This window comes from Mustela nivalis, assembly GCF_964662115.1.
Source record: "Mustela nivalis genome assembly, chromosome: 3".
Lineage (NCBI taxonomy): Eukaryota > Metazoa > Chordata > Mammalia > Carnivora > Mustelidae > Mustela > Mustela nivalis.
The window spans coordinates 116,194,554-116,473,175 of NC_139022.1; the positions used below are offsets into that span (position 1 = coordinate 116,194,554).

Consider the following 278,622-nt stretch of genomic DNA (forward strand, 5'->3'; position numbering starts at 1 on the left):
TGGGCCCCTCCGAGGGTGTGGCTCTTGCACCCTCCTGGGCGCTGGGAGCCAGGCAACGCCCCCCAGCTGGTGGCCCTGGGTTGGGGTGTGGTGTCGGGCGACTGAGCCCCAGATACTCAGTGCAGCCTTGCCCCTGGCTACTCTGACCCCTTGCCATTTTTCTTCTTCCTTGTGTCTGTCCCTTTGTCCCTTTATCTGTCCATCTGTCTATTTCCTTCACAGGTGCAGACCCCTGACAAGTCAGTGAGCCCCTCTGCCTGTTCCTTTTTTCCTTCCTTTTGGCATTCTGGGCGGTGGCCCCTCCCCACCCCAGCCGCCCTCCTTTCCTGTCACTTAGCTACCCTACCCCCCCCCACCACCAAGCAGGGCCCTGGCCTTGCGCTCCCCCACTCTCCCAGCACCATAAGCCACATGCACCAATCCCGGGAGGGGCTGCCCCCATGGCCCACCCCCTGCGTGAGGTTCTGAGCCACACCCTCCCCACAGACAGCCGCTCCGGCCGCTGGTCCCAGATGCCAGCAAGCAGCGGCTGATGGAGGACACAGAGGACTGGCGGCCTCGGCCCGGGACAGGCCAGTCCCGTTCCTTCCGCATCCTTGCCCACCTCACGGGCACCGAGTTCAGTAAGTGGCAGCCCAGGGCAGGGCGGACTCTCCTGCTGGCCCCCAGCCTGGGCCCGGGCTCCGCTGGAGCTTGCTCTGGTGCCCCGTGACCTTCTGCTGGGGCTCAGGGCTGGGGTGGCCCTCTAACTTCTCTTGGCCAATGCCTGCCTCTGCCCTCTCAGTGCAAGACCCGGATGAGGAGCACCTGAAGAAATCAAGGTAAAAGGATGCGCAGTAGCCCCTCTCTCACGTCCTGCCTCGCCCATTCCAGCCACCACCCTGTGTCTGCTCCTGAGGGTCCCCAGCCAGGGCTCTCTGTTTTCCTTCCTTCTTTCCTGCCTTCCTCCCTTCCATCCTCCCTCCCTGCCTCCCTTCCATCTCTCCTTCCTCCTACTTCCTCCTCCTTTTCTCTCTGCCCCCCCAGGGAAAAGTATGTCCTGGAGCTGCAGAGCCCACGCTACACCCGCCTCCGGGACTGGCACCACCAGCGCTCTGCCCACGTGCTCAACGTGCAGTCGTAGCTCGGCCCTCACCGGCCGACTGCCCTCTCTGCCTCTCTCTCTCTCTCTGTTCCTTCTACCCAGGGCACCCCCTTCTTGGTCGCTGCAGCTTCCGCCTACCTCACTCCCTCCTTTCCTGCCCCTGGACTGAGCCTCCTGCTGGCCTAGTGGAGGGCCTGGCTCTGTCTGACACCGCCTTACCTCTTTGCCCTGTGGTATTATTCTCTGCCAGGTCTGTGCTGGCTGGAGCATGGAAATAAACATTCTCAGCCCTGCTTCCTCTGCCTCTGCCTTCTATCTTCGTGGGCTTGGTTTGTGTTCTGGGTGTGGGGGTGTTAGATGGTTCGGACCCAGTGTGGGCCGTGCCAGTCTGGGTCTCAGTGGGGGGCGGTACCTGGCAGAGGAGGCCCTGCCGTCAGAGCTCTATCTGGGGGCTGAGGAAGCCCCAAGAACCATCTCAGCAGGGAGAGCGCCATGCTCCACCTCCCAGCCCTGTACGACAGACCTGCCAGCTGGAACCTGGCTAGGAGGAGCTGCCCTGCCCTTACCTACCCCTGTGGGACCCGGAATCTAGCCCAGCAGCTCCCATGATCCCAGGCGTCTCTCCCGTGGGGCCAGCAGGACCAAGGTTGGGGGGGTGGGGCCACCCCAGGAGCCTCAACCATACAAGGCCTTGAATGGCAGATCTTGCAGCCAGGTGTCCAGGACAGAAGCCCCAGCCCCAGCCTCAGCTACACCCCAGGAACCCTGGCTTGGTGAGAGAGAGTGGGCTTGGGCCTGGAGAAGGGTGGGTAGCCTCCAGGGGAATGCGGATGGGGGTGGGGGCCCTCCAGGCTGCCCCAGGCTCAAGCCCCTGACCTTTGGGGTCCCTGGGTACCTCCCTGGAGCCACTTTCCTTAGCCCCGGCAGGCCCTACCACCCCCAGTCCCACTAGCCGCCCACCCTGGGCTGTGGACCCTGCCTTTGCCGAGCGCTACGCCCCGGACAAGACAAGCACAGTGCTGACCCGGCACAGCCAGCCAGCCACACCCACGCCTCTGCAGAACCGCACATCCATCGTGCAGGCAGCCGCTGGAGGGGGCCCAGGAGCCGGTAGTGGCAACAATGGCAAGACTCCTGTGTGCCACCAATGCCACAAGGTCATCCGGTGGGTGGCCCTGTTCCTTTTCCTACTCTGGCCTTTCCCGTCCTAAAGCCTGGCCCTGGTATGTTTCCGACCTCTGCGTCCCCGCCTGGCTCCCCACTCATCTCAGCCATCACTGTGGGAGGATAAGGATGCAGTTCCCAGTTGCGGCAGGGGCAGGGACCCGGCCTAGGTCCTCAGGTTCTGCATCCTGCATCCCTTCCCCCAACCCATCCCACCCCATGTCAGCCTCTGTCAGCATTTGCCCTGCTGAAATGGAGGATGTACCCACAGCACACTCAGGCTTCACCCCTAGAAAGACCACTCTCCGGGCAGGGAAGGGCCTGTCCCTCTCAGCCCTTCTGCTCTCCCTCCTGCTCACTTGATCCCTGCCAAAACCTCTGCTCTCAGAGCAGACAGACCCGAGGCCCCTCCCTCCCTGCCCTGTTCCCTGGGGCCTAGAGTTGGCATGCTAGCTCCCTAGAACCTTGCTAGTGCTCAGCCCTTGTCCTGCACTGCTCTTCACTCCTGTCAGCTCTCAGCTCTGCGAAGAGCCCCCTTCTTCAGACATTGATGTGGGCCTACAGGCCCCTCCCCAGGCCAGATGGACCAGGCAAGTGGGCCAGAGTGGGCACCAAGGTCAGCTCAGGTACCCACTGGTCTTCAGAGCCGCTGGGCACTCTGGGCCTCCTGCCCCCAGGGCACCAGTTCCTCTGGTTTATCTCACTGGGCCCCGGGTCAGCAGCCCCCACACAGTGTAACCTCCTCTTCATCCCAACACCATCGAGCACCGTGTCTTGTCATCAGAGCAGGGTGGCTTCATCACTGTGTCATCACTTGGGTCACCTCCCAAACCTGTTTCTCCTTTATCTGGAAGATGGGGAGAATGAATTTCCCTTCCAGGCTTCAGAGTAGGTATTCACTAACCCTCTGCAGACTAGGCATACATCCCCTCTCACTGGCCTCACCTCCCTCTCAGGGGCCGCTACCTGGTTGCGTTGGGCCACGCATACCACCCCGAGGAATTTGTGTGCAGCCAGTGTGGGAAGGTCCTGGAAGAGGGCGGTTTCTTTGAGGAGAAGGGGGCCATCTTCTGCCCACCCTGCTATGATGTGCGCTATGCGCCCAGCTGTGCCAAGTGCAAGAAGAAGATCACAGGCGTGAGTGGGGCTGGTGGGTGGGTGGAGGGGAGGGCGCTTGGGCCTGGGGGCTCACCTCTCGGGACTCCTTTGAGTCCTTAGCATCTTAATAAACAGGATGCTCTCCTAGCCTCACTTTGTGTTAGCCAAGATCTTCCCCGATGACCGAAGTCCTACTCTGAGGGGCTCAAGCGAGCGAGAATGGCACGGGTTTCCCCAGCTCTTTGAAAGTAGAGTGTTCCCGTGAAAACTTCCACAAGCTGAAATGGCATAGTGAAGAAGCAAGTACTGTTAATTTATGTGGAAAAAAATTTGAGCATTCCCAGGCCTAAAAAATAACCTCGTGTAGGCTTTCCTGATACCTTCGGACACATCTTGCTAACAGATGCACAAAGTAAATCAAGATAAAGCACAGATGCTTGCAGACACAGCTCAGAGCCGTGGGTACCTGGTGCCAGGATGTGGCCTGGTGCCCGGATGCGGAGTATGGCTCCCGGGGCAGGAGCCGGGCAGGGTCCCTTGCTCAGGTGAGGGCTGTGTGCTGCCTCTGGGATGGCTCACTACGAACCAAGAGCTGAACACTCTCACTTTATGCCTTTCTTTGTGAAAGTAAAATTCTTTTTTGGGTGTTTTTTTAGTTAGCAGGTCTGTCATAAAAGTGAAGTATAACATTGACTTCTGAAAAGCAGGTTCTGTATATGGGCTCAAACACTCAGAAAGCCCAAGGGGCACTAGCTTCAGGCCCAGCTGAAGGTAGAACCTGGGATCATCAGGACTTTTCCCAACTTGCCTCTGTCATCTGTGTTGGCTTCGTTCCCTGCATACTTGTCCTTAGAAGGTGGCAAAGGTGGCGCCACAGTGGCTCCAGCGTGACCCCAGTTTCACGCTGCAGGGAGGATAGGCGTGCCCCTGCCAGCTGATGCATCAGGGGTCCTGGTGCTGATGCTAGTGGGACTAACTTGTGTCACAGGCACATCTCTGGCCCGAGCCTCAGGACTTGGATTAGCCGGGCGTGGGTGCTACCCAGTGGAGCAGAGGTCGGGTGGTCCCACCCGCACCACAGACAGACTGAGGGAGGATTGTTTCCCCGAAGTAAAACAAGATGGCCTCACCTGCAGAGGGAGGTCTGCGCGGATCCCAGTAACTAGTCAGTGGGGTTGTGTTCAGCGACAATAATAAAACCTCGCCACAGAGATTTCAGCAGAAGGGTTTATTTACTTCACTCACAAGAATTCCAGGGCTGAAACTGCAGCTCAGGATGCCTTTAGACTTTTCCTGCCTTTGGCTCCGAAATCAGTAGCATGTAGACCCTTGTCCCCAAGCCTCTCATATCACAGTTCCCCAAGAACTGCTCAAGCCCCAGGCCTTGTGTTCTTGTTGCAGGTGGGCAGGAGAGGGCAAGGCCAAATGGCATGATTTTAACAAGGTTTTTGCTTTTGATTCTGGAAGAAAAACCAGGAACTTGCGTCTTTATCTCAGTGTTTGGAATTGTTATCCTGTGAGCACCTGGGCTGCAGGGGAGGTTGGCAAACCCAGTACTTAAGCCTTCATCTTCCATAAGAAGAAGGCAAAAAGGAAGGGGGTCGTGACAGGCTTTGAGGAAGCTGACCCACAGTTCTGCCACCTCCAGTGCACGAGGAGACAGAAATTCTGAAAGATAATTTACTGTGCCTGGAGGGTGTAGGACTATGGAGTGCCAAAGCCAGAAACCCAGACACAAATCTGTGATTCAAAAATCCCATTCTTCCCACTGAGTCTAAACACACAACAGAGCCTGGCCATGTTTTCTGCAGGGCAGTCCCGCTCCCAACAGGAGCCAGGCTTGGAGCCTGGCTCGGTGTGTCACGGGCACAGTATGATGGGCCATCTACCTTCACTTGTTCATTCTCTTTATTTAATGTGGACAGTGTGCCAGATAGTGTGTTCCATGCTCGAGAATGCCTCATGAAGTAACAGGTTTGGGCCCTGCCCCCAGGAGTTCCTACTAGGTGGGTAGGACTCAGAGGGTGTCAGGGGTCAAGGGCACTGCCAGAGGAAAAGGGGGCAGAACCAGGCAGGGTGAAAAGCTAATGGGGTTCCTGTCGCACCTGTATGGAAACTGAAGCCCAGAGAGCGGCAGAAGCTGCCTCAGGCTGCAGAGCACGAGGGCTAAGCTGGAAGAGCCCCAGGCGCTCTTAACTCTCAGCTTGTGCTCTTCCTCACATTTCCTGCTTCTCCTTATTTCTGGATACCGAGGCAGGGCTGCCAAATGTGGCCAAAGAGCTCTGTGGTGATGTTCACATTAGCAAGGATTACCTTGACCACAAGCAGTAGAAGACTCCAAATAGTGGCAGCTTCTTTTCCACCTAAGAAAGTCCAGGGGTGGGCAGTCTGGGACTAATGGGCAGATCTAGGCCTCTGTGTCTTGTTTCTTGGCCATTCTCTGCACCTACTTAACACTGGTAGTCTGAGATGACTCTCGAGCCTTGGCCAAAATTGCCACATTTCAGAAAGCCAGCAGGAAGCGGGAAGGGGAAGAAGGGATGGGGGGCCGTGGCAGCCATCTTGAGAAGATGCTGCTGCCCAACCCCCATTTTAGCATCCTGTCAGCCAGACCTTGGTCACATGACCATGCTGAGCTGCAAGGGAGTTTGGGAGATACCGTCTGTTTGGGGCAGCCTTGTGGCCAGCAACAAAAACAGAGATTCCATCAGTAGACCAAAAGGGGGGAATGGATATGACCACAGTCTTTGTCATAGTGACAGTTTGTGTTGTGGGGCACTTACAGTGTGTGGGGCTTCCACTTCACGGTCCTACCGTAGGAAGTAACTGTGGTGATTCCCATCTTCTAGATGAGGGAGTTTTGCCCCAGATCACGGTCCTTTTCGCACCAGGCTGGGCCATGCCCCACTGGACTGTTCTAAGAGAATGGGCTGGATCCCAGGACCTTTCTTGAGCTGGGCATCTACAGATCAAGGCCCCATTCTTCAGTGACTGCTTTGTCTGCATTACCCTGTACTCTTGTCCTGCTGTACCCCTGTCCTGAGTGGACAGGGTTATCATCCAGGACACAGAGGAGAAGCCAAGACGAATAGGGCCTGGCTGGCTCCCACATCCTGGGTGGCAAACCCTCTTCTGTCCCCAGGAACTCCTACCCAGGCTCAAGTTCCACAGAGGCCCAGGGGCCCTTAGCTTCTCTCTTATAGGGACTCAGGGTCTGACAAACTCTAGGAAGCCCCTACCTCACCCTGGCGGGGGGGAACGGGGAAGGCTTACCTCCCCAACCTGACGGGCTCTGTTCCTATATGTGCCCAGAGCTCAGAACTGTGGCTGCCCGGGGAGATCAGTCTGGAGCACAGAGAGAGAAACAGAGGGCAATCAGATTGTTTCCGGGGAGTTGGTGGGAAGCGGCACACCATGAAGGACACCTTAGAGGAGACCTACCCAGGTTTGGGGGCCGCTGGAAATCCTGTGCTCTTAAGAGCCCCCTCTCACCACTTGTCCCTCTCTAGTGCTCCAGCCATGTGGCCCATTTCATTTTGCCCATGTGATGTTTCTGTTACCACAGGGCCCTTACATAGCCTGTGCTTTCTACCAGGATTACTATTTTAGCACCCTCTTTACCTTGTTCCTTCTCATCGGGGACTCCTTTCATTTCCTCAGGAATACCTTCCCTGATACCCACCCTTTCCACCAGACCAAAGGCCCCACAGTTTGCTTACTACTCCCCAGTCCTTTGTCCCATCTTTTTCCTAGGTGTGAATTCTGTGGGCTGGGACCACTGCTGGTCTGCTTTATATCGTGCTTTAGATTCAGGAGGTGACCAGTAAATGTTTGAAGGACTGGATAGAAGTGGCATCTGAGCTGAACTTTAAAAATGAGTAGGAACTGGCTTGGAGAAGGATCAGGAGAGAACACCCCAAGCAGAAGGAATAGCTTGTGTCACAAGGTAACACCTAGGAAGGGTGTGAGATGAGACGGAAGAGGTGAGCGGGGGCCGTGTTAGGAGTTTGGCACTGGGGCTGATGAGGTCAGCTCTGCCACAGCAAGCTTCCTCTGGGCAAGGGGAGACTGAGCTAGAGAGGGGAACAGGCTGCTGGGGCCTGGCTCAGGGCAGTGGAGAGGGGAAAGGCAGACAGATTGAGGAAACTAGGGCATTAAAATAAATACCGATAATTGGCTTCCAGGTCCTTCAGAATACCAGCAGAAAGCTGCCTTCCTGCCACACACTGGTCCCAGCTCTGGACTACCCCCGCTCTTGCCCAAGCCCACCATCCTCCCAGCTTGCAGCCGAGTTCCTTCCCCCACAGCCTTTGTCTGCTTCTTGAAAAGAGGCAGCACCAGGCAGTGGAAAAGCCTGCTTTGGAGATAGCTGGACCTGGCCATGAAACGCATTCCTGTGATCTAGTGACTCTGTGACCTGGTGTGGGTCACTCTCCCTGGGCCTCACCAACATGGTGGCAGTCACTTCCTGGCCAGGGTGGTTGCGAGGTATATGTGAGCTGTGACAGAGAGGCGGAGGGCATCGACAGGCCATCGGAGAGCCAGGTGTTGCCCATGTGTCTTGCTTGGTCTACACCTGCATTTTAAATTAACGGGCAGTATCTTAAAATCAGATTTCATTTTAACACCCTGATTTCAACCTAAGCCTTCCGGGCATTTCTGCACGAACTGCTCAGCAATATCCCTACAGGCAGAAACAGGTGCTCCCCAGGAACATCTTGCCCTGTGGGGTACACTTCCAGGCCCCAGCAGACATGGGGTCTGAGAGCCCCAGCTTCAAACATGGGGCCATCCTTACAACCTGCAAGGCTGGGATTAGGTTCCCTATTCACAAGGGAAGGAACCAAGTGTCAAGAGAAAGTAATGCTATGGGCCAAGTTGCCCAGCTAAGAAGCAAGGTCTGGTTGGACCCCCAAGATTGACAGCCTGGGCCCAGAGAGATCACAGATCCTCCCCAAGCCTCGGCTTCCTCCCCAGGCCATTAAGCAGGTTTGAGCACCAACAGGGATGGGCACTGTTGCTGCGTATCAGCTTCTAGAAGTATCACACCTCATTCCCTCCTGGACCTTACGTTTGATCAGGAAGAAGGGAGGAGAGGAAATGCTAAGCAATAAGTACATCATGGGGTCCTGTGTTAGTAAAACCTGCCGAGGGATGTAGAGAACAGAATTAAAGATCTTGGGAACGTAGGTTTGGACGAGCCTATGGGAAGTACTAACTGGTGTTGTCAGAACAGGCCTCTGGAGAAGGGGACACGAGCAGAAACTGGAAGGCAGTAAGGGGTGAGACCTGGGACATACGTGGGGTAGACAGGTGGAGGGGACAGCCCGTGTGAAGCCCCAAGACTGGAGTACTAGAGGAGGGCCAGAGGCAATGTGGGGAGAGCAGAGGATGCAGCGTAGGCCGGGATTCCAGCAGAGGGCAATGTGGCCTCGCTCAGCTTGACCTCAGCCTGCAGGGGTGGCAGGAGGAGCTCAGAGGGGCGTTTCCGGCCCCCACCGGGGCCAGGATGCCCGAGGCTCACATTCCACATCAGGAAGGCAATGAGAAGTGGTAGGGATCTGGATGCACCTTGACCGAGGACCTAACGGGTTCTTGGCAGCTTTGATGGGGTGTATGAAAGAAAGGGGCATCTCAGCTGAGCAGATGAAGGAGGGAGTTACTGCCAGCTGAGCTGGGGACAGCTGTGGGGAGAGGTGGGTTTGGGGTGCAGAGGCAAGGCACAGTGGCCGACCTTGGGGAGACCGCAGGGCTGGAGGTAGAGTGGGGAGGGTGGGTGTGCAGATGTGATGGGTGTGCAGATGTGACGTTTACCATGGGAAGGAAGAGGGCCCATGGCCAGCCTTCCTGTGTCCCCAGCTCTGGAGAGGAGGGGCCAAGCTGCCTGGTGACTGTAGCGTCCTCCTAGGAGATCATGCACGCCCTGAAGATGACCTGGCACGTGCAGTGCTTCACCTGTGCAGCCTGCAAGACGCCCATTCGGAACAGGGCCTTCTACATGGAGGAAGGTGCCCCTTACTGCGAGCGAGGTAGGGGGCCCCAGCGGAGTGGGGGGTGGCCATGGGTAAGGGGTTGGTGGGGGCAGTTGAAAACCCAGGGCCCCCTTCCTCTCTGCCTTCATCCTCAGACTATGAGAAGATGTTTGGCACGAAGTGCCGGGGCTGTGACTTCAAGATCGACGCAGGGGACCGTTTCCTGGAGGCGCTGGGCTTCAGCTGGCATGATACTTGCTTCGTGTGTGCGGTGAGTGCCCCCTGCCTTGGACTCAGGTCTGACCCCCACCCCCCACCCAACCCAGCCCCGTGTTGTTCACCAGCCTCCCTTCCACTCCCTGCCTCTGGAATTCATGAGAGGCTGGGAAGGGGACCCTCCTGCCTCCCCCAGCCCCATGTGGCTTGACCCTGGCTGTCTTCAGATATGCCAGATCAACCTGGAAGGGAAGACTTTCTACTCCAAGAAGGACAAGCCCCTCTGCAAGAGCCACGCCTTCTCCCACGTGTGAGCCACTCCTACCCAGGGCCGCCTCTTCCAGCCCAGCCAGAGGGAGCTCCTTCCGGAGGCTCGCCCCAGATTTCTGGATAGGGCTGGCAGAGCTCACCCCCTCCACCCAACTCCTGGCCTGAGCCTGGGGTTCCCTGGGCCCTGCCCTCTCCCCTCATCATTTCCCCGCACTCCCTCCATTTCCCCCCACTCCCTCCACCACCATCACACACTGGTGCTGGCCACACCAGCCCCTGTGCACACCCAGTGCCACAATAAACCTATATCCAGCCGTGTCCGGCGTGTGCTCCTGCCTATGCACTAGGAAGGGTGGGATTGGAGGCCTGCAGAAGGGTGGAGATTAAGATGGTTTTCCCAGGGCTGGCCATCCTGGTCATCCTTGTTATGAGGACAGCTCATGGTCAGCAGGAGAAGGTCAAGGGGGAATGTGGAGGTGCCAGATTGGGACTGGCTTGAGGGACAGAGAAAAGGAGTTGGAGGTACGTCTGCAGAGATGGGAGGTGGAAAACAACCAGAGCGAAGGCCCAGAGGTGTCGGCCAAATGCCACAGCAGAGGGTGGGATTGGAGAGCCCAGCCCCCCAGGGCCTGGGAGGCCACAGGTGCCTGGCCAAGGAGCTAGGACTGCATCGCAAGGGGGGTCAGAGCACAGAAGAGTATGAAATAGTGAAGCAACCAGTGAAAGAGCTCCAAGATCTGTGAGCAAGGTGGACAGAGGGAGGGGGGACTAGGAGGAGGGGCCGTGGAAAGAGAGGAGCAGAAAGTGACTTGGCAGAGATGGGACCCAGGGACTCCCAGGGAGCCTAGAGTGGGGGCCTGAGGGATGAGGGGTGAGGAGAGGCAGGAAGGCAACTCTGCTATGCGTCTGGAGTACACCAGGCATTACACTAGCTCAGCCATCCTTCCAGCTGCCCTGGGAGGGCTCTACTCTCATTGTGGAGCTGAAAAGAGCTCCGATTTGAGGACTTCTCCATTGAGGAGACCTGATTGAGGGTTTCATGGCTCCTGAACCATGAGCAGACTGGACAAGAGGCCTGAAGCTGGGCACCCTTCAGCGAGTGCCCCTTGGAAACTCCCTTCTGCCTGCTATCTTGAAACTTGGAGGTTCTGGCAGTGGCCCCATCTTTCTCTGGGGCTTCTTGCTTCCCACTGATGCCCTCCCCCACCCTAGAAGAACTGTCATCTCTCCCTCCCATCTCAAGCCTGGACTGGAGAGAGACTGAGGAGAGGCCCAGACTAGAGCCAGGACAACGTGGCATGAGGACATTTGAGCGTGTCTGAAGTTGCTGGCATTCTCAGCAGGTCCCTGGGCCCATCCTTCTCAGAAGAAGAGATGGCCTCTGTTGCGTTCTCTTGAGGACCCCTGGAGATGGGGCTTCCTGTGTTATTTTCATCACACCTCGCCAGAGCCTAGAACAGTGCTGGCACACAGTGGAGGCCCAGTGAATGCTGAATGACTGCATGGGGTGCCTGTGGGACATTTATGTGATCAGAGAGCAGATGAAGATTCCAGTCCTTATTCACCTCATATTCAACTCAGGAATGAGTTGGGGACAGGGCCAGGGAGGTCACAGATGCTTGTAACTGATGTCCAGAGCTGAGGAGCAGGGCCCAGGCACATCACACAGCAGGAGTCAAGCAGGTAAGATGTGGTTTCCTTTCAACTGAGACATCCTTAGCATATTAAACACAGTATCTTTCACTTCCACAAAGAAATGTACTCTCTCCCACTTCTCTTGAACCGTGAAGCCCTCTCAGTCCATCCTTGGTTTCCATGGATACAGGTGAGCAAGAGCCCAGGGGATGATGGGGAGTGCTGCCAGGAGCAGTCTGGGGGAAGTCTTCTCTGGGCAGCCACCCTCGGCCCCAAGCAAGGGCCACCATGTAGGAATGCCCAGTGGTGCCAAACCCGACAGTTTACCAACAGCATCCAGAGATTCAGACTTTTATGTGAAATCTGGTTTTTGGATGTTGGCAATTAAATTCAATTATTTTTTACCTGTTAAAAAATAATAATAAACGTGGAACAAATCCAGTGTGAGGACAGCCAGGGAAGAAAGGAGAGGCCAGGAAGCAGCAACATCCCAGCAGTGGGCAGAGGAAGCAGACAGATGATAGCCTCTGGAATGCTCGGAGCAGGGAGGCAGGGGCAGGGCAGGAGTGTTTCCAGAAGTTGCCAACAGTGTCATACAGGCAGATAAGGCCAAGGAGTCCCCATAGCATTGCGTTTCACAACAGAGCGACAACACTTGCCAGATCAGTTAGCAGAGCTGGGGCAGCAGCCCTGGTGAGAGGAACAAGGAGGAGGGCTGGTGAGATGTGGAATGAGGAGATGAGAGACTGTAGACAGCTCTTAAGAGGCTTGTCTGTGGTGGGCCAGGAGGAAGCTGGACCACCAGCAGCCAGGGTCAGCTGGGTGGCCCAGACGGGTGGAGGGAGGAAGCTGGGAGGCTTCTGCCCAGGGAAGGTGGTTAAAGAAGGGGAAGTTGGGGGAGGGGATGGACTGGGAAGGGAGGGTGAAGAGCAGAGAGCTGCCCCCCCCCTGCCCCCCCTGGATCCCCGATCCCCAACCGCCATCTCAGGAAAGAGGAGCTAGCCTAGATGGAAATAAACATAGCGTGGGGGTACCCGCTCTGAATGCCCCAACCCTCTGCTAGGAACCACAGAGCAATACCTCATATATAATTTAATCATACAATATCACTTAAGAGAGAGCCTCAGAGAGTGACCTGTCTAGAGCCACCCAGCCAGAATGGCCTGGGTCTGCTGCTCCAAGGATCAAAGCCTGCAATGCACCCCCCCACACCTCCCAGCTGCCCCCCCACCCCCCGCCCCACAAAGAGCTGCAGGGATCACTGTGTTCCAAAGGTGGGGTGTGAGGCTGTGTGGGTGGAGGCTATGGGGACTGGGAAATGTCCCTGTGCCAGGCAGGGAGGCCATTAGCGCCCTTGGAGAGTACAGTTTCCTACCGAGGGGGCAGAGCCCACGACGGGGGGGGGCACGAGTGGGCAACTGGAGAGGCAGCGGGCAGGGGAGGGGCTTTTGCCCTCTCTGAGCGGTTTGAGCTCATTTGAAGTCAGCGGGGAGAGATGCAGTGCAGGGCGAGGGACTGTTTCACCAGAGTACAGAGTATAGAGAACTGATGATTCTGGGGCTGCCTCCTCAGTGCCAGGTCCCACGTAGCCTTGGAACATTCACAGTCCTGTGGACCCCTCCAAGCAGCTCTGCTAGGGAAAGGAAGCTGAGGCAGTGGGCTGAAGCGCTGAGCCCCACAGCACTCAGGGATCAGCCGCTAGGCTGGGATTCCAGCAACCTCGTGAGCGAGGAAGGGCTCCTCCCTAACAGGGTCTGGAAGGGGTGGGGGCCAGGGCTCCAGAAGCCACAGTGGAGCAAGAAGCTTGCTGGGAGTCTGGGAAGAACTGGGGCGGGGGCAGTGCAGTGGGGCGGGGCGGGGGCTGCAGCGGGCTGGTCTAGCCCTGGGAGATTGTATGGTGAGGTCACCACAAAGTGGCCACAGAGGTCCTCCCTCTCAGGGCTGGGGCAGGGCGGGGCACTAAAAGGCCAGTTCAGCTTTCACCCATGTCCCTGCCAAGGACAAAAGTAAGTACTACTTGGGGATTAGGTAGATTAGGAAGGACCCTTTTAGCTGCCATTCAAACTAGTTTTAGCAAAAATAGGGATAATTTGTCTCATTTAACTGGAAAGGTCAATGACAGCAGGAATCTCTCTCAGCTTGCTTTCTTGCTCACTATTTCTCAGCCCTGTTTTCTTTGTGCTGGCTATATTCGCAGGTGGGTGTTGCCACTATTGGCAAAGATGGCCCTCAACCAGCCCCAGGCCCACATCTTGCCTGCCCAGTAGCTCCAGTGGAACCTTTCTTGATGGTTCCAGCAATAGTCTCAGAGCCGACGCCCACGGGACTGACTTGGGAGACATGTCGATCCCAGAAGCAGTCTCTGCCTTGGGCCACCGACCCAGGACTATGTGCTCCCCTCGGAAGCCTGCCATGGAAAAGCAGCCAGAAGACAGGGACAGGGACACCTAACTGTGGACATCCCCAGCACTGGGCACACTTCCTCCCCTCCAAGCCCGGGAGACTCCCCCTGAGTCCCATCCCTAGCCTCCACAGCTGTAGCCTAAAAAACTACTTCAGACCAAACTCTAGGTTAGGCCACAACCCCTGGAAATGAGAGTGCTAAGAGGGGAAGCAGGGAGAGCCTGAGGCGTCAAGTGACAGAGGACAGGCTTGGGTTCCCATCCAGACTTTGTCACTCACCAGCTGCATGCCGCAGGGCAAGTCACTGCCCCTCTCTGAGCCTCAGTCTTCCCAGCTGTGAAACAATAATGGCTGCCAATGTCAACAGCACCTACTATGTGCAGCTGGCACTTGCTCCTTTTTTTAAATCCTCAGACAGACCCTATAAGATAGGCACCATCATGACCATCTCTGTTTTATATAAAGTTGAAGAGGAGGGAGACAAGAAAGGTCCAGCAACAAGTGTAAGGTCACCCAGTTGGCAAAGTCTGTGCCCTGTGCTGTGACAGCAATGGACTTACCAGGAGCAGAGCTGACGTGGTCGGGTGGCTGGCCCCATACCAGGGGCCGATGCCTGGGAAATGCGGTGAGCACTGGAGCAATGATGGGCACTCTTAAAGGAGTGCCTGGTTGGAACTTGTCAGAGACTGGACAAGGGCAGAGAAGGCTCTGCTGAGGTCAACATGTCAGCCTTAAAACCTTCCCTGAGAGCTGTGGAGAAGCACAGAATGGGAAGACAGGCATGGGATGTGGGGGACAGCCAGGCTTTGAGGAGGAGGGGAGGGAATTCTCATCTTTTAAGCTTCCATCCAGTCACATTTTGTCCCTAGAAGTCATCAAAGAGAAAACTCAGAGAGGGGAAGCCTTTTAGCCAAGTCACACAGTAAGTGATGAGCTTCTAGGTCTGAATCCTCCCTTTTTCTTGACTTTTGTACTCCAGAAGCCACTGGACCAGCCTCCCAGTGTGGAGGGGGACTTGTGCTCTAGCAATGGGAGAGACCCAATAAGTTAGTGATGTGAAGGGTGACCAGTGCTGGGAGTGGGAGACATGAAAGCCTGGTGGGAGGACCTCCAAGGAGGCACTGAAGCCCACCCACCAAAGCTGAGCACATGGGTTTGTTTCGGGGGTAGCATGTGGCTGAAGAAAGGCAGATTCACAGAGGAGAGGGCAATCAGTGGCCACCTTCCTCCCACTGACAAAGGAAACTGAAGACTATTATGGGGCCACTAAATCTGGCAACTTAAGGATCCCTAGTACCCTTGGCTGGAGCAGTGCCAGGGGCAACAGGAGCAGGAGGAGATGGATTGCAGATCTACAAATTATAGGATGGAGATGATGTGGAGGGGGAAAGGGTAAGAAGAACAGAAGGAGTAGGCTCCAGGACCTGTAAGCAGGGAACCCTCTTTTCTCCCCCTGAAATAGAGAAAACGGGGCATGGGACATATGAGGACTCTGTACTATCTTTGTAATTTCTCTGTAAATTTAAAACTGTTCTAAAATTAAAAGTTTATTTAAAAATATAGATGGCAAAGAGGTGAGAGTGGGGTGGCTGGAGAGAGTTTGTAGGTGGCTGAGGGGAAACAGGAATTTGAGGAAGGGAGAGCATGCTCATTGGACTTCTCTTTTTTGGATGTGAAATTGAGTGAGCAGGAGGCTAGGGAGGAGGAGGTGGTGGGGAGTTCTGAGCTGGGACACGTCAAGGGAGGCAGGAGGGGAATGAGGCCTGAGATCCCTCTACCTACCCCTACCAGTCACCCCTTTGCCCTCCTGTGGTTTCCTCCTGCCCCAGAATCCCACTGACTCTGCCCAGGACTTGCTTCAAGTGGGGGCTGTGGAGAAACTGTCAGGGCCAGGGGTCCATAGGCATAGTGGGTGCAGAGCTCCCCAGGCAGGTGTCTGTGAAATACAGGGTATGTGAAGAGGTTATTCCTACTCTAGGCACTGGGACTCACTTCTGATCAACAACCTACACTGATCTCTTTCTCCTCTTGGTGTAATTGATTACCCAGCTCTGAACTCAGAGGCCCAGCTGGGGATCACCTCCTCCTCTTCCATCTCCCAGACTGGACCAAGTAAGCTTGCTTGATTCTGTCACCTTCCCCCAGAAGATGGGGGTGGGAGGCTTTGTAGGAGATGGAAAGGCTTCACAGAGCTAGGGAGGATTTCAGGGTCCCACCTCAGCAAGTGGTGGAGATGTTCCAGGAGGCAGTGGTGCTCACTCCCTGATAGGGAACTTCTATACTCGGAGCTTTGGGAAATAAAGGTGCTGGAGGCTGGTCCTGTGGTGTCATTGGAGGAATCCTGCCTGGGAGTCTGGGGTTAGATGCTGCTTCTGGAACTGTACTTGGGATTCCTCTGAGAGGCCTGAGGCTTGGGAAAGAAGGCAAAGGAATTCCTAGGCTGGCCCCTTCTGAGACTGCCCTGGGGGCAGCTAGTAAGGGAGGGGTGCCCAGAAGAGGGGTGGGGCAGGGATGGAGAAGAAGTTGGGAATGCTGGAGTACTGATCTAGGTTGGGGCTGGGCATGATCAAGGAGGCAGGGATGGAGGGGTGTGGTTGGAAACTGGAAACCCCAGGGGAATCAGGTAGGCTGGACTGAGGAGGGTGCTGCTAGAGAAGGCGTATGGTGCGCCCTGTACATGGGGTTGAGAGTAGGCTAGGAAAGAAATGGGTTGGATGTGGCCTGGAGACACAGATGGCAGTGGATAGTGATGGGGATGGTCTAGGAGTGGACCTTTCAGAAGTGGTGGGTATGGGCTGCAGATGGGCCATAGTGGCTGGTCCAGTTGGGTTGGGGTTGGGGGTTTGGACACAAATTGATTTAACCTGGTTTGGGTGGATGAGGCTGGGATGGGGAGAAACTTAAGCAAGGAGTGGGGCTGGGCCCAATTGGAATGAAGTGGATTTGGGACTGGGATCAGCAGCTGGAAAGGAAGAGGGGTGACGCTGGGCCCGGGTAGTGGCTGCAGACAGGAATCATGGTGAGGTGGGGTCGCCGCGGGGTATGGGGCTGGGGAAGAGGGTGAGCGCCCACGTCGGGAACACGGTAGGCGAGGGTTTGGGACGTGGGTGAGACGCGCCTGGGGAGCGGAAAGGCAGATCCGCTGCGAGGCGCGGCGCGCAGGGGCGGTGGGTGAGGGGCGTGGGGGCGCCCCGGGGCAGGCCGGGAAGGGGGGGCGGCCCTCCCCCTGGGCCGGGCAAGGGCGGCGCTAGGACCGAGCGCGCGGAGGGAGCGAGCCGGGCGGAGCCTGCGCCCCCCGCCCCCCGCCGGCCGGCTCCCCTCCCCCGGCCGCTGGCTCGCTCCGCTCGCATCGCTGCAGAGGCTTCGAGGCGGCGGCGGCGGCGACTCCTTCTTTCCTTCCCTCCTCCACTGGACGTCCGTCCGTCTGTGCGTCTGTCCGTTCGGCCTCGGTCCGGCCAGCAGCATGGCCGGCGTCAGCTTCAGCGGCCACCGCCTGGAGCTGCTGGCGGCGTACGAGGAGGTGATTCGGGAGGAGAGCGCGGCCGACTGGTGAGCCCCCCGCCCCCGCCCCCCGGCCCCTTTGTCCCCGCGCCGCCGCCGCCGCGCCTTTGTTTCCACCCGGCTCCGCCGCCCTGCAGCCAAGAAGGGAGGGGGAGACCCCGAAATGGTGCAGCGGCCCGGGAGGGCCAGGGAGGGGCTGCCTTTGTGCGCGCCGGGGGAGGGGCCGGGCCGGGCCAGGCGGGGCACTGCCGGGCCCCGAGCGCCCACAGGCGGTCCCAGTTGCGCGGTGGGAGCGGTGGCCGGACGCCGGCCGGAGAGATGCAGGTTCCAGATGTGTGGCCCGGGGCCGCATGACCCTGCGGAAGCCCATCCCCCGCCCTCTGCCCTCCCGCCCTGGGCCCGGGGGACAGGTGTGCACGGGGCGGCCAAGGGCACCTTCGCCACCTTCGAGCGGGCGAGGACCGGGAGGGGACGAGGCGGGGACCAAGCCAGCGGAGCCAGCGCAGCCTGCCTGGCCCAGCCCGGCCCGGCCACAGCACAAAGGAAAGCTAGGGCGGGGGAGGAGCCGAGCGGGCTGGGGGCCGGGGCGCCCCGCCCACTGGGGGGCCTCTCCGAGTTGGGGTGTGATGGAAAGACGTTCATTTCCACATAGCAACCACCAAGCGACTCCTGTTCTCCTCAGGGGTCGCGGAGGAGGCAGAGATGAGTCCTCCTCTCCCCGACCCCGAAGGGGATTGCGGGGACTAGACAGCAGGGCTGAGAGATACCACAGGGACTGAACTGCCTGGCTAGGTGGCCAACTGGGGTCCCTGAAGGAGAGCTCTCAGGCACACAAGTGTGGAGGGAGCCCCGAAAGAGGCATGAGAGAGTGAGTAGATCCATTGAGCCCCTAAGCCTCGTGGCCCAGTGGCCAGAGGCTCTCAGCAACCTGGTGGGGGAAAAGCTGAGCTACCCTCTCCCCCTTCCCCAGAGCTGTGGGAGCCATTGGACCACCTGCTCTTGGGCTGGAGTTCCGAAGGTGGGTGGAAGCAAAGGGGTCCCACACTGCCCCATTCAGTAATCCTCTTCTCCCAAAATACTCTGTCCTGGGACAGGTGCCCGTTCTCTTCTCGAGGACTGATCTTCTCTTGGGAGGCGGGAAACTGAGGCACAGAGTGAGGATAGGTCTGAGGGACCTCACTGGGGCTGGCTTCACCCTTATCCCAGGAGGGCAGTTAGGTAGGGACACTGACCTGGGGGCTGGAGGCGGGGCAAGATGGCCAGGCGTCCATGCCAAGGTACTGCAGCACTGGCGGACAGCCAGGCCTGGAGGGATGGACGCGGGAGACAAGCTCTCATGTCCTGCGGGTCAGTCACAGGAGAGGCCAGCACAGGCTAAGCCGGCAGGCGGCCCACCCATTGTCCCAGCCCTGCCCCAAGGGGGCTGAGATCATGGGAGGAGTTCAGGGCAAGTGGCCAGCTTGGCCTGGTGGAGGAGCTAGGCTTGGGGTAGGGGCCTTGCCTGCAGAGAGGCACAGCTTGCCTTAACACCCCTCTCTCGCCCTCTGGTCTGGTGGTTACTGTCTACCATCACCCCATTTCCCTCTAACCTCTGGCAGCCCAGTGCAGGGACACACAGCCACTGCTGGGCCATCTCCTACTTAGCTGGAGCCTGGGCTCCTACCTCCTAGCAGCATCCATGTGGCCAAAGCAAGTTATTCATCACTGGCATGCGTCACCCCCCCATCTGGGTTGTGTGTGGGACACACACACACACACACACCCTTGCACATGCACACATTTGGTCAATCCCGAGGGCCTGGATAGCATTTTGTAAAAAGGGTGTGAGTGTCCCATCCTGCAGAGTGGGGCATGAGTACTCCCAGTGCCCAGTACAGAGCCAGGGGTACAGTGGAGTCTTAAGATGCAGGGGCAGACCCTACACTCAGAGACCAGAGGAGAGCATCTTGGGTACAGTTGCTATCTTGGTCAGGGGCATGGGCACTGCCCTCCTGTACCTTGCCTCCTAGGGGGAGCTCACTTCTAGGTGGCAGAGGCTTTGAAATGGACTGTTGCTCCAACTACTCACTGTGTTGACCACACACAAGGGTCTCCTCCTCTCTGGACCTCTTGAAAAGAGAAAGCAGGGATAGGACTCTGCCCTATCTGGGACCCCCAGGGCACTTCCAACTCCAACATGCTGAGAGTAGAATTGTCCTGAGGGGTTCACCTGCCTTTGGTCCCCCCACCTCAGCTGAATGCAGGATCTCCCTGAATGCAGTGGCTACATTCCAGCCCCACCTCACCCTCGCTCAGTGTCCCTGGCCTGCGCAGTTTCTTCTGCGAGTTGGTGTCAGTATCGTGGATATTTACGGGGGCTGTCTTATGCTGGCCCCGGGACCCAGTGAGTGAGAGGTGTCAACTGTCTGAATCAGCTATCTCTGCTTCACACAGCTTACGGTTAGAGGCATTGTCTATCTCGAGGGGTTGAAGCTAAAGAGACATGTAGATTCCTGGGCCCCCCATCCTGATACCTTGTGGTTTCACCAGTTCCTACTCATTCAGGCCTGGGCTGCCTCTGATCTGTTTGGAAGCTCAGATCTAATGAGATCTGCGATGGGCTCAGAGGCTTCTTGCCATCCATGCTGGGGTATGGTGGGTGTTCTAAGGAGGGGCAGCTTAGGGCAGGACTTCCTTGGGAGCTGGTACTGGGTGCCTGAAGGATTTCAGCAGGGGGTGGGGGGGGCGCCCTGAGGTAGAGAAGTAGGTCTGGCCCTTCTCTGGAGGGAACCACATAGCCAGAGGCTCTCTGGTGGGAAACTTGTCCACTTGTGTTTGTGATTAGGGAACCATGCAGCAATCCCAAGTGTTTAGTATGGATCTGGAGGTCTGGTTGGAAAGGCGGGCAGGGGCAGAGGTCAGGATTTGAAGGTCTGCTAAAGGCTTTGAACTTAGGTATTGTTTCTGCCAAGCAAGGACTGTAACAGTTAGCAGAAAAAGTTGGCCAGAGGTGGGTAGGCAAGGGTTGAGCGTGCAAGGGGTCCTTGGCAGGGCTGGTGTTCCTGGCCCTCAGAGAGGCTGACGAGTTGTCCCACGGGGGTGTGCTACCTAGAGCACTGTCTGGCAACCAGGGTCTTTGAGTTCTGCCTCTGTTTCTGGTCTGTGGCATGGAGAGGGGCAGACCCCTGCTTCTCTGAGGGCCCTTTGTTCCCAGTGGTTGTTAGGATAGCCAGACAGGTGGTGGGACAGCTGTGCTGGGAGGCAGCTGCCAGGGTTGGGGCCCAGGCAACAGTTGGACCAGGAGCTTCCCAGCCCCACAGCCCACCTGTGTCCCTTTCCAGAGGGAGGGCTCCCGGAGAAGGGGGGTGGGGTGGGGGCTGGGGATCATTTGGCCCTGACAATGACTTGTGCTGACCTCATATGAAACTGAGCCAGGCCCTCCTTTCCTTTCCTCCTCCCTCTCTCCTCCCTCCTCCTCCTTCTCCTCCTTCTCCACCCCCGTCCCCTCCTCCCTCTTTCATTTTTCTCTTCATCCCTTCACTTCATTCCTTTCCCTTCTCTTTCTTCGTCCCCCTCTCCCAGGTTCTCCCTCCCATTCTCTTCTCCATCACCCTGTCTCTCCTTCTAACCCCCACCCTCCTCTGCCTGTTCTGGAAGTAGAAAAGGAAAGCATGTGGAAGGGGCTTGATACCTCCTGAGCCTCTGGGACAAGGCCCCTCACCCTTGCTCCACTGGGTTCCCAGGAGGAGACGTCTCTGCCTTCCCTTCCATGAAGTGGGTGCTTTGCCAGTGCCGCTGGGGGGTGGCGGGGAGCCAGGGCAGAAAAAGCTAGGGAGGAAGAGGAAGGAGGAAGGCTCCTAGGGTCAGCTTTCTGGTGAAACTAAGGTAGAAGGAAAGGCCAGCATTCCCAGGAGGCCAAGGCCTCCTGAGCTCTGGCAGAGGCCTGGGACTGGGAGGCCAGGAGAACATTCCCACCCGGGGGTCTGAGGCTGGGCAAGAGTGAAGAGAGTGACTGCGGTGACCTCATCCCCATTTCTGAGAGGCAGAGGTTGAGGCCAAGGGCATGTCCCCAGGGTCCTTTGTGTTCAGGAGAATGTGGCTAGGGTGGGCCCGTCATTTGCCAATTGCCAAGTTGTCATGGTTACCAAGGGATGCCCAGCAAAGAGAGCACCAGGTTCTCCTCCCCCTTCCTTGCCTTGGGGGGAGGGGTCGTGGGTACTGAGAACACGCCAGGTAGGTTCCCCGCGCTGGCCAATGGGGGCTGAGGATCCTGGTAGCCAGGGAACGGTAACCAAGGAACCGTCGCCTTGGAGTCTCCATCTCACACCCGCTCACTGGGTTGTAGGCTGCCAGGGCCCGAGCTCTGAGAATGGGACACATGGGCTCCCTCAAAGCCAGCAACCAGGCAGTGATTTCTGCCCCCTTGCCTATTCTCCACCTGACTCTTGCCTCCCTCTACAAAGACCCAGGCTGCCCCCCCATGGGGCTTCAGCCAGAACTGGGGCCTAGCCCTGCTATCATGATGACATGGCAGCGCTAGACCAGAACCCCTACTCCTGTCCTGCCTCCTCTGGGTCCCTCCTCCTCTCCGGAGCCATCCCCGCCCAAATTGGCGGCCTGGGCCCTGTCAGTACTCTGAGCCATCCCTCCCTCTCCCCAGGGCCCTGTACACATATGAGGATGGCTCAGATGACCTCAAGCTCGCAGCATCAGGAGGTAAGAATTCCAGCCATTCCTCTGCCTTCCTCTCCGCCCCCTCCTCCGGTTGTTTTCTTTCCCACCCTCCTGGCTCTGGGCCATCTCCCTGCCTGCAGCCAGCAGACCCACACTTGTCTGCCTGTGTCCTTCCTCCAGCCACCCCAAAGATCCCCAGGGTAGGGAGGGAGGGAGCCATGCTTGTTCTTTGATTATGAGAAGACTGAGCTTCAGAAAGGAGAGTGACTTGTCCAAAGTTACATAGCTAGGAGGGAAGGGGCCTGGCAAGGATGGCCCAGATCACATCCGCTTTCTCCAGAGCCCAAGAGTTTTATTTTACCTTACTGGGCATAGCACTGTGTGAGAGGTGATGATGTGCGAAAAGTGAGACATGGGGTGTGTGAAGAACAAACACTTCCTTGGTCCTAAATCGGGCCCTGGGGGATTCAGACAAAGCTTGCTGCTGCCTGTTGTCCTTGTCTCACAGCAGCACAGAGCTGTGGGACCTCCACATCTCTGGGTGTGCTTGCAGAGCCCATGAGAGGAGTCTTTCCTTCAGGTTCTAGGCCCTTTGCAGGGCAAGGGTTCAGGAGATGGGGAGTCTGGCTTGATACCCTCCTTATTCCCCCAGATGGGGGTCTGCAGGAGCTTTCCGGCCACTTTGAGAACCAGAAGGTGATGTACGGCTTCTGCAGCGTCAAGGATTCCCAGGCTGCTCTGCCCAAATACGTGCTCATCAACTGGGTATGCAGCTGTGGGCTGGGGAGGGGAGGGAAGGCCCCAGGACACTTGCCCCTCTCCCTACTTCACCTACTGACGCCACCAGAGAGAGCCCCACTAGTCCCTGGGGAAGACAACCCAGGCTCTCAGGCTGGTGCCCCCTCTTGTTTTTTTCCCAACTCCCTCTTTGTTGGGTACTTTGCAGGTTGGTGAAGATGTGCCTGATGCCCGAAAATGCGCTTGTGCCAGCCATGTGGCTAAGGTGGCTGAGTTCTTCCAGGTGCGAGTGGGGCTAGGACTTGTGGAGGCGGGGCCAGACCCCCAGGGCAGCGTCTTTCTGCTGGTGGGGGGTCACGGGATAGAGCCATGCTACCTGAATACACCTTCCTGCTGCAGGGTGTCGATGTGATTGTGAATGCCAGCAGTGTGGAAGACATAGATGCGGGTGCCATCGGGCAACGGCTCTCCAACGGGCTGGCGCGGCTCTCTAGCCCTGTGCTGCACCGGCTGCGGCTGCGTGAGGATGAGAACGCCGAGCCGGTGGTCAGTGTGTGCCTGGGGCAGGCCAGCCCTACCAGGGCTTCCCCTGCCTCCTCTGTGCCTGTTCATCTTCACCCTTTTGTGAAGGGGAGCTCCCAGAGCACTCAGCCCGTTTTCCTCACTCATGCCAAGCTGTTTGACTCTGCAGGGCACTACCTATCAGAAAACTGATGCAGCTGTGGAAATGAAGCGGATTAACCGTGAGCAGTTCTGGGAGCAGGCCAAGGTGTGGACCCTGGCCCCAGCTTTCAGGCTGAGCTGCCCCTCCTGATCCCACCCCAAGGCACAGATCTGGCCTCTGTCCCCAAGTCCCTTGCTCATGTGTCCCACCTTGTGCGCTACCCCAGCTGAAAGAGGGAGTCGTTTTGGCTTAGCCCATAAGGCGTAGTTCCCAGAACCTTCCGGTCCTAGGTCAGGGTGGGTTGGAGGGGTGGGGGCGGGCCCCAGCTCAGGGCCTGCACTGCCTTGGTATGGGGGGTTGCAGAAGGAGGAAGAGCTGAGGAAGGAGGAGGAGCGGAAGAAGGCCCTGGATGAGAGACTCAGGTTTGAGCAAGAGCGGATGGAGCAGGAACGGCAGGAGCAGGAGGAGCGGGAACGGCGCTACCGAGAGCGGGAACAGCAGATCGAGGAGCACAGGTTGGCCCTGCCCCACCTTACGCCACCTGTGCCAGGCCTCGTGCGGACCCACCCTAAGGTGTGCATGCCGGCTTATCATTCCAGGAGGAAACAGCAGACTTTAGAAGCCGAGGAGGCCAAGCGGCGGTTGAAGGAGCAGTCAATCTTTGTAAGTTTCTGGCCAGGGCTCCCCATCTTCTGGTGAAAAGTGAGAACGGTCCCTGTGTGCTTGGGCCTTGGCAGGAGGTCTCGGAGGCATGGTTATCAGTGGCTTGGGGACAGTTCTGGGTGTTCAGAGTACTTCTGCATGGGCACAGAGTGTCCTAGAGTATCAGGCCAGTCACCTGACCATGGAGGTCTCTAGTCCCTGGCTATGGAAAGAGACCTCCTTGAAGAAGCTTATTCTGTAGACTGATAGAGAAAATCTACCCTGACCCAGACCCTCACTGACCAGCCCCACCCCCCTTGGAGCCTAAGAGGCTTGGGATGAAGTAGACACACTTACTGCACTTGGGGGGCTGGAGGCCCGAGTCCCACTGCAGTTGTGCTGCAGAGCCACATGACTGAGTTCGGGCCAGCCTTGGGAGCATCTGTGCACACGTGGGTGTCGTTCGAAGGGTGCTGTCTGGCCTCCACACCTTGGCATGGCCAACAAAGTCACACTGGAGTTGAGTCTTCATGCTTTGAATGGAATTTTGTATTCCAGAGCTGAGGTCATTCAGGTGGGAGCATGGTAGAGTTCCGACTGGGAGGCGGCCAGTTATCTGGCTGGGGCTGTGCTGGCCAGTTGTGCCATGAGGAACCAGACAGGAGGCTGGGAGGGCGGAGGCCAGACAGCCCTGCAGCCCCTGGCTGGAAGTGGCTGTCACAGTTCCCTACAGTCACACCAGCCCTGGTGGTGGGGACGGTGAGTGGATAGTGAGCTCCAACTTTAAGTGTTCATTAGGGGGGCAAGACTTTTCATAAAAGTAACTGATAAAGCAAGTTTATTTTAAATCGTGCCAAAATGTCCGTAAAATGTGCCTTCTTGACCATTTTTAAGTGTACGGTTCAGTGGCGTTAAGGTTCCCAACAAATTCACTTTGTACAACCGTCATCACTGTTTATTTCCAGATTTTTTTTTCAATCTTCGCATATTGAAACTCTGTCCACATTAAACACTCCATCCTCATTCTCCCCTCCCCCAGGCCCCTGGCAGCTGCCTTTCTGCTTTCTGTGAATTTGATTACTCTTAAGTACCTCATTTGAATGGAATCGTGATCTTTTTTCCTTTTGTGACCACGTTATCACTTAGTACAGTGTTTTTAAGGTTCATCCACATGACAGAATGTCCTCCTTTTTTTTTTTTTTTTTTTAAAGATTTTATTTATTCATTTGAGAGAAAGAGAGTGCACACAAGCAGGGGAAGCAGCAGACAGAGGGAGAAGCAGGCTCTCCACTGAGCAGGGATCCTGATGTGGGACTCAATCCCAGGACCCCAGGATCATGACCCGAACTGAAGGCAGAGCTTAACCAACTGAGCCACCCAGGCACCTCAGAATGTTTTCCTTTTTAAGGCTAATAATATTCCATTGTATGTATGCCCACATTTTGTTTATCCATTCAAAGCGAGTCCACTTTGAAAAAGCTTATTTTGACAGAAATTTTCACACACACACACACACAAAGCCTGATAAACTAGTGTGGTGACTCCCTGAAGTGATCACTCTTCAGCAGTTGTCAGAGTTTCAGGCAAAGTCTTAAAGTCTCGTGCCATTATTAGTCTCATCCAGCCCTTCAAGTGTGGCTCATATGACAGTGACAATGGATGTTCTAGCAGGTCAGTGTGGTACCCTACAACTTCAGGCCCTCTTAAGAAGGTCCCATGTGAGAACTTTGGAATTTAGAACCATAAAATGCTTTCCTGTTGCTTAAGCTGTTGTTCTGCTTTCTTTTCTATGTGAAGAATTGCCTGCCTTGTCTGAGTTCCCATTTTGCCTGGGCTACCAGGGAGCTCTCATGTATCTGAAAATGCTAGGGCACAGCAGAGCTTTTGACTCTCTGATTAGTGTACTGATCTCACTTTCCACCCTGTAGCCCTAATTTGTTTCAATGTTTTGCTCTTTGTTGGTAGTTCAGGTTTTGTGGTGAGCTTGCCTCCAGTCCTTTTTCTGAATGAGGCAGAGGAATCCAGTGAGGTCCCCCAGGCAGGGCTGGAATACCAGCAGAGGCTGGTGGGATATAATTTATGGGAAGGCAAGGGGCCTGACTGGAGCCCAGTGGGCTGAGGAGCAAGGGAAATTTGATTGGAAGGAGAGAGCTAGGTAGGAGGAGGACTTGAGATCTCGTTCTGGAAGACTCAAAGCTGTAGTTGGAGGGACAACTCTTGAGACAGGTACCTGGAAGGGTCACTGTCTTAAATTATCCTGAGAGAAAAGCTTAAGTTTTAGGTTACGGGTGCAAAACAAAGAAGCCCTGCGACTCCCCCCCACCTTACCTGCAGCTTCTTCCCCCCCTTGGCCTCAGCCCCTCGTGCCCCATTTGCCACACTCGCGGCAGGAGCTGCACTGATCCAGAAGCTTGGCTGTCGTGAATTCAGTTGAGCAAGCACATTCCACTGACATGTGCCACCACATGCCTCTGGCCACTGAGACACAGATCTGACTGCTCGGTCCTTGTCACACATGGAGGATGGGACAAGGATCCCAGAAAAAGGAAGTTAAGATACAGTGTACTCTGCAGTGTGTGCCTGGACCACCTCGTGGAGACCCAAATAGGTTAGGGACCTCTTCCCCAGGAGGCAGTGTTCACACTGAGGCTGGAAGCGGGAAGAGCTGGACCTGGCATGGGAGATGGGAATTTGGGGCAGGAGAGCTTGAGCTCCTGTGCGAAGGCATGGAGGGGGGAAATGGCGTGCCTGTTCCAGGAACTGTGACCACATCATGCTACAGGGTGTGTGGGTGAGTCAGGGCAGGAGGCGGGTGTTAGAGAGGTGACAGGCTAGATCAGACAAGGAGAAAGGGGACATGAGACAAACAAGGGGCCCCATCTACATTTACTGCTGGGGTAGCAGCCTCAAAACTGCAGTGTAGTTAGCTGGTACAGTGCAATAGGGAATGATGGGGACTGCAGTGAGCGGGACAGCATGTGCCTGGGGTCAGGGTTCCTGCAGCACAGCTCTGGCCAATAGTTGCTTTGGGGTGTGTCCACTGTGGCCAGGACTTCTGGCATTAGAAGAGAAATTGGGAGATCCTGATTTTGGTATGAAACTCCTGATTTTTAAATGGTAGCAACTAATATGTTTTTAAAATACCATACTGGCAAAACAAAAGCTGTCTGTGGGCCGTACTGAGCAAGTACTCACTATACTGGTGATGTTGAGCTAGAAAAGATCCTGGTCTGATGTGGATTTTGGAAAGATCTTGTACGAGAGGAGAGCGAGGGACAGGTGGCTAGTGAGAAGCCCTTGGTCATGATGCCAGGATCAGGGCAGCAGTGATGGGGGGTGTGGTTGACTGGGTGCTGGAGTAGGAGGCCCAAGAGCACTTGGGTACAAAGCAGGGAAGGCTCCTGAATGGTCCTGGATGCCTGGTCAGATCTGGGGATGAAGGAGCAGGAGGAGTTGAGCGAGGTACGCAGGGGCGTGTCTGAGCTGGAGATGAGGTGGCCCAGGGCTTTGCAGGTGGAAAGAAGGAGCTACGTGACCGGCTAGTGCAGGAGGCAGAGATGCCACCACGAGGCCCCTTCCTGCCAGGTTGTGGAGAAAACGTGGGGCCTGTAAGGCAGCCAACAGCTCAGGGGGAGTGGGGTGCCCAGGACACTGTCCATTTGGTTTCCAGGGTGACCAGCGGGATGAGGAGGAAGAAATCCAGATGAAGAAGTCTGAATCGGAGGTAGAGGTGAGAGCTGGGAAGAGGGCGGGTGAGGTGAGTGGGGCTCGCCTCCTCTGGGCCTGCCCTCACCCTTCCTCCGTGCCCCTAGGAGGCAGCGGCCATTATTGCCCAGCGGCCTGACAACCCGCGGGAATTCTTCAAGCAGCAGGAACGAGTTGCATCGGCCTCTGCAGGCAGCTGCGATGCACCCTCACCCTTCAACCACCGGCCAGGTAGTCCCAGGTCCCACCCCCACCTGACCCCAACTTCTCAGGTTTGGGGCCTGAGCCTCTCTGCGACTCTTTCTTGGAAGGGAAGCCTTGCCCAAGGACCCCTTGGAGAAGGCAAGGCCATTCACTGAGTGTGCTTTCACCCACCGGTTCCACGGTGGCAGGACCGAGAGGGGCTCAGGCCGGGGTCGGTGTTGGCCTCGGCTGAGCAGTGGGCAGTGCTGGAGGTCGTCTGGGCAGTTCTGGCATGGGCTGAGGCACCCCCCTGGCTGCAGGGAGCTGCCCCACTGGGGTTGAACTAGGTCTTGCCTAAAGGGCTGCGGGTGCATGTGGGGCAGGCTCTGACCCTAGGCCTGAGTTTAAGCAGCCTGGAACCAGCGCCCAGCGCAGCTTCCACCTCCCTCCACAAAGCACCCTTCCACTCCATCCGCTGCTCTGCGTGTTTGCCCCTGCTGTGTGCTTGGCCCTGTGCTGGGGTTCCAGGGGTGGGGCCCACTGTCCCGTGATGCTTAGAGGCTGGCTTGGTGTGGCAGGCTCATTGCTGTGTGTGCCTGGCGCTGGGGGGAGTCATCTGATGGCTTGAGGCTGTGGCCTAGTATGGCTGATTGTGTGCCCTAGCTGAAGGCACTTTGGACTTCTAGGGCCAGCTCTGGGGGTGGGTGAGGCCTTGGGGCGGGGGTGGGGGAGACTGACCCTCTCTTGTCCTCTGTCTCTCTCTGTCTGTCTCTCTCGGCAGGTCGTCCGTACTGCCCTTTCATAAAGGCATCGGACAGTGGGCCTTCCTCCTCCTCCTCTTCCTCCTCCTCCCCTCCACGGACTCCCTTTCCCTATATCACCTGTCACCGCACCCCAAACCTCTCTTCCTCCCTCCCATGTAGGTAGCAGCCCCAGGCTTCAGTGGGAGGGGTAAGGAGGGCCCCGCTTCCCAGCAGTGCCCCCACCCTCACTCCCCTAGCCTGACTGCTGATCTCTGGTGTTTGTCCCCAGAGCAGGTACTACCTGCCTCTTTCCCTTGGCCCTGAAGGGACTCTGGCCCCAAGGGGCCTGGCTTATAGGATCTGGAGCTGTGGTCTGGCCCCTGAGGGGCCTTGGGGGGCTCCCAGCCCCCACCCAGACTCCACACAGGAGGTGCTGGCCAGACCCCAATGTGGACAGTCCTGGTCCCACCTGGCTCCCTGGCCCTCCCTGACCAGCCTGGGGCTTTGTTTCACAGGCAGCCACCTGGACAGCCACCGGAGGATGGCCCCTACCCCCATCCCCACCCGGAGCCCATCGGACTCCAGCACGGCTTCTACCCCTATTGCCGAACAGATTGAGCGGGCTCTGGATGAGGTCACATCCTCGCAGCCTCCGCCACTGCCACCGCCACCCCCTCAAGGTGAGTGAGGGGCTACACCCTAGCTGCCCTGGGGCTCCCACCAGTCCCTGGGGTGGCACCCCCATGGGGCCATGGTGACAACTCAGGGATCTGAGCCCTCCGCCACCACCCAGAGTGTCTTGCGGTGGCTGTGGCCGGGAGGAGCCCTGGTGTGGCGGTCCAACCTGCTGTCTCTCGACCTCAGCGGTTCTCCCTGCAGTGGGGATCGGCCTTCCTCCTGGCGCTGCCGAGCAGATTGAAGACCTGAGGAGATAAAGGGGGCTGCAGGGCCCAGGGGGTGTGCTGGAAGGTGCTCTGTGTGGAGCTCTTAGTGGAAGCCTTCAATTCTGGAAGCCGGTGACTCCTCAGTGGGTGGGCTGAGTAGAGTAGGGTGGCTGCCCCAGGCCTGCGTCCTTTCCCAGGATGCTGACCACATGCCTATCCTCCATGTGTGCTCTGACAGAGACCCAGGAGCCTGGGCCCAGCCTGGATAGTGAAGAGACCAGCCAAGAGGCCAGATCAGCAGCCCCTGAGTCCTGGGCCGGCCCCACGGAGGAGCCCCCACAGGCACCGGAGCCTCCCCCGGGGCAGCGCAGCCCCACGGAGGACTTGATGTTCACGTCTCCAGAGCAGGCTGTCGTGGCTGCCCCTCTGGAACCTGCCGTGGCCAACGCCGCCGCAGCTGACGCCCCGGCCGCTGATGCCATTGAAACCGATACTGCCACTGCTGACACCACTGTTGCCCACACTGTCACCCCCGCCACGGCCAGCCTCATTGACCTATGGCCTGGCAATGGGGAAGAGGCCTCCACAGCCCAGGCTGAGCCTAGGGTGCCCACACCTCCCTTGGGTGCCGAGGTCACTCTGGCAGAGGTCCCCCTGCTAGATGAGGGGGCTGAGGAGCCACTGCCACTGGCAGGCAAAGGCTGTGCCAATCTTCTCAATTTTGATGAGCTGCCTGAGCCGCCAGCTACCTTCTGTGACCCAGAGGAGGAAATAGAAGGGGAGCCCCTAGCTTCCCCCCAGGTCCCAACTCTGCCCTCGGCTCTAGAGGAGCTGGATCAGGAGCCAGAGCTGGAGCCAGAGCCAGAGCCCCACCTGCTGACCAATGGCGAGACCACCCAGAAGGAGGGGACTCAGGTGGGGCAGGGACAGCCTGGTGGAAGGGTTGATGGGAGGGCTTCTAGCAGGGGGTACACCCTTTCTCTGTCACCCACATTACTGGAGGGAAGCTCCATACAGTACTTCCTCCTTGGGCCTGCTTTGCTTTTTTGTCAAGGCAGGCATATGTTTCCCTGGAAACCACTGATGGAATCACTGGTTGCTGGGGAAACGAGCTCAGGCCTGGTAGGTCAGCCCTAGTTCTCCTGGGTGGGACCCAGTGACCTGGAGCTTTCCTCCTGCAGGCCAGTGAGGGGTACTTCAGCCAATCACAGGAGGAGGAGTTCGCCCAATCGGAAGAGCTCTGCGCAAAGGCCCCGCCACCTGTGTTCTACAACAAACCTCCAGGTGAGTACTGGGGTGGGAGATGGGAGGAATTCCGGTAGGGGGGCTGGGTTCCGGTGTGAACATACGCACGTCCACGCACACAATGGTTGGCGGTGCTGGGTTCAAGTGTTTGCACACACACAGCCATGGCTCCCAGGGGTTGGGGGACATAGCCGTGGATCTGCCGGGCCTTAACTCCCCTCCCTTCCCAATATCACAGAAATCGACATCACCTGCTGGGATGCAGACCCAGTACCAGAAGAGGAGGAGGGCTTCGAGGGTGGTGATTAGCGGTGGCGCCCGCCCTCAGGCTGCCCCTGCCAAGGCCGCCCACCTGTGCCGGCCTCTGGCCAGACGGCCCGCCGCGCCTGCACTCGCAGCAGCTCCGCCTGGCACCCACTCCGGATTCCGGCCCTGGCCCGGGACTTGGCCGCTTCCTTACCCACAGGGCCTGACTTTTACAGCTTTTCTCTTTTTTTTAAAGTTGATAGGAGACTTGTACAGTTGACTGGTTTTCCTCCCGTTGGTAGTTGAGACGCTGTTGCAAATTCTACCCAGTCCCCTCCCGGTCCAGATTGTAGCTCTTAGTCCTCCCTGCTCACTCAAGCTGGCCGGGGTGGAGGCCTCACCCTACCTGGGGCCTGGCGTCGGGGGAGCTCTGGTGGGAAAATGTCCCACCTCTTTTCCTAGTTTTATGTTTCTTGGAAAAATATCACTTTGTATTCTCTGTCCAGGGCTTCAGATATTTTGCACGAATTTTAAAACATGGCAATAAATGGCTCGTGGGCTCTGGCTCCCTGGGACCCCCTCCCCGCCCATCTCTTGACCCCTCCCTGCCTGGCCCAAAGGAAGTCGGCCCAGCTGGGGCCCCTCAGCTTCCAGGCCCTTTCCTGCCCCCCTCCTGCTGGGCAGGTCCCAAGCTGGAGGCCCTAGGCGCGGATCAGGTCAGGGCTGTCAGTGGGGCCCGGGGCTTGGACGGCCCCTCCCCAACTCCTCCCTCTTTGCTTGGGTTCCTTTTTCACGTTCAGTAACTGTTTTTTGGAAAGCACAAACTTCTGTAACGGGTCGTGCTCATGTCTGTTAATAAAGAAATCCAGATCCCTTCGGGCCTGCGGCTCCGGGCCTCCAGGGGCAGATCTTGGGTGTGCCGCCTGCCCTGACCCCAATTCCCAACTCTTCCCACCTCCAAGGTCACTGGGGCCACCCTCACCTTGATCTGATGGGCAGGAAAGGTAAAGTCTGGGGCTTCCAGGGGAACCAGCCTATGAACTTCGTTTCCGTACCCTCAGGCCAGTTTGTAGACAAAAGGTGCCCTCAGGTTCTGTCCCACCAAGGCCCAGGCATGCCTGGCTACCAGAACCTTGGGCGCAAGCAGTGGGTGTCCCCTCCGCTTGTACCAAACCAGATCACACACCTTTATTTTCCTCAAAATGTAACAAACGGGGTAAGAAATCCCTCCCCCCCCCCCCCCCCCCGCAGTCCAAGGGAAGCATTTAAAAAGCCCCGCAGTCAGGCCACAAGTCCGCGCGGGTGGGGCCCAGAACGCCCGGCGCCCTTCTATACGGCTGTAGTCCTCCCAAACAAGGGGATGGAGACCGGCAGACGCCAAGCTCCATGCTCCAGCGGCTCGCGGCTGCTGAGCTCGGAGTCGGTCCAGCTGGGGAAGACCCGGCGGCCACGGTCCGCTTGCAGACAGAGCGCAGGGCAGGGTGGCGCGGGCCGTGGAGCGCTGGGCAGGTGCAGTGCCGATGTGTAACCCCGGTCCAGGAAGAGCGGCTTGTAGCTGGGTGGCGGCTGCTCCTGTTTCTCCGAGCTATCTCGGCGGCTCAAAAAGGGTGTGACGATCTTGCGATAGAGGCCGCGCGTGTCTGTGAGCACCTCACTGTAGGGCGGCGGCGGCTCGGCCATCAGCACCGCCTCTTCATAGCACGGTGGCTTGGACATGTCCGATTCCGCTGCAGAGTAGGAAGCGGTCCGAAGGGTGAGGCCCCCGGTCCTCCTACGGAGGCCTTGGCCAGTTGCCAACCCCAGGCCCAGCCCGCTTCCTCCAAGATACCCAGAGAGACTGTCCAGTGGAAGCTTCACTGTCAGCAGCGACCCCGCCCACCCTTAGTGGCCCGCGTTGCACCTCCACCCCCCGGCGGAGGTCTGGACTTACCTTGGCGTGGGTAGCTCCAAGGCCTCGGCGGCACCGCTAGGTGCGCCGGCGGCGGGTGCGGAAGTGCGTGGTGGTGTGCGTGCGGGTGTGCGTGTGGCTGCGCCGGCCCGTGGTGCAGCAGAGGGTGGACGTGCACGTGCTGATGCGCGTGCGCCGGCGCCTCGAGGCGGCCGCGCTGCGGTGGTGGCGGCGGCGCCAAGCCTGGGGGGCTTCCAGCCAGGCTGCCCTCGAGCTCCAGGGGTTCCAGCTCGAGAGCGCGCAGGTTCTGCTCACGTAGTCGCTCCTCCTGTCGCCGTTTGAGGCGGCGGCGCAGAAAGCTGCAGAAGCAGCAGAGTAGGACGATGAGACCCCAGATGAGCCAGAAACCGGCGAAGCACGTGAGGAACGTGTAAGTGCCCTGGGACATAACCATGGCGGCGGCGGGGCGGCTGGTCCTCGGCTGCTTCACTGGGCACTGGGCTCCTCTGCGTGGCCCCGGGCCCGCGCCACGCTCCCAGGCGCCGCCAGCGTCACTCGGGGACCTGCGGCCGGGGGCTGCCCGCGGCGGGACTCAAGTCGTGCGCGCGCCGGCGGGGGACAGTAGCATTGGCGCCCGCTCCTTCCCATGGCGCCGGTGGGCGCGCGGGCGGGCCTCACTCAGGGCCGCGCGGGACCTGTAGGACAGACACAGGACGCGGTAAAGGCGCGCTGCAGTCCCGTACGACTTCCCTGCCCGCTCCCGTGCCCTGCGCAGTTCCGGGGAAGCCTCCTCTGTGGGAACCCCCGCACTCCCCGGGGGGCCGCTGACGTCATCGAGGAGGATGACGTCACTCATCGAGGTTTCCCCGGTAGGGTTTTCCTGGATCTGAGACTCGGCCACTGCTGCCGCTGCCGCTCTAGGGGACTCCAGGCGCACCAGCAGAGGGCGTGCGAAAGCCAGACTCAGCCTCAGTGGGCGCGCGAGGTTCGCCACTCCAGAGGGTACCACAGTTCGGAAAGGGTTTCAGAGGCCCGTGGATAGACCCCCAGGGCGCAGAGGGGTCCCCACCTCCTACAGCCCCACAGTCTGCCACTGACGCCCAGCTTCAGCCCAGTGCATACGCCTTGCAGCTCCTGGCACTCTAGGCCTTGTACCCACTCCTACCCTTGGCCACCCAGAGCATGGAACATCCAGGCTCGCACTGCGGGCTCCTGGCTGTCGCCGCTCTCGTAAAGGGGGCTCACGCGGGGTCGTTCCTGATATTACTGCGTGTCACAGGCCTGCTTTCGTCTGCACCGCCAGGCGTGGGCCGTTCCTTCTTTTCCTTTCCTCTAGGCGCCTCCGCCTGTCACATCCCAGCTCCCAGCTCCGTTTCCCCACCCTCCTTACCAATTCGCAGCCCCACTTGGACCTACCCTCCTATCTCCTGTGCTTCGTATGGCTTCCCCTCAATCCCTTTCCGTTTCTGCAGAGGGTAGGAAAAGTAGTTCATTTGCTTACTGTATCACCTGGTCTCTCATCACTCCAGATGGGCATGTCTAGTTCTGCCTCCTCCTCTCCACAGCCAGGGTTTAGAGGGGAACCTTGCATCCTAAGAGGTACGTAGGAGGGAACCCTGACTGCGGAGTGACGGGTGGCAGGCAACTGTTCACCACCCCTGCAGAACAGAAGTGTGCCCTTCTTGAATGCCTTCTAACTATCCAGGGCTTTCACATACAACCCTTTGGGGTAACTATAGTTATTCATATTTTACAGATGAGGGAGGGGGGAAGCAATTAAGTGTGTAAATGGCAGATGGCAGTGCCTTAATTTGAATCCGAGCCTGGCCACAAAACCCTAACCAGGGGTGGAAGAGTACTGCTGCTTGAGCTACTCTGTGGGCCTCTTCCAAGAGCCCAATGGACCTCCCTCCCTTTGTCAGCATGTCCAACACACACACACACACACACACACACACACATTTAGCTTTGGGGGCCATGGTGGGCCTGAGCCCTAAGCAGAGATCTCCACATCAAGCTATCTCAGACTGTTCTGGTAACAGGCTGTGGGGGGAGCCAGGCCAGGGGCCACCCCACACTTCTCCCCAGATGGCTCCTGTCTGATTCTGTGGCTGCCTTGTGCCATGTGCCACTTGGTCCCCGTGCCAGTCCATTTCTCCTGGGCCTGTGTTCCAGAACAGACAATGACAAGAACAATAGCTCCACCCGCCCCCTCCACAACCCTGCCATGAAGCTGCCATGGCGACGCAGCCCGGATGAAAACACGATGCTGCCAGTCACTGGGAGTTAATTAAATCTGTTGTTCTCCTTTTCCTGAGCCCACAGGAATTTTCAGGAATGCTCTGAGGAAGCTGGCAATGACTAGAGGGCTCCTTGGCCTGCACAACAGGAACAGCTCCAGGTCAGAAAAGGTAGTTAAGGGGCTGGAGGTGATGGAGTTCAGCTGAATTAGAAATAGAAATACCTGCCAAGAACTGTCTACTGCATGTCAGGCCTTGTTCTAGACACTTTCCATTCAGAATCTCATGTGATATGTAATGCCACCTGCTCAGCAGGGGCCCATTTGACAGATGAGGAGATAGGCTCTTATAGAGAAACAACCTGGCCCAGGTCCCACAGCTAATAAGGGGAGGAGCTAGGATTTAGCCTGAGTCTGAGTCCAGAGTCTGTCAAGATACCTTCCCTTATGTGGCCACTGGGGTGTAGATGAAGAGCCCAATGCATGTGAGCACTTGGTATGTGAAGATTTGGCAGCCACGGAGACACTAGGCCAGCCGGCTAACTTGTAGGCAAAACGCACCTTCCTGTTCCTTCCCAGCAAGACCCTGGTGCTTCTGGCCACCAGCCCTCAGCTCAAGAGTAGGAAAAGGCTTTAGGGTGGAGAAACAGGGTGGCAGCTCCAAAGTTAACAGGGAACAAAGGGCAGACCACCCTGAGGTAGTGAGAGCATTAGGGTGTATGGCTGCAGGCCCATCCAGAACCCCCTAAGTGCCAGTGTGGCTCATCAGCCAGGAGGCAGGACCCACTGCTGTATTTTACAGATTAGGCCACTGCAGGTCGGAGAAAGGAAGGCTCTCTGATGTCACACTGGTACCAACACCCAATTTGAGTGGTTAGGGGTTTGATGCTGAATACTCTCTCCTGGGCTACTTCACTCTATGGTGCTCTGGCAGGCCCAAAGGGCATGAATCCTGCCTGAGGCCTCCCACCTGCCTTTGTCTAGCCCACAGGAGTTGCTCAGTACATCTCATCTAATCCACAGTTTATGCTCAATACATAAACATCAAGAGAGTCATTTGGACCTTTCCAGAGGCTCCTCCTGACAGGCCAGGCTTCTCTAAGCTTCCTCCATGCTTCTGGGCATGCTCCTGCCTGTCTAGGGAGCCCTTCTGCGCAGACCCCACCTGAAGCCTCTTACTCACAGCCACAACTTCCCCATCCCCTCCAGACTGTCCAGAGCCAATGCTGCACTTGTCCAGCTCCAACTGTGTGCTAGGGGTGGTGCCTTCTGATGGACTCATCCTTAAGCCTGCCATGTTATGATTGGTCTCTTCATTCTCTTTCCTTACCTTGCAGGTTATTTGAATATTTTTTAGGATTCCATCTTGATTTATTTGTAGAATTTGTGAGCATATTGCTTTGTATGTTTTTTTTTTCCTTTTTTAAAAGATTTTATTTATTTGATAGAGAGAGAGAGACAGCAAGAGAGGGAGCACAAGCAGGGGCAGAGCAAGAGGCAGAAGCAGGCTTCCCGCTGAGCTGGGAGCCCAACACAGGGCTCCATCACAGGACCCTGGGATCATGACCTAAGCCCAAGGCAGACGTTTAATGACTGAGCCACCCAGGCGCCCCTCTGTATGGTTTTCTTAGGCCACACACTCACTGGGAGTATAGCAGGAGGACAAAAATGAGATACTAGAGAATGAGTGTCTTAAGCCCTGTGATGCTAGTCTCCTTGTCAGTGACCATGGTGAAAACTGGCCTAGTTCATGCCAAGGATTTGGAGATGCCCAACAACATGAATGTGAATGATGGTGGCTTCTGAGCTGGGGATACAGAGATGTGTATGTCCTTATGGCACTCTGCCTGAAGGCCGGACATCACAAATCATTCTCAGGCATCCTCAAACTAGTTAGCATTCCATTTGACAGATGAGTGCACTTGGCTCCCAGGGACTCAGTGGTACCCAAGGTCACACAGATTTCTTATTCTGGGGCCTGACACATTGCTGGGGGCACCTACCACCTTGTTCCTCTGCATGAAGAACCCCACCACTCCAGTCTTAGACCCCAAAGATCTGTTAAATCCTTTATCTCAGTAAACAGCCCACCATCCACTCCATCCACTAAATCCTGGTCTTTTGCAGAGCACCTGGGCAGCTCAGTCAGTTAGGCATTTAACTGTCGATTTTGGGTCACGTCATATCTCAGGGTGTGAGACTGAGCCCTGCATCAGACTCTGCGCTCAGTGCAGAGTCTGCTTGAGAGTCCCTCTTTCCCTCTACCCCTCCCCCGGTCATGTTCCCTCTCTCTCTAAAATAAAAAATCTTAAAAAAAAAAAAAAAAAAAGTAAATCCTGTTCCTTTTACACTCAGTGCACTGTGCCTTTGTCTGTCTACTTCCTTTGGTCCCCCAGCCACTGCCTTGGCCAAGCCACCATCATCTCTCACCTGGGCCCTGTTGCCATGCTTGCCACTGCTCTCTCTACTTCCATGCTGTGTCCCTGCCCAGCCTACCCACTTTCCATGTCGCCCATTTCCCCCAGGCCCTCTCCTGCCTGAGCCCTCTGGCAACTCCCCACCACTTCAGGAGGCAGCCCAGCTCTTTAAGACAGTTGAGGTGGGTGCCTCTCAACCTTGAATGGGCATGAGAGCCATAGGGAGGGCTCGTTAAAACAGAGTGCTGGGCTCTGCTCCCAGTGTTTGGTTCAGTAGGTCAGGGTTGGACCTGAGAGTTTGCATTTCTAACAAATTCCCAGCAGATACTAATGTTGTGGTCCAGAGAGCACACTTTAAGAACTGACCTAGATCATGGCTTCTGGGAGGAGTTCCTGCCAAGGCATCTGCAGCCTCACCTCTCAGTGCCCTTCCCTCTGCAACCAGCCCATATTCCCATCCTAGCTGCTCAGAGTCCTGCTTTCTTCCCCCTCGAGGGGCCTGCGACACAGCCTCAAAGCTCCCCAACACTTCTCACCTTCATGGCCCCACTGTAACTTTGCTGGACAAGTCAGCTCCAGGCCACCTCACTCCCCGGGTCAGATGAGAAGCCCAGGGATAGGGCAGTGTGCTCTAGCTGCCTGTGTGCAACTCCAGAGGTGGCGTCTGTCTTGTCATCTGGCATGTAGCCGCTCCAATACCACTTGTTGGGGTGACTAGATGATGCCCAGTGCCCCGTTCCCTGTTTGGTCTTTTAGCCGTAGGACAGGGAGCACCTCAGGAGCTGGGTCTGCAACCCACTCACTCCTGGGAAAGGTCAGCTGTTTACCAGAAAGTCACTGAGAGAGAGATGCCATCATCCAGCCCTTGGCCCTCGCAAGCCAGTTTACAAATGAGATGAGGATCCCTGTATCCATGTGAACAAGAGGATATTGGAAGCCTATGTCAGGGGCTCTGGAGTGGACGGAGGGAATCCCAGACAGCAGGGCTCTGGGTCATAATGTTCCCCAGATATATGGCCAGAGCTGCTGGTCAAGTGAAGGGACAGGGACTCAGACTAGGGGACAGCAGAAGGAGGGCAAATGTGGGGCACAGAGTGAGGATGGGATGGGAAAAGTTACTGCTAACCTGTCCTGCATGCCCAGCACATGCCAGGCCCACTGCTGGCCTCTTCACATTCGTGATCTCAGGGACACCCAGGAGGTGGCTGCTGCCATCCCAATTCTCCAGAAAAGGAAGTGGGGCCAGTTCAGGCCCACACAGGCAGGTGGTTGTGACGCCCAGGTGACTGCAAAGCCCCCTGTCCGGGCAGGAAGGGCATTTCAGGCAGGGCCTGGTGACAATTTTACACTCCTCCCACACCACGACACGTGAACTGAGGCCAGAGAGAGAGGACTGCTGCCACAGTCAGCCAGGCATAGAGCTGACCAGAGCCTCATTCCAGCTCGGCCAAGGTACTGGCTTGGCACCCTTGCCTATAGGTAACACCTCTGTGACCCCACCCTGGCACTGGGCCTGGAACCCAGAGGTTGGAAACTGCAAACAGGACAACAGAGACTGGGATCACAGAGAGCTTGTAGGCAGAGAGGCCCTATGTGGCTCACTGTCTACTATACCCACATCAGTCCTTCCAAGGGAGTTAGCCACACCTCAGGGGCTGGGGGAGATGAGGACGCCCTCTTCTGAGAGGCAGCATATGTAACACGCAGGGCACTGAAGGGACAGCCTAGGGCTCAAATCCTGCTTCTGCCTTGATCAGGCTGTGTGGCCCCATCCCACTCCTGGGCTGAAGTTTCTTTGCCTATAAGACAGGGATGATGCGATCAGCCTAGCATTGCCAAGGGAGGAGCAAAACTGCTGAAGGAAGTGAAAATCCTTTAAGACTGGTGTACACAGCTGCACGTGACAAACCAAATGCCAGCACTTTGCAGCCTCAAGAGGCTCAAATATGGAAACCAGCCCATGGTGCTAATCTACACATGCCTGGGAGGGGCCCAGTAAAAACTGCCATTGCCTTTCCACAGACCAGAGGTCACCACCTGGTGACTCTCAGGCTGGACACTTATCATGGGCATGTTTTTTGGGTCCACAATCAATTTTTTAAAATATTCTGATCAGTTGCCAAATTTAAAACCCAGGAGATTTTACATAAAAGTCTGGATTTTTGGTTCATCTTGAAAATTATCTGGTCATTCCAAGTCCACATTCTCACAGAGTGACATAGACTGTAGCTGAGTAGCTCCCTGGCCCACCTGGTTCCATTGCTTCCTGGGCCCTAGATGCATTTGGGTTTCCAGTCCCTGAACTAGAGTGAGCACCCACAGCAGCTAGCACTACACAGACCCATCATTGCTGAATTCGACCACAGCCAAGGTTGCAAGCTGATTAGGCCACAGAGCCCCAAAACCAAGAACTAGGGCCTTGGGGGTTTCCCAGGTAACTGAAGTAGCCCTCCCTGCTCAGGTTCACCCAGAGAGAAAATGGAGGAAGGGAGCCAGCCCAGCAGCATCACAGTCCCATAGAGCATCTGGGTGAGCAAAAATCTAGCTGATTCTGCTGGAAGAAGGAAAGATGTGCTAAGGCTGGAAAGACATGGTAATTTCCTCACTGGAAGAATATGAAAGAAAGTTAAGGCTGTTCCTCTAGAAGGCCCTTCAGTCCTTTTCTGCCTGGGTCACAAGAGATGGTGTGTGGCAGGCAGAGAGCAGCTGTGACAGCAGAAAACCTTCTCTGAAAACTTAGCTCCACGACTTACTGATTGTGTGACCTTGGGCAAATCACTCTACCTCTCCGAGCCTCGAGCCTCGGGAGTCTACATCTCTAAAATGGGGATAATAAACTTACCTTGTACAACCGTTGAAAGGATTAAGGGATAATGGATGCAGAACACTCAACACACGTCTCACACAGACGGGGACAGAATGAAAGGAGCCAGTGAATAATCCCCAAAGCATTCCTGCCTGCTGGAGGGAGACTCAGGACTGACTCAGGGCACCACCCATCTAAGGGCATCTTATGCCAAGGCCTTAAATGCCTGGAATGATGGTCATCTCTGGTGCCCAAGACACTTTCCTGGATGGGAGAGGAAACCCAAGGATGGTTGTGGTCACTAGGATGTTGAGTGCAAGGTCTACAATTGGAGGCGGGCGTCTGCTGAGTCAGGTCTGGGAGAGCTGGCAGGAGGACCATTTCTCTCCCCAGCACTCTGCCACTGCCGGCTGGGGGAGGTTGGGAGAGGAGCCAGAGGTCATTTCCTCTGACTCAGCGGCCATTCTCCTCCCAGAGGAGCTCCCCTGGAGGACAGAGCATCTCCATGTGGCACTGGCCTGCCTGCCAGCCAACCTGCATGCCACCCAGTACAGTCTGGGCTTTGTGCTCAGACAAGAAAGAGACACTTGTGATCCAGACAATGGGCCGGGTCGCTCCCATTGGCCTGAGCTTCATCTTCCCTGGGTCAGCAATGTCCTTTCCTCTGCTCCTGCCCACTCTGCTCCCACCACTCCCAGGAGAATGGTGGCTTGGAACACAGAGCAGAAACCCACAATCGGCCTTAGCCGCGGTCTGACATATGCCCTGGCCATGAGGAGGAGGATGTGAGCTTCTTTCTTCTCCCCGGGTAAGGAACATCGCCTCTGTGGCACCCAACTCGGGTCTGGCTATTTCGCAGGCGAGAGGTGGTAGAGGTGGTGGGGGTGCTGGAGCGCAGACGCCGGACCCAGCCTCCAAGCCTCCTCCTCCCGAGGCAGGCCCAGGGGCTGGGCCACCCCCACGTTTGCAGCCACCCCAGGAGCCCTGCTGCGACGACTGCAGCCACGTGGGAGCCAGCTCGTGCCCACGGGGCCGCTCACCCCCCACCCCCATCTTCCACGAACTGTGGAGGCAGGCACACCCAGACTGGCGAAGTTACCCCCACCGCTCCAGGGTAGTCCCCGCACCCCCTCTTCCCCTGCGCCCCTAGGCTGCGGACCCGTTTGGGGTGGGGGAGGGGTAGGAGGGGGCGTCGCCGCCCCGCAGCCGCGTTGCTGGGGAGCGCAACCCCGTTGCTGTGGCAACCGTTTCCAAGCGAACCGGTGGCGGCTCGCGCCCGGCTTTGGCTCCTCGCTCACTGGCGCCCTCCCTCTCTCTCCCTCCCTCCCTCCCTACCTCCGGAGTGGGCTGGGGGAGGGGATGGCCGGGGCGGGGGTCCGGGGCGGCGACCCAGGGCCAGAGCGCGGAGCTGCCCGCGGGGAGGGGCTCAGCCCGGGATCATCTTCCTCCCGCGCTCCGGGCCCGCACGGCCTGCCGCCGCCGCGGTACTCACGGGCCCAGGCATCCTCCTCGAGCTTGTCCTCCTGGCTCGGGGCAAGTGGCGCGGGCCCCGCGGACAGAGCCCCCGGCCGTGGGGGAGGCGGCGGCGGCACAGGGGAGCTGGCTGTGGCACGGCTGCGAGCGCTGGGCTGGAGCCGTGGGGCGCGCGCACGGGCGCGTACACGGCGCGTACCAGCCCGGCGTGCGCGCGCGCGCGGCAGCCGACAGAGGGCCCCCACCCCCAGCCACTCGCCGCCGAGGAGGCTGTCCTGGGAGCCGGAGGCGGAGGACCTGGCACCCACCTGCCGCGTGGAGACTCGCACGCGGGGCGCCGGGCTCCCCCTGCACAGGGAAAGCACGCGCCACGCCGCACAGCTCCTGGCAACAGGCTGTCCAGAACGGGGCGCACGCAGGCAGACCAGGTGTACACAGTTGGCTGAGCACACAGGATGCTCAAGCCAAACAGCCGAGGTCAAGGACCCTCACACACACACACACACACACACGCACACTTCAACCCGGACCCACACACACACACACTTCAACCCGGAAAACACACACACGTCCACGCCCCAGCCACATCCGGAGAGGCACTGCACACATGCGCGGGGCAAGGGTTGGAGCAGGCAGGCCCCCCAGTGTCGTTCCAGCTTACCAATACACGGTCCCCTCCCAACTCAGCCCCTCCCAGTGTGTCCCCGGTGAACATACATCACCACACGTCTACTAAAAAGTGGCACAGGAAGAACACAGCCCTGGTCTTCATGGACCCTACTCATCCCCAAGGAATAGCAGTGAAGCCTAGTAAGGGCCCCACTGTTTAGCAGGGAGTCTAAACCTGGAGGTTCATCAGTCTCTCTTAATTGGGTTGTTTCCGGTCCAACTTCTCTGTCACACTTACGGTGATCTTCCAAAAACTCCCTCCACCATCGTATCAGCTAGGACACTTTGATTTGCAAGTGACAGAACAGCAAAACAAATAGGTTTGAGCCCAGAGGTGTTCGACTCATCTAACTCATCTAACTGAAAAAGTCCAGAGGCAGATTTTAGCTGTGATTACAATTGGTTCCAGGTGTCCCACCATGGTATCAGACATGTGACTGTTCTCTCCACTCTGCATTCTTCTGTTTGCATCATTCTTGAAAATTCCCAGGTGGTGGCAAGAATGACCCCACGGCTCTTGGTGTATATCCTGCCACCCAACCCCAGAACCCCAATTATTTCCCAATAGTTCTAGCAAGCCTTCCAAAAGACTCTTTTTGGCTTAGTGTCCATTGGTGAACGAATCCAATTGGTCATGCCTAGGCGAGGGGATATATGTTCAGCTATCCAGTACCCATTTCCTTTTCGTTGGGTATAAGCACCCTATTTCATCAGGGGGACTGACTGCATGCCATGGGTGTCATCAGGCTGGGCCTTTGAACCCAAGGGTACTTCTCCCTGAGTGCACAGTGAGATTTCCTGCTGGGCCTTTTGGACTCCTTGGGTTTGCAGTCCAGCTCAACAATGCAGACATGGACATGGCTGTTGCATCTTGCTTCTGGGGATCGTATCCTGATGAGAATGGGGTCTGTAACTAAGACCCTAGGGTGCCCCAGTCCTGCTTCTTCATGTTCCCCCATATCCTTTTAACACTCTGTTAGTTGGAGGACCATTCTGTCACTTGCAACCAAAGATCTCTAACATCCTCACCTGGGTCACACACACTAGGTGTCTATGTATGCAGGGGGTGCAAACCCAGCCCCATCGAAACCACGCGGACTAAGACAGGAGGTTTCCCAAAGTAAATATGGGGTACTTTTTGTACATCCTAGGCAGACTTCCCAACACAACCAGCTGAAATCCTCTAGGGCTGCCCCTGTCTTCTAGATGAGGCCCCACATCCTCAACATGGCTTACAGAGCCCTGCATGGCGCTCACGGACTTTGGCTCCAGTTGCTTCCTTTACCCACCCATAACCACCCACTCTACCTCAAGCCATCCTAAGCCACTGGAGGTCCTAGACCATCCATATGGCTCCTCCAACCAGGTACATCTGGTTCTGTGTCCTGGAGGGCACCAATTCTGAGACTTTTGTTCCAAGAGGCCTCCCTGCTTGGCGTTGACCCCCAGCCCCTGCCAGCTCTAGAACCATCTCTGCCACAGTGCCGATCACTCTGAATCTTAAACTGTTCCCATTTCCGTCTCCCTATCAGGCTGAGCTCCAAACTGGTGGGGCCCTTGTCTCCATCTGGGTCCCCAGCTCCCACCACAGAGCTGGGCTCACTGTGCCAAGAGCTTTAAGGTGAGTTGAACTGTAGCCAACAAGTTCCCTGGATGCCTCTCTAGCCCAAGGGGGGAGCTTGGAGGGAGGTCTTGACCCATCTGCATAGTGCAGGGACCTACTGGTCCAACTGGTACCCACTCGTCCTTATACACCTGCTCAGGGCTGGGCTTCAGCCAACTGATAACCTAACTGCCCTCCCACCAAAATAGACGGGCAAATGCACCTCAGGCCCCAACTTCACACATCATGAGTAGGATCCAACTTCATCTTCGGCTGGCTTCCTTGCCACTGTGCAACAATGGCTGACCAGCTGGAAGACCTTGGGCATGGCCCTCTCCGGTTTCCCTCAAGTTAATGGAAGCAGCAGCACATGCTCCACAGACCATCAAGAAGTGGACCACCACCAGAGAGGCCCCTTCCACTAAGTCAGTGCTTAAAACCTTCTGGATGCCCTTGAGATGGCTGTCAGCCTGGCATCCAGCACCCACTCCCCTAATTGGCAACAGTCCTGTCAGTGACCCAGGAGCAAAAGGTGACAGGCTGCTTTCACAAATTCTCATTTCACAGCTGCCCTGAGAGGGGATGGGTATCACACCCATTTTTCTAGACAAGGGAAGGGCCTATGCAAAGCCAGCTTGAAAAGTGACCTGGCTGACTTGAACCCAGAACTTTCTGATTGCATGTGAACCTGTGGCACTGGTCCCAGCCCACAGGCAAGGAACAAACTTGTTACTGTGGTTACAAAGCATCCTTAGAGGGCTGGGAGCACTGGGAGACTATAATATGGCAACAAATCTATGAAGTCTGGGGCAGACTTGTCAAGACTGTCCTCTCCTTCCCTGCATAGGTGGAATGCTATGGAATGTTCCCCAACTCCTCTGTCCCCAGGTGAGTAAGTCTCCTTTAAGACCTGGCTCAACTTTTCAGAGAACCCTGCCTAATGCCCTCATGGCTGGTCCCCACCTACACTTGCCACAGCCTAACTCCCAGCATCGCCACTGTCTCACCTCTGCCCGCCACATTTCCTGCTTCCAGGGCTGAAGGATGGCTCTAGTTCACTGGCCCTGGGCTGCACATACAACAGGTGTCCGGGTAGGACAGCAATGGCGGATGTTTCTAACAGCAGCTTCCACCTTTCTCCCCAGGCTACTCCAAGCCCACAGCTGGTCACCAGACCACCCTGGCCATGGCTCCCATGGCCTCCCCAGTCCAGGTAGAGCCCAACTCTCACCCTAGTGGGGACCCAAGGCTTCTTCCCTCAGGCCTCATCCCATTTAGGAAGCTGAGAAACTCACTGGTGAGCCCAAAGGCCACTGAGGCCTGGCTGCCTGGAGAGGCTAGTCTAAGATCAGCTTTAGGGGCGGGGGTCCAGGGCATGTTGGAAGGGTAGCCCCCCCAGGCCCACCTCCGATCCCTTCCCACTTCCAGCAGGGCGAGGGAAGCAGGAAGACCCCTGGAACACCAGGAGCAAGAAAGAGGCAGGCAGGGCGGCTGGCCAGGTTTGTGCTCGACTGTATTCACTCAGAGACACGTGGCAGCTTACATTGGACAAAATGAGTAATAAAAAATTGGCTTTAAATACGGAAAAACCAGGGCCTTATAATCCCATGCTACCCTAACACTGGGACCAGGATGGCCATTACCATCTGGAAAGGACCAGAACCGGGGCCTGGGGTGCAGGCACACACACACCTTGGCCAACCCCCTTCACATACACGCACACACTCACATACACACCCCACAGGCACACACAGGGAGGGATGGATTATTGCTGGGCACATGTGTCTTTTTTTAGGAGGGGAGTCTGGAATGTTTGAGAGTTGGGCAGGGACAACCTCCTCCCCCCTTCCCACGGCCTGGGCTGGGGCGTTTCTGCAAGAGGTGTCTTTAGTACAGGGCCCAGCATGAGGGACGAGGCACCCTGGGAGCTGGAAGGCAGAGGCAGACCCATCTGGGGCAGCCTGGGCAGTGGACTGATGGGTCCCAGGGTCAGCCCAATCTCTGGTCACACTTTGGCACAGGCCTAGGGGATACAGAGGCCCCAGATCCAGCTTTGACAAGTGCTGAGAAGGGACAACAATGGACCCCAGAGGTGGTGGCCTGAGCCCAGGGCGGCAGAGGCAGTCATGAGTCTCACTCGGAGGTCGGCGGTGGCGAGCACAGTGCTGGGGGCTCAAGGGCCTTGTTTGGCCCAGTCTCGGCCTGTCCAAGCTGGGCCCAAGGAGCCTTGAGTTTGGCAGTGGCCCCTCTGCCAGCTCCAGGGTGGGTCTTAAGAACGCTCTGGTTGCTATATACATTCGTACAAATACATAAATACAGAAAGCCCCAAGCTCCACAGACAAGAGCTGAAGGGACGCACCTTTGTCCCAGGGACAGCCCAGGCCTTGCCCGAACCCAGCCAGACCAGGGGCTGAGGGGCAAAGGACACTGGGGACAGCTCCGGCTGTGTTCCCCAGGCCACAACTCGCGTGGGCAATGGGGAAGACCACTGTGCAAAACTGTAAACAGCGCTCGGAGTAGCTGCTACCGCCAACCACCGGTGGGGGCCTCAGGCTGGGGGCTAGAGGCGGGTGGGGAGCTCGAGGCGGGTGGGGAGCTCTTCCTCACTGTCGCTGCAGTTCCCACAGCAATCCTGGAGGGATGGGGAAGACACGGAGGGAGAGAGGCAGAGCGAGTGCCATTAGCCACCAGTGCTACTACCCAGGCCGGCCCTGCCAGGAGCTGCTTGGAGCCATGCTCTGGGCTGGGGGCTCCCTGCGAGGGGCCTGGAACAGCAGCTCAGGCCAGACATGTGTGGACATCAGCGCAGAGGATACTGACAGCAGGCTGAAGTAAGAGGGTCCAGGCAGATCTCGGGCTCTGCCAGAGCAAGGCCCTGTCCACACCCTCTCCCCCAGAGATGGTGGAGGCAGAACATGGGGAGACAGATGGCTAAGCAAGGCCAGCAGCTTGAAGGAGCCAGGGTGCAGGGAATGAAGTAGTTGGGGTAAGGGGGGGAGCGGGCACCAGACTTCTTTCGCCCACATCTTGCCTCTGCCATGGAAGGGCTGCCCGTGGCTCCCCGAGGCCCGGCAGCAAGGCCAACCCACGGGGAGCCCACACTGCTCACCTCTGGAAAGAGAAAAGAGGCCGTGAGCCCAGCCAGGGGTAGGGGACAGGCGGGAACGAGGCCAGAGACCCTGGGCACACGTGGCGTGGTTGGAAGAGGCCCACTCCCAGCACGCGCGGGCACCAGCTCTGCCTCCCGCCCACCGTCCCCTGGAGCTAGGCGAGGGGCAATGCCGGGATGCCACTGGGGCTTACCTGACGGCTGAAGAGTCTCTGCAGCAGTCCCTTCTTGGGGGGCGCAGGGGGCTGACCCTTCCAGTCCAGGTCTGGGGGAACCGAGCCATCGAGCCCAAAGACATTCAGCTCCTGGAAGCACTCAGTCTCCACCATCTGCCCAAGCACAGGCAGCGGTGAGAGCCGGCTCCAGGCCTCTGCTCTGGAGCCCAGCCCACCAGCTAGGCAGCTCCTTACCTCATTCTGCCAGGGGATGGGCACACTGCCCGTGGCAAACTTCTGATAGAAGTCCTGGTCAGTGGGCTCCAGCTCCACACCCTTCACTGTGGAAAACTGTTCGATGTCCAGAACATCTTTGCAGTAAATGGCCTGGGGCTGGTGGGGACCAAAACAGCGGTCAGACGAAAGCAAGAGACTCACAGGCAGGCACATGCGTATGCTTGCCCACCTTCATGCACACGGGCAACTCAGCCCTGAAAGTCACCCGAGCCTTGGCCTGGCTGTGCCCTAACCCTTGCAGCTCTCGGATTTGGGAGTCAGAATCTAGGTGTCCCATGCACTTACTAAGCACGGCAGTCCCTTCTCGTTGAGGTCTTTTCCACTCTGCAAACTGGGGGTTATTAACCCTCATTGCTTCTGACTGGTGAGGCTTCATAAAGGCCATGCCTCTCCCTGTCAATGGGAGCTGACTGGCTGCAGCCAAGCAGCCCTGCAGTGCCTTAGGGAATCAGTGACAGGTACCCCCTCTACCCACACATGGCCATCTGGGGGTAGAGTGCAGGCAGGATCTTAGCTGCCTGAGCTAAGCATCCCCATGCAGGGCCTAGCACTGACGGGTCCTCTGTCCCAGGATGTTCCAACGGACTGCCCTATCCCCTCAAGCTTCCCAACTTGAGGAGGATTAGAATAGTCCTCCCAACTCCCCACACCCTCAGGGCCCCTCCTGGGAGCCCACCTCACTCCAGAAGGCCAGTGTCTTTTTTATCCTTGCGTTGTTTTCTAAATTCTACTATTAAGGATGTCAATTAAAACAACATCATCAAAGGGGCGCCTGGGTGGCTCAGTGGGTTAAGCCCCTGCCTTCGGCTCTGGTCCTGGGATTAAGCCCCACATCAGGCTCTCTGCTCGGCAGGGAGCCTGCTTCCCCCACCCCTCTGCCTGCCTCTCTGCCAATGAAATGATCTCTGTCTGTCAAATAAATAAATAAATAATTTAAAAACAACAACACATCATCATGTAAAATGGTACAGCTGCTTTGGAAAACAATCTGGCATTTCCCCAAAAGGTTAAATGCAGCATTACCATATTAGCCAGCAGTTCCACTCCTGGGTATATATCCAAGAAAAATGAAAACACATGTCCCCACCGGCACTTGCATGCCAGTGTTCATAGTAGAAGAATTATTCACGATAAGCCCAAAGTGGGAACAACTCTAATGTCCATCCACTGATAAACAAAATGCAGCATACTAAAACAAAGGAGTATTATTCGGTAATTAAAAAGGAAGAAAGTAGGGCACCTGGGTGGCTCAGTCAGTTAGGTGTCTGCTTTCAGCTCAGGTCATGATCAAGTCCCATGTAGGGAACCCCTGCTTGGTGGGGAGTCTGCTTCTCCCTCTCCCTTTGCCTATTCCCCTGCTTTGCTCTCTCTCAAATAAATAGTTTTTTAAAAAGCCAGGGGGTTGGGGGGCCTCTGGGTGGCTCAGTTAAGCATCTGCCTTCAGCTCAGGTCACGATCCCAGGATGCTGGGATCGGGCCCCACATTAGGCTTCCTGCTCAGGGGGTGTCTGCTTCTCTTTCTCCCTCTGCGCCTCCCTCCCCACCACTCATGTGCTCTCTCTCTCAAATAAATAAAATCTTTAAAAAAAAAAAAAAGGGGGGAACAAAGTACAGGCTATAATACTGATGAACCTTGAAAACATTACACTAAGTGAAAGAAGCCAGTCACAAAGGACCATGTATTGTATAACACCATTTGCATGAAATGTCCAGTACAGGCAAATATACAGAGACAGAAAGTAGACGAGTGATTGCCAGGGCCACAGGGAGAGGAAAATGGGCACTCATTTTGTTGGGTGGGAGGAAAAGGGTAATGTGAATGTTCTAAAATCATTATGGTGATGGTTGCACAACTCTGAATATGCCAAAAGCCATTCAGTCACACGCTTTAAACGAGTGAATTATAGGGTATGTGCATTAAATCTCAACAAAGCTATTAAAATAGTATCAGTATCAAATTTGCTTCTTCTCTGTTCTGTCTAAAAAGTTAAAGTCCAGAGCACTGATTTTCTAACTTTGAAGACTCGGGGTGGTGGGATGATTTCAAAGTTAGATGAGAAGATGTATACCGGAAGCAGGGGGAAACCTGATTGTGGGGTCGGCCCCAAGGCAGGCTGCTCTCAGTTCAATCACTCACAGCAAGGCCCACACCCCAGGATGCTGGTGAGGCCAACAAGGCACAATTCTTCCTAGCTGGCCTCCCACTTGTACTCACCCTCTCTAGCCCTGCCCCAACCCCTCACAGGCCTGCTCAACCCCCGCCCACCGCCCCCAGTCCCTGTCACACTTAGAATAAAACCCTGTGCCTCTTCCAGCCCACGCTCACTCCTGCCACACTGGCCTCCACGCTGATCTTTCCCTCGAGGCCTCTCCTTCTCCCTGGAATGCTCTCACCCCAAAACTCGGCCCAGCTCTCTCCTTCACATTTTCAGGCTTCTGCTTAACCATCAGGTCCACCCTGTCTAAAAATACTCCCACCCCCATCATTCCTTATCTCTCTCTTAGCCACATTTATCCTTTTGACATTAGCTGTTATTCTTTTTCTCTTAGTGCTTACTTCCACACGCTCCTCTCTACAACAGGAAGGCAGGACTGGGTCCTGCTGACCTCTTTATCTCCAAGCTCTGGCACTTATGGGCACTCAGACATTTGCTGAATGAATAAACAGTCACTGTGTGGCTGACAGCCATCAGGCTGGCCTGCCAGTGACCCGTCAATGCCAGGACCCAGTCCTCTTACACATGGGAGGAGGGCAAGCATATAACTTCATCCTGGCCACTCACAACATTCCCTGTGACTTCACACACAGAAGCCTGAACTCAGTGGGAGGACAATTCACAGGATGAAGCAGAGCCGAGGGATCAAGTCCTCGCAACACTACACGAAACCCTGATGCGGGCTCAAAGCTATGACCTTCTGGCCAAATGAACGAATGAGCTCCATGCCAGACACAAGCTTTAGCTGGGCTTCTGCCACCTGGAATATAATGACTCGAGGATATCTCTGGTTAGGATGCCTAACCCCCCAAGATACTCAGTAAATGGGTGAGATCAGCACCACGAGGTGTGGTGGGCGCCGATATTCAGCCTGACCCCTGCTGACAATGGGCATGTTGGTTTTCCATCAGGAACCCAACCTCCCCCACTGGCTGTGGGTCAGGTGGGCAAGTGATCCAAGTGTGGCCGCTGAGGGGCTTCCGAACAATCAGTGGCCATAAGCACTAGATTTAGGACTTTTTACCCCCTTTTAGGACTTCTTTTGAAATTATTGGGCAAGAGGTACACTGTGTCTCCTGGGCTGGTTGAGCTGGTAGGACGTGGACCTGAAATGCTGGGTCTACCTCCGCCATACCCTAGAAGAGCCGCCAGAGAGTAAAGACCACATGCTGGCCAGTCCGGCGGGGTGGGGGAGGAAGAGGGAATCCCTGGCAACACTGCTGGAGCCCCAGGTCCCGGCATGCCCAAAGCAAGAGCAATCCGGAGGCTTTCCACCTATGAGAGCCCACTGAATTCTGTCCTGCCGGCCAGGCCATTTGAGTTGGGTTTCCTGACACTTAAACTCAAGGTGTCCTGACCGCGCCTCTGAGAGCCCTGAACCCCGAGCCCCCCACCGCCTGCCCCAGCACAGTGCGGCCCGCCCTCAGCAGGAGTGGAAAGCACTAACGTCAGGCTTGAAGGGTGGCTCCAGCATGCCAGCTCCTAGCCGCTTGAAGTTCAGCTTCTTGAAGAGGGGGTGTTCCTTCACTTCACGGGCACCACCTCCACGACACCCCAGGCGCTCAGCGGGGTCCTTGCACAGGAGCTACAGCGGGGCAGGGGAGGTCAAGGTGGCCCGGGAGAGGTGGCGCCCCCCCACCCCCCCACCCCCGTCCCCACGCCTAGCCAGCCTGCCTCCTGATGGCCACCATACCTGGGAGCAGAGCGAGCGGGCCTGTGGGGAAAAGCGCTCGGAGTATTCCTCAGGCACCTCCTTCACTAACCGCTCCACCTCCTCTCGCTTGATTTTCTTTTTCCTCTGCTGGAAGGGGGACTGGCCTGCAATCATCTCGTAGAGGAGGCAGCCCAGCGCCCACCAGTCTGGGCTGAATGTGTACCGTTCGTTCTTCACCACCTCTGGAGCTGGGCAATGGGGTAAAGAGGAGTGAGGGCCCGACGGCAGGCACCGCCTGGGAGGGACGTCAGAACATGGGATGGCCCCTGCCCCACCAAAAAGGGTCAATGTGGCCCTGCAGAAGGCCAGGTTTGGCAACTTTTCAAGAGAAGTCAGAAATCTGTGTTTTTAACATGAAGGTGTCCAGCCTATCATATGTTGGTAACCCATTCCAGTTGTTTTTAAAAAAAACACTTTGATTTAAACACAAGTGTAGGCCACATCAGGCCTGTGTGGTTATGTTTGTAATCTTGGGATTTAGTATAGAAGAGACTCACCTGCCACATACCTAAACCTGCTGGGCGGGGCACATGGGGATCTCTGCCCCTCCTGCCTCTCTGCATCCTCAAGGCCACTCTGGGAGCCAGTATGGCTGCTCTACAGTTGGGCCAAGTGGGGCTGGGAGCAGCAATATGTGGCCTGAGGACACGTCACACACAAGAGGTGGGCCTTGCAACTGGGGCTCTGTCTGCCATGTCTCATGGTCTCCAAGGGGAATATGGGGCCTATCTTGGCACTGCAGATGGGCACTTCCTCTCAGGACCTGGGCAGTTCAGGAGAGGGCAGGATGGGGACGCTAAATTCAGCCCCTTCTCACTCTTCTTGGTAGCCACCGGCAAGCCCAGCCAAGAGCAGGAGCTCAGTATCTGGTGAATGAACACGTATCCGCATTGTGGGGGGGCCCCTGGCTGAGTCTCGGGCCTAATTTATACAAGAGGGCCATCGGCTCTGTCTACTCCCGAGACACAGAAGACTCCCAAACAGAAGTGGTGGGGCCCAACCAGGACAGCAAGGGGACCCCAGAGGCAAGGCGGAAGGGCAGAGGGAGACTCACCCATGTAGCCCACAGTGCCCACACGACCCTTGATGGTCTGGCCCTCTGGCACGTGCACCGCCAGCCCCAGGTCAGAGATTCGGATATGACCTGAATGTGGGTGGAGAAGCGGGGCGGGGTGGGGAGTGGGGCATGAAGCAGGTGAGCCAGACCCTGCCCTACTCCACAGCACCCCACCTCTGAGGCCCCCCCCACCCACCGTGGTCATCCAGTAGGATGTTCTCCGGCTTCAGGTCCCTGTGGGGAGAGAAGGGCAGGGTCAGATGTTGACACCACCACCTCCTAGCTCACTTGTCTCCTGGGATGGAATGTGCAGGAAGGTGCGGGAGCCATTTATTGCTGCGCTGAGAGGAGGCCCTGCCCTCCCTCGCAGCAGCCCCAACTTGAGGGAGCAGCCTCAGGATCTGTCCAGTCAGGACACCCTTCCTGGGATTCCCCAGGCAAGTGGAGAGCAGCTCCCACGTGGGGGGACAGCAGCCGGAGCCTTGTTCTCCACTGGTGATGATGTAGTCCCACCCTCCCCCACCACTCTGGTGACTGACTCTACCTTTCCTGTCCAATGGGGCTACTCATCTGTCCCTTCATGGGGCTACTGTGAGGTTCAAATGAAATCACTGCCCGTAATGACAGGCAGAGCTATCCACTGACAAGCGCCTAACGCCGGGCTTTGTGCACTTTACTGCGTTATCTCATCTGGCCCCTAAAACCACCTGCAAGGCAGGAATTAATAGTCTCTGCTTCCCAGAAAAGTAAAGAGCATATGGAGCAAGGAGCTGACTAACCCAGGGTCACACAGAGAGGGGTGACAACACCAGCATTCATGGGAGCGAGCCAGACCCAGAGGCGGTCAAGTGCACTGGGCATTGGCAAGTGTGGCAGGGCTCAAACGGGCTCCTGTGCGCCTTGGCAGCCTCCGCCCATGCCCCCACTGCAGCGTCCCCCTGCGGGCAGGCCCAGGGCCGTCACCTGTACACGATGCGCTCCCGGTGCAGGTCCTCCAGGCCACAGCAGATCTCCGCAGCGTAGAAGACAGCCCGCGCCTCAGGGAAGCCAGCCTGGCCCATGTGGTAGATGTGGAATTTGAGGTCGCCTCCGTTCATCAGCGTCAGCACCAGGCACAGCGCATCCTTGGTCTCGTAGGCATAGGCTAAGCTCACCTGTGGTCAAGGGGACCGGAGCCCTCAAGCTGGGGCCAGAGGCCACCCTGCGAAAAGGCTGGCACCGACCACCCAAAAAAATCCTTCTCAGTGCCAGTCCTTGGGACCCAGCCTGCTCCCCAGGCCTGGTGTCGACACCCCAAACCCGCCCTTTCCAGGCATCTCAGAAGGTGGTAAGGTGATGCCTGGAGGGGATGGGGCAGGGCAGGAGACCTAGCAGGGCGTGGGGAGGGCAGGGCAAATGCAGGGCCAGGAGCAAGGGAGGGGTCTCCTGTCTGTACTTACTACAAACCTACTGTTCACTTTCTCCAGGATCTGCTTCTCATTCAGTGCCATGGCCTCTCCTTTCCGCTTCTTGATCCGCTTCTTCTCCAGCTTCTTGCATGCGTACATCTTGCCCGTTGCCCGCACCTGGCAGGCACACACCTGGAACCAAGGTAGATGGGCAAATAGGGACCAGCTGTGCCCTTTCTGGGGCTATAGGAGTTCAGAGAAGGGGTGCTGTACCACTGTACCCCACCACCCCTCTCCATCAGGGGCTCTGGCCTGGCCACTCACCTCACCAAAGCCGCCTTTGCCCAGGACTCGGTACTGCCTGAAGGTGTTTTTGGTCACTGGCTGCCTGTGGGCAAGAGATTTCAGAGCAAACACTGGCTAAGCAGGGGCCCAAGGCCTGTGAGAGTTCCAGTAACTTAGCCTACTGAGGCCCAGGCTTCAAGGCACTCACCTTTCCAGCCACTTCCACTGTAGGAAACGGTTGAAGTAGATGCTGTCGAGGTAGTCGGCAAAAGGAGCCATGCTCAGGTACTCATGGGTCAGCCTGTTGAGAGGGCCCAGCCTGTGGGTCAGCCTCTGAACCCCCAGATTCTCAGTTTGTTGGGCCAGAACCCCTGTTATGTGCATTGCTAACCTGATGAGGTGGGAAGCATGCACCCTGCAGAAGCTGAAGATACCACAGAGAGGGAAGGCAACCCGTCCAAGCTCACACAGCATGTGCAAAACCAGGGTGGGAGGCTGAGCTCCCTCCCTAGCTGCTGAGCTGTTCACAGCCTTCCAGGCCCACAAAAGCCCCCTCCTCAGGACACAATTCCAGGCCTGTGGGCAGGGAGAGGCTTACCGGGTGAGCTCCTGGAAGAGGTCTTTGCAGGGCCCCTGCTCCAGCCGCTGGGAGCAATTAGTCACCAGCTGCCGGGGGACCTCAGGGATGAGGTCAGGACCCTAGGGACAGGCAATAAAGCGGTCAGTGCAGGGGGCTCCCTTGGCCTGCTGTAGGTGAGTGCTGCGCCAGTCTGCCCAGTTGCTGGACTCAGTTCCATGCTACCCTTGAGGCAGGGTGAAGCAGAGCCCTTGGCAGACTGCCCGGCCTGGCCCACCCTCCTGGGCTCTCTGCCCGAGGTCTGCCTGGTGAACCCAGTCTAGCTCCAGAGCACTCTCTGCCCAGGCTGTAGTCATTCCTCTCCCCATCACTGAGCTCTGCCCACTGCTGTCCTCCCTCCATCACGGCTCACTCACCGTGTGGCTCAGAAAATTCTGCACTAGTCGCCGCCCACAGGCCTTCCGCTTCTCATCGGGGGTCACTTCATACTCGGCCTGCAGGATGGGAGGCAGGGAAGCTTGGGGTCTGGGCAGAACAACAGGTGTGGAAAGATGGAACACACTTGGCCTAGGGGCCCCTGCCCACCCTCGGGGCTGGCCTGGGCTGCACTCACCACTCCATCCAGGAAGGCAATGCAGCGGGTCAGCTCGGGCCTGGTTGCGCAGAACTCACGGAACAGCAGGCGCCCGATGGGCTGCCGCTCGCACAGACTATGGTAGTCACGCTCTGCAAGCAGGGGTAGGAGCTACTGGGTTCCCAGACCTGGAGCCTGCCGGTGGGGCCCTCCTGTCCATACCACCAGGCCCTGAGCCCCAGTAGCAGCTTCCAGCCCTGTAGTATGGAAGCCATTATCTTCTTTAGAACCCTCACCACAACACTGAGGTGGACATTACTCTTTTTGTTTCTTTTTTTTTTTTTTAAGATTGTATTTATTTATTTGCCAGAGAGCGGGAGCACAGCAGGGGGAGTGGCAGGCAGAGGGAGCAGCAGACTCCCTGCTGAGCAGAGAGCCAGATGTGGGACTCCATCCCAGGACCCTGAGATCATGACCTGAGCCAAAGGCAGACACTTAACCAACTGCGCCACCCACGTATGCCAACATTACTCTTATTTCCATCAGAGCTTGGGACTCTGAGGCCCAGAGAAGCCAAGTCATTACCTCAAGGTCACACAGCCCGGAGTATGGCCCCAGAGCTAGGCCCTCACCTCCACCTGCTATCTCCTGGTTCACACCACCTACAGACGTCATAGTGCTGGGTTTGGGTGTGGTTTGTGAGGTTCCGGCCAGGCCCAGGCTAGGCCCAAACCTGCTGCCTGCCTGGCGAAAGTGCAGGAGGAAGCTGTGGCTTCCGGCGAATTCGAGGCTGGGCCTCCTTCCTAGGCCGTGGAAGCAGCCATGGTATACTCCTTGCCCACGTGCCGGCTGTCAGAGGGGCCTAGGTAACCTTGGGTGCTGTGCAGACTTGGGGCCTCAGCCAAGATAAGCAGGGGTCCTGGCTCTTCTGGTCCAGGTTTTGCTGCCCCCTCCCCAATACCTGCCACTCATACCCCTCTGAGGTGGCCTGTGCTAAACATGGGCTTGGGGATCCTCACACAGTCCCTCTCTGGGCTGGCTCCAGCCTCCCCTGTGCCCTCTGTCCCTCAAACCCTAGGCCTGACCCCCTTTCCTCGGCTTCTCTCAGACTGTCCCAAATCTGACCCTGCCCTACTCCCCCGACCCACCCACCCAACCTCCTCTGCTGTCCTGTTTGCACCTTGTTCTCCACCCATCTCAAGCCCAGGAACTGAAACTGGGTTGGGTGGTGCAGCCTCAATCTTCCTGCTCCCCAGAACCCCCCAACCCTGCCTGCCTCAGGCTGAGGTCTCAGGGGAGGCTCCCCTCAGCACCCCCGAGTCTCCACCCAGGCCTCACCGAGGCTGAGCCGCAGCTCTTCACACTGGCTGATGTGGGGAAACTGCAGCATCTGTCGCCATTTCTTGCTTTTGCCTTTGCGATTCCCACCACCACCTGTGGGAGCAAACGGGCGCTGGGTCTCCAGTCCCACCACCACCCCACTTCCCTCCCCACGCGGGGCATCTGGAGGCCTTCTGGCAGCCCACTCTAGGAGGGACCTCAGGTCTTCATCCCACATGCATCAGCATGCCTTTGCTGGACACACGGTCCCCTGGGCCTTCCTGCTCGGGGGGCTCCTGAGCTGAAGAGCCAAGAGGGTAGCAGGGACAGGCCACTGGGAGTAGGGGATGGGGGTGGTGTGTGTGGAAGGGGGAGCTTCCAGGAAGCCTTAGCTGCTTCCTACCAGGTAAGAGGTTCCCAGGAGAAGAAAGTAGAGGACATAATAGTGGTGGGAACTAGGTAAGTCAAGGCACAGAAGGAAGAGACTCTAGAACATATGGGACTTGCCTGAGACATGCCAGAGGCACAGGGCAGCCTGGGTCCCTGGGAAGGCTTCAGGCCCCTATTACCTGGCCCTGTACCAGAACTATCAGAGACTCGAACAACGTGGTGGCAAGAGGGCTGGCATTCAGGGTGCCCACTTCAGTACACAAGGATTTCCGTGGCTCTGATACCTGCCTCATTTTACCCATCTGACTCCCTACCTGTAGCTGCTGAGACCAGAGTAGCAGCCCAGGTGCCTACAGAGCCAGATGGGACAATAAATGTGGGCCAGGTGGGAGACAATAGGGAATGGTGGGGAGTGTGGTGAACTGCACCGTGCATGCGTGGGTTGCTGCCAGGCAGGAATACAGGCTCAGTGTGGCTAGCTGGGAATCTGGGAATCTGGACTGTTATGGGAAATACTGGTTTGTATTTTTTGTAAAAACCCACTGGAGCCAAATGAATTAAACCTGATAGAGAGCTAGCCAGATGTGGCCCCTGGGCCAGGAGGTTGAAAATGAAAGGGCCCGAGTCTTGGAACTCCACAGTCAAAGGTCTGAATCTCTAATTCACACTTTAAGGCCCATCACTTGCCCTCTATGGACCTCAATACCCTCATAGGTACTTTGGATTCAAAGCTGCCTCCAGAGGTGTTGTCAGGGTGACAGGGACAGTCTGTGTCTAGTACTCTGCAAGGCTGGGGCAAGAGGAGGGCCTCGGCTTCAACAACTCATGTCAAGCTCAGGCAGCCACTTTGCCCTGCCTGGCCTCAGTTTCCCCTCGGTTTAGCCAGCCTTATTTTCATCTGGCCTGACTGAAGGCAGGTGGCACAGGGGAAAGGGCTCCTCCAGGGATGGGGCAGAGCTGGGTGCCTCCCTGGATTCTGTGACCTAAGCCGCCTGGAGGAGGAAATGTTGCAGGACACCCATTGGGAAACCCACTAGCAGCCCTGCAGCAGCCTGCACACAGTGTACCCCAGTCATTGCTCCACTGTGAATGAGCAACAGACCCCCACCCCCAAGCCTGGGCAAGGCCTCCCCAGAAGGGGAACTCCTCCCCCACCCCCACAGGTCCCTCACCCAACCCTCCATCCGCTGGCCTCCCCCCACCAGTTACTTCCTCCTCCCCCTCCTCCCAGCCACATCAAGGCAGCAACAAGAGTCACATGCAAATATCCTGTCCTGGAACTGCCACCAAGAGTCAGTGGGACTCCTCCCTGGCCTAGGCTGGCCCCCTCCCTGGGCCTCTGGGTACCTGGGCAAGGAAGGAGGACTAAACAAGGGCTTGCTCCCTTCTTCCCCCCACCAGTGCTCCCCACTTCATCCTCAGCAACGCTGCCACACTAGATACAACCTCATGAGAAAATGGAGGCCTTGAAATGAGGAATCAATTTGTCCAAGATAACCAAGCCTGGAGGTGCCAGATGCAGAATTCAAACCCAGCTCCCTAGGAACACAACCCATGCTTCCTCCCCACCCCAAACATGCCACGCCAGCCATCCCAGGGTTCCCAAACCACTCAGGGCCTCAGACCCCTTGGGGAGGTGGCAAAGGCCAGGCCCCAAGCTCTCAGCCAGCTGATGAAGGGATTCCAATGCAACCAGTCTATGGGCCAGGGTTTAGGGCTCAGTGACAACACGGATTTCTTTTAGTTTTCATGTCCCATCCCCAACCATTCCCCAAAAAGGGTTACTAAAGTTTAGAGAGAAGAGACTTGTCTAGAACCATGCAGGTGGGAGGGGCAGAACCAGGTTGGGTATGGGCTCTTCAGGGAAGGCAGCACTCCAGGTCTGGCCATACCCCACGACACCTCACCCATGGCCTGAGGAAGCCTGTCCTGAGGTGTCACACTCTCTGGCCAGTCAAGGCAGTGCTCCCAGCAGGCCTAAGGCCCGAACTGGCTACAGCCCTAGGGAGGGAGGCCTGGCCAGGCTCTCCCCACCCCTCCTCCCTAGCTGGCTAGATGACGAGGCAGAACAGAATCGGCAGATGCCCCCAGAGGCTAGGAGGAAGGCCTAGCCCTGAGACTCGATAAGGGACAGGAGATAAGGAAGGCTTTGGGCACTAAGGACCCAGCCTGCCATGCCTACTTCCAGGCAGCACCTCCCAGGGGGCAACACACACTAGGCAGGCAGAGGGTACCAGATGCTGTGCCATCTGAGGGCTCCTCTGGGCTGCCTTCAGACTATATTGGGGACATCCTGTGTCCTAGGCCTGGGTCAACCACAGTCTCGCTGTATGACTTGGGGGCTAGTCCCTAGTCTGAGCCTGTTTCCCACCTGTAAAATGGAGCAGAAAAGTGAAGCAGACAACTCAGCCTGGAAGCCCAGCAAAGGGTGGAAAATGAACCATGTCATGACCTCCCTGCCCTAGAGTTCAAAAAAGAAGGGTCTTGTTCACTGCTGGTTCCCAGCACCCTAGACGGGACAGGGCACAGAATGAGTGTTCTGTGATTATATTACTGAGGTGGACCATGGCAGGTTAGGGCCAGACTGACCAGAAGGCAGTGAGGACCAGGTCTGGTCCTGTGTCCCCCAGGACCTTCAGAGAGCAGGTGTCTCCTAACATTTGGGGCAGAAGTCCTGAGAAGCTCGGTACACACTCACCAGACTTGCTCCCTCTGCCAGGCCTTGCACTAAGTCCTGCCAGCCCCACATGCTCTCTGCCTTCAAAACACAGCTCGCACTTACTTCTGTGCCCATTTAGCCCACTAAACCGTGGGCTTCCTGAGGACAAAAATCATGACCCATTCGCCTCTGTCCCCAAGTGTCCTGAGGCACAAAGCAACCTATGTGACCAGCAGTTACCCCCAAACCAGGTGGGCTGTGGTACCGTAGTGGCTCCGCTCATTCATTCTCCAACCTTTATCCTGCACCAACTTTGTGGGGATCCAGGCTGGGCGCTAGGGTCTGGGCCTGAGACACGTGGGGTAGGCTACCCTTTCTTGGGACATCTTCTCACCTATCACCTGGGACAGGCCTCGGAGAGGCTCTCCAAGGACCCAGGTCCCACCCATCCCTCTTCCTTCCTCTCTCTTTCCCTCACCGCACCCCGCCCCCCGCCCGCGCCGCGAGGGCGGTGGCCTGACCCCCGCCCCTTCCTGGGCCGCGGCACCCCGGGGCAGGTGCGGAGGACGACCGGCCGGAAGGGCTCGCCTCTGCGCGGGGTGCAGGGCGCGGAGCGCGCTGCCCTACAAGATCTGGAGACTGGGGCGCCCAGCCGAACTCGGAGGCCGCGCGTCCGTGTTCCCCGCACCCGGCCGTCTTCTCGGCCGCCTCACCTTCCCGGGCCTTGAGTAGCACCGTGTTCGCTACGATGTTCTCGAGCTCCATGGGCTGCGGCGCCGCCGGGCCCGCCGGGCCGCGCCGCCGGCCGGGATCGCTCGCGGGAGCCGGGGCCGGAGGGCGATCGGCGCGGCTCGGCTCGGCTCGCAGTGACCGCGCCGCGGCCTCCCGGGCCTCCCCGGCCGCCGCCGCCCGCCGCGCACACTCCGCCCCCTCCTGGGGGCCACCCCGGCGCCGGCCCGCCCAGCCCTGCCCTCTGTTTACTTTACGCGGCCAGTAACCAGGCGGGTGCTCCCCGCGCCGTCTTCCCATTAGACAGCCTCCTTATTAACCCCCGCCTTCCAAGCCAGGGATTCGCCCAAAGGAGCAGGGGGGCGGAACTTCATACGTCACCTCTTCCTGGTTGGTCTGCGGTGGGGTTCAGCCCCTAGGTTCGAATTTCTGGGCCTTGGTAGGACAGCCAAGTGCCAATTAGGGCCGAGCCTTCTGCTAGGACAACAGAGGTGGGGCCTCTGGGTCACGCCCTGGAGGCCGGATGTTTAATTGGATAAAAGGGGCGTCAGTCCTTCTCTTTGCTGCGCTTTAACTGGGGCAGATGGTGTGGTTGGGGTCCCTGTGACTAGCCTGGGCTTTGCGAAGGTTTGCTGTCTTGGGCCTCCTGCGGGCCGGCTTCGAACTGTTTTGAGCCATGTGTTCAGCCGTATTCCTTTGAGTTGGCCCCTTCTGGAGAGCGCACATCGGAAGCGGGGAGAGGACCCGAGGAGGTGGTTGGCCTCCCCAGCGGCTCCTTGGCCTCCGGGCCCCCGCCCCGCCCCTGCAGCCGGATGTTGTGATTTCTCTCCACCCACACGGCCTCGCCCGCCCTTGGCTCTGCGGCCTTATAAGGCAGCGCTACCACCCTGAGACGTTGGGGTGAGCTCACAACCCATTATACAGGTGGTGAACAGAAGTGCCAGAAGTCCCGCAGCTGACTAGAGGCCAGAAGCTTGGAAGAAAACAAGGCCAACATCCTACTCCCTCCACTCCCACTTCACACAACACAAAACGGAGACTTGCCTAAACTGAGCGAGTAAGAGTAAGGCAGAGCCGAGTTCAGCCAGGTTTCTCTGATCCCTATCCATTCATTCATCCAAAAATTCAGAGCCCTCGCTTTGTGCCAGGCATTGACACAGTGCTGGGGAAAAGAGTAGTGTCAGCCAAGCTCTCTGCTTACATGCTAGAAGGGTGGTAAAGGTTAGTCCTGTAAATAAACAGGATGGTCACAGAGTGGTAAGTGCAATTAGGACATTAAGACAAAATACTAAAATACAAAATACTAAAGTGTGAGGGGATAATGGTCTTAGGGTGTGACATTTGAGGAGATCCAATAGACACGTGTGGCTACCGTGATAGACAATACAGAGAATATCTCCATCATCACAGAAAGTTCTGCCAGATAGCACTAGTCTGGAAGAAGGAATGGCTTCCATTTGTACAAAGGTTCCGTGGTGACAGCCTGAATAACGGAGAAAGACGGTGCAACCAACTGAGGAGGTACTTTCTGATCCCCTAAACTCGTCTTTGAACAGGCAGTTCTGCCACCTTTTGAAATTTATGCCCCAAGTCTCTGTGAGAGAGAAGTGGGGTGTTGTGTGTGGGTATCCAGAGGTCTGTGAGCAGGAGCCTGATGGCTTCTGACTTCTTATCCCATAGACCCATGCACCAGCTGTACAAAGATGGAAGCCAGGGCAAGAGAACGGTGCCTTTCTGCTCTAATATAAGTTGTTGGAAGACATCCAGATGTGCAGGAAGAACTGGGGCAGATGTGTAGAAACTGCTGAGAAGGGGAAGTGTGTCTATATGGGAAAGTTTCTTCGCAAATTTCTGTAAATTGAGTCCTAACCATATGCGAGGCTCTGCTCTGCTAGTTTGTTTGTTTGTTTGTTTCTTCTTTCTTCCTTCCTTTCTTCCTTCTTTCCTTCCTTCCTTCCTTCCTTCTTTCTTCCTGACTTATTATTTATTTATTTGAGAGAGAGTGCAGGGGCAGGGTTGGGGGGAGGCAGAGGGAGAGGGAGAGTCTTAAGCAGACTCTGCTGAGATCAGGACCCTGAGCTAGAAACAGGGATCAGATACTTAAGGACTGTAGCACCCAGGTGCCCCCAGGCTCTGCCCTTTCAAGTGCATCCCCATTCAGCCATCTCAACAAGCTGGCCAGGCAGTGAGTGTCCCTCCCTCCCTAGAGAGGTGTGGTGGTTAAGGTTCATAGAGGCTGACAAATTATGGAAAGAGCCCAAATGTCCATTGACTGATGAATGGATGAAGAAGATGTGGGGGCACCCCCAGGTCGCTCAGTTGGTTAAGCCCCCAACTCTTGATTTTGACTCAGGTCATGATCTCAGGGTAGTGAGATTGAGCCTTGCATCCAGCTATGCACTGGGGGTGGAGCTTGCTTAAGTTTGTCTCTCTCCCTCTCCTCTTTTCTCTCTCTCTTTCTCTCTCTCTCTTCCTCTCCAAAAAAAGTGTGGTGCGTGCCCTCACGTGCGTGTGCACACACGCACACACACACACACACACACACACAGGAATATTACTCAGCCATCAAAAATAATGAAATCTTGCCATTTGCAACAACATGGTTGGAACTAGAGTGTATTAGGCTAAGCAAAATAAACCAGTCAGAGAAAGACAAATATCATCTGATTATACCATATGATTTCACTCATATGTGGAATTTAATAAACAAAATAGATGAACATAGGGGAAGGGAAGGAAAAATAAAATAAGATAAAAACAGAGAGGGAGGACTGCCTGGGTGGCTCAGTCGGTTGAGGGTCTGTCTTCGGTGCGGGTCAGGATCCTGGAGTCCTGGGTTTGAGTCCCGCATGAGGCTCCTTGCTCAGCGGGAATTCTGCTTCTCCCCCTGCCTCTGCCCCTTTCCCCCATTCATGTTTTCTCTCTCTCTCTTTCTCTCTGTATCCTTCTCAAATAAATAAATAAAATCTTAAAAAAAAAAAAAAAAAAAACCAGAGAGGGAGGCAAACCATAAGAGACTCCTAACAATAGAGAACAAATTGAGGGCTGCTAGAAGGAAAGTTGGTGGTGTGATGGGCTAAATGAGTGATGGACTCTAGGCCATTTGTTCTGATGAGCACTGGGTGTTATACATAAGTGATGAATCACTAAATTCTACTCCAAAAATCAATACCATACTATATGTTAACTAACTTGAATTTAAAAAATAAAAAAAGCTTTGGGGCAGGGGGTTAAAGCCTCTGCCTTCGGCTCAGGTCATGATCCCAGGGTCCTGGGATCGAGCCCCGCATCGGGCTCTCTGCTAGGCAGGGAGCCTACTTCCTCCTCTCTCTCTGTGTGTCAAATAAATAAATAAAATCTTTAAAAAAAATTTTTTTTTAATTGAAAAAGCTTAATAGAAGCTGAGCCCCTGACCCACAGTCACACTGTGGGGTGGGTATCAGTGGCCAAGGTGGAACTGAAGGTTTTCTGATTCAAGTTCACTACTGGTTTTTTTCTTCCAGTCCCTTCTTCTATGGTCATTATTTCCCTACTTAAAACTACTGACTTACAGATTGATTGTGAGAGGTTTTGTTTTGTTTTGTTTTAGGAACTTCCTGGTAACAATACATGAAGTCTTGCAACAGTTAGGACTTCTGGTTATGACTAAAACTGGCTTAGGCAAAAAAAGGGAATTTATTGGTTCAAGTAACTGAAAAGAAGAGGTTGTAGTTCTGATTTTATGTGTCTTTGGATCCCAGGTCTCAAATAGTGTCACTTAAAATTTGTCTTTCCCATATTCTGACTTTTACTCTGCTTTCAATCTGCATTGTCTTTATTCTCAAGTTTACTCTCTAAGATGTTAAAGATGGCTACCAGCAGCTCCATGCTCACTTTTTATGAATGAGGCAACTTTCTTTTTTCAGATTTTATTTATTTATTTGACAGAAAGAGACACAGCGAGAGAGGGAGCACACGCAGGGTGAGTGGGAGATGGAGAGGCAGGCTTCCTGCTGAGCAGGGAGCCTGATGTGGGGCTCAACCCAGTACCCTGGGATCATGACCTGAGCCAAACACTGAGCCACCCATGCACCCCAATGAGGCAACTTCTATGGGAAGAGAAAGCCTCTATCTTGAAGATTCCAGCAAAATCCTGGGGTTGCCTCTGACTGGTCTGATTTGGGTCAGGTGCTCCTTTTGAGCCAATCACTGAGGGCAGAGAGAGGCAGTGTTCTGATTGGCTAGGTATGGATCACATTCCCACTCCTGCCTCAGCTGAGGGATGGGGTGAGTCATTAGGAATCAGTCCATCTGTATTAGTTATCAATTTCTGGGTAACAAATCATCCAAACATTTATGGCTTAAAACAACAACCAATTATCATTTCTCACTGTTTCTGAAGTTCAAGAATCAATTACACCTTAAAAAAAAAAGAAGTCAGAACAACTGAGCTGAATGGTTCTGGCTTAAGGTCTGCCATGACGCTGCAGACCAGATGTCATTTGGGGCTGCAGTGTCTACTTCCAAAGTGGCCCATTCAGACTGGCTTTGGTTGTTGGCAGGTGATTTTACTTTCTCTTCACATGGGCCTCTCTGTAGGCTTGCTTGAGTGACCTCACAACACGGTAGTTGCTTCTCCTAAAGGGAGCAATCCAGGAAACCAAGGCAGAAACCGCAATCCTTTTTATGACCGGGGCTTCCGCCATATTCTCTTGGACACAAAGAACAGCTCTGACTCTGACTTGGTGTGGGAAGAGACTATACAAAGCATGCATACCAGGAGGTGAGGCTCGACGGGGAATATCTGACCCCCGCAGCATCCCTCCCTCCTTCCTTCCCTGTTTGTTTCACTTTTCCTGTGCGTAGCCTACGTTGTCAGGCAGACTCTCCTCAAGCAGTGACAAAGATGGCCAACAACATCTCCGGGCTTGCATTCCTGGTGACACCAGTGGGAAGAAAGGGTCTCTTTCCCAAAAGTTCTGGCAAAAGTCCCAAGGCAGAGTCTGATTGGCCAAACATGTATATGCTTATCCCTGAACTAATGGCTGTGATCTGGAGTTACCATGCTGTCTGACTGGCCAGCCCTAGAACTGAGGGTAGAGCTGGAAGCCCTAGAACTGAGGATGAAGGCAGATTGGTTCCCAAAGGAAAATTCAGGTGTCACTCCTAAACCACAGTAAATGGTTTTTGAGCAGGAGAAACAATAATACCACCCTATCTCCCTTCCTTGAGCTCCAACTGCACTTCTTAGTAGTAGCTCTTGGTTTGGCATTTTTCTCATGGGATTATTTAATTTCTTGGCTCCCTTTCTGTGGTAGGTAGAATTCTAAGATGGTCCCGAGGATCCATGGTGAATACATACCTTCTCCTCGTTATTCAACCCAACACAAATCTAGATGTTGTGTAGAAGAATGCTGCAAATGTAATTAGGGTACCAAATAAACTGACCTTAAAATGAGATTATCCTTGGTGGGCCTGGCCCAATCAGGTGAGCCCTTAAATGGAATGGGGTTCTAACTGGCAAGGGAGATTCAAAGTGAGAGAGAATCAACATGGTGGAGGTTATCTGTCATTAACTTGAAAGATGGAAGAGGCCACATGGCAAAAATACAAGAAGCTTCTAGGACCTGAGGCTGGCTCCTGGCTTACAGTCAGCAAAGAAACTGGAATTTCAGTCCTACAAATGCAAGGAACTGAATTCTGCCAATCATCTGAATGACCTTGGAAGTGGATTTTACCCCACACCTCCCAGAGAACTCGGCCTTGATCAGGTTTGTGATTCCCTGAGCAGAAAGCCCAGGCACACAATGCCAGACTTTCGACCTACAGATTTGTGAACAAATGGGTATTGGTTTTTGTTTTGTTTTTTGTTTTGTTTAGATTTTATTTATTTATTTGACAGAGATCACAAGTAGGCAGAGAAGCAGGCAGAGAGAGGGGGGTGGAAACAGGCTCCCTGCTAGCTGAGAGCCCATTGTGGGGCTCCATCCCAGGACCCTGAGATCATGACCTGAGCCTAAAGCAGAGGCTTAACCCACTGAGCAATCCAGGCGCCCTAAATGGGTATTGTTTTAAGCTGCAAAGTTTGTTGTTAATTTTTGGCAGCAATAGAATATGAATTTACTTGCCATGGACTCTAAGATCACTGAAATAGGAAACCTCTCCTCGATCTCTTTAACTTCCCCTCAGGAGGACCTGAAACATAAGGTCCCTCTTCCTGCTTCCCACTATCTGTGAAATAGATGGGGAGACCAGCTCCTCGTCGTTCTATCCACACACTGTAAATCCCAGCTCTTCCGCCCTTGGGAGCCTAGTGAGAAAGCTGCTCTGCTTGGCTTTCCACAAACAGCCTGTGCCCTGCAAGGCCCAGGAGGGCGGCTTGGCCAATCTCCACGTCCCAGGACTCAGGAACCTTTGACCAATTCTGCTGACCTGGACTCCTGGGCAAGCAGCTGGACTAACAGACAGACACCATGAGGGCTCTGCTGTTTCTGGGGTCCCTGCTGGGAAGCCTGGAGTCAGCGCTTTTGGTGAGGGCTTTGGGAACCAGGAGGATTGTGCTGGGATAGCCCTGGGGGTTCCTATCATAGCCTTGGCCTCTACTCATGTCCTTTTGGTCCAGGTGACTGGCAGGCCTGTTTGGAAAGGTGGGAATAACCCATAAGGCCCAGATGGAAGAAAGAGAGAGAGACAGCCAGAGCTGGTGGATATGAAGACATGGACTTCATTTCTGGGGGAAGGGACCTTGAGGAGACAAGGGGGAGAGGAAGGGTCCAGGTCTTTTGAGGAAATTTCTGCATTTCTGAGACGTGAGAGGAAGCTGAGAACTGGCATGGGATCAGAGGCAGGCTATGACTTTCTGGGAAAATTCTCTGCCCTCTTCTCTCCCTTATAGATTCCACCTTGGAAAGCCCCCAAGGAGCATAAGCACAGAAAGGATGAGCACACAGTGGGTAAGTACCCTGGCTGCACTTCCTAAGAGACTCTTGGGTGGGAATGAGCATGTTGGGGAACAGTTTTGGGCCCTTGGAGCAAGGAGAGGGATCCCGGCACTCTTCACTTTGTCTCCACTTTGGCTGGCATTCAAACCAGTGTGTCTACTGTGCACCAGGGCTCGTGCCCATGGGCACTGGGGACCCCCAGTGAACTGTGCGCTCCTTGAGGGCAGGCCTTGAGCTGTGTCTGAGTGCCCAGTCCAGTGCCTTCCCATCGTCTTTCATTTCCCTAGCCTCTCCTCTTCCTCCCCTTCCCTCTGTACATTTCACGGGCATCAGTCATGCCACACAGAGGCCGGGGGGCTTGATGAACAAGGAAGGATCAGAGCAGGGCTCCGGAACCTAAATGCCTCTTAACCCTGGCTTCATCTCTTATGTGCTGGGTGACTCTGGGCAAGTGACTTGACCTCTTCAAGCTTCAGTTTCCTCAGCCATAAAGGCTGGTAATAGTAAAACCTCTTAGGGTTGTGGACGAGAAACGAGTTGTTAATCCCTGTGAAGCACTCGGCCCACAGATTGCAGCCTGGTTAATGATTAAACTCTATTAGCTTTTACTTACCAAGCTCTCTTTTAAAGGGGGATGTCTGCATCTCTCCCCTTCAAGCCAGGCCACAACTCTCCATTGCCTTCATTCTTCCTGGCTCTCAATATTTGCCTAGAATTGTGAAATCCTGTGGACCCTGCCCTGGTAACCCTTGTGTAGTGAGGCCAGGCCCAGCTCCTCAGTGTGGCACTAGGGCCCCCCACACCCAACACTGCCTGCCTCTGCCTCCTTTCCTCATCCTTTTGCAACCCGCTGAACTGCTTCCTTCTCTCTTGCCTGAGCCAACCTAGGTGCCCTGCCCTTGCCTAACCACCTACCTGAGGTCCTCCTCCTCTCTGTCCATCCCATTGGCATCTTAAAGGTCCATCTAAAACTTTCTCCTTTACTCCTATTCCTGGTTTGGCCCTCAGCAGGTGCCACTGTGCCTTTAGAAACAAAATAGCAGCTGATGCTTATTCAACACATACTATGGGCCAGACCTTATGCTAAGTGCTCAATAGATATTATCTCATGTAAGCTTCACAACCCTTCTCTGAAGTAGATCTTCAAGTCCTGTCATTCCTGGTTGTCATGTTAGGTAAAGTCACCAAGACCACTGAATTACCAAATACTGAATGGCTGTTCCTAAAGGAAACATAAGATGAGGTTCCTGTGAGCTCCAGTCACGGCATTTTCATCAATTGTCGATAGAAAATCTCGTTTTATGTGTGCTTCTCTTTCAAGACGCTTTCCTTAATCTATTGTTACATCATTGATACAGAAACCGTGGCCAGCAGCACTGTAACTCATGCCTGGACAAAGCTTATCTCACCCAGAAACACTCTCCGTAGGACCTATCATGACCTGCTTGCACTTAGGAAATTCAACACTATATTTGCGGGCCATTTTCAACAGTAAAAGCATCTACCAGAAGTACAAGATTTCAGAAATGTGGCTCTAAGTAGGCCATAAAAGGACACTTCTTTGGTTTTTTGTTTTGTTTTGTTTTTAAGATTTTATTTGGGGGCGCCTGGGTGGCTCAGTGGGTTAAGCCACTGCCTTCGGCTCAGGTCATGATCTCAGGGTCCTGGGATCGAGTCCCGCATCGGGCTCTCTGCTCCACAGGGAGCCTGCTTCCTCCTCTCTCTCTCTGCCTGCCTCTCTGCCTGCTTGTGATCTCTCTGTCAAATAAAAAAAAAAAAAGATTTTATTCATTTATTTGACACAGAGAGAGAAAGAGCGAGAGAGGGAACATAAGCAGGCAGAGTGGGAGAGGGAGAAGCAGGCTCCCCACTGAGCAGGGAGCCTAGAGTGAAGCAGGGTTCAATCCCAGGACCCTGGGATCAGGACTTGAGCCGAAGGCAGACGCTTAATGACTGAGCCACCCAGGAGTCCCAAAGGACACTTTTTTTTTTTTAAGATTGTATTTATTTACTTGACAGGCAGAGATCATAAGTAGGCAGGGAAGCAGGCAGAGAGAGAGAGAGGAGGAAGCAGGCTCCCTGCTGAGCAGAGAGCCCCATGCGATGCAGGGCTCAATCGCAGGACTCTGAGGCAGAGGCAGACAAAGGCAGAGGCTTTAACCCACTGAGCCACCCAGGCACTCCTAAAGGACACTTCTTTACAGGAGAAGAGCTGAAACAGTAGGCAGAGCATTACCTTGTTTCCCCTCAGCTAGGAATGTGTTTCAGCCACCTCACATTTTTCACTGTTCTGTGCATGTCTATGAATGACCAGAAAAGCATCTTGAGAATTGGTTTTGGGAATACATATAAATTTGTGCAAGAAGGCAGGTTTGCAAATATGGCAAATAGAGAGGTTTGAGGGTACAGTTTTAGAAAATAATAATAGTAATATTTTCATTGTAAAAACTTTAGAAATTACAGAAATGCAAAGGAAGAAAAAATTCCTCTGTAATCCACTATCTTCTTAAAAAACCACTCCTACAAACTTTGGAGCATGTCCTTCCAGATTTCTTTTTAATGCATATGTAAATATATTTGTACAAAAATAGGTTCACATTTGACATGCTGTTTTTAACTTGGTCTTCACCACCCTCCATTTCCAGAAAATTTTTTCATCTTGCAAAACTGAAGCTCTTCAACCGTATGGTTGACCCTTGAACCACAAGCTTAGCAGAGCTGATGCCCTCCCTCCTGTGCAGTAGAAAATACATGTAGAACTTTTGACTCCCCCAAACTTAACTACTAATAGCCTACTGTAGCCTACCGACAGGAAGCCTTACTGATAATGTAAACAGTCAATTAACACATAGTTTGTATATTAAATGTATTAAAAAATATATATTTGCAATAAAGTAAGCTAGAGAAAAGAAAATATTAAGAAAATCATAAGGAGAACACATCTGTAGTACTGTATTTATTGCAAAAAGTCCACTTATAAGCAGACCTGTGTGGTTCAAACTTGGGTTTTTCAAGAGTCAACTATATTATTATCGTTGCCACTTTACACAGGAGGAAACTAAGGCTCAGAGCAGTCAAGCGACTTCTGCAGTCGACTAGTATTTATTAAGTGCCTACTGGGTGGCAAGCACTCTTCTAGACCTGGGGCTGCAGACTTGCCCAAGGTTACAGAGCGAGTAGGTGGTGAAATTGAAGTCCACTCCAGCTGTCTGACTGCAGAGCTGAAGCTCTTATGCACAATGCAGTCTTGAAGGCACAGAGATCTTCTCAAGGGTCCTGTTTTCCAACCAGACCCGGAGGGGTGGCACCTGGGCAGTGTGGGGAAGGGGGAACATCATCAGGGCTTGTGTTATCTCTGCAGTTCTCACGGTCACTGGGGAACCCTGCTACTTCCCCTTCCAGTACAACCGGCAGCTGTACCATAAATGTATCCACAGGGGCCGGCCCGGCCCCCGGCCCTGGTAAGACTACCCAGAAAGGGTGGGAGCCGGGGCCTGTGGAAGATGGAGCCTGCCCATCCTTCTGCCCCCGGAAGCCTGCTTGGAGAGAGGGGCTCTGACAGGGGAAGGCAGAGGAGGGAAGCTTCATCTCTTTCTACAGGTGTGCTACCACCCCCAACTTCGAGCAGGACCAGCAATGGGGATACTGCCTGGAGCCCAAGAAAGTGCAAGGTGCTACACACAGCCTTTGGGGTGGCCCGGGGCCCTCTCCTCCCCACTAGTTACTCTCCTGGGTGTCATTAGCATCTATACACCTGGTATTTTGGTCCCATCCAGACCCGTCCCTCCCTCATTTTGCAGGTAGGTAAACTAAAGCATGGAAAGTTGGGAGTGCCAAGGTCACAAGACAAGCAGGTTTGGGTAGGGACTTGGCCCCCCAGACCCCAGCTGTCTGACTCAGGCTCTCCACTCTTCCTTTCACTGTGTCCATCTCTCAGACCACTGCAGCAAACACAGCCCCTGCCAGAAGGGAGGGACCTGTGTGAACATGCCACATGGCCCACACTGTATCTGTCCAGAACACTTCACTGGGAAGCACTGCGAGAGAGGTAAGGAGATGGTGAAGTCAGGGGAGAGGATCCTGGGGAAATAGGGCAGTCCTGGGCCTACTGGTTTCTGGATCCCCAGGGACTGGGCAAGATCCCAGCCTCTCCTGAGACCACTGCTCCTGCTCCTCTGTCCCCAGAGAAGTGTTTTGAGCCTCAGCTTCTTCAGTTCTTCCACGAGAAAGAAATATGGCATAGGCTCGAGCCAGCAGGTGTGGCCAAGTGCCAGTGCAAGGGTCCTGAGGCCCACTGCAAGCTGCTGGCCACCCAGGGTGAGTGGATGGGTTCGAGAACTGGCCTGGGAGGAAAGCTGAAGGTCGGGAGGAGCAGCTGTTAGGAAATGGGGTGGCGTGTCCAAGGAAAGGGAAATTCTCTGTGGGGTGTTTGGGCCCAGAGGTGGCTCAGTGCCCTCCATCTGCCAGTCTGCCACACCAACCCGTGCCTCAACGGGGGCAGCTGCTTAGAAGCGGAGGGCCACCTCTTGTGCCGTTGCCCCGCTGGCTACGCTGGACGCATGTGCGACGTGGGTGAGTCGTGGGTGAGTCGGGATCTTGGGGGACGCAGAAGCTCCGTCCCCAGGTAGGAAGGGCTCCGGGAGCGGGAGTCGGGTGAGTGGGGGAAAGGGGCTGAGAGGGTGGTGGGAAGCCATACCTCCTCCCTCCCGACTGCAAGGAGCCTCCTCTCTCCCCAGACACTGAGGCGCACTGCTACGAAGGCCGCGGGCAGGACTACCGCGGTAGAGCCGCGACTGCGCTCTCGGGTGCCCGGTGTCGACCGTGGGCCTCCGAGGCCACCTATCAGAAAGTGACTGCAGAGCAAGAGCTTAACTGGGGATTGGGCAACCATGCCTTCTGCCGGTGCTCTGGATGGGGCGGGTAGGGCGTCCCCCTCTGCCCCAGGGCCCTCTGCGGCTCCTCGCGCTTTAACAGCGCCCCCTACCGCGGTTGTAGGAACCCGGACAATGACACCCGCCCGTGGTGCTTCGTGTGGAGTGGCGACCGGCTGAGCTGGGAATATTGCCGCCTGGCACGGTGCCGGGCCCCAAACCTGGCGGCTCTTCAGAAACTGTCTCCAAGCCGGGTCCCCTCTGGGCACCCGGACCTTCCCTTGCCCTCGCTTTTGGCACTGCAGAAGCCTCAGCCCCCGACCGCAGGTAGTTGGGAAGGGGCGGGAAATCGGAGGGTGCACGGCGAGCTACCTTCCAGCCGTTGGTGGGTCTCCCAGCACTCAGCCTGAGCTGCTCCCACAGCCTCGGGCGCCACGCCGGAGCAGCCCATTTCTGTGCCCAGTTCGGGCTGCGGACAGCGGCTCCGGAAACGGCTGTCCTCTCTGAGCCGCGTCGTCGGGGGCCTAGTGGCCCTGCCTGGGGCGCACCCCTACATCGCCGCGCTGTACTGGCGCCACAATTTCTGCGCGGGAAGCCTCATCGCCTCCTGCTGGGTGCTGACGGCAGCTCACTGCCTGCAGAACCGGCGAGTCTCCGCCCGGACCCTCAGCTCCTGGCTCCTACGTGCCCGGCTCCCGCGCGCCCCCCGCCCCAACCCTTGCCCTACCTCCCCGCACCCTTCCCCAGCACCCCAGAAGGAAGCTGAAACCCAGCAAAGGGCTCAGGAGCAGAAGGTCAATGGCATGCCCTGAGAACGCTCCCCACCCCCCGCACCCCCTCCGCCTGCAGGCCGGCGCCTGAGGAGCTGACGGTGGTGCTCGGCCAGGACCGCCATAACCAGAGCTGTGAGCAGTGCCAGACGCTGGCCGTGCGCGCGTACAGCCTGCACGAGGCCTTCTCGCCCATCACCTACCAGCACGACCTGGGTGCGTGGGGGCGCCCCGGCGGCGACCAGGGGAAAAGTGTGGGGGAGGGCTCTGAGTCCTGGCGTTGGGGTCTCACCCTCCTCCCCGCTTGGGTTAGCGCTGCTGCGCCTGCAGGAGACAACGGACGGCCACTGCGCGCTCCTGTCGCCTTTCGTTCAGCCGGTGTGCCTGCCGAGCGGCGCTGCCAGCCCAGTCGAGCCCGAGGCCGCGCTCTGCGAGGTGGCCGGCTGGGGCCACCAGTTCGAGGGTAGGCAGAACGGCTGGGGTTGGTAGGGACACCTCTGGCCACTGGGGTAGGCGAGAGAAACCAGCAGTTTGGGTACCACTAGGGACAGGTGGCGCTGACCTGGTGGGTTGGGAGGACTCGCAGGGCCCCTGTCTCTGCAGTCATTCCCCTCCTGCCAGGGCCTGGGCTTCACTGCTTGGTGGGGGCGTCTCCTAAGGGGTACAGAGAGAATCACACTTTCTCTTGGTTCTTTCTGGGCACTGCGATGCAAGAGCTACCAAGAATGCCGGCCTCGCTGGGGCAGTCGGTTCGCTAGTTGGCGAGCATTGTTCTGAGACATTGGGGGGAAGTTCCAAAGCAATCCTGCTCCGCCCCGTGCATTCAAATCCCGGGTCCTCTCTGGTCTCAATTTTCTTGTCTATAAAATGGTGTTAAGAGCAACTCTCTTTTTCACGAGCTTGCTGCTATAGAGGCCAATTAGTGGGCGGCAAGCAGAGTCGCACTGAGTGTGAGGAACGCGCTCTTGGTTCGCAGGGGCGGGGGAATATTCCAGTTTCCTGCAGGAAGCGCAGGTGCCGCTCATCCCTTCGGAGCGCTGCTCCGCCCCTGAAGTGCACGGATCCTCTTTTACCCCCGGCATGCTCTGCGCTGGCTTCCTGGAGGGCGGCACGGACGCCTGCCAGGTGAGTCCCTGAGCGGGCTTGGGCTTGGCGCCCTCCTCCACCTGGTCAAGTGCAGACCCCAGACCAAGGGTGCTGAGGCGCGTGTCCCCGACCCAGGGTGATTCTGGGGGCCCGCTAGTGTGTGAAGACGATGCCACAGAGAGCCAGCTCATCCTGCGAGGTATCATCAGCTGGGGTTCGGGTTGTGGTGACCGCTACAAGCCAGGTGTGTACACCGACGTGGCCAGCTACCTGACCTGGATCCAGGAGCACATCAACTCCTGAGACTCGTCCAGGGACTCGTTGTTCCCTCCTGAGCAATTCTGGAACGGAAGGGTGGCTGGCCCATGATTATGGATGGCAGGGATTGTGTTCCATTCCTCTTAGCCCCAGGCCTGGAGTAGGCACTCAATAAAGTACTTTTGAAAATGCTTGAGAGGCACAGCTCTGCAGGGGCCCCGATGGGAGACGCCAAGACAGTAAACCCATGCAGTTCTCCACACCCCTCAGGGAACAGGATCTATTGAGATCTTAAACAAGATATTAGAGATTCATGTCCAGTGGATTTTTACTAAGCGGTACTGTGTACCAAGCCCTGAGCAAGCTGACTCCATATTATTTACTCTTTGTTTGAAACTAATATTAACATTGGAAGTTTCTAGAACAAAGGTTCTCAACCTCTACTGTACACCAGAATCATCTGGGGAGCTTTTTGAACCTATGCCTGAGATCTACCTCGGATCAATTAAATCAGTATCTCTCTATCTCTCTGGATGATTCCATATGCAGTGGAAGAGGAGAACCAGGGCCAGAAAGGCTTAACATTAAAATAAGGGTGTGGGGGCACCTGGGTGGCTCAGTGGGTTAAGCCTCTGCCTTCGGCTCAGGTCATGATCCCAGGGCCCTGGGATCGAGCCCCACATCGGGCTCTCTGCTCTGCAGGGAGCCTGCTTCCTCCTCTCTCTCCGCCTGTCTCTCTGCCTACTTGTGATCACTGTCAGATAAATAAAGAAAAAATCTTAAAAAAAAAAAAAAACACGGGTGTGGACTCAGAGCTGGCAATGTGGAAGATACCCCTTTCCCCCACCAACTTGCACTAGGGCAGTGGGGCTCAAAGTGTGCCTGGACCACCAGTCGCAGCATCAATGGGGAACTTGTTAGAAACGCATTTTTCTCTGGCTGCCTCCCATACTACTGAATCAGAAACTCTTGAGTTGGGACCCAGCAATCTGTTTAACAGATTTCCAGGAGAGTCTGATTTTCCTTAACGTTGAACCAAACTGGGGATTCTGGGGTTTGAATGGTTACCAGGCTGCGAGGTCTAGCTGTCCAGACTTGCTCTTTTTGTTCTTAAACCCATGTGTACTTTGTGCGTGGTGAGCCAATTAAGTTAGCTTTTCAAGGGTTATATGGAGGACGCGATTTCCTCTTTTAGGCTAACTTTCCAACCTCACCACGCCTTCCCCTCGCTCCACGTATACATTCTCCAGTGCATGCAGCCTCTCTGTGACATCGCCATGCCTCAGTGTCACAACCCCCCATCCCCCAACGAGCGTCACAGTGCCTGGGGTTCCAGGCACCGGGAACAGCCAGATAGCCCGGGAAAGTGCGGCCAGACGCGGGGGGGTGGGCGCACTCTGAGCCGGAATGGGAGACTGGAAGGGCTATATCAGTGCGGTGTTGCGTGACCAGCGCATTGACGACGTGGCCATCGTGGGTCACTCAGACAATCGCTGCGTGTGGGCATCGCGCCCCGGAGGCCTTCTGGCTGCCATATCGCCGCAGGAGGTGGGTGTGCTCACAGGGCATGACCGGCGCACCTTCCTGCTGTCCGGCCTCAGCGTGGCGGGCCGCCGCTGCTGCGTCATCCGCGACCACTTGCTGTCTGAGGGCGATGGAGTTCTGGACGCGCGCACCAAGGGTCTGGATGGGCGCGCGGTCTGCGTCGGCCACACCCCGCGCGTGCTCCTCGTGCTCATGGGCAGGCGCGGCGTGCACGGGGGCATCCTCAATAAGACGGTGCATGAACTGATCAAGGGTCTGCGCAAGCAGGGCACCTAGCGAGACAGCTAGGCAGCGGGGCGGCACGGGCAAAATAAATGCTGGACGTGGCTAGCTCATCCTGTATTTGTGCACAGGGCAGTTGCAGATGAGACCAGTTTCCCTGGAAGATTCTTGCAGGCAGGGTTACGTGATGGGCTGGGATTCTGAGTCCAGAGGCTTCCCAGCCTCCCGTACTCTAGACCCGGCCCTCCTACCCATGAGTGCCCCGTAGAAACCTCTGGCCTGATTTCCCAGAGTCCTTTCCCAAAATAACTTTCCACACCTGTGTGCAAGACACACTATAAAGGGAGCCCCTCCCACATCCCTCCGCAGGTGCACCCCAGCCTGGCGCTATGGGGTGTCAGGGAGTCAGGAGGAAGGCTGGAGGGCGGTGCACTTCTTACCCCCTTCACTTGGCAGGAGGAAGCCTTTGCAAGTGTTGTGAGTGGGTGATGGAATAGGGCTGGTAGCTTGGAGAGCACCTCTAGGGCTCTCGAGTTCTTGGGTCTCCTTCCACATACCCCAAAGGGAGCGGAAGGAGAGCACATGTCCAAGACCATCACAGTGAGATCTGGGGCCCTAGGGCCTTCCTTCCCTCTTGGGGTCCAAAGACCCCAGAGGACTCTCTGGACTAGAAGAACTTAGGTATTGCCCACCCCTTGACCCTCATTCTGCAGGCCTCAGCTCCAGGGCCCCCATGGAAAAGGAGGAATTGAAAATCTTGGATGGGTTTAAGTGAGGCTTGGTTTATTGCCCAAAGGGAAAGGACAAAGATGGGAGGGAGGGTAGCTGGTCCCTGTCCACTATGCTCCAGGGCCCAGGGCATGGCCTCTCTTGCCTATTTTTCACCTTTCCTGTCCCCCCCACCCCATCTCTCCTGACAAGCCCCCACCTGTCACTTGTTTTCTGGAACACTAATGTTATCCTAGAAAGGGGGAGGGAGTCGGCACAGAATGCCCTCCTTATACTTGCCTTGGGGGTGGCCCCGGCCCCTAGGAAGGACTCCCAGGAAGTCTGAATCAGGAGTTGGACTCATTAAGGCAGGGTTAGGTGGACTGTTGAGCTTGCAGGTAATAGTGCTGCTGAACCCCAAGCCATGGTCTCCCTCCCTCCCCAGATAGAGAACACACAGAATTGTAAATGCATAATGAGGATTTAATTCCTTTTTCATCACACAATATCGGGAAAGGGGGTTGTGGCGGTACTGCAGAACATCGGGGTGAGGATGAGGAGGGTGGTATAATGGAGGGAGGAAGGTGACGGGGAGGGGTGAGAACTCAGCCAGTGACTCAGGCACCCGCATCTCTGCGCAAGCAAACAGCTGCAAGTCCCGTTCCGGACCCACCCTTACTCCCCGCTCTGCCGAGTTGGACTTGTGTGTACAGGAGAGCCAAGCACAGGCCTCCAAACAAGACCCCCCTGGGGGCCAAGGACTCACAGTCATAGCCAGGTACCCTGCAGCCTGCTCACAGCCCCCCACGGGTGCATCAGTCCACACATGCAGGATGCCATAGACTCTCAGTCCCACAAGCCCAGACCTCTGTGGACCCACCCAAGGACAGGCCCATGCCCAGTATGCTCGGAAACACCCTTCCACCCGTCCACAGCGGACACCCAGTGCAGGCCCTTCTCTGCCCCCCGGCAGCACTTCAGGCTAGAGGCGGGTGGCGTTGTGTCGAGTAGGTTGTGCCAGGCGGGGGGAGGGGGTGGCAGGGGGCAGCTCCTCCAGGAAGACCCTGGCAGGCAGCGGTGGGGAACGGGGCTCAGGCCTGGCACAGCACAGCGTGGCGCGGGTGATGAGGCGGTCCAGGGGCTGCAGCGAGTGCATCCAGCGGGGCAGAAAGTCCCACGTCTGCAGCCACTTGGGCAGGTGTCCAGGGCTGCGGTTCTGCAAGACGCTGACGAGCACCACGAAGGCCAGCAGGGCCCCGAAGGGTGCTCCCACACCCACCATGGCCTGCCAGCCAGCCATGGAGACGCCGAACACCAGCGAGGGTAGCAGCAGGAAGCACAGGAGGAGGTAGAGGACGGCAAACCAGCGGTACTTGGCCGTGCGTTTGCCCAGCGCCTTGGCCATGCGGATGGGCAGGCGCGTGCAGGGCACCGGGTACCAGAGCAGGATGCCCGAGATGTTAAAGAAGAAGTGGCAGAGGGCGATCTGTAGAGGAGAAGGCAGAGGGCTGAGATACGCGTGGGCCCCCGCTCCCTGTCCTGCCTATACGGCTGGATAACGGGAGTCTGGCCCAGCCTGGGCAGCAGCAAAATCAGGGCTGATGTGCTCCTAGGAAAATACTGAGACACTTCTGCCCTAACACTACACATTTCCTCCCACTAACCCCTCTCGCAAATTCCCCAGCAGATCCTCCTGAATCCAGCAGCAAAGAGATGCATACTAGTTTCTGGCTCCATGGCTCCTTGGCCCCAGCCCTAGGCTTGTCCTCACTCCTTTGCTCCTAGGACAGCAACCCCTTTGCCATCTGCCCCCCTACTTGTTCTTGATCCCCGAGAATGGCCCAGCCCCCCGTCCTGCTGCACCCCTTCCTCAGAGCTCAGATCCCACTAGCTGCTGTTTGCTTGATTATCTAGGTAAATCCTGCCTGGTAGATGCTAAGGTCTTGGGGCTGGCACCAGGCCGACTTTGCCCCGTTCGGTTTCCACAGAGCCTGGGATAGTGGGTGGGCCTTAGTAGGCAGTCAGAAACTTTCATATGTGGTGTCCTACCCTGTGTCAGGTGCCACACCTCAGTCCCAGCCCTGTCTCACCCCCGGCAGGCACCCTCCCAGAGTACCTGGAAGGAGCTGGACAGCTTCTCCCGGGGGCTGGCCAGTGCAGCCAGGATGGCTGTGGTGGTAGTGCCAATGTTGGAGCCCAGCGTGAGGGGGTAGGCTCTCTCAATGCTGATCACACCCAGGCCTGGGGGTAGACAGAGAGGCTAGGTTCACCCCCAGGCACCTCCTTTGGCCCTTTCCCTGCCAGCCTGCCCCTCCCCTTGCCCCACCATGCCATGGACACTCACCGATGAGTGGGGTGATGGCCGAGGTGAACACAGAACTGCTTTGAACAACGAAGGTCATGCCGGCGCCCACCACCATGGCAAAGTAGCCTGTGGCCCAGGTGAAGGGGGCGGGGAAGTCTACGAGGACACCCCCGTCCCAGCAGGGTCAGGAGGAGGGCATGCATGGGCAGAGGAGCCAGGACCTACCTTAGGGAGGAGGTATTGGGTACCAGCTTTCAGGTAGGGCCTTGTCTGTCCAGTCCCCTGCTCAACTGTGGGGGCTTCTACTCGCCCTCCCTGGTCTTGGATTAAAGGCCCTTCTCAGCCTGGTTGCATCAGACTGTCCCCTCTGCCCAGAATATCATTCTTACTTCATGTTCCTCCTCAGGGCTTCGTGTGGATACAAGGCTGCGGAAAAGCCCTCCCTGACCTTTGGCCCTCTGGCAGACTTTGTATCTCCCATCCCTAAGCTCCCAGAGATCCACGAATGCACCTGACCCCAGCATTCATTACGCAACCTCTGCCAGTGCCAGGCACCGTCCCCAGAGCCTGAAATGAAGCTTCCGATGAAAATCAGACCATGTCACCCCCCTACCCCAACCCTTCAAGGGCCCACGTTACCCTTACTAAAGTCCAGGCTCTGATCACAGCCTGTGGGGGCCCCCAGGGTGGGCTCCCTCCCTGTGATCTTGTTGACCTCTCCCCACCTCGATTACTGAGTTCCCCCCACACTGCTGGCCATCTTTCTGCCCAGCCTGTTCCCGCCTCTTTGCCTTTGCACTGACTGTTCCCTCTGCGCAGAACACTCTTCAGCCACATCTGACTGCTATTCCTCATTTTGGCCTCTTCACATAGGCTGCTGACTGCCCACTGAAAGCAACTTTTTCCATACTCTGTCAATTTTGCTTTCTCCTTGGGAATCACCCCTCAATATGAATGTATCCCCCCTCGATCATTTATTTTTCATTACACATCTGTTTTCCTCCTCTGGGTTGGGAATTCCCTGAGGGTGGGACCGTCTCTGGGGCTCAGCTCTGGACCCTTGGCACCAGAGTGTAGGGAGTGCCAAGGGTGTAGGGAGTATTTGTTGAATGCGTCCATGGCCACTGAGAATCTGTTTCGAGCCACCTACTGGAATGGAACCACAGTCAGGGGCAGCCACAGATGACCAGCTGCCAGCACCTCGGGAGCCTCAGAAATCACCTGGCTCTGCCCCCTCTTTGTTCACAGGGACAAACAGGCTCAAGACGGCAGGGCTTTGCCCAGATCACACAGCAAAGCAGCAGTGGGACTTAGTAAGATGTGAAAGGTCCCGTCCTGGGGTGCACGCATGCAGTTCTTGGGGACTCACCTGTGTTGATAACCTTCTGAATGACCTTAGCCACCTGGCCCTTCAACAGAGAGTTGAGCATCTTGACAAGGAGAATGAGGCAGGTGCACAGGAGCACCAGGGAGCCGGCCAGCAGAATGAGCCCCACGGCCAAGTCAGGCAGCCCTGTGTCCACAAAGATGTGGTTGCCTGGCAGGGGGGAAGTGTCAAGCAGCTGAGAGCTGAACCCCCACAGCTGGTTCCCAGCCCCCCACTTTTGATGCCTTCTTAGGATTGGAGCCTAAAGTCCCACCCCAGGCTCCTTTAGCCTCAACAGCAGGGATTAGTCCAAGCCCTAGACCTGCGCTGGTTGATAGCTGGTTTTCCTGGGACTGATAGCAGCAGTGGCAGGGGGCAGGGGTGGGTGCAGCCCTTCCTCTGCCCAGCTGTCTGTGATGCAGACACTCACATTTCTCCATGGTGACATTTCCAAGAGTCCAGCTGGTGTTGGCCTCTGCCCTGGGCAGGGGGGTGGGAACCTGGATTAAGAGGAGATTGACTTAGAATTTAGGAAAATGTAGCCTGGGGTTGGAGATAAGGGGGAAGGTTAGGGAGAGGCGGGGGGTGGGGGTGGGGGATGGAGGTGGTCCTCCTGACTACATGCCCTTGGACAGTTGGCCTGTCTCTTCCGCTGGAGAGTTGAGGGTGGAAATACCTGCCACACAAGAATCTGGCCACGGTCAGCCCTCTGAATATTCTATCCTATCTACCCATCTGGCTCTCACTGGGGCCCACAGGGATTTTATTTATTTATTTGAGAGAGAGAGAGCACGAAGAGAGAGGGGTGAGTCAGAGGGAGAAGCAAACTCCCTGCTGAGCTGGGAAGCAATGTGGGACTCTATCCCGAGACTCCAGGATCATGACCTGAGCCTAAGGCAGTCACTTAAGCAACTGAGCCACCCAGACGCCTCAATCCTGTGGCTGCTTGTCCTTGTTCTCCTCAACCTCTCCTTGGCCTTGGGTGCTTCTGACCATGGCCCTCCTTATGAAAATTCTCCCTTCCCCATTCTTTACTACCAACCCTCTCCTGGTGTTGCCCTGCCCCCTTCCCCAGCATCTGTGCCCCCATCCTCTCGCCAGAGGCACCATTAGTCCAAGCTCACTGTCCTCTTGCTCAAATCCTTATGGGGAAGGTTGGGGTATGGGGAAGGAGGACCACCAAGGGGCAGAAGTCCAGTCCCCACCTACTTCTTACCCACCTACTCAGTGGGGAGAGACCCCCCCCCCAATTCAGAGGGCCCAGGGCCAGGCAGGTAGCCTAACTGAGGGGCTCAGGCTGAGCGTGGAGGAGGTGGAGGACTGCGTTTGGGTCCTATAGGGGCAGCAGCCACTCAGCTCCAGGCCACTGTCGCCATCCAGGGATGAAGCCCTGCATGGCCAAATGGCCCGAGTCTGCAAGAGAAATCCCATTCTTTACAATTTATGTGAGGGCCACATTGGTCTGGACCACTACTTTGCAGCCTCGTTGGACTGAGGAATTATTTTTTCTTGAATGTAATTGGGGAGCCTTTCCTTGCCCTCAGGATCCCAGCCCAAAGGAAGAACTGAGCCCCAGAAAGGGACAAGAACGCCTAGGGCCCCAAGCAAAATGCCAGAGCTACGCCTTTTCCTTATTCACCCTCTGCCACCTCTGGGAGCTGATATGGGCACTGGTCCCAGGAAGTTCTGCCCTCCACAGCACAGCCCCAGACCTTTCCTGTGTGGAGGGTCATGTCTCAGGTGGGGTCGTGGCCCTTCAATGTCATGGCTCCTTTAGGGTTTATTCCAAATCATGTCATTTATAAAATGTATGCTAGAAATGGGAACTATTTCTGGCACCTGGCTTGAAGTCTGGTTTCTCTTAGTGGCCTGAGCTGCTGTGAGTGAGGCAGTATACTCGTATGTGTTCTAGCTGGCCAGACAAGGGCTCTGGGGCACCCTCAAAACCCAGGCCACCGCTGCAAGCTGAGAAACTAGGAGAGAGTAGTCTCTGGTGGGCTCCGCCGGAAAAGCAGGCTGGGGAGGCCATGGTAACTGCTGTGTGGGTAGGCGAGAGCTGGGTGTAAGGGGGAAAGCCGTGTGTCAGCTGTCCAGTGGATGTGAGCAAGTCCTGTTTCTTGTGCCAACGACCTGGGACAAATCATGCCACCTCTCAGCCTGTTTAAAGCAGATGACATAAGAGCTGTTATAAAGGGGTGCCTGGGTGGCTTATCGGTTAAGCATCTGCCTTCGGCTCAGATCATGGTCCCGGTGCCCTGAGATCAAGCCCCACGTTGGGCTCCTTGCTCAGCGGGGAGCCTCCTCCCTCTCCCTCTGCCTGCTGCTCCCCCTGCCTATTCTCTCTCTCTCAAATAAATAAATTTTAAAAAAAAAAAGAGAGAGAGAGAGAGAGAGCTGCTGTAAAGGTTACAGGAGGAAATGTGTGCCAAGTGCTCTCTGCAGACTTATGTTAAGTCTTCAGTAAGACATCATGCCTCCTAATCAGGATTAGACCCCCTCCATTGCCGGGCCCATCTAGGACCACATGGTGGGAAGAGCATGTGCTTATGTGTTTGTGTGAGATTGATGTCCTAGGTTAGGATCAATAGCTCCTGACAGTGTCTCAGGGTCCTGGCCCTGTTGGGGAACACTGTGATAGACTAGCTTGGAGCCCTGGGCAGATGATCCCTGAGACAAATGGGTACCTGATCAGCCTGTGCCCCACTGACCTGGCTGGGCCCAGGGTCTCTTAGGGGAGGAACTTCATGGGAGGGGGGGTATCATCTGACTCAGGGGGTATCATCTGACTCAGGGCTGGCTGTGTGTGGGCAGGGCAAACCTGAGGGCTAAGGTCTAGGGTTTTGACCCTTGACCTTCCTGCCAGGGTTTTGTGCCTCTGGCTTGGGTTATGTGGCTCTGGCTGAGCTGGTAGGGGGGGGAGGGGGTAGAATGCAGAGACTGTAAAGGGCTAGAGAGGAGTAGGAGTGGGGATGCCAGAGAATGTGTAGGCTGTATGATCAGGCTGGGAGTGGGTACTGAGTGAGGGAAGGGAGCAGGCCCAGAGCTTCCTTGTCAAGAAGGTGGGAGCTCCTCTAGCCCTGACAAAGAACTGGGCAGCCCAGGGTCTGGGACATACCCCTAGGTGTGCCCATCCTTCCTGGACCAGGGTAGGAGGGGTGAGTTCTGTGGGAAGAACAGAATAAATGAGCCCCAAGAGTCCTAAGCTGAAACTCCATCTGAGCCACTCCCAGCTCTGTGATACTGGACCAAACACCGAACCTCTCTGGGCCCCAGTTTCCTTGCCTTGCAGCACGAGGTCTATAACGCTGCCCACCGCTTCCCAGGGGCTTGTTTTGAGGATTCTTGGAAGAGAGTTAGGATTTAAGTGCCAGTAGGAGGTGCAGGACACGATTAAGCTTGCAAAAGACTGTGAGGCTCCAAGAATCCTCTCCCTGGGAGAAAGACACAGGATGCGGAGCCTGTGCCGTAGTTCAGCCTGAAGCAGAACGGGAGCTCAGTGTTTTTGTTTTTCTGGAAGCAGAAATCACCGTGCCAGCTGCGCCATCTGGTGGCAAAGTGGAGAACTCCTTAGAGCCGCACCTACTGCTGCTGGAGAAGTCTCTGGCTGTGGTCAGCTGTGGCATTCAGGCCGGATGGGCAGAGTAGCAAATGGACACACATGATAGGACACCAGACTGACTTCTGGAAGAGGCAGCAAGATGGAGATTCAGAAGCATGGGCTCCAGATTCCACCAAGATTTTCATCTTATCTCCATGGTATGGTTTTGGGCAAGCCTCTCTGAGCCTATAAAATGGACCAGAGATAGGGCACCTGGGTGGCTCAGTGGGTTGGGCGGCTGCCTTGGGCTCGGGTCATGATCTCAGGGTCCTGGAATCGGGTCCCACATCGGGCTCTCTGCTCAGCAGGGAGCCTGCTTTCCTCTCTCTCTCTGCCTGCCTGTCTGTCTACTTGTGATCTCACTCTGTCAAATAAATAAATAAATAAAATCTTAAAAAAAAAAAAAAAAAAGGACCAGAGATAAATCCTGTGTCCCTGGCTGCAAGTCCTTGAGGAATGCTTGTTTAAACCAGGCAAGTAGGGTTGGCAGTCCATAGTGTGAGTATATCAGAAGGTAATTCCCAGGACAAGGGTAGGCCCCTGGAGTGTCAAGAGGTGTTGGAACGTTAAAATTGCCTCTGGGTTTTCTTCCACCATCTGGAAACCTTCAGATTCCCAATACTGATTTTGGTGACTGGGTTTCTTGGAGACTGGCTTGGGTGAGGTTGGGTCCAGTTGGGGGGTGGGGAATGGAGGCCACCAGGACAGGTTGGAAGGGAGACATGGTGGTCACAGGAAAAGTTCGAGTCTGGTGCAGGAAGAGCCCCCAGCACACATGGCCAGAGCAGGCACGGGGCTGCGGAGCCATGTTCCACATGGACTGACCTCAAGAGAGGATGAGAAAAGGGAGCTCGAATGCCACCTGTCTGCTACTCTTCAAGCCAGGGAAATCCCGTATGGATACTGTTGCGGCGGACCCATTCTTCTGGGACAGCGGGCTGCGAGACCAGCACTCAGGGAAGTGATGTAGGGAGCAGTGGGGACAGCGCCTTGGGCAGGTAAACTCGGGTGGCTGACTTCACGCAAGCAGGCCCGGGTTTCTCCTGCAGAAGATGGGTTGTCCGTGTCCACCTTGCCCTACCTTGTGAGGATTCCAGCAGGGGCAGGCAGCGTCTGGTGCACCTGTTGCAGGGGGGAAGGCCAGCTGAGCACAGCTGCAGGCAGGCACCAGGGAGGGACTCCGCAGCCCAGGAGCTCCCTCCTGTGGCTTGTTTCCTGTGAAGATCCAGCGGTGTGATGTCTGTGTCGCCCCCATTCTGCTATGGAGTGAAGAGGTTTTGGGCAATTCAGAGAGTGCCCAGGGGGCAGGTGAGAAGGCAGCACCATGTTGGAGGGGTCACAAAGCCAGCCTGAGAGCTGCCCGCATGGGCTTTTTGATGTCCGACTGCCTGAAACACTCAGAAGTGCCAGACCAGAGCTGCGCACGGCTCTGATGCGAAGGAAGGCACTGCAGAAGGCGGGTTGAAAGGCTGCTCTGTGTTCACGCTGGGATCAAGGGCCAGTGATATCAAGTAGCAAGTAGGAAGGAGGAGGGGGCCGGGCCTGCTGAGCCCTGGGCTTCGGGTTGCCTTCGCTCTGTTCTGAATGGAGTCGCTTCTTGGATGTGGCAACTGAGGTAAAGCAAATACCGTGGATCAGGGTTTTGATGAAGCACTTCCCTTTCCGTGGCTGAGTGAGAAAGTGCGCCGATCGCCTGCTTTCTTGTGAGCCTGGTGTCATGGCAGGTGCACAAGCGTCCCACTGATCCAAACAGGTCTCCATTCTGGGCAGTAGAAATGGTGCAGAAGGACACGTGGATGCATGCCTGTGGCAGTCTCCAGGGGAAAGAGCCCCGACAAGAGTACTAGTCGCTGTTGTGTCTCCAGGGAGGTCTCCACACAGCCCCCTTTTCTTGTTCCTGTTTGTCCAGCTTTCCCAGGCACCCTCATAACCCCTTCACCCCCTTGCCACGTTACCTGGGCCCCTAAACGTGGCACAGCTGAGTCACGAGCCCCTGGCATCTTGGCGGGGAGAAGAGAGCCCTAGACTGCTAGATCTGTCCTCAGGGCCCTGAAATGGTAGGACAAGCTCGGGCAAGTGTCTCAGCCTTTCAGAACCTATACTCTCCCTGTGAAGCCAGAAGGTAGAGCCAGATTAGTGGTTCTCAAACTTGAGCGCAGAGCTGACTGAGAAGACTTGTTGAAACATAGGCTGCTCTGTCCCATCCCCTCAAGTTTTTTCTGATAGTTTTTCCTAGACCTACTTAGGTCTAGGGAAAGGCTGAATATCTTGTAGCTTTAATAGGTTCCCAGGTGGCACAAGTGCCTCTGGTCCACAGTTTGAGAACCACTGGGCTAGATCAATGACATGCCAACTCAAGTTGATTGGTAATAACTCCCCAAAGCCGCTGGGGGACTGGAAGGGATTGGTACAATATTCCTTGTGGCCAGACCTGAGACTTACCCCTGTGGGGTCTGGGTGGCACCAGATCCGTATCAGACTGTGGTTTCTCAGGGACTCGTCGCCAGTGGCAATGCTGGTAATCACAGATTTGTCCAGCTGTGCACAAGATGTGGGTGGGGGGTGTGAGAGAGGGGTCCTTACTATCCCACATCACCCTCCACGCCAGCCTTGCCCCACCTGGATGATGAGCTTGGTGAAGGGCTCTGTGATGATCTTGAGCAGGTCAGGGGCATCGCGGCCGCCATGGATGTTGAAGGAGGCAACCACCAGTCGAGTGACATGGTACAGGTACCCGGTGGCGGCCTCCAGGGGCAGCAGGACCAGAACTGACAGCCAGTTAAAGCAGTCGTGCACCGTGGCCCCTGCAAAGGCCCTGAGCAGGGAGGCCACATTACAGGGCGGGCCAGGGTCAGGATGCACTTCGGCTGGGGGCTCATGGCCCTGGGGACCACCCTCCCCCAACACACACAGGCCCCTCACCACTCTACCCCCTCACCGCCGGAAGTCAGTCCTGTCCCCTGCCTGCATCAGGGCCACGATGGTATTGGTGACAGATGTGCCGATGTTGGAGCCCATGATGATGGGGATGGCAGAGCTCACCTCCAGCACTAGCAGAAGAGGAGACCCCTTCACTGACTGTGTGAGGGCCACCAGCTCCTGCCCCGGAAACACCTGCCCACATCCCAGCACCCCCTGGGTAGTCCTCCCACGATACTGCCCAGCCTTGGTGTCCCAGGGACACGTGTGTGACCAAGCACGGTGGACACATGCACTGTGCGTGCATGTGTGGATCCGAGGGCCCATGTCCGGCACGTGGAGACAGATCTGTACCATGTGTGCACGGTACACGAGCGTGGTGGTTAGTTTCATGAGTCAGCTTAGCCAGGCTACAAGACTCAGTCATTCAGTCCGATGCTCATCTAGCTGCTGCTGGAAGGTATTCCACAGGTGTGATTCACCTCTACAACCGGCTGACTTTAAGTGAAGGGGATCACCCTTGGTGATCTCAGTGGGCCTCATCCAGCGAGATAAAAGGCCTTAAGAGCAAAATGGAGGCCATCCAGCATCGGCTTCCCCCCGAGAGTTCCAGCCTACCCTTCCTAACAACCTGCCCTATGGATTTTGGATTTCCTCAGCCAGCCCCACAATCATGTAAACCAATTCCTTGCAATAAATCATATGTATAGCTCCAGCAGGTTCTGTTTCCCTGGCCAGTGGAATAAGTGACTATGGGTGATAAGGTGCTGAGCCTTCCTGGGGCAGGACTCCCCACCTGCCACCCTTTCCAGATCTTTAGACACCCCTCCTGGCTGAGACTATTCCTGGCCACAGCTTGGAAAATGGAGTGCGAGAAGCTGGAGTCCTGCCCTTTGCTCTTAACTCCATGGCCCCCTTCTCCCCCTGGCCCCAGCCCTGACATGCTGCATCAGCCCCCTCCAGGGCACACAGCCCCCCACGCCCTTTCCCTAGCCGCAGCGGGCCTACTTACAGCCAGAGGAGACCATACTGACGACGATGGACGTGGAGGTGCTGGAGCTCTGGACCAGCACGGTCACTAGGATCCCCACCACCAGCCCTGCGACTGGGTTGGACAGGATGGCGTTGTCCTTGAAGATATCACCAGCCACCTTCCCTGAGGAACAGGAGCCAGCATTGCGTGATGCCCTTCAGGAACCCTGTCCCAATCCCCTCCCCCTGGCCCTACCTCCAGCCAGCTGGAAAGCGGAGCTGAGCACGTCCAGGGAGCAGACGAAGAGGTAGAGAAAGGCGAGCATCAGGGGCACCTTGACGAGGGTCACGCCAGCCCGGCGCAGCTTCTGGGCCAGCCCAGACTCTGGAGATGGGCTGGGCATGAGCACTGGGGCCAGGGGCTAGGGTACTGAATGTTGCCACCCCTGCTGTCCACCCCCAGCCCGGACCCACCTGGCTTCTGCTCCTCCTCCAGGGCCAGCTTGGCAGGCAAGGGGTCATGGCACTCCAGAACCTCCCCGTAGGGGCAGCTGTGCTCGGTAAGGGTCACAGGGCCCAGGCTGGGGAAGGCGTAGGCGGAGGTCCCTGGAATCCTGTGCAGGACTGGGGAGGGAGGCTGGTTAGGAGTTCCCAGAAGCCCCGGGATAGGCTCAGAGGGGTGGACACCTCACTGGGATGTGAGCGATTGTGGGCATTCAGGGTCCACGGATGGGAGGAGCACTCACCCTGAGGGCTGGGCACGTAGGCAAAGGCTGTCCCATGCATTATGTGGCCCCCTCGGACTGGTAGTGGGGAGACAGCCGGGCCCCCCAGCCTCTCTCCATAGGACATCATCCTGGGCACACACTGTGGGGTGGCAGCAACACTGAGGGACAGCTACTGTCCTGAAAACTTACACATACCCACACACCCACTGTCCACATCCATACCCCCATACTCACACGCACACATACCCGTGGTGTGTGACCCCTAGACACACACCCAGGGAAGTATGCCCTCTACCCCATAATAGCAGAGATGCTCAGGTACTCAGGCCAGATGCTTGTACTCATCAGGCAATGAGTATTTATGAAGAATCTGCTGTAGCCTAGGCACTGGACTAGATGCTGGGGTAGAGCAATGGCTAAATACAAGGACAGCTCCTGCCCCCAGAAAGCTCCAAGTCTCACGGGGAGACAGATGTCAATGAAATAATCCCTTGTGGCAATAGGGCCAAGGGTTCTAATGGGAGATACAAATGCTACCAGTGTGCCCCATGGCAGGGGGTGGAGGGGAGAGATGATCAAGCTGAGATGAACATGAGTAGGAAGGGCCGGATGGCAAGGGACAAGGGCGCGGGTGCAGGGGCCCCTGGAGGGGAAGGAGCTGGGAGCGCCCTGCAGCCGGCGGGGGCTGGGGAATGTGTGTTAGCTGAGCTTGCGGATATGGGCCAAGGCTGCACATGCAGGAGGAGTTCTGACCATTCTGAGAGCCATGAGGAGACATGGACACCTGTTGGCTCTTGGGACCAGCTGGACATGCACTCAGGAAAGGGTCTACTGGCCAGAATCCTGAGTTCCTGGGTTACCCTCACAACTGAATTTCCTTCCCCATTTGCCTCCCTGCCTCCTAGCAATAAACAAACACTGATGGCCTTTCTCCCATGAATGAGTTTCAGACCAAGGCTGGTTTAGATAAGGAGGTTTCCCTGTATTATCTCCAATCTGAGAAGCCGTTGGTTTGCTTTAGGGCCCCTTGAACTGTCCCAGGAGTTCTTGGTTGTTGGGGTGGGAGTACCCCAGCCTCTATCAGCTACCCATAATCCCACACCCCTATATTGTCCCAGGGGCCCTTGGCTGTTTGGAGGAGTGGGGGTGCTGAGCTAAATTCCAAGTGTTGGAAGAGCATGAGTCCTCTTTCCTTTGGGGTGGGGGGTAAGCCAGACTAGACTGGGCCCGAGCAGGAAGGGGAAGCAGAATTAGGGCAGAGGAGAGGAAGCAGGAGCAATAGGCTATTGCCTACTAAGACTTGGGGATGGGTTTGGGAGAGGGGAGCCCTGGGCTTACCTTGGGGTTCTGTGTTTCAGCTCCTGCTCAGCTGCTTAAGGAAGCCCCAGGGGCCTGAGGAAGGGCTGGGACCCTCCTCTTTATACCCTTGGGTCAAGGGCAAAGTCCTAAAACCCTAGCTGCCCTCCCTCTGTTCCCCGATTAACCTCCCCCCCCCTGAGATTCCTCCCAGTTAATTACTAATCGTCAGCTCTGCTGGGGGAGTCCATGATCAAACTTTCCCTTTCCCCACACAGAAACTCAGCCTGACAGAGACCCAAACCCAGCTAGGGTACCTCTTCTGCCCCCAAGCAGAGATCCTGATGCTACTTAGGCACCTTATTCCCATAGTCCTCAAGGAAATTTCACAGCTCTAGCCCCTTCCCCTCATTCTTGGCCTAACACGACTCCCCGTGGAATAGCCTTGCCATGCATCTGGATGTCTGTGGGTCTGTCTGTGGGTTTTGGGGGCATTTAGAGGAGAGGGAGCATGCGATGGAAGAAGTAACAGGAGAGAAACCCTGAAAGGCTGCATAGTGCTGAGTCAGGGAGAGTCTCTAGCCTGCAACCGCAGATCCAGGATTCGTCTGAGAGAATGTGGAACCCCTGGTTCCAGGAAGGGCCTGGTCTGCATTTTAGAATGGTCTCTTTAGCAGGAGGTTGTCCGTCAAAGGGGCAAGTCTGGAAGCATAGGGACCAGCTAAGAGGCTGATGAGATGGTCTAGAGAAGAGATGACGGGGTCTGAATCAAGTGGAACAGGAGGGATGAGAAGATCCATCCCAGGGATACTTGGGAGGTGGAATGGGGGAGAGGGAGCATGGCAGACAGACGAACTATATGACAGTTGGGTTGCTGGATTGAGATGCTGATGATGGTATGGGGTCTGTTGCAAAACTCCCCAAACCCAGAGAGGACTCTTAGGGAGGCTTTGGGAAGCTTGTTTCCCTTTCACAGGACTCTGGATCTTGAATTAGGGCCCAGCTGTACAAGAGAGATGAGAAGAGATATTCCCTTCTGAGGGAGAAAGATTCAACAGATCCAGCAGGGGTGGGTTCCACTCAAAATCTAGCTTGGACAACTGCCTGAGTAACCTGTCCAACCACCCATCCATCCATCCACCACCACCACCCCCAGCTACCTAGCCAGCCAGTCATGTGTCTGTCCTTCCATTCCCAAGAACAATAGTTGAGTTCCTACTCTGTGCTGAGCCAAGATTGGCTAGGTCAGCTCTCTCCTGTCTAATCCCTGGGTTAGCCTGGGGTGCTGAGGCAAGTCACTTCGAGTATAAGATGGCAATCAGAGGGTCACCTGGGTGGCTCAGTTGGTTAAGTGTCTCACTCTTGATTTCAGCTCAGGTCATGATCTCAGGGTTGTGAAATGTGAGATCGAGCCTCTCATCGGATTCTACACTTAGTGGGGAATCTGCTTGGGATTCTCTTTCCCTCAGCACCTCCTGCTCATTCATTCTCTCTCTCTCAAATAAATAGATCTTAAAAAAAATAATAATAAAATGGCAATCAGCAGTTCTTTTGCAGTGGTTGAATTCAATGAGCTAGCTGACCCATCTCAGTGACTAGAAGAGTCCCTCAGCATGTGAGTTCTCTTCACGCTTGTGTGCCCCTCTTACTGTCCCGGGGATGGCTTCAGTGTCCCCACCAAGAGAACGGCTCCACTTCCTCTAGATTCGCAACCCTATTTCAGGTCAACAACTTGCCTGGGCTCACCGGTTGCCCTTTGATTGCTCAGGGTCCCCCTGAGCTGCAGCCTATTATATCGCACATATATTGGGGTGACACAAATCCAGCCTTTCTCATCAAGGTGGATGGATGTTTCTGCACAGCTCCCCTCTAACGTGACAAAAGTCAGCTAGTTTGTACTTAATTTGCAGGACACTGTGGGGTTGTCCGCTGGCTAGGGTTCATAATGGAGTTTCTGTAGGAGTGGCTAAGAGCAGACAACATGGCCAGCCTGGGTTTGGATCCCGGCCCCTCCACATTGTGGCTGTGTCAGTTTAGGCCACAGAAGCCCCAGGGGACCAGGGAGGGGTGGGCAGAGGGGCAACTGGATCGGTTTTGGGTAGAGTGACCGTAAGTCCTGGTTTGCCTGGCTAAGTCCTGCTGATGACTGTTGGCCCACAGTTCCCTTTCACTTAAAAAATGCCCTGGTTTGGAAAATCAGCCATAGAGCCTTATGACCTGTTCTGGGAGATTCTGAAGAACTGAGGCAGGCAATCAGCCACGTGGGGCATCCTAGAAAGGTTTCCATTCACAGAAAAAAGAAAATTAAAACAATCCTGCTTCTTCAACCCGTTGTTGTCACAGAACACCGCCTCTCAGCCTTTTCTCTGTACCTCTCTCACCTATTTGGATTTTTTTGTTTATGAAAGACTGCGTCTTGCTCTTTTCCACCTACCGTTGCATATTACCTTCCCTGTGTATTTACACTCAGGGCCAATGTTGTTTTTAATGGTTGCATCATGTTCTGTTCTGAAACTTAATTATGTAGCGATCCCTCGGGTGTCCCGGAAACTCTCTAGACTGGACAGAGTGATTTGGCAAAGATTGGGGTGCATGGGTGGGAGGGGTGTTGCTGAGCCAGGGGCAGGTAGTCATTGCTGAGTTCTCGTGTCAGAATCGTCCTCGGGCTCACAAGTGCTGGTGAAGTCACACTGGGCTCAGAGGCTGTCTAGGGGTGCCTGGCGCTCCCATCCCCATTGGGTCCAGGGACCTCGACCACAGGCCATGTTCCTCTCTCCTGCCCTGCTCTGGTCAGACCCAGAGCAGGAGCCACTGTATCTGAGGTGCTCTTTTCTGAGGTGCTCTTTATGAACTTAGGAGTGCTTCTTTTTTTTTTTTTTTTTTTTTAAGATTTTATGTATTTATTTGACAGAGAGAGAGAGAGAGAAAGATCACAAGTAGGCAGAGAGGTAGGCAGGGAGAGAGAGGGAAGCAGGCTCCGTGCCAAGCAGAGAGCTGGATGTGGGACTCGATCCCAGGACCCTGAGATCATGACCTGAGCTGAAGGCAGAGGCTTAACCCACTGAGCCACCCAGGCGCCCTGGTGTGCTGCTGCTTCTTCTTTCTTTCTTCTTTTTTTTTTTTTAAGATTTTATTTATTTATTTGACAGACAGAGATCACGAATAGGCAGAGAGAGAGAGAGAGAGAGGGAAGCAGGCTCCCCGATGAGCAGAAAGCCCAAGGCGGGGCTCGATCCCAGGACCCTGGGATCATGACCTGAACCGGAGGCAGAGGCTTTAACCCACGGAGCCACCCAGGCGCCCCTGGGGTGCTTCTTTTTAATAAGGTTAGGATCTTTGATAATTTTGCCGTCTACCTTCCCTGGTTTCACGGAGCTCTGGGTTTAAGGAAGGACGCAGTTCTCCATCATAGGCCCTGCAAGAGACATCATTATAAAATGCTACAGGCAGTGACCACGACCGAAGGAATTTGGGAGGGTGGCCACAGGAGCCCCAGGGAGCCGACCGGAGCTGTTTTCCGGACTCCCGCAAGCATGGAGAAAGCGACCACGTCTCTGCCCCTTGGTTCACTGGAATTCCTTCCACTCACGTGCTGCCTCCTCCCAGCCCGTGACAGTCTCTGCGTGTCCCCCGAATACTGACTCCTGCCCTGTCTGCTCACCAGCACTCTGGCCACAGCTTCCCCTAGACCTCTCAGCCTGGAGCCTGGGGGTTGGCGGTATCTCACCTGAGAAATGACACCCGGGAGGAGGCGCAGTTTGGGAAGGAAGATGCCAAGATCCGTCTGGACAGACTGTGTCTGAGGGGCCTCTGGTGTGAGCAGTTGGCTCTGTGGGTCTGAAGCACACGACGTGCTCCTCACCCCAGACGGGGCTTCCCGCACGTTCCCAGCCTCAGGGAGCAGTGTGTGGTCCTCTGATCTGAGCCAGAAACAGAGCAGGCTCCTTGGACTGTCCTTCTCCCCCACCTCCTTATCTCTCCTCCGTCACCCAGCACTCCCCGTTTCCCATCAGCGGGAGCTCCCTCAGCCTTTCGCCACCTCCCGGGTCTGGTCCACCATCTCTCACTGAAGGCTCTCCCTGCTTCTGGCCTTGTGCCTCCCGATCCAGTCTCCAAATTAGCAGCCGGCCAGCTTTTCAAAGTGTAATTCTGACTCTGTCACCCCTCTCTTTTCAAACCTGGCCCTGCCAGCACAAAGACCAGCATCCTGTCCCAGCCTTGGTGCCCAGAGTGACTTGGCATCCCTCCTGCCTCAAGGCCTCAGGTGTAGCCTGTGAAGATGCCTCCCCTTCCCTCAAGGGAGAATGTGCACATTGAATAGAGAGAAGGCATGGGGCTGAGCCTGGAAGAGCACCCATGTTTGGGGGAGGGCAAAAAAGAAAAAAAAAAAAAAAAGAGGGACTCCTGGAGGAAGCCGACAGGTATGACAGGATTGGGAAGAGCAGAAAAACAGATGTCGCAGAAGCCAAGTTCACCCCTGTCTTGAGAGAGACAACCTGATCAGCCAGGTCAGATGCCACAGAGCTGTCGGGGAATGTGAGGACAGAGCAGATTTAGTGACCCAGGCAAGCTGTCCTGGGGCGGTCCTGGGGGTGGGGGCAGCTTGTGAGGGCTTGTTGGGAAGGAGCAGGAGGTGGGAGCCGAGACAGCCTGGCCAACGCGAGTGTGACAGACTGACAGATCGGGAATCTGGTCACGCCAATGAAAACAGTTTCCGCGGGAGCAGCAGGACTGCTGAGCTGAGTAGAGAACGATCCCAAGAACGAGAGCTTGGGCCAGGAACAGAGCGAGCTGGGGAAGCTGGCACAACCAGCTGTTTCTGTAATCCTCGGCTAGGATCCAGCGGCTCCTTTAAATACACACAGTTTGCTGCCTGTACGTTTTCTGCAGGACCTAAAGTTGGAGGACCATCAGGGGAAGAAAAACTAACATGCCAGACAGTCCCTCCATGAACTGGATTTTTTGGGGGGAGAACTGACTAATGACCAGTGTCATCCCACGACAGGGCTTCTCCTGTCTCCTTGAAACAATGCGTTTATTTCTCCAACCAACAAATAAGCCCCACCGTGAGTCAGCATGTGGTGGACACAGCCGTGAACATTCCACCCTGGTACACAGATGCAACGTGGGTGTGCATTGTACACGCATGGGGGCGTCCTTTATCTGTGGCCGAAGCAGCCATTCTCACCAATGGGCTGGGTAACATAGCAGGGGCCGCCTCCCACCTCCCCTTAGGGACCAGAGCAGTTCCTCCCCTAGCCCCCTTGACTTTGTCCTCTCCTGGACAATCTGGACTTCCATCTGAGCTGCCTGGCACAGAGCAGGCAGGGTCCTGTGATGTTCTCCCCTCCGAGCCCCGTTTTCCAGATTGGGTGCTGCAGGCTATGTTAGATCCATGGATCCAGGGCAGGGGCTGCTGACCTGAGGATGCCCCATCCTTGTTTGGGGGATAAGTGCCCTGAGTAATGTTTAATCCTGACAGCCCAGGCATCGGTCACTCATTGATGGAGGAGGCCAAAGTCTATGGCCAAAAGAGCTGAGCTTGCTTTGGGCTTTTCTCAGAAATCATCTCTTCCCCTGCAGCTCCCTTCCTAGTGTGGTTCCAGCTCTCTGCCTTCATGCCGGCCTCGGGGACCAGACCTAAGGGTGAGCATGGCAGTCCCATGCTCCAGGTTCCAGACCAGAAGCTCTGAGCTCTGGCTGTAGGCTTCAGGTCCTGAGCTCCATGTTCTGGGCCTGGAGCTCTAGGCCCCATACGTAAATTCTCAGGGGCAAGCCCTGGGTTCTGGGCTCCAGGATCTGAGCTCTAGTCCCTGGTTCCAATTTCAGGCTTCTGATGTCCAGCCGAATAAAGGCTCTGCTTCTAGGCATTGGGCTCTAGATTCTGGGCTGCAACCTCTAATCCCAGATCCCAGACTCCATATGGGGCTCAAACTTACAACTCCAAGATCAAGAGTCTCATCCTTTACCAACTGACCCAGACAGGTGCCCCTCCAGAGTCCAGTTTTTATTTTTATTTATTTTTTTATTTTTTAAACATTCTTTTTTTTTTTAAATTTATTTATTTGACAGACAGAGATCACAAGTAGGCAGAGAGGCAGGCAGAGAGAGAGGAGGAAGCAGGCTCTCCGCTGAGCAGAGAACCCGATGTGGGGCTCGATCCCAGGACCCTGGGATCATGACCTGAGCCGAAGGCAGAGGCTTTAACCCCCTGAGCCACCCAGGTGCCCCCAGTTTTTATTTTTATTATTTATTTTTTTAAAGATTTAATTAATTTATTCGATAGAGACACAGTGGGAGAGGGAACACAAATAGGGGGAGTGGGAGAGGGAGAAGCTGGCTCCCTGCTGAGCAGGGAGCCTGATGCAGGGCTCGATTCCAGGGATCCCATGATCCCTGGGATCATGACCTGAGCCAGGGGCAGATGCTTAAAAACCAAGCCACCCAGACACCCCCAGAGTCCAGTTTTGGTTCTGGTCTGGGTTCTGGTCTGGGTTCCAGGCTCTAAGTTCCAGAGGCATACTGTATGCTCCAGGTTTTGGGTCTGGCTTCTGGGTTCCTCCAGCCCCTCAACAATAAGGCTGGAAGATGATGGCCTACTTGGCTAGTGGGGTTTTGGTGCCCATCCCTCTTAGCTGGCTGAGACTTCATTCTGGCCACCAGCATCCTGGGCTGGGCTGGCCTGGAAGTGGGATGGTGCTTCTTTGGCGCTTCTCCTTGGCTTTCTGACTCTGTTCAACCCCCAGACCAGTTCCTGGAGAGAGGAGCTAAGGTGGTCACAGAGCACCCCTTGCCTAGTCGAGGCAGGAGTCCCAGGACACACATGTATTCATGTTTCAGCTTTTCTTGGACCTGCCAGGACCACCAGGGACAGGAATGGTGCCCCCTGCTTTTTGTGAATGGGCCTTGGTGGCATCTGATTCAACATAACCAACTATGTGTGTTTCCCCCATCCGGCTATTCTTTCCCTGCGAAAGCTGAGTGCCAGCGACTGATCCCCCAGACACTGGAGTCACCTGACCACCAGGCCAGGCCCCCTGCAGGGTGCACCTTGTGCTCGCTCCTGGGGGTAGGGATGGCTGCCCCAGGGAGCATCTGTCCATGGCTGTGTCAGCACTTCCTGTCAGGCAGGTAGCAGCTAGGGGCTCTGCCTGCCCCCACCCTGGAGGGGTCGCCAAAGCCAAGGTCACTGTGTGCTCTGCGCTTGCCCTGTGGCCACCCCATGCCATCTGCTTGACTGTCACCATGACTGTCAAGAGGGGTGAGGGGACCAGAGATAGGCAGCAGGTTTCTTTCTCAGAGGCTTGGGTCCTATGGCCGCTCTCACGGCAGTCCCACCCACTCTCTCCGCCTGTGTCCTCTGCAAGATGGGGGTGCTGGGGACTGCAGAGCTGTCAGCAAATATGTGTCCTCTCCCCTCCTTCACACCGGGTGCTTGGTGGATAGGCTGACTCCCCTCCAGGCTTCCCATCTGGTGGGGTGAGGGGAAGCAGCTTTCATGACTTTTCCCAACCACGCAGGAGTCCAGCTCTGTGCAATGCAGTGGCTTTGAAAAGGGCCTGGGGGTTGGCCAGCTGGTGCCTTCTGTCTGTGGGCCTGGACCCCCATCGCTGCAGTGAGGGCCCAGGACCTGGAGGGATTCTGAGTGTGCAGAGCTGGGAGGAGGGAACTAGGTCTCCCTCAGCCTGGGACAGCTTCAGGGGACATGGGGAATTGAGGACAAGGGACACAGCAGCCAGCCAAAGCGGGCCAAGGTGGGCTGTGGGCTGAAGCCCCACAAAGGAAGAGTTTATTATCCTTCTTGAGAAAGGGATGGTGGGTCAGAGTGACAAAGAAGTGGCCTTGAGAAGTTCTTTGTTATTATAATTATTTTAATTGCATCATTTAAAAAGCATTAAAGCTAAAGTTAAAGTGTCCTTTGACTACTACCTCCAGTCCTGGTCCCCTCTCTATTTTCCTGTCTATTTGACATGTATCCTTCTAGAACATTCTCTGTTCTTTCTGTATCCTTTTAAGTGTGTCTCTGTGTTTGTGGTTTATATAAAGGTATCATGTCATGCATATTGCTCTACTTTCTTTTACTGAACAATAATACATCTTGAAGAACTTTCCACAGCAGAACATGTTCTACCTAATTCTTCATCTGCTGTGTGGTATTGCAGGGCATAGACACACCACCACCTTTTTGTTATCCCACTCCCCCACCCCCCACCCCCACACACATTTGTCTGTTTGCCAGTTTTGGGGTCATACACAGCCCAGCAGGGATGGGGCTCCCTGTGCCTGGGAGTGAGTGATTCTCTGGTGGTACTTCTGGGATCACATACTGTGTGTTTTTAATTTTCAGCAGAAATTCCCAAGCTGCTCCCCAGAGCAGCCATATCAATGTATCCTCACCCGAGAGGGTGCTAGCTTCCCATCAGGGTTTCCTCCCTGCTCCCTGTTGTGTGTTCCTGAGTCAGACAGCCTATGTGTTGTCTGATTGTGTCCAGCAACAAATTCCTTGCAGGATCCTGGACTCATCACTTCCCCTCCTGTAGCCTTGGTTTCATCCCCATCAGGCTATTTTGTCTTGAGGACAAAGATGAGATAAAGGATGGGACATGCTTAACTTGGGGGCCTGAGCTGATGTGAATTTTCCTCCCCCTGCAGGAGCTCACATCTCTAGAGGCCCTTTTGTCTGACCCATGACCTCCTCTGTTATGGGGCAGTCGCATCTGTTGGTCCTTTAGAGTCGTAGGCATCACTGCTATTACTGATGAGTGAAGGGTGCGCTTGCCTCAGGATCTGCCAACTTTAGGAAGGTCCCATCTTTCACCTGGTGTCCCCACCTCTTTATCTTCACATGTGGAAAGTGTCTCTGCCCCCAAGGGAGAACCCCCAGGGCCCAGGAAGTATAAGGAGGTTCTGCAGCTGATTGGGGAAGGGACAGGGGTTTGTCTCTCCACCCTCTTCTGGCCACAGACTATGATCCTGGTGCTATGCAGTCCCCTGCCCAGGACCTCCACTGCCTTGCTGTCCCTGTGTCCTTCACTGCGTCTATCTGAGGCTGCAGAATCATTTCCCACTAGGCCAAAGGGATGCAGCACTGACTACGATGGACAAGGTCACTGCCATCAGGGCATGTTTATCGTGTTGTCAGCGAACAAGTGTAAAGTAAACAAGGTCACTACAGAGTGGGATGAGCACTGTGACGGAAGGAAACCGGACAGCATGGTGGAGAACAAAGTTATGGGGAATGTCATATCTGGTATCTGTCCATTTGGACTGCTATAACAAAAATATCAGAGACCGGGAGATGTATAAACAACAAAATTTATTTCTCACAGTTCTAGATGCTGGAAGTCCAAGATCAGGGTGTCAACACATCTGGTGTCTGTGACAGCCCTTTTCCAGGTTGTAGACAGCCAACTTTTTGCTCCATCCTCACAGGGTAGAAGAGGTGGAGATTCTATTTTATAAAGGCACTAACCTCACTCACGAGGGCTCCACCCTCATGACCAAGCACATCCCAAAGTCTCCACCTCTTAATACCATCACCTTGGGACTAGGATTTCAACATGTGAATTTGGGGGGTGCTGGTGGACACAAGTATTTAGACCACATCATCTGTGACCGGGGAAGGCTCCGCTGAGGTGTTCAAGCTGAACGATGAAGTAGGACTTTTGCAGTTGCTGGTCTGAGAAAACCTACTCAGAGCCACGGGCACATGCACGCAGAAAGAATGTATTGCCTTGCCTAAATGAGGATGTCTAGGGGTGGGTGACTTCAAGCCTGGGTGAATTTAGGTGTTCAGGTAGCTTTGGTCAGGAATCTCCTTCTATCTCTCAGTCCAGCTCTCCTGTGTTGGCTTCATTGACATGCAGGTTCTCTCCCTGCATAATCTGCTCAAAGCCCTGGGATAGGGTAGATGACCACAACTGAGGTCAGAGAATTGTTCCTGCACCAAACTCTGATTGGCCAGGCCTGTGTCATGAGCCCACCCCCACCAGCTAAGGGTTCTGGTCAACCCAGCCAAGCAAAATGGGTAGAGGGAGCAAAAGGCTGAGAGCCCCCAAGAAAAGCTTGGGTTCAACTTCTGGAGAAAGGCCTGATGGGCCAGCAAACCCAACTGATCCATCTCAGGAATTTCAAGGAAGAGGTGCCATGATGGGGGGGGGGGCACCAATTCCTGGCAGAGGGGACAAGCACAAAGAACTGGAATGGGGATGAGAGCTTGACCACCTCAGGGTCAGGAGGGCCCCTCACTCCTCAGGTGTCCCCTCGAGGTCCTCATGTCCCCTGGTTTCCTCTAGCTCAGCAGCACGGGGCCCGAGTCTGGCTTCTCTGCCCATACACTGGGCCCTCCTTCTGGAAGATCCTCCCTGCTCCCCCTCAATGTGTGGGCTGCCTAAAGACAGGGATGACCACCCAGCCCAAGCAGACAGGAGACAAAACCTGCCCCCAGTGCAACAACCAGTATTTCCAAAAGGCTCTTAATGCATCCAAAGGAGCCCACAGCCATGTCTGCAGACACTTGAGCCCCACTAGAAGCAGAGGACGACATCCAGATACTGTACTCTGCTCAGATCCAGAGACTGAGGAACACCATGGTGACAGGGGACACAGGCACGGCTCCCCCAAAGGGTCTTCCCCTCCTTCCCTTTCCTCCGTCCCTCCTGTCTCTGTCTTATCTCTCATAGTCACACCTCAATACTCTGTGCAGTCAGGAAGAGAAGTTCTGACAACAGGAAGTCAGGGGGCACATCCTGAGGTCCCCAAGGGCTTCCTGGTATTAACCTTGGTGACGGAGGCAATACAGTTTCGGTGGGGGGGTACCCAGGGTAGACAGGCACACAAGGAACACACTTCATGGGAGAATAATAATTACTATTATAATAACAATATCATACATCCAGGACAAACCCAGCTGCCCCAGGCCAACTTCAAAATCCATATGTCCAGCAGCGCCTGTGTGAGTAGTGAGGGGCTGCCCACCCGCACCCCCAGGACTTATTCATACCAGCTCCCTGCCGAGGGGCCAGCCCCTCGTCCTGCTCCCTGCTGAGGCTCTGCCCAGGGTGGGGAGGCTCGCACTCCAATGCTGCCCCTCTGTGCTGGGCCTGCCTGTACTGAGGAGGCCAGCCCCACCTCCCCTCAGTGGCCTGGCAGCAAGGGTTGGGGGAGTGAATCGATGAGGGACCAAGTGGTGGCAGCTGTGGGGTGTGGCTCCTCTGAGCCCGCTCTCCACTGCCTTCCAGCTCTTCCTGCGGGCCTGCCCGTGGCAGGAAGGGGCCAAGGACACTCATGGCACAGACAGAGCATGCAGAGCGGGCCCACAGCATGCTTGGCCCGCCAGGTGCCGTGCAGCTGGCCTGGACTGCTGGGCGGCTGTCAGAGGGCCGCGTGGGCCGTGGAGTCCGAGGGGTCCCCCTTGGGCTGGACCTCTGATACAGTCTGTGGTGGGGCCTCCTGGGAATGGGGCCCTTGGGTTGGCAGCTGCAGAAATTCTGGAAGCACCAGGTCCTCTTTGCGCAGAAGGCCCCTCTGGTCATGGGCCCCACTGCTCTGCACTCGATTCAGCAGCTCCACCAAGCCTGGGCAGGTGGGGGTTGGGGGGCGGCGGCACATAGAGTCAAGAGGCCCATTGGTGCAGACCTGCCTATGCTAGCCCACCATCATCCCGCTGCCCTTCCTATGACCACAGCCTCCCCAACCCCCTCCCATCCTCAGCTGCTCTGTTCCCCTAGCCCCAGTGGACACTCTTCCAGTCCTAAAGACATGCAGTTCCCATGCCTCAGTTTAAGCCTCTTGGATACCACCCACCTTCGATGGTCCCAGTGCTGCTAGTCTCTAGCTCCCACCATCCCCAAAGTACCTTCAATGTCACAGGTCTGCCGCTTCCCAGGGATACTACTGGGTGCCTCGGCCAGCGAGTTGAGGGACAGTGGAGGGGGATGGGTGGCCTTGTTCTGGGCTCTAGGCTGGCCACCCTGTAAGAATGTGGAGTCAGAGCCACAACTGGGAGGGGAGGCACGGTGGGTAGAGCGGGGAGCCCTTTCCCTCTCTCACCTGACTGCAGTACTGGGCTACATCTCCAGCTCCGGAAATCTTCACACCTATGACAGAGAGCACCACTGTTAGTGTTTGCCTCCCACCTGGCCCCCTTTCCTTCTGGGCCCAAGCCATCTCCAGGGACCAAGCCGCAGAGCCTTGCTTCTCTACCTGGGTGAGTGTCCAAAACCAGTCTCTGGGCCGCCACCGAGCTCACTAGCTTCCCCAGATCCAGCGGCTGCTTCTCGCCTGGCTGTGGGGACAGGTCAGCAGCCTGCGAGCCAGGCAGCCCGCTCCCGGCCGCCCCTGACCCGCCCGGCTGTCCCCCCGGCTCACCAGGCACAGCACCACCTGTTGCGGGCTCAGACCGTGCTTCGCCAGAATGGGCTGCAGCGCCTCCTGCAGCCGCTTGGTGGGCTTGGCGGAGATCCGCACCACGCGCTCCAGAGCCACCAACTCGATCCTGCAGGGGACCCTCGCGCTGCGGCAGGGCTGCAGGGCGGAGAGCGGGCCCCGCCTCTCCCCCAACCCACCAGGAACCGGTCTAAGAGGGGGCGGAGCCTGAGCTGGGGGTTGGGGTAAGTTGGGGGTGGGCCCTTGGGGGCACTCACTCGAAGGTGATCCTGTTCTCCAGCCGCACTTCCTGGTCCGCCAGCACGGAGCAGTCCTGGTCCAGGACCAGGGCCTTCTGCAGATGCCAGAGGGAGGTCTCAGAGTCCTCTCTCCTCAGCCCCAACCATCCCCAGGGTCTGAGGGAACCACCTCACTTCTCTGATGGCACCCACTGGGGTCCCCTGAGGGTCAGAGGCAAGGGCCAATGGGCTGGTGAGGTGTAGTGATGTAGATGGAGTAAGCCACCTGGCCAGATTGGGAGCCTAATACAGCCAAGGCCAGGGAGAAGGGGACAAGAAGGTTGGACAGCTCGGAAACCAAGTGGAGTTACAGGAATCATGGGAGTGGGGTAAGCACAGAATGGCAATGAGGCTGCTTAGATAAGGAGCAGGCCTAGGTCCTGGATCATGGGGCCGCCTCTTCCCAGGCCAGGCCAGGCCAGGCCCTGCCTCCTGGATAGCTGCCCCCTTGTCTCTCAGGCATGTGAAACCCAGCCAGACCAGCTGGATGCATTTCCTTCCTCACCACCCACCTTTGATCAGCTACCCAGGCCTTGTCCCCTTTTTGACACTTGTCTACTTCTCTCCATCCCCACCTACCAAAGACACTTCCTGTCTCCTCACTGCAACAAGCTCTCTGCCCCCACGACTGCGGTGAGGCCAGAAGGACATAGTGTCTGCACAGTGCCGGGCACACAGTAGGTACATAAACAGTAGGTGTAGTGACTACTGCCCCTCTAGTCCCCACTGTCTGCACTAGCCCGGGGCAGGGAGGGAGCCTCTTCCAGGGATAGGTCCCTGCTATGCTGCAGGGACAGGTGGAGTGTGGGTGGGGAGTTATATTTGGCAGTCGTGAATATCCATCTGGGCTTCAGAGGCTGCACGGGTGGCCTGAGTGGGCAGAGCTCCTCCCACGACTGCCCTCCCAGTCCCACTCTCCCGGCCCTGGAACTTGCCCTGCACTTCTTACCCACATCCAGGACTTCTCTTACGCTGCTCCATCTGCCTAGAATATCTTCTCCTGACAGCTCTACCAGGCAGACTCCTCCCCGTCCTTATTCTCTCCTCATCAACAGCTGCCTCTTCCATGAAGGCTTCCTGGCAGCACCCAGAAAAGCCTGCCTTTCCCCAGAAATTCTCTGAAGCTTCAGCTTCTCTTCCCTGATCACATCCTGCCAGGCTCACCTCCATCCTGTGGACCTGGAGGTCAGAACTCAGGCCCGGGTCCCTCTGCCTACCCACCTGGTAGTGCCTTAGGTCCTGCCTGAGTGAAGGAAATCCTACAGGGTTTCCCTGGAAGGCAGCATTCTTTCTTTAGATCCCCCTTATGGGATGGTTTAGTCCAAAGTGAGTTTTTCCTTAGACTCCTCTTTAAAACTTAACGCTCATTTGCAGCTCAAGAAAAGTTTTTCATGGGCTCAGTGCGTTTGGGTGTCCCTGATGGCCATTTCAAGGATGGCCATAGGAACTCTGGGAGTCATGGGGGGAAACCCAGTTCTGGCCATGCTTCTCCCCCCGGTGAAGATGATGGGTGAAGCTGGAAGCTGGAAGGGGAGTAAGGATGGGACTCTCATAGGATGGGGGTGGAGGCCTGAGTTTGAGGAGTTGGTGCTAGGCTGCTTTGGAGTTGGACATAGGGGGAGGGGCAGGGTTGTTTTGGGGATTGGTATTAGGAAGGGGGTGAGGATAGGAACAGAACTGGGGTGGAGGGCCTAGCTGAATAGAGATAGGAATGGGGTTGGGGTCAGGATCAGGAAGAGAGTGAGAGCTGGGGACCAGACCAGATTCACACCTGCTCATTGCCGACTAGATAGACCTTGATGTCAGGTAGAGAGAGGCCTCGTTTCTCACAGATGCCCGCCAGCATGGCACGGATGGTGAGGCCAGGTCGTGCCAGGGCCAAGGATGCTGTGCCATCAGGCAGGTACACGCAGCAGTACTTCCCTGGCCGACTCTCACTCTCACCTTCTGTGCTCCCAAGGCTCTTCCGGTGGCTCTGCTTCCGGGCAGGAGCAGAGGGAAGGTCATGTATACACATTCAGGGACATGCAGGGAGGTACACAGACAGGTAAGGTCACTGGGGCACACACACACCTGCACACGCCTAAGGGCATATTTCTAGGCAGGCAAAGGCACTTCTCCTACAACAACATAGATATGCTCACCCAGATGTAGTGGCGCCTAGAGACAGGTCCTCCCGCTGACCCACATACACCTGCTGGGGACACCTGGGCACCCACACGTGCACACACACGAGGAGAATGTACACCCATGGCACGCAGGGGTCCAAGGCGGTGAGAACAGGAAGAAAGTAAGGAGTATGAGGGGTTGGCAACAGGAGATGGAATTGGGGACGAGGACTGTGACTATGAGTGATGGCGGCCCCCCAAAGGTGCATGAGTAGCGGTTTTAGTCCAGGCCTCATCTCCCCCAGAAGTCCGCTCACCTCAGATTTGCTGTTGACAAAGGCAAGGAAACCAAGGTCCAGACTGGCGGAGGAGTTGAGGGAGCCCTGGGACTCTCTGCGTAAGGCTGAGTTTGGGGCTCCGCCTGCCAGTTCTAGGGGAGAGGGAGCAGTGAGCAAAACAGCTCCTGCTCCTTACACCCCCTTCTCCACAACCAGGGGGACCCCGCTGGAGCTCTCCTGCGGGGTCTAACGCGTCTTGGGACCATGGAAGTGTTGCTACTGAGGGGGTTTCCCAAACTTCTGCTCTAATCTAAAAACCAAATCAGCGGGGAAACGTGGTGGTCACCGGGACCTCTCTTTCGGTTTTCACAGATTTACAGACTAGAAGACAAGTAGGAGGAAGTGGGGGTTCTCAAAGCTTGCCCAAACTCCCACCCCGACTTTTCTCTGGGGCCTCCAACCCTCACCCCTGCGGAAAGACTTGCGGAGGGGGCGACCCCCAGAGCCCTCAGTAGCCGGCAGGTGCCCCAACTCCTCCACGCCCAGCGGGAGCGACTTCCCGGGCTTCAGCTTCGGCTTCTGCGGGTACAGGAAAGGTGCTGGCACCGGGCTGGGTTCCAGCCCGCGTGCAGACCAGGGGCACACCTCTACAGAGCGGCACCCGGCCCCCTGCTGCCCACAGCCTCCCGTCCGCACCTTCCTCGTGGAGTCAGGGCTGCTCGGGCTGGAGGAGCCAGGTTCCCGCAGGGGGCGTCCCTCGGCCTCCGCCAGGAGACACTCGCGGTATAGCGGAGACTTGACGAAGCGCGCGTAGCTGTCGAACTTCATCAGGTTGAAGATCTGCGGGACCCGCTCCGGGGCGGTGAGCGGAGAGGGCGGCTCCCGGACCTGGCTGGCAAGACCCTAGCCCCTCCCACCCAACTCCTTGGTCCAGCCCCGCCCCCTTGGCTCCGCCTCTACCTCAGCTAGGCTCCGCCTCTAGCCCCTGTTCGCTGCAGCCTCTGGTACCGCCCTCTGACCCACGACCTGACACTGCATTTTACTTTGGCTCTGGCATCTAAATTTGCCCTTTTTCGTACCCCACTCCACCCACATCCCACCTGCTACAATCGGCCCCCGCCCCTGGATCTGGCTCCGCCTCTTGCACTTTCTTCCAAGGCCACGCCCCCTAATCCCAAGAGACCCATGGAACAGCTCACCTGGAGCTGCTGTGCGCGGAACATGTCCGGTCGGGGTTCTGCCAGCACCTCCTCGCCTAGCCAGGCCTGCCGGTCTATGTTCACTGGGCTCAGCGCCTGGCTGGACAGGAATTCCTGGTAGATATGGCGGGCTTCCTGAGCAAGCTGTTGCAGGAGGGACAGAGAAGTTCAGGCACATGGCCCAGGCTCTGGTTCCACCACTCTGTCCCAGCTCCCCTTTCCCCCACCTGCTGGGTGTCGCTGGCTGGGATCTGCTGGAAGCGCTCGCAGGCCTTCCAGAAAGTTACATTCTCAGCGCTGAACTCCTTTTTCAGGAACTCCTAGCCCAGAGAAGGAGAAGGAAGTTAGGGACAAAGAGACCCGGCCAGGGGGTGCAGTCAGAGAGCCTGGGATAGAGGTAGGGCCAAGAGACCAAGTCAGGAAGATAGGGCCAGACAGACAGATGAGGCCAGACTGGAAAGCACAGAAAGAAAATGAGAGGCAGAGACAAGGAAAGTTCCCTGCTGAGAGAACAGGAAGAAGGTGCCAAAGAAAGGCTCAAGGAGGCAGCTGACAGAGGAATCCCACTCTGGCCAGTCTGAAGCTCCATCCATGTCCTCTCCCATGCCCAACCCCCTCCCCCCACACACACTATAGTGACCACTGCCATCTGCCCTCCCAATCCCACCCCAAGGCTTACAGTGAAATAAGCCAGCCCCAGCGGGTCCTGCAGCAGCCGCTCGAAGGACAGGCCCCAGCTGGCCACAGGCTGCTCCTCGGTGGGGAAGGGGCTGCTGGGGCCACTAGGGAGGCTGTGGATACTGAGGGAGCTTCCTCGGCCCTCGCCCTGGCCCTGAGGCCCCGCCGTGCTGCTCAGCTCTGTAGGTGGATGGACAAGTGGTGGTGAACCCTGTGGCCTTTCCCAGCCCCTGACCCAACCCCATCTGCAGATACTTTCCCTGGAAAGATAGCAAGTGGCAGGGGTGTCCCCACCCTGTTTCCACATACCCTCCCCCACCCCAGGCAAGCCTCCTCTATACCCTCTGTCACTTACCTCCATCTGAGACAGCCAGAACCTACAAGAGACCCAAGGTAGGCAGTCAGAGCACAGCTCAGGGTGGACTCTCAAGGGACAGTTTTGGGTTCAGGCCTCAGGACTAGAGCTGTGTTCTCCTTTCCCTGGAGGACCATGCTGGGCATTCCCAGCCTGGTCACTGCTTACTCTGCATTTTGCTCAGGCTCTTCCTGGCTCCCCTTCCATCATGTGCGGACCACTGTGGGCTGGGAAGTATTCCAGCTTACTTTCCATTTGCCCCTGGTTCCCTCCTCCCGAAGCACCTGCTGGCTAAGCCCAGGTGTGCAGCATGGTGCCATCAGCAGAGACTCTGAATCTTGTCTCTGCCATTTACTAGCTGTGTGATTCGTTATTTGTTCGTCGTCCTCTGCAAATAGGGGATGATGATAATAATAGTAACTTACTTCCTCGGACTATTGTGAGGATCAGATCAGTTTAAGACATTTCCAGCAGCTGAAACAGTGGCCAGTATGTGGTAAGTGCTGTATCAGTGTTTGCTGGTGTCTCTATAGCCAGTGATCTCTTTGTTGCAACTATGTCCTCTTAAAGAGGGAGAGACTGAGAGACCCTGCCCTGCCCCCCCCCAACCTTAGGCTGGTGCCAGGATGCTATTTTATAGTTGAGAACAGTCATTCTCAGACTCTCGTGTGCATTGAAATGAGTTGTAGGAGCCCAGGTCCAGAGATTCAGACTCAATGGGTCCAGATGGGTCCGGAGACTCTCCGTCTCTAACAGGCTCTCAGGCAATGCTGATGCGCTAGTCCGTAGACCACTGTGAATAGCATTGCTGTAGAGACCAACTCCATCCTCCCCCTCCCCCACGCACAGCTCCGACTTCTCTGGGAATCCCAACCATTAGTGAAATAGAAAAAAAAAAAAAAAACCCTCTTTTCAAAATGACTCTTGCAGTGGTTTCCCTTGGTCTTCCTACCTTCCTAGCAGCTCCTCCAGCTTCCTCTTCATCTCCTACCCACGCAAGGTGGCCTCTACCCCTCCCTGACTCTGTCCTGGGCCCTTTCCTCCTCCCACATCTCTCCAATTCCAAATCCACATAGCCAACTTCCTGCTACCATCTCTGCCCAGATGTCCCACAGGCCCTTCCAACTCAGCCGGTCCCAAAGGGAGCCACCGCTGCCACCACCAAAGCAGGACATGGAACAGTTTCCCTACATCCTTCCTGTCTTTCTTCCCGCTACCTGGGTTCAGTCATCCCCAATTCCTTCCCCTCTCTCGAATCCTATATTCTCACTAAGGCTGTCACGGTGGTTGCTCCCATCTGTCCCTTTGTTACATCCTCGCTGGAAAGAGGTCTGTAAACATGTCTCCCAGCCCTCCTAGCTAGAATCTCCCTCCTTGCTCCCCACACTCCACTAGGAACCTCAGGTCCCACATCTGTGGGCCAGAGCTGGCCTGGAAATATGTAGGACATTATTAATATCTTGGGCCTCATTTTTTTTAAGTGGACTTACCTGATTGAGCCACCCAAGAGGACCAAGACTTTTTTTTTTTTTCATTGTAAGTTTAAAGGTGTTTCCCACATTTAAAAACCAGGAGTTTCACATAAACTCCTGTGATGCCTCAGCTAGCTGGAGCTTCTTCCCAGCATGACAACCTTGGCTGGCCCTGAGCAGCAACTAGCTTCCCTGGAAGGGGCGCACGTTCTCTTCAGAGGTCTCTGGGGCCAATTTGATGCCATTTATGTTACTTATGGAAACAGGTGCTGTCCCAGACTGCTTGAGTCCCCATTTGTGCTGTGTGATCTTGGACAAGGCACTATACCTCTCTGTGCCTCAATTTCTTTCTCTATAGAAATAAGGCAAATGCTTCCCCTGACTTCAAAGGGCTGCTGTGATTAAATAAGTTAAATATATAGATAAGGAACCCAGAACATGATCTGCATGATCCGGCATGAAGGTCACTCTCATTGCTGTTGCTGCATTAGTATTGGGGTCTGACCCTGCTCCACTTTCGAGTTTGCTAGCTCTGTTGTAGAGGAAAGAACACAGGTATTGGGGACTGCCAGACCCAGAGACATATCCCAGCTCTGCCCTTTTCCATTTCACACCCTCTGGCTCTTCCTTGAGCCTCATCTCCCACTGGGAGTGTGGAGGTAAGAGTTTGCTGAAGAGGAAAGAAAGTTTGCACAGAATGTGGCTGGGCGTGGAGCCCACCCGCAGGTGCCCCACTCCCACCACTGGAACCCTTGCCCCCCTGCCTCTGCACCCCCCATCTGATGGCTTCTTTCCTTCTTCCGAGTCAGTTCCAGTGGCTGGCTGCCAGAGAAAGTCCCAACTCCTGGGGTGCACGAGAATTGAAGCTCAGGGTCCCTTCCAGCCTGCTCCTTCTGTTCCTGGCAGCTCTGCTCCTGCCACACCTGCCTATCTTGCCTGCTCTGCATCTTTGCTAACCTTAGGGCTGCTGACACCATCCTCTGCCCCAGGCTCCGGGAACCATCCTGCCTCCCCCTCCGTGGTGGCCACCTGGTCCTCTGCCCCCCACCCCATACTGGCCTCTCTCCCACCTGCCCTGTATCCCTGCCCTCAGCCTCTCCTTAGCTGAGAGTCCCCATGGCTGCTGGGGCAGGACTGGAGCCACTGGCAGGGCACAGGAGCTTGCGGCCCAAGCCAGCCCACACTCCTGTTTTCTTTCATTCTTGACATTATGTTGACTTGACTGTCGGTGTCTTTAGGCTGGCTCCTAGGTCGTGGGAATGGCCAAGCTCCCTGCCCTGGGGAGGTGGAGCTATTGCTGGGTCACAGCTGAAGCTCAGCCTGGGCCTGACTAATGAACCCCATCAGCCTCCCCCATTTCCCTCCCCCTTACTCCACCCTACATTTTATCAAATTTTCTAGGTTCCCCACACCCCTTCACACTCCTGTTTCCTGCTTTTGCTGATTTTTCTTGTGGAATATCTGCTCCCACTCCCCTCACTGAACTTACTGCTCTCCAATCTCTACTCATTGGTATCAGTCCCCTCCAAAGACCAGTTGCCCTGAACCCTCCTGCCCACCACACTTATGCCCACCCGTGTCTAGGCCTCTCTGTCCTTCTAGTTTGGTAGCTCCCAGAGGGTAACCCTGGTTTGTACAGGGACCCAACCTGCACTCCCTCTCATGAAGCACTCTCCTGGATCTGGTGCTAATGAGCAGCCATCAGGGTCCCAGCAGTCCTCCTCTGCTCTCGCATGAGGTCCTGGCACCCTTCTTCCCAGGGATTCGTCTCCTCTGAATGCCCTATCTCTGTGGCCTGCAATTCACCTCTGCCTGTCCCTCTGGCCCCCCTGATAGTTGATCCACAGAGTTGGGGCTGAGGTGGGGTAGGGACAGAGATCCGGAGGTGGGAGGGAGTGAGGATGGAGTCCAATTTCAGTTCCACCATTCGAGGGCAAGTAACTTCCTCCCCTGGGCCTCAGTCTCCCCCCTGGGTAGAACAGGGCTCAGCATCCCCAATTTCTTGCGACTGCGAGGAAGAGTGAGTGGACATGCAGCAAGCATGCAGCCGTCAGAGGCTCTGCTGACCTCATGCCGTCACAGCTGACCTCATCCTGATGCCTCTGCCCAGGGCTCCCGCCTGCCTAGTCTCCCAGGCCTGGGGAAGTTGTGCTGAGCAGGACCGGCCTTGCGCCACCCGGGCTTGCTTGAGGAGAAGTGGTGAGTGAATGGGAGAAAAGGGGAAGAAAGGATGAGGAAGGGTGTGGTGGAAGGTGACTCCCCTGACCATGGTCAGGCCTCAGTGTGCCATACTTTTTTCTTAGACCCTGGAAGGGCCACTGGTGTCCAAGGATATCAAGGCTAGAGTGGGGCGGCCCAGCACTGCTGAGCTCCGGGTGAGTGACAGGTTCTCTCTGACAGTATACACCCTTGTTCTTGCTCTCTCCTCAGATCTTTATCCTGTGTGGCAGGTGTTCTTAGCCCCATTTTACAGATGAGAAAACTTAGGCCCAAAGAAGTCACACAGTAGAGAAGTGGCTGAGCTGAAGTTAAAAGCCAGGTGCGCTCAGCTGGAGCCTGAGGTCTTTCCCTCCACTAAGCTGCCTCCCTGGGCCGACAGGAGATGTACAAGGGGAGCTGGGAGGCCCAGAACCTCAGCTCTTTGGACACAGGTGAGCTAAGTCAATGAGAGCTAAAGAGCCAGCAGGGTCCTCTTGAACTCTGCCCTCTGGAGAGGTCAGGTCTCAAAGGGAGGGCCAATTGACTTAGCATCTTCTGTGCTGGACACTCTGTACCATTATCTCATTTCACCCTAGTTTGGGGAAACTGAGGTCCCCAGATCCTCTCTGGGTATATGCGCAGAGAACCCCTTCAGCCTGAGCCAACCCTGAGGAGCTGACCCCTAGCCCCGAGCTGGATGCCAAGAAAGCAGGCAGAGTTCCGGGAGGCTCTGCCTTGTGGGTCTCTCCAGGTGGGAAGACTAAGGGGGGCTCCTGAGAGTGGCAGGATATGATAACCACCTCTCTCCAGGCTTGAGGCTCAGCTTCCCCTCAGGCCACGTCCCTCCACACACACCCTGTGTCTCCCCACATCCAGACCCTTCCCATGCCATCCTCTCTTCCATATGGTGTAGCCTTTCAAGAACTTCATCCCACAAAATGCACAAAATGTTCCGACAAGTCAGTTCTTCCTCCCCAGGTCCCCCTCAAGCTTTCTCTACCCCGGGCTCTTGGCTCTTACCCAAATCTGAATAGTATTCTGATATTTGTCCCCGTGCCTTTTGTGCCTTGCCAGACTGGAAGCTGCTTGAGGAGAGGGGCCAGGGCAATGGGTTTGGGTCTCCAGTGCCTGGGACAGGGCCAGGACAGAGCAGACCCACAGAGGAGCCGTTGACTGAATGACCGCATGAACAAATGAAGTGGCAGCAGGGTTTGGGTGGAGATGTCCCTGAGAGGGGGCTGGGAGCCTCTCTAAGTGACAGGTTTCATTGCAACTGCCTGACAAGCTGAGTGGCAGAAAGACGAGGCTGACAAATGAAGCTGCCTCAGCAGGGAATGATGGCAGCCGTGGGTGGGGGTGGTGGCAGGGGGAGGTGGGGGAGGACGGAGCCAGGCAGTTCTGGGAGGTGGGGGAGCAATGGCATTAAGTCAGAGAGGCTGAGCTCAGATACAGGCCCTTCTACTTGCTGGCCGCCTTCAGCATGTCACTTGCTCCTCTGAGCCTCCCTCGGGGGGTAACCCATAGAAGGAGCCCGCCACCGGCTCCAGGGGTGCCTCTGTGTGCTGCCTTTGTGTGCACCCCTGCCTGTCCGCCCCTCACCACTCAGCTGAGCATGGTTTCAGAAAGCTGACCGATGACCCACAAGCAGCTGAGCTGTGACCCTCAGGGTTTCAAGAGGTGACATGGAGAGTTCAGAACAGACCCAGGAAGAGCTAAGATAACCTGTGTGTGAAGTTTGCTTCTGGGAACCAGGGCATCTGTGAGCTTGCCAAGGCTGGGAGCAGAACATGGGCGCCCTCCCTTCTCTGAATGACTTTGGGGTAGAGAAAGCATGGGCTGACATGGGAGGGACAGAGGCTGGGTCTGTCTCCAGGTACCCTCAGTCGCCTCCCAGTTCTGGGCACTGCTCAGAAGCACCAACCCAGCTGCCCTCTCGGGTGGGCGTGAGAGTGGACATGATCTTCCTTGGCCGGCACACCTGAGTATCATGCTTCTGGGGCTGGAGTGCAAGGACCTTAGGTTCTTGAACTTTCAAAGTTAGGTTGATAGTAAAGACAGTGAGGTGGGGGACTGGGCCAGCTTGGTGGGGTTTGCTTCTTTCCCACCCAACTAGCCTGGGGCTGGGCAATAGACACTGGAAGAAGGAGAGGTGGAGTAGGGTCTCGGTAATTAGGAGGTAGGAGTGTGAGTACACCCTCAGTTTCTGAATGAAGGAGGGGATCCTTGAAGAAGGGCTGAGCACGAAAGAAAGCACTGGGCTGACATTTATGGAGCCCCCGCAGTGGGTCAAGGGCCTCATATTCATCATTCCACTTAATCATCTCAACAAGCCTTTGAGAACTGCTCCAATTTCCTTGTTTTACAAGTGAAGAAACTGAGGGTCAAAGAGGACCCCTAGTAAGGGACAAGGGAGCCAAGACTGGAACCCGGTTCTTTCTAGACCCATTGCTTTTGTTCCATAGTCCTAAGCTGGGGCTAGGTTGGAGGTTAAGACACTGGCTGGCCTTCCTGGGGTTGCGAGGAGGGGCTGGGCTCTGCCAAGTGGGCTGGTATCCTAGGGAGACAAGAAAGGCCCAGCACAGTCTGCCCCATCGGCTGAATGTATAAAGAAGCTGGACTGTCTGAGCACAGCTATGATTTACAGGTGAAGCAGCCAGGGAGAGGGTTTAGGGGGTGGGGCAGCAGCAGTAGCCAGGGCATCCGAGCACCCAGCTACTCCCACCCTTCCTGGTAGCCCAGGATAGAAAAGACAAGCTGCACCAAGCTGGCCCGGCCTGGCTGAGCCATCCCAGGCTGCCCGAAGACTACTTGTTCTGGCAGAAAGCCTCTGGAGCAGGTCCAGCTGAAGGGCAGTGACCCACTGAGGGTTCCCCTTACCTGACCTTGGACATTAGGACATGGGGTGAGGGGACAGGACATGAGGCTAAGTCAGATGTAGGGGTCTGGGCCCTTATGGGGGTAGGCAGGGGTCAAAGGGCATGCCAGGTCTCCCTGCCCCGGATGGGGCCAAAGTGGCCGGAGAGGAAGCAGTGGGGACCAGAAGCCTATACCCACTGTACTCTGCTTTCCTCTCCAAGGTTGCCCCAGATCCCCAGCAGGGCCCTCTAGAAGGTCCTAGGATGAGAGTCCCAGGTCCCATTGCCTGCTCCTGTTTTTACCCAACTTCTCCCGCCCGTGAGCAGCATGCAGGCTCTTGCCCAGTCCTTCCTGGCGTGCCTCCTGGGCTCCACCCTGGGTGTGCCCACCCCTTCCCCCTGGCCTGGAGCCCACACTCACCATGCGCCCGTTGGGGACACCCAGGTGCTTGGGCTTCCCTGGCATGCCGCCGCTATTCACGGGTCCCTGCTGTGAGGAGAGCCCACCATGGGGACTGTGGGCAGCCCCGGCCAGAGCTTGTACGGTGGCAGGCAGGCAACAGAGAAAGCCCGGCTCCGCTCCTGCGGGCCCTCACATCCTGAAACACCAGCTCACTACCTCTTTTCTCTGCCACAGGAAGTGTCTCTATAGAAACCGAACCACAGAAAGAAGCAAGGTCTAAGAGAGCGAATGCCTCTTCCTACACACACACACACACACACACACGTACGCACGCACACACACGTTCACAGGCACACACACATGCCACCAGTGCACCCTTGGCAGTGCCCCACACTATATTACCAGCACATCACAGAGACCTTTGTGCATCCAGGAAGGAGCTCGGCCTGGTCTGGCCCAGTCCAGGGAGCTCCAAGTTCATGTCTGGGCACACAGAAGTGTGTGCTCACACACTTAGTCACCTTTTGCACCCTGGCGGGGGCTCACGTCACCATATGAACATGCGCACTGAGTATGCACACATGTACCTTACTCAACACACGCTTAGCTCCCACCTGCTGTGTGTGTGCTGTGCATGGGCACACCTAGTGTCCCCCCAGGCACTTGTGCTCATGCGGAGTGACTACCCCCAGGCACCACCCAGATATGTGCCCAAGTGTACAGACAGATGGACACCTTGCGTGCACGGTCATGTACACACAGACCATTCAGGCATGCGTGTCATAAACACAGAGGCTCACCCTTCATAAAAAACCCCTGTATTAAAAAAAAAAGAAACCCCTGTATTTGTGTATCTAGTCCCCTGGACAGGGGCATGTGACGGGTACAACTGCCCATAGACATGCAAGTCCTCAGCCCTCCCGGTGACACGTGCATCAGTGGCCTCCATGTGTGACGCCTATGTGTTCATTCTCACTCATACAAAAATCCCACCTTGGTGTAGCACCATCAGCTGAAGAGTGACACCCTGCCCTCCCAGCCCCGGCCCAAGGCGAGCTGAACTCTGGGCCCTTAGCCAGAGTCCTTAGTTGGTCTCTGTTTATACAGACATGCACCCACCAAAAGAGCTTGCATTTTACCTTGTGTATGGGCTTAGCACCCTCAAGTCACCCACCACTCTGGTCTGGGCCCCTCTTCGGTTTTTTTACCCTCTATCCTACTGTTCCCATCTAGGGCTGTGACTTGAACCTTTTGGTGGTATAACTGGCTGACTCTTCACTACAAGTTCATGTCCTCTTCCTCCGGGTACATGGTTAAACTTTAATTTCCCAGGCTCACTTGCAGTCAGGCCTTGTGACTAGTCCCACCAAGTAAATGTGAATGAAACAATGGGTGCTATTTCTGGACCAAGATTTTTATGTAATATGTGCCCTCCACCTGGTCTCGTTCATCTTTAGCTGGCTGGATGAAGGAGATTAAGGGATTGTGGGGCTATAGGAGGAAGGAGACAGCGTCTTTGTATTAGGGCACAAAGGGAACCCACCCATCAACCAGGAACACTAGTTTTGCACTGTTACATGAGTGAGGAATAATCTTTTTTTTTTTTTTTTTAAGATTTTATTTATTTATTTGACAGACAGAGATTACAAGTAAGCAGAGAGAGAGGAGGAAACAGGCTCCCTGCTGAGCAGAGAGCCCGATGTGGGGCTCGATCCTAGGACGCTGGGATCATGACCTGAGCTGAAGGCAGAGGCTTTAACCCACTGAGCCACCCAGGCGCCCCGAGGAATAATCTTTGAGCTGTTATAAACATTTGAGTCTGTTTGTGATAGCAGCTAGTGTTCCCCTCTTCACCTGGCCTGACTTATCCCTTCCCAGACACCTTGCTCCAGGCTCCCCAGATAGAGGAATTCAGTCAGACTTGGTATGTGTATTGGGGGCTGCTTCTGGGCCTGGAACATTGTCTTAATAACGTGCATGACAATAGCAATGTGCTTGGGGGTGATTTATGTGGTGCATGATGTCAGTGGGAACTGCCCATCTATCTGCTGTGTCCTGATTCTGGGCCTCGGTTTCATGGAGGGCTTTACCATTTACAGGGTCTTCTCCCCATATGACTTCATTTGATCCTTATACACTTTTTGTGAGTGGCGCTCATTATTTCCATTTCACGGATTGGGAAGCTGAGACTCAGAGAGCAGTGATTTGCCCAAGGTCGCAGATCAAGTTAGATACTGCTAAGTTGTAAATATGTGTGCTTGGGTGCTGGGAGCTGCACCTGGGCTGCTACTAGGCCAGGTGCCAACAGTTCATCTTTCTTCCCAAAAAGGCCCCATTACAGGCTCTGGCCCCTGCCAAGGTCATCCTCTCCTCTTCTCACTTCTCCACTACAGATGCCAATTTCAGCTCTGACCACATCTTTACCCCAGGGACCCCAGCCAACCCTAGGACTTCCCATCTCTTAGTTCTTATCAAGTTTTCTTCCCTGCAGCTCTCAGAACTCTGTTTTCAACTTCTCTTTCTCTCCCTGGCTCCCACAGGGGATCAATTACTGATTTCTAGTCTTTGTGTGGGAGATCCAATCCCCCTTCCTTCTGTAGACTTCCCTGGATCAGGCCTTGCTATCTCTCATCTGGTCATAATGACCTTCTAGTCTGTTTCCCCACCCGGGGAAGGTAACTCCCCTCTAGTTTCTTCTCCTCACCATAGCCAGAGAAAACCATGTTGGCCACACCCATGCTTAAAACCATCCCATTGCTTTCTGGAAAAAGGCCATGTTCCTTAGCTGGAAATAGAAGGCCCTTCAAGTTCTGGCCTCAGCTGTACTCTCACCCACCTCTCCTCAGCCACTCTGACCTGCTTTCATCCCTATGCTCTCTGGCATCCCTCTGGGCTTTTGCATCTCCTGTTCCCTCTGCGGAGAATGCCTTTCCTACTCATTCTTCGTGGCCCAATTCCAGGTTCTAGAACAAATATTCACATTTTTACTAATTATTTATTAATCACTTCCTTTGTACCAAGTGTGGTTTTAGATGCTGGGCATAACGGGCAAAAATCCCAGCTGTCTTAGAGGTCTAGTGGAAGATATAGATATACATTTCTGGAAGGGAATGGCAGGGGACTTTTGCTGTATTATATGTCTGTACTACATAGGTAAGCGTATTACTTTAATAAGCTAATCAGAAGTATGTGATCCAGAAAGATGTCTCAGCATTAATCTTGAATAAGTTCACTCATTCAAAAGGGCAGATTCTTGAAATAAAATAAAGGAGCAACCAACCAATGATTCCACCCCCGACCCTGTGAGCTGTTGCAGGGGTTATTAATTCAAATAGCTGGAGGGGCCGGGCAGGTGTTATAAATTAGTGGCCTGTGGGAAGGCTAGCTCCAAAGAGGAAGGGCTTTGTAAGGCCACATGGGCGTAGTGTGGTTGGATCTCCAGATTTTCCTGAAAAGCCGGAAATTTGGATTTCTGATGTTAAGTCTGTCGATTTAGAAACACCGATGGGCGCCTGGGTGGCTCAGTGGTTTAATGCCTCTGCCTTCGGCTTGGGTCATGATCCCAGAGTCCTGGGATGGAGCCCCTCCTCAGGTTCTCTGATCCACGGGGAGCCTGCTTTCTCCTTTCTCTCTCCCTGCCTCTCTGCCTACTTGTGATCTCTGTCAGGTAAATAAATAAAATTTTTAAAAATAAATGAAATGAAATCGATATTTAAATCATTGTATTGAAACAGCATGAACAGGTAAAACAGAGCTCTACCCCCCAGCTGTGTGCCAGCAGTTTTTGACCTCTGGTCCACAGGTGGCTTTTCTGGACCATTCATGGCCCCTTCCAGCTGCAGCGGGCGGGCACTAAAGTGATTTGGATCCGGGTGGGTAGCAACCGTCTCAGGAGTCCGGGACAGGATCCGGGTCCACTCCTCTGGCTTAAACCCTACTGGGCCACCCGAGTTGGAAGGAGTAGACGCCCGCAACTGAGAATTCTACGTCTCCAAAGGCCTGGTGCTAGGAGAGAGGTGGGGCCAGAAACCTTTAAGACTGGGTAGCCAGAGCCACCCAGTGAGTACGAGGGAGCGAGGGAGCTGGAATTCGGGCTTCCTCCTTCCATTCTGAGTTCTTTCCCCCCAGGACTGGGAAATGTTACTCCAGAGATGCGATCACCGGCTGGTGGCCAAGCTCGTTCTTCCTCGGCCCAGCCCGCGCGAACTCCCCCAAACTACAAGTTCCAGCATGCCTCGCTTCGCACACGCCCCTCGTGCTGCCCCGAGTCCTACTATCCCTCTGTTCCTCATTGGCTTACAAGCCAAACGTGCTGTTCCACGATTGGTTGCGGCTCTTGTCGCTCCTAGAAACCCATTGCTGAGGCTGGCGGACAGGTTCCTTGGAGCCGCCAAGGAGATGGAACGGCATTTGGCCAGGTTGGGGGCCTGCTCGGCAAATAAAGCCGTCTTCTTTTCGGCTGCGAGGCTTTGCTTTTTTTTAACTTCCCGGTGACATTAGGGTTGAAGGGTTTCCCGCCGGAGACATGAGGTGGGACACCCGGAAGGCGGAAGTCCTAGGGCGGAAGTGGGCCAGAGGACCGGAGAATGGCGGCGGAAGACTGGATTTGGCGCTGGGGCTGGGGCCGGCGGTGCCCGGGGAGGCCTGGGCTTCCCGGCCCCGGCCCTGGCCCCACTACACCTCTACTTCTCCTCCTGTTGCTGGGGCCCGTTGTTGCGGATATAACTGACGGCAACAGTGAACACCTCAAGCGGGAGCATTCGCTTATCAAGCCCTACCAAGGTGAGGCCTGGGGCGGGAATGAGTGCAGGGTGAGGGCGAGGCTGAATAGGGTTGGTTAAAGGGGTTTCCTTTCTCCTGAACAAAGCAGCTCTGTGGGTTTTCTGCCTCTGGCAAGGCCATTGCTGTCATGGCCTCTTACGCACCTATCTACACCCCTCTTTCCCCACAGGGGTCGGTTCCAGCTCCATGCCCCTCTGGGACTTCCAAGGCAGCACTATACTCACGAGCCAGTACGTGCGTTTGACTCCGGATGAGCGAAGCAAAGAGGGCTCTATCTGGAACCACCAGGTGAGTGACTCCCAGGACGCTAGGTGTATCCTTAAGTAAGCTACTACTTCCAGTCTCCGCAACACCCCAGACCTGAGCTTGGTTTGAAGGCTTGTGATCCCCTACCCCCCACAAGGTAGCCTCATCTTGACTCTTGAAGTTACTGTGAATGACTGCTGAAGTTAACTGTGTGGGGAGCTGTGCCTGACACTTGACACCTTTCTCATCTAGTTTCTTGGAAAGCCAGGTGAATTAAGTGATGTTATCTCCGTTTTACTGACGAAGCTAAGACTCCGTTGAAAGTGCCTGACTCAAAGTCACATAGCTAGTAAGCAGTGGAGCTCATAGCTGTCTGAATTCAACTCTTAATAGTGGGATAAGTGGAACATATGGAATCCTTATTGGGTATTTTGTGTGTGTTAGCCACTGACCTTAATTAAATAGCCTTATTGCATTTAATTCTCAAACAGGCTGTTTCAGAGTAGTTGGTTGTCACGGCTTTATGCAGAGCTAACACAGACATTGAATGGTATAATCAGTATTTAAAGTCTGATCTGTCTGATATCGAAGCCCAGCAATTCACTTGCAACACATGCCCCCCTTGCTCCCCCTGTACAATGGAGGAATCCCGTAGAAATACTTGCGGACTTAGTCCACTTCCCCAGTGCTTTACTGAGGGTCTTGTCATCACTGATAATAGAGGAGCTGGACTTGTGGGCACTTTTGATTTTTGTGACCTTCAGTCTAGAGGTTAGGGAACCTCCGGTGTCACTGGCATGTCATATGTGACCAGTGGCCAAAATAAGTTGCTATGCAGACTCCACACTGAGGAAGTCTAAGTCAGGAAAGGGGCGAAAGGGGACTAATTTGGGGCTTGGTCACCGCTTGGGCTGGAAGCTGTTCTTACCCCAGCGTGCCTGATTCCACTTCTTCCCATAGGCCTAAGCTGTTGGCCATTGTCCTAGTTTTCTTCATCACCCTGTTCTTTGGTCCATTCTGAATGGCTTCCCCATTTAGTTCTAGGAGCCCACACTGTCCTTGTCCATCTGCCTGTCCCTTCTGCTCCTCCTCTCCTTTCTGCGAGGGGCATTTGGGTTACTTTCTTCAGCTTTCACTCTGATCCTCATAGCCTGGGGTCTTCTCTGAAGGTCATAAACAGATATTATGTCTACACAGTCTGGCTCCTGGTGCTTGGCATCTCCATTTATACTGGTAATTTTATACAGCCTCTCTGGCTGCCTTCTTGCCTCCGGACCTTTGCACTTGTTGTTCCCTGTGTCTGGGACACTGCCTCCTGGTTCTTGATGCCTGCCTGCTTCTTTCTCGTTTGGTATGGCTCAGCTTGAGTGCCACCCACTCAGTATTTCATTAAGTACTCTGTCTCCCCCGCGTCACATCCTGTCATTATTCTGTCTTAGGGTTTTCAGATAATTTTTAAAAATTATAATGTGTTACATTGTTTATGGGAGTGAGTTCAGTATGTCATTAATTTTTATTTTTTTAAGTAAGGTACAAATAGTGCTGGAACTTTTTGAAATTGGTTCAGCTACAAGTAACTTACTTATGGTTGTAGGTAACTGTTGGTTGGTATTGTCAGTGGCTTGGTGATGTCACAGGGCTGAGAGAGTTCTGCACTTAACTTCATCAAATTTTCAGTCTGGAATATAATTCTCTTCCTTCCCCCACGTCTCCATTCACTTCTAGGGACTTTCCTATTTAGCCTCACAGATATTCTTGAAAGAGTTGGAGTGGTTCCTGTAATTCTTGAAAGAAATTACTTGGAATGCTTAGAACTTTCTGCCTGTTGTTTCCCAAGAACTTTCCTTTACTGGAGAGGTGCTTTCTGGATGTTTCTTTGTCTCCCTCATCTGGGAAGGGACCTGGATTAGCCAAATACTCATAAGCACCTGCTGTGGTCCCAAGAAGAGAAAACATAGCTTCTGCTGGTTTGGGGGTGGAGTGGTCCAGACCAGGGAGTGGCCCCAAGGTGACTGGAACTCCCAAGAGTCCGATGGCTGGAGCACAGGACAGAGGGAAGCCCAAGGGGCTGATTGGGCCCATCCTGGGGAGCCTTGTGTGGGCTAAAGAGTAGTATTTAAGCTTTTGTGGCTGATGTACTGTCCGAAAGTATATATCCTCTTACGCTTTTTAGAAGTTGATATCCAGAACTGCTTTTCTTACATTTATGTAGTTTCCAGTATATTTTATTTTATTATTATTTTTAAATATTTTGTTTATTTGACAGCTAGAGAGAGAGCACAAGTAAGCAAAGCGGCAGGGAGGGGGGAGAGAGAGAAGCAGGCTCTCTGCTGAGAGCCTGATGCAGGGCTCGATCCCAGGACCCTGGAATCATGACCCGAGCTGAAGGCAGCCGCTTAACCAACTGAGCCACCCGGGTGCCCCAGTTTCCAGTATATTTTAAATATTGCCATTTTATTTATTTATTTATTTTTAAGGATTTTATGTACCTATGTATGTACTGGGGGAGAGAGCATGATCCCTGGTTGGGGGGTAGGGAGAGAATCTGCAGCAGACTCTGAGCGGAATGAACGGAGTGGGTGTGAGATCATGGAAATCATGACCTGAGCTGAGACCCAAAATCAAGAGTGGGATGCTCAATTGACTGAGCACCCAGGTGCCCCTAAATACTGCCATTTTAAAATGAAACTGTTGGGGTGCCTGGGTGGCTCAGTTGGACGACTGCCTTCGGCTCAGGTCATGATCCTGGAGTCCCGGGATCGAGTCCCACATTGGGCTCCCAGCTCCATGGGGAGTCTGCTTCTCTCTCTGACCTTCTCCTCGCTCATGTTCTCTCTCACTGTCTCTCTCTCAAATAAATAAATAAAATTAAAAAATAAAAAAAATTTTAAAATGAAACTGTTCAGTACCCTTAATTGTATTCAGTGGAATCCAAATATTTCCATTTGATATTCACTGTATGTTTTAAATGCTGTGAATCAGCCCAAATTATACATCAGGTTTTTTCTTTATTGAATTTGTATTTTCATTTCATCCCACATAGAATTTTGTTCTGTGCAGTGTATTTAATGCTGAAAATCTCTTACTGATTAGCGTGTCTCATTCCTTTCCAACTAAAATAAGTGTAATAATGTAAACCTTTTAACTTTGGTGGGACCTTAAAGCTAAGTTTTAGTATTTGGGTACTAAAACTAAGTTTTAGTATTTAATACACATTTGGTCAAAATAAATGCATCACACAATTTTTGGATAATTATCGTAGAAGTAGAAATTTGTTGAAGTGTGTCTCTGTCTGGATGGTTGTTATTGTCAGAGTAAGATTGGCCTCAGCACCATTTCTGCTTTTTGTTTTTGTAGATGTGAGTGCTGGGAATCTGTTCACTTAAATAGTGGATGAGGATGGAGGGAGTTTTGTTATAGCAGAGTTACTTGACATTTTCAACTTCCTTAGGTTTACAAACCCCAAATCATGTAGTGATTCTCATCAAATGTTTCATGATGTATCAGCTGACTCTTTGATTAGCTCTGCCTCCCACTTGTGAGCAAAGGCATGGAAATCACCTGTAGCCAGGTGATTCTGATTTAGTTGGCCCCAGGGAGGGCCAGGGCATTCAGATTACTGAGCGCCCCAGCCAGCTCAGCTTTGCGGTGAGGATGGAAAAGCATGACCATGTCACTCTCTGTGTCCAAAAGCAGCTTCTAAATCAGTTCCAGCTGGTACCTTACCTGAACCTGCTTAAAATCCTTCAGAGGCTATATAGTGTCTCTATGTTGGTGTCTCCCCCCACCGATTTGCAGTCTTCAGTTTGCTGTATGCAGAGACTGGTCATGTAGGATTCAGTTTCTAGGTTTCAACTTCTGTGTGTACCCTTTCCGGAAACTCCTCTCCCTATAAACCATACCAGGGGCAGGAGAGTAGATGTTCCTTTCCCATCTCCCTGCAGTTGCCCTTCTGCTTGGAGTCACCCCTTATACCCCCTTGGGGTTTTATTTCAATACATTGTTCTCAGATGCAGAAAACTCCTGGGCACCAAAGAGACCATTTGAAATCTGGTTTCTGGGCTGACTTTTGTAGAGGTGAGATATGTTTAACTTTTTTTTTCAAACATAAAAGCTTTTCTAGTTCCTAAAAAATTAAGTCATCATTAATATCTAGTTTGAGTTTATTGAGATTTGGTCATTTGAGTTTATTGAGATTGGTCAAAGAACACAATCTATTATTTCCGTCCTTGGAAGTCTGTTGAGTCTTGCAAAGGGTCAGGTTTTTGGAAAATTTTCTGTGTGTGTTTGCAAAGAATGTAGATTCTCAGCTATTTGAGTACATTGTGCCTTTTAGGTCTTTGTTCACGTTTGCTGATTGGGTTCAAGTATTTGTATTCTTCCTGACATTTTTGCTTGTTTTTATCAATTACTGAGAGAGGTGTGTAAATTGCTTTGTGGATTTGTTTTTATTTTTGTAATTCTGTCAGTTTCTGCTTGATAGATTTTGAGGCCAGAATTTTCCTGGTAAATGAAATTTTTTGTTCATTAAGAAATCCTTTTGTCGGGGCACTTGGGTGGCTCAGTGGGTTAAGCTTCTGCTTTCAGCTCAGGTCATGATGTCAGGGTCCTGGGATCGAGCCCCACATCGGGCTCTCTGCTCGGTGGGGAGCCTGCTTCCTCCACTCTTTGTGCCTGCCTCTCCACCTACTTGTGATCTTTCTCTCTGTCAAATAAATGAATAAAACCTTTAAAAAAAAAAAAAAAGAAAGAAATCCTTTTTTCATTAAAAAGTCCCCTTGTAAACTTTGTTATTGGTATAGCTGTACAAGCTTGCTTTCGGTTAGCATTTGCATGCTGTATCTTTTTCTGTCCTTTTCCATTTCCATTTCTTTGTTTTAGAGTTGTGTCTTGTAAAAGGCATGTAATTAGGCATTTGGGGGATTATTGGTTTATTTTTATTGTAAAATACACATAACAAAATTTGTCATTTTAACCTTTTTTTTTTAAACTTTTAAATCCTTTAATTTTTGAAAACCTTGTCTTTAGTAGGATTCTCATTGGCATTTAAATAGGGTTGAAAAATGTAATGGCTCTCTGCAAAAATTATTTAGTTATTGTATTTATGTATCTGCACATATGGAAAAGAAAATTCCACAAATATTTTTTATTATGGTAAATGTACATAACATAAAATTTACCACCTTAACCCTCTCCCTCTGCCTACCACTCCCCCTGCTTGTGTTTCTCTCTCTCTCTCTCTATGTCAAATAAAATCCTTAAAAATTATTTATTTGAGAGAGAAAGAGAGCACAAGCAGGGGGAAAAGGGAGAAACAGACTCCCTACCAAGCAGGGAATCCAACGTGGGGCTCGATCCCAGGACCCTGAGACCATAACCTGACCTGAAGGCAGAGGCTTAACCCACTGAGCCACCCTATAGGATTGTGTTCCCTGCTTTTTTTAAAAAAATCATTTAAATTTTATTTTTTTTACAGTTTATTCATTTATTTAAGTAATCTCTACACCCAGTGTGGGCCTTGAAATAATGATCTGGAGATCAAGTATAGCAGGCTACAGCTATGGAGCCAGCCAGATGCCCTGCCAACACTTGTTATTTTCTGGTGTTTTTTTTTTATTTGTTTGTTTTTTGTTTTTTGATGATAGCCAACCATCCTAATGGGTGTGAGGCAATATCTTGTGGTTTTGGTCTGCATTTCTCTAATAACTTAGTGACACTGAGCATTTTTCATGTGTATAATGGCCATTTGTTTATTTTCTTCCTTGGAGAAATGTGTAGTCAAGTCCTTTGCTTATTTTGAAAAAAAAAATTTTTTTTTTTTTTTTTTTTTTTTTTTTTAATTGTTGAACTTTGAGAGCTCTCTGTATATTCTGGAGACACTGCTCCTTTTTTACATACATGATTTCGAAATACTTTCTCCCATTTTGTGGTTTGTCTTTTTACTCTCTCAATGTTTTTGATGTGCAAGAACTTAATTTTGATGAAATTCACTTTATTTTTTTGTTTTTGGTGTCTTATTCAAGAAATTTGTTAAATCCAATGTTGTGACCCTGTGTTTTCTTCTAAGAGATTTATAGTTTTAGCTCTTAAGTTTGTTTTTGATCCTTTATTTATTATTTAAAATTAAACTTATTTTGAGAATTCACATAGAGGCTTTTTGTTTTAAAGCTTTTATTTATTGGAGAGAAAGGGAGAGCACATGAGCAGGGGGCAGTGGGAGAGGGAAAAGCAGACTCCCCTCTGAGCAGGGATTGTGATGTGGGACTCCATTCCAGGATCCTGGGATCATCACCTGAACCAAAGGCAGACGCTCAACCGCCTGAGCCACCAAGGCACGCCAATTCACATACAGTTGTAAAAAATAATAGAGATCTTATGTAGCCTTATCAGCATGTAGCCATCTACATTTAGGTTAATTACCGATTTTTTAAAAGATTTATTTATCTAGAGAAAGGAGGAAGGGCAGAGGGAGAGGGAGAGAGACTCTTAGGCAGACCCCACACTGAGCACACTGCCTGACACGGGGCTGTATCTCATCACCCTGAGACCACAATCCAAGAGTTGGATGCCCAACTGACTGAGCCACCCAGGCGCTTGGATTTTGGTTTTGTTTACCTTCCTATTATTTATTTTCTATTTGTACTGCTCATTCTCTGTTCATTTTTCTTACCAGTTGTGTCGGGTTGCTTAAGTTTTGTTCCATTTTTAGTCTTCTGCTAGGTTGAAAGTTCTTTGCCTGCGGGGCACCTGGGTGGCTCAGTGGATTAAGCCTGTTTTTGGCTCAGGTCATGATCTCTGGTTCTGGATAATTTTCCTTCTTTCTGATGAATGAAAGACAGTTTTAATGTTTCTGTTTATCTAAAAATGTCTTAATTTCACCTTCATTCTTGCAGGATAACATTTGCTAAGTATAGAATCCTATGTCATTTTCTTTTAACTCCCAAATGTTTCAAACTATTGTTTTCTTGCTCCCAGTGTTTCTGTTGAGAATCCCAGTATCAGACTAATTGTTCCTTTGAAGATAATCTTGTGTGCCCCCCTCTTGCTTTTTAAGACTTCTTTTTCTCCCTCCCTCCCACCCTCTCTCCCTTTTTGATGTTCCTAGGTATGGTTTTATTTTTATTTGTCTCCTTTGGTTTGTAAGATTTTAGATTTGTGGTGTAATGTCTTTGAATCAGTTTTAGTTAGTACGTGGACATCTCTTTAAATACTCCTTTGAGGCACCTGGTTGGCTCAGTGATTTAAGCCTCTGCCTTCAGCTCGGGTCCTGGGATTGAGCCCTGCATCAGGCTCTCTGCTCAGCAGGAAGCCTGCTTCCCCCCACCCCCCGCCTGCCTCTCTGCCTACTTGTGATTTCTGTCAAATAAATAAATAAAATCTTAAAAAAAAAAAATTCCTTGACCTGTTGTCTCACTTTTATCTTGAAACTCCAGTTATACGTATCATTCTTTCTCTGTCTCTTACTGACAATTTTGTATCTACCACTCGTTCTCTGTGCTCCCTCCTGGATATTTTTATCTACCTGACTGGCCTTGAGATCACTGGTTCTCTCTTTGTTTTTAATCTGTTGTTGAACCTGTTTTCAGTTATTCTTTTAGTTCTGGAATTTTTTTGTGAGGCGATTTTTTAAAAATTTATTTCCCAAAGTTCTCAATTTTGTCTTTTATCTCCTTGAAGTAGTGAGCTAGTTATTTGAAAGTCCAGTATATGGAGTTCCCATTAGCCTGTCTCTCCCTCCCTCCCTTTTGGTTTTGGTTGATAACTTGTCTTTTGTGTTTCTGATTATTTATTGTATGCTGGATACTATATTTTGTAAGATTGTTTGTTGAACAATTTCAGGTGTGGGTGAGTCACTAGTCTACTTTCAGGGATGAGAGGGCTCAAGCTGGGCTCCTGCCCCTGGCAGGGTTTTCCTGCTCTCATTTTTGGGTTGTTTTCTTTGTGGTCTCAGCCCAAGGCAAGGGTGGTTCACCAGGCCTTTCACTCCCTCAGTAACACTTGGCATCAGTCTTTTTCCTGAGAGTTGGTCTCCTCTGCTCTCAGCTGTCCCCTCTAGAATCTGCAGATTTCCACAGAGCCAGTGAACTCCCAAGAACTGGGAAGGCCGAGATTTCACACTGCTTGCCAGCTGTTGGTTAGGTGTCTGGCATCTGTGTTCCTGGGCTGAAACTGGGATTCTTCATCTTGGTTTTTGGTTCCCAGAGTCAGAACAGTAAGTCTGATGAATCAGTGAATGCCCCAGCCAGATCATCTAAGAGGGGATATAAAGTTTTCTGTTTTTGAGTTTTAAAAATTATATTAATGATATAAAATTCAAATACAGAAAGTAAACATGTCTTGTAGTTCTCCTCTCAAAGTCACGTATCATTAATGTTGGCCATGTTCCTTTCATTTTTATTTTCTCTCTGTATACAAATTTGAACTTGGTCAACTTACTTTTCTCCTCTTAATATCTTTGGTATCTTCAAGTATAAAGGCGTACGGATGTGCTGTGGTCTGTTAAAAAGCTGCAACAACCAGACTGCCCCCAAGAAAATGGGAGCATCTACAGTCCCATTGGTTGTTTGAGAGCATGTGTTTCTTTTCGTCCTCCTCTACACAGATATTAATGATCTCTTTAATAGTTGCCAATCTGATAAGTCAACAACATCGTGTTTTAGTTTGCTTTTCTAATGGGCCTTTGTTTAAACACTTGCTCGCATCCCCATCTGTAGACTTCCCCCATGTGGATTCTTGTCAAAGTATGTGTGTCAACACCTTAGTTTTCACCAGCAACTTCCTGGTGGGTGAGGCTAGGCTGTTCCCCTTATTGTGGACAGTGCCCAGCTCTGAAGCTGGTGTTCCTGAATACCAGGGAATATCTGTCTTTTCTCACATCACAACAGCCCAGAGACCCCAGAGCATGAACTTTCCAGCCCACCAGCCCTGGCACTGTCCCCACACTGAAGCTGGACTGGGTCTGCAAGAGGCAGGAAGGGTGCTGGCCAAGAGGTTGGGGTTTGGAGTCCTCCATACCTGGATTTGAGTGTCTCAGTTTGGAAACATGGTTAGAAAGGAAGACAGTAAGGTGGGAGACCAGAAAAGAGTTGCTGCACTTTGTGTTAAAGGCCTGAAGGTCATGGGAGGTATAGAAGACACAGCAACAGTTTGAGTCTGACAGATCTGGGTGATCGTAACCTGCTGTGGACAAGTTATTTTGTCTTTGAATGGGTTTTCTGTTTTGTAAAACATGTGGCTCAAATAGGGGTAGTAATCCTTCTACAAGATTTTGGGGCAGGAGTAGTGGGGATGGAGAGGAAATGGCTGGTTTGGCTGGTGTTGAAGAAAGTGAATCATAGAGTGAGAACCTGTGGCCAGGCCGAAGAGAAGACTAGGGCCAGGATGGGCAGCCCTGGGACACTGGGTGGCCCCTTCCTCCCCACCTGGGAGGCCCAGCAGCCCCCTCCCTTCCTGTGGAGAATGTCGAGGGGGTCGGGTGTCTGTTGGTCAATGTCACTGGTGACTCTGCTGCCTGGCCCTGTTCCAAGGAGTGACAGTCTCAGTGAAGGAGACGGGCTTGGCTGGGTCACCTCTAGCTGGCAGGATAGCCGGCGAGTTCTGAGCGGCTCTCTCTGCTTTCCCTGCAGCCCTGCTTCCTCAAGGACTGGGAGATGCATGTCCACTTTAAAGTCCATGGTGCTGGGAAGAAGAATCTCCATGGAGATGGCATTGCCTTGTGGTACACCCGGGACCGCCTTGTGCCAGGTAGGGACGCACTTATCTAGGTGAGGGCATTCTGTACCCTCCGGTTAGGGTCCTACTGCTCCTCTTTGAGTCTGCTCTGGGAAGTGTCCCTTTAAGAAGAGGGCTAGCTGGATCCTAGCAGCTACACCCCATTGTGGCCTGGTGTTGTACACCAGCTAAGAAAAGATTTTACCATTCGACTTTTTTTTTTTTTCCAATTTATTTATTTACTTTAGAGTGTGCGCTAGAGCATGTGAATGAGCATGCGTGAAAGAGGGGGAGGAGCAGAGGGAGAGCGAGAGGGAGCCGAGCTGAGCACAGAATCTGATGCAAGGCTCAATCCCAGGATCCTGAGATCATGACCTGGGCCGATTCCAAGAGTTGCATCCTTGGGGCGCCTGGGTGGCTCAGTGGGTTAAGCCGCTGCCTTCGGCTCAGGTCATGATCTCAGAGTCTTGGGATCGAGTCCCGCATCGGGCTCTCTGCTCAGCGGAGAGCCTGCTTCCCTCTCTCTCTCTCTGCCTGCCTCTCCACCTACTTGTGATTTCTCTCTGTCAAATAAATAAATAAAATCTTTAAAAAAAAAAAAAAAAAAAAAAGAGTTGCATCCTTAACTGACTGAGCCACCCAGGCATCCCATCATTCTACCATTTTTAAAATAGCAAAAACAAGACTATGTGGCTGAGACCATATATGTCTTAAAAGTCTAAAATGTTTTCTCTCTGTCCCTTGACATAAAGTTGCTGACCCCTGGGTTAGAAGATGGGGCTTCCTCTGTAAGGGTCCTTGCCCTCTTGTCACCTGACAGAGGTGACAAGGCCAGGTGCTGTTCCCTCAACAGTTTTGGTTTCAGATTTTGAGTCTTCTCTGCTGCACCCCTGACACCTCACCTCCCTTAGAGATCCTTCCCTTCCCTGGGTGAATGACCTCAGATTAACCTTTCTTTCCCACACCTGCACTGGTATTACTTTGTCCTTCAGGTACCAGGGGACAACTCCAATATCTCCCATTATGAGAGCATCTCCTTCTAATTCCAGGGCCTGTGTTTGGGAGCAAAGACAACTTCCACGGCTTAGCCATCTTCTTGGACACATATCCCAACGATGAGACCACAGAGGTATGCCTCTGCCTTCTGCCTCTGACAGGACAGGAAGGGCCGGGCAGTTGGCCGGAGGGTTGGGGACCAGGACATCTCCCTGGTCTTGGCACAGTGGGACCTCCAGGGATTGGGGCCCCCACTGCCTCCCACAGGTTGGGCTAGCCATGGAGTAACTGGTGTCTTGGTCTCAGCGTGTGTTCCCGTACATCTCGGTGATGGTGAACAATGGCTCCCTGTCCTACGACCATAGCAAAGATGGCCGCTGGACCGAGCTGGCAGGCTGCACGGCCGACTTCCGGAACCGCGATCATGATACCTTCCTCGCTGTGCGCTACTCCCGGGGCCGTCTGACGGTGAGCAGGCAGGCCAGGGCCAGCTCTGTCTGTAGGGGCTCAGGGAGGTGGCTGGGCTTGAGCACACTCAAGTTGGGTGTGTACTTAACTTGCTGGCTGGCTGCAGGTGATGACTGACCTAGAGGACAAGAATGAGTGGAAAAACTGCATCGACATCACGGGAGTGCGCCTGCCCACAGGCTACTACTTCGGAGCCTCGGCTGGCACGGGAGACCTATCTGGTGAGTGTGTGGGCTGAGCAAGGCATTAAGCTTCAGTCTTGCCTTTCGCTGGTCTGTCAGAGGTTTGCGATGCAGTTGATCACTTTCCTTCTTGAACTCCCTTCATTTGGGTCTGCATGTATCTGCATTTCTTCCTTCACTTTCCAGCATCTGGGAATGTTGGCACACCTGGGGCTTACTGCATGAGCACTCCCTCAGCTATCTTCCATGCTCTTGAGCAGCTAGAGGGCTTTGAATCCAGATGCTGCAGAGTCCCATCTTTCCATCACCATCTCAGACCTTTCCAGACCTATGTAACCACCTGCCTGCCCAACATCTCTACGTGGATTCCCAACAGGCATTTTAGCCTTCACATGCCCACAGCTGAAGCCCACATCTTGCCACTGAGGCATAAATGACCCCTCTGTTACTCTAGTTGTTCAGCCCAAAAAACCTTGGTGTCATTCCAGTCTCATTTTTTTCCCCCTTACATGCCACTTCTCATTCTTTGGCGAGTCCTGCTGGCCTTGTCTTCTCAGTGCAGCGGACCACTTCTCTCCCCTCTATTACTACTTGGCAGGTCCGGGCCATTGTCTTCACTCACTTGGGTGACTGCATGAGCCGCCTATGTGGTCCTCTTCTTCCACACTAGCCCCCGACAGTCTCTCCCAGCTCAGCAGCCAGAACGATTCCATAAAAGCTCGAGTGAGATCTCACCACTGCTCGTGTCTCCTGCAGAGTCAAGGCCACTGACTGTCCTAGTAGTGGTCTGCTGGGCCTTGTGTGCCAGTGCCTCTCCTCCCCCCCATCACCTGTGACTCATGGCTCCCTGCTCCCTGACATCACCCACGGCTTTTCCTCAGACATGCCAGCGCCCTACGCCAGGCCTTTGTTCCTGTGCCTTACCCTCCTCTCTTTCAGGTCCTACTCAGATGTCACTTCCTCAGTTGGACCTTCCCTGATTCCCGTTATTTATTTTTTTACTTTTAAAGATTTTATTTATTTGACATAGAGAGAGATCACAAGTAGGCAGGCAGACAGGCAGAGAGCGGCGGGCGGCGGGGGACTGGCGGGAAGCAGGCTCCCTGCTGAGCAGGGAGCCCGATGCGGGACTCAATCCCAGGACCCTGAGATCATGACCTGAACCGAAGGTAGAGGCTTAACCCACTGAGCCATCCAGGCGCCCTTTATTTACATTTTTAAAGTAAGCTTTACACCCAATGTGGGGCCTGACCTCACAACCCCAAGATCCAGAGTCACATGCTCTACCAGCTGAGCCAGCCACGCACCCCTGCTTCCCTTATTTAAAATGGCACATGAATACAGTCTTCTCTGCACTCCTTACTGCCTTTCTTGGACTTATTTTTCTTCATAGTATTTAACTATCTTGGAATCTACCATATAATTTGGATTTGATGTGTCCCTTTCACCAAACTGTATGTTTCATAAAGTCAAGGCTCTTGTTTGGCCTACAGTGTGCTCTGTAAGCACTGGGCTGCTGTCAGCCTGTGCAGGCTTTGCTGGGCCACTGGGTCTGGGTGACACTTGATAGTGACCTTTGGCTATGGTACTCAGAAGGCATTAGGGCCCTCAGAGGGCACCAGGCCCAGGCCCAGTTGCTCCTGACCGAAAGTGGGAAGCAGTGTACAGAATCATACAAAGGGCTTATTCATCCTCAGGATAGACCTTTCCAGGGCCTGTAATCCAGCCACTATCTGGGAACCTCCCCTTCACAGAAATGCCTGGGTCCACTTGGTCCCCAGAGAGTCATTGCTTTGGGGTATTAAAAGTGTTTGGTATGGATATTTTAATTATATACCCCAGAGTGGGGAGAATCGTCTAGTAAGTCCCTTTGCCCCTGTTTCCCAGCTTCAGGGAATCATTAGTTGCTGGTGGACAACGTGACAGTCAGTTATCAGCTGGCTGTCAGTCTGGTTTCATCTAGGATTCCACCACAGTCTTCCCCCTCTGGAATTTCACCTGATCATATTTCAGCCTATGTCAGGAGAAGGTTCTGGGAGCAAAGCCAGATCTGTGGCAGTGGATGCTCTCTGAGGCCGTTTGGCAAGGCACTAGTGGAGACTGCTAGAGATAGCTGTCTACACAGTAGTGCCTGGCCATTCATCGGAGGTGTGTGAGTGCGAGCCTCTGCAGCAGGCCGCTCACGAGTGTCACATGATGGCGTGGCCACTTTTCCCTTTTTTTTTTAAAGATTTTATTTATTTATTTGAGAATGAGAGAGAGCGAGTATGAGAGAAGTCAGCAGGAGAAGCAGACTCCCTGCTGAGCAGGGAGCCCGATGTGGGACTTGATTCTGGGGCTTCAGGATCATGACCTGAGCTAAAGGCAGTTGCTTACCAAGTGAGCCACCCAGGTGCCCCGCTTTTCTCTTTATACACCTGATACCGTGGGGAGTTTGAGAGTGAAGGGATCTCCCCACGTTCACAGACCTAGGAAGGGCAGAACTCAGATGGGAACTGCTGTCAGACCTGAGAGTCAGGACTTGTCCCTGGGCCCCTGGGGCTATGCACACTGGACTGGCAGGTACCACAGGGCTCTGCCTGACCCAACTGCCAGCTCCCTGTTCCTTAGTCTCTCCCTTTTCCAGTCTCCAGAGTTCTTGGCATGAGGCTTTGCCTCACGTTCAGCTCATTAGCCGCATTGATACTAGATTTAAGGGACCAGCACCCTTGTCTCGGGTTGGAACCTCCCCATTTCAGAATGGGGTGATCCCTTAGTGTCAAGCAGAGGTTCTCTCTCTCTCTCTCTTTTTTTAAAGATTTTATTTATTTGACAGAGATCATAGGTAGGCGGAAAGGCAGGCAGAGAGAGAGGAAGGGAAGCAGGCTCCCCACTGAGCAGAGAGCCCGATTTGGGACTTGATCCCAGGACCCTGAGATCATGACCTGAGCCGAAGGCAGAGGCTTAACCTACTGAGCCACCCAGGCACCCCAGAGGTTCTCTTCTGCCCACACTGTTAGACCCGACCTTTTCTCACGTCTCCTCGGGGACAGTCACTGCCCAGGAATTGGGGCCTAGCCCTCAGGTAGCTGAGTGGTTTGTCTGCATCTTGTTCTTGGGTCTCTGACAGGAGTGCCTGGCAGCTGCTCGCTGCCCCTCGGGAGGATCAGGCTTCTCAAACAGCCATAGAATAACATGCAGGTTTTCTTCTGGTACATACTATCTGCTGGGCAATTTCTTGTGCTTTGTATGCACTATCTCATTTTCTTACCATGATAACCAGGCAAGGTGGAGAGTATCATCCAGATTTACAAACAAGGAACCTGACTCAGGATTTAGACCCAGCTGATTCTCAGTGTAAAACCCATGTTTTTTTGTGTGTGTCTGTTCTGCCTCCTCCCAGATTTCTTAATGTTTTAGAGGTATTACAGCCTCTGGAACACTGCCTGCTGGGGATGGCTGGAGGTCGCTGGAAAGAAAACAGGCACCTCAGGAGGCAGGAGCAGGGTTTGCCCCAGGGGACCTGGCCACTTTCCCTGATTGGAGAAGCAGCCCGGAGCTGGGGAAGGGCATGGGCCATGTGCCCTAAGGCAGGCTCTGTACCCCTTATAATAAGCTAACTCTGGGTCTTGCAGACAATCATGACATCATCTCCATGAAGCTGTTCCAGCTGATGGTAGAACACACTCCTGATGAAGAGAACATCGACTGGACCAAGATTGAGCCCAGCGTTAATTTCCTCAAGTCACCCAAAGGTAGATGCTTGAGGCTCACCCCAGCTTGGGCAGCCTTATGCAGGGTGGGGGTGGGGCCAGCTGGGCTGAGTGCCTGTGGTCTATTTGCTCTCACCTGGTTGGGTTGTGGCCTAGGGTCTTAGAGTAGCAATCAGTGCTAATGAACAAATGTGAGAACACCTGGCCTCTGCTTCTGCCAGTGCTTGGTGCTGGGTTGATGGGCATTAAAGACAGAGGGGCCAGATTGTTGGTGTTGGTGGTGTGCAGGGCATTCTGATACAATATGTGTGTAGCCTCAGTGAATTGCCTGGGTGGGAGATCCTGCCCCGAACTGGGGGAACTGATCCTCCAGCTTTCCTCAGCTAGAAACAAGTAAAGCCAAAATTTGACCTTAAGTTTTTGCCAAGCCACAAAGGTCCAGACTCTTCCCCTGGCACTAATTAGCCACCAGCTTGTCTTCACAGAGCAAGGGTTCTGGTTGAAGAGAAACTCCTGTGTGTGTGTGGACATACACCCCAAGAACCTTGAGGTTGTGCCTGTGGGTTGGGGTTGGGGCCCCGAGGAGCCTCTCAGGCTAGCCCAAGGTCTTCATGTAGAGTGGGAGCCAGTGTGGAACGCAGCATTTTACGTGACGTCACTGTTTTAAGATTCAAATTACTTTTAAACATCTCGGGCTAAACAGACCCTGCCATACACCACTGTTTTTGCAACCTTTGATTGAAGAGTTTTTGGCTGCTGAGGGCTTTTGAAGACCTGATCTGCTCTGACCTACCCAGCAGTCCTAGGAGGTTGGCCACGTAGGGATTAACTAGTTTGCAGACTTGTTGCTCTTTTCATTCCTTTAGCAGATGGTTCCAGAAATTCCACTCGGTGCCTAGCTGTGGGCTGTCCTGGGGCTTAGTTTAGTGACTGAGGCAAGAGGAGGAGAGAGGCTGGTGTTAAGACCGTGTCAGCAGGCCCTGCCCTGTTCAGGTTGTGTGGGAGGGGAAGATGTAAGTTGGCTTCTGGCTAGCATTCAGGCCTGGCTGGGAGGAGGCCCCGAGTAACCCCCACAGTAAGGAGTGGAGGGTTGTGGCTGCAGAGGGAGGCCAAGTGGCAGGAACAGGGCCCAGGCTGCAAAGGGCAGAAGGGCCTGAGTCTAGACCCGAGTCCCTTCCCCAGAGACTGATGAACTTGACAGATTGTTCCTGCCGTCAGCCTCCAATAAAAGGGAGATCAAGAGTTCCCTGTCCCGGTGTGGTTGGAATTCCAGGAGGTACCTAATGTGGCAGGGCCTCATTCCCGGCAGCATTGTCGATGGTGTTAGCGGGCAGAGAAGTAGTGTGGCTGGAGCAGAAGGACGGGGCGGGGGGCTTGGGAGACCCCCAAGGAGCCGTGGAAAGCATCCAGGTGTGAGTCAGGGCAGCCTTTGGCCAGAGCTGTGTTGTTCCAGAGGGGTGCCTTGGGCCACTGCACGGGGCTGGGGTGGGGTTTTGTGAGCACAGATCTTGGGCCTACCCTGTGCAGACTCAGGCTCTCCTGGGGAGGTCAGGAACCCCAGCTTTCACTAGCTTCTTGCAGCAGAAGGCTCCTGGGGCCTTGATCCTTGGGAAGCTAGGTCCTAGTGGGATTCTGCCTCTATCCATCCCCCTGTCCCACACTGGTAGGGCTGTGAGCAGGCCACAGCTTCCCCTGTGGGGCTGGCTGTGGCCTGTCCCTCGGCTCCGTCCCTTCTGACTCCCCCATCTCCTGGGAGCCTGCCTGCCACCTCCACTTTGCCACTGCAGCTCCTCTCTCTTCTCCCCCAGATAATGTGGATGACCCGACCGGCAACTTCCGCAGCGGACCGCTGACGGGGTGGCGGGTGTTTCTGCTGCTGCTCTGTGCGCTCCTTGGGATCATCGTGTGCGCCGTGGTTGGGGCCGTAGTGTTTCAGAAGCGGCAGGAGCGGAACAAGCGTTTCTACTGAGTGGCCGGTGCTCTGCTCCGGGGAAGGGCCTAGTTTTGGGCCCCAGCACTAATGTGAACTTTTTTTTTTTTACTGGGATTGTAAAAGAAAAATAAGACAACCTTATTTCTTAACTGTTTCAAAGAAATGATTAAAAGTATTTTCGTACATTTTGCTTCTTGCCCAGCAAGGACAGGCTGCAGGGCTAGGGAATAGGGTTTGGCACCCCCACAGCTGGGGACAGAGGTCCTCGCCCCTCGCCAGTATCTCTGGAGCAGGAAGGAAGCTGTGCCTGGGGCTGGGCCCTGGCAGGCTCTTGGACACTGGAGGGCCCCTCAACCACATTAGGGTGGGTGCCTGAAGACGTGAGCAGTGATTTTGTTCTCTGCAGGATGTGTCGGTGGAAGAGGAGACTGACTGGGGAACCTGGGCCTTCCCAGTTGCCCTCTGAGCTGCTTCCAAGGCAGACCCTTGAGTGAGGCTGGAGGAGCAATCTGGTAGGGCTTAGAGGGTGACCATTTGCTAAATAAAGTGAAACAACCAACTTCAGCTGTGTAACTGTCCTAAGGGGCATGCTTCTCTTTTTCTTCAAGTAACTTCCAAGTGGCCAGTGCTTTATGGCTCTCACCCTCCACCCCTCGGCCCTGCCACACAGCCCCAGGAGGCCAGTGCCATGCTCCCATTCCCAGGTGGGGAAGCACAGCTCCAGGAGGTCAGGCGAAACTTGCCAAGTGTCATAGCAAGTGAGGGGATGCGGCCCTGTGCTGTCTCCCATGCGCCCTGAGCCTCTGGGTGAAAGGCTCCAGCCAGGGTAGAATGTGGGGTACCACATGGAGGCTGTGACCTAAGCGCAAGTGAACTCGAGGGAACTCTGGCTAAGGGGGCTTCAGGAAGATCTGGAAGGGATTCATGGGCTCAGGAGGACAGGCTAGGGTCATTATTCCCTTTGGGGTGTTCCGAGGGGAGAAAGATGGCAGAGGGAGTAGAAGAAAGCCAGAAGCTGGAGGGAAAGCACCCTTATCTGGCAGCTCTCATGGATCGGTCTGTCCTGGCCATGGCCTGCCTCTGCTCTCCGGACTGCTCTTGGATGCTGCTGACTCTGCCACAGAACAGTGTGTTCTCATCCATTCTAGAACCATCTTCAGCATCTCCCTACATCACATTTGAGTCTCCATCTTAAAAGCGAGAGCAACCCTGTCTTCCAGTTGGAACCAGGCTTTTTGTAATTGATATTCTTGATTAGATTCTTGCAGGTGGATAGAAGTAGATGAAGTGAGGAGGAAGAACTTCCTTTTCCTGTCAATCTTTCACTCTCCTGAGCTCTTTGTTGAGCAGCTATTCACGTTCTCTTCTCCATGTGCTCTCTGCACATGTAGGACACGTCCTTTGTGGGTCAGACGTCGAGAGATTGTTTACGAGACCGCAGTGAGACACGTCTGAGCTGCATTTCCTTCTCATGGGGCTGGGAGCCCATTCATGAAGCTGTAAGAGTAAACATGATATTCTTTACTGAAATATTTTACTGAGCTCACTTTCCCCCAAACTGTTTCTTTACTTGGGAAGTAGCTAACTTTGTGCTTACTACATGCCAAGCATGGTTCAGAGCAGGTGACACATACTAACTCATCTCTCTCCACAACACTTAATCTATTCGGACACCGGAAATCCACTAGGTTGGGTGGCTTTTGTCTCTCGGTGCCTCTCCCTCCTCCAGGGGTAGCGTCGTGTCCACCCTGAGGGCTGGGGTCTGGAAGCCTCCACAGCTGCTACGGCCACCATCCTCAGCACCACACGCACCACACTTGGCCTTTCATTCTGGCCCCTCAGGGCCTCCCTGAATTCCTGAATGATGAGGCATGGTGGCACCCTGGACGATGTGGCTCTGGCCCTTGGTTGCACATTGGAGTCACCTGGAGAACGAAAGTCCGGCCTCTGTGTTCTCTAGTTTGGGTTTGAGGAGTCAATGGGGTGTGGGCAAGGACAGTGTTTTCGGAGTGGCCGGGTGTGGGGGGTGTGGTGCGGCCCAGGAAGGACCGCTTTGAAATAACCACGCTGGGTGGTTAGGGTGAGGTTCTAGGCTTGGGAATCAGTAGGTGTAAGACCAGTGATTTGAAGGCAGAGACTGAAGTAGTTGTGGTCTCTTCTTGACTGTCAGCGTCTTCTTTGCATCCCTTTCAGAGTTTAAACCTGGAGGTGCTTCCCTAGAAGGTTCGATGTGTGCTCTCACATCTGCTTTCTCACACATGCGGGATCATGCTGCTGTAATCCACAATTTTTGCCACATGCATTTAAAAATGGAGTTATTTCATCATAAAAAAGATAAATATGAATGTGTATCCTTGTATTTGCTGTGCAAAAGGAGAAATAAAGCGTTGCTGACACACTTGCATCCCTCCTTGTCCCCCTGCCCTGAGTATGAGCCCTCCTTTTGAAGGCAATTGCTGCAGGTTCTGATTTTTTTTCAAGTGTTTCTTAAAAATGTTATCGTGGAGGTATGTATCCGTAAATACATAGTAGTAGTTTGCATTTTAAAAGTTACAAATGGCACACAGATATATTCTTGGATCTTAAAATTCAACATTGTTTGTGCATCTTTGCATTACGTGTAGCTCAGGGTGGGCCTTGAGTGGACTCCAGTTTCTGCCTTTGGCTGTTGTTGGATGTTTGGGTGGTTTCCAGGTGTTTGGCTCTGAGAATGCTCCTCTGACCATTCTTGAGCACGTCTCCAACCGGGCACAAGTGCACAGGAACTGCTGGGCAGATTTAGTTGCATTCCAGGATTACTCGATGTCCCATTGTTCTCTGAAGAGGGCTGATTCCATTCTTCTCCCACCTGGTGATAGAGATTGCCTCTGGCCCTTTCTTAACACTGGCTGTTGTCAGTGTGTACTTGCTGACAGTCCAATAAGTGCAGAAGTTTAAATTTGCATTTCTCTACCAGTCAGGTTGAGGATTTTTGTTATCTTCAAAATCAAAATCCATTTGTATTTCCTCCATGGTCTTTTGATTTTTTTTGCCGCTCCCTTTTTCTGGTCGCTGTGTAGGAGTTGTCATATGGTCCTTAGGTTGTGTCCTTTTAGAAACAGCTCAGTATGCTTATCTTTTTCCTTTTCTAATGATGTCATGTGATATACAGTCTACATTTTAATGTCATTCACTCTTTTCCAAAGACTTTTTCCCCCCAAAGGTTTAAAAATTTTGCTGTTCAAATTTAGTATGTAATTATGAAATTAACTTTTGTGTAGGGTGTGATGTAGGGACCTGGTTTTCCCATTCTGTCTAGCCAGTTATCCCGACACATTTCTTGACATTCATCCTTCCAAAGGAGCCACAGCACCACCGAGTCAGACACTCTGGATACCGCTCCCTCAGCTCCTCCTCTTGTGTGGCGGGAGGGCTCAGTGCTCAGCCACATCTTCAGCGCCTTAGCTGGATGGTCGCGGGAGAGTTGTGCCTGCTGAGATGCCGGAGGCAGTCTGCCAAGGAGGTTCTCAGTAGAAAGGGTCAGAGAGAAACTGGTGTGGCTCTGTCCCCCTCCTCCTGCTGGAATGTGGAGGTGACCCCCAAAGGTATAGAGGCCCTCTGTGACCACCGGGGCCAAAGTGAACACCAGAGCTGGATAGAATGTGGGTCCTTAGGACATCAGGTGCTGCCACAGTCCTGGACTCCTGACCGCTGGGCTTTTATGTAAAAAAATAAATTTGTATCTACTCAAACTACCTTGAGTCCTGTTTTCTGTTATTTGAGACTAAGAATAGCTCTACCTCTCCTCCATGTATATGTCTGATTCTGTAACATGTCGGCATCTTCTCTGGATTGCAGCTAATACTGACGGGACCCCCATGCCACATGCTGTCTTAAGCACTGGGACACAGCAGAGAGTAAAAGGAATTTAGGGTTCCTCATGGAACTCATAGTCCGGTGGGGACCGCAGGTGAAATAAAGATTTATAGTAGAAAGTAGGTTTAAAATATACAGTGACCATGACTCCACCATGTTTCTACGAGCTGCCGCAACTAAGCAGCATGGACTGGTGGCTTCGAAAAGCAGAAACTCATTGTCTCACAGATTGTCTGCAACCTTTGGCATTGCTTGGCTTCTGGACCTAGATCGCTGCAGTCTGAGTCCGTCAGTGCGCGGCCATCTTCACGTCCTCTTCCCTCCGCCTCCAGGTTCCCCTTTGTGGAAGGAGCTCAGTCACGTTTGGATTAGCCACTCCCTGACCTCGCCTTGTCTGGATTAGATCTACATAGACCCCATTTCCAAATAAAGTTGTATTCTAAGATACTGGGGATTGGGACTCAACATACCTTCTTGGGGGAACACAACCGGCAACTGTGTGAAGGGGAACAAAATTAAGGAAAGTGGATACAAGGAGTCAGATGAAGATGGAGAAAGACCTGCATTTGGCTGAGGGAAGCAGAATGAAAATTCATTGGTAAGATTTGTGCATTTTTCCATACATAATGTTTCAGTAAACTTGAACTTACCTATAAAAAGAGAAGCTTTTACTTCGTTGTAACTGCAGTATCGACACACGACATTACAGGAATTGCAGGTGTACAGAACGGTGATTTGACAGCTCCGTGATGCCACGCTCACACGAGTGTGGTTGCTGTCCCCGTACAGCGCTGGTGCGACACCATCAGCTGTCTTCCCGTGCCAGACTCTCCATCCCTCTGACTCAACCATGCCCTGACCAGAAGCCTCTGTCCCCCACTCCCCTTGGCGCATTTTGCCCATCCCCCTACCTCCCTGCACCTCTGGCAACCATCAGTTCTCTGTATTTATGGGTCTGTTTTGTCTGTCTGGTCTTTTTAGATTTCATATAGAAGTGGAGTCACATGGTATTTGTTTTTCTCTGTCTGACTTACTTCACTTGGTATAATACCCTCTAGGTCCATCCATGCTGTTGGAAATGGCAAGATCTCATTCGTTTTTATGGCTTGAGTGAGATTCCGTTGTGTATACGTATACTACGTCTCCATCTATCGTCTGTGTATGGGGACACTTGAGTTGCTTCTGTACCTTAACTGTTGTGTGTTGCAGTGTGTTGCAGTGAACATGGGGGTGCATATATTTGAACTGGTGTTTTTGTTTTCTTAGGGTAAGTACCCAGTAGTGGAATTACTGGATCGTATTGTATTTCTATATTTAACTTTTTGAGGGCCCTCCCTATTTTCCGCGGCGGCTGTGTCAGTTTGCATTCCCAGCAGCGCATGAGGATTCCTTTTTCTGCACATCCTTATTACTTCTCGTCTTCGATTCTGGCTATTCTGACAGGTGTGAGATGATCTCTTACTATAGTTTTGATTTGCATTTCCGTGATGATGAGTGGTGTTGAGCATCATTTTGTGTGTCTTTTGGCCATCTATAATGTCATCTTTGGAAAAATATCTATTTAGGTCCTCGCCCATTTTTTAATCGAATTATTTGTGTTTTTTGGTGTTGAGTTATATAACTATATGTTTTGGATATTAGTTGCTAATGAATATATCATTTGCAGATATCTTTTCTCAGTAAGTTGCCTTTTCATTTTGCTGATGTGTGTTTTTTTTTTTTCACTGTGCAGAAGTTTTTATTTTGGTCTCATCCTAGTAGTTTATTTTGCCTTTTTTTTTTTTTTAAGAGAGAAAGTGGGGGTGTGGGGGGGGAGGGACAGAGGGAGAATCTTAAGCAGGCTCCACATCCAGCACAGAGCCTGATGCAGGGCTTGATCTCACAACCCTGAGGTCATGATCTGAGCCAAAATCAAGAGCAGAATGCTTAACTGACTGAGCCACCCAGGTGTCCCTTTGCTTTTGTTTTCAAAAGGGCAGGGCGGGGATGCCTGGGTGGCCCAGTCTGTTAAATGTCTGCCTTTGGCTCAGGTCATGATCCCAGGGTCCTGGGGCAGAGTCCTGCATCTGGCTCCCTGCTGCAGGAAGGGGGTAGGGTGGTAGCTTCTCCCCTCTGCATGTGCTCTCTCTCTGACAAATACATAAAATCTTTTTCTTTTTTAAATAGAATGGGTGTTTTAAGAATCTCATGATCGGGGGCACCTGGGTGGCTCAGTGGGTTAAGCCTCTGCCTTCGGCTCAGGTCATGAACCCGGGGTCCTGGGATCGAGCTCTCTGCTTGGTAGGGAGCCTGTTTCCTCCTCTCTCTCTGCCTGCCTCTCTGCCTACTTGTGATCTCCATCTGTCAAATAAATAAAATCTTAAAAAAAAAAAAAAAAAAAGAATCTCATGATCAATACTTGGCATTTCTTGATTTCAGTCAATAGTACCAGCAATGAATGTGACCTAAAATAATCTCACCCATGGTTTTATCGTGCTTTATTTTGATTCCCAGTTTTAGTTCCATCATGGACTAAAGGCTAGCTTATTCAACAAGTCCTTGTTAATGAACTAGTGTGTACTAGGCAGTAGGCAAGGGATGCAGAGGCGCAGTTCCTATCTTCACAGAGTGCAAAGTCTGGCTGAGAAGACAGGTTGCATAATTTGGGATCTAGCGTGGACAAAGTGCCACACCAGGTATTTGAAACAGAGGGCGCTCAATATAGGGAGCTGGCTGTGGGGGTATGGGAAGGCTCAGAGCAGAAGGGGGCCCTGTGATATGCCAGAAATTCAGCATGGGTAAACACATGCCTCCCAGAGGGACCAGAAGGAAGAGGGGTTATACTTTCAGAACTCTGGAGCTTGGAGGGTCCTCTGGTTCGTGCTGAGCCCCGTGAGACAGTGGAACCTGGCACTTGCTTGGACTTGCAGGAAAGCCACAGCTCCCGTGGGGGGCAGCCCAGGTGAGCTGGCACTTTCTTTGTCTGCGGGGCAGGCCCTGTGCTCCTGGGAGTGCTGGAAGCGGGAGCCATCTGGTGCCCCGTTGCTGCTGCTGACCTTGAGAAAAAGGAAGTCCCTTCTTCCTGCTTTCCCTTCTATCTGTCACCTCCCAGTGGTAGAACTCAGTAGGAGGCCAGCTGGGTGAGGAGCCTGGGAAACAGTGCAGAGTTCCAGACCCAGTGTCCCACAGCAGCATAGAGAGGCCGGCTGGAGGCTTAGAGATAGCTGGTGAGTAACCTGTGGGCAGCAGGGCGGCTGGGCACGAGGCCATCTGGAGGGCGGCCTGCCAAGGTCCCCGGACTGGCTGCCACTGGAGATGGCCTTCACAGGGAGAGAAGCCAACTGCTGTGTGTGCCTTGTGTTGGATTTTCTTTTACTCAAAGCTGAATGTAATCCTAGCTCATGCAAGTGGGGATTGGCAACCAAAGACAGAATCTATTCTAAGAGGAGTGAAGGACTTGCAGTGGTTTCGTTGGTAGATTCAGGAGACTTCACAGGTCAGTGTAAGTTTGGGAAGGAATGGGGTCTTGTGGAGAGAGAATGTTAGGAGGGAAATGGGCAAGCCCTGAACTGAGGTGTGAGGCCATGCAGTGGAGGTGACCAAAACACAGGAAACTGGGGGACATGGGTTGCGTGTCTATGCAGTGGTACAGCCTCACAGGCTCAGCTCGTCTGCTCCTTAGGCACCACGGCTTGGCTGCCAATTCCAGGTGCCTTGAATCCAGAGCCAGGATCCGTCCTGGGAGAGATGTCTTAAGTAGCCGGGTGTCCCTGCCATCCTGGGAGAGTAGAACAGGAAAGCAACAGAAATTATGTGGGATTTTGGTTCCAAAATTGGTATTAATGTTTTAAAATTCTCATTTAGGGCGCCTGGGTGGCTCAGTGGGTTAAGCCGCTGCCTTCGGCTCAGGTCATGATCTCAGGGTCCTGGGATTGAGTCCGGCATTGGGTTCTCTGCTCAGCAGGGAGCCTGCTTCCTCCTCTCTCTCTCTGCCTGCCTCTCTGCCTACTTGTGATCTCTGTCTGTCAAATAAATAAATAAAATCTTTTAAAAAAAAATAAAATTCTCATTTATTTGCTTGCCTGGTCTCTTTGCTCTGTGACTCTTTGTCCCAGGTCTTCTGCATTTTTTTTGGTTTTGTGGCACATACCCATCTTCTTAGAGATGCTGCAGGGAGGAGACCATTCTGAACTCTTCTGTGAAAATGGATTTCTTTTGCTCTTACATTTCTGCTTAGTGTTGCCAACTAGAAGTCTGATGTCATCTTCTAGTTCCTATTCCTCCTGAGTAGATTATTTTTCTTGACATTTTTAGGAATACAGTTGATCCTTGAAGAACTTGGATTGGGGCACTGACCCCCGCCCATACAATCGAAAGTCTTAGTATAACTTTTTTTTTTTTTTTTAAGATTTTATTTATTTATTTGACAGAGAGAGACAGTGACAGAGGGAACAGAAGCAGGGGGAGTGGGAGAGAGAGAAGCAGGCCTCCCGCGGAGCAGGGAGCCCAATGTGGGGCTCGATCCCAGGACTCCAGAATCATGACCTGAGTTGAAGGCAGACACTTAATGACTGAGCCACCCAGGTGCCTCCTAGTATAGCTTTTGACTCCACTAAAACTAATAGTCTGCTGATCCAGGGGCCCCAGACACTTGCCTCATTTTCACTTGGATTTTTCCCCATATACAGTCCATACTTCTTTCTAAAGCCCTCTCATTGTCTTTGCTTCCTTTTCGATGTGTCCGCCCCCACGGCGCCCCGTGGCCACACACCCATGCTTGGGTCTTCCATTTGTCCTTCTGCACTGGAGCAGTTCTTCGGGGGCTGACATGTCTTTCCGGGCACACCTGCCTTGTTTTGCTAGAATTTAAACTCTGAACACTGGCGTGGCCATGGCTCCGCTTCCTCCCAGCTCTAAAATAAGTACAGCAAGAACTTTAACCATCTGCCTCAACCTGTTATACGCACCCAAACATCCCCAACAGCACTCCTTCATGAGCGTACCGTAAAGAAAAAACCTATATAACATTGAATGTCGTCACAGCTCTGTAAAACTGGGAGGGGGTGCTTATGTGGAATTTTAGATAAACTGATCTTAGTGACAGTGCTGTGGCTGTAGATATCCAGCTGTGCTTGCATCCTTCCTGCCTCTCTTTGTAGCTGCTAGGAGAAGGGGGAGTTCAGTTCCTTCTGTGGCTCAGTGCCCTCTTAAATTGGGGATCATGTTAACCTCTATCTCAAAACTGCCGAGAGTCACATGCCTGCATGAGCCCATTAAACGGCGTGTAATTTCTTTTTTTTTTAATGTAGAGAAAGTTGGAGGGCAAAGGGGTAGTGTGGGGAGGGGGAGAGGGAGAAAGAGCACCTTGAGCAGGCTCAGCGTGAAGCCAAACATAGGGCTCAGTCTCTGAGGGCAGGGCCTGATCAAGAGTCAGACGCTCGGGCGCCTGGGTGGCTCGGTGGGTTGTGCTGCTGCCTTTGGCTCAGGTCATGATCTCAGGGTCCTGGGATCGAGTCCCGCATCAGGCTCTCTGCTCAGCAGGGAGACTGCTTCTCTCTCTCTCTCTCTCTCTCTCTGCCTACTTGTGGTCTCCGTCACATAAATAAATAAAGTATTTAAAAAAAAAAAAAGTCAGGGCGCCTGGGTGGCTCAGTGGGTTAAGCCGCTGCCTTCGGCTCGGGTCATGATCTCAGGGTCCTGGGATCGAGTCCTGCATCGGGCTCTCTGCTCAGCAGGGAGACTGCTTCTCTCTCTCTCTCTCTCTCTGCCTACTTGTGGTCTCCGTCAAATAAATAAATAAAGTCTTTTAAAAAAAAAAAAAGTCAGGGCGCCTGGGTGGCTCAGTGGGTTAAGCCGCTGCCTTCGGCTCGGGTCATGATCTCAGGGTCCTGGGATCGAGGCCCGCATCGGGCTCTCTGCTCAGCAGGGAGCCTGATTCCCTCTCTCTCTCTCTGCCTGCCTCTCTGTCTACTTGTGATCTCTCTCTGTCAAATAAATAAATCAAATCTTTAAAAAAAAAAAAAATGTCAGACGCTCAAGTTCAATGAACTGAGCCACGTTACCATGATTACAGATTATTCTCATGTTAATTCTTTTCGTTTAGTATTCTAGACCCTCCACATACATAAATTATTTCTGCATCTCAAGAAAATTTTAGTTTTCTATCTAAAGGTTCCTGAGTATTTTTCATGACTTGTGTTCCAGTTATTTGGTTGTATTTTAACCAAATCTAGTTTAGTTAGCGTATTTTCTGATCTCTCCTTATAAGAAAGGAAGATTTTATTTTGAATTAGTGGGAATCCAACAGCTTCCTTTGTAATCAGATCAAATATATCAGCAATTGTATCTGTAAGATTTTTAAAATTTGTATGTCACCTTCAAACAAAAGATTTTCTATCAAAAAAAAAAAAAATAGCCACAGGTTTCCTGTGTTCTCAGTTGGGACTGTTGCTTGTCTCCCCAATATTTACTATCTGCCTCTTCCTCCTATTAAAACCCAGATTTAATTTGGGCTGGCCTCTCCAGTTCTCTTGCTGTTGGTGGTTAGGAGAAGTTAATAGGAGTCATCAGGTGGCACTTCTAGAAAGTTCTTTGAAAGGGCTGGCTCAGCCTGAACCACACTCTTATCCTAGCCCTCCTCCTTCCAGGAGTGTCTGGCTGATGTTTGGAAGTGGAGTGGCCCCCTCAGACTATCAAGTGAACTTCAGGGCAGATCTCTCATGCTAAGGATGGGCAGGCAGAAGGTAGAAGGAGCCGCTGGCCTGCAGCCATCCTACCAGCCCCATGTGTTCCTGATGCTGAACACTTCAACGCAGAGAAAAACAGATCTTTGCTTGGTTAATACATGGGTTGGCCTCTTACCTGCATCTAGCTCAGTTTCTTTCTTTTCTTTTCTAAGATTGATTGATTGATTGATTTGACAGAGAGAGAGAGATCACAAGGAGGCAGAGAGAGCGGAAGGGAAGCAGGCTCCCCACTGAGCAGAGAGCCCAATACGGCCTCCATTCCAGGACCCTGAGATCATCACCTGAGCCAAAGGCAGAGGCTTAACCTATTGAGCCACCCATGCGCCCCCTAGCTCAGTTTCTAACTGATGCATGAGACACGTCAATTATTTAATGAAAACACCACTTTCCCTAGAAATTCATTTTTTAAAAAAACTAATTTACTATAGAGTAATTTACTACGCATCGGGACCTAATTCTTCACTCAGAATGGTTCAAGCCCTGTTTGAAGGGAGAACAGGAACAGCTGAACTTTGAAAGTACTCACAGTCTGGCTGTCAGCTATAGCATACCTCGGCAGAGCCGCACTGCATTTCGCTCAGCTGCTTCTCCTGGGTCCGCAGGGCACCCGGGGAGACCATTCGCTTCTGGCAGCCCACCTGCCTCTCCTGCCAGCCCTCCCAGCTGTGCAGGAGCAGGGCCCTGCCTGCGCTTCTGCTGCCGCTCTTGTTGCCATTTCTGACCAACGGACACAAGCCCGTTTCACCTCCCTGTCAGCAGAGCTACCACCCCTCATGTCTAGCTGGAATTCTCCCAGTTTTCCAGTGCCATGTTCTCGACTCTTCTGGAATGTTTAAGACCTGACTTCCTCTGATCTGCCCCAGGATCAGCTCACCACCCATTTGTAGGGCAAATTACACACTCACATCCCCAGACCACAGAGATGAAAAACTGTCTTATTTTAGTTCTTATTTCCTTGAGTGCTGTCTGGTCGAGTCACTTCCTTTGTATTCTCCCAGGCATTGTGCTTAATCTCCCAACAGTCTCATCCTGTAGATGTGGGTGTTCTGGGGGTTTTTTGTTTTTGGTGGTTTTGTTTTTATTTTCTGCTTAAACTTTTATGTCAGTATGTACCTGGCTTCTCAAAATTTCTCTCAAAATTGTGGGGTCTGAACATATCATTTGTGTATTCTTTCTTTTACGAGTTTAGAGGGTTTTTTGAAGAGAGACATAAGGGCTTGTGCCTTCCATTGAGGTCTGGCCTATATTCTGGCAGTCAGTTGAGCTTTTTTTTTAAAGGATTTTATTTATTTATTTATTTGTCAGAGAGAGAGAGAGAGAGAGAGAGAGCGCACAAGCAGGCAGAGTAGCAGGCAGAGGCGGAGAGAGAAGCAGCCTCCTTGCTCAGCAAGGAGCCCAATGCGGAACTCGATCCCGGGACCCTGGGATCATGGCCTGAGCCGAAGGCAGCCGCTCAACCAACTGAACAACCCCGGCGCCCCAAGTTGAGCTTTTCTTTGTGGTATGAAATGTAGTTGATTTCTATAGGTAGGCTTATGCATTGAAAGTGTATAATTAGTTTTCAGAGGTAGAACTTGATGTGTCTGTATTAGATCAGCCTCATTCTGTAGTCCAGGTACTTTATACACTTCCTTTTTTGTGGTTTGTGGTTGATAAAAACCAATTGAGGTTATTTGTTTTTGAGTATTGTTGTTATTTTAAATAACTTTATGTATAACATACATAGCTGGTATTTTTCATTTTATTACTTTATTTTTTTTAAGATTTTATTTATTAGAGAGAACATGTGCATGCACATGCAAGCACAGAAGGAGAAGGAGAAGCAGACTCCCTGCTGAGCAGAGAGCCCAAAATGGGGCTTGATCCTGGGACCCTGAGATCACGATCTAAGTTGAAAGCAGACTTAACCGACTGAGCCACCATGGCGTCCCATATAGCTGGTATTTTTAATGTTGTTTTTTTCCTGAAAGGTACATGAGAAAGTGCTTGATGTTTTTCTTGATCTGTCTCTAATCTTTAGTTTACCTCTTATACAAAATGGAATAAAGCATTCTTTTAAGATTTTATTTATTTATTAGAGAGTGAGTGCATGTATAAGCAGGGGGGGTGGCAGGCAGAGGGAGAGGGAGAAGCAGACTCCTGCTGAGCAGAGAGCCCAACGATGCGGGGTTCCATCCCAGGACCCTGGGATCACAACCTGAGCCGAAGGCAGATGCTTAACCAACTGAGCCACTCAGGCACCCCAAGGAATGAAGCACTATTTGAAACCTTGTTCCAGCTAAATTAAATGAGTCATTAATAAGGAAAAATAGCCGTTGGGAGATCATACAGGTTATAGGTTAACAGATCATCCAGAGGTCTTACTAACATGATGATTCTTTGACAATATGACATATTGGCCTGTCTTGTCTATAGAACTACCAAGAATAAATATTAAACTGTCTGTACCACGTTGCTGTCCTTTAAATTTTTTTTTTGGTAAAATATACATAAATTGTATGCATGCTACATAACGTTGACCATTTTGACCATTTTTAAGTGTCAGCTCCATGACAAGTATATCCACAGCGCCACGCAGCCATCTCCACCATCTGTGTCCAGGGCTTTTGAATCTTCCCCAACTGAAACTCTACTCATTAGACACTAATTCCCATTGCTTCCTCCCCACAGCCCCTGGTCATCTCTGTTCCATTTTTGTCCCGGAACTTGCCTATTCTATATACTTCAGGTATTAGTGCATTCCTGTAATATTTGTCCTTTCGTGTCTGGCTGGTTTCCCTGAGCATAATGTTTTCGAGGTGAGGGTTAGGGTTTCACTGTCATCATATAGTATGGCCAAACAGCATTTTGTCCTGTGGGTATACCGCATCTCCCTCATCTGCTGACGGACACTTGGGGTGCTGGTGCCTTTCGGCTAGCGCGGATAATGCTGCTTAGAACATGGGGCACGTGTGTTTGCGCCCCTGCCTTCAGCTGAGTCGCACTGTGATTCTTTGTTGAGCTGTTTGTGGAGCTGCCACACAAGTGGCTTGACTTCCCATGGCACTGTCACTCTGCATAGTAGGCTGAGTCCACTCTCCTTGTTGCCAAAGGTTTGCTAGATGGGGCACCTGGTGGCTCAGTTGTTGAGTGTCTGGCTTCCGCTCAGGTCATGATCCCAGTGTCTTGGGATTGGGTCCTGCATCGGGCTCTCTGCTCAGTGGGAAGCCTGATTCTCCCTCTCCCACCTGCCCTGCTTGTGTTCCCTCTCTCACTGTGTCTCTCTCTGTCACAAAGATGAATGAAATCTTAAAAAAAAAAAAGAAGGGTTTGCTAGATAAGCTGACTTGTGACCCTCCCTGTGCCCAATGGTGTGGCCCTCACTTAGGGCTGTTCGCCACTCTCTGAACACCTGTGGAAAAGGTGCCTGTGAAGTGCTCCAGGGAGCCTGCCTGTTGCTCCTGTGAGGGCCTCTGAAGTCCAAGCCTCCAGGCAGTAAAGAGATTGCTTCTCGGTCACTCAGGCACATCGGCAAACTTGGGGATGTCAAGGAAGACGGTGCCCGTCTAGTTAAAGTTTCCACCTGTGAGACCGACCTGCTAGCAGCCAGTGTGATAACCCTTAGGTCCTGAACGCAAACCGAAGACCTTAAACATACTTCTGGCAGGATAGAAGTTGTAAAAACTATGACCCCTGGGGCTTTACCAAGCCCTAGCCTCAGGGCCAAGGTCAAATTTGTCAACAATCCAGGAAAGTCTCTCCATGTTAAAGAACATGTCTCGGGGCGCCTGGGTGGCTCAGTGGGTTAGGCCGCTGCCTTTGGCTCAGGTCCTGATCTCAGGGTCCTGGGATCGAGACCCGCGTCAGGCTCTCTGCTCAGCGGGGAGCCTGCTTCCCTCTCTCTCTCTCTGCCTGCCTCTCCGACTACTTGTGACTTCTCTCTGTCAAATTAATGAATAAAATCTTAAAAAAAAAAAAAAAAAAGAACATGTCTCATTTCACCTCTGTAGAGAAAGCCTGCCAGGTAGCATCGCACATCAGAATAAATCTACAAATTCAAAAACAGTGAAGCTTTTCAGGTCACTGGTGGAATTTTTTTTTTTTAAAGATTTATTTAGACAGTGAGAGAGAGAGCGAGCGCGCACACAAGCAGGCAGAGTGGCAGGCAGAGGTGGAGAGAGAAGCAGGCTCTCCGCTGAGCAAGGAGCCTGACGTGGGGGTTGATCCTAGGACCATGGGATCATGACCTGAGCCGGAGACAGCAGCTCACTGACTGAGCCACCCACGCGTCCCCACTGGTGGAATTCTTGGTTCCCTGACATTTTCTCAGGATGAGCAGCTCGGTTTCTCCAAGGAATAGTGTCGGTGGTAGTTGAATTTATATAGGCACACCTCATTTTACTGTGCTTTATTGTGTGTTACAGATACTGTATTTTTTTTTCTTCAGAAATTGAAGGTTTGTGGCAACCGTGTGTTGATCGAGTCGGGGCGATCTTTTCAGCAGCGTTTGCTCACTTTCTGTCTCTGTGTCACATTTTGGTAATTCTCGCAATATTTCTAGGTTTGGGTTTTTTTTTTTCATTATCATTGTATTTGTTAGGGTGATTTGTGATCAGGGATCTTTGATGTCACTATTGTAATTGTCATGGGGGGCACCAAGAACTGTGCCCACGTGAGACAGTGAACTGGATTGATACATGTTAGGAGTGTTGTGACTGCTCAGCTGACTGCTGCCTCTCCTCCATCTCCTCGGGCCTCCCCTATTCCCATGGACACAACAGTACTGAGCTAGGGCTGATTAATAATTCTGCAGTGGCCTCTTGAGTGTTTAAGTGAAAGGAAGAGTCTCCTATTTCTCACTTTTAATCAAAAGCTAGAAATGATGAAACCGAGTGGGAGGGAAGCTGGCCCTCGTGTGTTGGGTGGCCAGCCAGGCTGTAGATGCAAAGGGAAAGTTCTTGAAGGAAATTGAGAAGGTGTTACTCCAGTGAATACACAAATGATAAGAAAGTGAGACAGCCTTGTTACCGATAAGGAAGTTTGAGTGGCCTGCATAGATGATCAAACCAGCCACCACATTCCCTTAAGCCAGAGCATAAACGAGAGCTAGGCCCTTACTCTCTTCAACTCTTTGCAGGCGGCAAGGGGTGAGGAAAGTGCGGATCTGCCCTTCCACCAGGAAGGATTGGACATGCTGCCTGGGAATCAGTGAGGTTGTGGGAGCTTCTTCCGGGTCCCTCCTTAGTTTGCTGTACCACAGCCGCACGTGCAGCCTCCTGGAATTTATGGCGGGAAGCCCGTGAGTGCCACCTGGTGGCCATTGATGGGATTTGCGACCAGAAAATTCCCATTTGAGAGTGAATCACCATTGGACTTTGAGATTTTCCCTGTGATTGAAGGACATAAAATAACCTTGAAACCGGAACTACCTTTAGTACCTTGGGTGACATTGGGGAAATGGTTTAACGGGGAGGGTAGGACCCAGAAGTATTCCATCATAAAATGTAAATGGTTTATACAGGAATAGGCCACCGGGAGAGTAAGAGGAAGTACTCATGAGTAGCAGCCTCTTTTCCCCAAAGTCTGGCTCTGGAACCACCAGAGGAGCCGCTGGATCCTGTGGGTTACCTAGCCACTCAGGCAGTGCCTCATGAAAAGCTTTCCATTGGCCAACAACATTGGTGGTTTCTGGAGGGCAGTTCCACAGTAAATGGACAGTTTCCGGTTTAGTCCACTACTCTGATGACGAAGGTCAAAACAAATCAGTTCAGTGGGCTGAATTGTATGCTGTTTCTCTAGCAATGATGGGAGAATTGAACAATTGTGAAAGCCCCCGTTTTGGGTTTTTACTGACTTACAGGCAGTGGCCACATGCATCTGGCAAGTCAGACTGATGCTGGTAAACCTGGCGGGAGGGGGGTTGTGGTACAGATGGGTCCTGAGGGGAAGAGACAGTTACTCCGGACTGGGCGTAACCTATTCCCTGGTAGATATACATGCTCAGGGTGCAATACAAGGACTGGCACGGAAGATACCAGCAATACACAGACTGTCAGGTCACCCCTCATCAGACCAAGGAACACATTTTATAGCCCATAACATTCAACAGTGGACAGAGGGATGTGATTTTCAGAGGAATGGTTTGGAGGACAATTGGAACAGGTAGTTGAATTATATATATTTTTAAATCTAAAACGGGGAAATACGGGCATGAAGGGCCGGCTTACACGTGTTTGTGAGTGTGTGCTCACATTCAACATGGGGCCAAGACAAGGCCCCACAGACAGATCCCTCTGCTTTTTCGTGGGGAGGGTGGGTTTGGAGAAGAAACAACGGGAAGGATGCTGGTATTACTATACCTTTCTCTTTTTTGCCCACATCGCCTCAGCTTCCTTTGTCCTGTCTGGTCCAGTGGTCCTAGGACCAGGGCTGCAACCGCTGGTGCTGGAAGCAGAGGAGATCCCTATGTAGGAAGCTGTTTCATTAGACCTTCCTGTTGGAATTCCTAAGGATCTGCTGGGGCAGGTTGTGGCTTTGCCCTGCCTGGCAGAGCTCACTGTCACCGAATGCAGCTCTAGTGCACAGTGGTCTGGAAGGCTCCCCTCAGGTCTGCACCCAGTAGCCCTCCCTCCAGCCCCGCCCCGGCCCCATGGGAGCGGCCCGAGGTGGGTGTGTGTGAGACTAGTATTTCTGTTGTCAACCTGGACCACACAGTGGCCAAAACTAATGCCCCTTCCAAAAGTAGAAAAGTTAGGGTCTAAATGGAGGAGAGGAGGCCTGGTAGCCGAGGGTCAAGGTACGGGGGAGTGGCTCATGCAGTGAAAGTGTGGCAGTGGGCGTTGGTGCCTGTAGAGAGACTTGCAGCCAGAGACTGTCTCCTAGCTCAGGGACACCAGGTGCCTGAAAGGGCAGGAACTCATGTTGCTGTGAGACCACCATAGCTTTTGAAACCTCAAAAAAAACCCTGTGAGTCTGCAAACCTGAATGGCATCCCTCTGGCAGACAGTGTAGTCGCACAGTGTGATGATGGATGGACACACTGTTAATGGCTGAGGGGGACTCCAGTAATGTGCCAGGGCTTTTCAGGAACCTTTCCCGGCTCGCTGCAACAGGGTGTGACACTGGCCATGCTGCGGTACTGGTATTCGTGGTCACATGTATTGGGAAATGGAGTCAAAGTCCCCTTGGAGAGCTCAGTCTGTTAAGCGGTTAAGTATGTTGGGCTCTTGGTGTCAGCTCAGCTCGTGACCATGAGATGGAGCCCTGCTCGACAGAAAGTCTGCATGTCCCACTCCCTCGGCTCCTTCCTCCGCTCGCTCTGTTTCTCTCTCTCATAAATAGAATCTTCAAAAAAAAAAAAAAAAAGTCTCCTCAGGAAGTAACACAGATGGAAAAATGACTGTCCTGAGAAAATACTGGATTCAGCTCACAGTCAGCCAGTTTCTTTATTCTAAATCAATTAATTAATTTGAGAGAGAGTGAGTGTGTAAGGAGAAAGGGGGAGGCACGCAGAGGGACAGGGAGAGAAACAGTCTCTAGCAGACTCCCTGCTGAACAAGGAGTCTGACGTGGGGCTTGATCCCACAGCCCTGAGATTATCAGGTACCCGAGCTGAAATCAAGAGCTTAACCGACTGAGCCACCCAGGCCCGCCAACGTCAGCTAATTTCTAAGCTGAATAGCTCTGCACCTGCTTATCATAAGGTAAATAAATAATTAGGACAAAAATCACTGGCTTTATATTAATTGTTGCTTTAAATCTATGCCTACTTCCACACGAACCCCTCTAAACTTTAGGGAATATGATTATTTTGCTGTAAGAGTCTTGACCAAAGGCAGTGGTGGAATTCAACTTCACTGCAAAGGAGGCCTCTGTCTTTTGCCCTCAGCTCTTGGAAGATGATCCTTGTTTGCCCAGAGGCCTTGGGCCAGCCAGCAAATGACAGTGTGATTTAAGGTGGGCTTTAGGTCATATGACATCAGTCCACTGGAGACTTGAGATCAACCACATGGGCACTCAGTTATTCATGCCCATGTAACAGAGCTCTGAAAACTGAGTGCTGAGTCTTGCTTGGAATAGCCTACCTAGGACATGGTACTCTGTGGAATTGTCACACATCGATACCGGGCAAGTAACATGTCCTAGACACACAGGGAGAGAGAATCATGGCAGTATAGTTCCCCAGACTCATGAGCTTTGTTTCTTGGCCAGCCTTTTTTTTTTTTTAAGACTTTATTTATTTATCTGACAGATCACAAGTAGGCAGAGAGGCAGGCAGAGAGAGAGGGGAAGCAGGCTCCCTGCTGAGTAGGGATCCCGATGTGGGGCTCGATCCCAGGACCCTGAGATCATGACCTGAGCTGAAAGCAGAGGCTTTAATCCACTGAGCCACCCGGGTGCCCCCCTGGGCCAGTCTTAATCTATATCCCTTCCCTGTAAGGAGCTGTATAAGACAGTGTATACAGCCTGTATTTAAGGTTTGAGTGGTTCTGTGAATCCTAGCCAATCATCCCCATGAACTTGCAGTTAGTGTAAGAAGTGACTGTGTTCACTCTCACTGTACATTTGGCAAAATTCCTCTCAAAACTCAAGAGGAATCCAAATCATAAGCCCTTTGCTTTAACTGCCAGATAGGTAAGGACTTGCTTGCTCTTGGGAAAATAAATGAAACAGATACACACATACACACACATACTTTGATATAGTTACATTCTCTTTTTACTCCCTTTTATGTTCTAGAATCAAAAATTGTAAAGTGCATTTTCTTCCTTTTATGTCTCAAAATCAAGAGAAAACAGTCAGTACAAGTCCCATTGGCGCCTGGGCAGTTCAGTCACTGAAGCATCCAGCTCTTGGTTTCAGCTCGGGTCATAATCTCATGGGGTCATAGGATGAAGCCCCATGTCGAGCTCCGTGCTCAGCAGGGAGTCTAAGATTCTCTCTCTCTTCCTCTGACCTTCCCCCTGCTCGTGCATACTCTCTCTCTCTCTCTCAAATAAATAAATCTTTTTAAAGAAATAGAAGTTCCACCAAAAAAAAAACCCAAGTTACTGGAATTAATAGATAAGGACATAAACCATTATACATGTATGAAATAACTAATGGAAAAAGAATAACTTGGAGAGAGAATGGGTATAATGAGTTGAAAAGTGTTTTTCAAAAATTCTTATCTAGAACCTCTGAATATGGCCTAATTTGGAAATAGAGTCTTTAACAGATGTAATTAGGTAAGTTAACATGAAGCCCTAATATTGGGCCCTAATCCAGTGACTAGTGTCCTTCTGAGAAAGGGAAATTTGGACCCAGAGACACACAGGGGAGAAGGCCCTGTGAAGCTAGAGGCGGAGATTGAAGTGAAACATTTACAAGCCAAGGAATGCCAAGGATTGCTGGCAGCCACCAGAAGTGAGGAGAGAGGCCTGGAACAGACTGTCCCGCAGAACTGCCAGATGGAACGAACCCTGCTGAGCACGGAGTTTGGACTTTTGGCCTCCAGAACTGTTAGAGAGTATATTTCTGTTTTTTAAAGCCATTTATTTTATAGTACTTTGTTATGACCCTAGGAAATTAGTACATGGGGTCATGAGATATTCTGGGATATGGATAGAAAACTTTTTTAAAAAGTTCAACTGGAAATTCTAGATCTGAAAGATACAATGGCTAAAATAAAAACCACAGTGGATGGGCTAAACACCAAGTTGGACTTCACAGAAGAAAGAATAAGAGAACTTAAAGACAAGTAAATAGAATTTATCCACACTGAAGCAGAGAGATAAAAAAAAAAAAAAAAAAAAAACCCCACCTGAAGAAATGAACAACATCGCTTAGCACGGATATATTCTCAGACTGGGAAGGATACATGAAATTGGGATTAGAGTAAGAGAAGGAAAAAAATAGGGCAGAAAAATATTTGAAGAAAGAAAGACTGAAAAACTTTTCAGAAATTTACAACATTGTAAGCAAGACAAACACAAGGCAACCATACCCAGGTGTATCATAGCCACCAGCTGAAAAACAAAGACAAAGAAAACTAAGAAGTAGAGGAAAAAGACACTTCTTCCTCTCCCCTCCCCACTGCCCTGTTTCCTGGGAGGTGGTGCTTCCTGTCCCTCTGGCTGGTGGCCCTGAGCTGTGTTCACAGGAGGCCTTGAGGCCAGCCTGACTGTAGTGTCCCTGCTGTTGCTAGCTCCAGTCCTGCCTGTGGCAGCTGCTAGGGTGAGGGCCACATCTTGGGGTGGTCACTCGGGTGCTCTTGCAGCCGCGCTCTCCTCTTGCACAGCGTGCAGTGGGAGCGCCTCTGGCTCTTCAGGTGGGCCTTGCTCCCTTCTGCAGGGAGCTCTCTTCCTTCAGAACCACTCTCCGCCATCTTCTCCCCGCTCCAGGGTTCGGCCTCCTGGGTCTCCGATGTCTGAATTGCAGGTTTGCACCTGTGCTGCGTGGGTGCTGACTTCAATGAAATAAAATTGGGAATTCATTCCCAAGCCTAGTGACAGCCTCTCTTTAGACATCCGATTTTGGGTGGAGGTTTGGAGGACCAGTCGGCCTGTTGTGGGCCTTGTCCACCTCTCTAGCATCAGCCTGCACTGTGCTCTTTGCTCTCTGTATTGCCTGCAGGTCTCCCAGAGACCTCCTATACAGAGATGACACCTGTTTAGCCGCTTGCCCAGAAAAACCTTCTCAGACCTCCCTGATCAGGACAGATGCTCCTTAGGACTTGCCTTCATGTTGTGTCTTTTCCTATGAGGACCTGTCAAAACTGTAACTCTGTTGTGTGTGAGCTCTGCAAAGGCAGCCCTGTCTGGTTTTGCCCATTTTGTATTCTCCAGTCCTGGGCACAGAGCCTGGGGTCCAGGAACTGCTCTGCTACTGTTGTGAGTGAGTGGATGAGTGAATGGGTGGGCAGTTCCAGGCAGCATTTTGGCTGAATGTGGCAGTGGTTCCGCTGGGAGTGATTCTTAGAGAAACCCAAAGGTTTTTTTTCCCCCTGAGGACTGAACTGCCAAGTATCGTGTTTCCCAGGACTGTCTCTTAATAAATAATCTAGTCCCTCTTAGCCATTTCTCACTCAGCCCCCGCCTGGCTATAATACTCCACCCTGAAACAGCTGCTTTCATCTCCTGGTCTCCACCCTTAGACTCACTGTTCCTGCAGGATGGCCACACCTACTGGTGGCTACCCTTAGAAGTCACTGCATATACTTCCGTGGGAGGCTAAAAAGTCGTTTTAAAGAAGTGCTCCTGGACTCAGGCAACCAGGGGCTCTGTGGAAGAAACCTGTGTCTGGTTTGCACTGGCCTCAGAAGCCAGCAGCTACAACGTACTGGGCACGGATGGGCAAGGGCTCTGATCCTGTGACAGTGCTGTCGTCACAGGGCTTCCTGACCATACAGGAGGGAGGTCACTTCCCGAGTCATACAGTTGAGAAGCAGCAGGGACAGGAGAGGAACCCAACTCTGTGGGCTCCAGAACCCTGGGTTCTTAGCAAGCTAGTTCGCCTGCTTCCAGAGTATGGCTTGGCTTGGGAAATTGGTACCCTACTGACAGTTTTTGTAGCCAGCAGTAGCTTCCCTGCAGATGACAAGGAGCAGGAGGAGCCAGGAGACTATTCCCCTTCATGACAATAGGAAGCTGAAGCCCAGTACGGGCATACAGGGGCAGAGGGCAGGCCGGCGAGGGCACGGACCCTCGAGCGTACGAGCGGATCTGCGCCCCCTCCCCCGGCGCCTGCGCACTGCAGCTCCGTTCCCGCCCAACCCCGCCCCGATCGCCCGGGTTTTCAAATTTGAAACCTGCTCCTTTTCCCGCCTGAACGTGTTGACCATCAGAGGGAGAGGGCGGGGCCATACGCAGCCAATAGCGCCTCAGAAGCTCCCAGGCCCCGCCCTGAAGGTGACGGCAGCCAGCCGCAGGAAGCCTGGGGCAAATGGGTGAGGGTGCCCGCCGGCCCCGCCTCCGCGGCGCCCACGTGCAGCGACCAGGCTGGGCCCTCCCGGAGACCAAGGGTCCCCAGAGTACCATTTTAGGTGCAGAGCCTTCGCCATCAGTTTGGGACTGGAAACTGAGACCCTGATACACTTAGCAGCGCAGGGTCGTTGAGCAAAATGGGCAAGACGCGGCCCCCTTTAGCACGGGGATTCAAAGGCTGAGCCTGGAACGGGCGCCCATAGCAGCCCCGGGAGTCTGAGCCGGGGCGGGGGGGGGGCGGGCTCGAGGAGGTGGTTGGCTGTTCCCTGGCCCCTTTGGGGGAGGGGCGGGGCCAAGGGCTGGGCCGTCCCAGGGGCGGGGTGTCCCAGGGGCGGGTCCGGGTCCCTGTGTTTGTTGCACCGTGTCAGTTACATTGTAACAAAAGTGGTGCAGCCGCTCTCAGGGCCAGCACTCTAGGCCCGCCCGCCGTCAGCTGTCGCCGACATGGAATCCGTGGCCAGCAATATCCAGGTCCTGCTGCAGGCGGCAGAGTTCCTAGAGCGCCGTGAGAGAGGTGAGGAAGAACTCTTGGCCGGTCTCCAGACGGCAACCTCGCTGACACAGGCCTGGGCTGGACTTGGCTCCCAACAAGGAAGGCATGCATGACTTTAAGCAGTAGCCCCGGGGTACCCCGCCCTCAAGTTGTTGGGGGGGGGGGAGGGGTCCCCAGGCTGTCGGACAGGGAGTGGTTGGGGAAATGGCCCTGGTACCAAAAGCCCTTCCCTGACCGTGCCTTGTCAGGGGCGCCTGCTGGGACCAGCCCTAGGCTGAAGCGGGCTGGGGCTCTCTCTGGCAGAAGCCGAGCATGGCTACGCATCCCTGTGCCCGCACCGCAGTCCAGGCCCAGTCTACAGGAGGAGGAAGCGATCCCCCCAAGCTTCTGGCGCGCTGGACAGTGGGCGGTGAGGAAGGCTGGGGATGGTTGGGGGAGGAGGGGGATGGGTGCCATCCCTCATGGGGCCTCACCTTTGCCCACTTCCTCCTTGTTGCTTGTATCTTCTGGGCCAGGTCCCCTACTCTGGAGGCAATTCAGACCTCTCCTGCCATCTCCTTACTCCCCTCTGTTCATTCACGGACTATTTCTTGAGCACCCTGATGTGTCAGAAACCATAAACTTCAGGGAAAGAAGTGTCAGAAACCATAAACCAGAGAGTTCAGGGTCCTTCCACTCACACTCTTGCACTCTGCATCTCCACTCAATTCCCGTCCCCCCCGCCCCCAGACTTCTCTTTTCTCTTCTCATCCCTTTGCACATGCTAATCCCTCCAATTTTAAAGCCTCTCCATCCACCACTCTGCTTTGGGTAGCATGTTTCTGGCCCAGCTCAACTGTCACCTCTGTTCGAGAAGCAGTTCCTGACTGCTGGTCAGGGGGCCTTGTTTGGACCCCACAACCACTGGGCAGGCCTCTCAGCTTTTGGCTTGGTATCTCTGCCTCTGCCGGCGGGCTCCAGTGCTCAAGGCTGGTACAAGGGCCCCACATTAGGCTAGTTTGGGGCCTACATCTCTAGTGGATTTTAAGTCCCTGGGACTGAGGGTGTGGGTAGTAGCTGACCCCCCCCTCACCTGTTCTCCCTGGCATTGGCAGGTCTGTGCACAACGAGCTGGAGAAACGCAGGTGAGTCCCAGCTTTGCCCTGACAGCACTGGGCCTCAGGAACCATCTGCCTCTGGCCTTCCCTCCCCTGCTGTCTGGCCAGCAAGGCTAGGCTGGCACTGCCCTCCAGACCCCTTCCCCCACAGGAGGGCCCAGCTGAAGCGGTGCCTGGAGCAGCTAAAACAGCAGATGCCCCTGGGGGCTGACTGTGCCCGCTACACCACCCTGAGCCTTCTGCGCTGGGCCAGGATGCACATCCAGGTAAAAAGTTCCTGCAGTGCCCTGCAGCCAGCCTTCCAGAACTTGTGAGATGTGTAGTGGGGAGGGGCTACGTGCAACTGGGGAGAGAGGCCTGAGGTAATAGCCCAGCAGTGAGACATGGGACAGTTCTCTGTGCTTTTGGCTTCCACTGTGTTAAGTAGGAAAAAAAGCAGAAAACAACTCAAAGAGGATTGTTCTGAGGCTTAAGTGAATTTTCCGAATAAATGTTCATGGTTTTTAGGGCTATTATCAATTCAGTCCTAACTGAAGTCACTCAGCCTCTCTGGACTTGGTTTCCCTCTCTCTACAGATGGGTATAGCTGTTGAAAACATTCTGATGTGTTCCATGTCAGGGTCCCGAGGACTGCAGAGGTTTCCGCTTTCCCATCCTTCCAAGGCCTCCAGTTCTGAGCCGTCTATTCTCATGCCATTTTGGGAGGCAGTGCCAGAGGCCAGGAGAGGGGAAGGACAGAGGAAGCCAGTCACTCCTCCCAGCATCCTTCTGTGGCCTGGGCTCAGTGCCCCCTGGTGGACAGGAGTGGGGTGTGTGGGCTCATGCTCCATGCAGACCCAGATTGGGGGCGGGGGCGGAGCAGGGAACTAAAAGTGGCCTTTTCCTGCCCTCCTGACCCTCTTCACAAAGAAATGGGGGCATGGCCAGGCCAAGGACCGAGGTGCACAGCTAATGAGAGGCAGAGTTATAACCCAGGCCCAAGTCTCCTGCCTTGCAGTTTCCTTCAACAGGTGTTTATCAAGCACCTGTTCTAGGTACCAGGGGCTGTGTGGCAGATCCCAGATCCATGTGCTATGCAGCATATCAATCCCAGTGCAGGGACTGTCAGCTCTGCCCCACAGTACCTGCGTCCACTCATTGTGCTGAAGAACACCCTAGCCTGGTAGCTGGCCTGTTTCTTACCTGGAGCTCTCCTGGCCTGGTTCTTGGAGGGATGATGTGTGCCCTGTGGGGGCTGGCTGGCCCATGGGCAGACCTGGGGATTGCTCCTTCCTTGAGGCCCTATCACCCCTCCCAAGATAGGGCCCTTGAGGCCCTATTTCCCTGGCCTCCTGTTTTGCCTCTTCTGGGCTGCCCTCCACATTGCTCTAGAATGTAATGTGGAACACACAGATCTGTCCAGGTTGGTTTCCTGCTGGAAAATTTCCATGGCTCGTGCATGATAGGACAGTCTCAGTTCCTTACTTCCTATGAAACTATAGGCCCTTCACAGCCCAGGTGTTGCCACTGGTCTGCTTTAGGTCTCAGGTCTTCCCACGCCCTACCAGAGAAGCTGAATTCTCCATGATCTTCCCAGTTTCCCTCTGCTTGGATGCTGCTTCTTGCCCCATCTTTGCCTAGGCAGCTCTTACTCATCTTTCTACACCCAGTACAAATGTCCCCTTGTTCAGTTCTTGTTGACTGAATGTAGGCTTCTGCCCAGCCAGGGCTATGGTGGGAGAACCCTTGGCACTCCCTAGACCCCAGGCTGGCAGCTGTGAGGGGGATTAATGCTAAAGTTCTAGGGCTCCTGGGAGGGTCTGAACCAGGAGTCACAAACTACAGGCTTTGGTCTGTAGTTTCTAAAAATTTAAATTAGCTGCCAGCATTTAAAAGGATATTTGACATGGAAAAGTCTTTCAGCTTTTCTTAAACTGGGCAATGGGGCAGTGCTAGGCCCGTTTGCATATGTCTGTAACCAGTTAGAACCTAGAGGGGGACCACCTCCTTGAGCTGTAGGGCCCACTTGCCACCATATCACAGGCCTCCCCGGTCCCTGCTGCTTGCCATGGAAAGACTCCCATCACTTGATGAGGCCCTGACTGCCCCTGAGACTGGGATGCCCTTCCCAATTCACCCACACCGAGTGCTCACAGGGCATGTACGTGGAACCATAGCCTGGAGGCTATGGGAGCCACCCTCTGGGGCCCAGATTCAGTCACCCTCGCCTAGAACAGGCAGTCACCAAGTTGGCCACGGTCCGCTCTTGAGTGGTGCTGGGGTGAGGCCCGAGCCCCCAGGCAGCTGACCCTGGGCCTTCACTCCCTTGGGATTTGTAGAAGTTGGAGGAGCAGGAGCAGAAGGCGAGGCGGCTCAAGGAGAAGCTGCGCAGCAAGCAGCAAAGCCTGCGGCAGCAGCTGGAGCAGCTCCGGGCACCAGCAGGGCTGGGAGAGAGGGAGCGGCCACGGGCAGACAGCCTGGACTCCTCGGGCCTCTCCTCTGAACGCTCAGACTCAGACCAAGGTGAGTGCCCTGAGCCAAGGAGTCAGAGGGGTGGCGTGGGCTGAGCTGGCCAGGTCTCCTGACTGGACCCCTCCCTGCGCAGAGGAGGTGGAGGTGGACGTGGAGAGCCTGGTGTTCGGGGGCGAGGCTGAGCTGCTACGGAGCTTCAGCGCGGGCCAGGAACACAGCTATTCACATGGCAGTGGCACCTGGCTATGACCTTCACCACCCCCCAAGCCTCAAGAGCTGCTTGGAATGGACTAAAAGGACCCTTACGTGGGAAGAGGTGCCTGCCCCCCACCCTGCCGCTGGCTGCTGGCAGTCCCTCCTTGGGGAGGGGTGCCTGGTTTTCCCCTGAGCCCTGCAGGGGAGGCAGCTTGGGCCTAGGCCACCCTTCCAGGCCTTTTTTTGTAGCACTTGGCTCTGCTGTCCCCAGGGAGGGGCAGGAAGCCTCTTGGGCCCTCACATTCCTTTCTAGAGAAGGCCCCCTGACCTTTATCCCAGATACTGTACAGTATTTTCATTAAAAGCCTCTTTACTAACTTCCTGTCCATGATCTTGCCTGATGAAAATGGGGAACTCCCAGTCACGGACAAACTGGAAAAGAGGAAATGAGATCAGTAGCCATTACTGACACTGTGCATCGTACCAGGCAGTGTCCCTTTAATCATCACAGCTGGAGGCTGCTCCGTCTCACAGGTGGCACTGAGTACGAGACTTGCCCAAGGCACAAAGCCAGGAAAGTATGGAGTCAAGGTTCCAACTAAGTTTTCTGACTTCAGAGCTAGGGCTCATTGAATTCAAGAACTATTTATTGAGTGCCTGTAATGTGCTAGATACTGTTCCAGATACTTGGGACACATCAGAGAACATGACAAAGGTCCCTGCCCTCATGGAGCTTACAGTCTGGCGCTTCCTAGCCCTGTACCTGCAGGCTGCCTGGGACCGGGCAGGCCCTGGCCCCTCCCTGTGCTGGATGTGGACATCCACAGGCCTGGCTCAGACATGGGCAACGTGCCTGCTGCACTGTCAATGCCAAACAGGACACCCAGCCCCAACCCACCCAGACAGCAGAAAGGGCTGGAAGTTGACTTTTAATAATAAAGTACAAGGGGGACAGGCAGAGGGACTTGAGCCAGGTGGTCAGGTGTCCTACCGCGCCGGGGCCTGGGCTAGCTACACGAAGTGCTGCTGCTGCTGCTGCTGCTTGGTGGCTGCCTTGCTGGCAAGGTCCTTGGCCTTCTCTGTAGCTGCCAGTGCCGTCTCCTTCGCCTTCTCCTTGGCTTCCTTGGCTGTCTCAACGAGGGTTTTGGAAGGGGCCTCACCTGCAGCAAAGGGCAGGGGCTGGATTCAGAAGACTCCAAGAAGACCCACCTCCACATCCCTCCTCCCCAGTATTCCCCCACCTTGGGCCAGGCCCCTTCTGAAGGGTGGTATTTGCCCCAGGGTACAGATGAGGAGTCCCAGGCTTAGAGTGGGGTGGTAACAGCTGTAGATTCCAACACCCGTCAGGGCCGCTAGGACTGCACCCCAGGCTCTTTTTGTACCCAGAGCCCCTCACCCTGCAGCTTGGCCAAGATGTACTCAAAGCCCTTCATAGTCTTGGTCACATTGCTTTTGAACCGGGCAAGACCAAACTCCTGGCAAAAGAAGAAAAGGTGGTTAGGATTCTGAGCTTCCCACTGACCCCTAGCCCAGCCTTCATGCCAAATGCCTGGGCCCCCAAAGCCCCAGCACCCCCCCCAATGCTGCTCACCTGGACAGCTCTGGAGACCCCAAATAAGCTAGAGGAGACCCAGGCTTCCCGGCGGATTTCGGTCCAGCCGCTGTTATCAGAGTTCACACAGTAAACACATCGTTCCTCCACCACCTGTGCAGGGAGTCAGGCCAACCACAATTGGGCGGGAGTCTTTCACTTCATCAACTTGCACATAAATTTGGTCACCTGCCTCTTTTTCACAGGGTAAGGCAATAAAGTGAAAAATCCACTTCTTTCCCCTACTGTGTTCCCAATCTCCATTTCAAGAAGAGAACAAGAACATAAAAAGGGCCACTTTGCTCTCTAAAACCTCTCCTCTGACCCTTTCAGCTAAAAGGCACATAGACTCGAGCTCAGGAGTTTGTGTGCCAGCTCCAGCCTGGCCCTGGACTTGGTTTGGTAGCTTTAGGTGCAGTGCTTTCAGCCTGCCTGCCACCCACTGCAGCTCCTGAGCTCCATGGCAGGCGAAATAAAAATGGAAATCAGGCAAACATCACAGCTATCAGCTATCAGTATCCTGGAACCAGGACTTCCAGGAGCAACACTTAGAATACATGTCTCACAGCTGCATCACTTATATTTGTAATTTACAAAAACAGATTATGCCCTGAGGGTATAGTCAGCTGTGAAGCCTTCAGAAAACTCTGGAGGGGGGTGCAGAACCTCAAGGTGCCTGCTCACTCTGTGACCTTGCAGGGCACTTCCTCTCTTGGAACCTCACTTCCCTCTTTGCACAATGGAGAGTAATACCTAGCTCCCAGAGCCACTGTGAAGCAGCTAGCTGAGAAAAAGAACGAGAGCTCTCTGAAAACTTTTACAATAGTCACACATGAGATGATACTGTAGGACGTTCCTTTAACCATGGGTTTTCCAGCTTTTTTTTTTTTTTTAAGAAAATTTATTTATTTGACAGACAGAGATCACAAGTAGGCAGAGAGGCAGGCAGAGAGAGAGGGTTAGGAAGCATGCTCTCTGCTGAGCAGAGAGCCCGATGCAGGGCTCAATCCCAGGACCCTGGGATCATGACCTGAGCCGAAGGCAGAGGCTTTAACCCACTAAGCCACCCAGGTGCCCCTTCCAGCTTTTTTATAGGCAAGAAATCAAGAGGTATACGAACCTTTCCCCTCAAAATCTCAGGCAAAAACCCATTACAGTAAGACAGATAAAGTGGAACTCCTCTAATCATCATGGGCAAGGGGCTCAGATCCTCTCCCCTCAGAGGCACAAAGAAATTGCTATGGCTTGATGGATTCCTGTTTGAAAATCACTGCCTCCTTCCCTCAGCATCACTTTTGTGAGCCCAAACTCTATGTGTGCCAGGTACAGTGAAGGTGCTCTGTATTTATTACTTGGGACAACTCTGTAACAAGTACCCCTCCCCCACAGCATGAATGAAAAGACTAATTTGGCTGAAAAAAAATCATCTGAGTTTACACTCTAGTTTACTCCCCAGTAACCCAAATCTGCCTCAGATAATAGAGGCTGCATGGCTTCCTAGCCATATGTACCTGGAGCTACTTTGGGGGAACTAAAGGGGAGGGTAGTCTCACCATCAGCCGGGCGTGGTTGATGTTCCAGGTGAAGGTGGTCATGGTCTGGTTCTGCGGGTCCACAATAGAATCCTCCAGGATGTACACCGAGTGAGCGACATTGGCAGGAAACAGTCGCTCGGCCCAGCGGGGCATCCTGTTGGTCTTGGTCAGGAGACGCCGGGACAGGAGTTTCTGGTCAGGGGTCACCTCCCGGTGCACTATGTCTTCCGTCAAGACATGTTTGCTGCCAAGTATCAGAATGAAGGTGACCCTCGGGTGCATGCCGCTAAAAAACTGCCCGCTGGGGTTCCCCTCTGAAGCTTCCCGGCCCAGAATGGCCATGCCTTCCCCAAACTTGCAACCATAAGTAGCGTGGCTCAGACCTCAACTAGAGTTCCCTGCGACTATCCGAGGGCAAATTCCAACTCCCGCCCTCTTGCGGACCAGATTCCAGCGGGGACTGGACTTCAAGATCTATTACACCAGTGGAGAACGCCACAGGCAGAGGAGTAGGCCAGCGCCGGGATTTCCAGCTGCTGTGCCGCCGCCTCTTCCTGTCTCACCACCCCGAAATGAGAGAACCTTGGACTATAGCCTCAAACCACTGCCCGGGCCCAGCCTCCTTCCACTACCTTGCAGGCCTGGCCTGGCCGCTTCTCGGATAGTCTTCTTACCCTAAAGATGGCCCCGGTTCCGACGGTGCCCTACCTCGGACTCGATGTCGAGTCTCTCCCGGACCCATACTTCGATCTCCAAACAGCGAGTAGGAAGGATTGCTCTTTCCAGGGCCACGTACCTATAGGGATTCGGGTACCGCTGCCAGAAGGCAGCGAACACTTGGTCCCAGGAACTCCGGAGCACGCTCTGGCCCAGGAAATACTTCACCATCGTCCCGGCCGGGGCGGGCTCAGCACCCGCGCAGCATCAGGGGTGCGAAGCCCGGGATGGGGCACGCGGAGACCGGACCGGGGCTCGGCGCACGCCCGCCAGGCTCGCAGCTCAGTCACCACCGGGCCGCGCCCAAGGAGCCGCCGCCGCCATGAGGAGTTGTCGAGCAGCGCGCAACTTCCGGCGCAGCGGCGCTGTACCCACCACTTCCGGCGCCCGCCCACGTGACCCCACGGTCCCGCCCCCTTATCCTTTACCACCTCCCCCCTCCCCCGCGGGAGTCGCGGCGTTGCGGGTCGGATCCAGGTTGAAGGAGCCCCCCAGGTTCCGTGGGGATTCCGTGCGGGAGCAACCTCTAAGCCCGGCGAGGGAGCTGGGTGGCGGTATGCGGCGCCGTTGAGGGCGCTGCCGCGCGGGCTCCCAGGCCGCCCCGAGTCCTGGGCTCTTCGAAGGAGGTTCAGCGCCTGGGGCCGAGCAGCGGGGCAGACGCGGACGCTGTCGGAGCTCGAGCCGACGCGGTGTCTCCAGTCGTAGGTCGGCGCCTGGGGTCAGGGACCGAGGCTTGGGCGCTGCCTGCCCGAGCGGAGATCCGGGCTTGCCTCCGCCCCCGCTCAGGACCCTGAAGCCGGTGAGGCGGCCCCGGGATGAGCGGGCAGCGCGTGGACGTCAAGGTGGTGATGCTGGGCAAGGAGTACGTGGGCAAGACAAGCCTGGTGGAAAGATACGTACACGACCGCTTCCTGGTGGGGCCCTATCAGAACGTAAGTGCGCCGCGCGGGGCCTGGAACGAGTGGGGAGGGAGCTGCTCCGCACCGGCGGCCCTGATCACTTCCCCGATTGCAGACCATCGGGGCCGCCTTCGTGGCCAAGGTGATGTCCGTTGGAGACCGGACGGTGACTCTAGGTATTTGGGTAAGTCCCCTGGGCACGCAGTCCCGAGAAAACCCATTCATGAGGAGGCTTACTTTCTCCTGCCTATTATCAGCTGACTTGTCTTGTAGAGGCCATTTTTCTATTCTAGACCCCAGTTTAAAAATAGGGGTCTGGAGGACGTCGTGTTAGTTTGCAGTCTTGGGGAGTAGCTAGGTAACTCAGGCCAGGCTGAGCCGCCCCCCTGCTCTTCAGGACACAGCAGGCTCTGAGCGTTACGAGGCCATGAGTCGAATCTACTATCGGGGCGCCAAGGCTGCCATCGTCTGCTATGGTAAGGGTTCTGGCCTGTTCCTCAAACAAGAGGGGGTGGGTGTCAGGATGGCCTAAGAACAGCCCCTGATCCTTGGTTGTGTTTTTTGCATGCCCGTATCAAGACCTGACGGATAGCAGCAGTTTTGAGCGGGCAAAGTTCTGGGTGAAGGAACTGCGCAACCTAGAGGAGGTAAGTGCCAGACCTCACCAAAGGCCTAGGAGCTGGTGGTCCATGGGAGTGACTTTGACCTTGTCTTCTGCTCCAGGGCTGTCAGATCTACCTGTGTGGCACCAAGAGTGACCTACTGGAGGAGGACAGGCGTCGTCGTCGTGTGGACTTCCACGATGTCCAGGACTATGCAGAGAGTAGCTGAGGCTCAGCTCCCTGGGGGTGGGGGAGTGAAGTGGCTGCTTGGGTGGAGCACAGAAAATAGGGACTGCCTTAGCTGCCATGCCAAGACCCCTGGGGAAGGTCTTCTGCCTTCCCTGAAGGTGTGGGGTCTATTAGATTCCCTGAACTGCTAGCCTTTCCCTTTGTATCCACCTGATTCTCAGGTAGGAAGCTTTAGTCACTTCTCTTTACAGATATCAAAGCTCAGCTCTTTGAAACATCCAGCAAGACAGGCCAGAGTGTGGGTGAGTGCTGTCCGGGTCTACACAGCAGGAACAGGCAGGGGCACCAGAGAAGAGCCTAGAGGGCTGGGTTATTGGGTGATTCCAGGGTTACTGGCTTTCAGCCCTCACTGACTTGTCCTTTTTCCTGCCAGACGAGCTCTTCCAGAAAGTGGCAGAGGATTACGTCAGTGTGGCTGCCTTCCAGGTGATGACAGGTGTGTGTGCATCCTCAGCCTCTCTGGAGTCTTCTTCTAGGCCCACAGCATCTGGCCCCCTTCACAAGTTACCTGATCCCCAAAGAAAAGGGTGCTGAGCTGCCACCTCTTTTTGACAGAGGACAAGGGCGTGGACCTGGGCCAGAAGGCAAACCCCTACTTCTACAGCTGTTGTCATCACTGAGTCACCACCATTCACCTGGCCTACGGGAATTAAAGGAGTTCCCCGAGAAGGGCTAGACCTAGCTCCTGTCTGGGCTTGAGTGGTCGTACGTCTGAGCTACCCCTGGTCCCCATGGCAGCAGAGGTGGCACCTGCCTGTGCTGGCCCATGAAATGGAGGCAGCATTGGGCTGACTGATGGGCATGAGGAGGGTAAAGGCTTATTTGGACCCCAGGCTCCCTGTCCTGGACAACACTTGTGTCTACAGATTATTTAAGTGGCTTTTGATTTGTAAATAAAATCAATGCACTGTGAATCACACTCAGCCCCTCTCCCTGCTGTGTGGATTAGGTGCCAAGACACCTAGTTCTGGCGCCACCCGGCTGATCTCACTTCTTATATTAAGGCTGCCCTCAGCTCTTACTCTTTTGGAAGCCAAGTTAACTTCACTCCCGGATTGCATCTGAGATAATATAGAAACAAAAGGGCCTTTTCCTGTTCTTTAGGAGGGGACAAAGTTAAGTAAGGGGCTGGGGTTGGGGCAATGTGAAGCTCACGCAAGGCAGGCACTTAAGTGGTGTCCAGAGATCAAAGGGTCAAGCACTCCTACCTCAGACTGGCTGGTTCTACCACTGCTTCTGTCACATCTAGGTCCATGAGTCATGTCTGTGGCTCAGATTCTAAGCTTCCTAGCAACATACTACAAGGTGGCTTAATGGAAGAAAATTTTAAGTTCTGCAAGACAGAAAGGTCTTATAGATCCAGACTGGAATCCAGTTCAGCTATCAACAGAAAAGGTACCTGAACTTGGCCTGAGTTTCTCGTCTGTAAAATCTGGTGACCACTACCTAGTTCAGGGCTGCGAAGACCCTGAACAAAAAAGTTAACTTTAGGACTAAATGTTTGCCTTTCCACACTATTCCCCAGAGGACTTTCTGCTGAAGGGCAGGAAGTTCAGGACTAGGTCAGAAGGAGAGACATATGGACTCCCAAGACCCCCCCAAAGTATATCTTTGGGTCTTAGAACTAACAGGTGTTAGGGTGGATAGAGCTGGTGCTTCCTGTTCAGCTAAAAACCATATGGCAGCCCTTTTCCAGTATTGAAAGCCTGGTGGCTTTGCCTCTGCTTTCCTGCCTTAGGCCTGGGCCAGGTCTTCTGCAGTGCCTAGCACCTATCTCTTAAGAACTAAAGACATGGCCAGAATGGTCAGACTCAACGCTCAGAAACAACTTTGGTTCCACTTCCTTTTTAAAAACCAATTCCTCAAAATACCCTTCCTTTATGGGTAATGGAAGCTTCCTGTATAGGAGCTGAAACTGACACCAGCCACTCCCAAAAGAAGTGAAAGACATTCTGGCAGCTGGTGGTGCTGGGAGGAAACCCACACCACTCTTGGAGATGCTCAGAGGAGGGGCTCACCTCCACCATGTCCCCAACCTGGGAACTATCTCAGAGGCTGGTTTCTGCTCTCACCCCAAGCCCAGCCTCCCTCCTGTTAAGCTACATCTCCCCACGGACAACAAACAAAACACAGGGCAAGGGCCATTAAGAGTAAAGTTAAACTTTACTTTACAGTAATTTTTTTTTCTATATACAAAGAATTACAGTACATGTTTATGGGGACTCCTACAGGGCTCCCCTCTTTTTCACTAAGAGTTTCACTTACAGCTGACAATCTATGGGGGGAGGAAGGGGCAAAAGACCAGTGATGGACCTCAGCTGACACCCCCCCGCCCCCCTTTCTTAAAAATATATAGATCTCTATTGTCAGCTTGTTTCTTTGCCAAGACTTAGAAAGCTGCTCTTCCATGAGCTCCTGTGTGCTGCACTCACCCATCTTCAACACACTCCTCTACACGCACACACAGGCAGCACCCACCTCGGACCTGGAGACCGCCTGTTCTCTGCCCCTACCCTGGAAGTCTAAAGCACCACAACCATTCATCTCTGCTCCTACTCCCTGGGCACATCTCTTGTCCACAAAGCTTTACTTGACTTCCAGGGTGTTAGACCTGAAGCCCCTCAATAGCCTGATGGTTTGAAAATCACGGGAAAGCAGCTCTAGAGAAGGGACCACATGAGAGTTTAACATGATTTTGTTTACACTGGTAGGAAACATTTCTCAGGCTGTGGATTTCTAATTAAAATAAACTCTTTCCACTTCCTTAAGAAATATTACCCTTAATCTTCATAACCAACTGAGGTGCTCCCATGAGAGTAGAAGAGGTAGAGAGGGGCACAAGGTAACACAAAGAGAACCCCATAGGCGGAGCTCTACCAACCTGTTCTAGGCATTGTGGACCGAGGCTACACCAGGTGACAAGGTGACACCAGCCCTGAGAAACTCAATGGCCACCCTCATCTGGATACAGCATCTCTTCCACCTAGGATTACACTGACCCACTCCAGGGTCGGGTGCAGGCTTCACTGAGGCTCTGCCTTCTCTAATTGAGCCTCAAAGAAATGATTCTACACAGAATTTCTTCTTCCCAAACAGGAACCTGGGTTTCTTAACTCACCAGTCCCTTAACCCTTGGCAGTGCTTATTTATACCAGAAAATTAGCACCATCATTACATTTTTTGTGTGTTCAAAGCAATTATCTATTCTTATTTCAGTTTGTACTACAGCAACCTCTGGCCCTGCTGCACTGGCCCTAGGAAGCTCAGCTGAGAGCTAACTGGCTATAGCCAATGAAGTCTCATGCAGCAGCTACCTAGCTCTAAGTGATCTGGAATGTCTAGCACATGAAACAGTCCAAGCATTACTTAGCAGGAAAAGGGGCTTGTGGCAGCTCCTTTCTTGCCATGATCTCAGGTGAGGAGACTGGACCACTTGACCTCCTGGTTGACAAATCGCAAGAGGATGACAAGATCCTCCTAAAATGCCTTAGGAGAAAACCCACTTTATAGGAGCTGAGGGCAAAATCAATCCACGTTTAGTGCTCTCCTGATTCCTTTCCACAGGGGAAGGTGCCAGGACCAGACTTCCTTCCTGCCATTCTGTTCTCATGATGTGACCTGGGAGTCCAGCTCCAGTGAGGAGATGCTACTGAGCCTGGGAAAGGATCGCTGATGCACTTCGTGCTCCGACTGTAGTGTGGGGTAGAGAATGTGAAGATAAAATAATTATTTCCATCAATGCTAAAGATGCAGATTGGGTTCATTAGAGGACCAACACAGTGACTTAAGTCACCTCAAACTCAGTAACTTCAGGGGGAAGCAGACATTTAAAAATCTGGGATCCTTCTATAGCAATGATAGCTATTTTGCTATTAGAATGGGTTTGTTCCAGCAGGAGAAGCAAATGAGGCTTTGAATCCAAATCTCAGCAGTTTCCATAAAGTTCTTCTGACTTAACAGGGCAAGGAGAGATACTGGTTCTTTAGCTACCTATGGAAGCTGTGACTTCCCCTTTGGAAATGTTTCCTGGGGACAGGCTTAGAGGCACTTCTCTCTTGAGATCTTAATTTCCAGGCATTTGGCCAAATACTAAAATACCATCCTGCACAAAGATCAGGAGTTTCTAAGAGAAAATCTTTCCTTTTAACTGCCAATTCACACCCTCTGGAGAAAAGGTCTCAGTACAAGGCTCCAGGAGAGTCCCCAAGGATGGCAGGGTCACTCTCTCCCCATTGTCCCTCATGTCAGAGTTTCAGTTTCCCAACAGTCCTTTAACTCTGCTTCTAATTGTATGGTGACTGCTTTCTTGATGTTAACAATCTGATATCAGATGCTGCTATCAGTGGGCCTAGTTTAATTCTACCTGAGAGTGAATAACCCTTACAAAAGCCTGGATGTCCATCCATTTAGATAAAGAACTTCCACCCCCCAGCCCTCCCACCCCCTCCCCCAAACCAGGCACAGCTCAAAAGTTGTTTTCCCAGGCAGGTCTGGAAGGAAGTAAATGGTGGAGAATGGAAAGAACCAAAACAAAACCACAAAGTGGCCAATCATGGCCCACATTTCCCTCACTCCTTGTCCTGTGAGATGTATCTAGAGCGGCTGTCAAGTCAATTACCTACCAAAGCCTACTTCAAAGAAGCTATTTCAGGATGAAACTTCTCCATTTAAATTTTTAACATAGCCTGCACACACACCCCTCCCCCCCAAATTCACAGTTTATTTCATGAAACAAAGAGCTACGGTAATTTAACACACAACATAGTGAAAGAAGATTCTGACAGTGCAGTGCGAATATCTTTTTCTGATCACAACTACAGATGACAGGAGAGAAAAGGGCACAGGACTGGCACCAAGCAAACTCTACTCATACAGCCTAAAAGATTAGGGAAAGGGACCTACTAGCTGCAGTTATATACTTATTATTCTCACACATGATAAATACTTAATATAATGAACTTTAATGTTCTGGGTGATTTCTTTAAAAATATCTTTTCCATGGTTTAAAATTTTTTAAAAAAGAAAATAAGATGCTTTGTTTTCTCTTCCTTTTGAACAAAGAGCTTTTCCTCTCTCATGATGGAAGAGAGAGAGGATGAAAAGGGGAGAACTAGGCAGGTGGAATTTTACAGAGATTTCGAGGTCTAAATGGGATACAGAGAAAGGTCCCTAGACTTGGGACAGCCCTGCCCAGCCTCGTACCTCTGCCTGAGTTCAAGTGTCTCAACCCGAGACAGACTTTGGGAAATAAAAGCAAATTCTTCTTTTAATCTTAATATAAAGCGCAAATGCTTCTATAACTATTGTTCCCTCCTTAAAAGTGATGTAACCTCAAAAGGAACTTAGGAGGAGGAAACTGGGACAAAATACACAATCTTGTGAGGGTGTAAAAGCCATAACTGAAACAGAATGGCCAGGAGACATCTGGGCCAGGAGATGGCCTGTTGGCTAAAGCTGCTGGCTAAGTTGGCAAAGCAGAGAGGTAAACACGTTTGGTCTAGGGACAAAGGAGGGGTGAGTGAATGGGAAGGAACTGGCCAAACAGCACTTCCTGTTGGCAGTTGGTGAGCTGGGTGAATGGTAGGGCAGGGTAGCACCAACAGATTTCCCAGCCCTTGTGCCCCAGCTCAGGGCAGCAGTAACAGATAATCAGCAGTTATGAGGAATCATCTCTTAGACTGGACATTGCTCTAAACACCACATCTTGCCAGTTACAGGGAAGGGTTCTGGCCTGCTTCCGAACAAATTCAGCAGGCACGTGCTCTCAGTACAGAACACAGCAATGCTCAGAGATGGGGTGGTAGAATCCACCAGTGAAGGAGAGGACACCCTCCATTCAGATAGGAGGGCAAAGTATCAGAAGAGAAGTAATTTTCCATCAAGATCTGGCACTCTCCCTGAGCTGGCGGTAGATCTAGCCCAGAGTTTGCCAGAGATTCCCTATATCCACTGCCCGACTCTGAAATCTGAAAGCACCTGTTTGGGGGGACGGGCGTGGGGTGGGCTGATGTAAAAGGAGGAAAATTGGTAGAAAATAAAGGTAAGCTTGCCAATTGCCTTCAGGAAAGCTATGTCCTTGTAGAGCCCAGCCTCAACAACCAGCTGCTCTGCCAAGGACAGATTTTCAGACTCTGCACAGCCCAGACAAAAGCAATAGTGGCTGCCCAGCCAACAGCTCCACTTGGCCTTGATGCAAACCCTTGCTCCCCACCCCCACCTACAGAGGCCTCCACATGAGCGTGCGTGCATCACACACACACACATGCACACCCAACCAGGGGACACTTACTCAACACAACCACTTCTGGGGCCATAAAGGACATTACAAAATGAGTCTGATGCCCCAGGGCCCCCTCAAAACTTCCTGTTATTTCCTGACCAAAGGTTTGTCAGAACAGCCTGGGAACATAGGCAGGCGTGTTGGGCTCACAGGGATCAGGTCTTATCTCTGTTATCTCCTGTCAGTGACTAGCACCTGGCCTAGCACACGTGAATGCTCAAGAAATCACCACTGATATGAACAATTATCAGTTCTTCCCAAGTGTTCATTAGGTGCCCTCGGTGGGGCTCTGCAGGGCAAGAGAAATAACTCCAAGAGCCCCTCTATCTTCCAACCTGACCAGTGGAATTGAATCCCATGCTTGACTCCAGAGTGGACTTTTTATTTCAAGTTACCATGTGTAAAGGTTGGAGGAAAAAGACCCAAGTCTGTCTGTCTCCTTGGCTGGGGCCCACTTGGATTTCCATACATGGTTTACACAACCACATGCCCCCACTGGCTAATGTCACAAGAGTTCTGAGTGTTGGGATATAAGGAAAGAGTAACAGTGGAAAATTGTTGGGGTCTGTTTTTTAAGAGGGGAAAAGAAAGAGGATTTCCGTTCCCCAAGAACCCTGGGGGCAGCTGGTCTGGTCATGTGACATTTACTCATATTACTTCTGTTCTGACTCTGCACACTTGTGACTGGAAGGAGCCTGGTTAAGAGCTGGAAGTGTATTTTGCTCTGGTTTAAGGTCTTGCCCTCTTCCAAGAGACCAGCAAGTCTGTGCCAATGTCTGTGTGCTCCCAGAGGACCAGCAAGATGGCGATATTGTCTGTCCAGCCACCATGGGCCAGAGTCCTGGCCCTGGTGAGGCCTTTCCCAGGGCCCAGGGACTCTGCTCTGCAGTTGCCAGCTTCTTCTCTTCAGTACAGAAGGAGGATGGGGCCTTCCCAAGAGGCCTGAAGGACTGCCCACTCTTGGCAGCAAGTCCAGGTAGTTGCTGGCCTCCGGCCATCTGCTTCACCTGCTTCACCAGGCCTGGTGCTTGGCTGGGAGGCCCTGGTGTCTGCTCCACCCCTGCCGGTGCTCTTCCTGAGGCCTGAGTTGTTGGCTCATATAAAAAAGCCTTGGCAGGGGGCTGAGAGAGAAGTCTGGCCTGGGTGAGTGATTTAACTGGTTGCCAGGAGTGCTCCGAAGGGACTGCTGCTTTCCCCAGTGGCTGAAGGACAGGATCTGACACACTGCCTCTCTCTACAGCTCGCGGCATCTGCCCCAGACCTTTGCTGGCAGTCCATGAGCTTGACTCCAACACTGGCATCTTCTCATCAACCTGTGGTGTGACCTCATGAGGTGAAGTAGCCCGTTCTTTCTGGTGAGGAGTCAGGTCTATGAGATCCATGACCAAAGCAGCTCTATTTTTTGACTGAGTATTCTGGTCCACGGGCCTCAGCGCTTTTTCTTTAGCTACCAGAGTCTGGACCACAGCTGATAGTACTTTGTCAGGAGGTGGGAGTCTCTGGGACAAAGAAGCATGGGATTTGTCAGAGGGCCTGTCTGAAGTCTGAGGTTTGGGACTGCTGCTGACTAGCAGTCTGTCTGGTTGTGGAAGTCTCAGGCCAGCAGGGACTGGGGTTTTCTCCAGTGACTGGGGCCTTGGGCTGGCAGCACCTATGGATTTATCCAGCCTTGGGTCAGCTGTCCCCAGAGGTCTTTCCAGTGGTTGGGACCTGACTGAGGTTGAGGAGCTTACTCCAGTCACTGAAGAGAGTTTGTCCGATAGTTGGGGTCTTGGTCCTGCCACTGCAGGTGGCCTGTCCAATGGCTTCTGGCTGGATACCAAGGATTGGGGTTTGGTCCCTGACCCAGCAAGGTCCCTGACCCTATCTACAGGCTGGGCCCTGGAGTCAGTTCTGTCAGAAGGTCTTTCAGGAAGCGGTGGTTTCTGACAAGTCCCTGCCAGAGCTTTTTTGGACAGTGACAGTGTCTGGTTGGTGTCAGCAGGCAGCTTATCCAACATCTTGGGCCCCTGAGCAGCCACTCCTGATGAATGCTCTGCCAGGTGAGTGCCTGGGCCTGGAGGCAGCGGTACTGGGGGAGGCACATACTCACGGATCTCCCCAGGTTCCAGAGGGTTGGGCCCACACGGGTCATGCTCAGTACAAGACAAACGCCCATCCAATTTGGAGATGAAGAGCATCCCTTCCCGATGCTGCTTACAAAAGGAGCTGGGACACATCTCACAGAAGGAGGCTGCTTCCTTCCCACAGATGTCACACTGATGCCAAGGACACTCCCATTTCCCTAAAAACAAAGATGTGAAACAAACGCTTAGGAAAATAAGCAAGGTGCATGAAATGAGCCATGGCCCTGAGCCTAAGTCAAAAGAGTGATTTCAAACTGCCACCTTCTAAGAGAGCTCATGCCACTCACCTGAACTTCCCCTACCCCAGAATCTGATTCTCCTGCACAACACATAAAAATAAAAGCCAAGTACCAAGTAGCAACTGAGTATCAACTAAATATATAGGCAGGAGGAATTTCTTATTTCTATGACTATTTCTAGCACGGGGGAACCCAATGCTCCCCTTAGAATGAGAAGATACTACTTCAACAGTCTTGAAACTCCATTTGTCTAATATAGCCTTTTAATATTCAACTCTAAAGGGATAGTCTTAGCTATTTAAATTTCTGCTTATTTGGTTGTATTTAAGAACAGGGAGCAAATGTACAAATGTTTTGAAAAACTGAGCGGATTTTCCTTTGCTCAGTTTCAAGTCTTCACACTAGCACAAATTTTACCTGTACCGTCCACACAGAACCAGTGGAAAAGACCCTGACCTACCATCTATTTGCCCCCATTTCTCGACACCTGAGAGTCTCTGCCATGGATGGTGTTTTGGCCCTGGCTCACAGTTTCCAAATAAACTATTCTAGCCGTGACTCCTGGCTCCCAGTCAAGACAAGTTCTATTGCAGCCTGTGCCAGCTACAACCCTGAGCTATTGATTCTGAAACAATTCTCCATCTTCACTTCCTGGCACTGACAAGTCATGCTGTGGCCTTACCCTCACATTACCTCCGTTTCTATTATTTCATTTCCCTGGCAACCATACATTGAAGGAAAGCTAGTTCAGAAAGAAAAGCCTCTCACTCCCACCCCAAAGTCCTCTCTCTGCAATTCCTGGGAGCAGGCCTCTGGTAAAGCAGGCCTCAGCTAGAGCGGCTCCCTACTGCTTTCTTGCCCCCATCAACAAACCAGACCACCTATCCAAGTCCCCCAAAAAATCTTCTAACGTCAATCACCACTCAAAAGTTAGTAGCTTCTGCAGCCACAAACTCTTGACACTTGATCTGCCCAAGAAGCTCTCTCATGTGTCAGCAGACCGAGCTGCCTCTCCTTCATAAGGGAGTGTGTAAAGGGAGCTAAAAAGGTGTCTAGTCCATGCCTCACTGACCGAAATAACCCCAAACTCCATGCTGTCTCAACCTTTCTTTCTGTAGAAAGGAAACATGACTTCGTGGCCTTGAAGTCAGAAAACCTGGCTTTCAGTCCACCTCCTCCATCTACATGCTCTATTGTGACAAGTCATCTCACCAAACTGGACTCTCAGTTTCCTCATCTGCATCATGGGAAGGTGAAAAGGTCTCATCTTTATGGGTTGCTGGGAGGATAAAATAACATAACATAAATGTAAATAAAGTGCTTGACATATAATGAGTAAGTTTCTGTTCCCTTCTCTATAACCTAGGATTCCAAAGTCTTTATTTCCAGAATGAGAACATGAACCATACCCCCTTCAACACTATGCGTGGGAAGACAAAGGGCTCTGACAATTCTGGCAGAGAACGAAGACCACTCTACATGGATCTGACACCAACCTGCTGGTCGCTTGGTTAGATTTAGACAGTCAGCGTGGTAAACCTTCGGGCAGCCTGGCTTCTTACAGGAGACGAGCTGGCCAGCATCCCCACAGCTGAAACACTCATCCTCTCTCTCCTTCGTGATTTCACCCTGGGTCCTGCGCTTCCCCTGTTGCTTCTTCTTGAATTTCTTTGACTTTTCTTCTGTGGCAATGGGTTGATTCTAGAGGTCAGATATTGAGCAGTAAGCATTCTGTCGATATATTAGTTGTGTGATCTTGACCAGGTTAACTATCCTCTCTGAGCCTCAGTCTGTCCTCTGGGAAGAAACAGTCCTCATAGACTGTTGTAAAGACAAGAGAAAATGCAAGAAAGGCACCTGGCACATCATAGGTACCCAATAAATGGTTGCGTTAATTCTAACTTTTCTATCAACGACTCCTGCCACCTGAATGAAATAAAAGAGGAAAAAAACCCTTCTTTTTATTAACACATAAGGCTGGTGTTGAAGGTTATCCTTTCATTAAGTTTTACTTTTATGTTTGTCTAGGTGTGTATGTTTGCGTGGGCACACACATTTCTTTATCCAACAAACTGTCACTGAACCCTGAGTAAGAATCATATGCTAGGAAGGCACAGAAAAATAATTCATGGCCCTTGACCTCAATAAGCTATGTGCCCTTCATCTATATCAAATTAGGTTCATATCCACTACTCCCCAAGACAGCAGGTCTCCTCCATGATCCCTGTAGCCCACCCTTGGTTACCAAACCCCATGGGTTTCACATTATTTATCCTGGACTAGAAACATCCACGATCAATCTGATCTATTACTATCCCTCAGTGATCTCCCATTTCTTAACTTCTGCCCTCAAATTTCTCTCTCACTGATCCATGTGTGAAATATTACATAAATGTTAAGGATGCAAAAACGGATATCCCTAGTGAATGTAATACCATTAAACCTGGGTTAAACTCAAGTTATTATTTTGATTTATAGGTAATAAACTGGACACCTTAAGGAACAAGACCATTTAACCGACTAAAGAAAAAAATCCTCAAATATAAACATAATTTTCCTTATTTATAAAAGAATAATTGGTGGGTGTTCACTATCTCTATGTGTTTTTCGCTCAAAACAATTACTCCTGGGGTGCCTGAGTGGCTCATTCGGTTAAGTATCTATCTGCCTTTGGCTCAGGTCACGAACCGGGGTCCTAGAATTGAGCCCGATGTCGGGCTATGCTTCTCCCTCTCCCCCTGCCTGCCAGTCCCCCTACTTGTGCTCACTCTCTGTCAAACAAATAAATAAAATCTTAAAGAAAAAAAAAATTACTCCCCCTTTAGTTATTGGGTTTTGTGATTTACATTTTTCAGTGCTTAACACTTACTTCTATAATCAAAAAAGCATAATGGGAAATAACCAACTTGAGTCACTATGTACTTTTCATCAAAACTAAACTTCACTTTTCAGGAGAATGTAACTTAGAATAGAAAATCTGGATGCATGTCCATTCATTACATAAAAAATTTAAGTCACTAAAGACAATGGTTGTCACTAAAGACTATGCAACAGCAAGGAAAAAGATTTTATAATACTTAAGGAATGTAGGATACAGATTTGTTAAGTAATTCTTTACAGAATTATAAGTCAGTTAAAATGCACATAAAAATTCAGGGAGTAAGAAACAATTCTTATACTTTATTAAGATAAGATTAAGGGTCCTATGTTTATCTACAGTGTTATACTACATTCAGAATCTTAAATTCAATATTGGATTCTTTGAGATCTTTAAAAAGACAAAGACAGGAAGACAGAGACACAGATACCAAGAATCTAAGAAGCTTATTCAGAAATATGAGTGAGATTAGCTGAGACCAATAAAGACATGGGTAGTAACCTACTTTATGGCTTCCTATTTTATAGCTTTTGTAGCTAGAAAGTATCACCAATTAGAAGTCAGACTGTTAAAAAAAAAAAAAAATCAACAACACCTGTAGATCTGCTCTTGAATAACCAAACTGATCATCAGAATGCTTAGTTAAGTGCCAGCAGCCCTACTGACAACAATCCAATGTCATTATTCCAAAGAGACATCTTAAAAGAGTCAGCTGTGCCATTGGTTAGGGAGGGAGGACCACACCATTATTTCTGATGGAAACATGTGGAAGGTACCTTTGGCCTTACACCCAAAAAGCCACTGCAGTTTGGGGCTCCACATTTGCAAACAGTCTTTCCATTCCCAAGACATTCTAGGTTGTAGTTGAAGGTAAGTTCAGTGCCTGCATAAAAGACCATGAAAGTATTAATATCTATGATTTTAATTACATTACTTCTGTATTAATCACAAAGGATACGGACTTGCAAGAGAACAGATTTTTCAGAGGACAGAAGGGATTTATTAACTCTAATCCCACTATACTAATGAAATACAAATAATTCTAATCCTATAATATTATTAATAAGTTATTAATAAGCAAATACAACTTAGTAAGAGGAATACCGATAATGGTTAACAAGTAATATTTAAAATAACCTTTACTATGGAGATGTTAATTACCCTAAGTTGTTTTTTATTTTCTAATAAATTCAGATCCAAAATATTAATTCATTACTGAAACAAACAACAACTCACTGTGCTAGGCACTGGGAATGCAAGTATATGAAGAAAACCTGTTGATCTGTGCCAAACCTAGCAGAACTTAAGGAGATGACATCTCAATACAAAGTAATACTACAAAACTCTACACCACAGACTTGGGCCCTGGCTTTATATCCCTGTAAACACTATCAAGCTGGGTGATTTGAGCCCTGAATACATTTGTGAAACAGAGAAACCACCACCTTGCAAGCTTATTTAGAGAATATGACATAATGCACACAACCGTAATTTGTAAACTTTAAAAAAGAAATGTACAGATTTAAAGTACAAATTGTCCCCTTTCTCTCAAAAGTGCATCTTATCAAAACTAAGAGAGGAAATAAAACAAACAACCATTCAAATTCAAAGCACATTAAGGAAGGCCTAAAAAATACAAGAATTTTATGTATGTATACAAAGAGATTAACTCTGGGTTGGGTAATGGTTCACCCACCATTTACGTGTGAAGTGACAATTATTTGGTCAAAATGATCAAATCTTAGATCTCCCATTGCAGACTGACCTTTCTTCCTTCCATCAATGAGATAAACTCATATATATAGTTTTAGATCTAATATTGGATTACTATTAATTTATTCAGCTAAGCAAGTTATAAAGCAGCTGCCTTACATTTAGGGGTCCAAATGGTACAAAAACTAGACTTACTCACGGCCTGATGAGAGGTTCACACTGCAAGGAGTTTGCAGGAACTGAGACTGACCAAGGTAAGAGTAGGGTTCTGTCTCCCCTCTCACATTTACTGTGGAATTACTGAATGACAGATAATTCTACTCATACTCCTCCTTTCTTATTAAGATTTATGTGTATAGAGTGCCTGGGTGGCTCAGTGGGTTAAAGCCTCTGCCTCCGGCTCGGATCATGATCTCAGGGTCCTGGGATCGAACCCTGCATCGGGCTCTCTGCTCGACGGGGAGCCTGCTTCCTCCTCTCTCTCTGCCTGCCTCTCTGCCTACTTGCGATCTCTGTCAAATAAATAAATAAAATCTTAAAAAAAAAATTATGAGTATATAACTGAGTTTTCATTAATTTAATGTGTTTATAATACAACTCAACCATATACCCAAATATAAGGTGGCAGGATACTAGACATAACCTGCTGCTTACTCACAATCCACTATGTAAATGTAACTGCACAAGGCATAAATCAGAAGGTATTGCTGTACATAAAGGAAAGACTCATACCAATTTAGAAAAGAGCCCAAAATACAACAATCCTTGAGGTCTGCACTCATGGGGACGAAAGGGTGTTGGAGCAAAGATAAACAAAGGAAAAAAAAAAAAAGATAAACAAGGAGTATGACACTTGTGGTAGAAAGTATAACAGGTATTGAAGAGTCCATGAACATGGATGAGTAAAGACAGCAAGCTGAAAAGTTCTGATTCAGTCTGTCAAGGCTGTATCTCCACAGAACCCTGCATAGCACTAAGCATTCTGTCTAATTCCTCTCATTCCCACCATGCAGACTGGAAGTCAAGTGAGGACAAGAACAAAGTCTGTGAATTCCCATACGATGCTACTTGAGATAAGTGAATATGGGGGAAGAGAGAAGAAAAATTTATGGCTAGAAATGGTAGAGGAATCCATCGCCATGGACAAAGACTAGAGTTACAAGTACAAATATGTTGAAAGCAGTCAGGAGAGACAGAAGGACCGAAGTCTTGGGCCTGGATAACATCTGAGTAACTAATACATAGGACACAACCCTAGGATGGTTAGAGGTGCCAGACCCAAGAATCCAAGTAACACCAGTATCTAATACTTCACTAACATTTTTTTAAAGGATTAAACAGGATAATATGCTTGGAATGGTGTCTGGCAGTGGTTCCAGGGGCTGAGGGGAGAGAAAATGGGGAATTAGTATTTAATGGGCAGAGTTTCATTTGGGGAAGATGAAAGGTTATAGAGATCGATGGAGGTGACAGCTGCACAACAGTGGGAATGGATCTACTGCCACAGAACTGGACAATTTTAAAAAATGGTTAAATGATAAACTTTATGTTATGTATATTCTGCCATACCATCATCACCACCAAAAATATTCCTTATTTCAGATTACAGGACATACAGGATTTTTCAATGATAAAACCTGAAATTCCTTTCTTAGCTCCAGAATCCTTAACTGATTCTTACCTGCTTTAATGTCACTCAGGGCAAAAAGACCAACACGGGTATCTCCATTCACAGACCATTTCTGTGTTTCACAGTTGGGCTGGCAGCAATGATTCATGAACCGAGCATAGTTTCCTTTGGGACCAGCATCAATGATCCGGTCCTAGAATTCCAAGAGATGATGCTCATTAGGTGTTTCCTGTATGTTCTAACAAGCTAGAGCTCCTTTTGTAAAGTTTGACAGTCCCAGGAGTGGTTCTCAAAGTGCAGTCACTAATCCAGCACTAGCACCCCATTTATTACTTCTTGGAAATACAAATTCTTGGGCTGCACTTCAGATATACTAAAGCAGAAACTCTGAGGTGGGGCCCAGCAATCTGTGTTATAACAAGCCCACTAGATAATTCTAATATATGCTGAAGTTTGAGGAACCAATGCCCTAGAAGTAGCAGATTGCCCTATCCTCTCAATTAGGTGGTCCTGAACCCTGGCTGCACATTAGAAATCAGCTAAGGTGTTTTTAACACTGACACTCAGACCCCATTCCAAATGAAGATCTGAACACCTAGAGGTGACAATCTCTTAAATTAAAGGGTTCAACTTAATAACTGTTCACAAAGTTCCACACCAGGAAAGAATTCTGTTATAACAGCCAACAGAAGGGGCCGAGGACTGCTAATAGACTTTAACATTCAGGTAAAAGGAAGAATGTCTGATACACAGAAAATAAACACTTTAGGCTACTGGAATTAGGAATGAGTCCCATATATAATCCTAGGCACTAATGAAATGAAAGTCATCAGCAAATTCCTGTGATTGAAAAGATGACTTGAGTTCAGAAGTTGAGTTCTACAATTTATTATGACCTTCTCAATGCACTAAATATTAACAAATCAGTTTCACAATCTGTAAAATAAAAGGGTGGAAGAATGATTACTTACATGGCTGGCTCCAGGTTTTAATCTTATAGGAAAAATGCTAAAAGACGGAATACCCAACTTGTATTGGACAGTTAAAAAGAATGCCAACAGCAGCTCTGTTGACTCTGTCAAGGGATGTATAGCCAGAAATGAGCAAATTTATCTACTCCAGAACCTTGACAAAGCAAACTCTATGAAGATGCTGTTTTGGCAGTGAACTACATGCTTACAAACACTATGGCTGGGACAATATCAATTTTGCAGTCTTGTAACGATGGAAATAACACTTACTTTGTCCAGAGTAAGCATATAGAAATTAGTGATGTCATGTTCTTGGGCATAACGAATTCGAGCTCTGCACTCTTCTTCATCTATTAGCTCACCCACATACTCATTCACAAATTCACCCTAGAACAAGAAACAGTTCTTAATGGCAAAAAACTCAACTTGTATTCCCAGATATACCTTATCTTTTAAAAAATTAAAGAAAACAAATCTCCAAAGCAGTTCATGTACATATACCTAGTCAATTTAACAAAGGTTTATTCAAGAAACATAAATATGATGCTTCAACTATTTGACAATGAAAAATACCTCCCCACTCCTATTACTGTCACCAGGACAAAGACTGGGATACATTGGACATTAGAGATCAACCAACACAGAAGTAGGTAAACTACTCTATGAAATAGGGCTCCATTAAAATGGCGATATACATAGTCGATCCCTTTAAATGCCCCAAAACCTGAAAATCAGTTTTCATAAACTATGTTCCTTTTCCTTTGACTATGCCCTGCCTGCTGCCCTTCCACATTTTACACTACTGTCCTCCTGATTCACTGAGCTATAGTCATACTGGCTTTCCCTCAGGCTGTCTGCTTTGCCAGCAGTGCTTTAACACTTACCTATCTTGAGCCAAAAACTTCTTATACTTCAAATTCTCAAAACATTCTCTGAGTCAAAGCTAGTTTCAGGCCCTTTACCATTTACTGTATGCCTCTAGAACCCTTTGAGCTTCCACACTGAGTGACTACTTGACCAATGTCTCTCCAGCTTAGAATCTAAACTTTATGAAAGCATGGACTATGCCTCTTATTTATCACTGCATTTGTACCACAATGCCTGGCACACAATAGATATGTGACAGCTACTGACCAAATTACAGAACAGCCAATATTCACATCATTTTCTACACAAGAACTTCAGTAAAATTCTTCGGAAAGCTTAACTAGAGTAAGGTTTAATTTATTAAAAGGTCAAAAAAGACTTACTCTACAAAAAGACTATATAATATTCTCTATTAGAAACTTGCAGGGCTTTTTAAGTTTGAAGTTGAAGATGTTACTGCACTTTTATTAGAGAAGGCCTAATCCTCTTCTTCGTTTTCCATGAATGAAAACTGATTTTCCCTTAGTAAAAACAGATTTTATTTTACTATGTGATTAACACCTCTGTATCACATGCTCATTATCCCCAACCTCTTAACTACAAGTTCCAGGATTGTCACAAAAGAGCAAATAAAATCCTGGTAACTCTACAAATTTCACTTTTTCATCCTCATACGACATGAACGTGATCAATACTAAGGACTTATCCTCAAGCATCTAAACTCTAGAAAGACACAGCAGGACCCAAGAATAATTACCCATATTAAGCAATTATAAAGAAGAAAAAAAAAATCTGGAAATCATGAAAAATTTTCTTCACCTTTTTAATATCTGTTTTTGTCCGGAGACCCCAGCCTCTCTGTAATGTGCGGAAAATTTCAACCTCTGGATACTGGCGCTTAGTGAAGCACTGGTTTTGGCAGCGTCCTCCAGCAGGACACACTGTGGGGTGGCACTCATAGAGCAGCATGCGATTGATGCACTCAGAGTCTATCCCACAGGGGTTATCATCAGTAGCTTTACAGTTGCAACGGGGAATTTCGGACAAGTCTGCAGTGAAAATCTGTACCCTGCCAATAGGACGGTTCACCTGCAGAAGAAACACATATTACAGAATATCAGACTAGTCAACACAAGATAACTCAGGACCTATAAAAGTTAGACTTCTCTTCTTTGAAGTTGCATGCAACATTTTACATGACTTGGAACTCAGGATATTATTCACAATAGCTAAATGTGGTACAAGTAATGGAATATTATTCAGCTTAAAAAGAAAAGAGATTCTCATGGGGCACCTGGGTGGCTCAGTGGGTTAAGCCTCTGCCTTCGGCTCAGGTCATGATCCCAGGGTCCTGGGATCAAGCCCCACATCGGGCTCTCTGCTCTGCAGGGAGCCTGCTTCCTCCTCTCTCTCTGCTTGCCTCTCTGCCTACTTGTGATCTCTGTCAGATAAATTAAAAAAAAAAAGAAAGAAAGGAGATTCTCACATGTTACAACATGGGCAGACCTGGAGGATATTATGTTATATGAAATAAATCAGTGACAAAAAGACAAATACCATATGTATATAAGGTACTTAGAGTAGTGAAAATCGTAGAGAAAAAAGTAGAATGGTAGTTGGCAAGCAATGAGAGGAGGGGAGAATGGAGAGTTAATGCTTAAGGGGTACAGAGTTTCAGTTTTACCAGATGAAAAGAGGCCTAGAGATGGATGATGGTAACGAATGCAAACATTATGAATGCATTTAATATCCCTGAACTTAATGTTTAAAAATGATTTACCTATTTTATCTATATTTCACTACAATAAAAAAATTGGAGGAAAAAAGATTAAGTCTGACATAAAAGCTTACTTAATAAACAAATTATGAATCCCACAAAAAATTTTTAATCCACTGAGCCACCCAGGTGCCCCAAATCCCACAAAAAAATTTTAAAAATCACTTTATGAATATCATAATTTCAAAGCTGGTAGGCCAAGTGAAGTATAAACTGGATTTCTGCTATTACCACATGGTGGCGCCATGTTAGCTGTTACACTAAAAAAAAATTTTAACTGGCAAATGGTTGACATGAAAATGTCTTTGGGTAAGTGGGATTCCTCCCGGATGTGAAAAAATATTTTTAATATTTACTACCATAGTTTGAAATCTTTTTAATAGACTATAGCAATGTCACTCATATTTATTCAGTAGTGGTGCTAGTACTAAAAACTATAGCGAAAATCTGGTGATAAAACATAGAGGTCAAACAGCCTCTGTAACACTGAAGGTGTTAACATTTTCCAAATGCTAGCAACGATGCTGAAGGAAAAAAAAACATTCCACAACACAAATGCTGATTTGTGCACTAGGAGAATGAGTCTCCCCTACCTGGTATTGGCGGCAACAGTCAAACCATGCATCAACAAAAACCCATCCCATACATAAAAATTGGCTTTTCAGGAATTTTATGATTTTGACAAATCACTTCACTTCCAAGATTAGTGTGAGAATAAGAAATATATGTAAAAAGAAAAATACATGTAAAAAGACTACAGAGTCTACCAACCTCTTAAAACATGGCAGATAGTATAATTTTCTTTAATATCCATTTAATTATTTGTCACATAAAATATTCTAGATTATCACATCCATTCAATCTAAAATCACTATGACTGGGGCGCCTGGGTGGCTCAGTGGGTTAAAGCCTCTGCCTTAGGCTCAGGTCATGATCTCAGGGTCCTGGGATCGAGCCCCTGAGTATCAGGCTCTCTGCTCAGCAGGGAGCTTCCTCTCTCTCTGCCTGCCTCTCTGCCTACTTGTCATCTCTCTGTCAAATAAATAAATATAATCTTACAAAATAATAGTAATAAAATATGACTGGTGCACCTGGGTGGCTCAACTAAGCATCAAGCTCTTAATCTCAGGGTCATGAGTTCAAGCCTCGCATTGGGCTCAAAAATATAAAATAAAATACAAAAGAAAATGAAGGAGTGCCTGGGTGGCTCAGTGGGTTAAAGCCTCTGCCTTTGGCTCAGTTCACGATCCCAGAGTCCTGGGATCAAGCCCCGCATCGGGCTCTCTGCTCATCGGGTGGCCTGTTTCCTCCTCTCTCTCTGCCTACTTGTGATCTCTGTCAATAAATAAATAAAATCTTTTTGGGTGCCTGGGTGGCTCAGTGGGTTAAGCCGCTGCCTTCGGCTCAGGTCATGATCTCAGGGTCCTGGGATCGAGTCCCGCATCGGGCTCTCTGCTCAGCAGGGAGCCTGCTTCCCTCTCTCTCTCTCTGCCTGCTTCTCTATCTACTTGTGATTTCTCTCTGTCAAATAAATAAAATCTTTAATAAATAAATAAATAAATAAAATCTTTTAAAGACAAAACGAAATCACCATGATTAACAAGTTTTTTCCATCCTCTAAATTCCCAAAAGGTTTCATTTCTAACATTTTAGTTTTTGCCTCTTCTTTAACAATATTATAAAATCTCCAATCTGTCTGCAGAAGTATATTGTTCTCAAACCTGTTCTTGATAACACCTTACAAGGATGTAACTCTGCCAGATCTCTTCCCAGATACCTCAAAATATGGGCAAAAACTGTAGACGTCTTGAGGGTGCCTGGGTGGCTCAGATACTTAAGGGTCTGCATTTGGTTAGGTCATAATCCCAGAGTCCTGGAATGAAACCCCGTCGGGTTACCAGATCAGCGGTGAGCCTGCTTCTGCTGCCTCACTCTCCCTGCCCTAATAAATTAAAAAATCTTGAAACACCCCCCCCCCGACAAAACCTGTAAACTTTCTGTTAATGGAGGAATACTCCTACCACATGCAAATGGAAGTCAAAATCCTGAGGAAAGCGAACTCTAAGGGGACAGAAGGTAAGGACTGACTCAATCACCTCAGACTGCAGGTCCTACACACAAGGCATTAGAACATAGATACCTGTTTCAAGGTATCTTTACCTGACCTCCCTCCCATAAAAAAGTTTCATTCTACTCCTTTGCTTTCTATAAAAAGATATATTTCTATCATTCTTTCTTAACATATGATCTAACCTATTATTAATCCCAAGTAAGTTTCTTGCCTAACATATAAACAAACAAACAAAACACATAGTTAAGAATATAGATACCTAAGTACAGTTAAATGCTCACTCTAGATCAGGGATTAACAAACATTTCCTAGAAAAGGCCAGACAGTAAATAGTTTGGGTTCTGCAGGCTACAGATTTCTGGTGTGTGTAGCTCAATTCTGTCATTGTAGCATAAAAGAAGCAAAATAAATAAGCATGGATGTATGTCAAAACTTCATTTATGGACACTAATATTTGAATTTCATGTAATCTTCATTTCCTTGGAAATATTCTTCTCATTTTTATTTTTACCCAACCACAGTAAGCCAGATTTGGTCCACAGACTATAGTTTTCTAACCCTTGTTCTAAACGTTTTTCCTGGAAACGTTATTTGTTTGTTTTTAAAAAGGTGGGGAAGGGGTATGGAGAGGAAAGAAGCTGGCTTCTAAATTCTGTGATTTAGATCAATTCCAGGAAGCTGTTCTCTCAAGGGCTTCCTATGCTTGAAGTGCTACTCTGAAATACCTCCCTTGCTGTTACCTGACACCTAGTACTGTGAGAACCAGATTCTTTTCCCCTTTTTGAGGCCTAACTACACTTAGAACTCCGTGCACTATGTTATATATCTCCATGCACAATAACTCCATTTAACTCTTAGTACACTACCACCATTTAGACCCAATTTTAAGTTTTGAGTATATTTTCTTCAGCAGTTTTAGAAGGATGATTATTTTATGAGTTTTATTCTTTCTCAGAGGTCTTCTGAAGATCAAAAAGAAAATTCACTTTAAAAAAAAGAAATAAAGAAGGAAAAGGAAAAAAAAAAACCTCCCTCATTCTATCCTGCAACTACCAAAAACATCCACTAAACCCTTTTAAAAAATCTAAGCTACATAATGGAATTTTAGTGTTCTTAATTACCTGTATCTCATAACATTTTACTATTTCATTGTTATTCAGTTACTAATTAGTGTTTTCCACCTTTACCAAAAGGCTAAACTAACAAGAAAACAGAGAAATAATGGTATCACAAAAGCTTATGTATGCAACAGTGAAATAGTGACACTTTAGTTTCTCTATTGCATTGCCCAAAGTATTAAATAACCTTTCCAGAAAGTATGAAAGATTAGAGATAACATCTTTATAGTATGCTTTTAGTAGGGTTGCTTTATTGGGGAAATAAAAATCCAGGGCACCTGCTTAAATTTGAATTTCAGATTTTTTTTTTTTTTTTAATTTTTTTAGTGTAAGTATGTCCCATGGAATACTTGGGATACACTTGATCACATTAGACTCTAAAGATGGTGGTGAAATTGATCTCTATGTGAAACCTCAGACTCTAAGACTTCAGAAACCCAAATATTAATTGGTACACTAACAATGAATTTCTACTGACAAAAATGAAATATGGTATTCTTATTCAGGAATGACATCACCACAAATATTCTACAATAAGAACCTGGGTAGTCTCACATTGTTAACAGAGCTAATAGTATTCTTTCATGTTTTCTGATGTTTGAACACTCGAACTAACTTAATAAAACTCAGGTTTTTCAAAGAGTGGTTTTAGTAAATACTTACTAAAATGTCTGATAAATTTGTTCATTATTCCTGTATTTTTACGTCTGTAAATTATTCATAAAAATGATTTAAAACATTAAAAAATACAAAGGGTCCACTGGACCCAGATGATAAATGGTGATGACTCTTATTAGGCACATCAGGGGTTAGGTACACCTAACACGAATTCTCCTGACCTTGGGAAACCTAATCATACTGGCTACCTAAAATATCTTTAGTATCAGACATTACCAAGAAGACTTAACATGTGTAATAGTCATACTATCTCAGGGCTATTTATCATTTTTTATCATACTTCTTGAATCCCCTTCAAACTGTAAGATGTTTCTTGTGCAGAGACTCTAATCCGGTCCCTTCTATAAGAAGACTTTCCAAGGCAACAGAAAAAGTTATCAACACACAACTGACTTTATATAAACTGTAGACAATGTGTGAGGTATGGTGCTCTGGAACTTTTTCTTATCTTTTTTCAAGTGCACACCTCTACCTTGAGCAACTGTACTTGTGCTTCCAATCCTCTCATGAACAAAACAGGAAGACAGCACTCTATAACAGGGTCTCTCCTGGAGAACAGTCTCCTGCAGTCTTTTCTCACCTTTATATGTTTGTAAGGCGGCGGTTTCTTGTCATTCTTTCGGTCTTCCTGCAGCTGCCTTAGCTCTTTCTGGGCCTTTAACTCCTCAAACCTTGCTGCAGCTTCCTGAAGAGCTAAGAAAACACACAGCACAAGTCACTTAATCTTGGGTGGAGTAGTTTTTTTTGTCTTTTTTTCCCCTTTAAAGTTGGAAAAAAAAAAAAATCCATGCTTTAGACAATAAAGTCAGCCAGCACTGGACTGCCTGGGTGGCTCAGTCAGTTAAGTGTCTGCCTCCAGCTCAGGTCATGATCTCAGGGTCCTGGGATCAAGGCCCGCACTGGGCTCTTTGCTCAGCAGGGAGCCTGCTTCTCCCTCAACACCCTTCCCCAGATTTGTGCTCACTCTCACACGCTCTCTCGCTCTTGGGGGGGGGGGGGGATCAGGCAGCATTATATGAAAAACTAAGACATACATATAAGTGCTATTTTCAAGTTAATTTATAGTCCCCAGGGTATTCAGATATCGGATTAAGACAAAACACAATCTACTACTACATGGCACAATAAAAAGACTACCACCTTCAGAGGAAAATTTAAAACAAAAACAAATCTCGCTAAATGATTTGAAAAAGCCCACAAATAACATTTCCTAACGACAATGAGACTGTATCTGCTCAGCTAAATCACTGTAATTCATTAAGCCTAATTCTTTCCTCAGTTCTGAACCTCCTGCCTCTAGACACATTCAGTCTTCTAGGTGCCAAATAACATGCTGCACCCCTCTGGAAGAAATTCAGAGTTGAAGTTTCCCGCTCCTTCTTGCCTAATTCTCTAAAGAAAAGAACACCTGTTCTATTCCTAAGTTTCATTCTGTAAATATCAACTATTAGCTGTAATGATACACAGATCTTCATAGCTGATTAATATTCAAGTCCTTTCATATGTTTAAAAGACTGTAATATCTTAGAGTCCAACAAAATCTTAAGAGTCTCATTCTTCCCCTTTTATAACAAATTTTTCATTCACTCTTTTCAAAAATTAATTCCTTGTAACCTAGATTAAAAAACTCTCAAAAGAACTCTAATTCTTCCCTCCTTTCCTCTCTGTAGCTTTCCCCATATTGTGTCAATTCTTTAAAGAAAACCTCTCCTTTGGTCCATATCCCCTTTTCTCCATTTTCCTGTTAAACATCTAACAGAGCTTTTGTTGCCTGGAATCCTCTAAATTTTTTGTTAGTTGTTTTTGTTTTTAAATTATTACTCCTTTCTTCATTCTATTATTCAGAATGTCCTGACTAGTCTGTCTACTTAATGTCTATTCAAGTACCCATCATCCTCTCCACCCCAGGGACACTTCATTGTGACAAGCTTTTCTCTGCCTGGAACTACCAAAACAGTCACTTCACAGACATCCCGGGCCACAGCCTCTCATCTTCTACAGTTCTCAAACTCAAAGATTTCTAAAAACTCTGCTCTGACCATGTAACTTACCTACCACCTTTTCTGGCTAACAGCCCTGTGTTCCCCCAACCCCATCTTAAGCTATAACACATAGCTAGAGGTCATTCACTCAACATGTTAGATTTAATATATGTTTTCCCATGCGCTGTTTTCTTGTCAACATTTTCATTTGTTTACTTCTTCACTTTCAGTGTAGGAGTGAAGGGTTAGGATTCTGGAGCCCGATTGCTAGAATTTGAAACTTTCCTCTTCACTTACTGGCCTTGGCACCTTGGGGAAAGTATTTAAAATTTTATGTGCCTCAGCTTCCTCATCTGTAAGGTAAGGATAACGACATCTAACTTAAACTGTTGTCACAAGGACTTAAAGCAGAAAACTAAAAAGGGCCTGGCAAACAACAAATGATAACGATTATTAAGGTTCACTCTTCAAAGTCACAAGGAAAAAAACCAACCCATGACTGCCTAACTCTGATCTCCAGCACAGTTATGCTTCCTCTTGGTCTATTCCCACAGCATAGTATGCACAGTTCTGCCACAACACGCAATGAGTAACACTTTGACTGCTTTCATCTGTATCCAATTCCCCCATAAAAACAAGTGTGTATTCCTTGAAGGCAGAGGCACCCAGCCAGCCTAGGGTTGAGGCATAGAAAGAGCAGAATCCCAGAGCTTCAGCAGAATCAGACCTGTGATATTCTCTACAACTCTACCTTCTGCCCCAGCCTCTGTGGTGGCAGGCTCTACACAGGGTAAGATATTGGTTAAGTGGTCCCTGACCATCCAGGACCACAAGAGTCGAGAGCCAAGTTCCTATAGTGTTAATACTAATAACCCCTATCTACACAGAAACCACATGGCCAACAGGTGAGGACCTACTGAAATGACATTAGCAACAGAACCTTTGTGAAACTTGTTCCCATGGACATGATTCTCATTCCCCATACAGGATGTTTCACCTGCTTAGAATTTTCATTGAATCTTCACCTTATGATAAAGTTTCACCTGCTTAAAATCTTCACCTAATCTATCTTCACCCAAAATCTATATACCTCAATGTCCAAATATATTCGAGTAACAACAGATACCTATACTGCCTTTCAAAGGACAGCTAAAGGAAGAAGATAATTATCACTGATGGGATACCAACTATGTGCTTTGTTGGCTGATGCTTTTATTTACTCACTGAATTCTCAGAACAAACTTACTCATTATGTAAGAGACTGAGGCTCATACTTGACTCAACTCCTTCTACCTCAAATGTCCCCTGACTACTTCACTGCTAGGCCAGCTTTAAAAAATCTCTTTTGACTCAGAACATTTATGCTTTGACTTTCACTATTTTATTTTGCTCTATAACTTCTCTATAACTTCCGTGGAACAAACACAACTCTACTAGAGATTCTGACTCTTGTCTAACAAACCACAGAGCTAAAGCTATAAAATAATTCCAAAGTTCCAGTACTTGGTAAGATGCTGAGAAAATACAGGGATGCCTGGGTGGCTCAGTCGGTTAAGCTTCTGCTTTCAGCTCAGGGGTCCTGGGATCGAGCAGCAAATCAGGTTCCTTGCTCAGCAGGAAGCCTGCTTCTCCCTTTGCCTGCCACTCTCCCTGCTTGTGCTCTCTCTCTCTTTGACAAATAAAAAAATAAACTCTTTAAAACAAAACAAAATGTTGAGAAAGCAACTGGTGAGACAAAAACCTCCCAAAAGGAAAATCCTGCTATATAAAGGCAAAGCTAAAAAATAATTATGCAGATCAACTTTCCTGTAAAATCTTGTAGTTGCCCCAGAGAGAAGAACACAGCTGCTAATGGAACATACGTGAATTCTAATACACAAAAGAATAGATATGTGGGCAATAGAGGTCTGTGTTGGCCTGCGAAACAAAAGCATAAAGTTACCTTTTTTGTATGTCCCATCCACTCCTTTGCCCATCTTATCCTTGCTGCTCACATCCCCCTCCATATAGGGAAAGACTCGGGCCTGATGCGTCCACAGATAGTCATTAGACCCAAAGAAGAGCACAGGGAACTCGCCCACATCATGTCTCATCTTATCAATATTGGAAGGTACAGCTCGAGGATGGCAGATCTCAGCTGGCCACCACCTGGGAAAGGTGAAAATAAGGAAGGAAATCTTGAAGAGAGTCTAAGACACTAGGAAAATGACCTATCTCTTAGGACATGAATAAGGAATGGTCCAACCTAGTGCATTTTTACAATCTAACTAGGGAACAATGAGTAATATGTGCTAAAAACCTGAATGGCCACCCTCACAGATGTGCTCCCATAGACACTTTTTAGACCCAGTTACTTTAAGTAAATTATAAAGGAAATAATAATTAACAGTAAATAATAATTATCTCATATAAGATAGAAACAAAGCTTTGACTATAATGTTCACTTAAGTATTATCTATAAAAATGAAAACCTGGAAACAATCTAAATGCTCAACATTTAGGGAATGATAAAGTTACTACAGAATATGATACAATGAAATACAATTTGGCCTTTTTTTTTTTTTTTAATTGGACAGAGAGAGAGAGAGAGAGAAATCACAAAGAGGCAGAGCAGCAGGCAGAGAGAGAGGAGGAAGCAGGCTCCCCTCTGAGCAGGGAGCCTGATGCAGTGCTCGATTCTGGGACCCTGAGATCATGATCTGAGTCAAAGGCAGAGGCTCAACCCACTGAGCCAACCGGGTGCCCCTCAATTTGGCCTTTAAAAAGGAAAAGTTTCATTAATTGTGAGGGGGTATAGAAAAATGACTCCCCCCCCCAAGACACCAAGAAATGCCTTTGAAAATAAAATAAAAAGCATGCAAATTTATGCTTTACATCCACTTTGAAAGATAACTTGGCATTAGCTAGTTAAGCTGGAAACCCCTATTCCTAGAAAAACTGTGCATGTAAACTAAGGAAAATCGACAAAATGCTCATAGTCCAAAGAGGAGAATGGATAAAGGAACTGCACTATATTTTAAGACTATATCAAAAAGAAATGTAGAGGGGCGCCTGGGTGGCTCAGTGGGTTAAAGCCTCTGCCTTCCGCTCAGGTTGTGATCCCGGTGTCCTGGGATCGAGCCCCGCATCGGACTGTCTGCTCTGCAGAGGGTCTGCTTCCTCCTCTCTCTCTCTCTCTCTCTCTCTCTCTGCCTGCCTGTCTGCCTACTTGTGATCTCTGTCTGTCAAATAAATAAATAAATAAAAATCCAAAAAAAAAAAAAAAGAAATGTAGAACAGCAAAGTGTGAACTAGAGTACTGCACTACTACAAATCTCAGGAGTGTAATAGTAAATGAGAAAAACAAGCTGCAGGAAAATACAGCAAGAATTTCTTTATGCAAAGGTCTACAACATGCAGAACAAAACATTATACATGTGGTAAACCATTACAGCAAGGCAAAGGAATAAAAAACACAAAATGCAGTATAGTGGTTACCTCTACAGGTGGGGAGAAACTGGATTCAGTAAAGAGTCATGGAGGGAGCCTCAAAAGTACCAGCAATATGATATTTCTTTAAATGGGAGGGACAATACACAGATGTTCCTTTCTAATCCTTTTAAATCATGCATGTCATGATATTCTTTTATATATTCTATGTTCAATAAAAATAATTTTAAAAAGGAAAAGATACAAAACTGAGTATAAATATAAGGCCAATTATTTTGAGGGTACATGCATTGGTGTGTCTCCAAATAAATATGCCAAACTGTTAGCAATGTATCTTCCTTGTTTATTGTGGGTTTATTTTCATTAATGAATTTTCTACAGAGAATATGTATTATTCCCATATTTACAAAACATAAAAATGAGGTCTTTTTCTTTTCTTTTTTTTAAAGATTTTATTTATTTATTTGACAGGCAGAGATCACAAGTAGGCAGAGAGGCAGGCAGAGAGAGAGAGGAAGCAGGCTCCCTGCTGAGCAGAGAGCCCGATGCGGGACTCGATCCCAGGACCCTGAGATCATGACCTGAGCCGAAAGCAGCGGCTTAACCCACTGAGCCACCCAGGCACCCGAGATCTTTTCCTTATAATGGAAAATTAATGGGCAGAGAGACTGACCTTGCTTAATCAGAAAAATTATTAAAAAAAGAAAGAAAGAAAGAAAGGAAAGAAAAAGAGTTAAGCCCTGTATCCAAAGCACTGGATCCAAAAAAACAGAAGACGGGATGGTAAAAGAATCAGTGCCTTCATGCTCACTCACCTGTATCGTCCAACTTTTACCCAGACAATTTCCCTGTAATGTGGCTTTTTGCCTGCCTTACAATCATTGCAATACCAGTTTCCTTCAGGGATATCAATGTTCAGGCACTCCCGATGAAAAGCAGCAGGGCAAGAATCACAGCACAAAAGGCTGCCTCCTGTGGAATCAAAAAATGTGGCACTCAGAATCACAAGGCAGCACACAATGACCCAGCTGAAACGGCTTTTGCTCCTAACCAATTATTTATCTCCGAGCGAAGGGGGCTTAGTAATTTAGTTATTCAGAAAGACTTTTCTTCATGAGCACTTCGCCCCTTTCCAATATTCCTGTGAACCACAACCTTGAGGGTTTGTTATATTCACAGCAAATAAACATGAGATCCTACTGGCAAAATTAGGTTAGGGCAGTGGTCAGAAGTCAAATATGTGCATAATACACATTTCTTTCTCTTCACTAAAAGACAATACACTAAATTCTCCACAATATACAGTAAATAATCACATCTATCTGAAGACTAAACAAATGAATAAATGGCACAGTAATGTTTGCCACTGAAGTCATGCCCATATGGTTACTTCCTTCCCCCTTTTAAAATTACTAACTCTTTAATCTTTTTTATGTTTTGCACTCTGATACCTATGGGCTCTTTTCAGATTATCACTTATGAACTCTCTAACCTAACACATATATTAAAAGGACACTGTTACATTAAGGTATAATTATCAAAATGTTAGAGCAAGAGATTATAGCTACATATGTCTCTTTGTAATACAAAAGTAAGATCTAGCAATAACAATGATTACAAGATACTTTAAGATATCTAAACTGAAGGGCACCTGGGTGGCTCTTTAAACCAAAAGCCTCTGCCTTTGGATTAGGTCATGATCTCAGGGTCCTGGGATCAAGCCCCGCATTGGGCTCTCTGCTCAGCGGGGAGCCTGCTACCCCCTCTCTCTCTGCCTGCTTCTTTGCCTACTTGTGATCTCTGTCTGTCACATAAATAAATAAAATCTTAAAAAAAAAAAAAAAAAGATATCTAAACTGAAATATCTGTGGTTTTCAATGGTGACAAAAATTACAGGTACTAATGTGGTTTGTTGCCTAAAGTTCTCCCCCTCCATGGAGGTTTTCAGACACCAGGATAATTAAATACATTGCAATGACAATGAATTTTCACTTGAAGATTTTTCAAGAGTGACTCAATTTATATATCTGAAGCTGAAATCCATTGTTGCAGACTATAAAAATTTTCATTTAAAGATGATTCATATTTGGGCGCCTGGGTGGCTCAGTGGGTTAAGCCGCTGCCTTCGGCTCGGGTCATGATCTCAGGGTCCTGGGATCAAATCCCGCATCGGGCTCTCTGCTCGGCGGGGAGCCTGCTTCCTCCTCTCTCTCTCTGTCTGCCTACTTGTGATCTCTCTCTCTCTCTCTCTGTCAAATAAATAAATAAATAAATAAAAATTAAAGATGATTCATATTTAAGGAATATAATAAATACCCTATTATCTTATGCCAGAAATGAGCATGTTTCAAAGTCTTAGCAAAGTGTATGTCTACATCCATCTGGGTTTTACTGTGCCCATTTTGCCTCATAATATCTTATAAAAAATTTAAAGTTTTATGACCCCATCCTACCCATGCAGACTTTTTTCCTTTTCTCAATCATCTATAGCTGGCTCTTAAAATAAGTTTTGGGGTGTTTATTTTCTTGGGGCCAGGACTGTGTGCCTACGACCCAACTCCTTTTTAGTTACAGAAGCTTTTCTCTTATCTCTGCTGTATACTGTAGCTTGATTCAGTGATTTTTGGGTAAAAGACTTTTGCTACAACAACTTTAAAGAACTTGTTTGCTCAATACATATAACCTGTACGCTCTGCTCTGAAACTCGTATTTAGCTACTCCTGGGCATTTTGTAGGATGAGTTGAACAATCTTAGCATGGGACGTAAGAATGATGCAGAGTCCATAATTTATCTGACCCAGTAATATACCTTCTAGAACATCTCCTATTTGTGCTTAGTTATTGCAGCTGAGTCACAATCTAATTAACAGTATAGTCTGCAAACTACATGGACTTGGTAGAAAAATCTTCCTTTTGTTAAGTTGGCTTTCATTATACACTAGCAATATTTCATATACAAAAAGGCCTTTGTACTAGGCCTTAAAAGGAGGTTATACAGCATGAAAAGAAATCTGCACATAAGAATACCCACTAAAGAAAGGCAAAGGACAGAGCTGAGGGGAAATAGTGGCAAACAGGTTTGCAGGAAAGGACATGTGATTTGAGCTGAGAGAGAATATGAGAAAAGAAATAAATAGGATTTATCTGCAGAGATGGATGGGAGAGGTAGGCAGGAGAGTTTATGGTGGCATATACATATATATATATATATATATATATATATATATATATATATAAAAGCCTAACACTATTCTTTTTTTTTTTAAAGATTTTATTTATTTATTTGACAGAGAGAGAAATCACAAGTAGGCAGAGAGTCAGGCAGAGAGAGAGAGAGAAGCAGGCTCCCGCTGAGCAAAGAGCCCGATGCGGGGCTCGATCCCAGGACACCGAGATCATGACCTGAGCCGAAGGCAGCGGCTTAATCCACTGAGCCACCCAGGCGCCCCAAGCCTAACACTATTCTAAAGAAGAACTATGTTTTAAGTTGAAGGGAAAAAAATATCAATTTTTCTTCATCCACTTTAGAAGAACTTTTAGAAATTAATATCCTTAAGAGTGAAAAAACACTTTTATAGACAAATTCCTTCACTTTGCTTTTGTTCCATCTCTTTAAATTCATGACAAAATGATTTAACAAAAAAGAAACACAACTTTATGATATAATACCATCTTCTAGAACTGTACACAACTATCTTAAGTAGTATCACTTAAAATTAAGCAATGGGTTTTTTTCTGATGGTGGGACTTGGGATGATTTATGATTAATTAATTAATCAATCATTTCCTCCATTTTTTATCTTTCCTTTCTCTCTCTCCAGATTTATTAAGATATAACTGATTTATAACATCGTTAAGGTTAAAGTATACAAAAGAATGACTAGATATGTGTTATACTGTGAAACGATTGCTGAAATAAGCTTAGGTAGAACATTTAACACCGTACATACTTAAAATTTTTTTCATTTTGGTGGTAGTGAGAATTTTTAAGATCTACTCTCTTTAGCAGCTTGCAAATATACAACTAACAGTACTGTTAACAATAGTTACCATGCTGTATATTAAATCCCCTAAACTTGCCCATCTTCTAACTGGAAGTTTGCACTGTTTGATCATATTCCCCCATTTTTCAAGGACAATTTTATTTCCTTCCCCTTGTCTTTTCTTTATTGTTTCATTTGTTTATTATTTATTTTAAGGATCTATTTGTTTATTTGAGAGGATGTGTGCACACACTTGCATGTGCCCAAAAGTGGGGGAGAGGGGAGTGGGCATGGTAAGAGAGAAGTTCAAGCAGACTCCACGCTAAGCACTGAGCCCAAGGCAGGGCTCAATCCCACTGCCCTAAGATCACGACCTGAGTAAAAACCAATAGCGTGGTGCTCATTCAACTGCACCACCCAGATGCCCTTCATTTGTTTATCGTTTTAATAAAAATAAGGTAAAAACAAAACAAAACAAAATAAAACCCCTATTTGTGGAAAAAAAAAAAAAACCCAAGTTTAAGCGTTCTGTTGTCATTAATTCAGAACATTACTTCCCAATATTTCTCTAGTAGCAAAGTGAAGAAAATTATTTTTGATTGCAGTTAGAATACTGCAATCTCTAGTATTAATCTCTTTTTAGACTATTCATACATTAAGCAGTCATGTCTTACCTTCTGAGCATACAAAACACCAGCTAACATTAACATGCTCGTGATTTCGGCAGCCCCGCCTAGGTGTAAAGTGATTAGGGCAGATGATACTATTAGATGCAAGAATCTTCGACCCGGCAGCCAGGCAAAAGTCATTGGCATGGTATGCCACAGGGCAGCGGACACAGCGCATCAGACGACCTAAAATTAGGAGAAGCAGGAAAACCAAGAGTAAAAGAGAAACAAAGATATTAAACATAAAATCAACACGAGTTATTGAAATGTCTTTGTAAGCACTGAGAAAATGTGACTAGTAGAAGGAAGCACTACTAGGACAAGGGATCATAAAACACACAACTCACTATGAAAAAGCTCAGATGGGAGCTATGTGATAAGCTGCCACAAGGCATCAGATCTCACAACTGTTAAGTGAGCCTACCTCACCAAAGAAAGCCCTATTCAATCCATTGCCCTGACTCCTAGGAAACCTGGCATCAGCCTCAAACTAAATAGGGGAGATGTCACAACCTGAATAAAAGACCAGCTAGGAGAAAGACCATGGTTGCTTTCAATGCCTGGTACTATGTGATTCTTAGAGCCTGAATTTTTAGGTGAATGAACCTTTCCAACCCTTCCAGATAAAGTATGTCCTCTCTTATACAGCACCTACTAAAAACCATTACCAAACTACAAGAGCAATTGAAAAGGAGAAGATAAGCTGATGGTTAAACTGTAATTTTGATCAAGCAAGTGAAATTACTGTACTTAAGACTGATGAGATCTATAGGCTCAGGAACTCGCATTACAAAACATACTGCCAGTCTAATTAGAAGAAAAGTCAAAACACTAGTAATTTTCCTGTTTAATCCCCTATGGGAGAAGCAGGGGCTCTTTGGGCATATAAGCATTTAACAACAGACACACAATATTTGGGTTAAGAAAAATTAGTAAGAGATCCCATTATTACTAAACAGAAATGACTGTTTTCCCAATTGAGAACAGACTTAAAAGCTTAACTTTGCCTATATACCCACAGGCACTTTTGGAAACCTCAGCTCTATGAAGCAGGAAAGAGGTTTCAGAATAGAAGTTTCCAATTTAAAAAACAAAACAAATTAACACACAAAAAACCCCCTCAATTCTGCCCTAAATTTATGCATGAATAATATTACACCTGACAACCACAGATATAAAGGGTCCACAGGAAAAGAAAAGTACTTTAGTCTAATGGAGTAGAGAGGGGGAAATTTACAGCAGAATACTTTCTTCAACTAAACAACACTATGAAATACAAGTATTTGAAACCACCACATAACAATAGGGCTCCAAAGAATACAATGTGGGAACTGCTGGATTACTCCATTATTTCCCCCCCCCTCACATAAAATACTGGTACTCTGACAAAAGCTAGAGAGGCCATGAAGAGACATGCCCATACACAGCATCTGGAAATACATGTTACCAATGAAACCAAGGTTCTGTAATTAGAAACCCATACCTTTAGATGCAGAAACACTGGCTGGATTAGCAGCATGACAGGTTATACAGATGTGGAGGGAGCACCGGAAGCCCTTGTTCTGCATGACAGTGGGTGGATACTTCTGGACACATTCTTCATGGTAAAACTTTCCACACAAGGGCAAAAGGCACCTTTTGACATCTTCCCCACTCTGCTTACAAACAAAACAGGTATGGATTCCTGGTAAACAAAGGAAGGTAATAAATTAACACCAATTCAAGAATTCATCCAATGCTAAACCATTAGACAAAAAGTTTATTAAGTAAACAATTCTGTACCAAGTTCCGATATGGAATTCCATGCAAATCTCCAACACCAGCTGCATGTCTTATAATTCAACTAAATTCTGAAACTATATAAATGGAGGTAACATCATATCCCACAGGTTAAGGACTCAATCGGGAAAGATGGCCTTTGCCCCTAACTTCAGATGCCAATCTTAAGTTCAAGTTGTCACCTATACTTCTAACTGGCGATAAATCAGAGGTTCCAATAACCTGCACTTCTTAGGTTTGATTAATTTGCTGGAATGGCTCAAAGAACTCAGAGAAACATTTTATTTACAGGATCACCAGTTTATCATGAAAAGATAATACTCAGGAATAGCTAGATGGAAGAGATGCACAGGGCAAGGTATGAGGAAAGGGTGGGGAGCTTTCATTCCCTCTCCAAAAGCAACACTTTATTCTGAATCTCCACACACCCACCAATCCAGAAGCTCTCCAAAACCCATTCTTCTGGGTTCTGAAACCTCAGTGCATAGGCTGATTAAACCACTGGCCACTGGGGACTGACTCAACCTCCAGCCTCTGACACCCTGCTTCCCTACAGATTAGCAGGGGGGTAGAGGACTGAAAGTTCTAGCCCTATAATCATAAGGTTGGTTTTCTTGGCAATCAAGGACCCATCCTGAGGTGTGTCTTTTATTAACATAGTCAAACACACACAAAGAACATCTTGGTAACTCTCACCACATAGGAGAGACCAAGGTTTTGGGAGCTCTGTGCCACAAGCTAAAGACCAAAATATGTATTTCTTATTATAAATCACAATATCTCAATAAAGAACTTTGTAACAGACTGATCGGGCTGACAACAAGAACCTACCAAACAATTTTAAGATCATTATTAAGTGAGAAACTCTTGACAATATATGTTTGCTGATGTGACGCAATAGGAAGAACACATTACCTACAAAGCATTCCTGCCAAAAGAAAACTGATCTGAAATTAATCCAGCCTCTAGATCTAACTACAAGTTTCCAGGAAATATGGAAGATAGGGCAACAAGTTAAAAGGACACCTGAAAGATGTAATAAACCAAATTTGCAATGCAGAAAATTTAGAAGGACAAATGACTGTCAAAATAAATAAACAACATTAAAAAACAGGATGGAGGTATACTGTTGTAGATTAAAAGAAACTTAAGAGAAATACCAAAAAATACAATAAATCAGTCTTATCTGGATCTTGATTAAAATACTATAAAAAGACATCTTTGAGACATGAGAAAATTGAAAATAGGAAGTAGGTGACACACAGAAGTTACTGTATAATCTTGCTATGTATTAGATATATATATAGATATAGATATATATTTTAAAGATTTTATTTATTTATTTGACAGACAGAGATCACAAGTAGGCAGAAAGGCAGGCAGAGAGAGACAGAAGGAAGCAGGCTCCCCGCTGAGCAGAGAGCCCAATGTGGGGCTCAATCCCAGGACACTGGGATCATGACCTGAGCCGAAGGCAGAGGCTTTAATCCACCAAGCCACCCAGGCATCCCTAAATATATATTTTTAGATTGTGTTAGACCTTTTGAAATATATGGGTAAAGCACCTGGTATTATATAAGACTGATGACTCAAAGAGCTGTACCCCTGAAACAAATATATAAGAAGAAATATATGGGTAGACGGAGGCAGGAAACTGAGAACTACTGAAGCTAAATGATGAATACATGGGATTACTTTATACTGTTCAACTTTTGTAAATGTCTGAGGATTTCTATAATACAAAGTTTAAGAAAAGGGAAAACCAAAACAAAACAAAGAAACAATTACCTCTCTTTGAGAAGCCGTAAGGGAAAGCCCAGGCTTGACAGAAAGACCTGAACATGAATCTTGCCTGTAACACTTGCTGGAAACAGGAATTCATTAAAATAACCCACCATACCTATAAATAGTAAGATCACCCAGCTAATAGTGATTTTAAGAAAAAATTTTAATTATCCATTTGGAAAAAAGCAAACTTCTTACTGCCTGATGTCAATATTAAACTGGAATAACCTAAATTATTGTGTGGTCACTCCACATTAGAAAAATAGGGTGAGCCACAAGAAAAAAGAAATGACTCCCTTATTTTTACTCTATTCACCTAGGGTAAAATTTCTCTACCCTCAAAAATAGTAGGGTACCTGGGTGGCTCAGTCTATTAAACAACTATCTTCGGCTCAGGTCATGATCCCAGGGTCCTGGGATTGAGTCCACATCGGGCTCCACCTGCTCTGAGGGGAGCCTGCTTCTCCCTCTCCTTCTGCCTGCTACTCCTCATCTTGTGTCTCTCTCTCTGTCTGTGTCAAATAAATAAGGTAAATAATCTTTAAAAAAATTTTTTAATTAAAAAAATAGCAATAAATCTACCTCACATCATATATGAAAATTAATAAAGAACAGACCTTAGACATGAAGGTAAAACCTCAAACTATAAAATTTTCATTAGAAAACAAAGAAGCTTTATGACATTGGGTTATAAAAGCTTTCAACATGACATCAAAGCAAAAACGTTAAAAAAACAAGCTGATAAACATCATTTACAATTAAAAAACTGCTCTTCAAGGGACGCCTGGGTGGCTCAGTCATTAAGCATCTGCTTTCAGCTCAGGTCATGATCCCAGGGTCCTGGGATGGATGCCTATGTCAGGCTCCCTGCTCAGTGGGAAGCCAGCTTCTCTCTCTCCCACTCCCCCTGCTTGTGTTCCCTCTCTCAAGGTCTCTGTCAAATAAATAAATATCTTTTAAAAAAATAAAAATAAAAAACTGCTCTACAAAAGACATGATTAAGAAAAAAAAAAAAAACCCCACAGACTGGTAGAATAATTTTCAAAGTATGTATCTGAGAATATGTATAATGAACTCTTAAAACTCAACAGTAAGAAAATAAACAACCTAATTTAAAAAAAAGATTTGAGGGGCGCCTGGGTGGCTCAGTGGGTTAAAGCCTCTGCCTTCGGCTCGGGTCATGATCCCAGGGTCCTGGGATCGAGCCCCACATCGGGCTGTCTGCTCTGCAGGGAGCCTGCTTCTTCTTCTCTTTGTCTCTGCCTGCCTCTCTGCCTACTTGTGATCTCTGTCTGCCAAATAAATAAATAAAATCTTAAAAAAAAAAAAAAAAGATTTGAACAGATACTTCATCAAGGAAGATGGCAAAAAAGCACATTAAAAAGAACCACAACATCATTTGTCATTAGAAAAATGCACATTAAAACCACAATGAAGTACCACTACATATCTGTCCAAATGGCTAAAAATAAAAAGACTGACAATACCAAGTGTTGATGAAAATATGGAGAACTGAAACTCTCATCCATTACTGATGACAATGTAAAATGGTACAAACACTCTGGAAAACAGTAGGGAAGTTTTTTAAACGTTAAACATATACCTACCATGCCTTCCACCCTTAGGTATTTAGAAGTAAAAAGAAAATGTGTCCGTACAAAGACATGAATGTTCATAGCAGCTTATTAATAATACCCCAACCTGAGAACCCCAATGTATTATCAACAGATGAATGAATAAACCAACTGTGACACATCTGTACAATGGAATACTACTCAGCAATAAAAAGGAATGAACTCTCAACATGTGCAACAATGTTGCTGATCAGAAATGACCTATGCTGAGGGATGGGTTCGCAGGTGTATGTACACACACATATGTATTAGAACTTAACAAATTATACTTTATGCAGTTTACTGTACAACTCTCCCTCAATAAAGCTGTTATAAGAAAGAAAATGAACTACTGACAAACACAGATGAGTGTCAAAAACATTATGCTGAACGATACACAAAAAATCTATATACATTTTGTTCCACTTATGAAACTCTTAAAAAAAAAAAATCTCTTGTGTAATTACAGAAAGCACATCATTGTTTGCCTGAAATAGGATTGGGGTCGGGATGGGGGGGTAGTGAGGGGCAGAAGGATCAACTAGGACTAATTACAAGGTACTTTCTGGAGCAATGGAAATGTGTTCTGAATCTTCATTGTGGTTATCCTTACATATGTGTTTATAAATTTTATCAAGACCAACCAAAACATATATTAAAACCAGTGCATTTTCTAATAGGTAAATTATCCTTCAGTAAGGTTAATTCTTTAAAAAATACCTTTTGCCATAACTAGCTCAGAGAATATCACATTATAATAAAGATAAGACTAGCAGAGGCGCCTGGTGGCTCAGTGGGTTAAGCCTCTGCCTTCGGCTCAGGTTATGATCTCAGGGTCCTGGGATCAAACCCGGCATCAGGCTCTCTGCTCAGCAGGGGGCCTGCTTCCTCCTTCCCCTCTGCCTGCCTCTCTACTTGTGATCTCTGTCAAATAAATAAAATCTTTTTAAAAAAAAGTAAGACTAGCAAAGCGGAATTATCTGTGTAAAAGGCAGGACTTCTCTAAGATTAGGATTAAGACATATGCACAAAACTAAAATTTTTTTCCCTAAAATTTCATTTATAGGGCTGGATGGCGCACTATTTCCCATAATGATCAAAAGCCCACTGTACGGGAGGCAAAATAACCCCAGAACTATCTTGCCTTCTAGCTTTTGCTCCCACACTGCTAAAAGTAGTGTCAGAAAGAGGAGATAACTCAATATGACACAGCCACTGATTTACAGACACAGATTAATTCTGTCTCTCGGTTCCCACAGGAGCTACTTTAAACCTACAACTCCACTCTTCAAGTTAGAAACCACCTTTTCCCCATCATTCTCACCAAACTAAGAAAAACTTTGGCTTATTCTCCAACTCTCCAACTCCAAGGTACATTCCTGTTTTATCTTTTTGTCTCTTCAAGATTATTCTCTCCTATCACTCAGCAACTACACTCCATTAATTATTCCCTCTTCTTGCAGGAATTTATTTCCATATGTGGTTCTTAACATTCATCCTACAAACATTCAAGATGTTCTTCCTCTTGACCCTATAATATCTTTCCTTCAGCTACTACCTTCTTTTCCATGGATATCAAGCTTTTTTAAGAAGTAGCGTACACTGCTATCCATTTGCCCCTCAACTGGGTTTAGTGTGGAACACTTGTGTGGCAAATATATTTCCCACTGCTATATATATTAGCCTCTTATCACCCCAAAACCTCCTTGGTCTCTTTGCCACATGTGCCCCTGCTAATGATATCCTACTCTCCCTGGCTTCACAAACATTCTTTGACTAGCTCCTCCTCACCCTGCAGTATTCTTTTTAATGTGGAAACCCTCTGAGTACTTTTTTGGTCCTTTTCTCACTCTCCAGATGCTTTTTCCCTGGGCAGGTTCATGCACACTCATGGTTTTAATGACTTAGGAATGTAACCGCTTTTAGCCCCCATTTTTCCCTACTACTTCACTGCTATAGCATTTACATATAATGCTGAAAAAAGAACCATCTCCTTAGTGTAGCGGGTGAGGTACTTTACAGTTGGTTCCATCTGACCATTCTCAGTTTCTGAGCCAATCTATTTAACTCTCAAGATTATATATATCTTTCCCCTGTACCCCTGGGGCTAATAATACATTACATGTTAATTAAAAAAATAAAAAATAAAATGTCTTTCCTTTTTCGGTAAATAGTTTTGTTCACGTATGATATAAACACAGAAAAGTATAGCATCGTAAGTGTATAGTTCAGAAATAATGATAAAGAAAACATGCTTATGTAATCACCGTTCAGCTCAAGAAATATAAAACATTACCAGTAATCCAGAAACCTTGTCACTAACAATGCCTCTTCTCTAAAGTATCTTAAACTCTCAACACACTAACTTATGCCTCCTATTTCCCAAATATTCTATACTTTCATTACTGGATCTTCCTGTACTTCACCTCCCCACACCAAATTCCATGTCACTTTTAAAGCCAAACTTAGCTATCTTCCTCTGTGGAAATGGCTCATCTTTGTTCACCTATCACTATAAATCTATCTCTAATACAATCCTTTTGTACTATATTATACTATCAATTCATTATTCACTTGGTATTCTTTTCCACAGGCAAAGACCACACAGCACTTATCTGCGTCTGTCGCAACTAGCCCTGTATTGCCATAGAAAGTGTCTGCAATAAATGTTGGGAATTTTTCCTGAAAAACTTAAAACTCAAACCATCTTTGGAAGAAAACCCCATCTATAACTACTTCACCTGTGCGACATTCATTGCAGATAAATTTTCCTCTCGGCATCTCAGTTAATCCAAGGCACTCCAGGTGGAAAGCCCCACAGCACTGAGCCTCACATAACAGCAGCTCACCCAGTTTCTCACAGTTCTGTTAAGAGAAAGAAAACAGGTATGTCTATAAAGGGTTTTTTAAGTCCCAAGCAGAAGGCCTTCGTGAAGAAAGATTAAGCAGGAGCTTTCCAGGAAGAAGAGAGCCCACCATTTATTCAGCCAATATTTAATGATTAATTCTTCTATGCCAGCTTCCACAAAGTCCCCAGCTCTCATGGTTCGTATATACTAAGGATTGAAAATACAAGTAAACAAACAAACATAAAAGATATCAGATAATTATAAGCACTAAGTAGAGAATTCAAATAGCTACTTGGGACTGGGAATGGCCTCTCAGATGCAGTTCTGAACTCCAAGTCAGTCACATGATCTGACAGAAAGACCAGGGAGACAAATACAGAAAGTCCACAGATAGGAAAAACTATGTTAGGTCTGAGAATCATAAGGGAAGTCAGTGGACTACAGTGAACAAGTTATATGTGACAGAAGATAAGGTAAGAAAAAGGCAACAGCCTGATTGTGTGGTCTTACACATTATGCTACATTTCCAGATTGTATTCTAATTACAGAGGTGTGCCATTAGAGGGCTTTAACAAGAAAAGGCTAAAATCATTAAATGATTAAAATAATTTAAGGCTAAAATCATTAAAATCATAACAAGAAAAGGCTAAGATATTCATTTAAAAACAGAGTCCTCTAATTACTACATGGAAAATGAGTTCAAGAATGAGAAAGGTGAGAATAGCAATAAAGAGACAATCAAGAAGGCTATTGTAATAGTTCAAGCAAGAGATACTGGTTAGCTAGACTTGGGTTCTAACAGTCCAATAGGGCTCTAATCAAGGTTTAAACAATGTTTGAGATACATCTACAACCATCTCAGAGAAGTCGCCTTTCTGAGATGATCTCATCTAAGATAGGGTATCATTTATGATAGGGCCTTAGGAAATAGAGATCTGGCTTTGTTGCTTTCAAAACATAAGATTTATGAAAATTCTGCAAATTCCCAACATTTGTTACTTTCATCCCTCTAACATCCTGATTTGTTGCCCCACAGTAATCAGCAGGAAAATACTAAAAATGAAAAAGAGTCTTATTGTGGAAGACAAGAAAGAAGAAGGCAACTAAGTAAGTCTAGTATCTTCAAGCACCTGAAGAAACAAAAGGTCTTGGCCACTTGACATCAAAGCTTAAAGAAACAAATGAGGAGAGTAGAGCTTTGGGGAAAAAATGCCAGAGGCAGCCAGGGATTAAGAGCAGACAGACCCCAAGGTCTTAAACAACCTACAGTGTAAATTAATCTTACAACTCTGGCTCTTCCATTATCCCCTAACTCACACATAAAAATTGACAAATGCCATATATATTAACCACTTTATTTTGTACAATCACAGTGCCAGTGATACCAGCTTTTATGTACAATAAACAAATTTGCCTTCACCATTTAAACAGGGAAACTTCAATTACAGTATATATCAAAGACAAATTTAAAACATGTTATGGACTAACCCTTTAACTGGGATGACGAAGTAATTCATCTTTCAAAATGGTAACCATGTGAGTGAAAGGATATGATATTAATAAATTAAACAAGGACAACAGATTTAAACAAAAAGTGATCCAAACAATCCAGGACCACAAGGCAACTATCCTTTTAACCACATTTTGTTGATAATCTTTGTTGTTATACAGTCTCTGAGGAGTAACACTGTGTTTGGGTGCTGATCTGAATATGATCAGCATTCTTTATACAGTAATGAAAATGAAAAAACAAACTGAATGGAAATTCTACTGTTCTACATATTCTAGGCTTGGGTTAACTTTATTTTTATCTGTTTCAATAAAAAAAAAGAAAAAGAAAAAGAAGCCTTCAACTTTTTACAGGCCAGCTTTTAATAATTTATAAAGGTAAATCAAGCCCATAAAAAAGAGAACATAATCGAATCATCAATTTAACTGACTCTACTCCCAAGTCTGATAAAGTCTCTTTACAGAGAGGCAACACAACATAGTGGTTAAGACTCTAAACCCAGATCGCTTGAGTTTGAATCCTGGCTTTGCTGTGTGACTATAAGGAAGTTATGGAACATCTCTCTGCTTCAGTTTCCTTGTCTGTAAAAATTAGGGTAATAATGGCAATCTACTTTACAAGACTGTTATGACTAAATGACCTAGTATTTATAAAACGTTTAATTTGGTAAATTTTTTAAAATTTATTTATTTGGGGTGGGGGGCATAGAGGGAGAGAGGGAGTGAAAAAATCTTAAGCTCACAACTCTGAGATCATGACCTGGGCCAAAATCAAGAGTCAGTTGCTTAACCCAGGTGCCCCCGGAATATTTATAAAGTGATGGAAACTCTTGACACACAGTAAACACAGTATACATACTTATTAAATAAATATAAAAAGGCAGCAGTAGATTCTCTGAAGTCACTATTTTAAAGAAAAAGAAATCTCAAAGTGAAAATTTCCCTTAAAACATTCCTTAGAAACCCAGAGATTCTCACACCATGAAACATACATGAAAATGATCTTTAAGTAATCTGTGATTCCTTCTCCCATCTCACACCTGCTCCATGGCATCTACTCATGGGTAACAAGAGCAGGTGTTTTACCAAAACTAAATATTTATTTTCCTTTCTCTTTTCGTGAGAAGGGATAAGATTTAAATCCTTAAAGGGAAGTGACTCCACTGGAATCATCCAGGAAAAATGTTTATTCTAACATGACTGGGTTATCGAAAGATGGAGAGGGCTTTTCTTAAAAGACACACAAGCAATCCAAATGCAAGTGGGCAACATCCTTTACCTGACAAACGTTCTCCTTGAGTGCAGCTCCTCCGCCTCTTTCGCCCTGCAGCTTTTTAGATGCTGGCATCCCATGATCATTCTCTATACCCTCCTCAACAGTCTCCTTGAGGCTTGCAGCTGTTCTGTGTGTCATCAGTTCTCCCTTGCAGAGAAAAAATAATGTCCCACATCTGTATTACAGATGTCTCCTCCATGTGACCCCCTCCCTCTGGGCTGCTATTTGTCTAGCCATTAAGCACTTACAGATGTTCAGCCAATCACGCGGGCGGACTGCATGCAATGTTAGTTCTAACCCTGCTGTGATTGGGCGGGTAGTGGGCGCCTCATGCCCTGCCACTAACTGCTCTGAGGCTGTTCCACTGGAACTTTTTGAGCTGTTCCATTTTAAGGTTTCACTAAGGGAGAGAAAACATTCTTAAGTTTATTTGATTACTTATTTGTCCTTCCAAGATCAGTGTTTCCTAAATAATGCCTCCCTTGGGCATTCGGTTCAAATTATCCTGGAAAGAAACACTCCGTATAAAAATGTGTAAAGCTGACCTCACTTGTTCTAATTCTCTTTTAACCTGAGTTGAAAAGCTAGAGACCGCATCAATGACTGCACTGATGCTCTACAAGGAAATGGTTTTAAATCTACCTTTGTTTCCGTAAAGCAAATGTTTCCAAACATTAGTCTAAAATTAAGCAGTTGATGGTTTCAAGAAATAAGCAAATGAGTTTCCCTCTAATTGCAGCAGTCTCAACTCATAAAGGGCAATATCTAAGTTCATTCAGATCATATGGTTACTTGGTATTGTGCTCTGGTTATTTAGAAAAAGCTTACTTCATGATGAAAGCTATAAAATTCATCAGATACCTAGAGCATAGGATGTTGTCTATTAAAAAGATCATATCCATAGTTGCCATATACGTCTTCTTATAGCTGTTAATTAGTTGTTTCAGTAGAACATGATTCTTAAGAAAACTCAAGGGAAGAAGGGTATGGCCTCTACTGTGGAAAGTAGATTTTCTTTGGAAGGTCAAAAGATGAGGAACTGAGTAATACCTCTGAGGTTGGAGTTTCTTTTGATGAATCATCATTTTTCATTTTTTTACAGTGCACCTTGGCTATAGTATGCCTCTGTCGTTTTCGCTTCCTTGGTTTATCAAATATCTTGGTAGTGCCTATAACAGAAAACAGGCGTTATCTGCTGGTTATTCACCCACATGTTCAAGAAATCCTACCCTCAACTTAAAGGACCTCAAAGAATTACAGAATGTTAGAGTAAAAAACTAATCATAAAGTCCATTTAATTCCCCAACTTAGTAGATGAGGAAAAGGGCACAGATAGGAGAAGACTTACCAATAACTATATAACTAGTTGGGGAAAGAGCTACACATATATAAATTCTGTCTCATACAGATTAAATGGTAAAATGAGTAAGTAGGTTAAAGCAGTTTCATTTTACAAGATGAAACAAACATCTTCATAGTTCCTCAAAGGACTTAAATATCCTATAGATGGGGAGGAAATACATTTAGTACTCAGGAAAAGATACTAAAACCTGACCTCCACAACTAAAGACAGTAAATTATATCACTATACAATAAAAGGATTAAGATGAAAAGCTGAAATATAAAAATCTGGCTTGGGGAAGGAGGAGACCTCCTACAAAACATTTAGTGGCTTAAAGGATATTCATGCTGTAGTACTAAAATCCTGAACATCCTACAATATAAAATAGATAATATATGATCTAATCAGGCATATTTATAAAATGAAATTCCAGTCTCTCCCTCATTGTCTCTTATACATATTTCAACTTTTTGTTATAGAAATAAAGAGGAATCTCAAGTGCTACTTCATAAAATGTTTCAGGATAATTAGGCTAGGTAAAAACATGAAGGCTAGACTTTGGAAAACCGGCTTGGTACTCTCTTTCTTGGGACTGCTTGATGGAGATGGAGAAGCTCTATCAAAGCTTCCAATCACCTACGACTAAAAGAAGAATTAATATGGTAGCAGAATAAAAGTTCAAAATTCTCAGGAGCTAAAACAGTTGATGAAATTTGTAAAAGATAAAGTACAGGTTGTACGTTTTATAAAAACTGAACTACAAAAATAGAAGAGCTAGTATTTTGAAAGGTTTTTTTTTTTTTAAGGCAAGCAAGCAAACCGGTGAATCTGTGAAATTATATATGAACACAAGGTTAACATAAGCTAATATACTACTAGATTTACTTACTAGAAAACTTAACAATCTTGGGTTACATTTAAAGATGTGCGTATTTACAGGGCGCCTGGATGGCTCAGTGGATTAAAGCCTCTGCCTTTGGCTCAGGTCATGATCGCAGGGTCCTGGGATGGAGCCCCACATCAGGCTCTCTGCTCGGTGGGGAGCCTGCTTCCCCACCCTCTCTGCCTGCCTCTATGCCTACTTGGATCTCTTGTCAAATAAATAAATAAAATTTTTTTAAAAAATTAAATAAATAAAATGGTCTTAAATAAATAAATAAGGATGTGCACATTTAAGGAGTGCCTCAGTGGCTCAGGCACTGATTGAGCATCTGCCTTCGGCTCAGGTCATGGTCCTGGGGTCCTGGTATTGAGCACCCCATCAGGCTCCCTGGTCAACAGGTGGTCTGCTTCTCTCTCTTCCTCTGCCCCCTCTCCACCCCTTCAGCTCTTGTCTCTCTCAAAAAATAGATAAATAAAATATTTTTTTAAAAGATTTTATTTATTTATTTGACAGAGAGAGATCACAGTAGACAGAGAGGCAGGCAGAGAGAGAGAGAGGGAAGTAGGCTCCCTGCTGAGCAGAGAGCCCGATGCGGGACTCGAACCCAGGACCATGAGATCATGACCTGAGCCGAAGGCAGCGGCTTAACCCACTGAGCCACCCAGGTGCCCCCGCCCCTTTTTTTTAAGTGCTCATTTAAGATCACATGTAGTACTGCCTGGGTGGCTAAGTAGATTAAGTGTCTGTCTTCAGCTCAGTGATGATCCTGGGGTCCTGATATGGAGCCCTGTGTCAGGCTTCCTGCTCAGCAGGGAGTCTGCTTCTCTCTTCCCGTCTGCCCCTCCCCCTGATTGTGTGCTCACTCTCACACTCTCTCAAATAAATATATAAAGTCTTTTTTTTTTCCCTTTCCTAAAACAATCACATGGAAGCTTATGTAACATAACCTTCCCATGATACCCTTTGCTGGCAGACCACATCTGATACTATATGCTGAAATTTGGACTAATATCTCAGAAATGACACTATTCAATAAATGGCACTGGAAGATTAATGAATAAAGTGGTACAAAGAATTGGCATGGAGAAAATCTGGGGTGGATAACAACATGGTAGTGCGGCAATGAGTTTGGTGAGGTCTGGATTTAGTACCCCAACACTGCCACCTCTTTCACCTTGTTTTTCTATTAATACAGGGATAATATGCATAATACCCTAACTCTCTGTAAAGCTTTAGATGGGTTAGATGTTAACAGTCCTAGAGCAACGGACTGAGCAAACAAAGGATCTGGTAGAGGAAATGCATGAACTACAATATTATATCTATTATTGAATGAAGGCCTGCCTATCCCTCTAGGCATAACGAAGATCACCATGTATAAAACTTTCAGGACTCAGATTCAAATGTAATCTAAAAGATTTCCAAGCGTGGGGTGCTTAGGTGGCTCAGTAAGTAAACCATCTGACTCTTGATTTTAGCTCAGGTCATGATCTCAGGATCGTGGAATCGAGCCCTGCACTGGGCTCCGCACTGAGGATGGAGCTGCTTAGAATTTTCTCCCTCCCTCTCCTTCTGCCCCTCTCCCTGCTTGCACTCTCTCTAAAAAAAAATAAAATAAACATCAAAAAATAAAATAATTTTTTTAAAAGCCCTGAAAAGAAGCAACCACAGGGACTACACTCAAAATGTAAGCTCTCTTTTCCAAGTATATGCTCACTAACCAAACAGCATAGATGTGACAAAGAAATTAAGACTATTTGTGAAAAACAGGCTTAGATGACTTGTAATTTCCCTCTCAACTCAGATTCCACATTTTCTGTCCTATAGAATAAAAAAATGAATCAAAGCCAAGAAAGTACACACCTGGGTGGCTCAGTGAGTTAAGCCTCTGCCTTCAGCTCACGTCATGGTCTCAGAGTCCTGGGATTGAGCCCCAAATCAGGCTGTCTGCTCAGTAGGGAGCCTGCTTCCCCCTCTCCCTGCCTCTCTGCCCACTTGTGATCTCTCTCTCTGTCAAATAAATAAGTATAATCTTTTTATTTATTTTTAAAAAGATTTTATTTATTTATTTGACAGAGAGAGAGATCACAAGTAGATGGAGAACCAGGCAGAGAGAGAGAGTTAGGGAAGCAGGCTCCCTGCTGAGCAGAGAGCCCGATGCAGACTCAATCCCAGGACCCTGAGGATCATGACCTGAGCCGAAGGCATCGGCTTAACCCACTGATATAATCTCACTGGTCTTGCTAACATATATAACAACTTCTCTAGTTAGCTGATCAAGTGGTTCATAGTTATTTTGCATTACATTTTTTTAAGTTTCAAAAATACGCACCTCCACCATACTCTTTAGAATGAGATGCAGCACGTGATTCATTAATGTTGTTCTCCAAGTGACCGGCTTCGTAACACTACAAATAAACAAAATGCAACAGATTTACAGAGGAACCAAAAATAAACCTTTTATATTATACGCCAAAAGCTGAACTATTATCACAAATACAGAAATCCTGGCTGTTTCTGGCAATTAAATGAACAGTATTAACAATAATGGGTTGAACAGAAACTACATGGGGAAAGACATCAAAAAACAAAAAACACAGCTCCAAAAGACTCCTACGAACACACACTCCTTTGGGCTTAACCGGAGACTCCCAATGTATCAAGCAGATACAGAATGGTACTCTGATTCGAATCGTACTCTGACTCAAATGGTAGACAAAGAGAAAGGGTATATTCCCAGAGACCCAGCATCTCATCTCTATTCCATACCACCCTGCATTTAAAATCTATCTTCTTAAAACTGCATTTATAGCCATTAGATTTTACAAAGACTTATTTACTTGATGAATTCTAAATATTAAAAAGCTCTGAATCAGTGCTCACTCCAGCAGTACATATACCAGAAAGCTCTGAATCATGGAATTATCTTTCTGATTTAATAGGCTATAGATTAATATAAATGAAAGCAACATTAAATCTCAAAACAAAACACTCAGACATCAAGAGTAATTTCCTACACATTTCACTCCTCTACTAGTAATGCTCATATGAATTAGTTTCAGTCCAATAAAATGTCTTCTACAATAAAAATATTCTTCAGCAGGAATGTTAAACAAAATTTAGTGGCCACAGAGTCAACAAATGCTATTCTTGCTGTAAAGTCCCCAAATTTTGCAATTGAAACAAGCTAAAATACAGCAGTGAATGTCCAAATGCTCACTATATCCATTAATCAAATCATTAACTTGTGCACATCAATTATATCTCAACAAAACAGGCAAAAATAATACCATTCTCTAAACTGACCCAAATGCTGATTTTCTTTAAAATGTATCATTACCTCACCTGTAGCATTAATGAAACAGCTTTACATAATTCGCCTTGTATAATACTACTAAACTTATCACCTGATAGCAAATGTTATTTCCATGCTCAAAATATTGTGATGAATCACAGTTTCCTTGTCCCTTACAAGGGGCTAAGATTTGAGTAAGACAAAGTTAGGAGAGAAAGCAGTGCACAAGGAAACTATCACAGCCTCACCTGTACATGTCTCAGAAAATGGACTTTGAGAAGAATGAAAGAATTAAAGAATATAATGCAGACTTTTTAAATGAGGTATAAAAACACAAATAAACTGAGCTTTATATTTACATGCTAACCCAGCTGGGTGAGTAACTCATAAAAGCAAAAACTAGGATCCTCAATATAGAATTAAATGACATAAGACTGTTATAGCTAATGAAAGAAGTCCAAAAACTCTATTTTTGATCTGATTACAATCTGTATTTTTCCTATTAAAGTTTTCTTTCTTTAATGGAAATCTGTGCATCCTAACAACTGAATTTCTAACACCCTGAGTTACTCCTCACACATATGGGCAATAGGATATTTCCTAAAAATTATTATCCAGGAAAATAACCTTCTATTTCCATCTACTATTTAGTGATACCTTCTTGGCCAATAAAAACCATGTCTGCAAACTCAAAAACTTAAGTTCAAGTGTTTCTGCCTGGTTATAACTAAGCTGAGTCTTTTCTGAGGTGTTATGCAGACAGGGCAATGGGATAAGAGTAGGTTAGTGGCTCACAGAGAAAGAAGAAAGCAGGTAAGAGGTTTTAATCCCAGAAAAGAATGAAACGCACAATTTACTCAATCTTATAAGCTCTTTTAATTTTCATCTGAAAAGAACATCTAAAATGAACTGATACACATGTCCACACAAATGCAGAACAGCTTCTCAATATAGGATCTCTTAGACCTAAGGAATATATTCTGCGATTCTCTTATTTCTATGTATGTATGCATCCATGTTGCTAAGCATTACTAAAAGATTTGTTTTTAAAATCCCATATTTACATATGGTTTAATCCTATTTTAGAACTGACCAAAATAACATACCTTTTTGGAAAGGCCAAGATCCCCTTTCTTGGGCATAAATCCAGGGTCTAAGTCATTGGATTCGAGAAGTTTCTTAGTTGGTTTTCTCTGACGTTTACTTTCATAATTTCCTGAAATGCATGTATCTTTTCATTAGATGATTTAGAAACTAGGCATAAGCTAATTTTTAAAAAAATCTATATGCCACAGAAAAATGAGTCACCATATTTTTTATGTATTCCTCGTCATCTTCTGGTGAGGGGCAGAATATATCAGAATGTATTTATTTATTCTAAAATATTAGTTAACATAAAAAAATAGGAAAACAATTCTCAATACATACATAAAGTAATCTGAAAATGTTCTTATGTCTCTGTGTGTATGTATCATAAAAAGACTAAGGGGGAAATCAAAAGGGCAGAACTATCTTTATAATCATTAATTGGTAGTAAGGACCAAGGAGAAGTGAGGTGGAGTAGACCCTGAATCCCAGGCATGACAGAACCAGGATCAAAATGTTTATTCTGCTCCTAAATAAACAAAACACATTTACTTTGTAGGACTGTTTTTAAGAATTATATATAAGAGCCTAATAACAGAGTTTAGTACATGCTAAATTATGAAATAGTAACTATTTGTACTCTTTTTAATCTTTCTGATTCTGTCTTACTTGATTAATAAACACCACTGGGATACTCTTTTTTAAATAAAAGAAATATCAACACAAGTTATTATTGGGAATATAAAAAAAGTTATATGCAAAATTTTCTTTGGGTGACTATAATGTTTGAGAGTCAGAAGGTAAATTAGAGACAGTATGTTTAGATTCAACTTACACCAGGTGACATGTATATAAAGAATAATAAAGTGAAAAGCAACTGGTAATTAACTTCAAGGGAATATTTACATTTAGCTACTTACAATGTATCAGGTAAACTGCATTATGATGTCCATTTTATAAAAGAGGAAACAAGTTCAGAGGTTAAACAAATTCTTAAGTAATACAAAAACTGATAGAGCCAATTATCTGAAGCGTAAGTTTCATGTGTTTATTAGTATGTAGTGCCCTTCCCGCAAACCCTGCTAACCTGAGTGTTGCCTCACATGGTGGTTGATCGGCAATCATAACAAGTAACAGTGGAGTAAGGAGAGTTGTTTTTAAAACATATCTTATGGACAGTGTCCCACTAATTCGTGATCATTAACTATATTCATTCAGTTAGCCGACACTTTCAGGATTTCCCAGGACCAAAGTAGGTAACTTGCTGTACAGATTCACTATTGGCTTTTTATCACAACATGCTAAAATCATATCTACTTACATTCTGAGACCCCATTCCAATCTTACCTGGTGTTTTAACTAGCAATTCCTCAGACTCAAGGGCAGGCCGTGGAGAGACTTCCGGAGCCACAGGCACAGACAAGGTCAGCTGTGGCAACTCAGCATGTCCACCTCCAAGTTCTGACTGAGCCAAGGGCCCTTCCAAAAATGGAGCCTCCCTTTCAAGAACTGGAGGCTCTTCTTTGGTTGAAATCAAAGAATTCTCATCCACCTGCTTGTTCTGAGCACTAGATCGACATCGGGCTAAAAGGTTTTCCTCTTCACAGCGGGAACTTACCTGAAGGCAAAAAAATAAACGTAGAATCCATAGAACAAAGTTGCTATAATTTCAGTTTCAAAAAGAAATACAACACGGATGAATCTTGAAGATATCACTAAGTGAACTAAGTCACACACAAAAGGACAAATATTTTATGATTCTACATATATGAGGTTAACCTAGAATAATAAAATTCATAGAGACAGAAAATAGAATGGGGGAGCATGGGTGCCTCAGTTAGTTAAGCATCTGACTCTTGATTTTGGCTCAGGTTATGACTCTCTTTCCCTCTCCTTCAGGCCCTCCCCTCCATGCTCTTTCTCTCTCAAATAAGTAAATCTTAAAAAATAAAAATAAAAAATTATCCCACCATATTTTATGTTCTATGGTTTTAATATTTTGTCATAATAATATTCCTAAATCATTACTCTCTAAAAGCAAAGGGAGGAAAAAATTTATACACACACATACTACACACAGTGCATAAAGTCATTTATACTTTCATGTATATTCTTAGTAGTGCCAAAAGCTGGAGGTAAAAAATGGAAAAAGCAAGATCCCAGGTTAAGGAAATTACTGTCCCATGCAGACAAAAAAGGATATTAAAGGCAAAACTGCAATATCCTAAAAGTACTGATGAAAAGACTGTTGAAAATGTTGGAACATACCTTGTGCACCTGTTCCTGCACCTTCTTTTGTTTTTTCTTAGGAGCAAATATCTGATCATATTCTTCTGTATACTCCAGAAGCCATTTGCTTGGCTTCCTAAGGCGTTTCTTCTCTGACCGCACAGCTAAAAGAGGAGAAACGAGTTTGTATTAACCAAAATGTTAGAGGAGAGTCCTTTGCTTTCATGAAACCATCCCTGAACTCTCAAAGGTACAGAGATGGGAAATTCTCGAAATCACTCTGCTTAAGATCCAAGACACTAAAAGTGATTTCCTATGGTTTATCATATGCAGAAGCTGAGAGGGGAGACTGAGAGCAACTTCTGTTGCTCTATACACATATACACAGACCATCTGAAGTTAAGGGAAAGGTTTAAAAAAAAATAAATAAAAAAGATTAAACTGAAACTAACTAGTGTCCCATAGTGACTGATAGAGCTAACATTAAAATATAGTCTAGGGGAGCCTGGGTGACTCAGTTGGTTAAGCACCTGCCTTGGGCCTAGTCATGATCCCAGGGTCCTGGGATTGAGCCCTGCATCAGGGTCCCTGCTCAGGGGGAGTCCGCTTCTCCCACTTGCTCTGCCTACCACCACCCCACGCCCCCCCACCCCCCCCAGCCCCGCCTCATGTTCTCTCTCTCTCTAATAAATAAATAAAATTGGGCCACCTGGGCAGCTCAGTGGATTGAGCCTCTGCCTTTGGCTCAGGTCATGATCTCAGGGTCCTGGGATCAAGCCCCACATCTGGCTCTGCTCAGCAGGAAGCCTGCTTCCCCTCACCCCTCTGCCTGCCTCTCTGCCTACTTGTGATCTCTGTCAAATAAATAAAACCTTAATAAATAAAATCCTTAATAAAGTCTAAATAAGGGAAATACATAAAATATACCATAAATTATTTTAATAACATCTCTCTAGATTATGTAGAATACTAGACAGAATTCAGATAGAGTATTTACCTAATCAGTACTACCGTGTGAATTTCAAAAGCACTTTACACACACGTCATATCATAGTTGTAATAGGAGTTTTACATTTGAAAATTGAGGAATAGATCTTAAGAGAATAATTAAAAAATATAATTATATGTATACCATTACCTCAATGACATACAGAGTATGTGGCATGTATGCCAAAGGCAGAAAATAAGATAAAAATACAGAGTTCAGGGGCGCCTGGGTGGCTCAGACCTTAAGCATCTGCCTTTGGCTCAGGTCATGATCCCATGGTCTTGGGATTGAACCCTCCATCAGACTCTGCTCAGCGGGAAGCCTGCTTCTCCCTCTCCCACTCCCCCTGCTTGTGCTCCCTCTCTTACTCTCTCTCTTCGTCAAATAAAAAAATACAATCTTAAAAAAAAAAAAATACAGAGTTCAGGGTATCTTTTGAGAAAAAAAGTTGTCATCTTTTATGGTCAAATTTCAAAGTATCACACCATTTTTCTTGGAGTTAATTGTAAAATAAATACCTATTATAATTTCCCAATAAAACTTTGTCCAGTTTAACATGCTATACTCATTTTATAAGGTCTTTGGGAGCAAATCCTAATGTATACAGAATGTAGGATATAGTCTCCTCAGGAGACAATAAGTACTTCATGAGACAATGACCTCAGAGGAAACTATTTCTGCCTCAGCTCAATGAGGAATACTAGTGTTCTTTCAAAGAAATGCGTAAGTTGTGAACAAAAGGAAATGGTCAAATCACAGGCACAGTAAACTTGGCAAAGGCTTTTACTATGGAAAAAAGCCATAGAACTTTGTTAGGATGAGATATGAAAAATAATTTTTTTCTAACCACTGTAATTTCGTAGTAATAAATAGTAGTAATATATCCTTAGTTTAATTATTTAAATCTAATATAAAAGGAGCTGAAAACATATTCACCTAAAAACCTTGACATGGGTTTTTAAAGCAGCTTTATTCACAATTATCAAAACTTGAAAGCCACCAAGACACAGGAATTGATAAACTGTGGTATGTACAGACAACACTATAAAGATATGAGGTATAAAACCATGAAAAGACATGGAGAACACTTAAATGTATATTATCAGGTGAAAAAAGCCAATGTGAAAAGGATATATAAATACTGTATGATTACATATATACATTCCTGAAAAGGCAAAACTATGAAGACAATAAAAAGTAGTTACCGGGGGTAAAGAAGGAGGGCATGCACATGGAGGGGAAAAGGTCTGGATATGCAGAACACAGAGGATTTTTATGGCAGTGAAAATACTCTGTATGATACCATAATCATGAATACATGTCATTATATATTTGTCCAAAGCCAAAGAATATACAACACTAAGAATGAACCCTAAGGTAAACTGTGAACTTTGGGTGATTACAATGTGCCAATGTAGATGCATCAATTTTAACAAATGTACCACTCCAGCAGTGGACACTGGTAACAGGGAAGGTTGTGCATGTGTGTGGACAGGGTATACAGAAAAACTCTTGTGCCTTCTCCTCAATTTTGCTACACACCTAAAACTGCTCTAAAAAAAATAAAGTATTAATAAAAAATTGAAAGTTAATGGTGGAGGCTGAAATAGTTATCAAAATTATATACCTACAGAGCTCCCAATATAATTACGGGGCTTGTTAAACACTTCAAACAATGCAATTTTCCTAACTGCTCAGTTTTAGACGATACACCTGTAAGTGATCCAAGCTGGTGAGTTTTCCCCAAGTAAGTATTTCAAAAGAAGTTAAAACCACCAGCCAAACAATGACTTAAAAAGTTCCCCTCAGGGGCACCTGCAAGGCTCAGTGGGTTAAAGCCTCTACTTTCCGCTCAGGTCATGATCCCAGGGTCCTGGGATCAAGCTCCACATCAGGCTCTCTGCTCAGCAAGGAGCCTGCTTTCCATCCTCTCTCTCTGCCTGCCTCTCTGCCTACTTGTAATCTCTGCCAAATAAATTTAAAAAAAAAACAAAAATTTTTTTAATGTTCCCCTCAAATAATAATGTTTTAAAAAATCTCTCTTGGGGGTGCCTGGGTGGCTCATCAGGTTAAGCCACTGCCTTCGGCTCAGGTCATGATCCCAGAGTCCTGGGATCGAGTCCCGCATTGGGCTCCTTGCTCAGCAGGGAGCCTGCTTCTCTCTCTGCCTCTCCGTGCCATTTTGCCTGCTTGTGCTCTCTCTCTCTCTCTCTGACAAATAAATAAATAAAATCTTAAAAAAAAAAAAACTCTCTTGGAGAAAAGAAATAAGCTAAAATACATTCTGAAATAAGTATATATGTATCTGTACCTGTGACAGTTAATGGTTAGCAATTTTATGCTCTGAGGCAAACAGATTATGCCTTTAATAAAGCCCTATTAGATAGCATCTAAATTTTCAAACATCAATGACTTTTTTTTTTAAAGAATTATATATTTACTTATTTTACAGAGAGAGAAATCACAAGTAGGCAGAGAGGCAGGCAGAAGAGAGACAGGGAAGCAGGCTCCCAGCTGAGAAGAGAGTCCAATGCAGGCATCGATCCCAGGACCCTGAGACCATGACCTGAGCTGAGGGCAGAGGCTTAACCCACTAAGCCACCCAGGTGCCCACCAATGACATTCTTTTTACATTTTTTTTTTAAGATTTTATTTATTTGACAGACAGAGATCACAAGTAGGCATAGAGGCAGGCAGAGAGAGAGAGAGGAGGAAGCAGGCTCCCTGCTGTGCAGAGAGCCTGATGTAGGGCTTGATCCCTGGACACTGGGATCACGACCTGAGCCAAAGGCAGAGGATTTAACCACTGAGCCACCCAGGTGCCCCCACCAATGACATTTTTAAACACAAATAAGACCAAAGAAATATATGAAATAACATGGGTTTACTGTGTGCATGCAAGTCACAGTTTAGCCATTTAACATTCATTAATTTCTAATCTTTACTTCAAGGTAAGTGACATCATCATTTTATAAAAAATGTAACTGAGAGGTGCCTGGCTGGCTCAGTCAGTACAGCATGCGACTCTTGATCTCAGGGTTCTAAGCTTGATCCCCACATTGGGTGTACAATTACTTAAAAAAATGAATTTCTTAAAAAAAAGTAACAGGCTTGAATAGGAAATGCCTTGCCTAAGCCCACTCAAGTTAGTCCATTACTTAAGTGGCAAGGCCATGATTCCAACCAAAAACTCTCCATGCTTCAAAACCACGGGGTTCTTTTTACTAAAACAGATCCCTATGCTATCACATCATCATATCCCTTATCCTACCCCACCCCACACAGCGACATCCATCACTACCTCCCCACATTAATTAGACCTCAGTCCCAGACAGGTTATGTTCTGTCTTCTCAGAAGGTTCCATGGGCTAATCTGTCCCCTCCATTTCCTCCTGAAGCTACTGTCCTCATTCTGTCTCTGGGTTTACTCCTCTCACCAAGTAAGTTCTTAGACTAAATTTTAGTCCTTTAGTTCTTTACTTCCTTAAGATCCACAAGAAAATCAACGAAGAGCAAAAAAGACTGAAAATCAACGTAAAAACTGTATCTGACATACTACTAGGTTCCTACACAAGTACATACATTGCAGGCAAACCTCTTGGGTCCCTTCCCTCCCTCCTTGGGAGCTTTATACTATCACTTTGCTTTGCTGCTCACCAAAAAAAAGAAAAAAAAAGAAACAAAACAAACAAACAAAAAAACCCCACAAAAGTACATGCATTTCTCCTCACCAACATTGTATCAAACAATCCTTTAAAGGTTTAAAGTTTGGCAAACTACCAGTGGGACTATTTTAGTAAATAAAATTTTACTGAAATACAACCATGCTCATTTATTTACCAATGGCTTATGTCTGCTTTTGTGTCACAAAGAGTTAAGAGTTAACAGAAGACAGTATGGCTTACAAAGCTTAAAATACTATTTGTCCTTTTAAGAAAAAGATTACCAATTCCCCCTCTTAAATGCATAATAGGGTAACACAGTGTAAATGAAAACACCCTGGTCACAACTGAATGACTTAAAACCCAAAGTCTCCAGCTGTTCCTGAGTTTCCGTTTTCCTGCCCTCTTCAACTACACCTACTCCTGAAACTCCCTACTCCCACCTATGTTCTCACCTAAACTAGAATGCTCATCCACTAAAACTACTTTTGAGTTGAAAGAACCCAGAGAACTCACCATATCCAATTACTCTATAAATGGCCAAAAGGAAGTGGCTTGCCAAATTAACATAAACAGAGTATCAAGAATGAAAGGGGAACATGACCTTTTGGATACTAAAGGGAAATATTAAAAGGTGGAAAATAACAAAAGCTAATGGAGAGATGAATAAATCATGCAAACCTCAATACATGGCACAGAGCAAGAGCCAAAATATGACCATGTTTAAATTTCTTGGCAAATACACATCAACTCCTAGCACAGAGCCAAGACCTACTGTAAAGAATAGATATGAATTACTCATATAGGAAACTTTAGCAGTATCTTTTTAGACTGCAGAGTGTGTACATAAACCAGTTAAAATAATAAAATATCCAAAAAGTTAAATCAACCCCAGCTGTTCCCCAACTGAAGAACAGGTACATAAAGTATGGTATTCTGTTCCCTGAATACTATCCAGCAATAAAAAACAAAATATTGATATATGCCAGAATATGGATAAATCACAAAACCAGAAACATTGTGCTAAATGAAAAGAGAAAGACATAAAACGTCATATGCTGTATGATTCCATTAATATGACATGTCCAGAAAAGGCTAATGGGAGTGGGGGTAGTGGTGGATTAGTGGTTGCTGGGCTGAGAGTACAAACAGACCAACTATAAATGGGACAGAAGAATCTTTTTTTTTTTTAAAGATTTTATTTATTTATTTGACAGACAGAGATCACAAGTAGGCAGAGAGGCAGGCAGAGAGAGAGAGAGAGAGAAAGGGAAGCAGGCTTCCTGCGGAGCAGAGAGCCCGATGCGGGGCTCGATCCCAGGACCCTGAGATCATGACCCGAGCCGAAGGCAGCAGCCCAAACCACTGAACCACCCAGGCGCCCCGGGACAGAAGAATCTTACTGGATAGAAGAAATGTTCTAAAACTCATTTATGGGGATGGTTGTACAACTCAACAAATTCACTAAAAATCACCTCCTTATGCACTTAAAATGTATGAAACTTGGGACGCCTGGGTGGCTTAGTCGGTTAAGCCACAGCCTTCAGCTCATGATATCATGGTCCTGGGATCAAGTCCCAGGTGGAGCTCCTTGCTCAGCAGGGAGCCTGCTTCTCTCTCTGCCTCTGCCTGCCACTCTGCCTGCTTGTGCTCTCTCTGTGACAAATAAATAAATAAAATCTTTCAAAAAATAAATAAAATAAAATTTATGAACCTTATGGTATATAAAGTCGACTATATAAGTATATTGAATAAAGTTTATTTTTTTTAAAGTTAAGTCTTTTTTTTTTTTTAAGATTTTGTTTATTTATTTGACAGAGATCACAAGGAGGCAGAGAGTCAGGCAAATTGAGAGAGGAAGAAGCAGGCTCCCTGCTAAGCAGAGAGCCTGATGATGGGGCTCGATCCCAGGACACTGGGATCATGACCCGAGCCGAAGGCAGAGGCTTTAACCCACTGAGCCACACACACGCCCCAAAAGTTAAGTCTTTTTAAGACTAACTAGAAAACTTTCTTTTTCTCCTCAAAATGGTGAATTTTCCTAAAGGACTACAGTACTAACATCAATATCACTCCTCACTACACATTATCAGCTCTTGTCATACCTCTACTTTCCTAAGTCTGAAATCTCAGAAGCAAAATGTTAAAGGAAGGGGGTAAAAAAAAGCAAAAATCCAAACATCTCTTCATAATAATAGTTAAGTTACTGAGTCCAACCTCTTCTGAAAACAAATAAAATGCTGTATAAAAATTTTTTTATGTTTTATTTATTTATTTGACAGTGAGAGAGGGAACACAAGCAGGGGTAGTGGGAGAGGGAGAAGCAGGCTTCCCGCTGAGCAGGGAGCTTGACGTGGGACTGGATCCCAGCAACCTGGGATCATGACCTGAGCCAAAGGCAGAAGCTTAACAACCTAGCCACCCAAAAGCCCCTGTATAAAGTGTTTTAAAAATTTGTCAGCAAAGCACTGACAAGACTGTTTAGAACTACAAACCAAACACAAAGGAATAGCGCAGAGAAATAAATACAGCACTGAAATAGATTTTGTCCTGAAGGCTTTTTTGTGATCCTACTGAAGTGTAAGGGGTAGAAGTTTAAAAGAGAATTAACTAGCGCCCTGAGGAATAAACTAGTGCCCCGAAGGACTCTTTTCCTCAGAGTCACAATGAAGCAAAAGTACACCATTGTCCAAACTTCCAGAAGACCACAAGGAGAGGTTCTTTGGCACAAAGCAGAAGGGGAGCAAAAAGTCCTTGAGAAGCTGTGACTGGTCCTCCTGAGAATTTGCAGCTCCCATAAGAAAATCAATCAATGTGGGACACCTGGGTGGCTCACTGGATTAAAGCCTCTGCTGTCTGCTCAGGTCATAGTCCCAGGGTCCTGGGATGGAGTCCCGCATGGGGCTCTCTGCTCAGCAGGGAGCCTGCTTCCCTTCCTCTCTCTCTGCCTGCCTCTCTGCCTACTTGTGATCTCTGTCAAATGAATAAATAAAAAATCTAAAAAAAAATAAAATAAAAAAGAAAAAGAAAATCAAGCAATCTAATTAATATATCATGTTAACAGAATAAAGGGAGTAAAAAGGAATCATTACCTCAACAGACACAGAAAAATCGTTTAACAAACAGTATATAAGGGAACGTTCTCAACCTGAAAGGCCATCTTTCAAAATGATAGCTAATATCACAGTTAATGGTAAAAGACTAGATGCTTTCTCCCTAAGACCAGGAGCAAGACAAGAATGCCTGTTCACTCCACTTATGCTTAACACTGCACTGGAGGCTTTAGATGGGAATTTGGCAAGAAAAAATACAAATAAAAGACATCCAGATTAGAAAGGATGAAGTAAAACTATCTTTATTAGTTGATGACATGATCATGTACGAAAAAAATCCTAAGGAATTCACAAGAAAACAATCAACTAAAAAAATGGGTTCAGCAAGGTTGCAACATGCAAAATCAATACACAAATATCAACTATATTTCTGTATAGTTGCAATGAGCAACCTAAGAATGAAATTAAGGAAATGATTTCATATATAACAGGATCAAAATGAATAAATTTTTTTAAAAAACAGTAAAATACTTAGGGATAAACTGAATAAAAGCAGCATAAGATTTATACACAGAAAACTACAAAACATCATTGAAATAAATGAAACACAACTTAATTAATGAAAGCCATTCCTTGTGTACAGTTTAGAATAAACTTAATATTGTTAACTATGGCAACACTGCCCAAAACTGACATACAGATCCAGTACAACCCTCATCAAAATCCCAGCTGGAAATTTTGCAGCAATTAACACATTGTTCCTAAAATTAAAATGGAAATGCAAAAGATCCAGAAAAGCCAAACAATCTTGGAAACAAAGTTGAAGAACTCAATACTTTCCAATTTCAAATTATAATAATTACTGTACAAACAGTGTAATTAAGACTTTGTGGCACTGACATAAAGACAAGACATATATATACATACGAAAAGAAAGGAGTTGAAGGCTGAAATGAATCATCACATTTATGGTCAAATGATTTTCAGCTAAGATACCAAGACCATTCAATGGAAAAATAATACACTTTTTAACACAAATGGTGCTGAGACAACTGGAATAGGCAATGGTTACTCAGACATGACACCAAAAGCACAAGCAACCAAGGAAAACACAAACTAGACTTCATCCAAATTAAAACCACTTACGCTTCAAAATATGTAATAAAAAATGTAAATGATAAACCCATTAAATGGAAGAAAATATTTACAATTTATATCCAATAATACTTAGATCCACACGAAGTAAAGAATTCTTAGAATTAAATAATAAAAAGACAGTCCAATCAAAAAATAGGCAAAGGCTCTAGACAGATGCTTCTGCAAAAGATTTAAGTAAGACTGCTAAATACATGAAGAGATGCTTAATATTAACAGCCAGCAGGGAAATGCAAATCAAAGCACAATAATGAAATACCTCATGACACTACTAGGACAGTTATTTAAAATAGGTATGAGTAAAGAGGTAGAGAAACTGGAACCCTTATATATTGCAAACAGGAATGTAAAATGTCAAAAGAGCTTTGACAAAACATTCTGACAGTTCTTCAAAAGCTTTACATACTTAATTACAAAATGACCCAGCAATTCAGTTTCTAAATATATAAATAGTAGAAATGAAAATATAGCCATACAAACCATGGCACACAAATGTTCAAATAATACTATTATTCATAAAGGCCAAAATATGGAAACAACCCAAATATCTATCAGTTGATGAAATAATAAAAAATGGTTTGTTCATACAATGGAGAATTATTTGGCATTAAAGAGACATGAAACAGGGTTGGCCTGGGTGGCATAGTCGGTTAAGTGTCCCAACTCTTAGTTGTGGCTCAGGTTGTAATTTCAAGGTTGTAGAATGGAGCCCTGTGCCAGGCTCTGCACTCTGCCCAAGTCTCCTTGGATTTTCTCTCTCCCTCTGCCCCTCTTGCTTCTGCACATATGTGCTCTATCTCTAAAAATAAATAAATAAATCTTAAAAGAAAAGGGAAAAAAAAGGACATGAGGAAAGAGTAGTAACAGTAAGATGGCAGAACTGGAGCCCCTACAGGAGTACTCTAGAAACCAGTCAGGAGGCTGCAGACAAGTACAAAAGAAAAGAACTATAGCATCAAAACGGGTTAAAAAAGAGCCAGTTCACTTTATCTGAGACTGCCACTCCCAATGCAGGCAAAGCTCTCCTCATGGTTGGGGGAAGTGAGGGAGGTGGGGGTGGGGGAGCTTGTGTCCAACACACCAGCTTTTCAAAGGGCTGCCCAAGAGACCAGACTGTTTAACAGGACTGGGACCACTAACAGAACCCACATAGTTTGGATTCATGAGGGCTGCTGAAGACAAGGCAGAGAATGGGCAGCATGCTGAGGAACCAGATGGCTTGCCATGAGGTAGTCAAAGGCCAGCACAGTTTGATGAGATCAGGAGAAGGTACTAAATTTATACTCAAGGTTAAAGACTGGAGCCAGCATTTGGCAATCTGGATTCCTGAAGAATTGCCCAAGGGGCTAGTTAGCATCTGTCTTGCCTGCTTTTGAGAGCAAATGGGGAACCAGTACTCTTTGAATACCTGGGAGCCACTAAGAGGGAAAAGTTGCAGGGACACAAGTAAACCTTCAGTACTGCAGATAAACACTAGAGGGAGCAAGATTACAAGCCCCCAAAAAAGAAACAGAACTCCCTAATTAGGAAATTACACATACAAGCCCAGAGAAGCCCACCATTCAGAGGTCTCCAGAATATCCAATTGAGGTGATTGGTGAAATGTCCAGAGCCAATCCCTAAAGACTAAAAGTGGTTCTTATTCAAATGCTTAAAACTCGGGTGGGAGCGGGATGGATCACCAAGTACACAAAGAAACAGGGAAACATGGCCCTAATCAAAGGGTCCAAACAAATCTCCAGGAGTGCCTGGGTGCCTTAGGTGGTTAAGCATGCAACTGTGGATTTCAGCCCAGGTCACCATCTCAGGGTTGTGAAATCAAGCTCCTATGCCCAGCATGAAGCCTACTTAATAATCTATCTCTCTCTCTCTCCTTTCCCTCAGCACCCCAACCCAGCTCTCTCTTTAAAAACAAACAGGGACGTCTGGGTGGCTCAGTGGGTTAAAGCCTCTGCCTTTGGCTCAGGTCGTGATCCCAGGTTCCTGGGATGGGGCCCCGCATCGGGCTCTCTGCTCAGCAGGGAGCCTGCCCCCCCCCCCCGCCAACCTCTCTGCCTACTTGTGATCTCTGTCAAATAAATAAATAACCAAAAACCATCCACACAGTTTGGAAGATTACAAATATAAGCATATGTGCATACAACATCAGAGCACCCAAATATATGAAGCAAACACTGACAGAATTGACAGGAGTTTGAAACAGTCAAACAGTAATAGTGGAGTATAATACCTGGCTTTCAATAATGGCTATAATAACTAGATAATCAATAAAAAATTAGAAAATCTGAACATCACTATTTTTTTTTTAATTTGACAGAGAGAGACCACAAGTAGGCAGAGAGGCAGGCAGAGAGAGAGAGGAGGAAGCAGGCTCCCTGCTGAGCAGAGAGCCCGATGCGGGACTCGATCCCAGGACCCTGAGATCATGACCTGAGCCGAAGGCAGCGGCGTAACCCACTGAGCCACCCAGGCGCCCCATGAACATCACTATTTATCAAATGAATCTAACAGACATAAACAGAACACTGACTCCACCTTATAGCAGCAAATACACACTCTTCTTAAGCACACATGAACTGTTTTCCAGGATACATCATGACAAACCACAAATCAAGTCTTAGAAATATAAGAAAACTGAAATCAGACCATTTATCTTTTCTAATCACAATGGGCTGGAACCTCTAGCAGTAAAAAACTGGAAAATCCACAAATGTATGAAAATCAACATACTCCTGAACAACCAATGTGTCAGAAAAGTCCCATGAAAAAAATCAGAAAATATCTTGAGACAAATATGAAAATCCTATATACCTCAACTTATGATATCCAGTAAAGGAAGTACTAAGAAAGAAGTTTACAGCAGGAAGCATCTATATTAAAAAAAAGATTTCAGTGCACCTGGGCAGCTTAGTCATTTATGCATCTGCCTTGGGCTCAGGTCATGAGTCTGGGATTGAAGCCCACATGAGGTTCCCTCCTCAGCACAGTTTGCTTCTCTCTCTCCTCTCACCCCTGCTTGTGTTCTCGCTTATAAAAAAAATCTCAAATCAATAACCTTATTTTTATACTTCAAGGAATAAGAATAAACCAAACCCAGAGTTAGCAGAAGGAAATAATAAATATTAGAACAGAAGTAAACAGAAAATTAAAAATATCAAGACTAAGCACTGATTTTTTTAATGATCAATAAAAATGGAAAGTCCTTAGCTACATTAACTAAGGAAAAAAATAACTAAAACCAGAAATTAAAGTCATTTCGACTGATACCACAGAAGCAAAAGAATTATAAAATACTACTATGAACAACTGCATGCAACAAACTGAATGACCTAGAAATTTCTAAAAACATGCCATCTACCAAGACTGAATCATGAAGAAATACAAAATCTGAATTAGTAAGGAGATTAAATCAATCATCAAAAGCCTCTGAAACAAAAAAAGACCAGGATGAGATAGTTTCATTGGAGAAATCTACCAAGCATCTAAAAATTAATGAATGTCAAACCTTTTCAAACGCTTCCAAAAAACTGAGGACAGAACATTTCCAAACTCATTTTATGACGTGAGCATTGCTCTCATACCAACGACAGAAAATATACTTTTAAAAAAAAAGGTAAACCAATATTCCTTATGAACATTGCTGCAAAAAATCTCAACAAATATTAGCAAACTGAATTCAACACACCATGACCAAGTGGGATTCACCCCAGGAATGGAAAGATGATTTAACATATAAAAAAGTTAATGTAATACAAATGTTACCAAAATGAAGAAAATCACATGACTATCTCAAGTGATACAGACAAGGCTTGGCAAAATTCAACTTTTTTTTTTTTTTAAAAGATTTATTTATTTTGTAGAAAGGGAGAGCAAGAGAGCACATATGCACATGATTGGGGAGGGAAGGGGCAAAAGGAGAGAATCTTTAAGCAGACTCCCGGCTGTGCACAAAGCCCAATGACAGTGCTCCATCTCACAACCCATGAGATCATAACCTCAGCCAAAACAAGAGTTGGACACTTAACCCACTGAACCACTCAGGTGTTCCTCAACACTTTTTTTTAAAGTAAGGTCTAGGCCCAACATGCGGCTTGAACTCATGACCTTGAGATAAAAAAATCACATGTTCTACGAACTGAGACAGCCGGGCACTTTCTACCAATATCCCAACAGCATTTTTTGCAAAACAGGGGAAAAAAAAAAATCCTAAAATTCACATGGAATCTTAATGAACACTAAATAGCCAAAAATAATCTTGGCAAAGAACAAATACATCCTTGCTTCAAAATATATTATAAAGCTACATTTCAATATGATATTGCCATAATGAGAGACGTATAGGTCAATGGAACAAATGGAGAACGCCAAAATAAACCCTAAGTGTATGATCAAATTATCTTTGACCAATATGCTAAGACTACAAAATGGGGAAAAAATGGTCTCATCAATAAATGGTGCTCAGAAAAGTAGATATCCATATGCAAAAAAGAAAGATGGATCCTTATCTTACACCATATACAAAAACTAACTCAAAATGGGTCAGACCTAAATCTAAGATCTGAAACTATAGCACTCCAAAAAAAGCAAGGGAAAAAAACTGATTCATGACTGGAATGAAAGCAATGATTTATTTGATAACAAGTAAAAGCACAGATCACAAAAGCAAAAATAGACAAACTGGACTGCATCAAACTTAAAACGTTCTGCACAGCAAAGTAAACAATTAACATAGTGAAAAGAAATCAACCTACAAAATGAAAGAAAATATCCGCAAACCATTTACCAAATAAGGGGGAAAAAGAAAGAAAAAAGGAGGGAACGTAGGAAGGGAGGGAAGGAAGGAGTTAGGGAGAAAGCCTACAACTCAGTAAAACAAGCTGATTCAAAAATGGTCAAAGCACCTGGAGAGACTTTTTTTTTTTTAATTAAGGTTTTTTTTTTTTTTTTTTAATTTGAGAGATCACAAGGAAGCAGAGAGAGAGGGGGAAGCAGGCTCCCCAGGGAGCAGAGAGCCTGATGTGGGGCTTGATGTCAGGACCCCAGGATCATGACCCGAGCCGAAGGCAGAGGCTTAACGCACTGAGCCACCAAGGCACCCCAATTTCTTCAAAGAAGATACACAAATGGCCAACAAGCATATGAAAAGATCCTCAACATCACTAATCATTGGGGAAATGAAAATCAAAACCACAATGAGCTATCTATCATCTTACACCTGTTAGGATGGCCACTATTTAAAAATAAATAAATAAATAACAAGTGCTGGTGAGAATGTGAAGAAATTTAAACACTAAAAGTGCACTGTTAGTAGGATTATAAAATGTGCAGCCACTATGGAAAACAGTATGGAGTTTCCTCAAAATACTAAAAACAGAATTATATGATCACTTCCAATTCTGGCATACATCTAAAAGAATTGAAAATGTGATCCCAAAGAGAGATTTTCATACCCATATTCAGTACAGTTTTATTCACAATAGCCAAGATAGAAGCAACTTAAATGTCAAATCCTAAATGTCTGCTGACAGATGAATAGAAAAAAATATATGGTTTACACATACAATGAACTATTATTCAGCTTCAAGAAAAACAGAAATCGTGCCATATGCTAAAACATGAATGAACCCTGAAGACATTATGCTAAATAAAATAATTCAATCTCAAAGAGACAAATAGTACATGATTCCACTTACATGAGATATATAAAGTAATCCAACTTATAAAAACAGAAAGAGAATGGTGGTTGCCAGGGGGTGGGGGAAAAGTAAAAAACTGTTGTTCAATTCAGTATGGTTTCAGACTTGGAGGATGAAAAAGCTCTAAAGATCTACTCTTCAATAATGTGCATACAGTAATACTGTACAGTTTAAACTTGTTCAGAAGGTAAATTTATGTATTTTTTACCATTATAAAAATAAAGCACTGCTACATGCTAACTTAAAGAACCAAAGACCAAAGTACTACATATTGTATGATTCTATTAACATGAAATGTATAGAACAGGAAAACCTACAGATTGGGAAGAAATGAGGGAGGTTAATAAAGGGTACTATGCTTCTTTCCTGGGTGATGCAAATACCCCAAAATTGATAATGTTGATGACTGTAGAAGTCTGTGAATATAATAAAAATCACTGAGGTATAAACTTTAAAATGATAGATATTTCATGTATTGATTTGTATCTCAATAAAGCTGTTAAAAAAAATCTTCTACAGTAGGCAACTTCGAGAGTCTTATGTTTAAGGATAGCTTTACCCTCAACAACTATACTGTAGGGGCACCTAGGTGACTCAAATGGTTGGGCATCTGCTTTGGCTCAGGTCAGGATCCCAGGTCAAGGTCCTGGGATTGAGCCCTATGTCAGGCTCCCAGCTTAGCAAGGAGTCTGCTTCTCCCTCTCCATCAACCTCTCCCCCTGTATGTGCTCTCTCTGTCTCTCTCTCTCTCTCTCTAATGAATAAATAAAATCTTAAAAAAAGAAAAACTATAATGTATAATATTAATATCTTGAAAGACTTCAGCTGTTTTTCTTCTGCTGCTAAGGTAAGATACCCTGGTATTTCAGTTTTTTGTTGTTCTCAAGCCTGGTTACAGAAGGGAAGTTAAGACGTCTAAAGCTTTCAAATAAGTACTACAGAATACTTTCTTTTTCCCCAAAGCAAATGTCCCTTTGTCTACATAATCAATGGACCTTCCTTAAATTGTGTAAAGGAAGCCTAACATTCAATAAAATCTATTCACTTTCTGTAAACTAATAACTATACATAAATTTCAGGCTCAGAGCCTCTCAATTACCTATAATGCCAGAATGAGTTCCAAAAAGTTCACAGATTTAAAAAGGTCAGGGTAGGAGCACCTGGATGGGTCAATAGGTTAAGCATCTGCTTTCAGCTCAGGTCATGATCCCAGGGTTCTGGTACTGAGCCCCCATCGGGCTCTCTGCTCAGTGGGGAGTCTGCTTCTCCCTCTCCCTCTGCCCCCTACCCTTGTACTCTCTCTCTCATTCTACCTCAAATAAAATTTTATAAAAGAGGGAGAGCTTATGGTAAAACATAATTTCTGAAATTATATGGAAACCTGGACCTCAAGATTCAGATCCTACATATAAAGCTCTTCCTTCAAGGGATAGCACTTTCCTCCCAATTTACACTTGGCCCTTCCATCAAACCAGATCAACTTCGGATGAGTAACATTATCACCACTTCTCTAATCCTTATCATTGTCTCAGGAGTCCTTACCTGGTTCAGGGAGCTCAGGCTGGGGTGTCAAACTGGGAATTCCCGGCTCTTTTTCCGTCTCTTCAATGCTGGCACTGGATTTATCACAAACATTCAACCGTGGTCCAACTGCATCTAAGCAGCTGGCATGATTTGGATCTGCCAGCGTATCCTCCAGTATGTTTGCTGACGTAGGAGGTCTATTCTCTGGGAACTCATCCCCCTTCTTTACGGGGTCAGCAGGAAGCAAAACCCCAAAGGCACCCTCAGAGTTTTCCTTCTCCCTAAATCTGTTAGTGCGCTTACGAGGTTTAGTGCGCCTTTGGTTTAAACGCTGCCACCGCTTTTTAGGCACCGCTTGATTTACACCATTGGGTTCATCATTCTCACTGTTCATTTCAGTATCCACCTCTGGGCCTTTTCTGTTTTCAAAAGAGGAGACTTTATCAGGAATTTTATCAGGGTCAGACTGCTTGACTTTGTTATCAAAATGAACACTAGAAAAATGGGCACTGTCTTCACTTGTTAAATGGCCCATTAACTGAAGGGGTTCCTCTTTACCAGGTTCCTCTAGCCCACCTCTTGAGGAACCATTCTCTGCAACCCCACTTGCTGGCAGTGCAGCATCAAGAGTTACAGCTGGAAGTCGGTTGAGTTTTCTTTTGCGCTCGGTCTTTAAGGCTTTACGGTTCAATGTGTTCTTTCCCATCTGGGCTGAAAAACTATCTCGCAGTTTAGATGATGGTTTTGACCGCCCACAGTTGCGCCTAGTAACACAGTTTGAGCGACTTTTACCAGAAGCAGGGACATCTCTTCTGTCAGACACTAAGCCCGGTACAGATACAGACAACTCTCCAGACACTGTAGGGTCACCCCCACTAGGGCTAGGACGGACTGGGTTCTGAATGCCATCTCCATTTTTTTCTGAACTGTGAGTGGAGCTTCCTGAAACCAAGACCTTAGATGCACCTACAGGACTACTCGTAGAACAGTCTCCAAGACCAGGACTCCGATAAGAGACCAAGTTCTGAGCAGTCATTAACCGCTGCTCCTTAGTCTTACTATCATGCATATCTTTTAACATCATTAACAATGTACTGAATTTGTAATCTGGTTCAATAGGTATATGATTCTGACCCGAGGCAGGAGAAAAAAGTAATGGTTTTGATGGCTTTGATGTTCCAGAGTCACTCACATCTTCACTTAAGGATCTATAAGAGAGTTCCTTCAACTCTGACAGAACATGTTTCACCACTGCTGTTTCTATGTCATTTGAATCCCTGGTTTTTTCATGCATGTTGCTCAGTAGTTTTAGCCCATCCACTTTCCCACTTTTGGAAATGCTGGCCAAAGGAGAGCCTTTGGTATCAGAAGAGCAGCATTTCAAACTGCAGTCCTCATTTGTAACTGGAGGTTCCACTACAACTGGATTTTCTTTATGTTTGCACTTTATACTTCGGATCTTGGGCTGTTTGCTTTTTGAATGTAAAAGAGCTTGATTTGTAGCCCCAGCTTTTATTAGTGAGTTCTCACTGGAAACGCTTGATGGTGTGTTGAATTTTGGAGAGAAACCATCGTTTCTAAAATCTGATTGGGGTTTGCGGACAACAGTAGATACTTTAAGATCAGAGAGATTAACCTGAGATGTCTCAGTTCCAGGCTCTGCTGTCTTAGTACAATCCATTAAGTGGTCTGTATGTGAGTTAGTAATGGGGGACTTTTGCTTTGCTTTTACCTTAGTGTTTGTGGCAGGATACCTAGTATACTTTACCTTTTCATGTTTCTGCACAGATAACATACTCTCTGTTCTATCAAAAGCATCTGTAATTTCAAGGACACTGTTATCAGACTCAGAACTGTGATCTATGGGGTCCAGATCACTGCTTCCATCATCAGAAGTGGTACAAATACTAATAGAATCACTTCGCTTTTCTTCATCACCTGCTCCAATATAACAGAGCTGCACTTTTGAACTACACACCAAACCTCGTTGGAGTTTCTTCTTCTCCCCAGAACGTTTAGAGATCAAGGCACCCTCAGACAAACCCAGTAAAGAGTCACAAGTTGAAGTCTCAAATTCTTTCTTTGCCGTGTTTTTCGCACAAGAAGAAAACAGGAAACCTCCTGGGGCAGTGCTGGACCCTGTGAGGCTGTTTGCTATCCTGGAAAGTTCATTAGAGGCCTGCTTATCAGATACATCCCCAGAAATAAAGTTTAGGCCGAGGTTCTCTGGAATCTTTCCCCTTCGTTCTTCCTTATGTGCTTCAAATTGCATGTGGCCCTTTTTCATACTAGTCCTTTTTGGATTATCAGAACTCTTCCTGGCTCGAGACTTAGCACAAGGCTTTTCCTTCTCATCTGCAGAATGTTCAGAGTCAAAAGCCAGAGATTTCAAGCAGCCATTAAGTAACAGGTCATGTTCTGATTCAGGATCATTTGCACAGTCCTCAAATGGCATATCCTCCTCACTGTCCAACTTGATTGAACTGGTGACACATCTTCGGTTCTTCGACCCTTTGGGAACATCATACTGTTCAGCAAGACCAACACTGGCTTCCCATTTACTCAAAATTTTCTGAGGAACCTTAAATATAAAGGAGAAAAAGATTATCACTTATCAAAAAAAATACAAAAAGGAATAGAGAGATTATGAGCAAAGACCTCTCAAGAAACTGTTCCAAGCCTTCTAACTTCTTCAACAATACTTTTATGGTACTAGCTAAGTGTTTTAGTACCCACTGTTAACCCAAAGCCTAAACAATGGGGGATTCTTCAAATCTACTTCTACCACCAAGATCTATCATTAGAGGAAAGATTATTCCTCTGCTCTCCCTCCTTTATAAGGACCAAAGAGTAGACCATAACTAGGACTGCATTACTAATAAACATTACATTACTAAATCAAGGAATAATAAGACCCTTCCCATTTAGCCCTCCACACTTTACAACAGGACTTATTTACTTCCTGACTTACTAAGGCCAAGTACTTGCTCAGCTGTGTAAGAGAAAGCAAAGGGCTAAAGAAGATAAACACGGAAAAATGAGGACAGGAGAAAAGAGGTCAGATCTACCCTAGAAGACCCAAAACTAGAAACTCTCATTATCCCTAGACCCCTTTATTTCTGGTGCTGTATCTGATTATTCAATACATGTTACATAAAATCTGGATTATAACCAAGCAGTCTCCTGGGCTGAGTCATGTCCAGAGACACCAAAACACCCTGGGTATTACATACGTGCCTTTGTTGATTCCTCACAGATGGAGACACTGATGCTCTGTGAAATGTTTTTTCAAACTCTTATTTTCCTCCCTGGCTTCATACAACAGTCATTAGTCAAGGTTCTAACTATTAGCTAACTATATTTTAATACTTATAAAAGGGATGTTCCACTGAGCATGAAAAAATTCAGGTCACTGGAAAGGTAGCCTCCTCTTATAAAGCAATGAGCTGATTATCTAATCTATTTTATACACACTCATTAATTCTCATAACTGTGACAAGAGTAAAACAACTTTCCAGAATCTGAAAGCCCTACTGAACTCCTTTGAAAAGGGGCTTGGTTAAGCTACATAACTAAAGGCTTGACACAAAAGCTTGTAGTACCTCCCTACCACCAACCACCCAAAGTATTAGAACTGATGCAGTTAGCCTCCTTCATTGTAAAAATAGCATATACTAGTTATTTCAGGACATCAAATTTATCACATATTAAATATTTATAATTATTTCTAATTCTCCCAACAGTTCTGGAGGGTACATATTATTATACTAGTTTTAGAGATGAAGACACTAATCCTCAGAGAAGTCAACTAAGAAACATTAGGGACTACCTAATGACTCTAACTTATCCTAATAATGATTATTAAACATTTATACACAGAGAAGCATGAAACACTAATCGAACAGGAAATATTTCACCTTCTAGAACTGACTACAAAGGAATATTAAAAGAAATAAAACAAAATTTGACTCACCCAACTTTAACACAAATTATCAAACAAATGGAAGAAAAACACAATATTCTTTATTAAAACGTAACTGGGCATGAAACCCCAATATTAAGCATGAATCACCCCATACAAAAACTAGAAAACCACCATTTGCAACAACTTGGATAAAGCTAGAGAATAACAGTGCTAAGATAAATTGGTCAGTCGATCAGTCAAAGACCAATCCCGTATGATTTTACTCATACATGTAATTTAAGAAACAAAAGAACAGGGGTGCCTGGGCAGCTCAGGTCATGGTCCCAGGGTCCTGGGATCAAGCCCTGCATCGGACTCCCTGCTCAGCAGAAAATCTGCTTCTCCTTCTCCCTCTGCCTACTGCTCTGCCTACTTGTACTCTCTACCTCTGTGTCAAACAAATTAAAAAAAAAAAAAGAGCAAAGGGAATAAAAGAAAGAGAAAGACAAAGAAACAAACTCTTGAAATTAGAGAACAAACTGATGGTTACCAGAAGGAAGATGGGGGAAATAGGATGAAGATTAAGGAGCGCATTTGTCTGTGAATAAAAACAAAAAGCCAAGACAACAACCAAAAATGTTTATCTTTCTCATTTTCTAGAGAAATATTTAATCCATAGAGTAAGAAAGAGAATATTTCATTTCAATGATCATTTTCTTCTTACAAGAAGTAAGACGAAAAAAGACTGGTCATGTCATTTTATACTGTCACATCTAAGTGACAAGGCAAAAGTTATCTGAAATCATTTCTCAAAAAATTGAGAATTGTAAATATATGGAAGGCTGGTCCTATTTCATCCCAGGAAAAATACTGCTTTCATCAATTTTCTCACAAATACCCTACTATCAAAAGAAATAACTTACATTTGAAAAATATAAGACTTCTTCCTTGACTCTTCCCTGTCCACCCCAAAGAAGATAATTAGAGAGGCTTTGTTTTTTTTACCTTGTGCCTATATCCTTTTTCTTTTTGCTTCCCTCTTCTCCTAAGAACAGGTAGCTCTTCAAACTGATGTCTGCCTTCGAACATGACGATTGCTTTTCCAGCCACCCAGGCTCTCTCTGAAGGGTCCCCAAAAGCCTCCACGTAGTACTGTCGATAGGGCCTCCGGTTTGAAACTAGACAAAAATAAGAACCAGTGTCATTACTTTGAAAAGATGACTGTTCATCTTCAAGAGAACAGCCGTATCACTACTGCCAAAGAAATCTCTACTTAAAAAAAAAGAAGAACAAAAGATCACACAGTGGAAATTTTAAATATTCAATTTATGTGGCAAGAAAATACGTTAAGAGGGGTGCCTGGGTGGCTCAGTCATTAAGCATCTGCCTTCAGCTCAGGTTATGATCCCAGAGTCCCAGGATCAAGCCCTGCATCAGGCTCCCTACTAAGCGGGAAGCCTGCTTCTTCCTCTCCCAATCCCCCTGCTTGTGGTCCCTCTCTTACTGTCTCTTTCTCTCTCTCTCCTCTCTCTCTCTCTGTGTGTCAAATAAATAAATAAAATCTTTTAAAAAGCAAAGAAAGAAAACATGTAAAAGTTTAATAAAAAGGGACGCCTGGGTGGCTCAGTCAGTTATGTGGCTGCCTTCGGCCCAGGTCATGATCCCAGGGTCCTAGGATCAAGTCCCACTTAATAAATAAAATTACAACCTGGCTGAATTTCGATTTTTAGACCATTTCAAAAACAAGATCTATGAAAAAACTGAACTCCTTAATCTCGACCTATTAAATCCTTCCATAGAAACCACCTATAAAGGGGGATTAAAATTGGTAAGATATGTATGTATCTATATAAAATTTCAAAAGGTTAATCTGAGAAATACATAGTTCTCCCATAAATAAGCAAATTCAATCAACACAGCGTGAACACTTATGATGTATCAGCACTATAAATAGACAAAAAAGAAACCTACTGCCTGGTGCTAAGAGACATACAAATAGATTACAGTAAAAGTATTGCAATAATATAAACATTCACATTTTTTTTTTTAAGATTTGTTTATTTATGAGAGAGAGAGCATGTATGCAGAGCAGAATGAAGGAAGGGGCAGAGGAAGAGGGAGAGAGAATTTTTTAAGCAGACTCCATGTCTGAGCATGGAGCCCAATATGGGGCTCAAACACACGACCTGAGCCAAAACCAAGAATAGGCTGCTTAAACAAACATTCACTCTTTAAAAATAACATTAAAAAATGAAGATCAGTGGGGAACCTAGACGGCTCAGTCATTTAAGTGGCCAACTCTTGATTGCAGCTCAGGTCATGATCTCAAATCCTGGGATGGAGCCGCTCCGTGCTCAGTGGGAAGTCTACTTCAAGATTCCCTCCCCTCACCCCTCCCTTCACCCACGTGCATGGTCTCCAGTTCTCTCAAATAAATAAATGAATAAATCTTAAAACAAAACAAAACAGTGGAGATCACTAACTGGAGGACAAATGCAACACCCAAGCAGAATTTTTTTTTTTTTTTAAGATTCTATTTATTTATCTGACAGACAGAGATCACAAGCAGGCAGAGAGGCAGGCAGAGATAGAGGAGGAAGCAGGTTCTCCGGGGAACAGAGAGCCAGATGCGGGGCTTGATCCCAGGACCCCGGGATCATGAGCTGAGCCAAAGGCAGAGGCTTTAACCCACTGAGCCACCCAGGTGCCCCACCCAAGCAGAATTTTTAAAGGTAAATAAATAGTTTGTTAAGGAGAGAATTCCAGTATAAAGACCCAGAACCTTCACAGGCATGAATGAATAAACAAATAGCTGGGAACTAAAAGTAGTTCAGAACACTGAATTATAAAAACGTAGCAGGTAATAAGCAGTGGCTAGACCTGAAAGAGCTTGATGCCAGGTTAAGACAATGACCACTGTATGAGCTCTTGTCGTTAAGAAGTCTCATTTAAACTATGGAGCCACAGGCTCAGTTTTGCGTTTTAGAAAGATAAATCTTCTTGACCTTGGAATAACACATTCAAGAGGAAACAGAGAGAAGACTCAGTAGACAAGAGATCACCAAAATAGTGCACATGCAAGATGACTAGAACTTAAAGCAGTAACACTGGGAATCAAAAAAAACAAAATCTGAAATATATTTTTTAGAGACCAAACAAAAGGACCTAACATGTAATAAAAAATCAGAAGGGCTCCTGACTGATTCAGGTAGAAGAGCATGCACTCTTGATCTTGGCTGGGGTCGTGAGTTCAAGGCTCATAGTGGGTATAAAGATTACTTAAATAAAAATAAAACTTAAAACGAGAAGAAAAAAAAAAAGATCAGAATAGATATTTGAACACCGGTGTTCATACCATTATTATTCAAAACAGCTAAAACATGGAAATAACCCAAATGTCCACTGAAGGATGAACAAAATGTGGTATATACATTCAACAGAGTATTACTGAAACTGAAAATGTATGAAATACTGAAACATGGATGAACTTTAAAGACATTATGCTAAGTGAAATAAGCCAGAAACAATAAACAAATATTGTATAATTCTACTTGTATGATGTACGTAGAATAGTCAAATTCATAGAGAAATAAGTGGAACAGTACTGACCAGGGGCTAATTTTTATCAAATGGGTATGGATTTATACACTGAAAAGTGTAAAAATATGAAAAGGTTCTGGATATGTATAGTGGTAATAATTGCACAACAATGCGAATGTACTTAATACCACTAAACTATACTCTTAAAAATGGTTAAAATGGGGACACCTGGGTGGCAACTCTTGTTTTGGCTGAAGTCATGATCTCAGGATTCTGAGATTGAGCCCCATGTCAGGCTCCAAACTCAGTGCAGAGTTTGCCTGCGGCTCTCTACCTCTACCTCTGCCCCCCAACCCAATATTTTTTTAATGGTTAAAATGGTAAATTTGTGGGGTGCCTGGGTAGCTCAGTTGGTCAAGCATCCAGCTCTTAGTATCGGCTCAGGTCATGATCTCAGAATTGTGGAATCTAGCCCCAGGTTGGGCTCTATGCTCAGCGTTGAGTCTGCTTGTCCCTCTCCCTCTGCTCCTCCTCTCACCACCATCCACTCTCTCAAATAAATAAATAAATAAATAAATAATTTTTAAGGTAAATAAAAAATAAAATGGAAAACTTGTTGCATATATTTTAGCACAATAGAAAAGAGGTCAAATTAACAAGTATTGGTGAGGACGCAGAGAAATCAGAACCCTCACTTACGCTAGTGGAAATGTGAGCTGGTGTAGCAGCTTTTCTAAGCAGTCCGGCAGTACCTCAAAAAGCTAGAGAGAGTTAACATGTGAGCCTTGAGCAATTCCACCCCTGGGTATATATGCAAAAGATTTGAAAACATTATGTCCACACTAAAACTTATAAACAAATACCACAGCAGCACTATTCTCAACAGCCATAAGGTAGAAATAGTCCAAATGTCCACCGACTGATGAATACATAAATAAATGTGGTCTATCCATACAATGGAATACATTTACCATGAAACAGAATGAAATACTCATACATATATAAACTTCAAAAGCATTATGCTAAGTGAAAGAAGCAGTCACAAAGGACCACATTAGTATATGATTCCATTTATACAAAATGTCCAGAATGTGCAAATCTATAGAGATAGAAAATGTATTACTTGTTACTTAGGGCAAAGAGGTGTAAAGGGGGGGCGCCTGGGTGGCTCAGTGGGTTAAGCCGCTGCCTTCGGCTCGGGTCATGATCTCAGGGTCCTGGGATCGAGTCCCGCATCGGGCTCTCTGCTCAGCAGGGAGCCTGCTTCCCTCTCTCTCTCTGCCTGCCTCTCCATCTGCTTGTGATTTCTCTCTGTCAAATAAATAAATAAAATCTTTAAAAAAAAAAAAAAAAAGAGGTGTAAAGGGAAAGAAGACTGGAGAGCAGGCAGATAAATGGTATAAGGCTTTTTAGGGGCATGATGAAAATGTCCTAAAATTGACTACTGGTAGTAATTACTCAACTCTGAATATACCAAAAACCACTCACTGAATTGTATACTTTAAAGGGGTGAATTTTAAGTTCTGTAAATTATATCTCAAAAAAGTTCTATAGAAAATAAAGGATCTAATGGTACAAGGGCACAAAGAAGGAAGAAAGCGTGACTCCTAAGAATTAGGGGTATATGACTAGGTGGCAGAGATCTATTCACCAAGGCGGGAAATAAAGAAGAAAGTACTGATGGGGCGCCTGGGTGGCTCAGTGGGTTGAGCCGCTGCCTTTGGCTCAGGTCATGATCCCGGGGTCCTGGGATCGAGCCCCGCATCGCGCTCTCTGCTCGGCGGGGAGCCTGCTTCCTCCCCTCTCTCTGCCTGCTTGTCATCTCTCTGTCAAATAAATAAATAAATAATCTTAAAAAAAAAAAAAAAAGAAGAAGAAAGTACTGGTCTGAGGAGGAAAATGGAAAATAATTAGGTCAGTTTTATTTTTTTATTTTTATTTTTTTTTTAAGATTTTATTTATTCATTTGACAGAGAGATCACAAATAGGCAGAGAGACAGACAGAGAGAGAGATGAGGAGAAGCAGGCTCCCTGCTGAGCAGAGAGCCCTATGCGGGACTCGATCCCAGGCCCCTGGGATCATGACCTGAGCCAAAGGTAGAGGCTTAACCCACTGAGCCACCCAGGCGCCCCAGGTCAGTTTTAAATAAGCTAAACTCAAGTGCCTAAAGGACATCCAAGTGAAAGCTTCAAGTACACAGCTGGGCTTGCAGATGTGAACCCTGAGGAAACACTAGTATTGTGTATATAAATTAAGTTTACGGATAACAGTTAAAATTCAGAGTTAATAAGACTGCTTTTCAAAAAGAATAGAAAATAGGGGCTCCTGGCTGGCTCAGTCGAAAGAGCATATAACTTCTGATCAGGGATTGTGACTTTGAGCACCATGGTGGGTATAGATTACTAAAAATAAATAAATAAATAAATAAATAAACAAACAAACAAAAAACAAACAAACAAACTTGAGAGAGAGAAAGAGGGAAGTAAAAATAAAAATAAATAAAACTAAAAATAAAGAACTACCCACATGAATGGCAAAGTAGAAGAGGATCCAGCAAAGGAAAATAAAAAGAACTTTTTTAAAAATAGTGGTGGGGCGCCTGGGTGGCTCAGTGGGGTAAGCTGCTGCCTGCGGCTCAGGTCATGATCTCAGGGTCCTGGGATCGAGTCCCACATCGGGCTCTCTGCTCAAGGGGAGCCTGCTCCCCTTCCTCTCTCTCTGCCTGCCTCTCTGCCTACTTGTGATCTCTCTCTCTCTCTCTCTCTCTCTGTCAAATAAATAAATAAATAAATCTTTAAAAAATAAAAAATAAAAATAGTGGTTATTTTAAGAAGAGAACACAGAAGTTAAGGATGAAAGAGAAATTATTAGGAGGAAAGGGAGGGTTTCCCTGCACCAAATGCCCATAAAATTAAAAACTAATACATACTGATTACCAGGTAACTAATGGCCCTGCGTACAGCAAGGTTAGTAGAATAAAAGGAGAGAATGGGTGACTTCAGTGCTTTCAGAAGCTGAGTAGCACATCCAGAAATGGAGAAAGTCCGTGGATCCTGCAAACATGGTTATGAATGGAAGGTGACAGCTTCCACAGGCAGAGTCACTGGTAGAGCTTTTTAAACAATAGGTTTATTCAAATATTAGTTCTCTTCAAAGAGCCACAGTAATTCTCTGCTCTAGTAAACCAAGTTAAGAATCTTTTAAAAAACTATTATTAAATAATGTTAAAGTAGAAAACTTTAAAGAATGAGACTAATACTCAAGTTTAGTTTTGTTCCCCTCTGAAACCCCATTTAAAAAAAAACAAACAGTAAAAGCAGTTTTAAAAAAAATAAACACAAAGGGTGCAGCACTGGAAAAAAAAAAATCTGGAAAAGTTGAAAGTCAGATGGTAATGAGAGTTAAAAAGAAAACTGAATAATAGACAAGCTCTGAGAAAAGTTAAGAAGCAATCTGATTTCCCCAACTGCTTTGCAAAGGGTATCCTAGAAGAAGTACGAAAGGTCAGATAGCAAGATTGACTCAGTCTGTTCAAGATGAAGTTAAGAGTATTTCCAGGTCAAGATGAACAACTGGATAAACATTTCTAAATTCTTTTCCCTCCTGATCTCCACTAAAGCTACAATAAGAAGATTTTCAAGTAATAAGCCCATTAATGACAGGGAAAACAAGAAAGGACAAGTAAGTATAAATTATACAGCTGTGCAGGTATGTACAGTTCTGCAAGCAGGGAAGCAAATGGATTAGTATAATGGTGACTATCTTAATAGATTTAAGAATGACAAATTTTAAGTCTTCAGTGAGTAAAACCAAGAACCACCTGTATCTCTACCACATACCATCAAAAGGCCCATTAACTGGCAAAACCCGGTACACCTCTAGAGTTTGAGAGGGTAAGACACAGAGAACTGGTTGAAAGGGGTTAAGCAGCCTCCTCCATTCCAAACCACATTGTCAATGCCTCTCCCCTTCTCCCAGTAAAAGACTAGAGCTTTTTCCACCTCTAGTTGGGAGTAAAACAGAAAGTCTCTATACTAAGCAACAGAAGTACAGCAATACCAAAAAAATGAGTGAATCAACTGAATGGTAAAACCACTTAATGGAGCTCCCCAACTGAATACCCAGAATATGAGAAGCTAGAGTATTATTTTCTGGGTAGAAGACTAGACTCTTCTCTGAGGAATCTCACCAAGCCAAGAAAGAAATGGAGAAGATACTACTGACAAGGGATTGGGAGGGGAAAGGGAATCATCCTACAAGAAAATTATAGGTTGACAAACTCCATCCATTCAGAAGTATCCACATGCTCTTTATTCTTTTTTTAATGATTTTATTTATCTGACAGAAAGCACAAATAGGCAGAGCAGGAGAGAGAGAGAGAGAGAGAGAGAGAGAGAGAAGCAGGCTCCCCATTGAGCAGGGAGCCCGATGCAGGACTCCATCCCAGGACCCTCGGATCATGACCTAAGCAGAAGGCAGACGCTTAACTGACTGAGCCACCCAGGAACCCCTCCATCTGCTCTCTGATCGAAAACAGAGATGTGAGGAAAACCTCAAACATAAAAAAACAGAGAACAAAGAAAGGTACAAAGAGTAAGGGAAAAAAAAAGAACTTGGAAACATACTATGTACAGAGAAGAAAATTTCACAGAAACTATCATTACGGCTTTAGAAATAAAAAGAACTGCACTCAGGAAATAAGATGCAGGAAACAAAAAAGGAATCCTTAAATATTAAGAACATAAGAGCAGACATGTAAAACTCAAAAAAGGGTTTGAAGACAAAGCCGAAGAAACTTACTATATAAAGTAGAGCAAAACAAAACTGTCCTCAAAAAAATGAAAAAATTATTAAGTCCAATGCAGGAAAGTCAACATCTGAGTAAGAGTTACAGAAGAAAGAATAAAGAAAGGGAAGAAAATAATGAAAGAAATGATTCAAGAAAATTGCCCTTGAAAGAAACTAAATTTGGAGATCAAAAGGGTCCACCAAGTACCTACCACAATGGATAACTTATAGCAAGGTATCACCTCGTGAACTACAGGACCAAAGAGAAAAGTCTGCAAGCCATCAGAGATGGACAAAAACACAGTAAAAATACCAGATTCAAAATAATTTGATTTAATAGCAACTCTGGACGTAGAAGATGGAGCAATGCCTTAAAAGTTATGAGCAATAATGATTTCCCGGGCTAGTGTTTTATACGAGCCAAACTATCAAAACAAGTGTATGAAAAGAATAAAAACATATTCAGATAAAGCAAGGTCTCAAAAATTTTGCCTCCATATACCCTTTCTCAGGAAACTACTGAAGGACTTGCTGTATACTCAAAATGAGTGAGTAAACCCAAATCAAGGAAGACGTGGAATTCAACAAGATAAAGCTGAAGAGAATCCCCAAGATAACAGCCAATTCACATAGAGAAAGTAACTAGTTCTCGGAAGCTAAGCAGGGTCGGGCCTGGTTAGTACTTGGATGGGAGAAAGTAACTAGTATAGATTGAAGGAATATACACTTGACCCTTGAATAATCCAGTAGCAGCAGGGGGCAGAGGGCTGGTTAGGGGTCCCAACTCTGTGCAGTTGAAATCGTCATATAACTTTTGAGTTCCCAAAAACTACTAACACCTTATTGCTGACTAGAAGCCTTACTGATAACATAAACAGATAATGTTTTGTGTATGATATACTATATTTTTACAATAAAGTAAGGTAGGGAAAGAAAATGTTATTAAAAAAATCATAAGGAAAACACATTATTATTGTTATTAAGAAACTTGTAAGGAGAGACAATACATTACAAAATGTAGCATATTTACTGAAAAAGAATCTGTGTATAGAAGATTATATAAAGACTGAGGCACTTGAGTGGCTCAGTAGGTTAAAGCCTCTGCCTTCAGCTCAGGTCGTGATCCCAGGGTCCTGAAATCAAACTCCACATCAGGCCTCTCTGTCTATGCCTGCCTCTCTGCCTCCTTGTGATCTCTATCAAATAAATAAATAAAATCTTTAGAGGCGCCTGGGTGGCTCAGTGGGTTAAAGCCTCTGCCTTCGGCTCAGGCAGGATCCTGGGATCGAGCCCCATGTCAGTCTCTCTGCTCCGCAGGGAGCCTGCTTCCTCCCCCCTCTCTCTCTCTGTCTGCCTCTCTGCCTACTTGTGATTTCTCTCTCTCTACCAAATAAATAAAATCTGGGGCGCCTGGGTGGCTCAGTGGGTTAAGCCGCTGCCTTCAGCTCAGGTCATGATCTCAGGGTCCTGGGATCGAGTCCCGCATCGGGCTCTCTGCTCAGCGGGGAGCCTGCTTCCCTCTCTCTCTCTCTGCCTGCCTCTCCGACTACTTGTGATTTCTCTCTGTCAAATAAATAAATAAAATCTTTAAAAAAAAAAATAAAATAAAATAAATAAATAAAATCTTTTATAAATAAATAAAATCTTTTTAAAAAAAAATTTTATAAAGACCTACACTGCATAATTCAAACCTGTGTTGTTCAAGGGGCAACAGTGTAAGTAAGGCTCTAGGTGAGATTTCCTCAAGATGATGAAAATGACAAATTACCTGGGCACCTGATTGGCTCAGTCAGTTAAACACAGCATTCTTGACGTCAGCTCAGGTCATGATCTCAGTGTTGTGAGATCTGACCCCTATGTCAGGCTCCACACTGGGCCTGGAACGTACTTAAGATTCTCTCTCCCCCTATGCCACTACACCCACCCTCTCCCTGCTTTAAAAAAAAAAAAAAAAAAAAAAAAAAAACAGAAAATGACAAATTAACAGTGCAACAGATCATGTGGAAGAAGTTAAAACTAGGAGAGTTTTACTATGAATTAATAACAAATATATACAATACTAAGAAACCTCTCCTTCACCAACAGACACCCGCACACAGAGACAACTGCAGAAAAATCAAAAGGTTCGAAGGACACAGAAAATACTGGACATCACATGGCTAATCTGTGTACACTGTTAACATGATAACATTACACACTGAATTCCTAAGAAAAATTATAATAAAACACGTAAGACAGCAGGATGTCAGAGGTAGGCATGAGGTAAGGCCCAACACAAGGACTGAAATGACTAATCCACAAGATCTACAGTGAGAAGTAAAAAGTACTTCAGAAGGATGGAATTTTAAGATACAGAGGTAGGGGCACCTGGATGGCTCAGTAGGTTAAAGCCTCTGCCTTCAGCTTGGGTCATGTTCCCAGGGTCCTGGGATCAAGCCCCATATCATGCTCTCTAATCATCGGGGGACCTGCTTCCCCCTCTCCCTGCCTCTCTACTTGTGATCTCTGTCTGTCAAATAAATAAATTAATCTTTAAAAAATAGTAATAATAAGATTCAGAGGTAAATATCAAAAGACCCAGCTGACAGAGTTAAAGGTGGTTAGAAAGAGGGGTAGCCATAGAAGACCATTTTCCAAGCAAAGCCTATCAAATTAACCACTTGACTTTTTAAATGATATGCACCTTGTATAATAAAAGTAAATAATGACTTAAAAAGTGATTTTATAGGGGCGCCTGGGTGGCTCAGTGGGTTAAAGCCTCTGCCTTTGGCTCAGGTCATGGTCCCAGGGTCCTGGGATTTGAGCCCCGCATCAGGCTCTCTGCTCAGCAGGGAGCCTGCTTCCCTCTGTCTCTCTCTGCCTGCCTTTCTGTCTACTTGTGATCTCTATCTGTCAAATAAATAAATAAAATCTTTTTTTTAAAAAAGTGATTTTATAAAGACTTGGATTTTCTAACACCATTTGAAATATTAGGCTTGGGGCGACTGGGTGGCTCAGTGAGTTAAAACTTCTGCCTTCGGCTTGGGTCATGGTCCCAGGGTCCTGGGATTTGAGCCCCGCATCGGGCTCTCTGCTCAGCAGGGAGCCTGCTTCCCTTCGTCTCTCTCTGCCTGCCTCTCTGCCTACTTGTGATCTCTGTCTGTCAAATGAATAAAATCTTTAAAATAAAGAAAGAAAGAAAGAAATCTTAGGCTTTGTTAAGAAAACAAACATGGGGGACGCCTGGGTGGCTCAATTGGTTGAGCACCTTCCTTCAGCTCAGGTCATGATCCCAGCGTCCTGGGATCGAGTCCCGCATCGGGCTCCTTGCTCAGCAGGGAGCCTGCTTCTCCCTCTGCCTCTGTCTGCCATTCTGTCTGCCTGTGCTCGCTCTCTCCCCCTCTCTCAGATAAATAAATAAAATCTTTAAAAAAAAAAAAAAAAGAAAGAAAGAAAACAAACATGGATGATCACAATAATATGAACACTGCAGTATAATTTTTAATTTTTCACTGATATCATGTAATAAATAGTAGTAATTATTGAGCCTATGTATAATATATATGGGTGTTCATTGTGCTACACTTCAATCTGTCTATAGGTTTGAAATTTTCAAAATGAAAAGTTGGAGGAGAAAATTATAAATTCCCCAGAAAGAGTCAACATTAATACTGGTCATAGTTCCAGTGTTGTGGGGAACAGGATTACTTTTAACAACAGTCTATCCAAAATTTCTACTACTGGAAAATGTCGATGGCAAGACCAGTAATTCCACCAGGTCATGTGCTTTGAAGGAGGTAAGGAGAAAAAGGAGCACATTCGAAGAAAAATGGACAGTTAACTACTAAGAGGTGTTAATTAGCCTTTCCAGAACTTGGCTAACTATACCTTGCCATAAGCTATGGGGAAATGAAAACAAAAGTGAAAAAAGGTGAAAGAAAATGGAAAAAGTATTATGAAATAACTAGCTGTAAGGTTAAATAGATCCATTTTACCACGTTTTGTCATTTCTTTAGTAGGAAGCTACATAAATTGACCCTTTCTGGGAAGCTCACTTGAATTTAAAAGTCTTAACCTTTTTATAGCCTGAAAACAAAATGTGCTATTTTCCAGCCAATAACGGCACTTGCTTTTCGGTGTGTTCACATTCCCAACTCATGAGAAACAGGCCAGACAGGAATCCTCAGGTATACACTACACCAAATCTGCAGTCACTGCACCCTTACCCACCCCTAATCTCAAGGGTGTGCTGCCCCTCCTTCCAATCCAGGCCAATTTCACACTGTGATACCAATCCCATCTAACATCTTCTTTTCCCAGAAATCCTATATCCCTTACTACTCCTGTCTTAGCCCTCTATTTCCAGAACTTTTCTCAACAGCATTACTAATATGATTATCCTCACTTTCAGAAATCCTTCTAGACTCCATCTATCTCTCTACCTATAGCATCCCCACTTCTCCGCTTTGTCGCTATTTCCAGTCTAATTCAACTTCAGATACAATCATACCAACAAAAATATCACTGATCTCTACCTCCTTACACCAAAAGAACATTTTATTTGATCACCAGGCAAAGTTCAACCAAATCAATCATATCTCCCTTCTCAAAACATGCCAGTCACCAATACCACACATGCCAAATAATCCTGGTTTTCTTCTTCCATCTCTGATTTTTTTCCCAACTCTTTTCCAAACTCAGTATCCTCAACAGACCTCAAATGCTTCCTTCCTCAAAACCACCCTTTTTCTCATTGTATATTTCATCACAAGCCATCTCATCCATGCCTTGCCCATGGCTTCAGTTAATTTCAACAAGCATAGGTCACCTTGCAGTTACTCATGTTCTAGTGCTCTCACTTAAATGGCAACATTATTTACCTATTGGTGAAGTTAAAAGCTTGGGAGGCGTCCTGACATAGAAACCTCAGGACTTCATTCTCCTTCATTCCTCATTACCCATCCACTACCAAATCATACAGATTTTATCTTTTAAGTTGTTCTTTAGTCTCTATCCACCACATTCACCTCACCATAATCACTGCAATGACCCTTTTTTTTGTTGTTGCTAATATTTTATTTATTTATTTGACAGACAGAGATCACAAGTAGGCAGAGGCAGGCAGAGAGAGAGGAGGAAGCAGGCTCCCCGCTGAGCAGAGAGCCCGATGCGGGGCTCGATCCCAGGACCCTGGGATCATGACCTGAGCTGAAAGCAGAGGCTTTAACCCACTGAGCCACCCAGGTGCCCCTGCAATGACCCTTTTAACAATTTCCTCTTACTTAATCACGGCCCCTTGCAATCCATTTTCCATACCATAGTCAGAGAAAACTTTACAAGATCAAATCACATCATCCTCTGCTTTAAGGGAATCACACTGTTCTAAGAATAAAATACAAAATTTTAGATGAAGTCTAAAAAATGCTACACAATCTGACTACTATCTACTTCCCTAGCCTCATATTGTGCCCCCTTCCGTCACTCTATGGGTAGGAGAACTCTCAGAGCCAGAACATATACTACTTTCTGTGCCTGGAACATCTTCTTCTCCTTGTTTCCGTAGTTAATTCCTACCCATCCTCTCAACTCTCAGACCAAAGATACTTTACTAACATATCTGCCCCTGAATACCTTCCACCAGAAGTCCAAATTACGTTACCCCTGCTATACCACTGATTAAACACCAATATTATCTTTGGACACACTTTTTAAAGAAATAGTTATCTTTCTGTCTGATTATTTGCTGGAATCTTGTCTCTGGACTCAATAAACCAGGGCAAGCAGAAGTGATGTTTTGCCCATTATTGGATCCTACTACCTAGCATACTACCCATATAATATAGTGAGAAATTGCTGAATAAATGGCATGGACCCAATTAGTGTTCATGAATAGTACATGAGTAAGAAACTTAATAGGAAGGGTAGAGGGGGAGAACTAAAAGAATTTTCTACTTGTAGTACTTTAATGTCCCAACATGCCACAAAGATAAAGGTATTATTATTATTATTATTATTTATTTGACAGATAGAGATCACAGGTAGGCAGAGAGAGAGAGAGAGAGAGGAGGAAGCAGGGTCCCTGCTGAGCAGAGAGCCCCATGTGGGGCTCGATCCCAGGACCCTGGGACCATGACCTGAGCCGAAGGCAGAGGCTTTAACCCACTGAGCTACCCAGGCGCCCCGTATTATTTTTTTAAGTGAGTTATAAAGGTCTTTAGGTACCTCAATATTCAATATTTGAAATAAAAAATCAAATTTAGCAACCCTACCTTTGACACATGTATATGTGAAAGTTACTCTTTACACCACTGTTGTGTGCACAGAAACACTTTATCTTATGTACGTATGTATATAAATATGTATATAGTGACTACACAACATCAAAAACAACCTAAACAGCCATCAACAGGAAAATGGCTATATAAAGTATAAAATAATCAAAAAGTGGAAAACTATGCATCTGTAAAAAAGAGAGCGGGGAGAGAGAGAAACAAAAAGGAAGTCTTCAATGCACTACATGGAAAACCTCTAAGAATTGAAAAAAGCAAATGTAGAACATATGAAAAAATATGCTACTTCTGTGTTAAAATAGATGAGACTATATACTTGGGTTTACATAAAAATACTCTAGAAACAAACTACAACTGGTTACTGTTTGAAAAGAAGGGTAAAGAATGGGACAGATCAGACAAAAAGACGAGGTGAGCTGATTTCTTAAATATTATGACTATATGACCTATTCAAAAACTAGAATATACATATTAAATCACAAAAACATCTTAAGAGAAAAAAGGTGGCTCAAGATGAAGTTTTAGTCTCTAGCTTACAGCATTTTAAGGATACCTGAGAGTCAAAGAGTACCAAGTAAGACACAAACTACAGTTATTAAAGGGAATGTTCTAGGGCGCCTGGGTGGCTCAGTGGGTTAAGCCGCTGCCTTTCGGCTCAGGTCATGATCTCAGGGTCCTGGGATCGAGGCCCGCGTCGGGCTCTCTGCTCAGCAGGGAGCCTGCTTCCTCCTCTCTCTCTGCCTGCTTGTGATCTCTCTCTGTTAAATAAATAAAATCTTTAAAAAAATAAAAAAAAATAAAGGGAATGTTCTAAATCAAGATTTTACAATTCAAACTTCAAATGATTCTTTACAATTGTTTCAGCTTTAAAACTTAACAGCAATGATATAAACCTGAAGGCTGAGGTAGAAAAACCTAAATATACTGGAAAGGGATTGTAAACAATGTAAACTTTAATGTTAATAACAATAACAATGTTAATAAACCTAACATTTCCTAGCATCTAAACAGAGTGAGAATTTTTAAATCATAAAAACTTTTAAAAAAATTCAAAAAGATATATTAATAACAATTCATTCACCAAATGCTCAAAGGTGAAAATGCATTACCACTAAAGGCAACAAAAATTAGGTTACACTAAAGGCAACTACAAATTTTTTACTTCATACTGTATTTTATCATGTATAATCAATACTAGTATTACCTTTCATTTTTGAATGTGTGTTAATCAACGGATCAGAACAAATCCTGCAGGGCCACCATGGACGTCTCTTGAATTTTGCCCAGATGAGATCTCCAACTTCATACTTCAGTGGCGTAGACTTTTTCTTGGGTTGACACTTTAGACAGACAAAACATAGGGCCATCAATAAGAATCAAAACCTTTTGAAACAATGTACCATTTTCCCATTAGCCTTCTGGGAAAGCAGAATTCTATAAAAATCTAGATGAAAACACTCCAGACTAACAATTACAAAGCAAGTATAATTAAATCATTTTGTCTTAATGTTCCTAACACAGCCCTATGTAAAGTAGTAGCTCTCAATTTATAGTTCTTTTATATAAGTAATCTACTTGCATTCATGGAGAAAATTAGTTATTTTCATTAATAAAAAAGCTAATAACTGAAAAAGGAAATAGAATCATCCCTAGGAAAACATACCTTTGCCCTAGTCCTTAGATTACAACACAACATGGTGCAGGAGGAAATTATAAAAAGAATTTATGAATTTATGAACAAAGTCAAAAGTTTATGTTCCCAATATAATGTGTTGATTTTATCTCAATAAAATTGGGTAGAGGGTGCAGGGAGACTGCGGTCCCTTCTGCAGCTGATATTCTTCAGCATTCTCAAATAAACATAGATATTCCTATTAATTAAGTAACAGTAATAGCTCTAATGAAATAATCCTGAAAGCCACAGGCTAGACCCTACCAATGTCAATGCATGTGACCTGGACTTCTTCCAGGACCTACAGAAGAGTGAGTATACTGGACAATTCCAAGGAACACCATTCATGCATAGTAAGTTCAATATGAATCAAGCTCCTTTGACTTCTGTAACACAGAGACTTTGGCTGCATCTTTTCTTCAAAATCAATATCCCTAATTGATCTGCAATCCAACATCCTCCATCTCCACTCTAAACCCATGGTCATGCCTTTAACACACCATAAGAACTGCTTATCTTTAAAAAAACCTCGAAAAAAGAAAAAAGAAAAGACAAGACTACTTTTGCCTGTTACCAGTTTGTAAAACATCAAGAAACAAGACTTCAAAGCTAGTTAGTTGGCGCTTTGAAACTTTAAAACCAAGATACAGAGGCACCTGGGTGGCTCTGTCATTGGGCATCTGCCTTCAGCTCAGGTCAGGATCAGCTCAGGTCATGATCCCAAAGTCCTAGGATCCAGCCCTGCATTGGGCTCACCGCTCAGCAGGGAGACTGCTTCCTCCTCTCTCTCTCTCTGCCTGCCTCTCTGCCTACCTGTAATCTCTCTCTCTGTCAAATAAATAAATAAAATCTAAAATAATAATAATAGTAAGAAAACCAAGATACAAAGAATGGGAAAACAAAATTTTTTTAATTTTATTATTTGTCAGAGGGAGAGAGAGCACGAGCAAGAGCTGCAGACTGGGGGAGAACCAGACTCCCTGCTAAGCAAGAAGACGGACTCAGGACTCAATCCCAGGACCCTGGGATCATGGCAGACACTTAACCAACTGGGCCACCCAGGCACCTAAAACTAATTTTTTATTTGCCTATACTCAAAACCACAATTTGAGTAGGTTCCCATAAATTTCTGATACAATTTATAACCATTTAATTTATTTGGCAATCATTGGTATTGGCTTATTTATTCAAGTCTTAAATTACTTGAAACATATTAACAGTTACTTGATGTTTGCTATGTGCTAGACACTGTTCCGTTTTTAGTCCTCTTAAGGTAGATACTATATTATTACTTATTTTACTGTAAATTTAAGGTCGTATAGTATTTAACAAGTTGGCAGAGCCAGGAGTCAAATCTGGACAAACTCTCACCACTGCCTAATCATCCAGTAACAATAAAACATCATGACTGTTACATACTTTATGACAAATTAAGCCATAATCAATCTATGACATGATACTGGTTCAGTCTTTCCTCATATTACTCCAACAAAAGGATTAAACTATATCATCAGAATGTATAGCCATAAAACACACGTTTTCAGGGTCAACTATATTTCAATTAAATTTTTTCAAAAAACATACTTGCAGTAGATAGCAAGGAAGGAACATGAGTAAGTAGTCTAATTCTTAAAAAAATGAGAAGTAAAGTCAGAAGCTGAATCACTCAACGAGACAAAGCATCAATGAGTTCTGTTTTCTGATTCCATCACAAATTATGTCATCTTAAGTAAGTCACTTAATGCAGCCTCAGTTTCCTAAGCCATAGAATCAGGAAAGAAACATTTGTTCTGGGGCGCCTGGGTGGCTCAGTGGGTTAAAGCCTCTGCCTTTGGCCCAGGTCATGGTCCCATGGTCCTGGGATCAAGCCCCGCATCGGGCTCTCCGCTTGGCAGGGAGCCTGCTTCCCTTCCCCTCTCTCTCTGCCTGCCTCTCTGCCTACTTGTGATCTCTGTCAAACAAATAAATAAAATCTTTAAAAAAAAAATTCTTAAAAAAAGAAACATTTGGGGGCACCTGGGTGGCTCAGTGGGTTAAGCCGCTGCCTTCGGCTCAGGTCATGATCTCAGGGTCCTGGGATCGAGTCCTGCATCGGGCACTCTGCTCAGCAGGGAGCCTGCTTCCTCCTCTCTCTCTCTCTCTGCCTGCCTCTATGCCTACTTGTGATCTCTCTCTGTCAAATAAATAAATAAAATCTTTAAAAAAAATTAAAAAAAATAAAATAAAAAGAAACATTTGTTCTGCCATGAACCATCAAAATGAAAATAATTCTATTCCTAATATTGCATCCCAAAGAAAATAATACAAATAAGTAGAATTACAGAAAAATACTTCAAGCAGTTATTTATGACAACAAAAACTTAACATCCAAAAAGAGACCTGTTAAACGAATTATGCTGACAACTCAATGAAATATGCAAACTGCAGATGAAATTATGGAATACTGAAAATGTAATACACACCCACACAGACAATATACCAACCATTTAGAAACTATGCTGAAAATGAAATGATTTTTAAAAAATAGTCGGACACGCCTGGACGGCTCAGTCAGTTAAGCATGTCACTCTTGATTTTGGCTCAGATTATCACCTCAGGGCTATGGGATCAAGCCCCCAGTCAAGCCCCAATTCGGACCCTGCGCTCCAAAAGAACTCTCAAATAAAAAAATAAAAATCTTTAATATATATACGTGTGTGTGTGTGTGTGTCTGTGTGTGTGTGTGTGTACACACATATTTAGATACCCAGGTGGCTCAGTTGGTTAAGCATCTGCCTTCAGCTCAGGTCATGATCCCAGGATCCTGGGATCAAGTCCCACATCAGGCTCCCTGCTCAGTGAGTAGCCTGCTTCTCCTTCTGCCTGCCACCCCCTTGTGCCCTCGCATGCTCTCTGACAAATAAGTAAAATCTTTTTAAAAAAATGATATATATATGTATGTGTGAATATATATATAATTTTGTTATAATACAGTTACTAGGAAATGAGACAGAATGTAACATGTTAATATATAATATGCATATGTTATATAACATATGAGATAGATAAAACAAAGTCAATGAGAAACATGAGTAAAAAAGTTTCATTAAACTGATGGTATTGTGGATAAAGATTTTCACAAACTTGACACATTTATTATCTCCACTCCCCCCCTTTTTTTTAAGATTTTATTTTTATGTAATCTCTACACCTAATATGGGCCTCAAACTTACAACCCCAAGATCAAGTTTCATGCTCTAATGACTGAGCGAGGCAGGTACCCTTCTCCAGGTTGTCTTGACTGATTAACCATCATGACCTATAAGAAATATTCCCTATAAGAAATAATACCGGGCGCCTGGGTGGCTCAGTGGGTTAAGCCTCTGCCTTCTGCTCAGGTCATGATCTCAAGGTCCTGGGATCAAGCTCCACAGAAGGCTCTCTGCTCAGCGGGGAGCCTGCTTCCCCTCCTCTCTCTGCCTGCCTCTCTGCCTACTTGTGATCTCTCTGTCAAATAAGTAAATAAAAATCTTTTTAAAAAAATAATTTGATATTAATATAAACCATACTATAATAAACAGATGACAAGGAAATTAAAATATTACACTAAGAATTACCTATTTAACATAAAAGGTAGTAACAGGATCAGAAGAACAAAAACATAAAAAATAGTAAAATGGAAGACATTAATCCTACCTTATCACTAGTTGGATGAAATGTATATGTATTTAAAACTACAATTTAAAGACATATATTGGCAAAATGGATAAAAAATATGATTCAACTGTATGATGTCTACAAGACGACACTTTGTACCAAATTCAAGTAAGGAGCAGAAAGAGGAGTTGGGCGGTGCCTGCGTGGCTCAGCCCAGCTGAGCAACTAACTCCTGATTTCAACTCCAGTCATGATCTCAGGGTCCTGAGATCAAGCCCAGAGTCAGGCAGGCTCCCTGCCCAGTGGGGAGTTTGTTTGAGACTCTCTCTTCCTCTCCCTCCACCTCTCTCCCTCCACCATAATGTATATGCTAGCACTCTCCCTCTGCCTCTCTCTCAAATAAATAAGGAAATATTTTTTTAAAAAGGGAGTCGAAAGCAAAAGGTTGGAAAAGAAATAACATGCCAACAGTAACAGTGGGGTGGCTTCTTCTTTCCATTAACACACAAAATATACTTAAAGGAAAAATGGTTACTAGAGATAAAAGACTGTAAGTTCATAATGATAAAAACGTCAATCTAAGGGGAAAATCTAACACTTAGAAACACCATGCATCAAACCAGACTCTCAAATTCATGAAGCAATAACTACAGAAATACAGGTAAGAAAGAGAAACAGTAACAGAGAGGTCAAACCCACTTGCAGCAATGGCGAGAACTAGACAATCCATAAAGACACAAAAGCCTTGAATGGCACTGTAAACCAACTAGACCTAACAGGCATCTGAAAAACACTCAAAAAACCAGTCTTTCTAAGTGCACATGAACATTTCCAAAGATAGACCATGTGTTAGGTCACAAAAATAAAATTAGAAGAACTGAAATACAGAATATATTTTCTAACCACAATGGGATGAAATTAAGAAAATCAAAAAGTCAAGGAAAACTAAAAAATTAAACAACACACTACTAAATAACCAGTTAAGTCAAAGAACATACATGGTCAAAAAAGACTTTGAATGAAAATGAACACAAGGGGTGCCTGGGTGGTTCAGTGGTTAAAGCCTCTGCCTTCACCTCAGGTCATGATCTCAGGGTCCTGGGATCTAGCTGACCTTGGGCTCTCTGCTCAGCAGGGAGCCTGCTTCCTCCTCTCTCTGCCTGCCTCTCTACCTACTTGTGGTCTCTGTCAAATAAATAAATAAATAAAAGTCTTTTTAAAAAAAGAAAGAAAGAAAGAAAAGAAAATGAACACAAAATATACCACAACTTAAAAGATGCAGCAAAAGCAATTCTTAGAGAGATACTTACAGCTGTGAACATGTAGATTTCTTAAAAATCTCTCATGTGCCCTAAACTTTCACTTTAATAAGCTAGAAAAGGAACAGAAGACTACATCTAAAACAAGCAGAAATAATAAGGATTTAAAGGGAAAAATCATAAACCTTTTTTTAAAAGATTTATTTATTTGAGAGACAACAAGAGAGAGCACAGGAGCAGGGACAGAGGGAGAAACAGACCCCTTTGCCAAGGAGGGAGCCCAATGCAGGGCTTGATCCCAGCACCCTGGGATCAGGACCTAAGCCAAATGCAGATGCTCAACTGACTGAGTCCCCAGGCACCCCTAGAGGGAAAAGTAATACAGAATCAATAGTTTAAAAAAAGGGGCGGGGAGGACAAAACCAAAAGTCGGTTCTTCAAAAAGATCAACACAACTGATAAATCTTGAGCTACACGTACTAAAGATGACTCAGGGTGCCTGGGTGGCTCAGCTGATTAAGCAACTGCCTTGGACTCAGGTCATGATCCTGGAGTTCTGGAATCGAGTCTCAAATCAGACTCCCTGCTCTGCACGGAGTTGGCTTCTCCTGCTGACCTCTCTCTCCTCTCATGCTCTCTCTCATTCTAATAAATAAATAAAATCTTTAAAAAAAAAAAAAAAAGGACTCAAATTACTAAAATCAGAAATAAAAGTATAGGGACGCCTGGGTGGCTCAGGTCATGATCCCAGCGTCCTGGGATTGAGTCCCACATCGGGCTCCTTGCTCGGCAAGGAGCCTGCTTCTCCCTCTGCCTCTGCCTGCAATTCTGTCTGCCTGTGCTCGCCCCCCCCCCATAAATAAATAAAATCTTAAAAAAAAAAAAAAAGAAATAAAAGTGTAGACATCGGTACCGATTCTACACAACAAAAAGGATTATGAGAAAGCAGTATGAACAACTGTACACCTACATACTGGATAACCTAGAGGAAACAGACCAAAGCCTAGAAACACAAACTACCAAAACCAAATGACACAGAAACAGAATATTTGAATAAACCTGTAACAGTAAGGAGACTGACTAATGAGTAACCAAAATGTCCCAACAAAGAAAAGCCCTGGACCTAACAGCTTCACTGGGAAGTTGTATCAAACACTTAAATAAGAACAAACATCCATCCTCAAACTTTTCCAAAAAACTAAATAGTGAAGAACACTCCCTAATTCACTGAGGCCAGCATTACTCTGATACCAAAGCCAGATGAAGACATCACAAGAGAAAGAAAAGTACAGACCAATATCCTTTACATATACTGATGGGAAAATCTTCAACAAAATATTAGCAAAACAACGGAAGAGTAAAAAAACATAATACAAAATCAAGTAATTGTTTTTTTAAAGATTATTTATTTTGAGAGAGAGAGAGAAAGCATGAGAGAGGTAGGAGGAGAGGGAGAGAGAATCCTAAGCACACTCTGCAGGGGCTTAACCAACTGTACCAAACAGGCACCCCTGAAATCATTATTTTGTATACCTAAATCTAACATAAACTTACATGTTAATTATATGCCATTTAAAAAACAAATGGTTGGGACACCTGGGTGGCTCAGCTGGTTAAGCCGCTGCCTTTAGCTCAGGTCATGATTCCAAGGTTCTGGGATCAAGTCCCGCATCAGGCTCCTTGCTCAGCGGGGAGCCTGTTTCTCTCGCTGCCTCTGCCTGCCTCTCTGACTGCTTGTGTGTACTCTCTCTCTCTATCTCTGGCAAATAAATAAAATCTTTAAAAAAAAAAAAAGGTTAACTATACTGGAATCAAATTAATGAAAACAACAAAAACCCTACACCATGGCCAAATGCAATTTATTCCTAGAAGACAAAGATTGTTCAACATATGAAATCAATCAATTTAATATACCACACTAACAGAATGGATAAAAATCATATGATCATCACCACTGATGCAGAAAAAGTATTAACAAAATTCAATACTCATTTGTGGGGGGGGGGGGGAAGCAACACTCAAAAACAAACTAGGAATAGGAAACTCCACATAATAAAAGCCATTTATGAAAAACCCACAAAGAACATCATGATTAACAGTCTAAGACTGAATGCTTTCCCTCTTAGGTAAAGAAAAAAGAAAGGGTGCCTACTTTCTCTACTTCTATTCAACAAAGTACTAGAAGCTCTAGTCAGAGCAATTAGGTGAGAAAAATAAGTAAGATACAATCATAGGCGAAATGAATAAGTAAAATTATCCCTTCGTAGATCTTACATGTAGAAACCATAAAGATCCCGGGGCCCCTGGGTGGCTCAGTCATTAAGAATCTGCCTTTGGCTTAGGTCATGATCCCAGGGTCCTTGGACCGAGCCCGAATCAGGCTTCCTGCTCTGCAAGAAGCCTGCTTCTCCCTCTCTCACTCCCCCGGCTTGTGTTCCCTCTCTCGTTGTGTCTCTCTGTCAAATATGTCAATAAAATCTCTAAAAAAAAGAAAAAAACCCACAAAAAATTTTTGAACTAATAAATGAATTCAGCAAAGTAGGAAGATACAAGGTCAACATACAAAAATCAGCTCAAGTTCTACACATTAATTATGAACAATCCGGGGTGCCTGGGTGGCTCAGTCAGCTAAGCATCTACCCTCAGCTCAGGTCATGATCCCAGCCAGGGTCCTGGGATCGAGGGTCAGCCTCCCTCTGCTACTCCTGCTCAGGCTCTCTTTTTCTCAAATCAATCAATCAATCTTTTTAGAAAATGAACAATCCAAAAAGGAAATGAAATATTCTATTTACAAGAGCATCAAAAAGAATAAAATATTTAATAATTGACCAAGGAAGTAAAAGACTTGTACAATAAAAACTACAAAATGTTGCTGAAAGATATAAAAGAAAACAAATACATGGAAATACTTTCCTTGTTTATGGGTTGGAAGACTTGATATTATTAAGATGTTACCGCTACTCAAAGCAATCTATAAATTCAGTGCAATCCCTATAATAAACAGAATGACATTATTTGCAGAAATGGAAAGTCTCCTAAAATGTGTATGAAATCCAAGGGACCTGGAATAGACAAAGCAACACCAACAAGAAGAAAAGAGCTAGATACTTCCTGATTTCAAAACTCACAACATGGGGCGCCTGGGTGGCTCAATGTTTAGTTGAAGCCTCTGCCTTTGGCTCCGGTCAGGATCCCAGGGTCCTGGGATTGAGCCCCACATCGGGCTCTCTGCTTGGCAGGGAGCCTGCTTCCTCCTCTATCTCTCTCTGCCTGCCTCTCTGCCTACTTGTGATCTCTGTCTGTCAAATAAATAAATAAAATCTTCAAAAAAAAAAGAAAGAAAATACTCCTTTAAAAAAAAAAAAAACTCGCAACAAAGCAACATTAATCAAAACACCCAGGGTGCTTGGCTGGCTAAACTAGTTCAGCTTAAGAGTTTTGACCTTAGGATCCTGAGTTCAAGCCCAACATTTGGCATGGAGCCTATTTAAAAAACAACAGAACATCGGGCGCCTGGGTGGCTCAGTGGGTTGAGCCGCTGCCGTCGGCTCGGGTCATGATCTCAGGGTCCTGGGATTGAGTCCCGCATCGGGCTCTCTGCTCAGCGGGGAGCCTGCTTCCCTCTCTCTCTCTCTGCCTGCCTCTCCATCTACTTGTGATTTCTCTCTGTCAAATAAATAAATAAAATCTTAAAAAAAAAAAAAAAACAGAACATCGTGTTATTACTACAGCAAAGATAAACTGACCAACAGAACAGAACAAAGAGCCAGAAATAAACCCTTATATATATGATCAAATGGCTTTGACAAGGGTACTAAAAGACCATTCGATAGAGAAAAGACAATCTTTTCAACAAACGGTAGTATTACATGTAATATAATAAACTATACCCTTACCTAACACCATATACAAAAATTAACTCAAAAGAGAGCAAAGAGGCGCACCTGGGTGATTCAGTCAGTTAAGCATCTGCTTTCAGCTCAGGTCATGATTCCAGGGGTGTGGGATAGAGCCCCACACCAGGCTTCCTGCTCAAAATTGGGGGGAGTCTACTTCTCCCTCTCCCTCTACCCCCTGCTCATGCTCTCTAAAAAATGTACAAAATCGGGGCGCCTGGGTGGCTCAGTGGATTAAAGCCTCTGCCTTCGGCTCAGGTCATGATCCCAGGGTCCTGGGACCCAGCCCTGCATCGGGCTCTCTGCTCGCTGGGGAGCCTGCTTCCTCCTCTCTCTCTGCCTGCCTCTCTGCCTACTTGTGATCTGTCAATTAGATAAATAAAATCTTTAAAAAAAAAAAAATAAAAAATAAAATAAAAAATGAACAAAATCTTTAAAAAAAGACCTATTGGCTAATCTAATCTAGAATTCTGTATTCAACAAAATTATCTTTCAAGTAAGAAAATTTTAATTAGATTCCAATGAAATTTGCTGATGGACTGGACATGGATGTTACAGAAAGAGAAAATTCAAGGATCACTCTAAGTGTGTCAGTCTTAAATATAGATAGGAAAGATGGAGATGCCATTTATTAAAACTGAGAAAACGAGAGGAGAATCAATTTTGGGGAAGAAACAGCTAAAATTTGGTTTTGAACAAAACTCCATTTCACAACCTAGTGAAAAATGCCCCAAAAGTCACCATTGGGGCACCTGGGTGGCTCAGTCAGTTAATCATCTGACTCTTGGTTTGGGCTCAGGTCATGGTCTCATGGGTCCTGAAACTGAGCCCTGAATCAAGCTCCTTGCTCAGCAGGGAGTCTGCTTGAAGATTCTCTCCCTCTGCTACTCTCCACACTCATAAACTCTCTAAAAAAAAAAAACTCTCTAAAAAAATAAATAAATCTTGAGGAGAAAAAAAAAAAGCCACTATATATATGATTCAGGATTCCCGAGAAAAGATCCAAGATAGGGATATAAACTTGGGTCAAGATGAAAGATTATCAACAAAGTGAGCACACACAGAGAAAGGTATCTGAGACTATGGTCTGAATCACATAAATAAGTAAGGATTCTTTTTAACCTCTAATGGAATCGCTTGACCAACAGAATATTCATATTCTCTCTCCAGGGGAAGGGAAAAAAAAAAAGAAACAGCCAAGTATTAAAATTACTTATCACTATTACTTTTTTTTTTTTTTTTAAAGATTTAATTTATTGGGGCAGCTGGGTGGCTCAGTTGTTAAGCGTCTGCCTTCAGCTCAGGTCATGATCCCAGGGTCCTGGGATCCAGACCTGCATCGGGCTCCCTACTCAGTGGGGAGCTGCTTCTCCCTCTCCCACTCCCCCTGCTCGTGTTCCCTTTCTCACTATGTCTCTATCAAATAAATAAACAAAATCTTTTTTTTTAACTCAGAAAATTATTTTTTTAATGATTTTATTTATTTATTTGAGAGAGGGAGAGAAAGAGTGCAAGGACGTGGGCACACAAAGGGAGGGAAGGGGGAGGGAAAGAATCTCCAGCACTCTTGGCACCAAACAGTCTGATATGGGTCTTGACATCACGGCCTGAGCTGAAACCAAGAGTCAAATGCTTAACTGACTGAGCCACCTACGCACCCCACTTATCACTATTAATCAATTTTAGTATGCTGTCTTGGAAAGCAGTATCATAATACCCTTTGAAGCAATACTCACATTCCTGGGACTATATCCTAAGAAATAATCCAAAAAGAAGGTAAAAGACTAAGGGCTATAAACACATTTTCAATTCATCATTAACTATAATATAATAACTAAAATGAAGATAACTATAAAAAGATGGCTAAGCAAATATAGAACAATTTGCTGGTCTATTGAACAGTCATTAAAAATTACCATGGGGGGGCACCTGGGTGGCTCAGTGGGTTAAGCCTCTCTGCCTTCAGCTCAGGTCATGATCTCAGAATCCTTGGATCGAGCCCTGCATCTGGCTCTCTGCTCAGCGGGGAGCCTGCTTCCTCCTCTCCTCTGCCTGCCTCTCTGCCTACTTGTGATCTCTCTCTATCAAATAAATAAATAAAATCTTTAAAAAAAAAATTACCATGGGAAGACAGGAAACTAACTAACTAACTGACTGACAGTTAGAAGGCAGGTGGGTGGAGGGATGTTTTCAATAGGTGATGGAGAGGGCTCCTGCATGCTCAGATCACGATCCCGGAGCCCAAGGATCAAGTCCCGCATCGGATTCCCAGCTATGCAGGGGAAGTCAGCAGCTCCCTCTGACCTTCTCCCCCTCATGCTTTCTCTCTCACACTCTCCCTCTCTCAAATAAATAAAAATAAAATCTTTTAAAAAAAGAAAAAGTAGGTGATGGGGATTAAGGAGTGCACTTGTTTTGATGAGCACCAGATAATATATGCAAGCATTCAATCACTATACCGTATATCTGAAACTAATATTACACTGTATGTTAAATAACTGGAATTTAAACTTTTAAAAATTTACTACAGAGGGGCGCCTGGGTGGCTCAGTGGGTTAAAGCCTCTGCCTTCGGCTCAGGTCATGATCCCAGGATCCTTGGATCAAGTCCCACATCGGGCTCTCAGCTAAGCAGGGAGCCTGCTTCCTCCTCTCTCTCTCTGCCTGACTCTGCCTACTTGTGATCTCTGTCAAATAAATAAATAAAATCTTAAAAAAAAAAATTTACTACAGAAAGCCAGGGAAGTATGCTATAAAGAAGAAAAGAATACAAAAAGATACTATTTTTAAAGATGTTACAACCACGTGGGTGCCTGAATGGCTCAGCAGGTTAAGCAACCAACTCTTGGTTTCAGCTCAGGCCTTGATCTCAGGGTAGAGGGATCAAGCCCTGTCAAGCTCCATGCTGGTCATGGAGTCTGCTTGGGATTCTCTCCCTCCCTCTCCCTCTGTTCCTTCCCCCTGCAAGCACTCTGGCTTGCCTGCCCTCTCAAATAAATAAAATCCTAAAAAATAGTAACAATAAATAGAGGCACTTGGGTGGCTCAGTTTGTTGAGCATATGCCTTCAGCTCAGGTCACAATCCTGGTGTCCTGGGATTGGGCCCTGCGTCAGGCTCCCTGCTCAGCAGGGGAGTCTGCTTCTCCCTTCTCCTTCCCCTACTTGTGCTCTTTCTCAAATAACTAAATAAAATCTTAGAAAACAATAAAGATGCTATTACCACCGTGGAAACAGAATCTGTGTAATAAATATACAAATTTTCATTGTTAGATACAGAACTGGGGGGGGGGGGTTCCTCTTAAACTTTCTTTAATCATGTAATTTTGTTTTACATAGTTCAGTTAAGAAGATACAACACGTAAAACTGGCCAAACAGGTCATTTAATTTCTCCCATTACTCCTCAGTCATTTTAGGATATACTGGTTAATAATACTAAAAATCCTTAGGTTACTTAATAATAGAGATTATGGTCTATGTCCCTAGCATGTTACATAACAGATGCCCAGATAATGTTTGCTGAGTTGATTAAGTAATTAAGTAATTCTTCTTGGACCACTTAATCATTCAAATATTTACCAAGTTTGGAAAGTGGTAAAACAGTGATTATTTCCAGAGGGTGAAAATTATAAAGACTCACTTTATCTTATTATTTTTCTATAGTAAACATTCTCAAGGAAACTATTTTCTTTATATTTAAGCATTTTATAAATATTCTGAGTGCAAGACTGTGCTTTCAGGGTTTGTTTGTTTGTTTGTTTGTTTTTTAAGATTTTCTTTGTCAGAGAGAGAGAGTGCGCGTGCACAAGCAGGGGAGCAGCAGGCAGAGGGAGAAGCAGGCTCCCCTCTGAGCAAGGAACCTGATGAGGGACTCCATCCTAGGACCCCAGGACCATGATCAGAACCGAAGACAGACGCCTAACTGACTGAGCCACCCAGGCTCTCAGGGATTATTTCTATAGGCCGTTACTAGAGAAAAAATATATATATTCTGAGTGGCATATAACTGAATGTAGAGATGGAACAAACAATGCCTCTGGGAGCTGTCTCTCTCTGGAAGAGACAAACGAACAAAGTAAAATACTACAGCTGCTTAAGTGAGATTGGGGTGGAAGTGGAGGGATCTTCAGGAAAGAAGATTATTAGTAACAAATTTACTTATTATTTGTAACAAATTTATGTATTATTTTTATTTGTTTTATTTATAAATAATTTGCTTATCATTAGTAACAAATTTCACAAAACAAACTCCAAGAGATAATGGCAGTCAAGGTAAAAATAGCTGACTCCTTCCTGTAAAATAAGGCTAGAGTCTAGATAATGTTTTTCTTTCTTTTTTTTTTTTTTAATATTTCTGTTTTTCATCTCCTATTTCACCTTTCCCTACCTCAAAAGCTTACACTAAGCTGTCATGCTCTTTATCCTTCCATCTCTTTTCTGCCTGGAATTCCTTTCTCCAAGGTCTCCTCAGGACACCTTACCTTCATCACTTCCTATCTCTTGCCTAAGCGAAGTACTGTATTCTATGTTTATCTCTTAGCTTACCATTATATTCAGTTTATAATTTATCTATTCCACCTATCTCTCAACTTCAGGAAGACAAGGTGTCATCCACTCCTGTATCTCCATTATCTGGGACAGAATACATGTTCAATAAAAACATTTTAAAAGGCTACAATGGGCCATTTCCTAAGCAGCAAAATTAGATGCCTTATTTTGCCACTCAGGCACCTGTCAAAATTTATGGGTCCTTAATCCACACAACCCTCATTTGTCCTAAAAATATAAAAGATACCCCCCCAAAAAAGATAAATGATATACTTGTACGTATCTGTATTACTGTTCTTTACTTCGAGGACGACCAGCAATTAGTCCCTACCCCAGAACTCCCTGGTTTGGAAATGAGTAATACCAGTAAATTTGGGACAGCAGCAGCACATTAGAATTTAGCCACAGACTATTAAATTTTGAAACTAGGTTCTCTAGGCAGCCTTCAGATTATCAATTAGTCTCCAAATATCCAGATTTTGGAAAGAGGGCAGGTATTCTGGCTATTCAAAACAAATATTTCAGTACAATGGAATTATCACTTTTCCCAACATTTATTCATCATGGGCGTATGAAGGGTATTAAGTCCATGTAGACATTGGATACATTAACAAATCTGGTTTTCTGTAAAGCTACTGAGTAATACTAGAGACTGTGGGAAAGGTCACAGATAAACCTCTAAAACTTCTCAGCTCCAACATCAACCTTTCTAAGCACAAGTGAAAATGGAAAACCACTTCTAATATTTTATTACTTTGTTAGAAACATCCACAGCTATTTCCAATCTAAACATTCATAATATTGTGTAAGTACTCAAAATCATTCTAAGTTCCCCAGCCCTCAAGACAGACCAAAAAAAAAAAAAAATCAAAAAACTTTCAGCCCAGTCTCACAATAATATTCCCCTCAACTCAGAAGTGAAATGTAAAAGTGCATTTCAACCATATCACACAGAGGAACTGCTAAATAACTATACTAAGTATAGTGATTTGGCTACCTACATTGTGCATAATAAAAATAAAACACTGCGCTAAACACTTAATAATCTCTTAACCTCACAGCAGCTTCTAAAGGATAAGGTTAGAAGAATATTTTCTCCATAGTATGGATGAAAAAACTGAGGTAGAAATTAAGTCATTTGTCTCGGTTCACAGAACTAGTACCAAAAATAGGAAGACATAGCAAGCAATGTCTTCCTTACATTACACCGGCCTAGTAATTCCCAGAAGATAAACCAGAATTCTCTCAGAAAGGATTCTATGTAATTGAGTTTTTTCTTTTTTTTAAAGATTTTATTTATTTATTTAACAGAGAGAGAGATCACAAGTAGGTAGAGAGGCAGGCAAAGAGAGAGGGAGGCAGGATCCCGGCTGAGCAGAGAACCTGATGTGGGGCTTGATCCAAGGACCCTGAGATCATGACCTGAGCCGAAGACAGAGGCTTTAACCCACTGAGCCACCCAGGCACCCCATAATTGAGTTTTCTACAATATTTAAATATAACTCATATTCTTCCAACATCTGGAAATCCAAATATTCTTCAATCAAGAAAAACTTAAAAGTCTGCGTTGCCTGGGTGGTTCAGTCAGTTAAGTGTCTGCCTTCAGCTCAGGTCATGATCCCAGAGTCTTGGGATCAAGCTAAGCATCCAGCTTATTACTCAGTGGAGTCTGCTCCTCCTTTTGCCCCTCACCCCCGCTCATGTTTGCTCTCATGCATGCTCTCGCTTGCAAAAATTAATACATTTTTAAAGAAGGAAAAACTTTAAAAGTCTATCACACAAGCAAAGCCACTGAAGCTGTTCTTCTGCAGCTCTCAAAATATTTTCTTCAGCCAAGGGAACTGACTAAAATCTCAGAAACGATGTGAGAACATGACATAGTTTAGAAAAGTAATACCTTGTTTTTTTATTTTTAAAGTAGGCTCAGCATGAACTTAATAAGCATTCAGCACACAGCTTCAACTTAGAACCCTGAGATTGAGACCTGAGGTGAGATCACAAGTCAAACACTTAACCAACTGAGCTACTCAGGCATTCCTGCAAAGTAATACTTTAAATGTACCTTAGTTTCATTACTTTTAAAACAGCATATGCTCTCTGGAGTCTTACTTTTTAAAGTTGATGTAAAGAGCCTGGCTCATAGTAACAATTCAAAAAGCAGTTGCTGGGGGTATAGCTCAGTGGTAGAGCATTTGACTGCAAAAAGCAGTTGCTATCATATTATTCACTGTACTTCTTTGAAAGGTTACATTATTTCAATTACCTTTCCTCAATTACATAATTAATGACAGTAGAAGTACTCAACTTCCATTTAGTACTGTTCATGAGAAAATATTTCAAATGCCATATAAATAATCTAAAAATAATGTTTAAATAGAAACATAATTTAGGGGCACCTGGGTGGCTCAGTCAGTTAAGCATCTAATTCTTGATTTCAGCTCAGGTCATGATCTCAAGAGTCATGGGAGTCTGTGTGATAGTCTTTCCCATTTGCCCCCTACCCTCTCAAATGCACACTCCTCTCTAAAATAAGTAAATCTCCAAAACAAAACAAAACAAAAACCACACAATTCGGCACAATGCCAATGCTGTTACTATCTTTCTAAAAAAACCTCTGATGCTTATTCCTCTAACATACATATCACAAAATATCCAAATAAAATTCAAGACCAACCATCAACTACACCAATCTGTTCACTATACTTCCTACATAATCTTTTTGCTACCCCTTAAAATCTAACCGGAGTTTAATTTATACTACATATTTCCCCATATAGCATTCTTTCTGCCTCAGGGTGCTCTACACCTTCTTTGTGCCTTGTTTAAATATGTCCCATGCTTCCTTCAAGACCCAGGTTGAACAAACCATTCCCTCCTCAAATAACCTAATCCCATAGCATCTTACCCTTTTGACAGTGCTGATTCACCATTTTGCAAGTTAATCACCTTAAAAATGCAGCTATTAGGGCACCTGGGTGGCACAGTGGGTTAAGCCGCTGCCTTCGGCTCAGGTCATGATCTCAGGGTCCTGGGATCGAGTCCCGCACCGGGCTCTCTGCTCGGCAGGGAGCCTGCTTCCTCCTCTCTCTCTCTGCCTGCCTCTCTGCCTGCTTGTGATCTCTCTCAGTCAAATAAATAAATAAAATCTTAAAAAAAAAAAAATGCAGCTATTACCCCTGCTACTAATGACTTGTCTTGGATCATTTCTATTAAGTAAACTGTTGCAACACATGATAGGAATATGCAGACATATAAAGTCACAAGATTATAAAACCCAAAATATGCTTACAAATCATTTCCTTTTAAGCTAGCTTAAATCTAGTAACAAGATTTACATTATAACTTAACAAATATACCAAATCCCAGGTAAAGATTGTGAAAGGCAGAGGGAACAAATGACTTGTCCAAGACTACAGGAGAAGCAGGGTAAGAAGATAAATAGCCACACTATTCTGTGCACGTCTTTGAAGTTTTAATCCTTGCATACGTTACATTTGCTTATAGTCAAATGTGAACTTATACACACCAAATCATACTCCTATGCCAGTATATCAGAGAGGCGGTGAGGTGGAGTTTTTTTTTTCTTTTTTTTTTAATATAGTTGACACACAAATATTACATTAGTTTCAGGTGTACAACTCAGAAATTCAATTTCTCATACCTTATGCTATGTGTTCTGTGTACAGAAGCTCTGTGTAATACAAGAAATGCATGGGGCTTAATTAATTTCTGCTCTACCACTAACCACTAATGAGATTTTCGGGTTATTTTACCTCTCTGACCATGTTTCTTTAACTGTAAAAGTAGGATAATACTGCCCCCTATTTGTAGGAGGTTGTATCAACTGAACAAATGTTAAATGTACTTTTTTTTTTTATTTAAGATTTTATTTATTTATTTGACAGACACAGATCACAAGTAGGCAGAGAGGCAGGCAGAGAGAGAGGAAGGGAAGCAGGCTCCCTGCTGAGCAGAGAGCCCAATGCAGGGCTCTATCCCAGGACCCCAGGATCATGACCTGAGCGGAAGGCAGAGGCTTTAACTCACTGAGCCACCCAGGTGCCCCTGTTAAATGTACTCTGAAGATAATTCTTAATCCAGGAGTGCCTGGGTGGCTCAGTGGGTTAAAGCCTCTGCCTTCGGCTCAGGTCATGATCCCAGAGCCCTGGGATCGAGTCCTGCATCAGGCTCTCTGCTCAGCAGAGAGCCTGCTTCTCTGACTCTCTCTGCCTGCCTCCCTACCTACTTGTGATCTCTGTCAAATTAAAAAAAAAAAAAAAAATCTTAAAAGAAAAAAAAGATAATTCTTAATCCAGTATAGGTCATCAATAATAAATGATAGCTACTTTTAGCCGGGACAACAATTCTTCTACAAGAATTGTGACTTTCCAGGCTCAATTCAAAACTGCAAAGGAAATGTTCAATTCAACAATGGCATGGTGAAGTAGAACTCGACTATAAATGTATACACTGCCACATTACCTAATAAATGCATGTGTGTTTTCTAGTTGTCAAAACCCTTTTAACATGTTTTGTATCACCTGACTCAAAAAATAACCAGGTAAAGTAGGCACCACAGGTTTTATCTCATAATTACAGACAAGAAAACAGAGGCTCTGAGCGACCATATCAGAGAGTTGAGAGCCCTTTAGCAAAAACCAGGGATTAGAGGCAGCAAGACATCTTCTGACCCCTACTCCACCACACCAACCACAGAAAAGGAATGAACTAGAGCCAATCCTCTCTACCTAGCACAGGGAGTCAGAACTCAAAGACTGTTAACTTTCCATGAGAAGAAAGGGATCTTGTAAGGTAAGCAAATCTATCCACAAAGGAGTAGTTTAGATAAGTGATCTCTGGCAACATTATAATTTTAGACTGTAACAAACTAAGACAAAAGACTATAGATTATTGCAAAAAAGTTAACTGTTACTAAGTAAGAAATGACCCTTGCTTATTGGCTAGATGCCAGAACAATATGTCAAATACAAAGCGTGGACAACAGATCAAAGGTAATCACTTAAGTCTTGGAAAAGAACAGAGGAAAAGCAGAGAATTAGCCCAGTGAAGGCCGGAAAACAGAAGAACTGCAAGGTTGGTTGTGGAAAACTGATACATTGAAGGCCATGTGGTAAGAAGCCCAGCCTTGAGAAAAGAAGCACTATTGGATACCCAAGTACTAGAAACTGCTTTGAACATTCATGTATTTTGCTCTCTTTGAAACTTCATGCTGATAACGAGATAGGTATTAATTACTACCTCCAACTGTGAGTACAGAATCTGAGACTCAAAAATAGGAAGTGAGCTGGCCAACTGCCAAACAGCTGCGTCGGTGCTCTGTTCTATGTCTGTGCTCTTTCTACTAGATACAGAAAAGGAGACATTTAAAACATTAGTCTGTTTCAAGACTTTAGTACCTGTAACTACACTTAACCTTGGCACAATTGTGACCATACTATCTCATTCAGTAAGAGGATTCCTTTTATAAATTATTACCAGGAAAATTTTTCTCCCAACACCTTTATACTAGAATTAAACTAATAGCAGATGTCCCTGGTCTCTTCAAATCCGGTACATCAAAGGGGTGGCTGGCGTGGGGGGTGGGGGGGGGGGATTCAGTCGGTTAAGTGTCAGGCTCTTGGTTTCAGCTCAGGTCATGATCTCACGGGCTGAGGGATGGAACCCTGCATGGAGCTCTGTGCTCAGTGGGGAATCTGCTTGAGATTCTCTCTTCCTCTCCCTCTGCCAACCCATGCTCTCTCTCTCTCCCTCTCTTTTGCTCTCAAATAGTTTTTAAATATTTTATTTATTTATTTGACAGAGAGACATAGTGAGAGAGGAAACACAAGCAGGGGGAGTGAGAGAGGGAGAAGGCAGCTTCCCGCAGAGCAGGGAAGCCCAACACGGGGCTCAAGCCAAGGACCCTGGGACCATAACCTGAGCCAAATATACTTAACAACTGAGCCACCCAGGCACCCCTCAAATAAACAGACCTTTAAAATAAAATGAAGGGCGCCTGGGTGGCTCAGTGGGTTAAGCCGCTGCCTTTGGCTCAGGTCATGATCTCAGGGTCCTGGGATCGAGTCCCGCATCGGGCTCTCTGCCCAGCAGGGAGCCTGCTTCCTCCTCTCTCTCTCTGCCTGCCTCTCTGCCTACTTGTGATCTCTGTCTGTCAAATAAAAAAAGTAAAAGTAAAAAATCTTAAATAAAAAAAAAGAAATAATGATATGAAATAAAGATTTATTAAAAAAAAAAAAAAAAAAAAAAAAAAAGGGCGCCTGGGTGGCTCAGTGGGTTAAGCTGCTGCCTTGGCTCAGGTCATGATCTCAGGGTCCTGGGATCGAGTCCCGCATCGGGCTCTCTGCTCAGCAGGAAGCCTGCTTCCTCCTCTCTCTCTCTGCCTGCCTCTCTGCCTACTTGTAATCTCTCTGTCAAATAAATAAATAAAATCTTTAAAAAAAAAAAATAAAAATAAAAATAAAATAAAATGAGATGAAAACAGAGAAGGAGGCAAACCATAAGACAGTTTTTTTGTTGTTGTTGTTATTTTTTTTAAAGATTTTATTTATTTGTCAGAGAGAGAGGGGGAGAAAGAGCAAGCACAGGCAGAAAGAATGGCAGACAGAGGCAGAGGGAGAAGCAGGCTCCCTGCCAAGCAAGGAGCCCGATGTGGACTCGATCCCAGGACGTTGGGATCATGACCTGAGCCGAAGGCAGCTGCTCAACCAACTGAGCCACCGAGGCGTCCCCCATAAGAGACTCTTAACTGTAGGAAACAAACACGGTTGCTGGAGGGGAGGTAGGTAGAGGGATGGGGTATGGGGTGATGGGCATTAAGGAGGGCACTTGATGTAATAAACACCTGGTGTTACATGCAACTGATAATTCACTAAATTCTACCCCTGAAACTAATAATACACTATGCTATCTTAATTGAATTTAAATATAAAAATTTAAAAACAAATAAAAATAAATAAATAAATCTTTTAAAAAAATAATGAAAGAGGGGCCCCTGGTGACTCAGTATGTTGAGTGTCTGCCTTCAGCTCAGGTCATGATCCCAGGGTCCTGGAATCAAGCCCCACCGAATCAGGCTCCTTGCTCAGCAGGGAATCTACTTTTCCCTCTCTCTGCCCCACCCCACTTGTGTGCTCTCCTTCTCGATTACTCTCTCTCTCAAACAAAATCTTTTAAAAAAATAAAATACAAAATTAAAAAAAAGAAAATGATGCTCTCTGACATACCGAAGTGATTTCCTCAAGACAACAAAGAGACTAAACATTTAGCTTTCTATTCTAATGCCTTTTTCCTTAAAACCATGTTGTCTTTCCAATCTTTAAGATTTTATTTACTTATTTGAGACAGAGAGAGTACAAGCAGGTGGAGGAGCAGATGAGAGGTAGAAATAAACCTGAATGAGATGCCTGATTACAGAGCCTGACTTTCAAATAAACAGTGACAATAATTCAGGTCTTCTGAAGGCTCTACAAAGAGTGTTCACTCCCTAGAACCAGAGACGTGCAGTTAATTCCCTTTGGGCTCATCTATAAAATGGATATTATAACAACCTGCTCTTAGTTCCTTGTTAAGTACTGTCAGAATTACAAGTACTCAAATATATATAGGTCATAACACTTTAATCAAAATGCCAGTCATATTAAGCCAGTATCAGAACAAAGCTTCCTAATGAGTTAAAACCAATTCCAAAGCAACCCAAACTTAAGCAAATAAACCTGTTGACTTTTAATTACTAATACAGCTTATAACTGAAATTAACTTGTTAATCACCTGAAGATATTAAAAAAAAATCATAACTACTCACGTCCTTCTACTCTTAAGTACTCATAAATAATGGCTTAATTTATAAACTATAATTAGGGGGGTGCCTGGGTGGCTCAGTGGGTTAAAGCCTCTGCCTTAGGCTCAGGTCATGATCCCGGAGTCCTGGGATCGAGCCCCACATCGGGCTCTCTGCTCAGCAGGGAGCCTGCTTTCTCCTCTCTCTCTGCCTGTCTCTCTGCCTACTTGTGATCTCAGTCTGTCAAATAAATAAATAAAATCCAAAAACAACAACAACAACAACAACAACTATAATTAGGTATAACACTACACTTGAATATTTAAATAACTGAAAAAAGTTTCTTTCCAAGAAAGTACTAGGAATGATACAGCACTTTCACATAGCTTGAAATTAGTTTCAGGGGTTGGAGGGGAAGGGAGGTAGCACAAA

At 48.2% G+C, this 278,622-nt stretch overlaps 13 protein-coding genes and 2 long non-coding RNA genes across 64 annotated transcripts in view; 8 read left to right on the top strand and 7 right to left on the bottom strand.

Moving 5' to 3' along the window:
• The window catches only part of PDLIM7 (PDZ and LIM domain 7), a 15,969-nt gene extending 5,847 nt beyond the window's left edge, over positions 1-10,122 (top strand). The window contains exons 6-14 of one of the 10 annotated variants that reach the window (XR_014309934.1): positions 223-243; positions 487-623; positions 785-821; positions 1,787-1,857; positions 2,003-2,249; positions 3,205-3,385; positions 9,206-9,375; positions 9,474-9,589; positions 9,762-10,122. Coding sequence is in view for 7 of the 10 variants with exons in the window: in XM_082724300.1 (XP_082580426.1) it covers positions 223-243; positions 487-623; positions 785-821; positions 1,787-1,857; positions 2,003-2,249; positions 3,205-3,385; positions 9,255-9,375; positions 9,474-9,589; positions 9,762-9,848 (1,018 nt within the window). In the remaining 3 variants the exon portion in view is untranslated. Of the gene's footprint in view, positions 1-222; positions 244-486; positions 624-784; positions 822-1,026; positions 1,379-1,786; positions 1,858-2,002; positions 2,250-3,204; positions 3,386-9,205; positions 9,376-9,473; positions 9,590-9,761 lie in introns of those variants that run through there. The other 9 variants (XR_014309935.1, XM_082724300.1, XM_082724302.1 and 6 more) reach the window with 9 other exon arrangements.
• A 6,949-nt stretch (positions 10,123-17,071) lies between these two features.
• DBN1 (drebrin 1) lies at positions 17,072-31,925 on the top strand. Of its 2 annotated transcripts, XM_082724857.1 has the most exons (15): positions 17,097-17,391; positions 21,983-22,038; positions 22,649-22,761; positions 22,943-23,017; positions 23,134-23,280; positions 23,426-23,503; positions 23,762-23,913; positions 23,998-24,061; positions 27,711-27,770; positions 27,853-27,976; positions 28,710-28,847; positions 29,187-29,351; positions 29,794-30,470; positions 30,737-30,839; positions 31,039-31,925. In XM_082724857.1, the coding sequence occupies exons 1-15, from the start codon at positions 17,306-17,308 to the stop codon at positions 31,107-31,109; spliced, it is 2,109 nt and encodes a 702-aa protein (XP_082580983.1). In that variant the 5' UTR covers positions 17,097-17,305; the 3' UTR covers positions 31,110-31,925. The 2 variants fall into 2 exon arrangements, with proteins under 2 accessions (XP_082580982.1, XP_082580983.1); XM_082724856.1 differs by lacking the exon at positions 28,710-28,847 and having other exon boundaries at positions 17,072-17,391.
• Positions 31,926-32,212: 287 nt separating this feature from the next.
• Positions 32,213-33,525, bottom strand: PRR7 (proline rich 7, synaptic). The gene is made up of 2 exons (XM_082724865.1): positions 32,977-33,525; positions 32,213-32,773 (listed from the first exon to the last, which is right to left on the bottom strand). The coding sequence occupies exons 1-2, from the start codon at positions 33,386-33,388 to the stop codon at positions 32,376-32,378; spliced, it is 810 nt and encodes a 269-aa protein (XP_082580991.1). The 5' UTR covers positions 33,389-33,525; the 3' UTR covers positions 32,213-32,375.
• A 14-nt stretch (positions 33,526-33,539) lies between these two features.
• GRK6 (G protein-coupled receptor kinase 6) lies at positions 33,540-60,788 on the bottom strand. 7 transcript variants are annotated; one of them, XM_082724859.1, is made up of 16 exons: positions 60,596-60,788; positions 56,852-56,947; positions 55,553-55,665; positions 55,356-55,433; positions 54,961-55,061; positions 54,571-54,663; positions 54,402-54,465; positions 54,129-54,269; positions 53,653-53,843; positions 52,886-52,923; positions 52,687-52,776; positions 51,612-51,820; positions 51,366-51,503; positions 47,661-47,798; positions 47,445-47,579; positions 33,540-33,629 (listed from the first exon to the last, which is right to left on the bottom strand). In XM_082724859.1, exons 1-16 carry the CDS (start codon positions 60,645-60,647, stop codon positions 33,609-33,611), a joined length of 1,698 nt encoding a protein of 565 aa, XP_082580985.1. In that variant the 5' UTR covers positions 60,648-60,788; the 3' UTR covers positions 33,540-33,608. The 7 variants fall into 7 exon arrangements, with proteins under 7 accessions (XP_082580985.1, XP_082580988.1, XP_082580984.1 ...); XM_082724862.1 differs by having other exon boundaries at positions 55,553-55,684; positions 60,596-60,779; XM_082724858.1 differs by lacking the exon at positions 33,540-33,629 and adding an exon at positions 45,638-46,773.
• Positions 40,859-50,758, top strand: LOC309861717. Of its 2 annotated transcripts, none has more exons than XR_014310151.1 (3): positions 40,859-41,204; positions 44,989-45,029; positions 50,512-50,758. It is a non-coding gene; the product is annotated as an uncharacterized lncRNA (long non-coding RNA). The 2 variants fall into 2 exon arrangements; XR_014310152.1 differs by lacking the exon at positions 50,512-50,758 and adding an exon at positions 45,570-45,804 and having other exon boundaries at positions 40,905-41,204.
• A 6,191-nt stretch (positions 60,789-66,979) lies between the features above and the next one.
• F12 (coagulation factor XII) lies at positions 66,980-74,707 on the top strand. Of its 2 annotated transcripts, none has more exons than XM_082724165.1 (14): positions 66,980-67,120; positions 67,486-67,543; positions 70,893-70,992; positions 71,132-71,202; positions 71,469-71,579; positions 71,717-71,848; positions 71,999-72,103; positions 72,268-72,451; positions 72,527-72,729; positions 72,826-73,048; positions 73,252-73,388; positions 73,486-73,635; positions 74,149-74,297; positions 74,394-74,707. In XM_082724165.1, exons 1-14 carry the CDS (start codon positions 67,064-67,066, stop codon positions 74,559-74,561), a joined length of 1,848 nt encoding a protein of 615 aa, XP_082580291.1. In that variant the 5' UTR covers positions 66,980-67,063; the 3' UTR covers positions 74,562-74,707. The 2 variants fall into 2 exon arrangements, with proteins under 2 accessions (XP_082580291.1, XP_082580292.1); XM_082724166.1 differs by having other exon boundaries at positions 66,981-67,120; positions 72,268-72,433.
• Positions 70,473-72,989, bottom strand: LOC309861355. Its single transcript, XR_014309894.1, has 2 exons — positions 72,775-72,989; positions 70,473-70,839 (listed from the first exon to the last, which is right to left on the bottom strand). It is a non-coding gene; the product is annotated as an uncharacterized lncRNA (long non-coding RNA).
• Positions 74,708-75,857: 1,150 nt separating the features above from the next.
• PFN3 (profilin 3) lies at positions 75,858-76,383 on the top strand. Its single transcript, XM_082723277.1, has one exon. The coding sequence runs from the start codon at positions 75,924-75,926 to the stop codon at positions 76,335-76,337; it is 414 nt and encodes a 137-aa protein (XP_082579403.1). The 5' UTR covers positions 75,858-75,923; the 3' UTR covers positions 76,338-76,383.
• A 1,070-nt stretch (positions 76,384-77,453) lies between these two features.
• Positions 77,454-90,323, bottom strand: SLC34A1 (solute carrier family 34 member 1). Of its 6 annotated transcripts, XM_082724383.1 has the most exons (13): positions 90,218-90,322; positions 88,898-89,018; positions 88,626-88,775; positions 88,408-88,536; positions 88,192-88,335; positions 87,199-87,310; positions 86,880-87,075; positions 86,703-86,798; positions 81,093-81,162; positions 80,666-80,833; positions 79,336-79,452; positions 79,108-79,232; positions 77,454-78,477 (listed from the first exon to the last, which is right to left on the bottom strand). In XM_082724383.1, the coding sequence occupies exons 2-13, from the start codon at positions 89,004-89,006 to the stop codon at positions 77,974-77,976; spliced, it is 1,920 nt and encodes a 639-aa protein (XP_082580509.1). In that variant the 5' UTR covers positions 89,007-89,018; positions 90,218-90,322; the 3' UTR covers positions 77,454-77,973. The 6 variants fall into 6 exon arrangements, with proteins under 6 accessions (XP_082580509.1, XP_082580510.1, XP_082580511.1 ...); XM_082724384.1 differs by lacking the exon at positions 88,408-88,536; XM_082724386.1 differs by lacking the exons at positions 77,454-78,477; positions 79,108-79,232; positions 79,336-79,452 and adding exons at positions 79,503-79,521; positions 79,686-79,722 and having other exon boundaries at positions 90,218-90,323.
• A 10,704-nt stretch (positions 90,324-101,027) lies between these two features.
• On the bottom strand, positions 101,028-114,630 carry RGS14 (regulator of G protein signaling 14). Of its 8 annotated transcripts, none has more exons than XM_082724344.1 (16): positions 114,406-114,630; positions 107,459-107,480; positions 107,105-107,283; positions 106,653-106,745; positions 106,426-106,569; positions 105,923-106,066; positions 105,694-105,805; positions 105,266-105,378; positions 104,985-105,047; positions 104,612-104,815; positions 102,820-102,896; positions 102,545-102,671; positions 102,380-102,461; positions 102,227-102,273; positions 102,033-102,147; positions 101,028-101,751 (listed from the first exon to the last, which is right to left on the bottom strand). In XM_082724344.1, the coding sequence occupies exons 1-16, from the start codon at positions 114,448-114,450 to the stop codon at positions 101,549-101,551; spliced, it is 1,770 nt and encodes a 589-aa protein (XP_082580470.1). In that variant the 5' UTR covers positions 114,451-114,630; the 3' UTR covers positions 101,028-101,548. The 8 variants fall into 8 exon arrangements, with proteins under 8 accessions (XP_082580470.1, XP_082580469.1, XP_082580468.1 ...); XM_082724343.1 differs by having other exon boundaries at positions 104,612-104,818; XM_082724342.1 differs by having other exon boundaries at positions 105,923-106,078.
• Positions 114,631-118,734: 4,104 nt separating this feature from the next.
• Positions 118,735-140,128, top strand: LMAN2 (lectin, mannose binding 2). The gene is made up of 8 exons (XM_082723103.1): positions 118,735-119,169; positions 119,339-119,457; positions 129,042-129,159; positions 130,176-130,255; positions 130,429-130,590; positions 130,697-130,811; positions 134,387-134,506; positions 136,273-140,128. Exons 1-8 carry the CDS (start codon positions 118,974-118,976, stop codon positions 136,431-136,433), a joined length of 1,071 nt encoding a protein of 356 aa, XP_082579229.1. The 5' UTR covers positions 118,735-118,973; the 3' UTR covers positions 136,434-140,128.
• A 19,122-nt stretch (positions 140,129-159,250) lies between these two features.
• MXD3 (MAX dimerization protein 3) lies at positions 159,251-163,532 on the top strand. Its single transcript, XM_082723149.1, has 6 exons — positions 159,251-159,433; positions 159,716-159,821; positions 160,507-160,536; positions 160,661-160,775; positions 162,828-163,011; positions 163,094-163,532. Exons 1-6 carry the CDS (start codon positions 159,364-159,366, stop codon positions 163,207-163,209), a joined length of 621 nt encoding a protein of 206 aa, XP_082579275.1. The 5' UTR covers positions 159,251-159,363; the 3' UTR covers positions 163,210-163,532.
• Positions 163,533-163,784: 252 nt separating this feature from the next.
• PRELID1 (PRELI domain containing 1) lies at positions 163,785-167,217 on the bottom strand. Its single transcript, XM_082723148.1, has 5 exons — positions 167,078-167,217; positions 166,300-166,525; positions 164,747-164,860; positions 164,552-164,630; positions 163,785-164,315 (listed from the first exon to the last, which is right to left on the bottom strand). The coding sequence occupies exons 1-5, from the start codon at positions 167,167-167,169 to the stop codon at positions 164,167-164,169; spliced, it is 660 nt and encodes a 219-aa protein (XP_082579274.1). The 5' UTR covers positions 167,170-167,217; the 3' UTR covers positions 163,785-164,166.
• A 140-nt stretch (positions 167,218-167,357) lies between these two features.
• On the top strand, positions 167,358-169,667 carry RAB24 (RAB24, member RAS oncogene family). The gene is made up of 8 exons (XM_082723151.1): positions 167,358-167,930; positions 168,013-168,081; positions 168,295-168,373; positions 168,477-168,544; positions 168,621-168,720; positions 168,940-168,990; positions 169,122-169,184; positions 169,304-169,667. Exons 1-8 carry the CDS (start codon positions 167,814-167,816, stop codon positions 169,366-169,368), a joined length of 612 nt encoding a protein of 203 aa, XP_082579277.1. The 5' UTR covers positions 167,358-167,813; the 3' UTR covers positions 169,369-169,667.
• Positions 169,668-175,389: 5,722 nt separating this feature from the next.
• Positions 175,390-278,622, bottom strand: part of NSD1 (nuclear receptor binding SET domain protein 1) — a 148,930-nt gene continuing 45,697 nt past the window's right edge. For 11 of the 20 annotated variants that reach the window (XM_082723106.1, XM_082723120.1, XM_082723115.1 and 8 more), the window contains 21 exons: positions 256,589-256,724; positions 241,792-241,964; positions 236,901-239,463; positions 220,844-220,968; positions 219,923-220,193; positions 218,596-218,705; positions 216,527-216,602; positions 213,020-213,138; positions 211,973-212,116; positions 209,077-209,200; positions 202,642-202,842; positions 201,165-201,344; positions 197,323-197,479; positions 195,021-195,226; positions 191,677-191,789; positions 186,272-186,541; positions 184,856-184,972; positions 183,666-183,807; positions 181,048-181,154; positions 178,890-179,094; positions 175,390-177,312 (listed from right to left, as the gene is read on the bottom strand). In XM_082723106.1, the coding sequence (XP_082579232.1) occupies positions 175,682-177,312; positions 178,890-179,094; positions 181,048-181,154; positions 183,666-183,807; positions 184,856-184,972; positions 186,272-186,541; positions 191,677-191,789; positions 195,021-195,226; positions 197,323-197,479; positions 201,165-201,344; positions 202,642-202,842; positions 209,077-209,200; positions 211,973-212,116; positions 213,020-213,138; positions 216,527-216,602; positions 218,596-218,705; positions 219,923-220,193; positions 220,844-220,968; positions 236,901-239,463; positions 241,792-241,964; positions 256,589-256,724 (7,170 nt within the window). In that variant the 3' untranslated portion in view covers positions 175,390-175,681. Of the gene's footprint in view, positions 177,313-178,605; positions 178,673-178,889; positions 179,095-181,047; positions 181,155-183,665; positions 183,808-184,855; positions 184,973-186,271; positions 186,542-191,676; positions 191,790-195,020; positions 195,227-197,322; positions 197,480-201,164; positions 201,345-202,641; positions 202,843-209,076; positions 209,201-211,972; positions 212,117-212,217; positions 212,370-213,019; positions 213,139-216,526; positions 216,603-218,595; positions 218,706-219,922; positions 220,194-220,843; positions 220,969-236,900; positions 239,464-241,791; positions 241,965-256,588; positions 256,725-278,622 lie in introns of those variants that run through there. The other 9 variants (XM_082723113.1, XM_082723111.1, XM_082723112.1 and 6 more) reach the window with 3 other exon arrangements.

What these genes read in the sequence shown, in the direction of transcription:
- DBN1 (XM_082724857.1), top strand. Translation starts at nt 17,306, where the DNA reads ATGGCCGGCGTCAGCTTCAGCGGCCACCGCCTGGAGCTGCTGGCGGCG. An exon ending in AATACGTGCTCATCAACTGG is followed by an intron (nt 22,762 to 22,942) that starts GTATGCAGCTGT and finishes GGTACTTTGCAG; the next exon opens with GTTGGTGAAGATGTGCCTGA. An exon ending in AGTCTGAATCGGAGGTAGAG is followed by an intron (nt 27,771 to 27,852) that starts GTGAGAGCTGGG and finishes CCGTGCCCCTAG; the next exon opens with GAGGCAGCGGCCATTATTGC.
- PRR7 (XM_082724865.1), bottom strand. Translation starts at nt 33,388, where the DNA reads ATGGTTATGTCCCAGGGCACTTACACGTTCCTCACGTGCTTCGCCGGT. An exon ending in TTGGAGCTACCCACGCCAAG is followed by an intron (nt 32,774 to 32,976) that starts GTAAGTCCAGAC and finishes CCTACTCTGCAG; the next exon opens with CGGAATCGGACATGTCCAAG.
- GRK6 (XM_082724858.1), bottom strand. Translation starts at nt 60,647, where the DNA reads ATGGAGCTCGAGAACATCGTAGCGAACACGGTGCTACTCAAGGCCCGG. An exon ending in CTCTTCCAGGAGCTCACCCG is followed by an intron (nt 54,664 to 54,960) that starts GTAAGCCTCTCC and finishes CCCTCTCAACAG; the next exon opens with GCTGACCCATGAGTACCTGA. An exon ending in CCATCCCCTGGCAGAATGAG is followed by an intron (nt 47,580 to 47,660) that starts GTAAGGAGCTGC and finishes GTGCTTGGGCAG; the next exon opens with ATGGTGGAGACTGAGTGCTT.
- F12 (XM_082724165.1), top strand. Translation starts at nt 67,064, where the DNA reads ATGAGGGCTCTGCTGTTTCTGGGGTCCCTGCTGGGAAGCCTGGAGTCA. An exon ending in TGGGAAGCACTGCGAGAGAG is followed by an intron (nt 71,580 to 71,716) that starts GTAAGGAGATGG and finishes CTCTGTCCCCAG; the next exon opens with AGAAGTGTTTTGAGCCTCAG. An exon ending in CGGTGCTCTGGATGGGGCGG is followed by an intron (nt 72,452 to 72,526) that starts GTAGGGCGTCCC and finishes CCGCGGTTGTAG; the next exon opens with GAACCCGGACAATGACACCC.
- PFN3 (XM_082723277.1), top strand. Translation starts at nt 75,924, where the DNA reads ATGGGAGACTGGAAGGGCTATATCAGTGCGGTGTTGCGTGACCAGCGC.
- SLC34A1 (XM_082724383.1), bottom strand. Translation starts at nt 89,006, where the DNA reads ATGATGTCCTATGGAGAGAGGCTGGGGGGCCCGGCTGTCTCCCCACTA. An exon ending in AAATGTCACCATGGAGAAAT is followed by an intron (nt 80,834 to 81,092) that starts GTGAGTGTCTGC and finishes CCCCCCTGCCAG; the next exon opens with GCAACCACATCTTTGTGGAC. An exon ending in AGCTGTCCAGCTCCTTCCAG is followed by an intron (nt 78,478 to 79,107) that starts GTACTCTGGGAG and finishes TCTCCTCTACAG; the next exon opens with ATCGCCCTCTGCCACTTCTT.
- RGS14 (XM_082724341.1), bottom strand. Translation starts at nt 114,450, where the DNA reads ATGCCAGGGAAGCCCAAGCACCTGGGTGTCCCCAACGGGCGCATG. An exon ending in GAGAACAGGATCACCTTCGA is followed by an intron (nt 102,672 to 102,819) that starts GTGAGTGCCCCC and finishes GGTCCCCTGCAG; the next exon opens with GATCGAGTTGGTGGCTCTGG. An exon ending in GCAGACCTGTGACATTGAAG is followed by an intron (nt 101,752 to 102,032) that starts GTACTTTGGGGA and finishes CCACCTGCCCAG; the next exon opens with GCTTGGTGGAGCTGCTGAAT.
- LMAN2 (XM_082723103.1), top strand. Translation starts at nt 118,974, where the DNA reads ATGGCGGCGGAAGACTGGATTTGGCGCTGGGGCTGGGGCCGGCGGTGC. An exon ending in GCTCTATCTGGAACCACCAG is followed by an intron (nt 119,458 to 129,041) that starts GTGAGTGACTCC and finishes CTTTCCCTGCAG; the next exon opens with CCCTGCTTCCTCAAGGACTG. An exon ending in CCAACGATGAGACCACAGAG is followed by an intron (nt 130,256 to 130,428) that starts GTATGCCTCTGC and finishes TCTTGGTCTCAG; the next exon opens with CGTGTGTTCCCGTACATCTC.
- MXD3 (XM_082723149.1), top strand. Translation starts at nt 159,364, where the DNA reads ATGGAATCCGTGGCCAGCAATATCCAGGTCCTGCTGCAGGCGGCAGAG. An exon ending in CCTAGAGCGCCGTGAGAGAG is followed by an intron (nt 159,434 to 159,715) that starts GTGAGGAAGAAC and finishes TCTCTCTGGCAG; the next exon opens with AAGCCGAGCATGGCTACGCA. An exon ending in ACGCTCAGACTCAGACCAAG is followed by an intron (nt 163,012 to 163,093) that starts GTGAGTGCCCTG and finishes CTCCCTGCGCAG; the next exon opens with AGGAGGTGGAGGTGGACGTG.
- PRELID1 (XM_082723148.1), bottom strand. Translation starts at nt 167,169, where the DNA reads ATGGTGAAGTATTTCCTGGGCCAGAGCGTGCTCCGGAGTTCCTGGGAC. An exon ending in TCAACCACGCCCGGCTGATG is followed by an intron (nt 164,861 to 166,299) that starts GTGAGACTACCC and finishes CTCCCTGCACAG; the next exon opens with GTGGTGGAGGAACGATGTGT. An exon ending in CATCTTGGCCAAGCTGCAGG is followed by an intron (nt 164,316 to 164,551) that starts GTGAGGGGCTCT and finishes CCTTTGCTGCAG; the next exon opens with GTGAGGCCCCTTCCAAAACC.
- RAB24 (XM_082723151.1), top strand. Translation starts at nt 167,814, where the DNA reads ATGAGCGGGCAGCGCGTGGACGTCAAGGTGGTGATGCTGGGCAAGGAG. An exon ending in CAAGACAGGCCAGAGTGTGG is followed by an intron (nt 168,991 to 169,121) that starts GTGAGTGCTGTC and finishes TTTTCCTGCCAG; the next exon opens with ACGAGCTCTTCCAGAAAGTG. An exon ending in TGCCTTCCAGGTGATGACAG is followed by an intron (nt 169,185 to 169,303) that starts GTGTGTGTGCAT and finishes TCTTTTTGACAG; the next exon opens with AGGACAAGGGCGTGGACCTG.